The following is a 288358-nucleotide window of genomic DNA, read 5'->3' as shown; positions in this document are numbered from 1 at the left end:
CCTCCCAAGCCCCACTGGGAGTAATCCCCAAGCACTGAACTCTGGGTTGCTCCTAGGCACTGCCAGATGTTATGCAGAAGCCAATATGTTTCTTTCCATTTATTCAAAGTTTAACAATTAAAATTAGTATTCATGAATTGTTTTGATTAGTGGCTAGAAATGATATGCTATTTCATGGCTTTAATTTGTTTGCAATAGAAAGAAATGAAGAAAAATTGCTTTTTGAAAATTGCAAGAAAATTACAGCTAGGTTTTGAATCTGGTTCTGTTTAAAAGTTAGTGAGGTTCCTTCCCAGGTTTAGGCACTGAAAATAAAAATCAACAGAGTTTGAGAAAAATCTCCCTTGACATTCATTGGTATTACCTTCTTAGAACACAGTGAAAATCTAGAGGTGAAAAACTTATAACTTGGGTTTCTAACACATTCCCAGGAATGCTGATACTGTATGTGGATCCCATTTTGGTAACATCTTTATGATTTTACTCATAAAGATTTATGAAGAAGTTTTTCCGTTTTATGACAGTGATGAGTTGGTATTATTGCTAGGTTGGTTTGTTTGCTTGAGACCTTCATAGTTCTAAAAAGAACCTGCAAGAATACTGCTATGTATTATTATATTTAGGTCAAGGATTCAGCTCTACAGACTTTTACTGATTTCAGTTACTCCCATTTGATTTTGTGTGGTGATGAGGTAAGCCTCCTTCTTATCATATAACACCAATAGTTTGGTGACTTTGTCACCAACCTAATGTTAGGTTGATAACTATTCAATATATCATAATATTTAGTCCTGCTAGTCAGCTGTTTTCCATTTTATTTTATCTAATGATGATGGCATGTTTATTTTTCAAAGCATTTCTTAATGTGCAAGCTTAATGGTATTGGTAGTTGGTCTGTAAAACAAACTTTGTCCAAGTAACACAGAAACATTACTTGATTCATCATGAGTAACTAATAAATTAATGTAGGTGAAAGGAGTAGTTAATTAGCTCTAATCTTCACACTAAGGATCATTAGCATTTAATGAGAATTAATAATTTCATAAGACATGGAAATATATTGCCCCAAGCTAGTTTATAGCCATAGTATTGAAAATTGCTATTTAAAATTAATGAGTGAGTGAGTGACATTTTTACATATTCTTAGATGATCTATAATATTTTCTTTTTTATCTATAATATTTTCATGTTGTACCTCTAGGTCCGATAGAATGTATACTAGGTAATGTAATTTCATTGTAAATTATTATAGCTACCCACATTGGAGATTCTATCTTGCTCATATTCTATGCTCCCTTCCTTTGCTGACTTCTATTTCAGTTTAAATCTGTTTTCTCATTTTTCTATCACCATGCAGTCCTTCATTCTCTTTTATTGTACCTGGTTCTTACCCTTTCAGAATAGCACTGCACAGTCCTGTTGTTCATCGATTTGCTCGAGCGAGCATCAGTAACGGTCTCCATTGTGAGACTTGTTGTTACTGCTTTTGGCATATTGAATACGCCACGGGGAGCTTGCCAGGCTCTGCCTTGACCCTTTCAGAATACTTATCTTAAGTTGTAAACATATCATCACACTTGTATTTTGATATACAGTTAACATTAGTTACTATCTCTATTTGATCACACATGCCAGAAGAACAAAAAGCAAAGGTGTATGATTCAATGCAGAGAGCACGAGTGAAGGACACTGGATACCTCCACGGTCTCATTTTACTCTTTTAGCTATGATATCAAGGATTTAGTCAGAGGCACTGGAACTCATGGACATGGACATTTCTGTAGTCAATGTCAGAGTCTTCTTGAAAGGTTTAGGCTGCATTGCCTCATGTTACTTAAGACTTCGGCCACAAAGATATTTATGTAAAACCGAATGCTTACCAGTTAACATCATTTACATTGATTGCAGAATTGAATTGCAACATTAGTTTTGATTGTTTCTTTCTCTTAGTATCATTCCTATGATCTGAATAATAAAACTTTTAAAAAAATCTGAATGTTGCCTTAACTGTGACTTTGGATTAGGGGAGTTGCTAATGGGTGAACATTTATTTATGATTTGTACTCTTTGAAAGCAGTTGACACTCACTCGTATGTGATTTTTCCACGTTGCTCTGTGTTTTAGTACAGCTGTTTCATGAAGATTCATTACAAACTTCTCAAAACACCCTGAGGCTAAAACCCACATTAAGACAGAGAAAATTACCTCTCATCCTAGTTTGAGAACATCATCATTTTAAACAGGGTGTAGTGTCATTACATAATGTGATGCTGATGGTCTATTATGAGATGTCATTCCACACCCTAATTTGACAGAGCCTCATTTCTACTCACCTCTAAGTGTTCCTCCTTTCTCCATCTTCCAGAGGGTTGCCTTTGTCTTCTTGAAATACACCTGCGGTTTTTCTACTATTCCCCAATGTCCTCAGGGGCTTTCAGAATCAAATCCAAATTCCTTGTGGCATGGTCTTTGAAACTGTAACATGACCCAATTTTATTTTATTTTTTTTTTCCCCCTTTATTTTATTTTATTTTTTTTAAAGTTGTAGATTTACAATTTTTTGTGCTTTGGTTTCAATTATACAATGATCAGATACCCATCCCTCCACCAGTGCCCATTTTCCACCACCATGGATAATATCCCTCCCACCCCCATCCCCCCATCCCCCCGTCTCTGTGGCAGGGCAATCCCCTGTGTTCTCTCTCTCCTTTTGGGTGTTGTGGTCTGCAAAAGAGGCATTGAGTGGCAAACATGTTCAGTCCATAGTCTACTTTCGACATGCATCTCCCCTCCTGGGAGGATCCTCCAAACATCCTTTATGACCCAATTTTAAACAGCATTGCCAATCTTAAAAAATTCTTTATGCCCATCTATAAACCGTGCCCTTGGCACAAACCATATCCTTGCTTTTTCTTCTGAAAGCTACATTTCCCAAGCACTGTGCCTCTGATTTTCTATGTTGGTGACAGCAACTTCTTTTCTTTCTGTGTTCCAAATCCCATGTTTCATAGGTCAGTTTAGTTGTCTGCTATTTCCTAGAGTCCTTATAACCCTGAGTCTCACCTTTCCCTGCAACCAGGAACAGTATTTTTTTGTACTTCTCCTATTATAAGACTTTCTAACTTTAATTATGCTTATTTATATTCACTAGTTACATCTAAATCTAATATTGCCCTTAATTTGAAAAATGATAACTGCAAGTTGGGCTTTTATTTCCTTTTCTTATCTCCCAAAGTGCTTAGTATAGTTCTAATTTTGCAGAATGCTAGAATTCTGAATTAACTGTAAAATAAATACTACAATAAAGCAATGAAATGCTTTCAGTTCCTGTATACATCTGTTTGGTTTCTAATTAGGGATGTCTTCATTTAGAATTATAAATATAAGCTAATATCAATCTTTTTATTCATCCATAAAATCCATTTATTACAAACCTAAGATAGTTTATTACTTTGTGATTTATGTTATATGTAAATAAATTATTTTATTAATTAAATGCTAGACTATACATTTTTACTTATAATATGATCAGCAGTGAACAACTTTTTCATCTTGTAATGTATGAAAAGGGTTCAGGTTAGAAATAAAAAGGAATTCATTTTAGAAGAAAAAGCTTATGTTTTTTGGACAAAATACCCTACCAATTGCAGAGAAAATACAGGGATTTTATCTTTCACACATGATAAATGAGGCCAAAATTGTCAGTGATTATAATTAAGAAAAGTCAATATAAAACTAAGGACATTCTAAATTCATCATTTATAATATGCACCTAAATATTGACTAGCCTTATCTTTCCATGATTAAAAATTTTCCTAAGTTTATAACATTCAAATTAATATTTTAAAGTTTTACATCATGGCATGAGTGTTAGATGTACACTAAAATCTTGCTGTTTTTATGTTACATTTCAGAAAAATTTGTTAAGTGAGATTTGCAGATAATGGGGTATTAGAATCTTTTGTCCTATATGCCATTGTTGTTGTATTAATTTTTTGAACTGAAAGCTCTTAAGAATCAGCAGATTAAGGGAAGTCTTTCTGTCCTCCTTTCCTTTATAACCTAAGGCAGGTCATAAAATTTCTGAGAAGAAAGGTTCACTCTCTGGAAAAAGAAAATATTCTTAAGATGATCTTTAGTTTCCACTAGTTTACTCCATTTACTTTCTGGTTATTTTCTTACAATTTTACTGTCTATACCCATATCTCTTTTTCCTTATTTTCAATCATGTTTTCAATTTCTTGGTTTGTTCAGATGGTGGATAAATTCTCATGCCTGTGCACTTTGGGTGAAGTGCACCCTTTGATTTGTCTTATATGACACTTTCTGTTTCTGTAGTGAAATATTTATACTGGGACAATGTTTATATTTTTCACTTGCTAACTTGTTTTTTGGTCTGTTTAATTCTTGGGTCTAGTCAAAGAACCTAAAAGGGCACAGAAAAGTCCTTTATTCTCTTGACAAACATTTAATTATCAAAACATGTCTTTGTTTCCTAAACCTTGAGAACCCTGGGCTGTGTGCATGTGTGTTTGTGTGTACACACATGCATGCCTGCACACACATATTGTGCTTATAAAGGAATCCTGCTGACAAAGCCTCTAGTGTAGAGGGATTTATCTAGTACCTGATCAGCTGTTATCATTTGCTAAGTCATTGAGATCAGGAACTCACCCTTCAGATCTGCCTGGCATTTTTCATAGCCTGAATGGCATTTATTTGGATGATTTGTTAACCTTAGTTAAGTCCTAATGTTACTTTTCAACGTACCAGTTCTGCATTGCCCATATGCTGAAATTGGATGTCCTGAAAATAGCTTATACTTCAAGAACTTAATAGGAAATTCATAACTCCCTGTCTTAATTTTCCCTATCTTAACCTGCCAACTCAACACTATTGCCATTTCTAAAGAATGTGAGAATCACATCAATGGTCATAATCCAGACACTCATTGTCCTTCTCTCTCAAAGAGAGCAAAAAACAACACTGCCATAGTCATGCCCCCGGACCCCGCATCAGGCTGTTTCATTTGGGGCACCCCAGAGGTGGGTGGGTGAGGCCCCTCCCCACCCCAAGAGACCCAACCCTGGCAGTCAAAAACCTCCAGAATTGTGCAGCTGCCAAATGACATCTAATACCTCATACCACTCATACTCCAAGAGTAGTATACCACATTCGATGGGGTTTAAAGTAGAAGGCTTAGAGGGAAATATATTTTTACATATATATGTAAATATATATGCATGTATATTTACATATATATGTATATATATAAGCACACAAAGTTCAACCCTTAACAATATATTAGTAATCTCTTATAGAAGGGCTTAATGGCCCCCAGATGAAATACTCCAATCTTCACACACTCTCCTCTAAGGAAAGTTTTTTTGGAGCATTTTCAGTGGCTTATTCATAGCAAACAATACAAAATAAATTATTTCTACTCTGCTTTAGGGCAGGAGTTGGGGTTTGGGATGGAAACATCCAAATATGGTGGAGGGAAGTTATGATGGTGGTGGGATTGGCGTTCGAATATTAACAAACAAACAACAAGCACTGTCCTCCCGTTGTTCATAGATTTGCTCGAGCAGGCCCAGTAACATCTCCATTTTGAGAGTTGTTACTGTGTTTGGCATATTGAATACCTCATGGACAGCTTGCTAGGCTTTGCCCCGCAAGCGAGATACTCTCTGTAGCTTGCTGGAATCGAACCCGGCTCGCCGAGCTGGCTGTTTGCAAGGCAAACACCCTACCACTGTGCTATCGCAATATTAAATGTGATCAAATATTTTGACCTACCTTTAAAATTTAAAAAACAGTGTGAGAATCACTGCCTCCCTTATGTCTCCTTACTGCCATTTGCTGAAGAACAAAAATGTGCTACTCCAAAATTTTTCTTTGGAAAAGTTTAATTTTATAGAAGAAACCTCTGAAGACAGGCTGGAGGTCACCTTGAAAGAGGTATGTACATGTAAACATCTCCTTTATGGGTATCTCCCAGAAGACCTCATCTCCTTACCAGAACCTGCAGTTCTGGACGTGTCTCAGAGTAGAGCGGTAGAACCCTAGCCTTGGAAGTGTGAAGTCCTGGTATAGGTAGAAGAGAAAGAAGGGAGGGAGGGAAGGAAGGAAAGAAGGAAGGAAGGAAGGAAGGAAGGAAGGAAGGAAGGAAGGAAGGAAGGAAGGAAGGAAGGAAGGAAGGGAAGCAGGGAGGGAGAGAAGGAAGAAGGGAGGGAGGGAGAGAAGGAACTCTGTATGCCTTTGATTTACTGAACCTTCTCTGGTAACCTCACTGATAGTTCCCTTCTTCCCAACGTGCTCAGTTCTTAAAGATAACTTTTGGAGACCCACAATACATTATTTAGTTTGGGGCGTCTTTTCCATGAGTACAAAAGGGAATAAAGGTTTCCTTTCTTTTTCTCCTATTAATCTGTCTGATACTCGTTTGAGTATTTGTCCAGGTTCTAAAGAACACCGGGGCAGGGTGGGGGGTGAGGGCACACAAAGTGATTTCTTGTGTGTCTTGATACATCCATACTACATCCTATTGTCAGATTAGCCACCCTCCAAATTGTGAACCATCTTAGTTTTGGTCAAAATTTCTTTCATGCTGATTTTCTTAATTAATTTTTGTGGAGGGTTGACCAGACCCAGTGGTTCTCAAGGCTTATTCCTGGTTCTGTACTCAGGAATCACTCCTGGCAGGTTTCAGGGAATTGTAATTGGTACCAGGAATCTAAGTGCCTTAACTAAGTGCCTATACTATCTTTCAAGCCACTTTCATGTTGATTTACATTAGAATTCGCAGCCTAGAATTTAGGTTCTTAATAGGAAAGAACTATGATAGCATTAGCAAAACACTACCATATCTGCAGATACAGGAGGTAGATTACAGGATGATAATCTGTAACTATTTAGTAATTTCTAGAACATTCAGAATACGTGACCATATCCAAAAAGAAACATGACTTTGGTCATACTTGATGATCTCATTTACTGGTAAATAAGTTCTACACTGTGTCAGCTCAGCACATTACAAGCATACTCTTTTTTTTTTTTTTTTTTTTTTTGCTTTTTGGGCCACACCCGGCGATAAACAGAGGAACTGGCTCATGCATTCAGGAATTACTTCCGGTGGTGCTTGGGGGACCATATAGGATGCTGGGAATCGAACCCGGGTCGGCCACGTGCAAGGCAAAATGCTCTACTCGCTGAGCTATTGCTCCAGACCCTAGCATACTCATTTTTAAATTTTCTTACGTACAGAGAGAAAATTGTTAAATGGAAGCCTGAGACAAATTTTCTTCAAGAATAAACCTATGGCAGGGGAAGAAAGCAGAGAGTGTCAAACAGCTGTTCTGTGAGTTTTTTTTATCCTTGTGTAACTTAGGGTTTATTTATTGATCAAATATTTGTTAAACACCACTTTATTTTGCTTGAGGAATCATAGCTTCCATCAGTTACTGACATACCAATTGGAGTAAAATTTAAGTAGGGTTGAAATGTTTTTTTATAAGACTTATTTTGTAAGTATGGTTGAAATGTTTTGTATAAGACTTGTTTTGTTTTTTTACCTCTACTCCCATTGACATCACTGTAGAGTAAAGGTGAAAATATTGAAATGCTGTATCTGAGAGATAACTCTTCGGGCTGAGTGTTTGCTTTACATACAGGAGGCCCAGGTTCAAGCCCCCACCCCCTACCCCCTACCCCCGCCCCATTGCAAGGTCCCCCAAGTACCACCTGGAATTACTCCTGAGCACAGAGCTAGGAGTAACTTCTAAGTGTCACTGAGTGTGGTCCAAAACCCCTCGCCTCAAAAATATTGAAATGATTCCATTTTTTGTAGCATGTAAACCTCATATATTATTTTAAGATCCTGTTCATCTGAGATTAATTTACTGAGAGGAGAGCCAGACTTACTTGTAAGTCTTATCGAAATTTGACCTAGATTTAAGTTCTTAATCAGATAGTTGCCCTATAACTAAACTTAGTTAACTATTGATGCCAGAGTTAATTATTCATAATTTGCAGATTTTCAGTTAACAATTAAAGTAGTATCTCACTGATAGCCCTTTTAGTTTTGTTTAATTGCTTTTATTCCCTCTATTATATTTAGGAGTAACTAGTCTTTATATTTGTTCCTTACAAATAAAAGAGAGCAGGTTGTATCTATTTTATCTACTATTTTCCAACTTCCTTCCTTTATTAGCATAAAATGAGACTCTGCCTTTTGTTCAAACCTAGAGGGTTACAAAGCCACTGTGTACCTTCTTTCTGAAATAGTGGAGGCACCCAGCCTCCCCGGTGACAGCAGCTTTTCTGTTTTGCAGTACCAGCCTAGAACTCTGGATTTGGATCAGAAAATTTTTGTTTAATTCTACCTTTGCTTCCAGCTAAGTGTACTTGCTCAAGTGTTTATTATGTTTTCAAATTCACTATGCAAATTGAAAGCTACAGCTCTGACAAATCACCTAAATCTTTGCCACAGGGCATCCTCCCAGCCCAGGCCCAGCCTTTCCTGACCTTTGTTCTGAATCATGCATTCATACTACTTTGGTTTTTTGCTTCCATTTAATATTGCTTTCTATTATGTATATGTTTTCCTCCCAGATTTTTCTGTTGTGGTTGTTTCTAACCTTAAAAGGAAAACAGACTACTTATCAACAGATGGCTATATATGCCAGTGAATTGTCGTGTAAGCCGGTCTGAGGTAACTTTTTCTAACACTTGCAGCCTAGAGTCCCAGAACTGACTCCATGACGAGCCTTAACTAGAAGTGACGAACAGAGTCATCCCACATTTTCTTAAATGAGCTAAGAGTATTACAGATGATGGAAGAACACCATTATGCATTTGTACTTCTTACACAGCAATGATGGGCTCTGAGCATTACAAGGGAATTCCCCTTCCATCTTCAAGATAGAGATTACCTTGGCTATCACATGCTTTAATTTAAAAATGTAAGGATTGGTGTAATGATGTGGGGGGTGGAAGAGAAAAAGTTAAGTTTCTTCCTGCAATGAAGCTCCCCTGCTCCCCTTTTCATTTCTGTGTTGAGGAAGTGGGGAACAGCATGAGATTAATTTATTATGTTTTAATAAATGATACTATTTTATTTAAAGACTTCATTTTGCTATTAATGCAAGGGAAACAGTATTTTAGGATGAATCCACTAGTCAACTTAGCAGGCTTCTTCAGAAAAAGTTTTCATACACTGCTGAGTGAGTTAGTTCATTTATGTATTCAACCACTGCTTATTGAAATCTGTCATGTGATGATATTATAAAAATATAAAACTTTTTGCATGTTTTAATTGGGTATGGTAAGACACATAGAAATGAAAATTATTGCCACAACGGAAAAACTTTCCTTGGAGCCAGAAGGCAGGAAGGGCACTACGTACCATGTAGGGCCCCGTGGAGAAGCACCTGTGTTGGTCTAGAGACAGAGATAGTGAAAGGGAAATGTGGGCAAGAGTCTCTACTGCAATTTCTGTGGGTGGAACTGATGAGGTGAGTAAACAAGTCTAAGATGGACTGGTTGGGGTAAATTAGCAGGTTTGGGGATGTCTATAGCCATTTGTTATCAGGCCTCAGAGTGGTCAGTGCAGGAGAGTAGTGACCTGAAGCATCAGAACCCTTGAAAGCTTAAAAGAAGATGTTGAGGGCACAACTCTCTGACTGGTGGAATTGCACATGAAAGGCAGGCTAGTCCTTTATCACCTCTAGAAATTAAAGTGTCCCAAAAAGATCGGCTCTCCAAGATTAGGTAGGCCCTAAATGTAAAAACTTGAAAATGCGTGCTTAATGTTTGCATTAAGGTATATTCTATATTCATATGTAAAAATGAGTAAAATAAAGAAGCCCTAACTAAAGAAGCTCAGAACAACGGGGAAAGGAAACCAACAGAGACAAATTCTGGTAGAACAAGGTAGGTAGGACAGCAATAAAGATGTATATGATGTCACAATCAGGCAGCTAGGTCAGACTGAGGATGGAAAACTAGAAAAGAATTTTTAGAAGATGCAGTCCTGGAACTGAAGTAGGAATTATCTGCATAAGAAAGCCAGTGAAGAGAAACTCCCATTTAGAGGAGAGCATGGACAAAAGAACAGGAGGCAAGCAACCATGGATTTATGTGAAGAACTCTAAAAATAGTGTTGAAAGTAAAAAATTGAAAGCTGGAAGATTGGGGAGTAGGATGGTGAAATCAAAGAGGGCTTTGTATTTGTGGAGACTTTAGGTTCTTATTCTGTAGACCAGAGTGACAATAATTGGGTTCTGAGAAATGCTTATCCTCTGCAAGATGACGATAATGGGGGTTTTATTTAAAGGAAGACTTTATTCAAGACTATTGCAACAAGGGATAAAGAGGAACTTAAGCTATAAGTAACAGTTATTTTTTTCAGCTTTACCAGATTATAATTGATAAGTAATATATTTAGATGCTCTCACAAATACACACATATACCCTTTCACACTATAAATATATTATATATATGTGTGTGTGTATGTATTTATAAGGGTTGTGTGAAGTTGTTGAACTTTTATGTGAAGTAATAAGCGTTCCCCCATTACTTCACATACAAACTTTTACTTATTTTGGTTTTGTGAGGGCGTTTAAATTCTATTGCTCTAGCAAATTCAGTTATATCATGCAGTGTTATCAACTCTAGCCTCACGTTGCACATTATCCTTAGACTGTATTCATCTTTTAGCTGAGAATTTGGACCCTTTACAAACCTCTCCTTATTTCCCTGAGCTCCACCCACTGGTTTTTGCTTTTTTGCTCTCTGTATCTAATAGTATTTTAATTTACCCTTTCCCCCCACTTAAAAAAAAATAACAACAGCAAAGGTTTAGCTAGTCACCCTAAAAAATTCATCTTCTCATTCATCCATGCTGCATATTTGCACATTAAATAAATATTCTAAAAAGTAAAAGCTAAACAAAAAATTGCTTTCTCTAATGTAGTGACTCCTAGACTTTTTTGACCACAAAGCCTCTTTTTTCCCCTTTTAGAATATAATGAACACCTTGAGAACTACTACCAATGAGGAGAACTCACTGCCCAATTTGGCACCAGGGAAGGACATAGTAGACTGAATTTAACAGATTTCTTTATGAATAACTCAAGCTTTCAGAAATGATGTGAATGATCAGAACATGGAGGCAGAGATGAATTTAAAAATTGCTTAGAAGATAAATTAGTGCCTCATTATTAAATTTATAGTAAAGCTAGATCATGGGAAAATTATATTTCTCACCTTTCTCATGATCGTGGGATCAGACTCACTGGTACTTGCAGGGGGAGGGAGCAAGAATCAAAACTAGTGCCTCTTACATACAAGGCATATACTGTACCATGAATCACAGCCCTAGTTCAAAACCATGACATTTTGTGTTTGAAGACCTCTATTTGATCTTTTTTATTTTTTACTACTTATTTTTTGTGTTTTATTTAAATACAATGAATTACAAAGTTATTCATAGTTGGGTTCCATCACCAGTCCCAGTACCAGTGTCAACTTCTCTCCACCAGTGTTCCTGGATTCCCTCTCCTACCTTCCCACCCAAGCCTCAGCCTGACGTCTTGACAAGCACCTTTTAAATTTGGTTATTAAAGTTTGGGTCTCGCAATTTCAGTGTTTTGTCTCTGTAGTTTGGATATTTAGCTCCATCATTCCTTAATTCTACCAATGTACCTGGGTCTCCTTGACCCCCTACTTCCATTGCTTTTTTTCCTCTCCCCTTCCCCTTCACTCTTTTTTTTCCACCTCCCTACACTCTAAGTCCAATGGTGATCTATTCCTTCTCCCCTTAAACTACTGCATTTCCTGCGCTGGAACCATAGCACAGCACGTAGGGCATTTGCCTCGCATGCGGCCGACCCAAGTTCAATTTCCAGCATCCTATATGGTCCCCCAAGCACCACCAGGAGTGATTCCTGATTGCAAGCCAGGAGTAAGCCCTGAGAATTGCTGGGTATGACCCCAAAAAGCAAAAAACAAACAAATAAACAAGGCTGCATTTCCTCATCCAGTTACTCTAAGTACCACAGTTACACATTTAAGTGATATCATCCTAACCATTTGACCTTTTCATTGAAATATCCATCAGAAAAGGTTGAGCTTCTGTATAAGATATTTATGTAAATATATATTATGTACCTATATGTGTTAAATTTCCTTGTAGAATGGTGAGATCCTGATAGTGAATCCATAATACAGATCATGGAGGATCCTGATGTATTGAGTTTGAATGCCCTGTTTGGCTAGGGCTTTGATGACCGCTTTAGTCTCAACAGAATCAAAGGCCTTTTTTAAATCAATGAACATTAGACAGAGTGGCATCTTGAACTTCCAAGAAACCTCAATGAGTTTGGTTATCATGTGGATATGGTCAATCGTGCTGAATCCTTTTCAGAACCCACATGGTTGTCCTTTATCTAGTGTTCTGCCAATCCTATTTAGGATGACTCGAGTGAACAGCTTGTAGATGATGGACAACAGGCCGATGGGGCAATAGCTGCCAATGTCGTGGATGTCTCCCTTCTTGTACAGTAGAATGGTTCCGCTGGTTTTCCATTGGGATGGAACCTTGCATTCAGACAGGTAGTGTGTGAAGAGCCGAGCCAGTGTATTGATGAGTATTGAAGGCAAATTCTTCAGGTGTTCAGGTCTGACCTTGTCTGGGCCGGGTGCTGTATGCTTTTTTACCAACAAAATGGTGTGTTGGATTTCAGAAGGGAGAACGATGGGAATGACATATCCATCCCACGGAATTTGGTACGTTGGCAGGTAGATGTGGCTATCAAAGAGATCTGAGTAGAAGTCATGGATAACCTTTTCCATTGCCCTTCTGGAAGATGTATAGATCCATCAGGACGTCGGAGGGCAGTCATCTTGGTCTTGTAGTTGGTAAAAGACAGGCAGGCGTTGTGAATGCTTTTCCCGGCTTCTGCCTCATTGGCCAGCACTGATGCTCTTCTCTCTTTAAGGTCTTCTTTTATCGCTTCTCTGCACTGCTTTTTGAGCTCTGATGTTTGCTTGTATTGCCTGAGGCTCGCACCCAGCCACGTTGGTGAATGAGCTCGAGAGTTTCTGAAGTGTCTGAAGACAGGTGTCTTTTTGTGGTTTTTCTCTCCCTAGGCATTTCTCACACAATCAGCAGGATGATGGCATTTCACCAAATCTCTTCAGTGCCACCCTTGAGAATGTCATGCGATGACTGGAATGACAGGGAGTGGGAGTGAAGATAGACGGTCGGCAGCTGCACCACCTCTGCTTTGCTGATGACATCGTTCTAATAACACCAAACATTTTAGTCAAGCAGCACAAATGCTGGCTGACTTCGACTGTGAGTGTGGAAAGGGAGGACTGCAGCTGAATCTCATGAAGACAATGTTCATGAGAAACGGACTCCTTCCTGACGTTCCATTCACTCTCAACGGAACGAACATCTCTGAATGCAGCAGTTATGTGTACCTAGGTCAAGAACTCAACATGACGAATGACCTGGTACTGAGTTGCACAGGAGGAAGAGAGTGGCTTGGAATGCCTTCAAGAGCGTTTAAGAAATAGCTAAGAGGATGAAGAACCTCTGGCTCCGGGCACATCTCTTCGATTCCACCATTCCTGCATTAACATACACCTCAGAGACTTGGACCCTACAAAAACAGGATGAGAACGCTATTTGGGTCTCCCAAAGAGGAATCGAAAGAGCTATGCGTGGAGTATCACGCTTAACTCAAATGAGAGAAAGAATCTGGAGTTCCCACCTCTGTCAATGATCAAGAATCAGGGATGCTGTCTCGTTTGCCAAGGTGTCGAAAATCAGATGGGTTGGACACATAATACGATTTGGAGACGACCGCTGGACTAGAGCCGTTACTGACTGGATTCCACAGGGCGTCAAAAGATCACGTGGCCTCCCACCAACGAGAGGTCAGACTTGTTCGTCAAGACCCTGTATGATAGGTTTGAGGCTGTGTTCCTAGAATGAGCAGACGCCATTGGCCACACTAGCAAGTGACAGGGATGAATGGAGACGTTACTGGCATCTGCTTGAGCAAATCGATGAGTAACGGGATGTCAAGTGATCAAGTGATTAAGTGAAGTGTTAAATTTGAAACTATAAATTGTATTTGATTTTTTATCAGCTAAGTTTGTTGAAAAAGAACAGCACTGACTAACACCTAGGGAACCTTAAGATTTAACCAAGAAAATGAAGAAGAGCCAGAAACATAACAAATAAGAAATTGTTATTTTTTATATAGGAGGACTCTGAAAGATAATGGTCTCATTGAATATATAAGAATAGAAATTGAAGTAAAGGACGAATCTGTATGCAGAGGGTTTCCTAAGATGCTTTTGTTATAGGCTCAATGTTAAGTTTTCAGGAGTTTTCCAAGTTTTGTAAGGAGACGTCAAGTTGGTAGCTGAAGTTAGATCAAGTAAATGCATTTAATCACTGAAAGTTGAATATACTACAAATTCCAGGCGCCTCCATTCTTGGTTATTTAATATTTTACTGGCATATCACTAGTAGAAGAATGCACTTTGGATTAGTCAGATAAGAAGTACTCCCTAGAAGGTTCTTTTGAATGTTGGAGTGGAAGCCAGACATAGTGGGAGAAAAAGTGGGAGGTATAGAAATGGAGAAACTTGAACATGAAAGGAATATACAAATTACATAGTAGCTAGAGAATAATATGAAGTACTAGGAGGTAAACACACGCATATTTATAAGGGTTCTTCCAAGAGAAAGAAATGAATACTGAATATACGAAATGACAGGAAGTGGGGATCTCTGGGACAGAAGATAGTATGGGATTCAGGGCTCAGAGGAAGAGACCCTGGAATATAAGGAGGGCGTCTTATCACCCAAGACTTGAAGAGATGGCATTTCCAAGAAAGAATCAACATTTGCATTTCAGCCTGCATTTTCTCACGTAACCTTGGCTGCTGTTATGTTTGAAGCTAAATAGTTGCTGCTACTACTCTTGTTTTTGGTGGTGGTGACAGCAGATAGTTGGGTGGGATAAAAAGCCTCTATCTTTCCTTCAGTTACTCACATTTAGCAGCACACATTAAAAAATACTTGGAAGGAATTAAAGGGGAAACAGCAAATGCATGAGAAGGAATAAAAATATTAAATTGCTGCAGTCTAAACTCAAACTAATGAATTTCAGCCCTGGATGTTTTAGCTGTTCTAGCTTGTGGATTTGGTTAGATAATGCTCTTTGGATAGTGCATGGGAAATGCATTAGCTTTCCTGTCCAAATTTATCCTGCTTCTCCTGCCATTTTCACTAACCTAGATTCAAGCTGCATGGAATTTTCCTTAGTTGTACACTTCTTACGAGCAAGGTCCTCTCACCAAGGCATAGGAAGTCAAGAACATGGCTGTCATCTTGTGCTTTATTGCCACTTTCAATTCTTATAAAGAAAATAGATCTTTAGGGATTGGAAGGAAAGATTTGTGAGTGTGTTTTCTGAGCCAAGATTGTGTCGTATTCATCTTTATATTCTCGTTCATCCATTTATTTCTTCAATAAATATTTATTGAGAGCACACTATTTTCTGGGCAAAATGCCATAGGTTAGTGGTAATGAGGAAAACATACAGTGCTTTTAGTATAATGGGAGAGACATATACTAAGTAGTCACACAAATAAATATATGTAATTGCAAAAGGTACTAAGTGCTTTGAAAGAAAAATGATGTTATATTAAATACTGACAAAGAAAGAGCTGACTGATTTTCTGCAGTTGTGAGAGGGCTCTCAGAGTCTTGAGTCATGACAGATGAGTAGGAGTTCCTGAGGTGTGAGGCAAAGAACATTCCCAGCAGAAGGAAGAGTCACTGAGAAGGACTTAAGGCAGGAAAAGATTATCATCTTTAGGAAATTAATGGGAGGGGGGAAGATCATGAATAAAACCTAGTGAGAAAAGAAGAGCCCAAGAGGCAAATGGTATGTCTTGATTTTATTTCATCTAATGCTATTGTAAGTCTACATTTGATCTTAGCCAAAGCGGGTAGGGCGTTTGCCTTGCACGCGGCCCATGCAGCCGACCCAAGTTCAATTCCTCTGCCCCTTTCAGAGATACCGGCAAGCCACCGAGAGTATCTCGCCCGCACAGCAAAGCCTGGCAAGGTACCCATGATATATTCAATATGCCAAACACAGTAACAACAAGTCTCACGGTGGAGACGTTACTGGGCCCACTCAAACAAATCGATGAACAACGGGAGGACAGTGCTACAGTGCTATTGTAAGTCAGAGAGTGAAAGACTTAAGGTGAAGCAATGGCATAACCTTATAGTGTTTTGGAAAGATTACTCTGACTGTGAAGTGCAGAAAGATACAAGTACTGAGTTCAGTTGGGGGGTACATTTTGGAAGTTAGATTCTTTGTTGCTGGTTGAGAGAAGAGCAATATTTGGATTTGATTTTCAGAGAAACTCTAATACCTCCTAATATTGATTCATTAGTTTTGCATCCTAGATAAGATAATAAGACATGAAAAATAAACTAAGGGAAGAAATTGGAAAATAAGAACACAATTTTTTATTTAAATTTGAATAGAGAAGTTTAATGAATACAAAAAAGTAGTGATTAGAAAATAGAGGACAATGAATAAAAAATAAAAAGGGAAAAAGAAGATAAAAGGCAGAAAATGATATTTTTTGGGGGGTCACACCCAGAGATGCAGAATAACAGGAGTTACTCCTGGCTCTGCACTCAGGAATTATTCCTGGCGGTGCTCAGGGGACTATATGGGACGCTGGTAATAGAACCCGGGTTGGCTGTATGCAAGGCAAATGCCCTGTACGCTGTGCTATCACTCCAGCCCTGAAAATGATTATTTAAGCAAATGAAAGAGGAAGAAAAAGAAGAGGCAAACCCTGTTGACAGCTTAGTGAAGCTAGTTTATGCTATGGTGACCTTATTTCCCATTTTGTCTGACCAAGTAGCCCGTGGGTGACTAGAGCTATAACACCAGTCTCCTCCTATACTTGGGAGCAACAGGCAGTGATAAACAAATGAAAGTTGGCTGTGATAAAGGTTCTCCTCTGCCTCCAACTGCCTCTTCTTCTTTCCTGGGAAAAGGCCTCTGAGGAACTTACCAAAACCTCACTCCTTTTTTGTTTGAATCAATCAACTCAACTTAACCCAGAATCCTATAATTCTCCATCTTAATAAAGGTGTGTTCCACTCCTGCTTCACACTCTACCTTTGCCTACCTGCCCTCTTATGTTATTTAGGATCTCCTCCCGCACTATTAAACATGCTTCTAATAACGGGCTTCTAATAATATGCTTTTCATAGTGGCTCTTGTGTTTCAGCCACAAGTAAAGTACAAATGTCTTTGCTTAACACAAGATCTTATAACCTCCATACTGATATATTTCTTCCTTTATCTTTCTTCTTCCAACACTCTTGAGTGCTCTTCATAAACACATTTTGATATTGCATCTTATTCTTTAGACTTATTGACTTATTTTCTTTCCTCTCGCATCAAAGTAGATAAGCTTTAAAAAGTTTAGAGATGGGGATGTGACTCAGGAAGTAGAGTATATGTGTTATATGTATGAGGCCCTTGCTTTAGTCTCTGGTCCTCTGATCTTTGTGATCACCTCTGCAACAAAAATGATGACAACATCAACCACATAAACACGTAAAGTCTTCCTTAAGGGCCAGAGAGAATGTACAGGAGGCAGCATACTTGCTTGCATGCTGCAGAATCTGCTCAACCCTGACTGTATTTACAGTCCCCTGATCACAGAGCCAGGAACAGCCCTGGACACTGCCGGTGTCCTTCCCCAGTAGTCCTCTCTAATAGCTATAAATAAATAAATAAATATATATATATATCTGTGCAGCATATTTTCCTAAGGAGAAAAATTATCCTATGAGGTTAATCTTGAATTTACCTGGGGATATGATCTCATCAAATTTATCATTCATTCTGTGAGTAGAATCTATTATTATGCCTTAAACCAATTCTTTAAAATGTTTTTGCTTTTACTAAATACTGTCTCAAAATGTGTATTATTTCCTGGGAGTGGGGAACTACATGGGGACACACCCAGCTGTGCTCAGGACTTATTCCTATCTCTGTGCTTAGGGATCACCCCTGGTGGAGACTGGGGGACTATACGGGATGCTGGGATCAATACTGAGTATTGCAAGGCAGGTATCTAATACTGCCCTGGCCCTACATTATTTCGAATGAAGGTATTTATAATTCATTTCCTTTTATTTATTTATTTAATTTATTTATTTTGGTTTTGGAGCCACACCTATCATGCTCCTAACTCTGTACTCAGGAATCAGTCCTGGCTGGCTCAGGGACCCATATGGGGTTCCAGGGATCTAACCTGGCTCAGCTGTGAGCGTGACAAGTGCTGCCCCTATAGTTTAATAAGTTTCCTGAGCAATTTGTGATGATTGTATAGTTTTTCTTTTTTATCTATAATAATAGGTGGATTGCATTGCTTGGTTTTTAGATTTTAAATCAACTTTTTCATCTAGGAATACATCTTAGTCACGGAGGACTTGCCTTTTATATATTTCCAGTTTGATATGTTAACTTTTTTGAAGTATTTTGTTTCTATGTTTATGAGAAATATTAGCCTACATTTTATCTTCTTATAATAGCTTTATTAAAGCTAATTACAATGGATCTCATTCCCCTGACCCTGAAGGAGTCACCAATATGGCAGTGTTGAGAAGGATGAGGAAGGAGAGGCTGATAACATCTCAAGTCCAAACTACGCTGCGAAAATGAAGAAAGACAAAAATGATAGTCTGTACTTTCAACGCATGTACGCTGGTATCAGATGCATCCATCGAGGACCTGATGGTACAAGCATAAAAGATCAAGTACGACATCATTTGTCTGACCGAGACAAGAAGGCATCAATCACATCATGCCATTTTCAACACTGGAGAAGAACTGTTCCTCAGAACATGCGATAAAAGAGGCGTCAGAGGCGTTGGTGTCCTTGTCAACATGAACTTGGCCATGAGCATTGATTCATTCGAATGCCTAACAACCCGAATTGGATGATTACACTTGAATAGATGTGGCTCACTGCCGGCAGTTTCTACCTTTGTTGTTTATGCACCAACATCCAATTATGATGAAGGAGAAATTGAAAAGTTCTACATGGAGCTGGAGAAGTTCTGTAAAGAAGACCACACTTTCTACAAGATCATTGTTGGTGATTTTAATGCCAACATAGGATTGAGAAGATCAGCCAAAGAACTCCACATCGGGACCCATGGCCTAGAATGGAACAGACAGGGTGAGAGACTGTCTGAGTTCATCATGTCAACCAAGACCATTCATGGTAACTCACCATTCCAGAAGGCCGTATCTAAACGTTGGACATGGGAGTCTCCTGGTGGACGGTTCCACAACAAAATTGACCACATCATATTCAATCGACAGTTTTGCCTGACCTATGTCACCATTGTCCCAAAATTCCAAACAGGATCGGACCACCATCTCCTTCATTCAAAATTCTACTTCACAGAGCTGGGAGAAAGGTCTGCAAAGTTTAAGAAGAGAACTCCCAGAATGACCACCAACTGGGAGCTCTTTGGCACTAGTGCTGCAACATGGGAAGATGTGATCGTTGACAACATTGACGGAATACGATCGACTGGTTCAGCACCTCCAATATTGTGTGAGGAACACCAAGAGCAAGATAGCCACAAAAAAAGCCCCTGTCTTTGAAAACTCTTGAGCTTATTCGCCAACGTGGTTTGGCGCATGCCTCAGGCAACCACAAGTGAATGTCCGAGCTTGCAAAGCAGTGCAGAGATGCGATAAAGGAAGACCTCAAAGAAAGAAGAGCAGAAGTGCTAGAAGTGCTGGTAGATGCGGCAGAAGCTGGGAAAAGCATTCGTAACGCCCGCCTGTCCTTCGCCAACTACAAGACCAAGATGACTGCCCTCCGATGTCATGATTGATCTATGACATCTTCCAGAAGGCCAATGGAGAAGATCATCCATGACTTCTACTCAGATCTCTTTGATAGCCACGTCCACCTGCACACATACCAAATTCCGCAGGATGGATATGTTGTTCCCAACGTTCTGCCTTCCAAAATTTGACACGCCATTTTGCCGGTAAAGAAACAAAGAGCACCTGGTCCAGACAAGGTCAGACCTGAACACCTGAAGAACCTGCCATCAGTACTCATCAATACGCTGGCTCTACTCTTCACACGCTACTTGTCTGAATGCAAGGTTCTGTCCCAATGGAAAACCAGCAGGACTGTACTACTGTACAAGAAGGGTGACATCCACGACATTGGCAACTATCACCCGATCTGCCTACTGTCTGTCATCTACAAGCTGTTCACTCGAGTCATCCTGAATAGGATTGGCAGAACACTAGATGAAGGACAACCATGCGAGCAAGCCGGTTTTCGAAAAGGATTCAGGACGATTGATCATATTCACACGATAACCAAGCTCACTGAGGTTTCTCAGGAGTTCAAGATGCTGCTCTGTTTAGCGTTCATTGATTTAAAGAAGGCCTTTGATTTTGTTGAGACAGAAGCAGTCATTTAAGCCCTAGCTAATCAGGGCATTCAAACTCAATACATCAGGATGCTCCATGAGCTGTATTATAGTTTCACTACCAGGATCTCACCATTCTACAAAGACGTGATCATCGATGTCAAGAGAGGGGTTCAGCAGGGTGATATTATTTCACCTAAACTCTACAGTGCCACCCTTGAGAACGTCATGCGACTACTGGAATGGGAAGGAATGGGAGTGAAGATAGACGGTCAGCAACTACACCACCTCCGCTTTGCTGATGACATTGTTCTAATAACACCAAACATTAGCCAGCAACACAAACGCTGGCCGACTTTGATCGTGAGTGTGGAAAGGTCGGACTACAGCTGAATCTCATGAAGACAATATTTATGAGAAACAGTCTCGTTCCTGACTTTCCTTTCACTCTGGAATGGAATGAACATCTCCTAATGCAACAGTTATGTGTACCTAGGTTGAGAAGTCAACATGACGAATGACCTGGCACCTGAGTTGTGCAGGAGGAAGAGAGTGGCTTGGAACGGTTCAAGAGCATTGAAGAAATAGCTAAGAGGACAAAGAACCTCTGGCTCTGGGCACATCTCTTCAATTCCACTGTTCTTCCTGGATTAACATACACCTCAGAGACCTGGGCCCTACGAAAACAGGAAGAGAAGGCTACTTGGTTCTCTCCAAGGAGGAATTGAAAGAGCTATGCTTGGAGTATCATGCTTCACTCAAACAAGAGAAAGAATCCAGAGTTTCGACCTCCGTCCATGGTCAAGAATCAGGGACGCTGTCTCGTTTGCCAAGGCGTCAAAAATCAGATGGGCTGGACACGTAATGAGATTTGGAGACGACCCCTGGACTAGAGCCATTACCGACTGGATTCCAAGGGACGTCAAAAGACTGCGTGGCCGCCCACCTACCAAATGGTCAGACTTGTTCGTCAAGACCCTGAACGATTGGTTTGAGGCTCTTTGTGTTCCTAGAACAAACAGACGCCATTGGGCTTCACTAGCGTGTGACAGGGACAAATGGAGACATTACTGGCACCGCTCGAGCAAATTGATGATTGATTAACAGTTAGTTAAGTGATCAAGTGGTAATAGCTTTAGAATAATACTGCTTTCATAGAATGAGTTATAAAGTGTTTTTTTCTATTTAAGTTTTGGGAAGGGTTTTTACATAATGATATTCTATATTGTCTTTAACTATTTGATAGAATTTGTCAATGAAATTATGTGGTCCTGTAATTTTACTTGTAGCACTGCACCGAAGCACTGTCCTCCCATTGTTCATTGATTTGCTCGAGCGGATACCAGTAACGTCTCCATTGTGAGACTTGTTGTTACTGTTGTTGGCATATTGAATACACCATGGGGAGCTTGCCAGGCTCTGCCATTTGAGCCAAATATTCTCGGTAGCTTGCCGGGCTCTCTGAGAGGCATGGAGAAATTGAACCCAGGTTGGCCGCATGCAAGGCAAATAAATGCCCTACCCACTGTGCTATTGCTCCAGCCCTTGTAGGAAGGATTATTAATAACAAAGGGACATTGGGTTATTTAATAGATAAAGGAATATTTGTATTAGTACTTCTTAAATGACTTTTGGTTCTTTGTGTCTTCCAATAAATTATGCATTTCTTGAATTTACTGGTATGAAATATTTACAATTTTTCCCACCAATTATTGATTTAGTATCTGTATAACTTGTAGTGATGTCAGTCTCATTTTTGGCTTTGGAAATTTGTCTTTCCTCTAATTTTTCCCATGTTCAGTATGATTAGGGTTTTCATCATTTCATAGAATTTTTTAAAAATCAAAATTGCATCTTTTTTTCAAAAGATAAGGTCTTGGTTTCATGAAATTTTTGCTTGTTTTGTTATTCCCCACACTCTGCTTTATTTCAGCACCATGATTTACAAAGTTATTCATAAGATTTGTTACAGGCATTCATATTTCAATCCATTCATCAATCCCACCACCACTGTCACCTTCTTTCCACCATTGTCTGCATTTTTCCAACCACCTCTCAAGCCTGTACCTGTAGCAAGCCCACAATAATTTTATGTATGTATTTATTTATTTAGTTTTTGGGGTCTCACCTGGTGATGCACAGGGGTTACTCCTGGCTCTGAACTCAGGAATTGGTCTTGGCGGTGCTCAGGGGACCATTTGGGATGCTGGAAATCAAACCTAGGTCATTCACATGCAAAGCAAATGCCCGACCCACTGTGCTATCGCTCCAGCCCAATAATTTATTTTATATTGCTTGTTTCCACTCACTTGTTAATGGAATGTTTAAAAATATTTCTGTAGGAGAAAATTTGTCAAAGTTGTTGTATCTCACCAATGGGACATTAAATCCTTGTCTGAGGGTTCACTAAGTGTTGTTGCAAGTGAAGCCTTCTGTGTTAATGTTTTATTAGTCTAAACTGGTTGACTTCTATGTTACATCCCATCCAATCTGGTGTGCTACTACTGGGATGTCAGTATTGTAGAGCTCGGAGATGTGTGGTGTGAATGTGTTCTAGAAGGATTTTCACTATCTTTTGTTTGTTTTCTAATTCACCCATCTCTGAATTTGATTGTTTCCTTTCTTCTGCTTACTTTGGGTTTTGTTGACTCTTATTTTTTTAGTTTTTTTTTTTTTGCTGTGAAATAGAGATAATTTAGAAAATTTTCTTTTCTAGTCTAGGTGTTGAGTATAGTAAATTTCTCTCTGTATACTACACTATAGGTTGTGCTTTTATTCTATTGTATGATGGGTGGTGGTGTTAGGCCATATCTGATGGTGCTCAGTGCTTACTCCCAACTCGGTACTCAGGGTCACTTTCGATGGTGCTCTGGGAACAATACATGGGCCAGGGATTGGACTTTGCATGCAGGGCAAGGGAATTACTAGTGGTACTAGCTCTCCAGTCCATGTTTCACCCATTAAAAATGCACCTAGCCAAAACCTTCAGTTTTACTAGTCTATTCTTCTGTTATCTCTAATTTGCCATAAACAGTATCTAGTGAATTTTTCATCTCAAGACATTATAGTTTTCATATCTGGAAGTTTGATTGGGTCTTTTAAAATAATTTTTATAACAGTTTTGGTCATCCTCTGTACTTTGAGTTTATAGAATATGGCTACTGCAGTTGTTTCTTATTTACCAATTTTATTTTTGTGCCCCAGATAGGTCTATTTTTCATTGATTGCTTTTTCTCTTAATTATGGATCATCTTTCTTTGCTTCTTTGCACTTTTAGGCATTTTTTGTTGAATGTCAAACGTTGTAGACATTTTGTTGGGTGCTGGATATTTATATCCCCATAAATAGTCTTAAATATGAAATCTTAATCCTGCTTCTGGGATAAGGTTACATTACTTGAAAACTGATCCTTTTGTTGTTGTTTTAATATAGTATATATGCTGTGGGCTGGAGTGATAGCACAGCAGGTAGGGCGTTTGCCTCACAAGCGGCCAACATGGCCAACCCGAGTTCGATTCCTCTACCCCTCTCAGAGAGCCCGGCAAGCTATCGAGAGTATCTCGCCCTCACAGCAAAGCCTGGCAAGCTACCTGTGATGTATTCGATATGAGTAACAGTCTCACAATGTTACTGAGCCCGCTCGAACAAATCGATGAACAATGGGATAACAGTGACAGATATATGCTGTATTTATTAATTTGGGGTGGGCACATCTTCCTGTTTCTGGGGGCTACTCCTGACTGGGTGCCCAGTGGTTGTTCCTGGCAGTGCTTGGAAGACCACGTGGTACCAGGGATTGGATTTGGTCCTTGTGCAAAGCACGTGCTCAATTCATTGAGCTATTTTTGCAGCTGGGCCTTAACTTCTAAAGTTTGTTAGATAGGCCCAGCACACTGGTTAGTCTAGGGCTGATTTAGGCCCAATCATTAGGCAAAAGTTCTTTCAAGTATTTTACACAATCAATTTGCTAGAGCAGGCTCACTAATGTCTCCATTGTGAGACTTGCTGTTACTGTGTTTGACATATTGAATATGTCACAGATAGCTTGCCAGGCATAGCTCATTAATTTTTTTTTACTCTGATTGGGAAAACTGGAACTCTTCTTGGTACTCTGAATTCTGAAATTTTCCCTCCTATTAGTTTTGGGTTGTTATTTCCCTGACCTTTGGTAATTTCCTCCTTGCATCTGTATTGATCTATACTCAATGTAAGATTCAAGGGATCAGCTCTGCAGTGATTGTACAGCCAGCAATTGCTTGTCTTGTACATGGACAGCCGGGGTTCAGTCTCTGGAACCTCATTTTGTACCCCGAGCACCTCCAGGAGTAATTCCTGAGTGCAAAGCTGGAAGCAACCCCTGAGCACTGCTGGGTGTGTGTGGCGGGGGGGGAAGATTCAAGGGCTCTCTACAACTGTCCAGAGTAGTCTCTCTTTGACTATCAGTTTACCCTCAGAATCTAACTGTCGTATGTTCTCTGGGTTCCAGTTTAGTCTTTTCAATGTACAGAGATTTTTGGCTTCTGCTTCCCTGCCCTGGGGACCAGAACCTTGCTCCAGGCTCTAATAGAAAATGTTAACATTCATTTCTTCTCTGTCACTTTTCTGTCAGGAGTATTCATCGTTTTTTGCCTGATATCCAGAGTCTAAACATGATTATTTCATATATTTTGTTGGATTGGAAGGGGAAATTATTTTAGTCAGCTAAAACCAAAATATACTTGGTCTTTGACCCCAGTCCTTCAAAGAGAGCTCCTAAAACCATTGAAATTTCCCAAGACTCTGAAGATTCTTTTGTTACTCATAAAGACATTTCCCTACCCCACTACCACAACAGTTGGTACTGCTGGGGTGGTGTAAAGTGGGTGTCCTCAGGTCACCTGGTCATCTCAGGAGGGGGTTATCACCAGAAAGACCAATTGGCTACAGTGCTGAAAATTCCAGCACTGTAGTAACTTACCGTAGTGAGTGGACTTCCTTGCTCACCTCCAGAGGGGACTGGGGAGCTGGAGATGGCGCTTTCTAAAGACTTGTGCAAGATCTTCAGCATCCAGGTTGAACACATTGACTTGCTGAAAAGGCAGAATGGAGTACTAGGAGGTGCCGTGAAAATTCCATGCCCTCCCGTTCTTTGTCTTGCATATTTTCCATTTGCCTGTCGCTCCTAAGTTCCTCCTCTATGATACACCAGTAAACAACATCTTTTCCTGAGTTCTAGCCATGCAAGCAAACTGTTGGATCTGATGGGAGGATTTGGAGCTGGTTAGCCTGAAGAAGCAGTGCCTGGAGCCTCAGACTGGCTGCGAAGGCATATGCAGCGTTGTGGGACTGAGTGATAATCTAAAAAGAAAACTATATGCCATCATATTAATACATATGGGGGGAGGTAACAGTTCAACACCAAACATGATTCCAAAAATAGATAATTAATTAAGAATAGATGACAGTACTAGAATATATTTTCCTTGGCTCACATGGATCGCTTCTCAGGATAAATCATGAGCTCTGCCTTTGGGACAAAAATATAACACAAGGTTACGGTCACATGCTTTACATGTGTGAGATCCAACACAGTTCAATTCCCTGTACCAGATTGCTCCCTAAGACCCACTGGATCTATCACTGGTAGTCCCAGACCACCACATGGGTGGCCCCTGGCACTGCAGGGCTGAAGCAGCTCTGCATCCTCAGACCCTAGCGTTGAACTCTCCGGAATGATTGGATGGGAATCACCCAGAGTGGTTCTGGGTCCTCCCTGAGCAGTGCTCTCTTTTTTTTCTTAATAAACCAGGGCATTGCTGTTGATATTCTGAAATCATTAACTTCCAGATTCATTGATTTGTGGTGGTTTTCTATGTTCTATTTTATTCATCTTCATCCCAATTTTTATTATTCCTTTTACATACTAGTTTTTGGTTTAGTTTGCTCTTCCTTTTCTGGTTCCTAAAGGAGGGAAGTTGGGTGATTTAAACCTTACATCTTCTTCAATAAATGCTTTTACTTCAGAGCAATAAATTTCCTAACGTTGTCTTGTTGCAGTCCATGAGATTTTGGAATATAGTTTCTTGTTTTCATTTATCTTAAAGAATTTTCTAATTTTTCTTGGGATTTCTTCTTTGACTCATGAGTTGTTTAAAACCGTGTTGTTCAATTTCCAAATATCTGTTAATTTTTCAGTTTACCTTTATCATTGACTTTTTGTTTTATTTTACTGGGATCAGAAAAGATATAATTATGTACTCTTAGTATTATAAAATTTTTAAGACTTATGACTGAAGAATTATGATGCTTCTTTAATGGTATTCCAGACTCACTTGAGAAAAATGTGTGTTCTACTGTGGAGAGTTGTTGAATATATTTTGCAATGTGGAGTGTCTTGTAGAGATGATCTTCCTACCTACTGGGTAGTCACATCTTTTATCGATCTTACTATGGGACTTTTACCTGTGTTAAATCCTGAGTCTGAAAACCTGTACCTGTAGATATTCTTATGACAGTTTCTTCTCATCACTCAACTATTGCTCAACAATACCCTCGGAGTTTTCTCTAACCACACTATTCAGAATTGCGCTCCACCACATCCCTAGCCACTCTCTGCCTTGTTTACTGGTTTGTTTCTTCACATCATTTAATAAATCTGAACATATATGATTAATTTCATTCTTTACTTTTTCCTTCATATCTCCCAGTAGAATATGAGCTCAATGAAAGCAAAGATATAGTCTCTCTTGCTTATAGTAAAAGCTAAGAAAATAATTAATAAATATATATATTTTAAACATTTGTTAAATTCACCTGCATTTCAAAATAGCACTGTGTTTTCACCTACATAAACTTTTGCTTGATTTTCATGTTGGAATATTTGAAAAGCTATTCTTATGTATATATAAAACTTTTTTCTTTACCTTTCCTCCCCTGAAATTACTACTTTTAAATTTCACCGAAACTCTTTCTGTCCTTGATTATGTCAGCAGTAGAAAGCTGGATCATTTAGGTCAGTTTATACTTTGCAATTTTACACATTTAAATCAGATCCTTAGTATCAGTTTACATATTGATATTTCAGATCTTAGAGCAGTTTTTGCAAAACTACTCTAAAAAGTTTCCAGAAAACAAGCAAATTCTTTACTTCAAGCAATGTTGCTAGTGTTTTCTGAATATTTATAATAATATAATAATTACGTTATAGCATGATACTTATTTTTCTAGAATAATTACTCATTGAACTAATAAAATCAATCTCTTAAAACTTCAGAGTAAAAGGAAATCTTAACATATATGCACATTTTGTAATGCGTATTCTACATGCATATTCTATTTTAATAGTTTAGCAGAACAAGATTTATGTAACAAATAAGAAATAATATTACACATATGTGAGATTATTTTTAATAAGATGTTATTTGCTATTTTAAAATATCAAAATTATTTGCTGTTCTAACTTTTTCTTTCTAATATAGAGCATCTTTTTCTCTTTCTCCAGTCCCCAGAGTTACTCTTAGTCTCATTTGCTTTGATTTTCAGGTACAACCAAACATCTCACTTGACCCAATTTCTGACACTTCTTTTCCTCAGTTCCTGTCTCTGACAACTTTACCCCTAGGCAATACTTTTGAATCTATTTTTAAATTAAATTAGTGTTTAAGAAGCAAGAAAGCAAAAGAGATTTTCTAATACAGCATGGGGTCAAATCACCATCTTGTTCTCATTTTTCTCCCTGGGCATATTGCCTTTTTGGGTAATGGAAAAGCAGTGGGTATAAGGGGGCTGATATAGCTCCCATGTCCTGGCAAGAAGAGAAATACAGCTCATTTAAAAATGGAATTCAGGGGCCAGAGAGAAAGTACTGCAGGTAAGAGGCTTGCCTTGCATGCTGCAGAATGCCTTCAATCCCTAGCACCACAAACAACACTGCCAGGAGTAATCCTTCAGCATAGAGCCAGGAGTAAGGGTAGCACAGCCAGGGGTGGTTCCCCCAAAACCAAAAATAAAGCAAAAAATATTTAATTCGACCCAGTTTTCATAAACCTTGTTTTTTTTTTTTTTTGCTTTTTGGGTCACACCCGGCAATGCACAGGGGTTCCTCCTGGCTCTGCACTCAGGAATTACCCCTGGCGGTGCTCAGGGGACCATATGGGATGCTGGGAATCAAACCCGGGTTGGCCGCGTGCAAGGCAAACGCCCTACCTGCTGTGCTATTGCTCCAGCCCCAACCTTGTTCTTTTTGAAGCTCAGCTTCTTCTGTTTCTTCTTAGAAAAAAAATAAAATTATCCCCCCTGCCCGCCTAACCCTTCCCCCAAACACACAATTTTTGTAGCCATGACTGTGGTGTCACATATACTTGGTTACAGTGCTCATGGCGGTGGGGAGGGGGAGTTGTACTCTTGCTTATGGTGCTGGCATCTGTGCCCGTGAAGGGCACTGCACCCTTTAGCTGTAGTGCTCACAAATGTTTTGGTTGCAGCTGGGAGTTGCAACCCTGGTCATGGTGTTCATGCCTTTTGGTTGCATTGTTCACAGGAGGTCACTCTCTCAAACTGTGGTGCTCACACACACACACTTGGCTAAGATGTACTGGTGTACTTACACACTGTTCTGGCTCAGGGATCCCAAACAGTAGTGCTCAGAATGGTCTCAGCACATGTGAGGTGGTGCTAAGGAATGAAGTCACAGTCTCAAGCTTACAAGGCAGGGAATTTTCCTCTGAGCTAGTCGAAGGACTCCTGCAACTTAGTTTTACCTAGGAAACCTTTTCCCTCTAAGGGATAGTTATTCCCATTACTCATTATAGTGCATTGTAGGCGTGTGACTGCACCAGGTCCCCTGGGACTTGTCTTTAAAATAGTCACCTGGCGGGGCTGGAGTGATAGCACAGCGGGTAGGGCGTTTGCCTTGCACGTAGCTGACCCGGATTCGATTCCTAGCATCCCATATGGTCCCCCGAGCACCGCCAGGAGTAATTCCTGAGTGCATGAGCCAGGAATAACCCCTATGCATCGCCGGGGTGTGACCCAAAAAGCAAAAAAAAATGGCTTATGAGAGCAAGTCTAGTCATCTAAATAAAATTTCAATTTTCTGGGCCAGAACAAATTGTGCCTTTACCTTTGTGTGTGTGTGTGTGTGTGTGTGTGTGTGTGTGTGTGTGTGTTTTCTCCTCTGTAATTTTGTATACTTGCATGATAAAACAACCAAGTTTAAATCTATACACCTTCTTTTAGAGACCATCAGACTGCACATGAGACACCATCATTTGAGACCTAAGACAGTTCTTTTCACATTTAACAAGTAAAACCTTTTGGCTGAAATTACCATTTTTCAAACTACCATTTGCAACAAGGTGGTCATTTAGAAAAGAATTCTCTTCCAAACACAAGCAATATAAACAGTGCTACTTGTAATTATATCTTGTTTGTTTGGGCATTAAAGCCTGAGTATGCCCATCCACGACTAGCTAAGCAACAAAGTGAGCAAGAGTGGACTCAGCCAAGAACACACACTAGCCCTTAGAAACAAAACAGAAGAAAATTCAAGGCTGGGGGCTGGAGCGATAGCACAGCGGGGAGGGCATTTGCCCTGCACGCGTCCAACCTGGGTTCGATTTCCAGCATCCCATATGGTCCCCCAAGCATCTCCAAGAATAATTCCTGAGAGCAGAGCCAGGAACAACACCTGAGCATCGCAGAGTCTGACCAAAAAGAAAAAAAAAAAGAAGAAAGAAAACTCAAGGCTGGACATGGCTTACCTCCAGCTCTATAGAATGCATCTCCAACTCTTACAAGGATGGTTTCATAACCAGCACCTTCTAGACACTTCAGAGAGAACTTACATCATTGCTTACACTGGCGGCCTTAGGGTATTAAGAGCTAATTTTCCCTCTGAACATGGCCAATAAAGGTTGATTAACTGGGTTAAGAGATGGGAAGACAAAAATTATCTAAATTTGGACCAATAACATCATTGTGGAAAGAATGTGAGAAACTTTGCCTACAGGTGAACTCTGTGATGATGGAATGCAGCCATTTGCTCAGACAAGCCTTGCTTTTTAAAAATAACAGTTCTCTATATGAGGAAAAACTTTTTAATAGAAAAATTAGAGAACTAAAAAAATTAATGAAAAAACGTATCACCAATAATCCCCTTCAGAGAAAAATAATTCTCCAATAGATTTTCTCCAATACATTTGGTTGTTATAGCAAACCGTCATTTTTCCTAATTATGAGTTTCTCCAGTTTTAAATTTTGAAATTTTGAAATGGCCTTTCCCTTCTACTTTCTCCCAATTATATAAGAAGTATTCAAATCTTTTTGAATATTTTTAATTGTTTTATTTTTCTCTTGATTTTAATTTTTTTTTGCCTTTTGGGTCACAGCCAGTAATGCTCAGGGATTACTACTGGCTCTACTGGCTCTGCACTCAGAATTACTCATGGTAGTGCTTAGGGGACCATATAGAATGCCTGGGATCAAACTCAGGTCAGCCGCATGCAAAGCAAACACCCTACCCACTGTACTATCGCCCCAGCCACTCTTAATTTTTTGAGAATTCCTTTTTCTGTGCAATGAAGGGTCCATTTATCCTCCCTCTATTTATTGATAATTTTTCTCACTAATTTGAAATGACTCCTTTAACTATAATATTTACACGTATGTGCACCTATTTCTAAACACACTTATGCTTTTGTCTTTTTAAAATTTTTAGTGGCAAACCATTTTATTAGTATAGTTTTATATTTTGGGTTGGTTTTTTTTCTGGTAAGTGTTGGGAGGTTTTTTGTTTTTGGACACCCAGCAGTGCTCAGGAGTAACCCTTGACACTATATTTCAGGATCACTCTAGCAGTGCTGGCAGACAATATGGGATTGACCCTGGATTAACCACATGCAAGGCAAGCTGCTGTGCTATCACTCTTACCCTTAGTATATAGTTTTAAACTTTATTACATTTTGGTTTCTGATTATGCTTACTCCTAGCTTCTTACCTTCTCCACTGAACTTCAGAATTAATGAAACAATAAAAAAGTTCCAACAGAATTTTGACTAGAATTGCATTGAAATTAGAATCAATGGGGAAAACACTGGCATTTTTATTTGTTTTTATTTTTAAGTTTTCTGATAAAACAATATGGTTTATTTTGTTAAGCATCTATGTTTTATACAATAATGTTTTATAAGTTTTCTCTTGGGCTGGAACGATAGCACAGTGGTAGGGCATTTGCCTTGCACACAGCCAACATGGCCGACCCGAGTTCGATTCCTCCGCCCCTCTCGGAGAGCCCGGCAAGCTCCCTAGAGTATCTCGCCCGCACAGCAGAGCCTGGCAAGCTCCCCGTGAGGTATTCGATATGCCAAACACATTAACAAGTCTCACAATGGAGACGTTACTGGGCCCGCTTGAGAAAATTGATGAACAATGGGAGGACTGTGACTGTGAAGTTTTCTCTTATAATTCTGGCCACTTTATCATTTATTTCTATTTTTGGAAAAGCATTCATTTGAAAAGGATCAATGTTTCATTACACAGGAGCTCCTGGCCTGTGGAGTGTGGACTCTGTACTCTCTCAGCAGAGATACACTAAGGTTCCAACCTGGAAGCTCTCAGCAATCCCTTTCTTTTGGGGTATTATGGGGACTTCCTGACCTAGGCATGATTGACTGAACTATTTGCACTGATATTCGTGCTCTGACTCCTGCCTTCCCTCCTTGCCAGAGGTCTAGGGGATGAGTTCCAAAGTTTTAGTCTCCTGGTTGGCTTGCTTGACAGCTCCTGTTTTAGTTTTCCCAAATTCCCTTCATCAATACAAACTCAGCAGGTTGAAAGGGATTGCTTGTAAACAGCGGAAGACACCTTAACAGCTCTTAACTCTCAGGCATGTCCATGAGTTGGTTTTTTTTTTTGGCTTTTTTGGGGGGGTCACACCTGTCGATGCACAGGAGTTACTCTTTGCTTTACACTCAGAAATTACTACTGGAGGTGCTCAGGGGACCATATGGGATGCTGGGAATAGAATCTGGGTCTGCTGTGTGCAAGGCCTTACCCACTGTACTATCGCTCCAGCCCCATGTCCATGAGTTTTAGGACTTCTGTGTTGGAAATGAGAATGAGGACCGTATACAAATGTGTATGTGTTTGTTTATATATTTGTATTTAAATTATAAGTGTATATATGTATATCAATGTATGTATAATTATATAAATGTATAAATATAATAGTACAGTTGTAAAAATATAATTACATAAATATCATACAATATAAATGCATATGTAAATGACATATTTTATATATAGGGGTATATAAACATATAATTTATAGATGAAGATATATATATAGACATATAATTTGAAGAATATATGCATATATATTTGTGTATAGGGAGTTTTTATCTAAGCAGTGCTCAGGGAGTCCAAGGGCCCTCCTGGTGATTCTCTGCCAATCAGGCCTGTGAGTCAGTGGGAGGGCTCAAGGATGCAGCTGGAGATTACCTGGGCCACTTCATTGTTTTTCAGGGATGCTGGTGCTGAGGGATCAAACCAGGGTCACTTACTTGAAAAGCATCCAACCCTCACTTACATTGTTCCTATGTTATTTCTTTTTTTTTTTTTAATTGAATCACTGTGAGATAAAGTTATCTCAGGGTACTATTTTATTTCTTTAATGGTTAATATTATTTTGTCATTAGTTCCCTCCACTCTGTGGTTAATATTCAGTTCCTGTATGACAGAACTGAGCTTACTTAGTGGGAAGATGGAAGGGAATCTTGGGACACTGGTTGAGGGAACAAGCTCTCTGGTGATAGGTGTGATGTTGGGACTCTGTGTGCACGAAACTATCATTAGCTGTATTGGAAACCCTGGTATCTCAATAAAAATGGGAGGAAAATTATTTTGTTTCTGAGAACTCCAGTAGCTAAAGTCTAACAGGGTTAAGTATTTTAAGTGTTGCTGCTCAATTTCTGCTTGTTTTTAATTTTGATGCCCTGTTTTGTTTATGAAGATTTAAAAAGCCTAACATTTTCATTTCTTTTATTAAAAACAAATTCACCTTTTTCATTCTCTCCTCAAATTTGTTTTGTATTTACAGACAAAATATTAATAAATTAGTATATGCCAAAAATAATAGCAACAAGTCTCACAATTTGTTGTGAGATATTACTGGTGCCCGCTCGAGAAAATCGATGAGCAACGGGAGGACAGTGCTACAGTGCTACAGTTTTAGCTATAGCTCATAGTTTACATTAGGAGTTATTCTGTGTTGTCTGAGTTTGAGCAAATACATATAGGTGTACATTACCAATATCATATGAACAGCTTCACTGATCCAAAATTCCCTGTACTCTATTAACTTCCACCTTCCTCTTGAAAACCACTTTCATTCACTGATTTTTTTTACTCTTTCCACAGTTTTGCCTTTCTCAGATAAATAGTTGGAGTTATAGTCTATGTGTGTTGTCTTTTTAGATTGGCTTCTTTTACCCAGCAATATGCACTTTTAAGTTTCCGCATGTCTTTTCATTTATTTTTGTCACTGTTGCCAGCATGTACCACAGTTTATTTATCTATTCACCTACTGTAGAACATCTGCTTGCTTCCAAGTTTTGGCAATCATGAATAAAGCTGATATAAGCCTCCATGTGTAGCTTCTTGTATGGACATAATTTTTCAACTTATTTGGGTAAGTGTCTGGAACAACACAATTGCTAGACTGAATGGCTAGAGTGTATCTAGTTTTGTAAGAAATTGCAAGACTTTTCCAAATTGACTATATGTACCTTTTTGCGTTCCTACAGAGTGTATTGGAACTGCTGTTACTACTCAACCTTGCCAATGTTTGAATTTCAGTCATTCTAACATATATGAATTGGCATTTCATTGTTTTAATTGGCAATTCACTTATGTCATATAATTCTCAGGATTTTTTTTAAAACTTTTTTTTTGCCAGGAGTTGAGGATGGGATGGACTTCAAAACAGAAGTCAGGGCTCTGGGAGTACTCCAGGCAAATACAAGACTCCTGCTTAGGCCCTACAGAGTCTGGAACCAGCGGGGTCACACCTGGCTTGCATGGGGGATCATGTGGTACCAGAGATCTACCAGAGTCAGCACATACACGGTGACTTCTCTCTGACCCTTGAACATCCTTTCACTCACTAATTTTCTATATGCACATATTTTTCAGATGGATATCTGCTCAGATCTTTTGCCTGCTTTAAGACTTGGTGTTCTTCCCAGGATGGAAGATGCATGTTGAAAGTAGACTATGGACCGAACATGATCGCCACTCAATGCCTCTTTTGCAGACCACAACACCCAAAAGGAGAGAGAAAACAAAAGGGAATGCCCTGCCACAGAGGGATTGGGGAGATGGGGGTGGGAGGGATATTGGGATCCATGGTGGTGGAAAATGGGCACTGGTGGAGGGATGGGTATTTGATCATTGTATAATCGAAACTCAAGCACAAAAATTTGTAAGTCTACAACTGTACCTCATGGTGTTTCACTAAAAAAAAAAAAGAAGTGGCAATGGGATTTAATACAGAAAAACAAATCAGGAGTGAAAGAAATGTTATTTTTTATATTTCCATATGTTACTTCTTAAAATACTTTTATGATCTTGATTAAATTGCTGTAAAATTATAAAATGGTATCAAATTAAAATTCAGCTTTCTACTAAAAAAAAAAGATTTGGTGTTCTGTTTTCATAATGTGGTTTTTGTTTGTAGTGCTGGGAACAAAACCCAAGACTCACACATGCAAGACTAGTGCTCGATCATTTAGCCACATCTCCAGGCCCTTTTATGTTATAAGAATTACTTGTATATTTTGAATAATAGCTCTTCATTAGAGATGTTTTCCAAATATTTTTTCCTCTCTCATTTTCATAATTATCTTTTGGAGAAGCTGGTTTTTGTTATTGTTGTTTGTTTTTAGATGTTTGGGCCATATCTGGTGGTTCTTGCGGGCTGCTCCTGGCTTGGTGCTCCCAGTAGGCTCCTGGCTTGATGCTTCTATTATTGCTCAGAGCACTGTATAGTACAAAGTATCTAATTGGGTTCGCTGCACACAAAACATATACCTTAACCCCTGTACCATCTCTCTGGTCCTGGCGAAGTTCTAATTTTACTTTAACAGTTCATGTTTATGGTATGGTATCTGAAAGGTTTCATCAAACCCAAGGTTGCACAGATGTTTATTCTATGTGTGTTCCAAGACTTTTGTAGTTTTGCCTTATATACTATGATTTTCTTTTTAATTTATTTTTGTGAAAGATATAAGGCATATGGAGCGATAGCACAGCGGTAGGGCGTTTGCCTTGCATGCAGCCAACTGGCCGACTCGAGTTCGATTCCTCCGCCCTCTCAGAGAGCCTGGCAAGCTACCGAGAGTATCTCGCCCGCACGGCAGAGCCTGGCAAGCTCCCCGTGACGTATTGGATATGCCAAACACAGTAACAACAAAGTCTCCAATGGAGATGTTACTGGGCCTGCTTGAGTAACTCGATGAACAACGGGAGGGCCTTTACCTTTTACCTTTAATTTTTCTTAGAATTTCTCAATGTTCATGAGAAACAGTCTTGTTCCTGACGTTCCATTCATTCTCAACGAGACAAACATCTCCGAATGCAACAGTTATGTGTACCTAGGTCAAGAAGTCAACATGACAAATGACCTGGCACCTGAGTTGCGCAGGGGGAAGAGAGCAGCTTGGAACGCCTTCAAGAGCGTCGAAGAAATAACTAAGAGGATGAAGAAACTCCAGCTCCAAGCACATCTCTTCAATTCCACTGTTCTTCCTGCATTAACATGTGCCTCAGAGACCTGGGCCCTACGAAAACAGGATGAGAATGCTATTTGGGTCTCTCAAAGAGAAATCGCAAGAGCTATGCTTGGAGTATTATGCTTCACTCAAATAAGAGAAAGAATCCAGAGTTCTGACCACTGTCAACGCTCAAGAATCAGGGACGCTGTCTCGTTTGCCAAGGCACCGAAAATCAGATGGGCTGGATATGTAATGAGATTTAGAGATGACTGCTGGACTAGAGGCATTACCGACCAGATTCCACGGGATGTCAAAAGATCGCGTGGCCGCCCACCTACAAGATAGTCAGACTTCTTCATCAAGACCCTGAACAATCAGTTTGAGGCTCTTTGTGTTCCTAGAACAAGCAGATGCCATTGGGCTACGCTAGCATGCAACAGGGATGGATGGAGATGTTACTGGCGCCCACTCGAGCAAATTGATGAGTAACGGGATATCAAGTGATCAAGTGAATTTTTCTTATATAGATTGGTCCTACATCCTTATTGAAAAGTGTTTTTCTGAAAAAGTCTTTCAACTTGCTTCAATTTTTATTTTGACTCTGTGAAGTGCAATCCTGTTATTAGTAATGCTTCATGCCTAAATTTCTAAAACCACACCCACCAGTAGAGTTTCAGCATCTATCTGCCAGTGTCTCCAGGTCCCCTACCCACTCCCTCAGGTTCCCCCTGTACATCCTTAGCAAACTCAGTAGGCTGACTCTTTCTCAAAGTTTGTTACCATTAGTTGGTTTTTGTTCATTTATTCTATTTTTTATTTTCCACATAAAAGCGATTATGTATTTGCCTCTCTTCCTCTGACTCATTTTGCTCAGCATGACAGCAAATTCATCCACATAACTGTGAACTGCAGAATTTCATCTTTCCTTAGAGCTGAGTAGTTATTGACATTGTAGATATGACGTTTTCTTTATCCACTCATCTGTCCTTGGGCACTTGGGTTATTTCCAGAACTTAATTATTTTGAATAGTGCTGTAATGAACATATAAAAAGACTTTTAAAAATTGAATTGTCTTTGCCCTTTTGTCAAAGACGAGCTGACTCCAATTATCTTGTCTATTTATGGATTCTCTGTTCTATTCTGTTGGTCTATTTGTTCATTCACCAAAATCACATTGTCTGTGTTACGATAGCTATGTGGTAAGTAGTATCAGGAATATCAGTTCTCTAACTTGCTCTTTTTTTTTCATGTTGGCTATTCAGTATCTTTGTTTCTCAGTATGAACTTAAGAATTAGTTGATATCTACAAAAAAACTTGCTGGAATTTTTATTAGGATTCCACTGAGACTATGAATCAAATTAGGAAAAACTAAATTTTAGCAATAATGAATCTTCATGTATATCAAATATCTCGCCATTTATTTAGGTTGCGTTTGATTTATTTCATCAGTTTTGTACGTTTCCTCATTTACCTCTTGTACAAATTTTGTTAAGTTATTTTCTAAGTAATTTTTTGTGGTGAATATAAATGATATTATATTTTTAATTAAAAATTCCAATTATTAACAGCTGGTACAAAGAAACCATATAAAGAAACATATAAATTGACATTTATATGTTCACTATGTATCCTGGAATCTCACGGTAAATGCTTGTTAATTCAGTAAATTATTTTGTTAAATATTTGAAATTTTCTACACCATCCTATCATCTGCAATAAAAAAGAGAGTAATGCTGGAGTTGGAGAAATAGTACAGCAGGTAAGGTACTTACCCAGAGCACTGCCAGGGAGAAATCCTGAACACAGCTGGGTGTGGACCAAAACAAAAAGAAAAGAAGAGAGAGAAAGAGAGTAATATCTTCTACCCAATCCATAGATCTTTTATTTCTTTATTTTTTTATTGCATTAGTACAGTTGTTGATATTTAGTTTGTCCTGCCTTTTATTATTGTAAGTTTAAAAGTAATAACTTTTAAACTCCTTAGATGTTGGTCTAGAAGCTGAAAGTCTGTTGCTTTATTTTTTAATTATTATATATTGCCGACCAGGGCTCTGGCAGCCAAAGACCTCCAGAACCAGCCACCGCATGCTGAGACCACTTTCCACACGCATGAAGGTAGCAGCAGAGGAACAAAGGCATGCAGGTCCTGGGGCTGAGATCTCCAAGCCTGTTCGGATCTGGGCTGAGCATCCTCCACCCAGATCCTCCATATTCCAGTAGGCAGGGGTCACACCCACCAACTGGCCCCTGGCGCTGTGTAATCCCATCAATGGCCAAGACCCAGAGACTATAAAACCCAGCTCCCGGAAGCGGAAGCACGCGGCCGCATTCGCAACTGCGCGACATCTTATTATTTCATTCTTACTTTGGACAAATTGGCAGGCTACCGAATGTAACTGCTCACATGGCAGAGTCTGGCAAACTCCCCGTCGTGTGCCCAATATGCCAAATACCAGTAACAATGACGGGTCTCATTCTCCTAACCCTGAAAGAGCCTTGAATATGGCACTTTTTAAAAAATCTCAGGGCTAGGACGAAGGAGACGTTACTGGGGCCTGCTCGAGGCAATCAATGAACAACAGGATGGTCGTTGTGATCATGATATTTCAATATTTTGAAGAATTTTGAGTGGATAACAAAACTGATTTGTTTGTTATTTAAACATAAATTAGAAATGAGGGGACTGGAGCTATAGATAGCAGGTATGATGTTTGCCTTGCACGGGGCCACCCTGGCACCCCATATGGTCCCCAAGCTCACCAGGAGTGATCCCTGAGTGCAGAGCCAGGAGTAAGCCCAAGAAGCCCAAAATACAAGATCACAATAAAAAAAGAAGTTAGAAATGAAAGTTAAAAAAATGGACACAAATATTATTCATATTGGGTATTATATTATACCCGAGTACTATACTGGGTCAGGAGTTTCCTGAATGAAACCAGAAGAGAAATATTATAGTTGCATAGTTATGTTTACCTTGTTGAGTAAACATTTCAATGTTTAAGGAAAAAAATGTTTCTCTACTTCTAAATTTTAAAGTAAATATACCCCACGGAATAAACAAATAAGCCTGAAGATGTCTCAAAAACCATTTGAAAAAAAAAAGAAAGAAACTACCTTTATTAAATGTAACTTTTCTGTTGGGCTTTAGAGATCATTGGTGTTAGCTGGGACATACCATTTTTGACCAACCTCATTGTCAATTGATTAAAGCCTAAAACATATCAGTTAACAGATGAAGGTCTCAAATACCACCTTCATTACATTTTAAGGCTGGCTTTGGGAAATCTTTAGTGGTAAAAAAGTGTTCTACTACAAAACACAGAGATGGACTGAGGAAGCCAAGGTCTCAGGTAGAGCCATGCCATGGAAAGCAACTCACATAGGATTTGGTAGAGCAGAAACTCCCCAGGAAACTAATTTCTCTTAGATCCTACATGCAGAGTGAGGCTACACTGTGATGCTACTGAGATTCTATAACTCAGAAGAAAATGGAGAAAACAAGAAAGAAGTTTTCACAAAAGTCTTCTCTGGGGCTAGGGACATAGCACAGAGATAGAGAACATGCTTTATATGTATGCGGCACTGAGTTCTAAAAAGGGCAATTCAAAGTTTCCAGTAGATAAAGTAATGATAGCTGCTGATCAAGGACATTCGTGATGCAAGTCACATTAGTGACACACTAATGTCTGTATTTCTTTTATGAATGTTAAGAGGCTAAAGTAGTTGATCACTTAAATGGATGCTTGTCACACCTTGGTCTGAGTTGGGACACAGGAGCGCCTGTCAACAAAATCAAATCCCTCCTCAAAAATTACAGACAAGTACCTGATTGAGACATCACTTCCCAAAGTGCATAAACAGAGTTCTTTTGGTTTAGGAAACAATTTACTGATGTACTCAGTACCATAGATCAATAAACCCAAGGACCTGGGGATCTAAGTTCGTTTGGTGTGAAAACTGGACTCAGCTAGCTAGGAAAATACACACACACACACACACACACACACACACACACACACTCACACACACACTTACGTACACATACTCATACACACTCACACACATATACATTCTTTCTCTCACACACACACGCTCACTCACACCATTCTTCAGTAATGAGCATAATGATATCCTGAAAAATAAAACAATTAAGAGTTCTGAAGTAAATTACATTTGAGGGAATAGTTGAAGATTTTGTGCAAAAATACATTTTGTATTCAAGGGAACAATGAGAAATCAAGATATAGGTATATAGAGAGTGTATATTTTTATTTGCTATTAAACTATTAACAAAACTGGGACCAGAGTGATAGTGAATGGGCAGGACTTTTCTCTTGCACATGGCTGATGCAGGTTTGATACCTGGCACCCTATATGGTTGCCAGAGCTCCACCAGGAGTGATCCCTGAGCACAAAGCCAGGAGTAAGCTCTGAGCACAGTTGAGTGTGGCCCCAAAACAAACTAACCAAAAAAAAATGGAAAAAAACTCTGTCTTATCAGACAATTCAGTTATTTAACGGGTTAGGTTAATTAGCCACAATTAACTTTTAGTCATATAGCTATACCATCAGCAAGGATTGAAAACTATGCGTAGGGAATGGTTTGGACAGTTTCAGAGTTGAATTTCATCTGGTTGCTCAGAGACATTTTCCTCTTTTGCAGTTTCCTTCAGAGGGTTCCACTGGGAGTTTGATATGAGCAGCTGAAAAGTGTGAGTAACGGTTAGCTCTTCCATTTCTCTCAGCAAAAGGATTTAATTAAACTGAGTTATACACATAATTCACACATCTTTGATTGTTCTTTCTAAGCCCCTTTCAATATTGCTCTGGCTGTTAATTGCAGTTTGCCTGGAGTGGAGGGGAAAGATTTATGCAGAGTAAACAAATTTAGTATGTTTTTCTTTATTTAATAAAGATGCAGCTGGTAAAGACATCCAGTAATTAGTGGAGACTGTATATGTACTGTGGAAGAACGATATTTGGACAATAATAATTTCATAAAGTTAGCAAGATTCACTATTATTATATACATTCTGGTTTGTGATAAATTGAATTTTGAGTTCTTCATGTTTGGTGGGGTTGCCATAGGTGACATCATTTCAGAATCTACATTCACCTCCATTAAACTGAAAACTCAGTTCTTTGCTAGGTAAATATCTTATAAATGTGAGAACCTATACTTTCAGCTTTTTGTAGGTTCTGATTGTTAGAGCCAGAATTATATACTAAAAGCCATATTTTATACCATTTATCTACTAAAAAATATCCATAGCTCTTTCTAGGAAGCATCATACTAAGTAGAATAATCTAGTAAAGGCAAATTCAGCGAAAGAGTTCAAGTTCTTCTATCATTTGGCCTGATTCTTTAGCTGTAGAATAGAACTCTGAGATTATTACCTAGTTAATTAGTTTTTCTTCAAACTCTATGTTTCTTTCTTCTTATCTGCAGTTCTTTGTTCAGTCATTGTTGCAGTATAGCTAAATGGCTACATGCACAACCTATGCTTCAGACCTTGCTCTGCTGCATAATACTTGAACAGTCTTGGCAAGTTTCTTAATCACTGTCTTCATGCATACATCAATAATATGGAGCTAATAATAATGTTTCCATGGGAATTAAATGAACTGATGTATATAAACTTCCTAGAGCAGTGCTTGTCTCACAGTGAACATGCAATATATATTGGCTCTTATAATGGAGTGGGGGAGAATAGATGCGGTGGTGACTGAAAGCCCTTTGCTAATATCTGCTTATTAAAATTACACTCAGTCTAGGTCAATTCAAAGATCATCTTCTGTAAATTACCATTCCTTCCCTTATCAGATTCCCCAGTGTATATTTTTATTGCTTAAAAAGGGAAACCTCCACTGTTACTTAAGAAATGCAACATAATTTTGCATGTTGATTTTATAATCTGTCATTTTACAATATTTGTTTTTTTAATTTTAGCAACTTTTCAGTGGGATTCTTTGGATATTCTATGTACAATATAATAGCATCTGAAATTAGCCATTGTTTTACTTATTTTCCAATTTGAACTCTTTTTTATTTTGACAAACTGTCACGGCTTGGATTTCCAATACTACATCAAATAACAGTGGTGAAAGCGTGGCCTTAGTGCTCCATTGCCATGAGTTACCCTGGAGCCCCCGAGCACTGCTTGGGACTCCCACTCACAAAACCATTCTATTTTCTATACTCTTAGTAAAATCAGTTTTTTACACCTGTCATAGAAAGTTACTTCTGATGGCTTAACATTTAAACATTATTTAGGGGGTGACTGAGCAGGTAAATTACTTGCCTTGCACACAGCAGACATTGGTTTCATCCCTGTCACTCCATATGGTCAACCGAGCCCCACCAGGAGCGATCCCTGAGCACAGATCCAGGAATAAGCTGTGAGCACTCTGGGTGTGGCAAAATTTTTCTAATTGAGCATCATTGCATTACAAATTATATACATTTCTTATGCATATCATTAAAAATCAATATGTGTACTGTTTGTCCTGATCTACGTTCCCCTGTAAGGGTTTTAAACTTTCTGTTGTGGTTGCTGATTAGTGTGTCTTTCTGCCATTTGCATTGTACATTCAAGATTGATAGATTAACGTTCTAGGGTTTGAACTTCCCCGGTAGTTCAATCAAGATTGAAGAAAGCCCGCATGAGAGCTGACATAGGCAAGGGATGTATGCCCCATTGTGAGTGTAAAATTATGTATAGTGACTTAGTTTAGGGAGTTACTGACTCAAATGTTTGTTAAGGAGAAACTTTCATATCCATTATTCACAAACATTGCCATCACCATTGTCGATCTTTGTCATCATCATGAGCTGACATCTTTAGATATGTTTGCAGTTTCTTGGATAGTTGGTTTTCAAAATACAAGTTCTGTGAATAAAATGCTATAGGATTGGGTGAAATAACCTTGTAGCAGTGAATGGATTTTAATTTTTCATGTGCAACTTGGTTTAGAAGCTAAATGTACCAAGCAAAATGGTAATTCAAAGTAGACTGACTATTCATTGGACAAGAAGGGTCACACCTCTTTTCTGAGAGAGCAGTTGTAAATACTTAAGAAATGGGTATCAGGGCATTCAGTAGTGAAGTATCCTGGCAGGCACCACAACACCGGAGAATTCTCCGTGCCCCAAACTGAGTCGATATCGCTGGGGTGCCCCAGATGGAGCAAGTGCAGTCTCCCTGCCTTCTTCAGATGGAATCCTGGTGACCATGAGCTTCTACAAGCATGGCTCCAGTTGTGGAGACCAGGACTATTCCTCCAAACTGCAGGGCCGCTTAAGAGGCCACTCGACCTTTCCTGATACACAAAGTGAGTAATGAAAAATAGATGATCTAGCACCTGCACCTAAAAGGCAGGCTTGAATGGTGGTGGGAATGTCCAAGCAAAATATAATGCCCAAAACTACAGAGAGAGTATCTGAACAATTGTCTGCCATAGAGGCAGGGTAAGGAGTGAGATGGAAATGGAGGGGATATTGGTGGTGGAAAGTTTGCACTGATGGAGGGATGGGTGATCGATCATTGTATAGCTGAATATCAAACATGAAAGCTTTGTAACTGTATCTCACAGTGGCACATGCTTCTGGACTGTGAATTAAGCTACGGCCCATGCCACCCCTGAGGGGAAAGGACATTGTCCATTCCGCCTTCTTCCCCTCAGTGGCATGGTGACCACCATCTTTCATAGCCTATTGGACTGCGAGGCATGTCCTGCAGTGACAAGACACGAAGGGCCTCAGGGGATGGGAGCTGAAATCAGCCCTTCTCCCACCCCGATGAGACCCTGAGTTGCTGCCCACAAATGGCTCCTCTGGCTCCTGAATGGCCATGATATCAGAGGCACACAAACCAATCTTGGAACCCAGCGGCTTCTGGCACAAATACCTTCGGATTTAATTACTAAAATAGCAGAAATCCAAAATTGCATGACCACTTTTGTGGCCACGTGACATCATATGCTCTTCATTATCAGCACTAGAAAACAAATTATCTAATGATGACTTCTCAGCAGGTCTGAATGTTGGGGGGAAATTCCAAATGGTAGGTCTTTTGTTGAAAAATTGAATGTAATCAAAATAGAGAGAGAGTAAAGTGGAAATCATCTGCCACACTGACAGGGGGAGGGGTGAGATGGGGGGTATACTGGGGTCCTTGGTGGTGGAAAATGTGCACTGGTGAAGGGAGGGTGTTTGATCATTGTATGACCGACAGTGATTCAAAAGAAAGAAAGAAAGAAAGAAAGAAAGAAAGAAAGAAAGAAAGAAAGAAAGAAAGAAAGAAAGAAAGAAAGAGGGGGCGTCTGAAGCAATAGCACAGTGGATAGGGCATTTGCCTTGCACGCGGCCAACATGGGTTTGATTCCCAGCATCCCATATGGTTCCCCGAGCACCACCAGGAGTAATTCCTGAGTGCAAGAGCCAGGAGTAACCCCTGTGCATTGACGGGTGTGACCCAAAAAGATAAAAAAAGAAGAAATGGGTGTCAGGTATGTTGGATATCTAAATGTAATTTAGCTTAATCATACTGAACACATAGCTTCTGTTATTGTTTAAATATATCCCCAGTGGAATGCATTCTATGGGAAGAATAGGGAAAACTGGAAGGCAAGGCAAACCAGTATTGCTAGGACCTAGCAAGCACTGTCTGTAGTGAGCCTGCAAGATGCAGCCCATGCTGGGGACAACGGAAAGAAAAGGAAGAAACGTCAAAAGCCAAGGCTACCCAAGCATAGTTGGGAGCTTTTGAGAAACACTCAAAGAAATTTCCTAAAGTCTGTTTCAGAGATTTCTGCAGGAGGAGGAAGTGGTTTCATTGATAAATTTCTTATTTGAAAAATTATACTTTTGAAAAGTAGAGAAAAATAGCACTAAAAAAACATTTGGACTTGAAAACCAAACAAGAAAAATGCTCATTCACCCCTGCAAACACTGAAGGATGTGCTCCAAGCTGTTAGCATCTGCACCTGCCTATTACACAAGGCGCCTTCACACTTACCTAAGGCAAGAGACATATTGTGTGTAGGATCCATTTGGAGTCTGTGTGCAGGACGAGGGCCAGGATTCAGTCCTTGTCCCCCACTTCCCCACCTACCAGGTGCACAAACACCCATTCAATCTCAAACCTTTTTTTGTCACAAATATTGCTCGAGCGGGCCCAGTAACGTCTCCATTGAAGACTTTGTTGTTACTGTGTCTGGCATATCGAATGCGTCACGGGGAGCTTGCCAGGCTCTGCCGTGCGGGCGAGATACTCTCAGTAGCTTGCCGGGCTCTCCGAGAGGGGCGGAGGAATCGAACTCGGGTCGGCCATGTTGGCTGCATGCAAGGCAGACGCCCTACCTGCTGTGCTATCACTCCAGCCTGGCAAGCTCCCGGTGACGTATTCGATATGCCAGACACAGTAACAATAAAGTCCCCAATGGAGACGTTACTGGGCCCGCTCGAGCACAAATATTGCATTTTACGATAAATATAAAGTGCCTCGAGTACTGCCTCAGAACATTTTGTTATAGTTAAAAGTGGGTATGAATAAAGAGGAGTTGTCCTCAAAACCTATAAGACAAAACTCTATTGGTGAGGAAGTCAAGCGAAATGGAACCATAGTTTGCACATTAAAAACCCATTTCTCACATACTCCTGCAACCCTGCTGTCATTCACGGGAGGCAGAACTCACTATGAACATCTGTGTTTCATTTTGTATTGATTCATTTTCATTTAAATGGTATTTCTGATTTGCTCTGTCATCAGAAGAAGTGAGTTAATAATGAAGCTGCTTTTGTGAAAATGGGAGGGGTGTGTGTGGCATGAATGCAACTCAAATAGTAGAGTACATGGCTAGCATGTGTGAGTCCCTGAGTACCATACCTGGCCCCCATGCCCGCCCCACCCACAGCCCTCTCCCTTCAGTACCGCCAGCTGCAGTTCCCACAACACTAAAAAAGGAGCAGCGTGCTGGTGACAGAGCCCGGCCTGGGTTGACAGTGGGCTGTGCAGTGCACCTCTGGTTTATGCTGAGACACAGTTCCTAGGGTATGGGACCACCGCCAGTAGCACTGCTCTTTTGTCCTCCAACCTCATGGAGAGCAAAAGAAATTGGTTGACCCTGGATGATATGATTGCTCCGTGGGGGAAGAGCAAAAAGCAGAGATGACAGGAAGAAGCTGGGTCATAGCCGCATACTGCCAGAACCAGTCAGGGGCGCTGATGGTGCCCTTCCAGCACCTTCAGTGTCCTCAGCCCTCACTGCCACCACTGCCAGGCCCAGCTACCCAAACCCCCGATATTGAATGGGCTGCCCTGGCTTGATTTTTAAATGGAGCGTTCATTTGGTCAAGTTGAAGCCAGCTTTCTGACCCCTGTTGCTATGGAAGGACTAAGAATACGGAGAAGCTTCCCCGTCAGCTCACACAGGACAGAGAATTCCTCATGGCACACCAAAATATAAGAGACAGAATACAGTTCCTTGTTACCTAACTCAAAGGATGCCAAAAGTTCCCATCAAACTATGTTGAACTTCCATGGTTGCTGGTAAAGAGAAACAGTCTATAGTTGGAAACAATGAACCTAAGCCAACAACTGAAAACTTCAGGACGCCCTGCCCCTCACCCTTCCACACGCTTTTTTAAGGGTGACTTTGTGGATAGATGCCAGGCCAGGAATACACACACACACACACACACACACACACACGCACACATACACACCCCCCCACACACACCCTGTTGGCTCAGATCTGATTGTAAGAACCCTGAAGATGAGGTAACAGGAGAATGATTGTGAGGTCAGAGTCCTCATCCTGGGATAAGGAGAAAGAAATTCAAAAGCCCAACTGAAAGACCAGCAATGTTTCCTTTCACCTTTAAGTTTTATGAAACAGGTAGGTGGATATTTACATTGTTTACCAGAATGAGTTCCTTTAGTAGGCTCTCTGGGAATCACTGGCTATATGTACATCAACCCAGGTACAAGACAGGAAATTCTGTCCAATTCAGGATACTCAAAATCAACTGGAACTGCTCCAGATAGAATGATTCCTATTTTATGAATATTATAACAGGAAAAGAGAAGTAAAATACAGTCAAGAAATGAATATCACTCTGGAGAAGGGCAAATTGTTGAAGCCAGCCAGCACTGAACAGCCTCAGGACTTCAAGCCCACGGTGTCTGCCGCCTGGTTGTTTGGGTTTTGTAACAATTCCTTCCCGAACACTCCCTGTCCAGGAGACTGTTCCCCGTTGCCACTGCTCACAGTCACAGCTGACTCACATCAGAGGCCACACTAAGTCTGCTTTCCTTGTTTACCAAGTGTTCAAGGGTGGCCTTGCAGGTGGCAGTTTGTTTTAATGTTGACTTCACATCAAGCAGCGGTCGGTCTGCCCGTGCTTCAGACATACCAAGGGCCCACTGAGCCACGGAAGGGTTAAGTTAGAATATTTCAGACGGGAATATGACATTGGCCTTACCAAAACCTGTGCTTTCAGAAAGAGGAAGTACATTTTTCAGAACCCAGCGGCAGAGAGAGAAAACTAGAATAACTCATTGTAGCTCCTTAGGCCTGGGGTCCTGCAGCAGATGTGATAACAGAATGTAAATATTGACATCCAACTGTCAGCTTCTTGGCCTTCCACACAGAGGCTTGGAGAACTTGGCTCAGCCCGCTGAGAGCAGACCCAGGGCAAGCAGGAAATTGGGAAAAGGATATAGTCACGACGATCACGACCATCCTGTTGTTCGTCGATTGACCCGAGCAGGCCCCAGTAACGTCTCCTTCATCCTAGCTTCGTCCTGAGATTTTTTAAAAAGTGCCATATTCAAAGCTCTTTCAGGGTTAGGAGAATGAGACCCATCATTATTACTGGTGTTTGGTATATTGGGTACGCCACAGGGAGTTTGTCAGACTCTGCCGTGTGAGCAGGTTACATCCGGTAGCCTGCCAGTTTGTCCAAAGTAAGAATGAGATAATAAGATGTCGCGCTGCCGCAAATGTGGCCTCGTGCTTCCGGGAGCTGGGTTTTACAGTCTCTGGGTCTTGGCCGTTGATGGGATTACACGGCGCCAGGGGGCCAGTTGGTGGGTGTGACCCCTGCTACTGGAATATGGAGGATCTGGGTGGAGGATGCTCAGCCCTGATCTGAGCAGGCTTGGAGATCTCAGCCCCGGGACCCGCATGCCTTTGTTCCTCTGCCGCTACCTTTATGTGTGTGGAGAGTGGTCTCAGCATGGTTGTGCCTGGTTCTGGAGGTCTTAGGCTGCCGGAGCCCTGGTCGGGACAGAGAGGAAAACTCAACCCGCTCCCCTCCAAGGGGCCCTGGCGAGGACAGCCAGGCATGGGGGCAGGATTTTTTTCCTTCTAAATTTGAAACTTTTAAAAAAAAAAAGTCACCACGGAGCAAGTGAAGACCCCTCCCTGTCACTCCTACCTTTCCCATCACCTCCAGTTCCCAAGGACGAAGCACCTGGCTCTTTCTGAGCACATTTCAGATAGGTAAAATGAGACCTGCATGAGTTGCTGAAGAGAATGGGTAACAACTGAGCAATTATAACATCATTACTGTGTTATACAAAACAGCATTCAGCAGGAGAAGGCAGCAGGGATAGAGAAAGGATCACTAAGTCAATAGTGATAACAGAATGTGATAACAGAATGTAAGGAATGTAAGTTCACGATGATTGGCGGGATCGCTCAGGATGGGAGATGTATGCTAAAAGGAGATAAAGAACCAAATGTGATGGTCTCTCAGTATTTGTATTGCAAACCATAATGCCCCCAAATAGAGAAAGAGTAAGAAGGAAATGGTCTGCCATAGAGGCAGGGGGAGGGTTGATATCGCCAGATACTGGGGGCACTAGTGGTGGAAAATGTGCACGAGTGGAGGGATGGGTGTTCAATCATTGTATGACTAAAACTCAAACATGAAAGCTTTGTATCTCACAGTGATTCAATTAAAAAAAAAGTATTCAGCGGAGCCAATTAGGAGGAAGGATGTAGACATATATGCTTCCCAATAGACCAAACTGCGCAGCCTTATATGGTTCAAGGCAAAAAAGCAAGGAAAATGGAGGGGTTACAGGGAGGCAAAATATTGAAGCTTTTATTCTAGTGTCCCCAAATTTGGAAGTAAAAGTATAAGATTTTTACTTTTAAAAAGTTCCACAAATAACAAGAAATTTTTAATGTTTTAGCTTTCTCCTTTATCTTTTTTTTTCTTTTTGAATCACACCCTGATTCACAGGGGTCACTCCTGGCTCTGCATTCAGAAATTACCCTTGGAGGTGCTCAGGGGACCATATGGGATGTTGGGAATCGAACCAGGTCGGCCACATGCAAGGTAAACGCCCTACCTGCTGTGCTATTGCTCTAGCCCCTCTCCTTTACATTAATGATTTTATATGTTGTTTGTATTTTTTAATTTTCAATTTTATTTTATTTGTATAAAGTTGTTCACAATAATTTATTACATTCAATATTATAACACCAATCCCACCACCATCCACCTTCCTACCATCATTATTTCAAATTTTCCCACTACCACCCAAGTCTGCCCCTAAATAATTTATTTTGTATTGCTTATTATGACTAATCCACTAAAAATTATCCCAAAAATTTTCCAAAAATTAACATTCTGCAGCTTGAGACTTTTGTGCAAATCGATACATATATATATAGATATATATAGATATATATATTATCAAGATTGGTTGCATTCTACTTAACACCCCATCTAGTTTGGTGTGCTACTTCTGGTACATCAGTGGCATAGAGGATGAGATGTTGTATGGTTATGTGCTCCAGGAATTCTAAAGTTTTAAATAGTGTGGTATAGCTGGAGTTAAATTTTTAACTGGATGTTGATTTTGGGGTCCGGAGGCATCTCTACAGCTTGTTGTTTCTTCTGAGATTTTATTTATGAGTCTCTGGATCATGGCCATAAATGAGCTTCTATGGTAAAACAGGCAGTTCATGAGCATGACTGCCAGACTCCTGGGAGAACGGGGAGATGGGAGAGGTTGCCCATTCCTGACTCCATGAGAGCCTGGAGATTTGAGTCACAAAACCTGCATACCTAAGTTTTTCAACAAATTCATTCTGATGCGTGAGCTTTGTCCCAAGCCTTTGGAGATTAGCCATGAGTCTGATGAGGTTTGGGTTCTGGAGTTTTTTTTTTTCAGCTGCCGGGGCTCTGTTGGGTCGGGTGGTGGGCTCATCCACCCCCCGCCCCCAGAGTGCTCTGAACAGGACTCAGCCTTGTGTGGAGTTTGGAGGTATCTCTGCAGCTGTTGCTCTCTTCTGAGATTTATCTGTGAGTCCTGTAACTCATATCTAATGTATGGCATTGATTTCTTCTGTAACTTCCGTTTGGGTGTTTGTAAAGAAAATAAAACAAAAGAAGCAAGTTTAAGATCACAAGTTGGAAAAAAGTTCATGTATTTCAAATCTAAATAGATGGGACTCTAAAACATTTATATCTCTATGATGGTAGTTTTAATCTGTGGAGTTATATACAAGTTTTAAAAATCTCCCGGGTTGCTGCCTGAAGAATAAACTATGTGTGCATGAAAAGAGAGAATGGAAAAAATCATCTCAGTGACAAGATGGTTGCATGGGCTGAAGCTCAGGTGGTTATCAGTATAGGGGACAATGGATGGATTTGTGTGATTTGGAGGCAAAGTTGACACACTGATGATAAATAGGATGTTGGAGATGTGGGAATTATAGAACTATGCAATGATCGAGGTGAGCAACTGAAGAAACCTACTAAGACTAAAAAAAGAGCCGATCTGTAGAGAGGAGCTCAGAAATTTCGTATTTGTCTCTGCAAACAGAGAGACCCTGAGAGAAACCAAAGTAGAAGTGTTAAATAGGCCACCAGAGACTATCCAAGAATTGATACCAGGAACTCCAGATCAGGGGCTAAAATGTAAACTTAAAAGTGAAGTGGAAAAGTACTAAGAAGAAACTAAGATGAAGGAGGAAATTCAGTAGCAAAGGAAGAAATTAAGAGCACATGCGCACACACACACACACACACACACACACACAGAACATCACTTCTGAGAATTTCAGTGTGGGGGTAGAACACTAGTGCTTCAGAAGATCATAGAAGTGAATATTTGAAAGAAGCTAAACTGTAACTAAACTGAAGTTAATCGAAAAGGACTTTAAACTATCACTAACTTAATCCCTTATTCAACAGATAAAGTCACTGAGTCACTAGGAAATTCATTATCTTACTCAGGATTACATGATATTGAGGTGTTAGTATTGTCTCTATTTTTTGGTTCAGTCGTCTTTCAGCAGAACTAAACCTGACCATTCATCCTACTATTTTCCTAATTGTGATATATAATGAAATTACTGTTTCACCATCTTAGCTCTGAGAGACAGTCAATACATATATTTTTAAAATCTAAACACGGATGGTCATTGTATCCTCTTGGTGACAGTGTATTGTTTTCAGCATGATGCTGTATTTTGTCAAATAGTATTTATAAAATAAAATGTATTTTATCATTATAAATTAGATATTTACTTTAAAATATAGAAAATCACAAAGAAAATATAGAGTAAGATGTATAAAAGAATAAATTGCTTTTATTCTTCACTGATAAATTATATCACCCAGAAATAATATTAACATTTTGATGGTTTTTTTTCCCTTGTGTGTCTATTGTTTTATAAAGCTGAGGCCATACATAACAAACAGTAGAGGGGGGCTGATTATGAAGGATAGTACATCAGGTAGGGGGCTTGCCTTGCATAGGGTCCACCCAGTTTCAATCCCAACCACCTCATCTGGTCTACTGAGCACCACTGAGAGTGATCCCTGAGCACAGAGCCAGGAATAAGCCATGGCCCTCCCCCACAGAAAAAGAACAATATGTACCCTTTATTATGTTAATTATTTATGTTAATGTATATTGCAAAAATACATCGTGGCCAACACTTTTAAATGCCTACTTAATAATTCTGTCTTATCCACAACACCCAAAAGGAGAGAGAGAACACAGGGGATTGCCCTGCCACAGAGACAGGGGGGATGAGGGGATGGGGGTGGGAGGGATATTATCCATGGTGGTGGAAAATGGGCACTGGTGGAGGGATGGGTATCTGATCATTGTATAATTGAAACCAAAGCACAAAAAATTGTAAATCTACAACTTTAAAAAAAATAAAATAAAATAAAGGGGAAAAAAATAATTCTGTCTTACCTTCTTTCTTATTGTACAACCATGAATTTATTTGGGGAGCAACGCTGCCAACTAAAATATTCACCTTCTTGAAGTTCACTGCAGCTGGCGGGGAGAATGTTAACCCAGTTCTAGAAAGTGATATATAGGGAGAGATTACTGTAGGTGGGGTGGAGGCTTTGAGAAAGTTTGAGAAAGGAACAGACACACAAACACAGCTGGTAATGCTACTTTTGACTTCTTGCCTCTTCTATCTTTTTCCTGTCTGGTCTGCACATTGGGGATGAGGGTACAGGGCTTCCTCTGACCAAGAGGATGAAAGCCACACAAATGAACTACATGGCAGAAGGATGGAAAGACTCTAAATCCTAGATCAGGTCACTTAGCCTTCCTATCAACCCTAGACTGCACTTATTTATGTGTAAGACAAAGGCCAAAAGCCAAAGTCAATCAGGTTCTGTGTGACTTCCAGCCAAAATCACTATGGATGATTGTATGTAGTGAGTAAATCTTAAACCTTCCTATTCTCCTTTGCATCACAAAATGTTACATTTAATTTTTAAGATCATGCTACATCTTCCAACAAACATTGAGATAGCCTATAATATATGGGGTGTGGAGAACTGTTCAAATCATGGTAACAAAAATGGATGTAAGGTAAGAGAAAGACTTGTTATTCTAGAAAAACTTTAAGTTTCTGATACCAAACTCTTGTTATTGAATGCTTGAAAGCATGCCAGTTAGTACAAAGTCTCTTTTTTTTCTTCTTGGGTAACACCCAGCAGTGCTCATGGGTTACTCCTGGCTCTGAACTCAGAAATTACTCCTGGCAGTGCTCAGGGATGGGATGCTGGTGATCAAACCTGGGTCGGCTGATGCAAGGTAAATGTCCTCCCCCCTGTACTATTGCTCCAGCCACATTAGTACAGTCTTAAAAACAATATATCACATGAATCCGATGAACATATTTGGAAAATCATAAACGTTGTAGATAAATTTTGCTGCAATTTATCATATATTATCTTTTGTCAAATCCGAATAAAGGACAAACTCTAAAATATTCAACTACAATTGAGTGTAACTCCTTCCCCAAAATATATAATCTCAAATTGTTTGCTGTTAGCTTTTTTTTCTTTCATTTCCAAAACCATTGAGAGAAGCTGTGTAAAATGGAAGAAATGAATGACTAGGTAGTTCCCTGGCCTTTATAGACTATGTTTCCCCCAAGATTAAGCTAGATCACATAAAAAGGTCTTGGTTGGACAATTGATCTTGAGCTTCTACATTTGCCTAAACCACTGTGGTTATTATTCACTTGAAATACACTGAAGGATATTATAGTAACCTGTCCTGACTCAGAGTCTGGAGCGATAGCACAGTGGGTAGGGTGTTTGCCTTGCACGCAGCCAACATGGCCGACCCGAGTTTGATTCCTCCGCCCCTCTTGGAGAGCCCGGCAAGCTACCGAGAGTATCTCGCCCCCACGGCAGAGCCTGGCAAGCTCCCCGTGACGTATTCGATATGCCAAACACAGTAACAACAAATTCTCCAATGGAGACGTTACTGGGCCCGCTCGAGCAAATCGATGAACAATGGGAGGACCGTGACCGTGACCATCCTGACTCAACAATTTCATTCCCTGTCCAGATTGGTAAGAACATTAGGCCACAGCAGATCTCAGTATTTCTTATAGAAAATGAAGCAAGACATTTTTCTTTTTGTTTTAAAGGTAAGAGATGAGGGCCTGGAGCGATAGCACAACGGGTAGGGCATTTGCCTTGCACACAGCTGACCCGGGTTCGATTCCCAGCATCCCATATGGTCCCCCGAGCACCTCTAGGAGTAATTCCTGGGTGCATGTGCCAGGAGCAACCCCTGTGCATTGCCAGGTGTTACCCAAAAAGGAAAAAAAACAAATAAAACATTGAGATAATATTGGTTACAAGACTGAAGATATTTTAGGAGTACCTTTTGTTCAAAGTGTACGTCATCATGCCGTACCTACCCTCAGACACTGAATCCCGTTGACTTTTTCAGCTTTCTCTCTTCTTGGTAACTTTAGTTTTTCAGCCAAAATCTAAGAGCTCATTTTAGGGGGGCTGGGGTGGGGCAGCAAGGGCATTTTGCTTTTCTCTTTTGTCTTTATATGAGTTCGATGATCTGGTATTTATCTTTCTTCTTATTTACTTTACTTAGCATGATCCCTTCCAAGTCTGTTTATGTTGTTGCAAAAGACAAAGTTTCATTGTTTTCTAATAACCAACTAGTATTCCATAAAAAACACCTTTAGAAGTATTTAAGAAGTATTTAAAGGTCAGAAAAAGCTTTATATGAACTTATATAAAAAGCTTTATATATTTATTTAGGTTCCAAAAGAACTGGTGTGCTTTCTGTTTTAGAAGGCAACGTAGATATGGAATTAATAATTTTTATCTTTTTCCTTTGGTTTTCAGGAAATCTAGAAGTAAATTTGCATCCTAACCTTACTTTTATGTCCATCCTTTTTGTGTACTATTTGTTTCACTCTCGATTTTACTCATAATTTAAACAAATTATAGCATATCATTTATATTTTAAAATATATACTATATATACATATATCACTTTTGGGCTAGAGCAATAGTATAGTGGGTAGGGCATTTGCCCTGAACATAGTCGACCCAGGTTGTATTGCTCCGCCCCTCTCAGAGAGCCCAGCAAGCTACCGAGACTATTTCCCCTTGCACAGCAAAGCCTGGCAAGCTACGATGGTGTATTCAATATGCCAAAAACAGTAACAACAAGTCTCACAATAGAGATGTTACTGGTGCCCGCTCAAGCAAATTGATGAACAACGGGAGGACAGTGACAGTGACAGTGATTCTTATACATACAATTGTTTCAATCCTTGGTAGAGTAAGATGGAGTAGAAATAATTAGATATGGCCAGTCAAAATAATTTGTTCCTATATGTGTGCTTTTGGTTATCAGGTAAAAAAAAAAGGAGAGAAAAACCAAGGTAATATTGGGTATCTCATAACTCTACTGTTGACTACCATGTTTTTGGCAAGGTTTAGGTAGCATACACTTTGAGACTACTGCTTTTTGAAAATCCTAAATAACAGAGAGAAGAATGATACTTATTATAAACCACCTGGTGTGGCACTCAATAGTTTTCATGTGTCATCTTATCTGTTCTTATCCCCACTCCTCCAGGAAGTGAGTATCATTATCCTTATCACTATTCTGTAGGTTAGGAAACCATGTAATGAGAGTCACTGTGGTTACTTGAAACTCTTGCCCTGGGTTATTTTGAGACCAGCTAAATAAATGACAAGGACTATAGCAATAGTTCAGCGAATAGGGCATTTCCCTTGGATGTGTCCACCCAAGTCTTGTCTCCAGTACCCTGTATGGTACCCCAACTCTCTTCAGGAGTGATTCCTGAGCACAGAGCGAAGAGCAAGCCCTGAGCATGGCTGGGTGTGGATGATAATCAAAATAAATAAATGGCCAGATTGAATTATGCTATTTCAGGTTGAACCTGGTGATAGACCCACTAGCACTCATCTTAGGAAACATTTTCTTGTTTATTTTCTTTTTAAATTATGCAGTAGTGTCATCAACTATAATCACCATGCTTTATGTTAGATTCTCAGACCTTATTCATCATATAGCTGAAAGTTCATCCCTTTTGCCAACCTCTCCCATGTAGGTGATTTTCTGTCCCAGAAGCCACTTTACTCTGGTACTATGAGTATGACATTTTAATTTTTTTAGATTCTACTTATAAGTGATATTATGCAATATCTGTCTTTGATTTCACTTAGCATTAGGCCTTCAATCCTGTTGCACATGCCAGGATTTCCTTCTTTAGCCTGGCTGAGTAATGTTCCATTGTGTGTATATGTGTGCTGTATGTATAGATCGATAGGCGGATAGATATACATAGATATCATATCTCTTTTTCCATTCATCCATTGACAGATCCTTTTGTTCTAAATGAGACCATAGAGCAGAGAACTCTTCAAAATACTGTTTTATTTAGCTGTTTAGCTATGTATACACGGATGTGAGATTGCTGGATCACATGATAGGGGTACGTGCATGTGTGTGTGTGTGTGTGTGTGTGTGTGTGTGTGTGTGTGTGTTTAAGGAATCTCTGTGCTGTTTTTCATGATGGGCGCACCAAGATGATTTGGGAATCATCCTAGTCAGAAAGAATTTTGGTAACAATTACTTCCATTATAGCAGCATCTCATCTTAACTCCTGTACAACATATAGCTTTGAGCAGAACTATAACCAGACCAACTCCAATTATGTCATTCCAAAACTTAGCCTAAAAGTCAGTGGAAACCAAAAAGTTTGTGAGACTCACAGGAAATAAATTCATCAGCCTTCAGCTCCCCACTGTGCTAAACCTAAGCCACATTCAGGCAGGAGGTCTCTTCATTCCTCAGGTTAAATTTTAGATCAGGACCTTCAGAAAAATCATCTTGTCTCTAATCTGAAATACTGCCTTTTTGACACAATTTTTCACATAGACCATTGCTTCTTCACTGTCCCACATGCCCGAAGCTCTGGAAAATATTGACCAGAGTCACAAGGTCAAACAGTGTAGAAAACATACAAAGTGATAGCACAGAGTCAAGAAATAAGAGAAGGCCTCTTCCTGTCCTGCCAAAAACTGTAAATTCAAACAGAATTGCCTCAACATAGAAAACAACCAAAACATTTGCCTTGCCACAATCTGTCCCTCCTCAGCCTCAGCCTCAGCCTCAGGCCCTTCCAGGCGGGCCCTGGAAGTTTCTTGTTAGTTCGAATCAGCCCTCAGCCTAGTTTTTCCCTTCCCCTCCTCCTCCTCCCCCCACCCCTCCCCCTGCCCCCGCCCCCCCAGGGTACAATTGCAAGAATCTCTTTTGTTGTTACTTCCGGAACAGGTAAATCCTTTCACCTTTCCAATTAGGAGATAAATGTCCTTGGGCAAATGATCTGGTTTAACAGGAAATAGTGCCATTTTCCCACATCTTCCCTTGGTAAGTTCAATAGTTTAAATAAGAATTTATTTTTGAAGGACTGTCCATATTGTTGTCCAGAAAGGCTGGACTAGTGGGCATTCCCACCAATAGTGAAAGAGTGTCTCTTTTTCCACACATCCAAGCCAGCACTGGTTGCTTTTGTTCTTTTGAATGTGTGTCAATCTCTGTGGTGTGAGATGGTATCTCACTGTTATTTTGATTTGCATCTCCCTGATGACTAGCTATGTGGAGCATTTTTTCATGTGCCTTTTGGCCATTTGTATTTCTTTTTTGAGGAAACTTCTGTTCATTTCTTCTCCCTGTTTTTTGATGGGGGTGGAGGTTTTTTTCTTGTACAATTCTACTAGTGTCTTGTGTATCCTGGATATTAATCGCTTATCAGATGGGTATTGGGTAAATATTCTTTGCCATTCTGTGGGCTCTTTCTGTATTTTGGTCACTATTTCCTTTGAAGTGCAGAAGCTTCTTAGTTTGATGTAGTCCCATCTGTTTATGTTTGCTTCCACTTGCATGGTCAGTGCTGTTTCATCTTTAAAGATATTTTTAGCTTCATTGTAGTGGAGAGTTCTGCCTACATTTTCCTCTGTATACCTTATGGATTCATGTCTGATATTGAGGTCTTTAATCCACTTTGATCTGACTTTTGTGCCTGGCATTAGACAGAGGTCAGAGTTCATTTTTTTGCAGGTACCTATCCAGTTTTCTCAGCACCACTTGTTGAAGAGGCTTTCCTTGTTCCACTTCACATTTCTTGCTCCTTTGTCAAAGATCAAGTGCTCATATATTTGGGGGGTCTGTGACAGAATATTCAACTCTGTTCCATTGGTCTGCAGGTCTGTTTCTAGCCCCATACATACCATGCTGTCTTAATTACTACTGCTTTGTAGTACAGTTTGAAGTTGGGGAGGGTGATGCCACCCATCTTCTTTTCCCCAATGATTGGTTTAGCTATTCGTGGGGGTTTATTGTTCCATATGAATTTCAGGAGTGTTTTGTCTATTTCTTTGAAAAATGTCATGGGTATCCTGATAGGGACAGGATTGAATTTGTATAGTGCTTTGGCAGTATTGCCATTCTGATAATGTTAATCCTCCCTATCCATGAGCAGGGGATGTGTCTCCATTTCCTAGTGTCCTCTTTTTTTTTCTTGAGCTTCCATATGACTCCGCAATACCACTTCTGGGAATATATGCCAAGGATGCAAAAAGAAATGACATCTGTATCTATATGTTCATTGCAGCACTGTTCACAATAGCCAAAATCTGCAAACAACCCAAGTGCCCTAGAACAGATGACTGGTTAAAGAAACTTTAGTATAGCTACACAATGGAATACTAAGCAGCTGTCAGGAGAGATGAAGTCATGAACTTTGCTTATAAATGGATAGACATGGAGAGTATCATGCTAAGTGAAATGAGTCAGAAAGAGAGGGACAGACATAGAAGGACTACGCTCATTTGTGGAGTAGAAAACAACATAGCATGAGGCTGACACCTAAGGATAGTAGATATACGGGACAGATAGATTGCTCCATAGCTGAAAGCCTGCCTCATGAACTAAGGGGAGAAGGCAGTGGGAATAGAGAAGGGATCACTAAGAAAAAGATGGCTGGAGGAATTGGTCAGGAGGGGACATGTGTGCAGAAAGTAGGTAAAGGACCAAATATGATGACCTCTCAGGGTCTGTATTGCAAACCATAATGTCCAAAAGTAGAGAGAGAGATTATGGGGAATCATGTCTGCCATGGAGTCAGGGGGAGGGTGGGAAAGGGGGGTATACCAGGGATATTGGTGGTGGGGAATGTGCACTGGTGGAGGGATGGGTGTTTGATCATTGTGTGATTGTAACCCAAACATGAAAGCTTGTAACTATCTCACAGTGATTCAATAAAATTTAAAAAAAGAAAAAAGAATTTTATTGTTGGCCCTGTGCTCATAAATGGGCAATGGTTTACCAGTGACCAGGAGGATGACTGCTACAGTCAGACAACCTCCCCCTGCCCCAAAAGTGGAAAGGGTAGCAGGCTACACAGTTGTCCAGAAGGCAGACCTCCTCTGTGCCCACTTCAAATCCTTATCCTCACACTGGACTTCAGAATTTCCTTGTCCCTCTCCCAAACTCGTTCAGTAGGCATTCCTGTCCTAAGGACTTGGCAAACAAGTTTAAGTCCAAGGCCAAAGGGGGAAGGGAAGTAGCGCAAGCCCACGCCAAACATGTGGTCGCTCAATCTTATGCCTTTTGCTAAACTAGTCTTCTGAGGTACCAGGCCCTCCAGCTACAAGATCTTGAACTGAGGGCTTGGCTGAAATCTCAGGGGTGGACAGGGAGCTGTCCAGGTAGGGGCTTGGGGTCAAAAATACCAAGTGCTTATTTCTGAACTCCTGGAGCAGGCCTTTGCTCCACCTGAACAAAAACCCAAAGTAATACAGCGAGCATGCCAGTGGGCACATGAAGGCTTCCAGATGGTCTCCGTTTCCCAGGGGCTGGAACCATGTCCTCAGTCCAGAGAGACTGCATCCGGCTCCTCAGATGTATACTGAGAGTCTAGGAGAGAGGACCTAAGACCCTGACAGGCCTGACACATGACCCTCCACCCCCCATGCCCTACCCCAGGCTGCCACACCCTTCCTGCTCCTAACTCCAAGGCAGGAAGGAGAATGGTAGGAGATGAGGTGGTACCACAGGGTGTGAGGTAGAGCAGAGACTGGATATTCCAAGAATGTTCTTTTAGGGGTTAACAGCTGTGAAAGCAGAAAGAGGAATAATTGAACAGAAGGAGAAATTAACCAGATGCAGGCTTAGAGAGCCCCAGTCCAGGGACACAGAGATAAGGAAGGGTTAAATGCTTGCATTCCATGCATCTCACCCAAATTCAATCCTGGGCACCATAAATGATCCCCAAGCACTGCCTGGAGTAACCCCAGAGAGTAGGGCCATATGGAGCTTCTGAGCACCACCCAGGGGGTGGCCCCCTCAAAGAAATAGCAACTAAATAAGTAAATATATTGTGACATGCCTACCACAGTAGGTTTAGCTAACATCCACCTTTCCGTATAGATCAAAAGAAAAGGAACAATTAGAGGGAAAAAAGGAAAGAGAGTTCTGATGTGAGCTGTCAGGAACTTCTTTCTTGTCACACACAGGCTTCATTAGATTTATCATGATGTGCATTGTATCTCTAGTATGAATTTCACTCATATCTAGAAATGTGTGCCATCACCTTCCCTGATTTCCCCTCCCCTCCCTTCTCCTCTGAAGTCTGATGTCTTTTCCTGCATCTTATTTTTATGAATTTTATTGATTTGTCATTGGTTTATTATTCTTGAGTTTGACTTTTTATTATATAAAAAAAAGTAAAATCATACAGTATTTGTTTTCTTCTTATTTCACTTAGAATAATGTACTCCAGGTCTACCCGTGTGGTCATAAAGAGCAAGAATGTTCTGCTTTTCATGGCTGAATCATATTCTACTGAATTTATATACCACAAATTATTTATTCATCTGTCAACAGGCTTAAACAATTTCTTTATCTAAACTAGTGTGAATGATGCTGCCATAAACAGGGGGTCCTGGGATCTTTTTGCTAGTGTGTCTCATTTATCTTTGGATGTATTCTCAGACGTGAAATTTCTGGTTCATATGGTTGTTCTATTTTTAAGATCTTCCATACTCCTTTCCATGGTGACTGCATCGATTTGTAACACCACCAGCAATGCTCAAGAGTTCTGCTTTTTCTACCTCCCTGCCACAGCACTTATTGTCTCTTTTCTTTTTTGTGATGGTCATTTTGACAGGTGTGAGGTGCTGTCTCATTGTGGCTTTAATTTGCATTTCTCTAATGACTAGTGATGTTGAACATCTTTTTGTCTATCACTTGGCTTTGTATAACTTCTTTAGAGAAATGCACTTTGCCCATTTTTAAGTTGGGTGATTTGGGGTCCAGCTTCATCCAAGTTGCAGCAAATAGCACGATTTTATCTTTTATGATAGCCGAGTGACTTTCCATTTCCATGTACTAAAACTTGTTTAGATACTCAACTGTCTTTGACATTTGGATTGTCTCCATATCCTGGTGATTGTATTTACAGGTGCAATGAACACAAGTGTACATGTATCTTTTCAAGTTGATGTTTTTGTGTCCTTGGGATAGATTACAAATGAAGTCACTGGTCATATGAGAGTATGGTTATATGAGAGTATGTTCTTAGTTTCTAAAGAAGTTTCCAGCTGTTTTGCATAGAGACTGAATCAGACAGTCCCATCATTGACAGAGGGTTCCTTTTTTTGCCACAGAAACTTTCTTTTCCAGTGGAGTCAAATCATACACTGGATAGTTCCACCTATGTTTTCTTCAATGTGTATTCTGAATTTTGATCTAATATCAAGGTCTTTAATCCACTCATAGTCACATCTTAAATATATATTTTGTGTTCTAAAATTTTAATATGTGATCAATATAAATTATTACTGAAATATTTTTGCATTCTTCTTTAAAGCCTTTAAGATGTCAATATTTAAATTAGATAAGAGCTAGCTAATCTGAGAATATAAAGTCAATACTGAACACTAATGCATCTAAGAGAAGTAATATTAAACCATCTTTGTAAATGATTGCATTCTTAACAGTGAATATATAATGAAGAGCATGAACTCAATAAACATTAGATAACTAAGTAAAAATAATAAAATGAAAGCTATTATCCTTGAAATCAGCTCAGTAGTCAAATAGGCATTTTTTAGAATATACATTTTTTTTCTCCCATGCTCTTTGAAATCCAGGGCCAGATAGTACACTTGCCTTGCACACAGTTGGTCCAGGTTCAATTCTTAGCTCCCCATATGCTCCCCCTACCCCCCAGCACACCAGAATTAAGCCTTGAGCACCATTCGTGTGGCCCCAACCCCATCCTGCCTAACAAAACATACTCTTTAAAGGCTAGCCTGCAGTTTACATTCAATACAATATCAGTTTGGAAGAGCCTTATCTCAAGTGTTCAATAGTCAGAAATGTGGTAACCGTAGTGGGAAGTTGAGATTTTAGTAGATCCCAGAGGTTGGTCAGGCAAACAATCAAAGCTGAGTCTTCTTTTAATAGTGACTCTTGTGTGTTCTTTGTCTCCATTCCTTGTGGGCACCGCCAATGTGCTTATCTCGTTCTATGCCACTTTTCTGGCAGCCCTATTAATGGGGTCCAGCCCCCTCTGGTGGGACCTACAGCTTGTCCAGGGAGAAACCATCTACCTGCTTGGCTACAGCTATATCTCAGAGTACAGCCCAGTCCAAACTCTGCCTCCCTTTTCTCGCTACACCCTTAGAGCAATTGGCCAACACTCTGGGCTTCGCGTCTACTCCTTAGGCCAGGTTAGGGACAATTCTTGCTTGGTTCTCTTTGTTTACAACTAAGGGGGCAGCATGGTGTTCTTCACAATTCCATTGAAAGCTGGCTACAAAAACAAACACTCTAACCCCCCAGCAGAGACCAGGGCGCAAAACTCTGTAGCCAACTTCTGCAAAGAACATTTGTCACAATCTCCTTGCGAAATTCTCTTCTACACTTCAACCTTTGTTTCTAAGTGAATGAGGATATTGAAGTGGGTCACAAATAATTCCTGCATCCCCACTGCTAATCCTGTACTTAGTGGGGTGGCAGTGACTTATCTCTGACTCACGTTCACATTCTAATTTCTCCTCTGTAGTCACCTCAGTTGACATAAAGGCCAGAGATTCTAACATTGTGTTCCATCTGCCTCATCTTGTTTAATTCTACATTTGTAATTAAGAAGGCACCATTATTCTCCTGTCACATATGAAAACACAGAAGCTAATGGAAGATACCTAGGTTGGAAAGCTAGACGCTGAGGCGGGTCTGATGCTGATCTGAACTCCTCACAGCCGGCCAGACCGGCTCCTTACTTTCTACTTGCCAATTGTTTTGAAGCAGAATAAAATTAGATTGTTTGGGTTTATTTTTTTATTATACTAAATGAAAAGAAATACAGCTTCAAAGGAGAGTCAGACTGTTCTGTTTTTATGTGATTTTGTTTGTTCAAATGCATTGCTATAAATTATATTTGCAAACTGCAAGATTTAGAAACTCAATGGAACAAATGCTGTTACATAAATGAGCTAAAGATTGCCTTGGTGTATCAACTCCTCAATTGTTTATTTCTTTACTGCAGACTGAAACTGCAAGTTCCAAACCCCACTGGTGCCAAATTCAATTTTTCACAGATCCAGTTATTTTTAAAAAGTCGTGCAAATAAGCAGAGTTCTAGCCATTTTAGACCCGCCTGCTTTGCATACCCTGAGAAACCTTTCCCCACCAGCTGCTGTCACTGCTTAAAGCTCTGTGTTTACAAGACCCTAAGTGGCCATCACTGGACCTTCAGAACTCTCAGACCCAGAAACTCTGCCCCTTTCTGGACAACATCACAAAGATCCATCTCTCTCTTTCGCTCTCTCTCTCTCTCTCTCTCTCTCTCTCTCTCTCTCTCTCTCTCTTCTCTCTCTGTCCCTCTCTCTCTCTTTGATGTAATGCGAATTTTATACTCACCTCTTGTCTTTTGTTTGAAAATTGTTTCTTTCTGGTCTTTGAACACCTAAGAACTTAGAGACACAGGTGTATGCATTTCTGGTGCCTGCAGTAATGCCAAACATTCAGGATATACTTGGCAAGTGTTTTTTGAATCAATGAGAGTGAGAGAATGAATATCATGAGAATCACTGCAACTCTACAGTCCTTTTATTTTTAGTAGCATTTGTTTGACCTGCAGTTTACCTGTGGGCTGGGCTGAGCTTTTGGAAGTAGGGACAGAGAAGTGGGAATGATAAGGGGAAGGGAGGAATGGTGAATCCAGGGCATTCATTTTATTGTTGTGTCTTTGAAGAATTAGAGGCCCCTACTTCCTGATATAAATTAGTGTTTCTATTTGCTTATCCTTTTTTCTTTTTTTCTTTTTTTTAAAATCTCTCTCTTAAATGCACATTTCCCCAACCTTTACTTTATTTATTTATTTTGCTTTCTTTTGGGTCACACCCGGCGATGCTCAGGGGTTACTCCTGGCTCATGCACTCAGGAATCACTCCTGGCGGTGCTCGGGGGACCATATGGGATGCTGGGAATCGAACCTGTAATGGCCATGTTGGCTGCGTGCAAGGCAAACACCCTACCCGCTGTGCTATCGCTCCAGCCCCCAACTTATCCTTTTTTCAAGGCCTTACTGAAATAGCAGAATTAATTTTCTTTTTTAAAAAAAAAAAAACTCCATTTGCTCTCAACAGAACGACCATATCACAATGCAACAGTTATGTGTACCTAGGTTGAGAAGTCAACATGACAAATGACCTGGCACCTGAATTGTGCAGGAGGAAGAGAGCGGCTTGGAACGCCTTCAAGAGCGTCAAAGAAATAGCTAAGAGGACGAAGAACCTCCGGCTCCAGGCACATCTCTTCGATTCCACTGTTTTTCCTGCATTAACATATGCCTCAGAGACCTGGGCCCTATGAAAACAGGATGAGAATGCTATTCGGATCTCTCAAAGAGGAATTGAAAGAGCTATGTTTGGAGTATCACGTTTCACTCAAATGAGAGAAAGAATCCGGAGTTCTAACCTCCATCGACGATCAAGAATCAGAGATGCTGTCTCGTTTGCCAAGGCGTCAAAAATCAGATGGGCTGGACACATAATAAGATTTGGAGACAACCGCTGGACTAGAGCTGTTACCGACTGGATTCCACGGGATGTCAAAAGACCGTGTGGCCGCCCACCTACCAAATGGTCAGACTTCTTCATCAAGACCCTGAACAATCAGTTTGAGGCTCTTCATGTTCCTAGAACGAACAGACGCCATTGGGCTACACTAGCACGCGACAGGGACGAATGGAGGCATTATTGGCGCCTGCTCGAGCAAATCGATGATTAACAGAAAGTCAAATGATCAAGCGATCAAAGAAATGAAAACATAGTGGAAAACAAGAAGGGAAGTCATCTTGGAATAAGAAGTTTGAGGAAATCCTGAATGAGGAAGCTGCAGAATACGAACGTTGGTAATTGGGGGAGGAAAGAATATACCAAAGAGCCCACAGCTATAATCCTTTCCAAGACAGCTCCAGTCCCTGACTGCAACAGTGTGAAAACTGACGATCCCAGTCCCGGAAATGCAAAGGAACTAGAATAACCAAGGGACTCTGGAGGAGTAGTGATGGAGACTAATTAGATGTCAGTACTTGTCAGATATCAATACTTATAAATTTACAGTGATTACAACAGTGGGGTAATGATGTACAAATATTCAAGGAGATATGTAGACTGCAACCTAGAGCCAACAGCAGGCAGGGATGTGTGTGTGTGTTGTGTGTGTATGTGTGTGTGTGTGTACATTTGGTTACAAAAAACAATGAGTTGGTGAGATGCATCATCCTCATGTTTCTACTCTGCCAGCTTTCTATAGTCCTATTAGAGTATAGAATTTTTATTTAGTTTTTTTTCAAATACATACACAATTTGGAAAGTCTTTCACTGTGACTCAAAATGACCTCTGCAGAATCCCCTTAATGCTTCTTATGTATGCTGTACTCACAACTCATTGATGCACAATTTTTTTCATTTTTTAAGCGCTTTTAAAAAATGCTACTTTGGGATATTTCTCCACAAAAATTTGGAGGGTAACTTAGTTATAATAAACATGAGATGGAGTTTAGAATGACTTAGGATCAACCAGAAAAATTGCATTCATTTACCTTTATTTTCTTCCGTGTATTTCATGGTTTGGGGACTAACATCCAAGTCTTTAATCATTTTGTGGTGTGGGGTGAGGGCACACCTGGTTATGTTCAGGGCTTACTTCTTCCTCTGTGGTGAAGAGTTATTCTTGGTGGTGCGTGGGGGACCATATGTGGCTCTGGGGATCAAATCCAGGTCAATCATGTACGAGGCAAGCATTGTAACCCCTCCCTTTAATTGGTTCTGAGCTAACTTTTGTGCATGGTGTGAGAAATGGATTCAGTTTCATGGAAAACAACTCATGATATTGGCTTCAGTGGTATGTTCAAGGATTCAGTTCCAATAGTAAAGGGAAAAAATGCATATGAGATTACATGTTTAAAAGTCATACACAGCAAAAGAAATGGTCATTAAAACAAAAGGGATCCTACTAAATGGGACTAAACATTCACATACCATATGCCTATCAAAGGGCTAAAATCTAAGCTATATAAGGAATTCATAAAACTCAGCAAGAAACAAACTATTCCATCAAAAAAATTGGAAGAAGGGCCAGAGCAACAGCACAACTGCTAAGACATTTGCTCTCCAGTCAATTCAGATACCCTTCCTGGCATCCCATATGGTCCCCTGAGCTCTCCAGAAATAGTCAGAAAGTAACCAGTAATGCAGAACCAGGATAACCCCTGAACACCACCAAGTATGGCCCCCAAATCAGGGCAGGGGGATGGGAAGATAACACAGTAGATGTGTACAATGAACTATTACCCAGTCTATTTTTTTCCCTAGTGGCTGAGTAGTAGTCCATTGTATACATATAGCATATACCTTCTGGTTTTAATGATCGTTTCTTTTGAACAACATGGATGAAACAGAAGTGTGTTATAGCAAGTGAAGCCAATCAAAAGGAGAAAGACAAATACTGGGTGATCTCACTCGTATGTGGGATATAGGGAAGCAGAGCAAGGAAACAGGCAAGGCCAAATGAAAACAAACCCATGGACTCTGGCAGCAGATCTGAGGTTTGATTCCCAGCGGAGCAGGGAATCAAAGTGGGGAGTGGATATACTGGACTAGCAGAGGGCTGTCAGTGCTTTGGTTGTGGGTCCAGTGTGGTAATAGACTTTTGAAAGGTGTGAAATTGTACCTCTAAAGTTAGTCTTTATAAATCAATTTACTCAAAGGGGAAAAATGCATTCACCTAATGTCATGTACAAAATAACACTAAGTTGGCAAAACCAAGCACAGCCACCTAATGTCATGTACAAAATAACACTAAATTGGCAAAACCAAGCACAGCCATAGGCAGCTGTCTGCTATTCCAGTAAGAAGCCAAACTTCAGTTATAGAGGGTTCAATAGTGTATTGCCTCGAGTTTTAGATGATGTATCAGTTAATTGATTATTATTTTATTATAATCAATTGGTTATCCAAATCACATACACTACCATTATAAGAGATGGATTTTCCTATTCATAAATGTATTGTTAACTGATATCATTGAAATACTTTAATTATACTTTTAATAAGTCAATGAAAAACTAAAAACACAGCAAGGGAAAGCAAGAGAAATCATGGAAATGGAAAAACCGCATAGATAAAAGACAGTTTAAAAGAGAAGTATCATATCATTTCTGGGAATATACCCCAGGGGCCCAAAACACACTGCAGAAATACCATTATTTGATCATTTGATCACTTGACATCCCGTTACTCATTGATTTGCTTGAGTGGACATCAGTAACTTCTCCATTCATCCCTGTCGCTTGCTAGTGTGGCCCAATGGCGTCTGTTTGTTCTAGGAACACGAAGAGCCTCGAACCGATCATTCAGGATCTTGACGAAGAAGTCTGACCATCTCATAGGTGGGTGACCACGTGGTCTTTTGACATCCCATGAAATCTAGTCAGTAATGGCTCTAGTCCAGCGGTCATCTCCAAATCACATTACGTGTCCAGCCCATCTGATTTTTGACACCTTGGCAAAAGAGACAGCGTCCCTGATTCTTGAGCGTCGAAGGAGGTCGAAACTCTGGATTCTTTCTCTTATTTGAGTGAAGCATAATACTCCAAGCATAGCTCTTTCGATTTCTCTTTGAGAGACCCAAATAGCATTCTCATCCTGTTTTCGTAGGGCCCAGGTCTCTGAGGCACATGTTAATGCAGGAAGAACAGTGGACTCAAAGAGTTGTGCTTGGAGCTGGAGGTTCTTCATCTTATTAGCTATTTCTTCGATGCTCTTGAAGGCATTCCAAGCCACTCTCTTCCTCCTGCACAACTCAGGTGCCAGGTCATTCGTCACGTTGACTTCTCTATCTAGGTATACATAACTGTTACATTAGGAAATGTTTGTTCCGTTGAGAGTGAATGGAATGTCAGGAACGAGACTGTTTCTCATAAACATTGTCTTCATGAGATTCAGCTGTAGTCCGACCTTTCCCCACTCACAGTCGAAGTCGGCCAGCATTTGTGCCGCTTGGCTAATGTTTGGTGTTATTAGAACAATGTCATTAGCAAAAGAGAGGTGTAGTTGCCAACCATCTAATTTCACTCCCATTCCTACCCATTCCAGTTGCTGCATGATATTCTCGAGGGTGGCACTGAAGAGTTTTGGTGAAATGGTATCACCCTGCCTAACCTCTCTCTTGACATGGATGATCAATCCCTTGTAGAATGGTGATGAATCTGTAATACAGCACACAGAGAATCCTAATGTACTGAGTTTTAACACCCTGTTTGATTAGGGCTTTGATAACCTCTTCAGTCTCAACAGAATCAAAGGTCTTCTTTAAATCAATGAACGTTAGACAGAGTGGCATCTTGAACTCCCAAGAAACTTCAGTGAGCTTGGTTATTGTGTGGATATGGTCGATCGTGCTGAATCCTTTTCAGAACCTGGCTTGCTCGCATGGTTGTCTTTCATCTAGTGTTCTGCCAAACCTATTTAGGATGACTTGAGTGAACAGCTTGTAGACAACAGACAAAAGGCAGATCAGGCGATAGTTACCAATGTCATGAATATCTCCCTTCTTGTACAGTAGTACAGTCCTGCTGGTTTTCCACTGGGATGGAACCTTGCATTCAGACAGGTAGTGTGAGAAAAGTCAAGCCAGTGTATTGATGAGTACTGACAGCAGATTCTTCAGCTGTTTGGGTATGACCTTGTCTGGGCTGGGTGCTCTTCGCTTCTTTACCAATGAAGTGGCGTGTCAGATTTTGGAAGGGAGAACGTTGGGAAAGACATATCCACCCTGCAGAATTTGATATGTGGGCAGGTGGACTTGACTATCGAAGAGTTCCAAGTAGAAGTCATGGATAATCTTCTCCATAGCCCTTCTGGAAGATGTGATAGATCCATCAGGACGTCGTAGGGCAGTCATCTTGGTGTTATAGTTGGCGAAGGACAGGTGGGTGTTGAAAATGCTTTGCCCAGCTGCTGCCGCATCTGCCAGCACTGCTGCTCTTCTCTCTTTGAGTTATCACTTCTCTGTACTGCTGCGGGCTCGGATGTTCACTTGCAGTTGCCTGAAGCTTGAGCCAAGCCACGTTGGCAAATGAGCTCAAGAGTTTTCGAATACAGGCATCTTTTTTGTGGCTATCTCTCTCTCTCTCAGCATTCCTCGCACAATCACGGAGGTGTTGAACCAGTCAATGAGGAAGGAGAGGCTGATAAAATCTCAACTAGGCTGCCAAAACAAAGGAGGACAAAATTGACTCTCTGTACTTTCAATGCACATATGCTGACATCGGATGCATCCATCAAGGACCTGATGATACAAGTATGAAAGATCAAATGTGACATCATTGTTCTGACTGAGACGAGAAAGCATCAATCACATCACGCCGTGTTCGACACTGGAAAAGAACTGTTCCTCAGAACATGCGACAAAAAAGGCGTCAGTGGTGTCGGTGTCCTTTTCAACACGAACTTGACCATGAGCATTGATTCATTTGAATGCCTAACAACCTGAATCAGATGACTACACTTGAATAGATGTGGCTCACGGCTGGCAGTTTCTATCTTTGTTGTCTACACACGAACATCCAATTATGATGAAGGAGAAATTGAGAAGTTCTACATGGAGCTGGAGAAGTTCTATAAAGAAGACCACACCTTCTACAAGATCATTGTCAGTGATCTTAATGCCAAGATAGAACCGAGAAGATCAGCTGAAGAACTCTATGTAGAGACCCATGGCCTAGGATGGAACAGACAGGGTGAGAAACTGAGTTCATCATATCGACCAAGACCACGCATGGTAATTCACAGTTCCTGAAGGCCGAATCTAAACATTGGACATGGGAGTCTCCCGGTGAATAGTTCCACAAAGAAATCGACCACATCATATTCAATCGATGGCTTTGCCTGACTGATGTAACTGTTGTCACAAAATTCCAAATGGGATCAAACCACTGTCTCCTTCATGCAAAATTCTACTTCACAGAGCGGAGATAAAGAGCTGCAAAGTTTAAGAAGAGAGTTCCCAGAACGACCATCAACTGGGAACTCTTTGGCACTATTGTGGCAACATGGGAAGATGCTGTCATTGACAACATTGACAAGGAATATGATCAACTGGTTGAGCACCTTCATGATTGTGCAGAAATACCATATGCATTTCTATGTTTATCACAGCACTATTTACAATAGCCAGAATCTGGAAACAATTCATGTGCCCAAGAACAGACACTGGTTAAAGAAACTGGTACATCTACACAATGTAATACTATGCAGCAGTTAGAAAAAAATGAAGTCATGAAATTCACTTATAAATTGATGGACATAGAGATTATAATGCTGAGTGAAATGAGTCAGAAGTAAAAGGACAGAAATAGAATGATTGCACTCATTTATAAAATACATATTAAAAAACATAGTATGAGACTAACATCCAAGGACAGTATAAACTAGGGCAAGGGGGATTAGTTCCTTGTTGGAAGTCTGCCTGAAGTGCTGTGGGAAAGGCAGGTGGGATAGAGAAAGGACCATTATGACAAAGATAGTTGGAAATGATCACTCTGGATAAGAACTTTGTGCTGAAAGTAGGTAAAGGAACAAACATGGTAACCTCTTCAGTATTTGTATTGCAAACCATAATGCCCAAAAGAAGAGAGAGAGAGAGAGAGAGAGAGAGAGAGAGAGAGAGAGAGAAACCTGCCATAGAACCATAGAGGCAGGCTGGGGGAGTGGGGGTGCCAGAGGGAAACTGTGGTCATTGATGGTTGGAAATGGACACTGGTGGAGAGATAGGCATTGAAACCGAATCATGAACAGCTTTGTAACTGTGTATCTCATGGTGACTCAATAAAATATATATAATAATTTTTTAAAAGAGAGAGAGAAGCATCAATAATTGTAGAAACCCAATTGGTTCTAATCAAAGCTTTCCTTGTCTCTTCTAAGGAAGTAGATTACCACAGGGATAAAAAGGTAGTTCCACAGTCTGAGCACATGCATTACATACAGGATGCCAGAGTTAGATCCCCAGTATCACCAGAAGTGAATCCCGAGCACTGAGCTGCGAGTAGCTACTGAGCGCCACAGGATGTGGCTCCCACCCTCAAAAAATGTACATGACATACTTTATTTTTATATCTGAGTACAGAGAATACTGTTATTAAAACTGAAAATAGTAGGCAGTTAAAAGAACCCAGATAAGTTTTTTGCTCCCCATGTCTCCCTGGAGCCCAGCTCATATTTCAGCATGGATTTCAGAGAGCACTAAACGTCCCTGGCTTCTGGCCACTGTTTGCTTCACATGGAGGCAAGCCCAGATCGGGGTCTAGACTGACAAACATTTTGTTAACTTGTAATTTATTTAGAAACATTAATTAAACCAAAGTGATTAAAACTTTGTGAGTGAGCAGACTTTAGGGTGGGTTACTCAGCACCTCTGTCATTTTAGAGACATACTAGAGAAGGTTTAGTATGACCATTGGGGGTTGAGCATCTGATCTGTTGTTGGATTTCATCCAGCCCCCATTTCAGTTTGATGGAATTAGCTAATTTAAATAAAAATTATTTAATAACAAGCATACCACTTCTCTCATGTGATGACTTAATTTTTCTGTTGTTGCTCTAGGACCTTACTCTGTGTACTCAGGGATTACTCCCAGCTCTGTTTAGGGAACTTCCCCCTGGTGGTGTTCAGGGGACCATGAAGTGCTGGAGATTGAACTTGGAACTCCTGTGTGCAAAGCATGTGCTCAGCCTGTTGAGCTATCACTCTGGCCCCTCATGTGGTAACTTTAAACTATACACCCCAATTTGATGTTAAGTCATATTCTTTAATCTCTAATGGATTTTTTAAATGTGGCATTTTATGTAAAGTTCAATTTGAAGTATAATTTGCTCTCATCATGACTCCAACTATTTATACACCTCAATTAATTATGTCTTCCTAGGTAAACGATTATTGTATGACTGAAATACGAAAGTTTGTAAGTTTGTAACTGTACCTCATGGTTATTCACTAATAAATTTTTTTAAAAGCATCAAAAAATTATGTCTTCCTAACAACCATACCAAGAATCACATGTTTCACATAATCTTTATATTTTATCTTCCAGCATTTGGTACTTGTGCTGTGGGACAATAGTTTAAAAGTTGCAAACTTGAAAATCAAATCGAAGGAGATTTTGAGCTCAAATTCTTGAACCACTTTTCTTTCATTCCAAGACTACTCAGAAAACTGTTCATTATTGTTGAAACCTGGAGGAGGGCCCAATTATATCTGATGCTTTGTCTTCTGTGGCATAAATTATAGTTTAGAGCATCAGTGCTTACCAAGCTAGAACTCAAATGTTGCCAAGGATGCTTGGTTTTGTGCTGGGCAAGGATAAAGGCAATAGAACTTCCTGTATCTGGGGTGAAGGATGCCAGCAGTTGAATAGAGCCTCTCTTCTCACATTGGCCTATACATTTCAGTTCTCCACTTATTGAGAATGTTATACCAAACATTGTGATGGAGAATATGAATCAGCCAACAAGGTCATTAACCATTTATCACTTGAAGGAGGCATGCTACCAAATGTTCTAAGCTGTTGGTGACTACAAAAATTGATTTCTTTGATGAGTAAAAGAGCAAGAATGTAACAACGGCTAAAGGACATATTCCTAAAGCACAGAGAAGACCTCCAAAAGAACGTAACTTGATTTTGTGCAGTTGGGTTTAAAATTCAACGATTTGTGGGTCAGGGATGTGGCTCAAGTGGAAAAACACATTCCTTGCATATGCAAGTCTCTGGTTTAGATACCTGGTAATGTGGGATATAACTTTGGTTACCCCCAAGTACTGCTAGCAGTGTTCCCACTAAAAAATTTCAGTAAGTTTTTTTAAAGGGTAAATGCTAAATACTTCATCGGAGTTCAAATAGACTAAACTGAAAACATAATATACCATATATAAGGCAAATTATGAAACTTGGAGTTGGGACGGGGGGAAGAGGAGAATAATGAGTTTTAGAAATTCCACAAGGAAAAAAATGAAGAAAGACCGGTCTTTGGATGGATCAAGATAATCAAGTAAAAAGCCAGAATAATTTTTAAAAGTTATTCCAATGAAAGAACTTGTTTTTCACTTAGTCTGATGAAATTCCTACAGTCCAAGGAATTACAATTTTTCAAAGAAAACCATTTAAGGTCATCAAATAAGTATCACTCGTCTCATTTTCAACCCTAAAATTTAGAAAATATTAAAATCACATTTAGAGAAATTCATGGGATCCAAGAACCACACAGAACCAGATGAGGACGAAAAAAGGGGCATTTTTAACATGCAAAGATCTTTAAAAAATACAGAACTATGAGGAAAGTACCCACAGAAAAAATTAAATCAAAGAACACTTTAAGATAGAAAGAAATCTATAGTACAAGAAATAGGACAGGCTCTGATTCTTGTGGTAGCTCTGGTAAAATTTATTTCTCTAGTTAAACATAAGTAGGCAATGAGAGCGTGACAATTGGACATCAGTTATCTCCTTTCTGAGTCTTCACTCTCTTCCTGCCCATCATGGGAGACCTACAAGCATGCTTAAGAAGGAGGGCAGTACAATACCCAAAAGGAAAGAGAGAGCAAAAGGGAATGCCCTGCAATAGAGGTGGGACAGGTGGGGGGGTTGGGGGTTGGGAGGCCCACTGGGTTCATTGATGGTGGAGAATGGGCACTGGTGGAGGGATGGGTACTTCCCTCATTGTATAACTTTGTATCATTGTATAACTGAAACCCAAGCACAAAAGTTTATAAGTCTACAATTGTACCTCATGGTGTTTCACAAATAAAAACTAAAAAGGGGGGGCAGGCTTCTGCCCTAAACCCACTCACAGCCCCAACAGCTGCTGCTGCTATGCCTTGGGCCAGACTCCATTGACTCAGGACTGAGCTCCACAGAGATGCTAACCTGCTGAAAATTTTATGTAAGCTAGTTAAATATTCTACCCAGCTAACTATTCTAGAATTTCTGGAGTCTTCAGCTGCATTCCCACAACATCTCCAAACTCTACAATACTGACATTCCAGTAGGAGCACACCATATTGGATGGGAATGTAAAATAAAAGCCAACTAAGCTCGACTAACAAAAACAGTGACACAGAGGCTTAATGAGCAGCAGCAGCTTAATAAACCATTGGACAAGGATGTAATGCCCCCGTGGTGAGACATAACAGTTTTACAAATTTTCTTTTCATAAAGTATTTTTGATCATTCCATTAGTCATGCAGTGGTAACAATCAATGTAAAATAAATTACTGCAGGACTACTATGGGGAAAGACTGGAGGGGTGGTTAGGGAAACAGAGATGATGGTAGAGGACAGTGACAGTGGTAGTGGGATCGGGGTAGGAATATTGAATGCCCATAATAAATCATCGTGAACAATTTTGTAAACGATGTTTAAATAAAGTGTAGAAAATGTTTTTTATTTTTTATTTTATAAGTTAGTTCACAATATTTTACTACATTTAATATTCAGATACTCATCCCACCACCATTACACCTTCCCACCACCAAATTCGGAATGTTTCCATCCCAGATCTCAATTCCTGTCTCCAAACACAACCAAAATAATATATTTCATATTGTCTATTATGAAGAACTGCTGAACATGCTTACAAAAAATTGTTCACAAAAGAAACAGTGTGAAGATTGTTCTATTTTGGCAGGAGCCAGTAAGACATTCTATAGGATATCACTAACATGCTAAAGCGTGGGTGATGTGAGTTTTGGTATATCTATCTGAAAAATATATATTTTCGATGGTTCACTGCCTCATCCTGGTGAGGGGGTGTCAACAGTCCCAACCGGCTAAGAAAGAATCAACATGCCACCTGCACGGCAGAGCCTGGCAAGCTACCCATGGTGTATTCGGTATGCCAAAAACAGTAACAAAAATGGCCTCATTCCCCTGACCCTGGAAGAGCATTGAAAAGGACTAGCAAGGAGAGGCTGCTAAAATCTCAGGGCCAAACTAGGCTGCCAAAATAAAGAAGGACTAAAATGACTGTACTTTTAACACATGTACGCTGGCATTGGAAGCATCCATCCAGGACCTGATGGTGCAAATGCAGAAGATCAAGTACAATGTCATTGGATTGACGACAAGGCATGGATCATATCACGCCATTTTCAACACTGGAGAAGAATGTTCCTTGGAACATGCGACAGTAGAGGCATCGGTGGTGTCGGTGTCCTCGTCAACATAAACTTGGCCATAGGATTAATTCGTTTGAAGGCTAACAACCTGAATTGGATGCTTACGTTTGAATAGATGTGGCTCATTGCTGGTAGTTTCTATTTTCATTGTCTATGCACCAACATCCAACTATGATGAAGAAGAAATTGAGAAGTTCTACATGGAGCTGGAGAAGTTCTATAAAGAAGACCACACCTTCTGCAAGGTCATTTTCAGTGACTTTAATGCCATGGTAGGACCAAGAAGATTGCCCGAAGAACTCCACATCGGGACCCATGGCCTAGAATGGAATGAACAGCGTGAGAGACTGTCTGAGTTCATCATGTCGACCAAGACCATTCATGATAACTCACTGTTCCAGAAGACCGAATCTAAACGGTGGACATGGGAGTCTCCGGGTGGATGATTCCACAATGAAATTGACCACATCATATTCAATCAACAGTTTTGCCTGACTGATATTGCTGTTGTCCCAAAATTCCAAATGGGATCGGACCACTGTCTCCTTTGTGCGAAATTCTACTTCACAGAGCTGGGAGAAAGGTCTGCAAAGTTTAAGAAGAGAACTACCAGAACGACTACCAACTGGGAGCTCTTTGGCACTATTGCGGTGATATGTTAAGTTGCCGTTGTTGACATCAACAAAGAATATGACTGACTGGTTCAGCACCTCCATGATTGTGCAAGGAATGCTGAGAGAGAGAAATTCACAAAAAGATACCTGTCTTCAGAAACTCGAGCTCATCCGCCAAGGTGGTTTGGCACAACCCTCGGGCAATCACAAGCTAACATCCGAGCTTGCAAAGCTGGGCAGAGAAGAGATAAAGGAAGACCTCAGAGAGAGAAGAGCAGCAGTGTTGGCTGATGTGGCAGAAGCCAGAAAAGTATTCGCAACGCCAACCTGTCCTTTGCCAACTACAAGACCAAGATGACTGCCCTCTGACATCCTGATGGATCTATCACGTTTTCCAGAAGGGCAATGAAAAAGGGTATCCACAACTTCTATTCGGATCTCTTCGATAGCCACGTCCACCTGCCCACATACCAAATTCTGCAGGATGGATATGTCATTCCCATCCCATCGTTCTCCCTTCCGAAATCCGACACTCCATTTGTCGGTAAAGAACCATACAGCACCCGGTCCAGACAAGATCAGACTGGAACACTTGAAGAATCTGCCTCCAGTAGTCGTCAATACACTGGCTCGGCTCTTCACACACTACCTGTCTGAATGCAAGTTTCTGTCCCAATGGAAAACCTGCAGGACCGTTCTGTTGTTCAAGAAGGGAGACATTCACGACATCAGCAACTATCGCCTGATATGCCTGTTGTCTGTCGTCTACAAGTTATTCACTCAAGAAATCCTGAATAGGATTGACAGAACACTAGATGAAGGACAACCATTCCTAGCAAGCCAAGTTCCAAAAAGGATTCAGCACAATTGATCATATCCACACAATGACCAAGCTCATTGAGGTTTCTTGAGAGTTCAAGATTCCACTCTGTTTAACGTTCATTGATTTAAAGAAGGCCTTCAATTCTTTTGAGACAGAAGTGGTCATCGAAGCCCCAGCCAAACAGGGCATTCAAATTCAGTACATCAGGATCCTCTGTAAGCTGTATTACAGATTCACCACCAGGATCTCACCATTCTACAAAGAAGTAATCATCGACATAAAGAGAGGGGTTCGGCAGGGCGAAACCATTACACCGAAACTCTTCAGTGCCACCCTCAAGAACATCATGTGATGACTGGAATGGGAAGAAATGGGAGTGAAGATAGACTGTTGGCAACTACACCACCTCTGCTTCACTGATGACATCGTTCTAATAACACCAAACATTAGCCAAGTAGCACAAATGCCAACCAACTTCGACCGTGAGTGTAGAAAGGTCAGACTGTAGCTGAATCTCACCAAGACAATGTTCATGAGAAATGGACTAGTCCCTGACATTCCATTTTCTCTCAACAGAATGAACATCTCCAAATGCAGCAGTTATGTGTACCTAGATCGAGAACTCAACATGATGAACCTAGCACTGAACTGCGCAGGAGGAAGAGAGTGGTATGGAACACCTTTAAGAGCATTGAAGAAGTTGTTAAGAGCACAAAGAAACTCCGGCTCCTGGCACATCTTTTCGACTCCACTGTTCTTCCTGCATTAACATACGCCTCAGAGACCTGGGCCCTACAAAAACAGGATGAGAAAGCTATTCAAATCATCCAAAGAGGAATCAAAAGAGCTATGCTTGGAGTATCACGCTTCACTGAAGTGAGAAAAGGAATCTGGAGTTCCGACCTCTGTCGACGATCAAAGATCAGGGACGCTGTCTCGTTTTGCCAAGATGTCACAAATCAGATGGACCGGACACATAATGCGATTTAGAGATGACCCCTGGACCAGAGCTGTTATTGACTGGATTCCACAGAACTTCAAAAGGACATGTGGCCGCCCACCTATGAGATGGCCAGACTTCTTCATCAAGATCCTGAAGTTTGAGGCACTTCATGTTCCTGGAGCGAGCAGATGCCATTGGGCTACACTAGCATGTGACGTGACAGGGAAAAATGGAGTCGTTACTGGTGCCCACTCTAGCAAATTGATGAGCAACGGGATGACAAGTGATACAAGTGATATCTGAAAAAAATATATATATTATATATATATATATAGAGAGAGAGAGAGAGAGAAAGAGAGAGAGACCTCTTATTGTCTAGTTCTCACTCAGGCTACCGAGAGTATCCTGCCCGCATATTTGCCTGACTGGGAACACCTGTAAAGGTGGTTAGAGGCTGCCCCAAAAGCCTCCATCCCTCTCAAAGAGCCTACCAAGCTACGAAGAGTATCCCGACTGCATGGCAGAGCCTGGCAAGCTACCCATGGCGTACCCGATATGCCAAAAACACTAACAATGATGCTCCTCATCCCCCTGGCCCTGAAAGAGCCCCCAGTATGCCATCGGGCTACACTAGCACATGACAGGGATGAATAGAGATGTTACTGGCACCCATTTGAGCAAATCAATGAACAACGGGGTGATAGTGATATATATATATCATAAATATATATATTTCCCTCTATGATTTGTTTCCTACTATCTGAACCCCATCAAATGTGGTGTTGCAATTATGCAGAATGGGTAGGGAGTGTCTTATGATGTATCCAGAAATATGTTCACTCATATGTGAGGCTCAGCCCAAGCGTGTGGGGAATGGCCCTGAGTGTGGCAGTGGTTGGGTTTTGGAGTTTTTTGGCTGCTGGAGCTGGGTCCCATGGGGTGGGGAGGGCTCTCAACCGCCCCCCTCTGGTTTTCCCTGTGTGAAACAGCCTGGCGTGGAGTCCGGTGGAATGGTTATGGGGGCCTCGTGTTATGTTCCCTTCTGGGAGAAGCAGCCATGAGATCTGGCAGTGACCAATGACGAGATTATCTGGTGCGAGCAGGGTGGCTTATGGGTGTGACCCCTGGGTCACTGGAGACTGGGGAAAGTGGACAGAGGATCTCCATTCCTTGTCCCATTGAGCCCAGAGTCCAAGGTCACAAAGTTCTGCTTTACCTGGGTTTCGTGGGACTTCACTCATGCGTGAAGCTCAGCCAGGGTGTGTGGGAAGTGGCCTTGAGCTTGGCAGTGGTTGGGTTGTGGAGTTTTTTGGCTGCTGGAGCTGGGTCCCTTGGGGCAGGGAGGGCTCTCACCTGCCCCCCTCTGCCATGCCCCGTGTAAAACAGCCTAGCTCGGAGTCTGGTGGCATGGTTATGGGGGCCTAATGTTATGCAGAAAATATTTTATAAAAAGAATCTCCCATCAAAGGGCAGCTCAGATAGAGAAGAGAGCACCAAATGAAGGGTGTTTGGAGGATCCTCCCAGGAGGGGAGATACATGTTGAAAGTAGACTATGGACTGAACATGATTGCCACTCAATGCCTCTTTTGCAGACCACAACACCCAAAAGGAGAGAGAGAACAAAAGGGAATGCCCTACCACAGAGGCAGGGTGGGATGGGGGGATGGGTGTGGGAGGGATACTAGGATCCATGGTGGTGGAAAATGGGCACTGGTGGAGAGATGGGTACTTGATTATTGTATAACCGAAACCCAAGCACAAAAATTTGTAAATCTACAACTGTACCTCATGGTGTTTCACTAATAAAAATTAAAAAAAAAAAAGAATCTCCCATCTAAATTGCCTCCTTTATTGCAGCTGGTTGAGTTTTCCTCCCCACCTCAACAAAGCCCTGACAGTCGAAACCTTCAGAATCCAATCACTGTCTTGCTCACAGCTGTTCTCCACAGGTTTGGACAAGCCTTACCCACTAGTCAATATGCAGAAAAACCCAAGTCTGAGGGACCGTGACTGAAATCTCTAAGCTCACTTGGAGCAGGAATGGGTTTCCTGCCCCCATCTCCCATGTTTACTACTATTTTGGCAGTCACACCCACAAACTGCCCTTGGTGCCAATATAATTCCATCAATGGCCATGATTCAGAGACTCAGAAATAAAGCTCCTGAAAGACAGCAACATAGGCCTCATCCATGAGTGAATCTTCTGTATAATCATGTTCTAAATTTTAGAATTCCTGGAGCACATGACTTCTCATACTCCACACCATTGATACACCAAGAGTAGCACACAATATTAGATTTCTTTAACAAACATGTTTGTAATCTCTTATACAAGGGCTTAATGGCTCCAGGATGAAATACAACAATCTCAACACACTTTCCTCTAGAGAAACTTTATTGGACCATTTTTAGTGGATTATTCATAACAAGAAATACAAAATTAATTGTTTCAGTTCTGCTTTCGGGGGCACGGTTTGGGATTTGGGTGGAAACACTCAAAATATGGTAGTGGAAAGGTGCAATGGTGGTGGGATTGATGCTTGAATATTAAAAGTAATGAATTATTTTGAACAACTTTGTAAAAATAAAATAAAATTTAAAAAATAGAAATAAATTTTAAAAAATAGTAAATTGCCTCCTTTGATACCTCTCCTCCCAGTCCTCACCTCCCATAATTTCATTCCTCTACTAAGACTCCTCCTAAGAGTCAAGGGTTACCTCCTGTTTCCTAAAGCTATGCTCATCTCTTCCAGCCAACTCTTTTCTCATTTCTGTAATGTTGACACAGCTCTGAGCAGGAGCAGCTTCCTCCTTCTCAGAAAACTTTCTTCTCTGGGATTTTAGGACACCACACTCTTCCGATTCTCTCCTCTTGCCCAGGACAGCTCTTCAGATCCCCTGGGCTCCTCTGCCTTTGTTAGCATGACCCAGGCTGGCATACTGGTTCTTGGTTCTATTTACACTGTCATAGGATTTGAAAAGTTCATTTTTTTTAATCCTATGCTTTAAAGGTCATCTTTCCAAATGTTTCTTTTGATTCATACCTCTTGTTGAGGTAATTGAGAGTTTTGCTTGGATGTCCTTCAAACAACCTGATTTCCCTCTACACTTCTCCCCAAAATGCAAACAAAGCAACTAAAACCCAGTTCTTTACAATTGTCACCATCCCATTGTTACCATCCAATTTAAGGCCCCTTCTCATCTGGGGGCTGAGAAGGAGCATATTAAATAATACTATCAAAGATTCAGTTAGAAGGATCTATTCTGTAGGCGGTACTATAGAAGAATCGACTTTATTTCTTCAATATAAATAAATTACAAGGAGAAAAAAATGGGTGTGAATAATGATTAAAAGGAGCTTGAAAGACCTGTCAAGCTATTGTGATATATGGACCTCTTTGGAATTCTGATTTGGACAAACTCCAAAAGCAATTATGAGACAATGAAGAAATCCACATCACAGACTGGATATTTATTTACATTAAGGAACTATCAATAGTGCTATGTGTGGTGATAAAATACATAATGAAATATGTGTACAAGAATAACTATAAGATACTGTGAAAAAAAGTATAAATACCCACTAAATATAAGTACATAGTAGATCTTCTAAAATCCAGGGAGAATTTTTTACTGAAACATGATCACAAATAATGAAAGGGGGGAAAAGGAAGAATTTAAATAAACTGACAAGTAGATAGCATTAAATAAAATGAAAATAATTTTTCTAAATAACCACAATAAATATGAAAAGTTTGAACTTCCCTATCAGAATACTCTGGGGTTGAAATTTCTAAAATGTCTGTCATTTATTGTTTATAGATGTGTCTGCATTAAAGTAAAAAATAAAATAAGTGATTAAGTCACAAGATTACTGTGCACATATTTTAGCAATGTGGCCGCTGGAGTGATAGCACAGCGGTAGGGCATTCGCCTTACAAGCGGCCAACATGGCCGACCCGAGTTCGATTCCTCCGCCCCTCTCGGAGAGCCCGGCAAGCTACCGAGAGTATTCGATATGCCAGACACAGTAACAACAAAGTCTCCAATGGAGACGTTACTGGGCCCGCTCGAGCAAATCGATGATCAACGGGAAGGCCTTTACTTTACTTTACTAATATAAAACAAGTGGGAAAATGAAATGATGGCTTTCAGTCTTTTGGAAAAAGATAGCACTTGATTTGGCTGATATGCTCACAACTCCAGGAATGCCCCACAATCTTCTCTCTTAAAGCCTTGGCAGAAGTTGTTTTTGCTTACTTACTAAAAGGTAAAAGGTAAAGGCCCTCCCGTTGTTCATCGATTTGCTCTAGCGGGCCCAGTAACGTCTCCATTGGAGACTTTGTTGTTACTGTGTTTGGCATATCGAATACGTCGCGGGGAGCTTGCCAGGCTCTGCCGTGCGGGCGAGATACTCTCGGTAGCTTGCTGGGCTCTCCGAGAGGGGCGGAGGAATCGAACTCGGGTCGGCCATGTTGGCTGCATGCAAGGCAAACGCCCTACCGCTGTGCTATCGCTGCTTACTTACTAGAACAACAATAAAAATAAAAACAAATCTTCAAAAATATCAAAATAAAACCAAATTCTCAAACCCATATGTAATCTCAAAGCACTCAAATAGCCAAAACAATATATTTTTAATTTTTTTAAAAAATAATTTATTGATTTATTGAATCACTGTGGGAAAAGTTACAAAGCTTTCAGGTTTAGGTCTCAGTCATGCAAATATCAAACACCTTTCCCTTTACCAATACTTATTTTTTACCACGAAGAACCCCAATAAAACCCCACCCCCCACCCCTCCCAATGCCTGCGAGGCAGATGAGTTCTAGTTGACACTTTATCTGCTTTGATTAGATTCATTGTTTCAATAAAAGATGCACCACTATTAGAGTTTACCCCCTCCCCCCACATCAGACATGTTGAGAAAGCATTGTGAAGTGATTCGCTTTCTACAGCTGGGTTCAAGAATTAAATGTTGGTTTTGGATTTCTGCTATTTTGCTAATTAACCCTGGAAGTATTTCTACTGAGAGTCAGATAATTAAGAGATTGGTTTCTGTGCTCTGGAGTCATGGCCGTGTTGGAGAGCCGCTCATGGGGGGCAAATGGCGGCCTCAGTAGGGCGTGAAGGACGGACTGGAACGCCCCCCTTCCCATGAGGTTTTAGTCGCCCCCACACCCCCGGCTCACACCTGCTCTCCACAAGGCACCCATGTGGCTGCCATCTTCTTTCCGGAGAGGAGAGGGCGAATGGGGCAACACCCTTTCCCCTCCAGGCAGACATGATGGCCTGGATTAATGCATAGTCCGTTCACTTTTCTGCTCCAAGCTGCTGGGTTCTGCCTTAAGTCCTTGTGCTTCTGGGGCCATGGCCGTGCTGGAGAGCTGCTCGTGGGGGGCAACTGGTGACCTCGGTAGGGCGTGAAGGATGGACCGGAACGCCCCCCTTCCCATGAGGTTTTTGTCACCCCCGCACCCCCGGTTCATACCTGCTGTCCACAAGGCTCCCATGCGGCCGCCATCTTTCTTTCCAGAGGGAGGAGGGCGGAAGGGAGCAACACCCTTTCCCCTCCGGGCAGACATGATGGCCTGGATTAACGCATAGTCCGTTCACTTTTCTGCTCTAAGCTGCTGGGTTCTGCATTAAGTCCTTGTGCTTCTGGGGCTGTGGCCGTGCTCCAAACTTAACTCTGATTTTCAGGGAGAAATGTTGGGTGATTTACTTCCCATTGATCACTTTGTATATACAGAGATATATACTTTGTATATACTTTGTATATACAGAGATATATACTTTGTATATACTTTGTATATACAGAGATATATACTTTGTATATACGGGATCAGAGGTTATTTGGGGGCCAGGATGGTCCCTGCGGTTTGGAGGAAAAGTCCTAGTTCCCGCATACTCGAGCTATGCTTGTGGAGGTTTCTGGTCACCAGGGTTCCATCTGGGGGAGGCGGGATGCAGCACCTACCCCATCTGGGACTTCCCGGTGATCTCGGCTCTTTTTGGAACTTGGTTTCTTCTCCGGGAGCTGTGGGGCCAGCCCTCCATGTGGTCCTTCTTCTCTCTGTACCCAAAACAATATTACACACACAAAAAGAAAAAAGCTGGAGGTGTCACATTTTTTATGATTAAAAGATGTATTGTAGGGGCCAGAGAGCTAGTACATGTGGTACAGAACTTGCCATCCCAGTTCAATGTGACCATCCCAGTTCAATCCCTGGCATCATATATGGTCCCCCAAATACTTCCAAGAGTAACCCTTAAGGAAAGAGCCATCAATAAGAATAATTCCTAAGTACAGACCATGATCCAAACAGCTCCCCAAAACATTATAAAGCTATAGTGATGAAAACAATATGGCATGGCATAGGAATAGACATATAGATCACTAAAATAGAATACAAAGCCCAGAATTAACATTCATAGATAAGGTCAAATAATCTCCAACAAAAGGGATAAGGGAATACAATGGAGAAAAAGCCATCTCTTCATCAAATGGTGCTAGGAAAATATGTCCACATTCCAAAAAATGAGGGGAGAAGGAGGAGATAAAGGAAGAGGAGTATCTCATATCAATCACAAAAACTTTTAAATATGGATTAAAGACTTAAAAACTACCATAAATACAATAGGGATAAAATCCATTACACTTAATATAGCAGTGATTTCTTTGATAGGACAAATGCATAGGCAACAAAAGTAAAAATAGACAAATGGCACTACCTCAAACTTAAAACTTCTATAACATAAAGGAAATATCATCATGATATTGACTACATAAAAAATTGAACTATAGGACGAGGAAAAAATTGTAAGCCATCCAATAAGGGACTAATATCCACAGCATATAAGAAAAACCCTGTTACATCTAAACAAATAAAAAAAACTAGATTAAAAATTAGGCAAAGGACTTGAATAGACCTCTCCCCAATGGGGATATACAAATAGTGAATAATATTTGAAAAATGCTCAGTATCATTAATAATTAGGGAAATGTATGCCAAAACCACAATGAGATATCACATTATATCCATTAGAGTAACCATTTTTAAAAAGTTTTGGTTAGTATGTGGATAAATTAGAATATTTGTTTATGGAAATATAAAATGGTGCAGCCACTATGGAAAACAGTGTAGAGATTCCTCAAAAAAAAATTAGCATTACAATTTAGTACAGCAGTCTCACTTCTGGGCATGTATCCAAAAGAATTGAAAACAGGTTCATGAAGAGATATTTACACACACATGTTCATTGAAGCATTGTTTACAATACCCAAAAGATGGAAGCGATCTAAAAATATAAATGTCTTATTAACAAAAGATGGAATAAGAAAAATATTGTATGTAAATAGCATAGAACATTGTTCAACCTTAACAAAGGACACCCTGCTGTATGTTACAACATGAATGAACCATCTGAACAGTACACTAAGTGAAATGAGTCGATCATAAAAGAACAAATACAGCAAGCATGGTCCTGCTTATATGAGGACTATAATAGTAAAACTGTTAGTAGCAGGAAGTAGACGTTGGTTTTCAGGACCTTTATGGGATGGGGGAGAAAGGAAGTTTTCAGTAGATAGAGTTTTGGTTTTGCAAGAGGAAAGTTCTAGAATTCCAACAGTACATTCATGGTTAACACTACTGTAGTGTCCACTGAGAAATAATTGAGACAGTAAATTTTAAGGGTGTATTTTTTTACCACAATTTAAAAAACTCCACCTCAAAAAGTAACAAAAATGTTTTAAAATATATTATGCCATTCCTGGTGGAGGCATGGGTACTCAATCATTGTATGACTGAAATGCAAGCATGAAAGTTTGTAAGTCTGTAACTGTACCTCATGGTGATTCACTAATAATTTTTTTAATCTAAAAATATATATGTATATTATACCATTTACATGCTACCTATGCAAACCTTTAAATCACTGTCACTGTCACTGTCCTCCCATTGTTCATCGATTTGCTGGAGCGGGCCCAGTAACGTCTTCATCATGAGACTTTGTTGTTACTGTGCTTGGCATATTGAATATGTCTTGGGGAGCTTGTCAGGCTCTGCCGTGCAGGCGAGATGCTCTCGGTAGCTTATCAGGTTCTCTGTGAGGGGCAGAGGAATCGAATTCGGGTCAGCCAAGTTGGCTTCGTGCAAGGCAAACGCCCTACCCACTGTGCTATCTCTCCAGCCCGAACCTTTAAATAATAGATAAAAACACTGGTTGCCAAAGGTTAGGGGTGCTAGAAGAGCTGCAAAAGGAAGTTTGAAGTTTTGGAGATTTGGGCACTTTTCTGTTAGCTTGTTATCTGACTACGTAATGTGGTGGCACCTGCATAATCAGATCACTGTATCACTGTATCACTGTCATCCCGTTGTTCATCGATTTGCTCGAGCAGGGGCCAGTAACATCTCCATCCGTCCTGTCACTTGCTAGTGCAGCCCGATGGCATACTGGGGGCTCCTTCAGGGTCAGGGGAATGAGGACCATCATTGTTACTGTTTTTGGCATATTGAGTATGCCACGGGTAGCTTGCAAGGCTCTGCCATGTGGGCGGGATACTCTCAGTAACTTGCCAGGCTCTATGAGAGGGATGGAAGCTTTTGGGGCAGCCTCTAATCACCTTTACAGGTGTTCCCAGTCAGGCATATATGCGGGCAGGATACTCTCAGTAGCCTGCCAGGTTCTCTGAGAGTGAGAACTAGACAATAAGAGGTCCGAGAACTTGGTTTTATAGTCTCTGGATCTTGGCCATTGGTGGGATTACACGGCAGCTGGTGGGCGTCTTAGCTACTGGAAGATGGGGGATCTGGGTGGAGGAGGCCCAATCCCTATCCAAGCAGGTTTGGAGATCTCAGCCTCGGGTCCCGCACACCTGGGTTCCTCTGCCAGTTGCTTCTTGTATGAGGCTCGTCTGAGCAGGTGGAGAGTGGTCTTAGCATGACTGTGACTGGGTTCCAGAGGTCTCCAGCTGCTGGGGCTCTGCTCTGCTCTACATAATCAGATATGCATTTAAATTCATGTATTTGTTCACCCTACTTAAATTAACCTTTCATATATGTTAACTTTTGTGGAGGAGGCAGGGAGAGGGGAACCGCACCCAGTGGTGCTCAGAACTTAAGGCTCCACATCCAGGGTATCACTCCTGGCAGGGTTTGGCGAATGATATGTGGTACCAGGATTAAACCAGAGTCAGCAGAGTGCAAAGCAAATGCCCTACTGCTGTACTATCATTCTGCCCCATCCCTCCCCGATATGCTAAATTTTTAAAATAAGATAAACTATGAAAAGTTGACACCCAGAAGCTATTTTAAAAATGGAGCCTGGTAGTCCTAACACTGGCATTGTGTCATCTCTCTCCTGTGAGCTGGGCCAGAGACCTTTGGACTGAATCAAAGCTATTGTTTTAAAAAACCGGTAAGCAAACATTGTTGAAGAAGCCATTAGGATCAAGAGAAATGATGATTAGGGATAACTTGCTGAAACATTGAATGAGTCTTTTTCCTTTCCATTCTTTCTAGAAAATCAGTAACCAATTCTGTAGAGCCTAGCTGATTTACACTGGTTAGTTAGTACTAATCAACCCTTTTACTACTTGTTTCAACTTGCTCTTAACCTTTCTTTTAAAGAAAAAAAAAATCTCAACTTTATCTTTCCTTGGAGTACATTTTGGATTTTCTGCCTGAATTAGTGTACTCTGCATTGTTTTTTGTTTTTAAACGCAAAGTAAACATTGTGTTGCCTTTTTAATTCTCTTCTGACTTTTAAAATTAACAAAACGAACATTAAATACAGAATATATGAACTTGTGCATATGATTTTATGACTAGAATAATAATACAAATTCTGTATCATATTGGCATTATGGCCAATAATGTATGTACTCTTGATAGAAATCAGAGCCATTTTAAGAAAACCCTAAATAATAAACAACCATTTTAACTTCTTTTGCACATTATCTATTGCTTTCTGTGATCGTTATCAACTACCTTCTTCCTTTACTCATTTTTTAATTTTAATAACTTACTTGACATTATGTTTACACTAAGTCATCGTTTTATACTTTTTCTTATTTATAAGGAAAAAGCAATAATCATTCCATCTATCTAAATCTACACTAGTCTTTTCCCTCATATCATGTTTAACACCTCCCAACTTGAAGTCATTTAAACATGTAATTAAAGGTTTTGGGTGTTTTTTTTTTTAAATCGGTCTTCTAGATTATTTACAAAGATGTTAAACAAAGCTGGGTTTGACCTTAAATTCTACCATGTCTGTTAGTACAACCCAGAAAATTCACTCACATGCTGCTTTCTTTTCAGCTACCATTGTTTATAGTCCAATCTAAAATCCATTTTGTAGTATCAATAACCAAAGGAATCCATTTCCATTTCTCTAACTCATATGCTACTAAATGCTTACCCAAAGGTCCAGATGTGTTATATCCTTTTTGTCTATGCATGTTATAATTGTATGAAAAATTTGATCTCAAATCCTCTTAGTGGCCACCCACAAAGAAGCAAAGAGCAGTATGAGTCCATTAGAATTGGTTTGTTCCTAAAATGTAGATAATAAATCAGTAAGTAAACAGAAGGAATGAGCAATAAGGACAGATGCTTTCTACAGATAAGCAGGTTTTCAGCTTGTAGTAAGATCATGTACTTGAAAAGACATACAAGGGAGAAAAGTAAGTCAGAGAAATTTCTTGTTATGAAAGATGATGATAGAAGGGTTTGAAACAAAAAGTTAAACAGAGCCTGTGTTGAAAAGTCCTAAGTTCTGAAACAGAAAACACAATGACATTTTAGGTTGTTTGGTTGTAGAAAGAAAGGAACAACAGATAATAGACTGGATCTTGCATTCTAAAGAGAAGATGGGGTGTTAAGGTTCTAAGTAAGAGTCATGTAATAGTGAAAGAAAGTAATTTTAAAGGAAAAGTATCTGGGCTTCTTCAATTAAGACACAAAATAGAAGACCTCAGTAAAGTAAGGGAAATTTAAAGAATTGCTTTAAAAAGTGATAAGATGCTTAGCAGTGAAATTAAAACATTACTCCAGACTGTAAAGTGCCTAGAAGTCTGAGACATAGATTAATACACATAGCTTCATCAAAAGATATTTCCAAATTGTAAAAAAAGTGAATAAAATAACACTAAACCATATAGATATGACATACTGTTACCTATTTGTGAGAGAATGATTAAATTATCTCTAATGGTGATTAATTTTTTAGAACTGTGTAATGTAAGAAGTGATGCCATTCTCCTATCTGGAGTCTTTACAGAACTGTGATTTCAAGGACCTTTGCAAAATGAGCTCAGCACCGCCCCCCCCCCCCATATCTTCTCATCTATACCTGATAACTTCCTTCTGTGCCCTTCATGTCTGCCTCATAGCATTCTTGTAGAAGAATTAATGACAAAAAGATACCCAATACCTAACATATTTAACACCATGTCCCTAGCATGGGTGCTTCACAAAATGACAAAAAGTACCCAATACCTAACATATTTAACACCATGTCCCTAGCATGGGTGCTTCACAAAGGCAGAGACCCTTCCTTCACAGAACTTACATTCTAGTCCATAGAGACTTGAGCAGAAGACAAATTTTAGATCTCTGTATTATAATACAATATTTTAATGATGCTATAATGGTGAAACTCCCTAGACATCAAAGTAATAATCAGAAGTGATCACAAAGAGGCTGGCCTGCATAAGTTATTATATTCAAGATAAAATATTTTATCTTAAAAGGTTTCTGAAGAAAGATGTCCAGATAATGAAATAAAAATTTTGTGGGTATGAGAGAAAGGAGCTGCCAGTAACTAATACCATTTACTAGTTCACATCTATTTTGTATTAACATCTATTACACATACATTTCTCATGCTTCCATTTTGTTCCTATTTTCTAAAGCAACAGATTTTTTTTTAGATTCACCCGTATAATGATGGAACACCCATCCCTCCACCAGTGCACACTCTCCACCACCCATGTCCCTAGCATTCCCCCCCGCCCCCCCCCCCCACACACACAAATCTCAGTCCTCACCATGCCTCTATGGCAGAAAATCTCCCCAACACTCTCTCTCTAATTTTGGGCATTATGTTTTGCTCGAATTTTCCCAACACTGTTCAAGCCTATCTGCCAGGGGCAGACGCTAGATAATTTATTTTCCATTGTTCATTTTTAATATCATGAGAACTCGCATGGCCGTGATTGTAAATGTAAATTTCTAGATTGTAAATGGTTGGGTTCCAGAGACATCTCTGTATGGCACTAATCCATTTGGGGATTCAATTGGGAGTCTCTGGGCCAGGGCTCTTGGTGCGCTAAGATGGTGCCCAGAGGCAAATTGTAGGCATGACAGCCATTCTGCTGGGTGGGCGGGGACACGGGGAGGGACAGCCCAGGTCCTCTGCTCCATGCAGCTTGGAGATTTAGTCCTGGAACCCGCATAACTGGACCTTGTAAAGCAACAGTTTCAGGATGAGATAGAAGTTCTTGTATAGGTTGCATTTCTTAAAAGTCACGTGAATTCTTTCTTAATAATGAAGAGGATGAATAGAATGTCTCAACTACTGTATTACAAATTCCTATTTAGTTTACTTTAAAGGACAAAATATAACCTCAATATACACACATAAGCAAGTTAAAATTGTGTGCAGTAAAATTCTCTTAATGGATTGCCTGTCTTTTCAATTTAATGAAACTAGTTGCAATCATTAAATAACTTTCTCACATTACACAATTATCCTTTGTGTAACCTCTTACAGCAGTCATTTGCCCTGTGCTGACAGAAGACCAGCTAGTCTTTATCTTACACCACATCAGACAAAGTGTGATTGGGGTGAACCGTTTATTGTTTCTGAAGAAAAATTATTTGGTAGCGCTGTCTGAGATCCCTGACCTTTTGTGGTAGTGGAGCCACGATAATGGGTTCCAGTGAACGTTGTGGGAGGGATTATACAAGTGGGCTCTAGTTCCTGCTACCTGACACTTCCTTGTTGGAGGGATTTGGGCAAGTTCCTTATATTATCGGAGCCAGACTCCTTGTTCGTAAAGCAGCAGGATTGCACTTGAGTTGTCCTTTACAAGATGTTTTCCAGAGTAAACTTAATGTGAGAGAAAGGGAGCATTAATCACCTAGGTTCCCACCTACCCATTCTTTCTTCTCCCACAACAGTTTTACCTTTCTTTACTTTCTATGATGGGTTTCTAATTAATTTTTTTAGGTAGAGTATTTTTGGCAAAAAATATTCAGTTCCTATCCTTTTGAGTTTGATCATTTTGAGATTATGTAAGTTTATTGGTGAAAGACTTATATTTCTCTGAAGAGTTGCTATATTACTAATTAGCCCCTTTTAGCTACTTATTAAGCTCCTAAACGGCCATGATTCAAAGACACACAAATGAATCTCATAACCGAGCAGCTTGCTGCAGAGATACCTCCGGACTTTGCAATAGGTTACTGTCTCCAGGCTACTCGAGACGGAGGCAAGTGCTGCCCCTCTGCCTGCCCCCTAGGAATCCCGGTGCCATCCTCCAGAACCCAACGAGAAGCCCAGGTATGCAGGACCTGTAGCTCAAACACCAGGCCTCACAGGATGGGGAAGGAGCCGGTCCCTCTCCTTCCCTTCACCCCATGGGACTCTGAGATGACACCCATGAACTGCCCCAGGCTACTTATTAAGCTCCTTAACAGCAATGATCCAGAAACACACAAACCAATCTCAGAACCAAGCAACTCACTGCAAAGATCTCTCCAAACCCTAATTATTAAAATTTTAGAATTCCAGGAACGCACAGCCAAAATAGCGACCGCAGGACATTATATGTTACTCATAACAAGAAATACAAAACAAATTGTCTAGCATTGCCTTTTTGGCAGTTTGAGTAATGGCGGGAAAATTCCAAATAATAATGGTGGGACTGCTGTCGAAATATTGAATGTAATCAAAGTAGAGAGAAATTGTGGAAATTGTGGAAATTATGAGCCACACAGACATGGGAGGGGTTGGGATTGTGAGGGGAGAAGGGATACTGATGGTTTTGGGGGTGGAAGATGTGCACTGGTGAAAGGGTGGGTATTTGATCATTGTATGACCAAAACTCAAACATGAAAGCTTTGTTAAGTATCTCACAGTGATTTGATAATAAATAAATAATCACTGTCACTGTCCTCCCGTTGTTCATCGATTTGCTTGAGCGGGCCCAGTAATGTCTCCATTGTGACAATTGTTACTGTGTTTGGCATATCGAATGCATCATGGATAACTTGCCAGGCTATGCTGTGCAAGCAAGATATTCTTGGTAGCTTGCCGGGATCTCCGAGAGGTGTGGAGGAATCGAACTCGGATTGGCCATGTTGGCCACTTGCAAGGCAAACACCCTACCCGCTGTGCTATCGCTCCAGCCCCCAAAAATAATATTAAAAAATAATAATAAGGCCCTTTCAGAGTGAAAGGAAGAGGGGCCAGTAAGGTTCATCTCAGATGAAAAGTCAGAAAGATACAGTTTTTTTCTGTGTGTCAATGCACTTTCTAGTCTCAATGGAAAATTAGAACATTGTTCAATACACAGAGATTTCAGAAACTATAGTAATCAAAACAGTATGACATAACTTGATCACTTGATCACTTGACATCCCATTACTCATCAATTTGCTCGAGTGGGTGCCAGTAACGTCTCCACTTGTCCCTGCCGCATACTTACTAGTGTAGCCCAATGGCGTCTGCTCATTCTAGGAACACGAACTGCCTCAAACCGATCGTTCAGGGTCTTGATGAAGAAGACTGACCATCTCATAGGTAGGCGGCCATGTGATCTTTTGATGTCTCATGGAATCCAGTCGGTAATGGCACCAGTCCAGCAGTCATCTCCAAATCGCATTACGTGTCCATCCCATCTGATTTTCGATACCTTGGCAAATGAGACAGCATCTCTGATTCTTGAGCATTGACAGAGTTCAGAACTCTGGATTCTTTCTCTCATTTGGGTGAAGCGTGATACTCCAAGCACAGCTTTTTCGATTCCTCTTTGGGAGAACTGAATAGTGTTCTCATCCTGTTTTCATAGGGCCCAGGTCTCTGAGGTGTATGTTAATGCAGGAAGAACAGTTGAATCGAAGAGATGTGCCCAGAGCCAGAGGTTCTTTGTCCTGTTAGCTATTTCTTTGATGTTCTTGAAAGCTCTGCAAACCACTCTCTTCCTCCTGTGCAACTCAGGTGCCAGGTCATTCATCATGTTGACTTCTCGACCTAGGTACACATACCTGTTGTATTCAGAGATGTTTGTCCTGTTGAGAGTTAATGGAACGTCAGGAATGAGACTGTTCCTCATAAACATTGTCTTCATGAGATTCTCCTGTAGTCCGACCTTTCCACACTCACAGTCGAAGTCGGCCAGCATTTGTACCACTTTGCTGATGTTTGGTGTTATTAGAACGATGTCATCAGTGAAGCAGAGGTGGTGTAGTTGCTGACAGTCTATCTTCACTCCAGTTCCTTCCCATTCCAGTTGTCGCATGATGTTCTCAAGGGTGGCACTGAAAAGTTTCGGTGAAATGGTATCACCCTGCCGAACCCCTCTCTTGATGTCAATGATCACCTCAAAGTAGAATGGTGAGATCCTGGTAGTGAATCCGCAATACAGCTCACAGAGGATCCTGATGTGTTGAGTTTGAATTCCCTGTTTGGCTAGGGCTTCAATGACCGCTTCAGTCTCAACAGAATCAAATGCCTTCTTTAAATCAATGAATGTTAGACAGAGCGGCATCTTGAACTCCTGAGAAACCTCAATGTGCTTGGTTATCATGTGGATATGGTTGATCATGCTGAATCCTTTTCGGAAACTGGCTTGCTCACATGGTTGTCCTTTATCTAGTGTTCTGCCAATCCTATTCAGGATTTCTTGAGTGAACAGCTTGTAGACGACAGACAACAGGCAGATCGGGTGATAGTTGCCAATGTCTTGGATGTCTACCTTCTTGTACAGTAGTACTGTCCTGCTGGTTTTCCATTGGGACAGAACCTTGCATTCAGACAGGGAGTGTGTGAAGAGCCGAGCCAGTGTATTGATGAGTACTGACGGCAGGTTCTTCAGGTGTTCAGGTCTGACCTTGTCTGGACTGGGTGCTGTTCACTTCTTTACCGATGAAATGGGGTGTCGATTTTGGAAGGAGAACGTTGGGAACGACATATCCATCCTGCAGAATTTGGTATGTGGGCAGGTGGACGTGGCTATCAAAGAGATCTGAGTAGAAGTCACAGATAATCTTCTCCATTGCCCTTCTGGAAGATGTGATATATCCATCAGGATGTCAGAGGGCAGTCATCTTGGTCTTGTAGTTGGTGAAGGACAGGTGGGTGTTGTGAATGCTTTGCCCAGCTTCTGCTTCATCTGCCAGCACTGCTGCTCTTCTCTCTTTGAGGTCTTCCTTTATCGCTTCTCTGCACTGCTTTGTGAGCTCGGATGTTCGCTTGTTTGAGGCTTGTGCTAAGCCACATTGGTGAATGAGCTTGAGAGTTTTCAAAAACAGGCATTTTTATGTGGCTGTCTCTCTCTCTCTGCATTCTTTGCACAATCATGGATGTGCTGAACCAGTCTATGGTATTCCTCGTCAATGTTGTCAATGACGGCATCTTCCCATGTTGCTGCAATAGTGACAAAGAGCTCCCAGTTGGTGGTCGTTCTGGGAGTTCTCTTCATAAACTTTGCAGCCCTTCTCCCCGCTCTATGAAGTAGAATTTTGCATGAAGGAGAAGGTGGTCCAATCCCGTTTGGAATTTTGTGACAACAGTGACATTGGTCAGGCAAAACCATCGATTGAATACGATGTGGTCAATTTTGTTGTTGCACTGTCCACTGGGAGACTCCCACATCCAATGTTTTAAGTTCGGCCTTGTGGAATTGTGAGTTACCATGGATGGTCTTGGTCGACATGATGAACTCAGACAGTCTTTCACCTTGTTTGTTCCATTCTAGGGGAACAGAGATCCTCTTCCTGCTCCCAGAAACCCAGCAGACCTCCACTACTTCCACTACCTCCACTACCCAGCCGCCCTCATGGTCCAGGATGCTTTCCGGACCATGCAAAGCAGCCATGTGTCACATCATAAAACACTTAGTACAAGATTACCGCACCATATTTGAGGGGGTTCAAATATGGTTTGAACCATGGGAACACCTGCAAGGGCGATTAGAGGCAGCCCTAAAAGCCTCTATCCCTCTCGGAGAGCCTGGCAAGCTACTGAGAGTGTCCCGCCCGCACGGCAGAGCCTGGCAAGCTATTCATGGCATATTCTATATGCCAAAACCAGTAAATACAATGAGTCTCATTCCTCCGACCCTGAAGGAGCCACCAATATGGCAGCATTGAGAAGGATGAGGAAGGAGAGGCTGATAAAATCTCAGGGCTGAACTAGGCTGCCAAAACAAAGAAGGATAAAAATGACTGTCTGTACTTTCAATGCACTTATGCTGGCATTGGGTGCATCCATCGAGGACCTGATGGTGCAAGAGCTAAAAATCAAGTATGACATCATTGGTCTGACCGAGATGAGAAGGCATCAATCACATCACGCCATCTTTGACACTGGAGAAGAACTCTTCCTCTGAACATGCGACAAAAGAGGTGTCAATGGTGTCGGTGTCCTTGTCAACATGAACTTGGCCATGAGCATTAATTCATTCGAATGCCTAACAACCCGAATTGGATGATTACACTTGAATAGATGTGGCTCACTGCCAGCAGTTTCTGTCTTCGTTGTCTATGCACCAACATCCAATTATGATGAAGGAGAAATTTAAAAGTTCTACATGGAGCGATAGCACAGCGGGTAGGGCGTTCGCTTTACAAGCGGCCAACATGGCCGACCCGAGTTCGATTCCTCCGCCCCTTTCGTAGAGCCCGGCAAGCTACCGAGAGTATTCGATATGCCAGACACAGTAACAACAAAGTCTCCAATGGAGACGTTACTGGGCCCGCTCGAGCAAATGGACGATCAATGGGAGGGCCTTTACCTTTACCTTTACATGGAGCTGGAGAAGTCTATAAAGAAGACCACACCTTCTACACGATCATTGTCAGTGATTTTAATGCCAACATAGGACTGAGAAGATCAGCTGAAGAACTCCCTATCAGGACCCATGCCCTAGAGTATGATACATAGACCAGTGAAACTAAACTGGAGCCTAGTGATAACTCCATGAATATATGTTCAACTAAGAGTCAAGAATATTCAATAGAGAAGGTATTCTCTTCAATGCAGTGTTGAAAAAACTGGATATTGTATAGAAGGAAATTAAATTTAGCCTCTATCCTGCCCCACTCATAAAAATTAACTTGAAATGGATTAAGTACTTTAGTATTAGACCTGAAAACTTTAAAAATAAAACATAAGGAAAGAGACTGAGATAGGAATTGGTTGTGAATTTTTTGCATATGATAGTGAAACCACAAGCAAAGGAAGCAGATATGGCATTATACCAGTGGTCACTTATCTGACAGTTTGAAAGCTCTGGGGAGAAAATTCCCAGTAGGTTTTATTGTCCCTACTCTATGCTCCACCATAGCTGTGAGCACTTTTCTCCATCGCTTTGTTTCCACTTCTCTCTGAGCATCTTAGACACAAATTCCCAGTAAGGGAAAGTTTGACTGAGCTGGTTAGACTCCATGCAGTGTGAAGGAGCTTTATTGGCTGGAATTTGGGAATATTTCAAAGTATAATCATCTGTGTCCTAGATGACAGGCTCAGAACACATGGAGCTTGGTAGCTTATGCGCAATGAGTAGCTAGGGCTGATTTGTCCTAAGGAGTCTGTAAGTATGGGACTGATTTGTCCTAAAGAGTCTGTAAGTATGTTATGTACTTGAGTTTCACGGTATGTCTTGCTTACTCTACAGTTGGTTTTCATCCAGTGACTGCTGTATTATTTGGTTTTTATAGCAGATTATCCAAGATGTTAGACAGTAAATTACTAAGTGTTTGAATGGAACAAGCAGCATATTTGGCGTCTGGAGCATTAGCACAGTGGGTAGGGTGCTTGCCTTGCATGTAGCTGACCCAGGTTTGATTCCCCAGTATCCCATACGGATCCTCCGAGCACCACCAGAAGGGATTCCTGAGCACAGATCCAGCAGTGAAGCCTAAGTACTGCTGGGTGTGGCCCCAAAAAAATTTTAAAAAGAACAGAAAAAGACAACAAAAAAGTTCTGGAGCTGGAGTGATAATATAGGAGGTAAGGTGTTTGTCTTGCACATCGCTGACCTGGGTTCGATTCCTGGCATATTATATGATTTCCTGAGCACCATCAGTAGTTAATTCCTAAGTAAAGAGCCAGGAGTAATCTCTGAGCATTGCTAAGTGTCGCCCAAAAACGGGGGGGGGGGGGTGAATATTTGATTGAAGAAAACCATGTCTTGCAATATCCCAAGGGTACCAAAATTTGGGATTCCTCTGGAAGTAAAGATAACAAACATAGGCATTATAAAACAAGATATCAAAAATATAAAGGTTGCCTAGCCCCAGTGCCATAAAAGAGAAGGTCTGATTCTGAATGGAATTCTTTGTGGAAATAAAGGCAATTCATAACCCATATGTGTTAACCCTTGTTTAAGTCAATATATTAGAAAATGTGTGAAGATACTGTTTCTTCCCAAACCAAAACAAATAGGCAAACAAACAAAACCAAGGGTCCTCATAGTATTTAGAAGCCACATCTGAATGACTCCCAGCCTCACCTCCATTTGGCTTTTCTCCCAAGTCTCAGCTGGCAGCTTCTGTGCAGAGGAAGGCATGCAGGCCACTTAAAGGAAAGAAAACCTCCACCAGACCAACTGTGTCTTCTCTCACTCATACCGATCACCATTACAAGGCAAGGAGGGTTGTCAAGCTCTCCCTCTTCACCACTTCTAAAAACGTCACCCAGGGTAGAGGATAGGAGAATGCAAAAGGAGATCAGCAAAAATTCCTGCACAGGCTATAAAATCAATACCCAAAAATCCATGGCTTTCCTATATGCAAATAGTGAGAGAGAAGAAAGTGACATGAAAAAAAATCCCATTCACAATTGTGCCCCAGAAAATAAGTACCTAGGAATCAGCTTAACTAAGGAAGTAAAGGACCTGTACAAAGAAAACTACAAAACGTTACTTCAGGAAATAAAAGAGGACACGAGAAAATGGAAAGATATCCCCTGCTCATGGATCAGGAGAATTAACATTGTCAAAATGGCAATACTCCCCAAAGCATTGTACAAATTCAATGCGATCCCTATAACTATACCCATGACATTCTTCAAAGAAATGGAGTAAACACTCCTGAAATTCATATGGAACAATAAGCCCCCACGAATAGCTAAAGCAATTCTTGGGAAAAAGAAAATGGAAAGAATCAACCTTCCCAACCTCAAACTCTACTACAAAGCAGTAACAATTAAAACAGCATGGTACTGGAACAAAGGCAGAACTGCAAACCAATGGAACAGGGTTAAATATACTGACATCTCCTCCCAAACATATGATTGTCTAATCTTAGATAAGGGAGCAAGAAATGTGAAGTGGAGCAAGGAAAGCCTCTTTAATAAATTTTGCTGGAAAAACTGGACAGCTACATGCAAAAAATGGGCTCAGATCTCTGCCTAACACCATGTAAAAAAGAAAGATCCTTTTGGGTGTTGTGATCAGCAAAAGAGGCATTGAGTGGTGAACATGTTCAGTCCAGTCTACTTTCAACCTGCATCTCCCCTCCTGGGAGGATCCTCCAAACACCCTCCACTTGGTGTTGCCCTTTCTATCTGAATTGTCCTTTCCCCTAGAATACCCGGCTGGCCTCTAAGTTATGGAGTAATTCTCCTGGTGCTGATCTCAGCTATTCTTGGGTATTAATCTCATATTTATTGCATTCATCTGGGGGATATAAAGTAACAAAGTATGAGATTAATACCCAAGAATAGCTGAGATCAGCACCAGGAGGATTACTCCATAACTTAGAGGCCAGCCAGGTATCCTAGAGGAAAGGGCAGTTCAGATAGAGAAGGGAGCACCAAATAAAGGATGTTTGGAGGATCCTCCCAGGAGGGGAGATGCATGTCGAAAGTAGACTATGGACTGAACATGTTTGCCACTCAATGCCTCTTTTGCAGACCACAACACCCAAAAGGAGAGAGAGAACACAGGGGATTGCCCTGCCACAGAGACAGGGGGGATGGGGGGATGGGGGTGGGAGGGATATTATCCATGGTGGTGGAAAATGGGCACTGGTGGAGGGATGGGTATCTGATCATTGTATAATTGAAACCAAAGCACAAAAAATTGTAAATCTACAACTTTAAAAAAAATAAAATAAAATAAAGGGGAAAAAAAAGAAAGATCAAAATGGATTAAGGACCTCAACATCAGACCGGAATCCATAAGGTACATTGAAGACAAAGTTGGCAAAACCCTCCATGACATTGAAGCTAATGTTATTTTCAAAGATCACGCCACTGGCCAGCAAGTGAAAACAGAGATAGACAAATGGGACTATCTTAAACTAAGAATCTTCTGCGCCTCAAAAGAAACAGTGATCAAAATACAAAGACAGTCTAAAGAATGAGAAAGGATATTTGCCAATACACATCCGACAGGGGGTTGATATCAAGATATACAAAGTACTGGTTTAACTCCACAAGAAGAAAACATCCAACCCCATCAAAAAATGGGGCAACAAAATGAACAGAAACTTCCTCAAAGAAGAAATCCGAATGGCTAAAAGGCACATGAGAAAATGCTCTACATCATTAATCATCAGGGAGATGCAGATCAAAACAATGAGATATCATCTCACACCACAGAGACTGGCCCACATCCAAAAGTACAAAAGCAACCGGTGTTGGCGCAGATGTGGCGAGAAAGGGACCCTCCTTCACTGCTGGTGGGAAAGCCGACTAGTTCAGCCCTTTTGGAAAATAGTATGGACGATTCTCCAAAAATTAGAAATTGAGCTCCCATTTGACCCAGCAATACCAGTCCTGGAACTATATCCTAGAGAGGCAAAAAAGTATAGTCGAAGTGACATCTGCACTTCTTTGTTATTCCAGCACTGTTTATAATAGCTAGAATCTGGAAAAAACCTGAGTGCCCGAGAACAGATGACTGGTTAAAGAAACTTTGGTACATCTACGCAATGGAGTATTATGTAGCTGTTAGAAAAGATGAAGTCATGAAATTTACATACAAGTGGCACTACATGGAAATGAGTAATGCTAAGCGAAATAAGTCAGAAAGAAAGGGACAGACATAGAAAGATTGCATTCATTTGGGGAACATAAAGTAACAAAATAGGAGACTAACACCCAAGAATAACTGAGATAAGTACCAGGAGATTCACTCCATGGCTTGGAGGCCAGTTGCACATGCTAGGGGTAAAGGCAGTTCAGATAGAGAAGGGAACACCAAAAAAGGGTGTTGGGAAGATCTGCCCAGGATGGGAGATGCATGCAGAGAGTAGACTATAGACCAAACATTATTGCCACTCAATGCCTCTTTTGCAAACCACAGCATCAAAAAGGAGAGAGAGAACAAAAGGGAATGTCCTGCCACCGAGACGAGGGGGGGTGGTGGTGGAGGGATACTGGGATCAGTGGTGGTGGAAAATGAGCACTGGTGAAGGGATGGTTACTAGATCATTTGTGTAACTTAAACCCAAGCACAAAAATTTGTAAGTCGACAACTGTACCTCATGGTGTTTCACTAATAAAAATATTTTTAAAAAATGCCTGCACACAGCCTTACTGAAAATAACAGAAGCTCAACTGTGAAATCCCAGCTTCACTCCTGCTGGTTTCCACATTTAATTAGCTTGCTCTCCCTTAGAACATAGGCAAAGGAGTAGGAAGATGTTATGTTATACAAAAGCTCATATTCACAGTGCAGAGGTTGGTGTGTTTGGGATTTTGGAGGAACGTAAGACCCATCTAGTTGCGGGGGGGGGGGGGGGTGTTGTTGTTCCAAGTATTAAGCAAATACTTATGCCTTCATTATGTGGGAATTGTACTTATTTGAGCTCCCCCCCGCCCCACTGGGTTATGGTAGTTTATAAAGCCAGTTGTTAAGCGCTGGAGAGATAGTACATGTGGTTCAGGTGGTGTTTGGCTTTGCACATGACTGACCTGAGTATGATATAGTCTCTGGAGCACCCCAAGAGTGATCCCTAAGCACAGAGCCAAGAGTAAACCCTGAGCCACCAGGTGTATCTCCCAGACCCCCTGCCCATGTTAAAAAAAAAAGACAAAAGTAAACAAATAAAAAAGCACAACAGTGAAAGAGATGCTTAGATAGTTTCGAATAACTTTTGTTTCTATTTTAATAAATCTCTCTGCTTGTGAATTTTTCCTTGCCAGGACTTTGTGCATATTTATATGTTGTTAAAGATTTAGATAGTTACTTTCGTGGTCAGAAACATTTGATTCTAAATTTATAATTTTGGGTGATTTTAGGGAAATAGATATGTGTGAACAGTCTGGAAGAAAAAATTTCACCACCACATCCAGAAGAAACAGAATTAACTCCTTCACTTCTTGTGTAACCTTTGAGGGGTTTACCAGACTCCAACACCTTACACCCCCCAGCTTGAACCTTCCCTCATACACATGGTACTTGTAAAGCCCTAGTAGCTGGAGAATTAAACAGCAATATTTTGCCCGAGTCAGACATTAGTAATTAGATATTTTGATGATGTCAGAGAAAACTGTTTACATAGATCAGACTAATGGTTTAAGAGCACTTTGTGTTTCTGTCACTATTTACCCTAGTCATAAAAATAATGGCTGACACAAATTAGACATTTTGGGGTTTTTTTATTGATATAATGTATGTGTCTAACTTTATAAGTCTGCTTAGTATATGAAATATAAATCTTTGATTTTTGGAAATTAATTTCCCTAATCATAATGATTTTACAATAAGGAGTCCTGTGGTCTTCATATACTAGAGAAAAATGAAAACATATTTCATTTGTAAAGAGGAAGAATTCTTTTCATTGAATTTTAATGTCTAAAAGAGGCTGTGGGTCAGAATGAAGTACTCAGTTATTTGTGATTTAATTAATATCTAGTTTATTCAATCTTCATCAACTTTTAGATACTGATGTTTTATTTATAAGTCAAGTACTTGTCTGTTATAATACAAATAATGGCTTTATTTTTTTTCTCATTTCCAAGAGGTCATACATCTGACAGTCTAATTTATTGGTCACTTATTTTTTTCATTTCCAAAAGTACAAAGAATAATATACAAACTGATACCCACCTTGGCTTAAGAAGTAGTGTTACTGATACTTTTCAAGTTCCCAGAGTACTTCTCCAGAAATCTATTTTCTATCCCCACCCCACTCCTATTCTGAAGTATATTCTATAAATATTTATCATAGATAATTACATATTAGCTAATATCATAGCTAGTAGCTGGAGTGATAGCACATCAAGTAGGGCATTTGCCTTGCATGTGGCCGACATGGCCAACCAGAGTTTGATTCCTCTGCCCCTCTCGGAGAGCCCAGCAAGCTACCAAAAGTATCTCTCCCACATGGCAAAGCCTGGCAAGCTACCTGTGACGTCTTCCATATGCCAAACACAGTAACAAGTCTCACAATGTTACTGGGCCAGCTCGAGCAAATCAATGAACAACAGGAGGACAGTTTCAGTGACAGTGATTACATATAACATATAGTAGTATATCATTTTGTGTACTTGAAAACTTCAAAAAAACATTGTTAAACGCTCACCTCTCCACAAGCAGATGCTTATACTGAGTTTGAAATTTTTTGTGGCTTTTTTTCACTCTTTTTAAGAATACGGGAATCATTTGCAACAATCAAGTTTTAATTTATTTGTATTTTTATGTAACTTGGAATTTTCCTTTATAAATCGTACTTTTTTGTCCCTTATTTTAAAACTCTCTCATCCCAACATCATAAAAATACTCTCCCATGTGTTAAAGTGCTTGTTGTTCCCATTTATATCTGTAACTACTGTAATAGTTAATTTTGTGTGTGGGCTTGACTGAGCCACTGGGTACCAAAGAATTGCTACAACATTAATCAGGTGTTTCTATGAATGCTTCTTTGATAAGATTAATATTAAATCCATGAATTTGAATAAAGCTGATGGCTCTTTCCAGTGCAGGTGGATTTCATCCACAATGAGTGGAAGGTCAGACCAGCACAAAAAGGTCAACTGTCCTCTGAGAAAGAACTTCCACCCATGGCCTAAAGACTTCAACTGCAACACAGGCTCAGCCGGCCTACAACCTTTGGTCTTAGACGTACATTATCACTGGACTTAAGCCATCCATACCTACTTATCTTTTCCTTTACCACCCTACCTCTGTATAGCTAGCTCCCTATCTGTCTCTCTATTCCTCTGTCTCACACGTTTTCTATCTACCCAATCTCCTCTTTGTTCTGTTTCTCTGGAGAACCCTGGCTAATATAGCCTTCCTAGAAGTCATTTTTTAAATATGTTTAGTTTATTAACTTAGGCTTTTTTCTAAAATGAATGCCTTTGATCATATTTTTTCATTAAGTATTTCTTTAGCTGAATCTTACAAGTTTTGATACATGCTTTACTATTCATCGCTTGGTTCCAACTAGTTTAAATTTATCAATGGCTTCTTTTCTCATTACGGAGGTATTATAAAATTTCTTTTCAACTGTAAAATTTTTCCTGGTTTCTTATTGTTGTTAATGATTTTAACCTATTATACTATATGCTAGGAAAATTATGTGGGCTAGAGCTACAATATAAGATGTAAGGTGCTGACCTTGCATGTGACTGACCCCAGTTAGATCCCTGGTACTGCGTGTGGTCCCATATGTACTGCCAGGGGGTGGCTCCTGAAAACAGAACAAGGAACAGCCTGTGAGCTCTGCCAGGTCTAGCCTTGTTTGTATGCACTGGATAGATACAATCTATATAATCTAATAGATTCACTAGATTGTATCTTTAATCATGATGTTTAAATGATATATTTTGATTATTTTCACTATATTCCTCTACCAATTGCTGCATGATTTTTTTCTTTTTAATTAATTATTTTATATTCTTTAGGTAAATACCCACAGTGGGACAGCTGAATAATATGGAATTTCTATTCTTTTTACTTATTTATTTATTTATTGAATCACTGTGGGAAAAGTTACCAAGTTTTCAGGTTTAAGTCTCGGTCATGCAATGATCAAACACCTTTCCCTTTACCAGTACTTATTTTTCACCATCAAGAACCCCAATATACTCCCCTCCCACCCCTCCCACTGCCTGTGAGACAGACAAATTCTACTTAATTCTCTATATACTTTGATTACACTCATTATTTCGACAAAGATGCACCATTATTGTTTAGAGTTTACACCCAACAATCAGAACTGCTGAAAAGGCATTGTGAAATAAGTTGTTTTCTACAGCTGGTTACGAGAACCATATGATGTTGTGCGGCCACTTGTGGCAGCACGATTTTGGATTTCTGATCTTTTACTTATTAAGCCTGGAGGGATTTCTGCCAAGAGCCAGATAATTACAAGATTGGTTTCTGTGGCTCTGGAGCAATGGCCATGCCGGAGAGCCACTCATGGGGGGCAACTTGTGACCTTGGTAGGGCGTGAAGGATGAGCCGGGAACGCCCCCCCAATTGCTGAATGATTTTTAAATGCCAGTTTATACATGTGTATTTACCTGCTTTTAAGAGTTTTTTAAATAAGTTTTTTAAGACTAAGTTATTGGGCATATGCACAATTGAAATTGGTAATGCTCTCATTTGAAACGAGCCTCTTATTATTATGAATTATTTGTTTATCCTGATAGCTGGTTATTCAATGTGTAGTTGTCACAACATGTTTTTGCAGTCCAAAAATTGGCTTATAGCCTTTCAACACAACTCACCACTTAAAAAGTAACAAAGCAGCAGGATATTCACCAGTCCAGACAGAAGCATATTTGTCTTCAGGAGCACTGTGAGATACTAGCCTAGAGTTCTCAGTGCACGCTTGTTGTCAATACACGTAAACAAATCCCTTAAAGTTTGCTTGCAGTGTTTCTAGCAGTGGATGATGAGTTGTGATGATCAATTCATGTCCACTGGAAATAGAAAGTTCCCATCCTCAGAACTGTTACCCAAGTGGGGAGCTACAAGCTGGCACCTTACGGCTGGAGAGATAGTACAGTGGTTAAGGACTTGCTTTTGGTGTAGTCCAACAGGCCCAATTGCCAGCAACACATATGGAGCACCACCAGGAGTGACCCAGCACTGCTGAGTGTGGCCCAAATCTCCAGCTCCCTCCCCCAAAAATGTATGATCTTATGCAAAATGAAATAGTAGTCATAGCTTCAAAAGGACAGAAATATCGAATGCACTAGGTGGGTCTGAAGATTACACACTGGAGAGCAGTGGAGTAAAGACATGTGCCATGAGCCACAGAAGAGCACAGCAGCCGAACATGGACAATGCGATTAAGTTTTGTAAACTTGAACTTTGCAACACTTGTAAATTTTTTCAAGTGTAATACTCTGATTATAATTCACAAATCAGTAACAACTAATCTATCAACATTTTTTCTTCAGAACAGAAAAAATGTTGATTAAACTGTCACAAAGAAATAGTGTGCATCACTCATTTGTGTAATATACAGTAACAGTAAGGGAGACTAATACCCAAGAATAGTAGAGTTAAGCACCAGGAGGATTGCTCCATGGCTTGGAAGCTGGCCTTCACACGCTGGGGGGAAAGGCAGCTCAGATAGACCAGGGACCACCAAGTAAAGGCTGCTTGGGGGACCCGCTCGGGATGGGAGATGTGTTCTGAAAATAGACTACAGACCAAACACGATGGCCACTCAATACCTCTATTGCAAACCACAACACCCAAAATGAGAGAGAGAGCAAAAGGGTATGCTCTGCCACAGAGGCGGGGGTTGGGTGAGGGGTGGGGGAGAAGTGGGAGGCACACTGGGATCATTGGTGGTGGAGAATGGGCACTGGTGGAGGGATGGGTACTCGAGCATTGTATGACTGAAATGTAACCACGAAAGTTTGTAAGTCTGTAACTGCACTTCACGGGCATCTATTACAAAAAATAAATTAAAAATAAATAAATAAATGAATAAATAAATGAATAGTGTACATCAATTTGGACTATTCATTTTTAACTTATAGAAGTACATATAATGTGCTTCTAATCTTGCACCAAAAAATGTTTACTAATGGTTTATTTTGAATGGTGGCAAAATTTTTAAAAGCTTCATCCCACCTGTTTTGGTAATTAAAAAAATCAGCATAGAATCTGTGACAATTATAGGGGCCAGAGAGATAGTACAGCAGGTAGGGTGCTTGCCTTGTAGGCAGACAACCCAGGTTCTGTTTCCGGCACCCCATATATTCCTTTGGGCACTGCCAGATGTGATCCCTGAATGCAGAGTCAAGAGTAAGCCCTGCCAGTTCAGATAGAGAAGGGAACACCAAATGAAAGGTGTTTGGAGGATCCTCCCAGGAGGGGAAATGCATGTTGAAAGTAGACTATGGACTGAGCATGATTGCCACTCAATGCCTCTTTTGCAGACCACGACACCCAAAAGGAGAGAGAGAACAAGGGGGAATGCCCTGCCACAGAGGCAGGGTGGGAGGGGGGGTGGGGGGAAATGGGCACTGGTGGAGGGATGGGTATTTGATCATTGTATGACCGAAACTCAGGCACAAAGATTTGTAAATCTACAACTGTACCTCATGGTGCTTCACTAATAAAAAAATTTAAAAAAATTAAAAAAAAAGAGTAAGCCCTGAGCACTGCCAGGTGTGGCAAAGAAAATAAAAGTGTCAATTATGCAATGAAATATGGTAATGCAGTTGTCTCAAGGTCCACACACTCTAAAAATAAATTAGCTATTTATCTGGACCTTCTAATTTTCCAGTGATAGTGTTGCAGAAATTCCCACCAAAAGCCAGTGAAAAGCCAAGCAACTCACACACCTCATAACATGAGAAAACATGGTATATTACGCTAGCAGACCCAGTCAAGCTTGTGCTTCAGAAATGGGTTCAGAACAAAGGCAAAAGCTCCATTTTATGATACCTGATGGGGGGTGGAGTAATTGCAGACAGCTGCCAGGAGAGAACAGAAACAGAAACTCAAACACATGTTATTTTGCAAAGCAAGTTCTGAACCACCTCAAGGACAGGAACTCAATTGGCATATGTTCCCGGGTTACCATGGTTACAAGGGGAGGCTCTGACCCTCTCAAGGACATCCCGCAGGCACTCCCTGCCCATGTTATGTCTCCTAGCCACAGCTGTCACTTCTCAGATCCTGCCCTCTGCTGCTGGCCGCTTGAAGTCAGCCAGTTTGAAATATGGGCAAAGAGTTCTTCTCCTCATCAATGGTACAGCTGCATTCTCTTTGATTCCTTTCATCCATCATCAGGCCCAGTTTAGATCTTTCTTTTATTTTTGAATGTATTTTATTGTTATTTGGAGCGATAGCACAGCGGTAGGGCATTTGCCTTGCACGCAGCCAACATGGCCGACCCGAGTTCGATTCCTCCACCCCTCTCGGAGAGCCCGGCAAGCTACCGAGAGTATCTCGCCTGCACGGCAGAGCCTGGCAAGCTCCCCGTGATGTATTTGATATGCCAGACATAGTAACAACAAAGTCTCCAATGGAGACGTTACTGGGCCCGCTCGAGCAAATCGACGAACAACGGGAGGGCCTTTACCTTTTACCTTACCTTGGTAAAATAACACTCATCTTTTTCTCTATTTCCCTAACTAAAATTGAGTTCTTCACGGGCCACAGTGATGGTACAATGGGTAGGGAACTTACCTTGCATAGGGCCGAACCAAGATAGATTCCAACCTGCCCATATGATTCCCCAAGCCTGTCAAGAATGATACCTAAACCAAGAGCCAGGAGTAAACCCTGAGCATTCCCAGGTGTGGTCCAAAAGCAAACAAAACAAAACTAAAATTAAGCTCTTTACATCTAATTTTTGCTCCAAGTAATGATAGAAACTCCAGAGTTGACTCTTGAGAGGAATGCCTCCCAAGCAGTGCTCACAGGACCCAGGAATACTCCCAGTAGTACTCTGGCAAAAGAATCAGGTGAAATGGTTCAGTGCTAAGACCCAGCAATGCCGGGGGGCTCATGACCACAGGGCCACACCCAGCGGTGAACAGGCTTTCTTGCTGTACTGGGACCCAACTGGGTGTTCTTGTATGATCAAGGTGTGCACCACTGATTCCTGATTCTCTCCTCTCCCCCTAGATATCCTAGTTTATTTCTGAAACTATCAGTTTTCATAAATTAACAAAAGGAATTTAAGATGCAGTTGAAGGAGATTGCCTTTATGGCTAAAGAACAGTGACCATTCTGGTATCATTGCTATAGCCATAGAATCTGATTTGAGACTGATTTGGTACTGACATGTGTAATTCTAACTACACTAATGCGTTCTTTTATTTATTACTAGGTAGGTGTGGATAAAAATTATTCTATTACAAATTTAAATCTGAAGGGATGATATAAATAAAGACTCAGAAAATCATTTCAGTTTTCCTAAAGTAATCTCCAAAGTGCTCCGTAATTCTGACAGGGCATCTTATTCAATAATGCGATGCTTTCTTAATGTCATGTTTGACATTTCTATATTCCTGTAGAGTATGAATACTTGTAAGATTGTTCTGTCAAGCTAAAGATTAATGTATTTTTCTTTCACCTGCTTGATAAAAAGAATGAATGCCCACAACTCTGCCAGATTTCCCATCTAACCAAGAGATTGATTTTCTGGCCTCATTTATATTAACTAGCCTAATGACTAAGCCTCACTATTTTCACATTCTGATTCTGCCTCTAGATTTGGTAGAACTCTCATTGGGTCCACTTATATGGCTTTGGTTTAGGAACCACACCAGAGCTTAGCAAATGCTTCTGTAAAACTAGTAAGGGTAGAGGTCCTAGAGGAGGAGAGATCCTCTCTTTGCTAATTATACTTTTTTTTTTTAGGTTTTTTTTTTCTCTTTTTTTTGAATTTTTATTAGTGAGACATCATGAGGTACAGTTGTAGACTTACAAATTTTTGTGCTTGGGTTTCAATTATACAATGATCAAATACCCATCCCTCCACCAGTGCCCATTTCCCACCACCACGGATCCCAGTATCCCTCCCACCACCCATCCCCCCATCCCCCTGCCTCTGTGGCAGAGCATACCCTTTTGTTCTCTCTCTCTCCTTTTGGGTGTTGTGGTTTGCAAAAGAGGCAATGGGTGAAAATCGTGTTTGGTCTATAATCCACTTTCAGCATGGATCTCCCATCCTGGGAGGATCCCGCCAACAGCCTTTATTTGGTGCCCCCTTCTCTATCTGAGCTCCCTTTTCCCCTAGTATGTGGCTGGCCTCCAAGCCATGGAGTAAAATTTGTGGTACTAATCTCAGCCATTCTTGGGTGTTAGTCTTCTATTTTGTTACTTTATGTTCTCCAGATGAATGCAATCTTTCTATGTCTATCACTTTCTGAGTCATTTCCCTTAACATGATACTTTCCATGTAGTAACACTTATATGTAAATTTCATGACTTTGTCTTTTCTAACAGCTACATAGTACTCCATTGTGTAAATGTACCAAAGTTTCTTTAACCAGTCATCTGTTTTCAGGCACTCAGGTTTTTTACAGATTCTGGCTATTGTAAAGAGTGCTGCAATGAACAAACAAGTGCAGATGTCACTTCGACTATACATTTTTGCCTCTCTGGGATAGCTAATTATACTTTTTAATTGTTTGTTTGGGGGCCACACTCAGCAGTGCTCAGGGCTTATTTCATATTCAGGGATCACTCCTAGCAAGACTTGGGGGACCACATGATGTACCAGGGATTGAACCTGGGTAGACCATGTATAAGGCAAACATCCTACCTGCTGTATCATACTCTGGTCCCTAACTGTTCTTTAGGTTGTATCAAGCCTATGATACAGTTCAAAAGTCATGGACTTGTAGGAATGTTCTTCTCCCTGCTCTGTGGGCACCACATTTATCCTCAACGATCCTGAGCAGAGTGTAGATTTCTTCCCTTGCAGGTGATGGCATCATTTGTACTTGGTTTTACGTGGAACTTTCTATACACTGTTTGTGATGTACTGTTTATGTCTTCCATAGTTTTTTAATTTCCATTTTATAAAAAAAACAAATTCCAATTTGTCAAAAAATGTTTTTTAATTGAGGGAGAGTTTTCCCTTATTGTGTCTCCCAAGTTCTTTACCATCTTCCCAGCAAGAGAAAAAGAAGCCAACGTGAAAAGAAGCCCATTGTGTCTGACTTTCACATTGGTTTCTGCTAAGTTCCAAGTGGGTGGATGTATTAGAGGCACGTAAGAATTCAATCTCGCAGCACTATTCACCATAGCTAAAACCTGGAAACAACCTGAGTCCCCAAGAAAAGACGAATGGATAAAGAAACTAAGGCACATCTACACAATGGAATACTATGCAGCTGGCAGGAAAAATGAAGTCATGAAATTTGCCTATAAATGGATGGACATGAAGAGTATCATGCTGCATGAAATGAGTAAGAAGGAAAGGGACAGATATAGAAGACTGCGTTCATTTGTGGCATCTAAATATATATATATATATGAAGAAGAATATCCATGGCCAGGGAAAACAGGGGTTAGGAGAACTGGTTAAAGGTTGGATCTAACCACAAGTGTGTGTGGGGCTGAGGGTAGGTAAGATAGAAAAGAGACCAGTAGGACAATAATAGGTGGGAAAGATCACACTGGACAAGATCTGAGGAATAAAAGTAGGTAAGGGATATTCTCAATAACCTTACAGTATCAATATTGCAAACCACAATGCCCAAAAGAAGAGAGAGCAAGAGAGAGAGAGAGAGAGAGAGAGAGAGAGAGGAAAAGTGCCTGCCATAGAGGCAGGCAGGGGGTAGAGAGTGGGAGATGCTGGGAGGGAACCTGGGGACACTGGTGCTGCAAAACATACACTGAGGGAGGGGTGGGTGTTGGAACACTGTATGGCTGAAATCCAATCATGAACAGCTTTGAAAATATCTATCTCACAGTGTTTCAATAGAAAAGTTAAAAAAAAAAAGAATTGAATCTCACCTTCCTCTTGTTCTCCCCAACCCCGCCCAGTTCCTCACTCTCGTCACAAGATCAATCACAAGTTTGGACTTCAGCACAGACCAGGACTCAGTCCGTTTTGGTTTGAGTGCGTGAATGGAGGAATGATGAGCTACTATTCGTAAGCAGCTGATACTCTGCTTAAGGACTCTCACACCCTTATGTCATTGAACAGTGCTTTTCAAAGAACAGAGAAACATATATCCCGAGGAGTAGAAATTACATCTGTACCTATATGTTCATTGCAGCACTGTTCACAATAGCCAAAATCTGGAAACAACCCAAGTGTCCTACAACAGATGAATTGTTAAAGAAACTTTGGCACAGCTACACAATGAAATACTATGCAGCTGTTAAGAGAGAGAAAGTCATGAACTTTGCTTATAAATGGATAGACATGGAGAGTATCATGCTAAGTGAAATGAGTCAGAAAGAGAGGGACAAACATGGAAGGACTGCACTCATTTGTGGAGTATAGAATAAAATAACATGAGGCTAACACCCAAGGACAGTAAATACAAGGGCCAGGAGGATTGCCCCATATCTTGAAGCCTGCCTCATGAGCAGAGGGGAGAAGGCAGATGGAAGAGAGAAGGGATCACTAAGAAAATGATGGCTGGAGGAATCAGTCAGGATGGGAGATGTGTGCCTAACATGATGTCCTCTCAGTGTCTGTATTACAAACCATAATGCCCAAAAGTGGGAAACATTGTCTGCCATGGAGGTAGGGGAAGTGTGGAGAAGGGGGATGTACTGAGGGGGGGTATACTGGGAAGATTTGTGGTGGGGAATGTGCACTGCTGAAGTGATGGGTGTTTGATCATTGTGTGATTGTAACCCAAGTTTGAAAACTTTTTCACAGTGATTCAATAAAATTAAAAAAAAAACACAGAAAAACTTCATCGCTTTCTAGTTTGATGACAGTTTGCATACTTCTGTTGTCTTAGTAAGATTCTGAGATCTTGCCATTTATCTACATATCAATAGAAAAGGACGTATTAGTCTTCAGAGAAAGAGAAGCAAGTGGATATAAAAAGAGATTTATTAAGAGCAGCCAGCTCACCCTGACAAGGCCCCTCATCTGCTGTGTGTGAGCAGGAGATCCAGGAAACTTAATCCAGGACAGAAGGGCTGAGGAAGGTAAATCCCCTCCCAGGCAGGAGATGAGATGAGGTGCCCTGGCTCAAGCAAGGAGTCAGAAAAAAATCAGGAGAGGGGGAGATAAATTCCTCTTTCTTCCACGTTTTTGTTCTCTTGGGGGCCCTTAGTGGACTGGCATACCCAACCCAGGGAAAGGAATCTTCTGAGTTCACCAGTTCAAACGCTAACCTCTCCCCCAGACACACCCAGGAACTTGGAATCAGAGATCCAGAACCCTGCTCCAGCCAAGTCAGCACACACGGCTCACCATGAAAACCTCTGAAAGAAAGTGTCCTACCCCAGAAATGTTCAAATCTTTCCTGGAGGGGAATTTGTCAACATCTATTTAAATCCGGGGGGACTAATAATAGGAATTTACCCAAAATATACACTCACAAAGCATTAATAGGGTAATTTGCTCTAATACTATTTCGTGAAAATAATAATTCAGAAAAAGAAACTTTTCATACAAGTGATAGTGTGGCAAATTCAAATAGAGAAGCATCCTGCAGGAGGCTTAAAGCCTGGCCCAGAGCCCCGCAAGGAGAAGCCACCAGCAGAGCTCGCAGCGCCTGAGCACCGCTAGTTATGCCACAAAAACTAACAAACAAAAACAACGGCCTATAGGCAGTAGTGAACAAAGAAAATAAGAAGCTCTCTGTTGGTGCTGGAGCTACAGCACAGCAGGTAGGGCGATTGCCTTGCACGCAGCCGACCCGGGGTTCGATTCCTAGCATCCCATATGGTCCCCTGAGCACTGCCAGAGGTAATTCCTGAGGGCAGAGCCAGGAGTAATCTCTGGGTATGCCGGTGTGACACAAAAAGGAAAGAGAGAGAGGAGAGAGAGAGAGAGAGAGAGAGAGAGAGAGAGAGAGAGAGAGAAAGCTCTCTATAAACAGATCTGAATGATCTCCAAGGTCTGTTATTAACTTGGAAAAAAAAAGTTGTATAACCATGAGTATACAATGCTATCATTTCTGGAAAAAAATAAAAGGGGGAGCACATGCATTTGCTTTCATTGGCACAAACTATCTCTGGAAAGGTTTGGAAAAATACATGAGAAATGTACGTGGATTGCCTTGATAGTAAATGCCTTGCCAGGAGATGTGGTGTGCTCTTTTTATGTGTGTGTGAACCTTCTCAGAACTGGAAAGAGCGTAGGGGAGAAATTGCTTTGTATTGCACCAAAATAATAAACTACTTTATTCTCATTTGATGCACTTCAATAGTTTTCTAACTTTCTACATGGTATGTTACTTTTATGATGAGAAAAATTATTTTTAGAATTAAAACCCTGCTTGTCATTTTATTTGCTGTATGAGTTCCTCTAGCTATGACATAAGCCAACTTTGATACATATGGTGATTTGTATTTTACCAAATTTTTAGCCTTTAGAATTATGTGACTTTATAACCTAAGTACTGAGCTGTAGTGATTAATTAATGTATTTTAATTTTTTACAGGTATTTTTTTTCTTTCGGTTTGGTCATAAGAATGTACTATTCATGTAATCTAAAACAGTCACATAAATAACATATGTAGTAGACTAATTTTTGTAAATTTTGGTCATTAAGGTGACAGGTTATGACTTGAGGCTCTTCCTTCTTAGGGGAAGCTTTGAATAGGTTATCCCAAATAGACACATGTGGAAACTTTTATACCCTGTGTGAAAGTACAGAAGAATGCCCGGTATTGGCAGAGATCTTCAAGGCTCAGAACCACAATCTAGTTTCTTCATCGTCAGAAGTACTGGCAGATGCTGAAAAGATAGAATAGGAGTTAGGACTCTTGCGTGTATATAGTTAATCCTTGTTCAATCTCCTGAGCACTGCAAGAAATGAACCCTGAGCACAGAACTGGGAGTAATCCCTGAGCCCAGTTGGGTATGACTCCCAAACAAACAAACAGCAACAGCAAAATAAATACTGGCATAAATAGTTGTGCCAATGATTTGACTAACTGAAAATATTATGGGACCAGAGTGACAGAACAGTGGGTAGGGCACTTGCTTTGCATGCGACCAACCCAGATTCTATCCCTGGCATCCTGAGCCCCACCAGGAGTGATCCCTGAGCATAGATCTAGGAGTAAGTCTTGAGCATCACTGGGTGTGGTCCCAAAACAATCAAAACATATTATTTTCAAATGTACATGGTCCTCTTACTAAACTTGTTAGTCTTATTCATCTGTCTCCTAAATATTTCATGTAAGAGTGAGGGTGATGCTATGCTCCATCCTCTAATGTCCTAGAAGATAAGCACAGACCTGATATATGTAGTTACAAGTCTTGAGTCTAGCTATACAGAATCTCAAAAGGCATGAGACAATGAGCGATTTCAGATCCAAGAGAGATTAATCTGAGCTAAACATAGAAGAAATAATATAATCAGAAAAAAACACAGTTTTGCTACCATTGTAGCAATAATTTAGTTTTAAAAAAATAAGAGACTAGAGAGATAGTACAGTGGGTACGTTGCCTTCCTTGGACTTGGCTGACTTGGATTCAATGTCTGGTACCCCATATAGTTCCTCAAGCCCCTCCATAAGTGATCCCTGAGCACAGAGCTAAGAGTAAGCCCTGGTTACAGCAGGGTGTAGTCTCTCCCTCAGAGGATCAGTGGGTCAGAGATGTAGATCAGTGGAAGAGTACATGCTTCCATGTATGAGACCTTAGGTTTGATGCCCACCCAAACAAAGCAAAACAAAAACCACCAGTGGTTGCTAAAATGAATAGTTGGAAGTTTGATAACTAAGATTTTTATACAGTCTAAAACTCCCTACACAGAGGTTATTAATTATGAAAAGGAAAATGGCTACTCACAAAGATGATATTTTTAGTTCACTGGTGAATAATGTTATTACCTTAAATGAACTTGGTTCAACACAGCATCACAAGTAATGGGAAACTGATGTAAAACACTAAAAGATCATATTATCATTAATGGAAAGGTCTCACCAACAGTGCATAATATTGAGTTGAATCATTAGAAAATAGACAAACCTGAATTGAGAAATATCCTGCAGAATAACTGACTTGCACAAGCACAAGCACAAGCATCCTGTTGTTCGTCGATTCCCTCGAGCAGGCACCAGTAACGTCTCCTTCATCCTAGCCCTGAGATTTTAAAAGAGCAATTTCAATGCTCTTTCAGGATTAGAAGAATGAGACCCATCATTGTTACTGGTATTTGGCACATTGAATACGACACGGAAGTTTGCCAGACTCTACCGTGCGGGCAGGATGCTTTTGGTAGCCTGCCAGGTTCTCCAAAGGGAAAAAAAAAAGATAAGATATCGCGCGGCCGCGAATGTTGCAGCGCGCTTCTGGGAGCTGGATTTTATAGTCTCTGTGTCTTGGCCGTTGATGGGATCAACCTGGCGCTGGCAGCAGCTGGTGGGTATGACGCCTACCTACTGGAAGATGGGGGTCTGGTTGGAGAAGGCCCAGTCCCAATCCGAGTAGGCTTGCAGTCTTCAGAAATTTCAATGGTAAGAAAACAAAGATTCAGGAATGTTTCCAAACCATGAGAGACCAAAATACAGAAATATTCAATACAATGCATGACCCTGATAGGACAGGACTCTTGAGGAAGAAAAAATAATTGCTCTGAAGGATACTAATTAGTTAAATGATGAAAATTTTTAAACATGGGTTTTATATTAAATAAAAGAATCAGTGTCATATTTTCTGAATTTCATAATTCATAATTGTGGTGATGATCCTACATTCTCACACTAGCCTGGATTGGTCTTAAACAACTCATGAAAAGTTTAGGCCATTTTCTTTTTACAGGGCCACGCCCAGAAGTGTTTGTGGTGGCACAACCACTCCAGTCATACACAGGAGTCAAGGCCACTTTGGGTGGTATAGAGCATCAGTGCTGGGATGAAACTCAGGGCCTGGGATAAATAAGGCATGTAACTACCATTTGAACTAGCTTCCTGGCCTTTAGTTCACTTACTTTTGTTCTGGGTAGGAGTGGAGTTAGCTAAACCCCGTAGCTACTGCCTGCTAGGTGCTTTATTCTTAGCATTGCCCAGTGGACCATGCCACACCAGGATTAAAGCCCTAATTAATGCTGAATGTGGCCCCAATACAAAAGCAAACACGTAAACAGACAAACAAAAACCCCTGTCTCTGCCTAACTCCAGCATTCTAGACCATTTTTATTCTTCCATGGACTTGGACTCTATTGAACAGACCAAAGAAGGACAGATATTGGTCCCACAGACTATCTCTATCCTTTGCCTGTTTTTGTACAATTGGTGAACTTTTCGAAAGACAAAGAAAGAAAGACAGAAAAATATTTGAATATTTAAATTTAAATATTAATGAAATTTAAATGTAAATTTCCCTAAACAAAGGTATTTTTGAACTAGAGGCACTTTGGTTTGCTTATGCTGATGAAGAGAAGAGACCCCTGCCCACCTTACCAACAGGCTGAATCCAGAGAGCAGGAGCTTTCAAGGGGCAGCTGAGTCCGGGCAACACGACAGAACCCTGGAATGCATTCAGGATGTCCTTGAGAGGGTCAGTCTTCCTTTGAAACCATGTAACCTGGGAATGTCCTCCAAATGTGCTCATGTCCTAGAGGTGGTCCAGACCCTGCTCTGAAAAATAACATGCTTGGGGATTTCTGCTTCTGTGTTCTCCAGTTAGCTGTCTGCAACCCCCTTCAGATATTCTAGAAAATGAAGCTCTCAAATTTGTTTGAGGCCCAGTTCTGGAGCTCAAGATCTACTGGTCCACTAGGATAATATAATAATGTTTAACATGTTAGTGATATTTTAAAGAAGGTCTTAATGGCCCCTGCTAAAATAGAACAATCTTCACACTGTTTCCTCTATGGATACCTTTTTGGGTAACATTTTCAATGGTTTTTTTCATAACTAACAATACAAAATATATTATTTCAGGTCTGCTTTGAGACAGGTATTGGGGCTTGGGATGGAAATATCCCAAATACGATGGTGGGAAGATATAATGGTGGTGGGATTGGTGTTTGAATATTAAATGTAATCAAATATTGTAAACTATCTCATAAAATTAAAAAAATTTAAAAACAAACAAACAGTGTTTTCCCAGTTCTGAAGGCATGCTTCTTGGTTTTTTCACTGGCTTTTGGTGGGAATTTCAACAACAAGATAATGACTATTTTCATGTTAAGAAGGCAAGTTGACTAGTTGCAGCAGAAACCATTTGGCTCACACCTAAATTAAAGGTTTCCCGGCCATTTCCAGAAGACATTTGCCAACCTCTAGTTTAGAGAGTGAATTCTGTCACCATGTTTATGAAATGCTCTACTTGTGAAACATTTCAACTGTAGTTAATTTTTCTGGTGTCAGAAAAGTTTCTTCTCAGTGCAAGCATTTGTTCAGCAGGTTAAAGAATAATTGCACTTCTCCATGAATGTGCGATACAGAATGAAAGAGAACACTGAGACAGAAAAAGAACTGTCAAGAAAACTTCCACAGTTCTTTCTCTTTCTATCTCTCAATTGTGGGCGTAATACTACTCAAATATGCTTTTATTTCAAGGAACTAGAAGTCCTTATTATTTTGAAAGTATTAATAAATTAGTTATTTGAACATTTTCAGCTCCTAAATTGCTAGCTTCAAAGCTACTCCACACATAAATCTATTGACTCTAATGGCAATCAACTTTATTGCTCTCAGTGCCAATGGTGCGTAAAGATAATACTATTGATCAACAGACAGTTTTTTATAGATGAACAAGTGACTCTAGTTTCACCAGAGAAGAATTATATAAGGTCTACAAACATGGTTCTTCCAGTAGAAAACAAACAAGCAAACAAACAGACAAAATTTTGCAGTGATTTGGTGTGGAGGAACTCAAAACACAGAGAACAAAACCAGAACTACATATGGGAGGAGAATATTCAGTCTCTGTGCCAACAGGAAGGACTTATTTTCATACATTCCATTTTAGGCTTAGGGAGAGTTGAGAGATCTCTTTCTTGGGCAGAGGATAAATACAGAGACATCCTTCCCAGCTCCCTCTGGCATTTATATCCCAGTCAGAGTGGGTGTGGATGTAAGGAAAAAAGTTCTGCAATGGAACGGGGTCTTACCTAGGATGAGGTCTATCTTGTAACTCAAACTTCTAGGATAGGTCCCAACCACCAAGGTCTGAAAGATAGTACAACATGTAAGGCATTTCCCTTGCACACAGCCGACCTAAATTCAATTCCTGGCATCACAAACAGTCCCCTGAACACTGCCAGGAGTGATCCCTAGCACAAAGCAGGAATAAGCCCTGAGCACTGCTAGGTATGGCCCAAAAAATGGGAGGAAAAGTGATCAGACTCTCAATTTCTTTCTCAGGTACAGAGATATGAAAGAAAAGGAAAAAGGGAGGGAGATAATTTCCTACCAAACACCCAAAATGACACTAAATGAAAAGATATCTGGTTGATGAAACTTGTAAAATTTTATCTCCTGTAAACACTGTTCTTCCTTCAATTTAAAGGTTTGTATAGAATCTCCTTAATTTATAACTATTGAAATTCCATCAGAAACACACATGTAATTCTTTTAGAATGTTCAAAATGAACTTCCTGTAAAAAACGTTCTTTGCCCCCTGGTGGTGAAATTTTTGTTACTTGTGTTTTATAGAGGTTTTTTGTTTTTGTTCTTAAAGTTAAAAATGCTAATTATGGAGCCTTGGCACTAAAAACCTTTCCCAGTTGAGCAAAATTAATTATATATTGGAAGTGTAAAAGTGAAAATGGGCCATGGGAATGGTGGAAGAATTGAAAATTCCCATATCTTGCTATCTGAAATGAAGATTTTTTAAATTTCTGTTTCCATCTTGATTACATTGCAAATTTAGTATTGTTTTTTAAATTATCCTCTTTTTGGTACATTTAATGATAGGTATTTATAAAGCATGGAATTTCTCTGCATAAATTACTGATAGAGTGGTTGGCTGTTGACTGAGGTGAACAGCAACTTTGTACTATTTTCCTTTGTGTTTCAATTTGGCATTACAAACAATATTAGGGCTCAAAGGCAGAATGCCAAACCCAGGCTGTTCAGCCTGGAAGAATAGATGATGAAGAGGTCTGTTAAAATTTTCTCTTGCAGACTAATTGAAGCTTTTGTATACGAGGAAAATACAACCATTGCTGTGTCCAAGCTGAATTGAGGCATCTGTAGAAGGAAATATCATCCTTGGTTGGTTAAAGAAAGCAGGAGGAAAACTTACTTTTCAACTTAAAAAAAAGTGATTCAAGGAGTTTCTAGAAAGCATTGAAAAATGAATGATAATCATGGAATTGTGCAAGACACTAGAGAAAATAATTTGGGTCTTGTTTGTGTGACATTAAAGTTTGTGTAAAGTAGAAAACATCTTATTTTAAAATAGAGAGCTTCAGGATAGAATGGTGACCAATGAAGGAATCTTTAGTGATTAAATTGGTGAGTGTAAAAATTTCTCCTTTCTTTTGTTCAGCTGGGCACTGCTCTTCATTAGATTTCAGCTGTTTATCCTGAATTGATTTTCTAGGAACCTCAAAAAAAGATGATATGTTTTTTATGAAGTTTGAACAATATTACACTAGTAAGATGTGGTAATAGAATAGCTAATGGAATCTTTGTCTTGCATTAGGCTGACCTGAGTTTGCTGCCTGGTCAAACTAATTTTTTTAATTGAATCACCATGAGACACAGTTACAAACTTTCATGATTAAGTTTCAGTCATACAAATATCGAATGTAACTAAAGTAGAGATAGGGTTTTGTGCAAATTGTCTGCCACAAAGGCAGGGGAAGGGGTGGAACTGGGGGGGATACTGGGGATTTTGGTGGTAAAAAATGTGCACTGGTAAAGGGATGGGTGTTTGGTGATTGCATGATTGAAGCTCAAACATGAAAGCTTTGTAACTGTCTCTCACGGCGAATCAATAAAAGGGGGAGGGGGGAGAAAACAAGTTTCCGTCATACAGTGATCATGCACCCATCCCACCACCAGTGCCCATTTTCTACCACCAATACTCCAGTATCCCTCCCACCACTCCCATCAAACTGAAGTTTTTAACAAAATATTTAACTTCTTCCTAGCAGCTTGAGAGCTTTTCTACATATTTGAGTATGATTTTATTTTGCATTTTGTATTTCATCTCTCTTCTTTGGGATTTGCTTAACATATTGCATCACTGGAATTCTTTATCTTTCTTTACTTTTTTGCTTTTATACAGATTTATTAAGCTATAATTACTAAGTCACAAAATACACCCATAAAGAAATCAATGTCTTTTGTATATCTGCAGGGTAATGCAAACATGACCACAAACTAATTTTAGAACATTTATAACCCCCCAAAATAACTCCTTGCCCATTTATATCCAGTCCCAAATTTTCCTCCAGTTCAAACTCATCCCTAATTGATATTTTGTCTTGATAAGTTTGCGTCTTCTGGATATTTCATGTAAAAGGAATCAAATACTATGCAGTCTTTTGTGACTGTTTTCTTTCAGTTGACATGCCTTTTCTTAAGATCCATCTATATTATAGAATGTAAGTACATAATTCTATTTTATTATGAATAATAATATTTCATTGAAGAATGTACCACATCTAGTTCATTCACTTGTTGGTTTATGTTCATGTGTGTTGTTATTACTGGTTATTAAAAATAACCAGTTTTTTACTGGTTATTAAAAATAGAGATTCTGTGAGCATTTCTTTGACCAATATTTTTCATTTTCTAGGTGTGGTATTATGGCTATATAACTCTAGCTATAACTGTAATTTTTTGAGGCACTTTCAAATTGTTTTTTCAAAAGCTGTATTACTTTGCATTTTCCTCAGCAATATAAGGGCTCCTATTTCTCCATACCTTCACTAACACTACTTTCTGTCTTCTTGACTATAGCCATCCTAAGAGTGCGAGGTGATATCATTTTTTGCTAGATGCTTGATTTACATTTTCTTTTTGTTTTTCTTTTTCATTGTTTGTTTTGTGTTTTGGGTCCACAACTGCTGATGCTCAGGGTTTATTCCTGGCCCTGGACTCAGGGATCAATCCTGGTGGGACTTGGAATACCTTATTGGGTACTGGAACTTGAACCTGGCTCAGCTATGTGCAGGCAAGCACCTTGCCTGCTATACTATTTGTCCATCGCTTTGATTTGCATTTCTTTTTTTCCTTCTTTTTTTTTTAGATTTTGGGTCACACCTGGCAGTGCTCAGAGCTTACTCCTGGCTCTGTGCTCAGGAATTATTTCTGGTGGTGCTCAGGGACTGACCATTTGAGATGCCGGGAATCTAATCAAGGTTGGCTGCATGCAAGGCAAGAATCCTACCCACTGTGTCTCTTTACCTCTTTATCTCTTTGACCTCAATCTGCATTTTCTTAAACACTAATGATATTGATGAGCATATTTTCATGAATGACATGACTCTTTTTATATGTTCTTTAGTTAAATGTTTATTCAAATTTAATAGCGCAGCGGTTGGGCGTTTGCCTTGCACGCACTAGCCATGCTGACCCGGTTCAATTCATCCGCCCCTCTTGGAGAACCCAGAAAGCTACTGATAGTATCTCGCCCGCACTGACATATTCAATATGCCAAACACAGTAACAATAAGTCTCACAATGGAGACATTACTGGGCCGGCACAAGCAAATCGACAAACAACGGGAGTACAGTGTTATACAGTATAGTACTATACAGTGGTATTGCCCATTATTGAGAAATGTTAAGCTGTAAGAATTCTTCACAGGGCTAGAGAGATACTACAACAAATAGAGCATTTGCTTTACATAAAGACAACTCTGATTCAGTCCCAAACATCTCTTATAGGTCCCCCAAGCAGTGCCAGGAGTACTTCCTGAATGCAGAGTCAGAAGAAACCCTGAGTATCACTGGGTGTATGGTCCCAAAACAAACAAAAAAAACCCAATAAATCAAATTCTTTACATATTCTGTATATAAGTCCCTTATTGAGTGCATAATTCACAAATCTTTTCTTCCACTCTATTGTTGCTTCATTTTTGTTTGGTTTGTTTGTTTTTGGGTCACAGTTCATGATGCTTGGGGCTATTAGGGGGTTAATTTCAAAGAATTCAGCGTATGTAATTTTTTCTCATATGACTTTGAAGTAATTTTGTTTGTTTTGGGGCCATACCCAGCCATGCCCAGGGGTTTCTCCTTTTTCAGGGATCACTCCTGGTGGTGCTCAGGGGACCACATGGGATGCCAGGGATAGAACCCAGGTCAGCTGATTTCAAGGCAAAACACTCTACCCCTCTGGTGTCATATTTAAGGAACCACTGGTTAATTCAAGGTCATTATGACTTACTCCTAATTCTTACTCATCGGTCAGTCAGGGTCCTCCCGTTGTTCATCGATTTGCTCGAGCGGGCCCAGTAACGTCTCCATCTTGAGACTTGTTACCGTGTTTGGCATATCCAATACATCACGGGGAGCTTGCCAGGCTCTGCCGTGCGGGCGAGATACTCTCGGTAGCTTGCCGGGCTCTCAGAGAGGGGCGGAGGAATCGAACTCGGGTCAGCCATGTTGGCTGTATGCAAGGCAAACGCCCTACCCACTGTGCTATCATGGTTTTATTTTTGTGCAACACCTGGCAGTGATCTGGGGTTACTCCCAGAGTACTTGAGGGACCATGTATTACAGGGATTAAACTCTGACCCTTTGAGCTATCTTTGACCCAACCTTTCCCGTAAGTTTTAGCTCTTACACTTAGTTCTATGACCTATTTTGAGTTGGCTTTTTAATTTTTAGTTTTATTTCTTCCACTAGTTTTGCAAAATTCCAAGCCATTTATCCACAAATACTGTTTATGCCTTTTTTTCTCTTTTATTCTAGGACTCGGACTGGAGCGATAGCACAGTGGGTAGGGCGTTTGCCTCGCACGCAGCCAACATGGCCGACCCGAGTTCGATTCCTCCACCCCTCTTGGAGAGCCTGGCAAGCTACCGAGAGTATTCGATATGCCAGACACAGTAACAACAAAGTCTCCAATGGAGACGTTACTGGGCCCGCTCCAGCAAATCGATGATCAACGGGAGGGCCTTTACTTTACTTTACTTACTTACTTATTCTAGGACTCCAGTGACACATATGCTGATTTATTCCTTGGGTCCCATATATATTTTAAATTATTTTAGCTCTCCATATTTTTTCCATGAGCTTCAGTTTATGTATTTTTCTTGACCTGCTCTCAAATTCATGAACCCTCTGTTCTACTGTATCTAATCTGTAGTTAGACCAGCCCATTTTCTGAACTTTTGACTATAGATGCTCTATTTTTCACTTTGAGATGCTCCATCAGATTTGAGATTCCATCCTGTAAAAATTCTGCAACTTTTAAACAATTTTGTCCACTTTTACTTCTACTTTCTAATCTATCAGTATATTTTATAAGTTATTTTATAGCCTATCTAATCTCCAATTTTTGTCCCACATGTATCTTGTAATCTTGATTATTTGTCAAATTTTTTTGCTCTTCTCACATCTTCTATATGTTTTAAATTATAAGCCAAATTTATATATAAAAAGACTGTAAGAGCCAGAGAGCTAATTCAATGAGCTTTTTTGTATGTAGGAGGACTGAGTTAGACCTCTGGCACCACATGGTTCCCTGAGAAGTGAGGCAGGAATGACTCATCAACAGCAAGCCAGGAGTAAGCCTTGAGCACCAATGGACATGCCCCCCCCCCACACCACCAAAGACTGCTGTGTGTTGAAGGTAGACTCCTCCTATGAGAAAGAATTCATTTTCTATAATTGGGAATAATGCTGGGAGGTTTTGGTTTATCAGGCCAGACCCTTCAGCCTTTTGCACTACTCCTGAGTTCAGCAAGTATTGTGTGGAAAAATGATGATATTTGGGCTCCTTTACATTTCCAATCCATTACACAACTTAAATGCCTGTTCTGTATTTCATTGACTTCTCTTTTAACATGTAAAATCCCTCTGCCAGGGCCAAGCTTGATCAGTTCATGCCCAGATTTAGTAAATGTCACCAGAAAAGAAAACAGCTGGTGATTGTCAGCTTACTTAAGTCCATGCCTTGAGTAAAAGACAGTTGATTCAATTGCACTGTCCTTTGGGCAACAGTAATTAAACATGTGAAGATGCCAAACTGGAAGTCTAGATGTGAGTATCAATGAGGCCTTTGCAGAAACCGGGACCCAAAAAAGCAATAACATGATTTCATAGTAGACAAGTGTCACTGCAATTGAGGAGAAAGATCCAAAGCAATGCCTTCTGACTGTGAGAAGCAATTCCAATATTGTATGACTAGACTCCTGTTCAGCTAGGCCTTGGAAAGAAAATGGAATCTCTTCAGAAGGAGAATGCTCAGAGAAAAGTAATACACTGTCTACTAAAAGATTCAGAAAAGAATGCTAAATCTATGGGATATGGCACCAGTTTCACATGCCATGTTCAATAAATTCAACCGTCAACTTAATGTTGAATATTATGTGAGATACATAAGATTATTATGTTCATCTTATTTTGACATTTTACTTACTGAATAGACTGTAAACTAGCAATTTGGTAGATAATGCTTTCATTTCAAGAAAGCATGTATCAGAAAGCAAATTAAAACTTCATCATTGGGGAAACGGTGGTGATGGGATATCATAGGGTTCCACCCAACTACACTATCATGGGCTATGCACCTATGCACTGTGCTAGGCCCAAAGGATACACAGGAAAGAGGAAAAGTCTTGCTATGAACTAAATGTTGGAGTCTCCCCTTCAACTCAAATGTTCAATCTCTAATCCTAAATTGAATAGTATTAGGAGGTTGGTAAAAGACCCCAAAGTGGGTTCAGCCCTTTTAAGAGAAAACATGATCTCTCTTTCTCTGTGTCTTTCTCTACCCCTTTGTCCCCCCTTCCCTCCCTACCACCATTTCCCTACCCCTATCTGGTGAGAGAAAATATATCAGTCTTCCATAACCTGGAAGAAAGCTCTCTTCAGAATTTGTCCATGCTGGCTACTAAATCTTAGAATTTCTGTCCCCAGAACTGGGAGAAATAACTATCTGTTGTTCAATTCACCCAGACTGAAGTATTTCATTAGAGGGTCCCTAGCAGACAAAGAGACCCCTATTTCCTGTAAATGGAAACCTTATGATGAATTAAAATGTGGTCACATATTATTTCAAACCCATGATAGACTTGCATTTATCATGATTAGTTAAAGAGATGGTTATAACCATATGGTTATAATGACAGGTCATCAGTAAGGTTTACATCTCAGACACTGTTTTCTCTAACCTTTATCAAATATCATATACTCCTACCCTGAGAATGAAAGTAGCTTTATCATAATCCTCTTGAGCTTAACTAAGCTGGTTGAATTCAAGATGGGAAAGTATAACATCAAAATTTCAAAACTAGATGGGGCTGGAGTAATATGGTGGAAAAGGCATTTTTGGCTTTTTTTTTTGTGGCCTACCTGGATTCAATCCCTGTCGTCTCATATGGTCCCTCAAGCATGAATGCAGAGGCAGGAGTAACCCCTGAGCATTGCCAGGTTTGGCACAAAACCAAAACAAAGACGGGGGAAAAATTCAAAACTAGACAGGCATCCTGACTTATATAAGCACATTTTAGAGATGTGAAAAGTGAAAAGACTAATAGGAAAATAAGGAGCACACGAGAGAAAGCAACTGTGCTGATGGAAGAAATTAAAGAGACTAAAAAAGGACTGGGGATGAGGACTGTTGGTAGAGCACATGCTGGGCATTCGTGAGGCCCTGCTCTGGCCTATACCAACCCCTGCCATTGCCACCCCAAGAGACATTGAGCTGAAGTAATGGAAGGGCTAGGGGGAGAGATTTTGGTGGGCAAGAGGAAGGGTTTTGTTTTTGTTTTTGGTTTTGGTTTTTAGCCTAGAAGAGAACCTAAGTGAAGAGCTAGATTCAAACTAAAACCAGCCATTGGCTCATGGGTTATGGAGATTGCAAAGAATGCTGCTTTTCTGCCTTCTCCAGATGGAATCCCAGTGACCATGGGCTTCTACAAGCATGATTCCAGTATGCGGGTACCAGGACTATTCTTTCTTTTGTGGCTTATGCGGCCACGTGGCATTTCCTGATATGCAAATTGATCAATGAAAAGTAAATGATCTAGCATTTGTCCCTGAAAGACAGGCTTGAATGGTGGTGGGAAAATCTGAGCAAAATATAATGCCCAACCAAAACGCATCTGGACTGTGCATTTAACTATGGTGCTATGCTGCCTTGGGAGGGAAAAGGTGTTTGTCCCTCCTCCTGCCTTGGGAGGGAAAAGGTGTTTGTCCCTCCTCCTGTTCCCCCTTGCGGCGGCAGCATGGTTGCCTCCATCTTTTAGAGCCTAATGAAAAGTCAGGTATGAGATTGCATTGACGAGGCACATGGGGCCTCGTGGGATGGGGGGTGGAATCAGCCCTGATCCCTGCCATGACAATGCCCCGGGTTGCCACCCACAAACGCCTCCTCTGGCTCCTGAATGACCATGATCCCAGAGGCACACAAACCAATCTCAGAACCCAGGGGCTTTTGGCAGTAATACCTCTAGGCTTATTACTAAAATATAAGAAATCCAAATTCGCGTGGCCGCTATTGCGGCCACACGACATCATATGCTCTTAATAATCAGCAATAGAAAACAAATTATCAGCGCATATGCTGCCTGAGCCCATGTGCTGCTTGCACCCACATGGAGGAGCACATGTGGTGCCCGAGCGCATGTTTCACCTGCATCTTTCCTCTTGAGATGTGTATCTTCATGCTTTCGAGTCTAATGCTAGAATGTGTGTAGGGGCTCTCTCCACCCTTGGAGAAGCCTGTGTTCTCTCTTGAGTACATTACTCTCTCCCTCTCTCCCTCTCCACAACTTAAAAATCCTTCAAATAAAATCTCTTTATTTCAAAAAATAGAAAACAAATTATCTAATGATGTCTTTTTGGCAGGTCTGAATATTGGGGAAAATTCCAAATAAATAATGTTGGGTCTTTTGTTGTAATATTGAATGTGATCAACGTAGAGAGAGAGAGAGAGTAAAGTGGAAATCTGCCACACAGGCGGGGGGGGGGGAGGGGGAGGGCATACTGGGATTCTTGGTAGTGGAAAATGTGCACTGGTGAAGAGATGGGTGTTTGATCATTGTATGACTGACCGAGACTTAAACTGAAAGTCTCTGTGACTGTTCTCACAGTGATTCAATAAATAAAACTTAAAAAAAAATATTGTGATACAACACCCATCCTATTGGATATTAACCCTAAGTGTTTTAGGCTTCATCAGTGAATTGCCCCTCTTTCTCCCCCCAGAGAAGTTGACCGTGCTCTTGCTAGCATCCCTAATTTAGTTAAAATTTATCTTTAACCTTTCCTTTGTGTTTTCGCTCTCATTGTCACAGCTCCCCAAGTCAGCTTTGATTACTTATAAGCCAAACATTCTGGTAATTCTGGACTTTGTATTTGTAGTGCTTTGTATTTGAAGTGCTGTGTATTTGTACTTGCTTTTCTATTTCCCCAATACCCTTTTTATATTTTACTATAGAGCAATGTTCTTTGGTTAAATGCAGAAAGGCCATTAATGCTATGCTCCTAATATTTAGGAGTTGATTGACTGAAATATAGCTACTCCTGGGTAATGGTCATAATTACTTGACTCAGCAGTCACTGTAGTTCCTAACACCCCAAAAGGGAGGTCCTGCCGAGGAACTAGGATGAACCCGGGGCAAGTGGTGAAGTTACCCAGCATCGAAATGGGACAGTCTAGAAAACATAAATGCATGGTCTTGATGCAAGTTATTATGACTTAAGAGACAGGACTCCCATTGAGAAGGATAAGCTAAGCTGGCCCGAGGACTTAGTCTGCAATTTACAGTTAAAGCCTTGCCTGCTCTCAGAACCCAGAGAACTAAGTTTGGGATCCTTATCTCTTACTCTGTTTATCCAAACAACTGCAAGTATTGGTCACTGTCACTGTCATCCCATTAATCATCGAATACTGAGTGCGCTCCAGTAGCATCTCCATTTGTCCCAGCCTTGAGATTTTAGCATCATAAACTTTATGCTCTCTCTTCACTGATGCGGCACACCAGCTGGATGTCCTTGGGCATAATGATGACGCGCTTGGCAGAGAATGTGCAGAGGTTGGTGTCCTCAAAGAGCCCCACCAGGTAGGCCTCACATGCCTCCTGCAGCGCTATCACTGCCAAGCTCTGGGAGCTCAGGTCAGTCTTAAAGTCCTATGCAACCCTGAGCGGCAGCTGGCGGATCTCGGATCTTGCATAGCGACACGGTCTCCAGCCAGTAGTGGTGCAGCTTCTTCATGCCACCTGTGACTGGAGTGCTCTTGCAAGCCGCCTTGGTGGCCAGCTGCTTGCAGGGTGCCTTCCCGCCCGTTGACTTGCATGCCATCTGCTTAGTACTTTTGCCAATTATTGGGAAAAAGGTGAATTGTTTGATTGTTTGATGAATTGTTTGACTTAATTGATATATACGACTAGAAGGAGAGAGAAAAGCAATATAGATATCCCTGGAGGACAGAGCGGCTCATTGAGTTTATCTCCCCCAGAGAATTGCCTCTGCTGGAATGTTTTGCCTCTGTAAATCACACGGACATGTCGTTCTATAACTCTGACCCCTTCAGATACTCTATAAGTATGCCAGCAGCTCTGCACTAAATGGTCCATTTTCAACATCAGTCTGTGATCCCCGTCTCTGTCTCTCTCCTGGGGAGGCCTGGGGAGGATGGGAGGAGGATCTCGGCCACCAAAAGCATGCGTGGCGCAGCACCTACACATCTTGTGAACTCACAAGTCCCTTCACGAGTATAATTTTAAATTTTATTGATTGAAATTCTGTGTCTTACAATACTGGTAATATTGTTTCACATAAAAAAAAAAGAATGTTGCTTTTCGATACCATTCCTGGGAATATATCCCAGAAAGGCAAAAAAGTACAGTCGAAATGACATTTGCACTTCTATATTCATTGCTGCACTGTTCACAATAGCCAAAATTTGGGAAAAAACCGAGTGTCCGAGAACAGGTGACTGGTTAAAAAAACTTTGGTACATCTACACAATGGAATACTATGCAGCTGTAAGAAAAGATGAAGTCATGAAATTTATATACAAGTGGTCTACATGGAAAGTATCATGCTAAGTGAAATAAGCCAGAAACAGAGGGACAGACATAGTAAGACTGCACTCATCTAGGGAATAATATAGTAACAGAGTGGGAGTCAAACACCCAAGAATAGTTGAGATAAGTACCAGGAGGTCTGCTTCACAGCTTGGAAGTTGGCAGCACATGCTGGGAGGGGAAAGACAGCTCAGATAGAGAAGAGAACACCAAGTAAAGGATGTTTGGAGGACTCACTCGGGATGAGAGATGTGTGCTGAAAGTAAACTATAGACCAAACATGATGGCCACTAAATACCTCTATTGCAAACTACAACACCCTAAAGGAAAGAGTTAGCAAAAGGGAATGCCCTGCCACAGAGGCGGGGTGGGGTATAGGGGATGGGGAGTGGGGGGGTGGGAGGGCTACTGGGATCACTGGTGGTGGAGAACGGGCACTGGTGGAGGGATGGGTACTTGATCATTGTATAACTGAAACCCAAGCATGAAAGTTTGTAAGTCTACAACTGCACCTCATGGTGTTTCACTAATTAAAATAATAATAATAATAATAATAATAATAATAAAAGTAGGGCCTGAGAAATAACTCAACAAGCCCAGTGCACATTCTGCATGTAGGAGGCCCAGGTTCTACCCCTGGCACCATATTTGGAGCACTGCCACAAGAAGCCAGAGCATCAAGCTGAGAGTACCCATGAGCACTGCCAGAGTAGCCATGAGCACTGCCAGATGTGGCCCCCAAACCAAATCAATAATAATAAAATACCAAAAGTCTTAGATTAAGCATCTCCAATAAAATCTATGAAAAATAAAAAAAATGCTGCTTTTCCTTTTCTATCCTTCCCCAGACATTTAGGTAAAAAGCTTAACTAGAAGTCCTTCCTTCCTTCCTTCCTTCCTTCCTTCCTTCCTTCCTTCCTTCCTTCCTTCCTTCCTTCCTTCCTCCCTCCCTCCCTTCCCTCCTTTTCTTCTTTCTCTCTTTTTTAAATTTACAAAACAAATACATCAGAGCACACGGCACAAGACAAGGGAGATGAAATTTATCCGCTACCTAGGTGCCAACCAGTCTGGATCAGGCCCAGTCTAAGATACACTTGGTGGTTCTGATACGACCAAGCAGCTTCATCTGTTCGCTAGGATTAGACAGTCATCTTCCTACCTGCAAGCCTGTTCGCTAACCATTGTCCACCTCTTGGCTGAACAGTGCAGCGACCTTTGCAATTACAAAGCGTATTTAGAAACAGACCTCATTTGGTAAAGAAAACCCAACTGGAAGTGAGCTGAAGTGATTACATTCCGTCTCTCCGAAGACCATCACTTATTCTGTCAGACTGCCTGCTTTATGGTGTGCCCGTGAGGCTCCATTCATCATTTGAAATGTACGCCCTGTCTTTGTTCCAGTTCCCTTTCTGCCCCCCCCCCCTCGAGTCTGGACCACTCCATTTGCCCTTTTCAGAAAGGCCCTGGCCTTGCTCTCTCCCAGGTCTTGGCTGGTGCGATAATGAAGTGCATGTAAGAGAGACCATCATAAATCAGCCTTCAAATATGCCTTTCATTTTCAGTATCTGGAGGGGACTGTTTGGAGGGGGGGTGGGGGGGGAATATGTTCGTGGGAGGGGCCGGGTAGATGCGCCACGTCCTCGACGTCGCGGTCCCCATGAGGTGAATCGTCACCCAGGAGCTCCGTGCATGCCCCCCGCCCGCAGAGTGCTTTTCTCCTCCACCTCCCAGGCCCTGCTCCTGGGCCCGCCCAGCTTCCCTACTTCCGGCCCCGGCCCCGCCCCGCGGTTGCTAGGCGACGTGACGTCACCGGAAGCGAGGCCCGGGATAGGCTGAGGCCAGGGGCGGCCGCTCCCCTTTGCAACCTCAGCGCGGGGCGCTGCCTCTCCAGCTGTTTGTAGGCCCGGGGGCTGAGGGCCCGCCCGCCCGGCCGCCCCTCGCCGCCATCCCCCTCTGCCGCCCCCCGCCACCGCCTTCCGGGGCTGCCCGCCGGGGCCCGACGCTCCGGCTCGTGCTTCTGCCCGACTGGCAGCGTCCGCTCAGCGCGCGCTGCCCGCCACGTCCCAGCTGCCGGCCGCCGGCTCCGCGCGCCGGGTCACCTCCCCGAGCCCGGCGCGATGACGGCTCCCGGCTCGCGACCCGTCGGGCCGCCCCGGCGCCGCCTGCCGCGGCTCGTGCGGCTCGGGACGCCGCTGTCCCCGCCGTCCCCGCTGCTGGCGCTGCTGCTACTGCTGCTGGCGGCCGCCGTGGGGCCGGCGCGTGGCTGGGAGAGCGGAGACCTGGAGTTGTTCGACTTGGTGGAGGAGGTGCAGCTCAACTTCTATCAGTTCCTCGGGGTGCAGCAGGTAAGCGCCGCGCGGGGACGGGCTGCACGGTGCCAGCCGCCGCTCTGAGCGCCGCCCTTCTCGGGGCGTGAGGTAGGGGTGCATCTTGGACACCCCCGCTCCTTGCTCGCCTCTCCCCGAGGGGACAAACCCCCGTCTCGCGCCCCCCTCCCCCCTCCCTCCCAGATGCCACCTTCGCCTTGCACTGTCCCCCCGCAACTCTTGTTTCCGCCGCCTCCTGACCCCGGGCCGCAGGCCGGGCAAGGTGGGAACGCACTGGGGTCGGCGGTTCTGGTGCTCAAGGTTTTCCTTGGTCGCGGCTCTTGGGAATCTCTTCGGCCTTTTGGTTCTGGGTTCGCGGAACCTCAGAGAAAGCTGTTGAGTCGCCCAACTCCTCCAGGGGTCCCGCTCCGGGGGTCGTGACACTCCCAGCAGGAGCCAGGAAACTTCCCTGGCAGCGGAGGCGCTCCGGATGCTGCAGGAAGCGATGCCCAGCCGGAGGCACGGGGTCTTGGGCAGCTTCTTTTCCTTTCGTTTTCTTGGCTTTCGTAGCCGGTTCTTTGACTTGTGTTTCTTCTGCCTTTGGGAGAGGTGAGCGAGGATCAGTGGCCAGTCGGTTTCAGACTTCCTGCCCGCGGAGGAGATGATAGTTCGCAGGTTTCGAAATTCTGGGCTGCAAGACTAAGAATTTCACACGACTGGTGGTGTAGTCTTTCATAAAGGGCTCTGGATCCTTGGGGGGGGGGGGGGGGTAAAAATTAAAGAACACCCAGATTTTTGTGCACTAAGGACACATTTCACGTGTCTAAATACGAAATGGACCTTTCTAAGGCAGCACCAAGTTGAGACTAACACTAAATGATATTTAATTTTTGACCAAGGATGTTCTTTGCCATGACACTATAAATTTAATGAATTGCATTTCCATAAGGGTTATCAAGTATTAAATACTTAGAAAGCAATTATGTAGTAACTATCTATATTCACCATCTTCACCAATTCCTACCATGAAGTCAGAATATGTTTTTCAAGTTAATGATTGTGGGCGTAAAAGTAATACCTGTACAACTGTGAAGATTAACTTTTAAAAATGCCTTTAGTTTAGAGAGTGGTAGAATTTGTCATGGTTGATTAAATTATGTAGCTGAAGAGTCTGCTCTATAACCTACGGAAAGATCTTGAAGATGCTCTCTGGTTATTCCTGCAAAATTAAGTTCCTATCAGACAATACAGAAATTTAGGATAAGTGTAAAATGTAATCTAGTTTTGCATGTGACCACTCATAGAATTTTCTTTCATAATTTAATGAAATTTAATTTTTAGAATTATTCCATATGAACAACCAGAACATTTAAGAGGATGTTCAAAGACAGCAAGATTTTATGTGGATATAGAATTTAAAAACTAGCCAATTATGTTAAAATTGGAAGGACTTCCCAAAGAGATTTTGTTTAAACAGAGAAACTAATTGGGATTTTTTTTTCTTTTTTCCTTAAAAACTTTTTTTTAAATATAACTTTGACTCTTTGGAATCAAGCTTTGGAATATTTTCAGGGACCAAACATTTGATAGAGACAAATATAGCCTGTTTTTGTGGCATGGGGTTTGGACTATACCAGTGGTCCTCAGAGGCTACTCCTGACTCTGTCCTCAGAGATTATTCCTGGCCATTCTCAGAGACCACGTGTAGTTCCTGGATTGGTACCAGTGTCAGCTGTGTGGTAGGTAAAAATGCCTTCAATACAGCTTATGTGTGTGTGTGTGTGTGTGTGTGTGTGTGTGTGTGTGTCTTTTTTCAGTTCACAACCATGTTCAGGGCTCACTCTTAACTCTGCTTACTATTGCTCAGGGATCACTCATGGCCATGTTGGAGGACCAGGTGCAGTGCCTGGGATCCAACCTAAATCAGCAATGCACCTGATAAGCACTTTATCCACTGTACCTATCTCTCCAACACCAATACCACCTGTTTCAAAGTCTTTCATGCCAGAGCCAATCAGTTTTTTGGACGACTAGACAGGGTGTGAGAAGTCAGATGAAGTAGGTAACCTATTTCTAGACATTCATCAGTTTTGTTATTATTCACTCAGCAGAAATATGTTTGTGTCTACTAAATTTTAAATGCTAGGTGTTCACTATTGTATAAAACAAGTTTTGACACCAAGGAACTTATATTTAGGTAATGGTAAACACTAAATCATCAAACAAATACAAAGGTCTGATGGTTAGCAAAAACCTCTAAAGGAGGTAGGGGAGTGATCAGTTGCATTCAGGGAGAAGGCGTTTAATGAAGGTCTGAGGCAGAATTGTGTAGAGCTGGAAGAATAATGATGCAGGCTGTGTGACTCGAGCCCATCAAATGAACAAGAGAAGATGAAATCAGAGTCCTGGAAGTCAAGGCAAGCTCATCTATAGATATGTAAGCTGCTGTAAGGACTTTGGTTCTTATCAGGATGTTGGGGATCCAGTTGGATATACTGGGTGGTGAATATAAGAAGTACTGATTTGATTTAAGTTTCAGAATGATCATTTGGTTGTTGTTTTGTTTTGTTTTGTTTTTTGGGGGGGATCACACCTGCTAGTGCCAAGGGCTTAATCTTATCTCTGCACTCAGAGATCATTCTTGACGGTGCTATGGGGATTGAACCAGGGCTGGCTGCTTGTAAGACAAGCTAGCACCTTAGCTGCTGTACTGTTTGAATGATCACGTCCTTTATGTTGAGGATCATATATATGTAAGCCATTAGTTTCTTAGAGGGATGATTGTGTAGAATGTGGAATGGAACTAGGTAGGACAAGGTGGTAAAATTCGGGATTAAATTGGACATAGAACTGATAAAGTTTTACTAATAATTTAAGTAGGATAATTCTAAAACTTTTGGTTTTAGTAACTGAAGAAATAATTTGTCTCATTCTAGTTGCCACATAATGAACTAAAGCAGCCTGAGATCAGCAGGGTTGTTTGGGGGAAATTAGCATGACCATAATCAAATTGTGATTTTGATTATTTGATTATGGTCATGCTAATTTTGAGGCTGTTACACTTTCAGGTGGAGCTGGCATAAAGGGAATTAGTTATACAAATCTGAAGTTGCAAGGAAAAAGCTTTGTGTTACAAATATGAATTTCCCCAGATACTTCAAAGATATTTTGAAGCCACAAAACTAAGTATGTTCAGGAAAATGAAAATAAGAAGAGAAAAGAGGGGTTTATCCAAACTTTAAGACAGGTACCAGCAAAGAGAAGGAACCAGCAAAAGAGATGAAGAAGGAATAACTAGTGAAGTAGGAGGTAGATCAAAAGGATTGTCTCTTTCAAATCAAATAAGGAAAGTATTTTATTTATTTATCACAGTGAGATACGGTTACAAAGTTGTTCATGGTTGGGTTTCAGTCATACAGTGTTTGAACATCCATCTACCGACCAGTGTACATTTCCGAACTATTGTCCTGTTTCCCTGCTGCCTCAGTCCCTCCCCAGTCTCCCTCTCTCTTTGAGGCATTGTAGTTTGCAACACAGGTACTGAAAGGGTATCATGTATATCAGTCTACGTCCTTTCAGCACTCAGTTCTTGTCTAGAGTGATAATTTCCAACTATCATTGTCTTAGTAGTCCCTTCTCTATCCTAACTGCCCACCTCACCAACACACCCTGTTCCCCGCTACCTCCCCACCCCCTGTCCCCCTCCCATACACACACACACACACACACACACACACACACACACAATTTGTGACAAGCTTCCAGCCATGGACCAGCGCTCCTGGCCCATATTAAGGAAAGTAAGAGTGAAACACTCAGCTGGGTTAAAAGTTGATAATTCAAATGATTTATGAGAATTGACTTAACTCTAACAGAATGGAAATCCCATTGGAGTAGAGTGGAGAGATCAAACTTAGTCTGGTTAGAAAACTGAATTTAATTAAAGGGTGTTGGGAAGGTCTGCCCTGGATGGGAGATGCATGCTGAAAGTAGACTATAGACTGAACATGATTGCCACTCAATTCCTCTTTTGCAAACCGCAGCAGCCAAAAGGAGAGAGAGAGCAGAAGGGAATGCCCTGCCACAGAGGCAGGGTGGGATGTGGGGATGGGGGTGGGAGGGATACTGAGATCAGTGGTGGTGGAGATAGGCACTGGTGGAGGGATGGGTACTCAATCATTGTATAACTGAAACCCAAGCACAAAAATTTGTAAGTCTACAACTGTACCTCATGGTGTTTCACTAATAAAACTTTAAAAAAAAAAAACCCTGAATTTAAGCAAGAACAAAGGAAAGGAATTAGAAACAGTTTAATTTGGAAAACTATTTTGAGATTTTTATACTTCAAACTAGAAAAATGATAATGACCGAAAGAGACATTATCTTTTGTCCACCAGACCTAAGATAATTCAGTCACTCTCTATATTTTATCATTGGAATAGGAATGAATGACTTGTAGGACTTGAAAGGGCCAAACTCCTATCTTACGAACCTTCTGTGTTCCTTTATTCATTTTTTAGTGGCAAGGATCAGATCCAGGGCCTCACACCTGGGTGACATGGGCTCTGCCTCTCAGTCACATCCCCAATCCTCATTTTGTTTTTGTTTTGGGGCCACATTCAGTGGCGTTCAAGGGATGTTTCAGTCTCAGTGTTTGCTCCTGTTCCAAACATGTGGTACTGGGAATTGAGTCTGAAGTTGTTGACTCATTTTTAGTACAGATAGTATCTTTATTTACTTTATAATTAGGCACAAAATTAACACTTAAATATTCACTGAATGAAAATATATAAATATGGTAACCAAAACTCAACAGTAATTCCCCAAATGAGTGAGTAGTTCCTTAAACATTGCTATTCAAATGTTATATATATATATATATATATATATATATATATATATCATAGGTAATATATATTTGGGGTCATACCCTGTGGAGTTCAGAGCTTACCCCTGCCTCTATGCTTTACGGATCATTCCTGGCAGTGTTCAAAGACTATATATCACTTCAGGGATCGAACCCAGGTTGGCTGTGAGCTAGGCAAGTGTTTTAGTGCCTTGTGCTATCCCTCTTGTCCCTTAAGAATTATATTCTGGGGCTGGAGTGATAGCCTTGCACACTAGAGCGTTTGCCTTGCACAGAGCTGACCCTGGTTCAATTCCCAGCATCCCATATGGTCCCCCAAGCACTGCCAGAAGTAATTACTGAGTGAAGAGCCAGGAGTAACCCCTGTGCATCGCTGGGTGTGACCCCAAAAAGCAAAAAAAAAAGTTATATTCATAATTCACCTTTCAGAATGATACAGTGAAGAAATTCCTTCTGGTGTAGTGTTAAGGTTTCTGGTTGGTTTAATTCTTGGAAAGGATTCTGTAAGTCTTTAGGGGTGGCATTTACAGAGATGCTATATCAGACCTTCAGCCTGTTTTAGAATGACTCTAATTGCTTACATGATATTCTAATTTGTTTGCGGCATCTTTTCAGAGATGATAGGGTAGAAGATAAGATTGGGGGATTGGGACTATTCTGAAATACCTTTCATTAGTAACTTAAATTCTAGCTCTCCGTGCCATATTTACAGTTCCTCTAACAGCTCCCATTCCTTGGATATCTGTCTGTATTCATGGAGTGGCAATTCATTATTTTTAAAAAAAATTATCTTTGCAGCCATGACATTCCTTATACTTCGCATATGTGTCTTAGCCAACAATATTGCATTCTATTCATTAAGACATTTATCCACAGAAATTGTGACAAGCTAAGTTTTCATAAATTGGAGAGTATTAATAACTTCATCCTTTTGTTCAAATAAGTGTTGAATCTTGGTAAACAGAAGAAAAGCTATTAGTAAATGCTTATAAGATACTTGGATTTTAGATATCACATTGGAATTACTCTTTTAAGCTGTGCTGGAGCGATAGCACAGCGGGTAGGGCGTTCGCCTTACAAGCGGCCAACATGGCCGACCCGAGTTCGATTCCTCCGCCCCTCTCGGAGAGCCCGGCAAGCTACCGAGAGTATTCGATATGCCAGACACAGTAACAACAAAGTCTCCAACGGAGACGTTACTGGGCCCGCTCGAGCAAATCGACGATCAACGGGAGGGCCTTTACCTTTATTTCAAATATAAAGAGTTTATAAAATATACAGAATATCAGCCTGTGTAAAGGAAGGACAGTTATTGCTCACTCATCTACGTCTGTTGTTAGTCAGAGATTTCCCTAAAGAAACAGAGCTGATCTCTTGATGCATTGCTTATGTTTTTCCATTGAGCAGTGAATTACCTTGTTGGTGAAAGATTGCCGTTGGCCTGTTTTGCTTGATTGAGAAGAACTGATCAATCAAAACAGTTCTAAACTGGGAAATCATGCTTCGCTTGAGGTAAATATCCTAACTTAACTTTCTCTTGAGCTTGCTGTCTTTTCTCTTGAGGCTGCTTGAAATCTAGACCAGAACACAGAGGGTAAAACTTGCTAATAAACTCAGTGGTCCCTACATCTAATGTAACTTATTCGACCACTTCACAAGCAATAAAGGTGTGGTATGATTTCTACCTGTCTGACTTCAGTGCCCTCTCAGGATTTTTAGATGGAAAAAAAAATGTCAAGTACAATGGGTAGCCTTGGGTTCGATCCCTGGCATCCCATATGGTCCTCCAAGAACCGCCTGGAGTAATTCCTGAGGGCAGAGCCAGAAGTAACTCCTGAGCATTGCCAGGTGTGACCCAGAAAGAAAAAGAAAATGAGGTTCTTTTTTATAGTCGATGACTGGGGAACCAGTAGTCAGTGATCTCAGCAAACCTGGGGGATTCCACCGAGCTTGTAGGTAGTAGTTGTCTTATAATAGTAGTCTCCCCATTTCATTGTAAAATCTAAAATGCTTTGTTCATTTAGAGGGATCCGAAACCTGAGATTGGGCTGGGAAGAAGTACAAGTGCTGGGGGCAGCACTTGCCTTGCACCTAACCAACCCATGTTTGATTCCCAGCACAGATAATCCAATCCCCACAGACTACCATGAGTGGTCCCTGAGCACAGAGCTAAGAGTAAGCCCTGAGCACAGCCAGGTGTGGCCCCAAAACAAGAACAAAAAGCAAATAATATACTCCCCGAATTGCAGATAAACTTCTAGTCATTTATATTTCTGATGTAGACATATCATTATTAAAAATAGAACTAAACAGATATATCATTTTTTACTACTTTTTGTCATTATTGAGTGGTTTATTTCATATTTATAGGAAAATCAAATTTATTGTGAAAATTTGCCACATAATCTGTAGTTGGTGGAACAGGAATCCATCTAGTGTTGTTTTGTTTTTCGTTTTAGGTAGTTCTGAATTTTTTTCTTACAATGATTATGAAAATATTCCTAGAATATTTTGACTTTTATAGTTCACAAATACTAAGATTTAAATATATCATTGAAGTGGAAAATTGGAGTTGGCCTCTGTTATAAAAGTTATTCTTACAAAGAAACAAAATATGAGATTAATACCCAAGAATAGCTGAGATCAACACCAGGAGGATTACTCCATAGCTTAGAGGCCAGCCAGGCATTCTAGGGGAAAGGGCAGCTCAGATAGAGAAGGGAGCACCAAATAAAGGGTGTTTGGAGGATCCTCCCAGGAGGGGAGATGCATGTTGAAAGTAGACTATGGACTGAACATGTTTGCCACTCAAAGCCTCTTTTGCAGACCACAACACTCAAAAGGAGAGAGAGAACACAAGGGATTGCCCTGCCACAAAGGCAGGGTGAGATGGGAGGGATGGGGGTGGGAGGGATATTATCCATGGTGGTGGAAAATGGGCACTGGTGGAGGGATGGGTATTTGATCATTGTATAATCGAAACCCAAGCACAAAAAAATTGTAAATCTACAACTGTACCTCATGGTGTTTCACTAAAAATAAAAAATAAAAAATAAAAGTTATTCTTAAATATATAGTCTATAAACTCTCATAGGTCATCATGTTGTACAGTGATTGGGTGTTAAATGATGGATTTCAAAATTTTTTTATTCAGTGTTGAAAAGGCAGTAGAGGTTAGGAGGGAGAGGTTAGATGTTTGCCTTGAATGTTGAGAGGGGAACTTATGTAACAAGTTGTTAGTAACACTGATGCGAGTTTGATAAAATGTTGTGTCTGTGATAAGCCTCTTCTCAACTTTGTTATTTATGTATCTAATTTTTATCAATGAATCACTTATTCCATAGACCTATAAGGTTTTAGGGGTCTTTTTCTAGGCCAGGCCTTTACAGGCCGTGCTTGGATAGTAGTGATACTAATTTCACTTAGAGTAGCAAATTCCAAAGTCTTTCTTGTCAAGTGGTGTGCAGAGATGGAAGGAGTTATAGTGAAAACACACTTTCTCATTAAGAGAAACAGTCCCTAGACCAAAGGCTTACCCCTCCCTATTCAGAAAGAAAAATTGCTTCATGCTCCCCTGGAAATCTCTTTAAGCAGAAACTGCATCTGAGACTTCTGCCAGCCCCATTATCCAGGGTCAGTATCAGCCACTTTGGGAAACACTGCCATCAGCCATTTTATAATGAAAATCATATCTTTTATTTTACTTTATTGGTGAAAGTTGAGTCTTACCCTAATGAATAAAAAATGATTATCTTATTGTAATTAGCATCCAAGTTTTCTGAGAACTAAATGCTAAGTTTTTTGAGATAAATTTCTGAAATTTGGGGTCTAACGTCATTGAGACTTCAAATTTTAATACATAATTTTAAGTTTATTTCTATCTTCCACTATGTTAAATTAATATCATTGGTGTTTTGAATACTATCATTAAGCATCTGGAATCTCCTGTATTATCCGTCATGTTGCAAAAACAAGACCTTGACACAATTCTGCATACCTGGTTAAATTTTATGTGACTGTAAAATTATACTTAATTATTAGATGCCCATTTTAGTACCATTGAGGAAGGCATAAAGCTTAGTGTATCTGCTCAATTTGGTGATAGAATTTGAATGTGATATTCAAGGTAAAGGTCTAAGATTTAAAATTAAAGTCTTTATCATAGTATAACTACTATTAAAATGACAGTACAGCAATTAATAGAATTCTGAAAGGGAGTTAAACACATCCTGAAATACATTTAACTAAGGCATAAGAATTTTGAAAGATGACATGAGATCTACGGAAATATGTATGAGCAGTAGTCAGAAGAGTTAAGACTGGAAAGTTCGTTATTGTCATTTACTAGGAGATCAGAATGTTTATACTATAGGGAAATCCTAGGGCCATATACATGTCTGCTAAGGGAGGGAGATTTTTAAGTAAGTTTATAATGACTTTCTGCCATTAAAATGAATCGGGTCAGGTCCAGAGGGATATAGTACGGTAGATAAGGCTTTTGCCTTGCATGCGCCAACCTAGTTTCGACCTCTGATGCCCCATGTGGTCCCTTAAGCCCACCCAGAGTGATGCCTAAGCGCAGAGCAGATGTGTAAGTGAGGAGCACAGCTGGGTATGACCCAAAAAGTATACCTACCTGCTGTACTATAGCTCCGTCCTCAGTTGGAACTTATTTTGCATTGCCTTCCAAGCCCACCCACATTTTCGGCAGATTATCCTCAATAATAAAAATGTTGAGATGCCTAGATTTATTTATTTATTTGTGGTGGAGGTATGTACACCAGGTGATTCCTAGGGCTTACTCCTAGCTCTGTTCTCTCAGGGCTTACTCCTGGTGAGGCGATCATATGGGGTGTTTGGGAACAAACCTGGGTCAGCTGCATGCAAGGCAAACACCTTACCCACTGTACTATTGCTCCAGCCCCTCACTTGATTTCTTGTATCTATAATCATTTGGAGCTGATATCTATAATCATTTGATTTCTTACAATCTTTTGGTAGCAAAATTAAGTTAGCAAGCCTTGCTAAGTATAGTTTGGATTAATAAAGAGATGAAAATATGAATTTCAGGAAAAGCTCATACAGTGATTTGAGGATCTGGAGGAGTTTTAAACAATGTGAAAATGAAGTAAATCCATAGTTTTATAAAGCAACAGAATGTATTTCAGTGGGCCATACTCTGTTAGTAGTTAGTGCAGGGCCAGGGAGGTGGGGGGAGGGGGGTTAGAACAGGGGACACTCCTAAAGGTGATAGGGCTGGAACTCAGTGCCTCACACATGTCAGTATGTGCTCTACTACCTCAGTTAGCCTGTACCCAGGTAGAAAAGAAATTTCAATATTTTTTTGCCTGTCAGAAAAATAAAAACAGATATAAAATAATACAAGTTCCAAAGAAGTTATAGAATATTGAGCTAGGAGATTCCATTTTCCATTTTCTTCCTGCTTTTAGTGCATCATAAAAGTATTTATTTCATAATATTTCTATTTAAGAAATATAGTTAAAGTACACTGACAGAGGAACCAGAGTAAATGTTAGAGATACTAGTAGTAGCTGAGCATGCCCTGAAGAAGAAAGTAGAGAATAGAGAAGTAAATGTACACAAAGAAATGCATCCATCTAAATGTAAATTATATGGAGTAATATCTCCATCTTGTGGCCTTCTTTGGACATTGCCATTAAAGATGTTGAGTTGTATTTTCACAACTGTAGTCATAAGTAAGATCAAAATGAGTCACATGAAAATAAAATATGGAACAGAGACTTCGTGCAGTGTTTTGCACGTCCTTTAAAAGCATGCTACCCAGAGATATGCTACAAGTATGCTGAGCTAGTGATTCCCTGCTCTTCCTGCAGCAACCTGAACAGTTTCCGTCACCATCGTTCAGATAGAATTTTCTGTGAAATGCCATAGTATGACAGAGGTTGGAAAGCACTGTGAAAGCATGCAGCTGTGATGTTTTCCTCCCAAGGGAAATCTCATAACCCTCCATAGAAAGATGTAAAAACTCACAGATGCTCTGTTTGATAAAATTAGCCTATCACACAAATCTTATACTAAAGATCTTTAGTTAACATTTATAGAAACAAAGGTAGTTAATATATTGATGAGGACATTTACATCCAGATCTAAAAGGTATCAAGAAGACTTCGATGGATTGGCATCCTTAAATTACTTGATCACTTACTCTGGGTGACAGAATGACCATTTTAACACTAGCAGAGTTTGCAGTAACTCAGCGGGCTCCTTTTAATGATCTGTAGCAATCCTCTCTCTGCGTAAAGAGAATATAAGCGATTTTGTAATATAGAGCTTTATACAAATTCTGAGTTATCTAAACTAGCTATCTAAACCAGCACTCTGAGACGAGACCCTGTTTGGCTTGCAAATTCTGACAGTTCTTGGTTTTTCACTGATGATAGGTTTTTTGAATCATTGAATCCTTAAAGCAGGACAGAGCAGTATACATATCATAATGTATACACATATAATCTAAATAATTTAAGTTCATAGATACTTAAATATTTTCTAGAAACCACATTAAAACAGGTTGAAAACTGGAGAAATAATACAGTGCCTAAGGAACTTACCATGCATGTGGGTGACAGGGTTCAGTCCCTGCTACCACATACCCTAAGCTCAGGAATTAGAACCTGAGCACTGCTGGGTATAGCCCCAAACCAAAACCAAAAGAGCTAAACTAATTTTTTATTTTTAATATACCCAGCTGTGCTCAGGGCTTTCTCCTGACTCTGCACTCAGAGCCTACAGAATTAAAATCAACATTTCTGTGTTGCAAGATGTATCAGCATTTTCAAAGAAAATGATTGAGTATACTTTCTATTTTTTCATGAACACATTTTGTAGTTCAGTTTTTTTAAATGTATTGTAGTTTTTATTTTTCATTTTGTAGTTCTGTTTGCTAAGGGTGTTTTCAAGTACTCAGTTTAAATTGGTCATTACTTTTGCTTATTTGCCTGACATATATACTTAAATATATACATATTTAAATTTTATTTGAGGCATTGTGATTTTCAATACTGTTTATTATAAGATTTCACCCTTACAGTGTTCCAGCAACAGTCTCCATCAGAGTATCTACTTCCCTCTATTATTGTCCCAAGGTCCCTCCCATCTGTTGCTCTTCCCCTCCAGAGCTTTCCTCACCCCCTCACCCCTCCCAACACACACACACACACACACACACACTCTCGGTAATCTCAGTTGGATTAGCTGATAGACCAGTTCAAAGGTTCTGTTGCCTTTGGCCATTTGTTATTCCCTTATTTTGCTATGTTTCTTATATTCCATGTATGAATGAACGAGATCATTCTGTATCTGTCCCTCTCCTTGTAATTGATTTTATTCAGCATGAGTAAACTGTTTCCATCCATGCAGCAGCAAATGCCTTTTATATTTTATAATTCTTTTAGGTATTATAAATAATATAATAGGTTTTTAGTGATATCTTGATCAAGAAATCACTAGTGTTGTTACTTTGTAATTTTAACTTTGAGGTAGCCTGTTCTCTGTATTTATTCTGAAACTCATCCATCAATATGTTAGTAGCTATGAAATATTTACTATTCTCTACTGTCATTTGTTTGATTTTTATATTTCCTTTTATGTGGGGGAGGGTTGATCACACCGACTGTGCTTAGGGCTTATTTCTGCGTCTCTACTTAGGGATCACTCTTTGTGGGACGCAGGGGACGATATATGGGGCGCCGGGGATCTAATCCTGACCAACTGTGCAAGTCAAGCACTTTACCTGTCATACTATCTCTCCAGCTCGATAACTTTTTTTTAGTAAATGATTTTTAAAAGAGATTTCAAGTGCAATTCTATTTGTATAGCAATCTTTTGACCCTTTGTTACTTATACCAGATATTTCACAGCCATTTTTATTTTGTTAGTCTTCTCTGCCACCTCCCCATAGCTCCTAATAAGTCTAACTTCCCTTTAGACTAATACCAATCTTTTTTGCTTTCGCCTTTTGGGATTTCACAAGCAAATGAGGAAAAAAAGTAGATCTTAATATCTATGATTTTTTTTAACCTTAGCCAGTGGTTCTCAGAGACTTCTCCTGGCTGTCTGCTAGGGTGTTGTTCCTGTCAGTCGTTAGGGTGCTGAGAGTTTAACCAGGCCATCCAGCATGCAAAGTATGCCTTAGTTCTTTGAGCTATCTCTCTGACTCCTTGATTCTTATATCTGGCGGATAGGGAGTTTGCCTTGTATGCGGCCAACCCGGGTACAATCCCCGGGATACCATATGGTCTCCCCAGCACTGCCAGGAGTAATTCCTGAGTGCAGAGCCAGGAGTAACCCTTGAGCATCACTGGGTGTGACCCAAAAAGGAAAAAAAAGTACTATATCTGTAGTAAACAAATGGAGAATATCAATTTTATAACCTGTCTCTGATTGTTATTCTGATATGGGAAGCAGTTTTTCAGCAGAGTAGTCAGAAAATTAACAGGAAACTCCACTGGTACGACAGTCATGCACATCTTGGTAAGGTCCCACATATCCATGATGAACAGGAAGGCTTTTTATAAGACTGCATGTACCCTAAGATGGCTAATCTCACAGTTATCCCCACACTCCTAGCTGAACAACTCACACATTCTTAGGCCTTGTGCACATGCAGAGGAGACACAAGAAGCTCCCCGAGAAAATAAGAGTCTCAAAAGGACATGTAAAGTGCTTGAACTTTGAATGTATTCCATTCCCCAACTGACACAAAGATTCAGAATTAGAAATGTGGGATCCTGAGCTGGGGGTGTGGTTTAAAGTAGTAGAGCACACGCTCTGTGTGTGTGAGGCCCTAAGTTCAGTCCTCAAAACTGCTTGGCCTCAATACTGCTGGATGTGCTTCCTGGTTGCATTGACCAGGAACACATCTGGAAATACTTCCCAGTACTGCTGGGAGTACTTCCCACCCTGCCTCCACAAAGTGGAAGCCTTACTGGCCAGTATGTTTGTGCACAACCTCTGACCAGTGGTTGACAGTCACTAAGTTATTCTGACACAGGGGCAATATATAAAGATTTAAAATGAGAGGGGAAAATGATCACAGATTTCAGCAGCCTAAAATCACTTAGAAGACAAATTCCATGGAGTAATTTGAGGCCAAGTCACAAAAGAAAAAGAAAACATTGAAGACAAGTCCTAATTCAAGGCGGAAATCAGAATCTAAGACTCCAGCTTATTGTTGGATATACCCAGTTTTCAACAAAAAAATTATACCGCATATAAGGAACGAGAAAGTGTGATTCATACTTGGGAAAAATGTCAATAGAAACTCATTAAATATGTCCACATGTTATACTTGGCACAAAAAAACATCTAATTTGTTATGAGTATGTCCAGAGAAATAAAGGAAATCATGTTTATATTAAAGTATAATGACAAAGAGAGAACATCAGTAAAAACCGTAGACATTTTAAAAACAAGTAGTGGCTGGAGAGATAGTGTAGCTTGCCCTGTGTGTTATAGGGCGCTTGCCCTGTGTGTTGCCAACCTAGTTTGATCCCTGTCACCCCATATGGTTTCCTTGGGCCCGCCAGGAGAAAGCCCTGAGCACCCAAAATAAAAAACAAAACAAAAAAAAAAAATAAAACTAAGTAAAACTTCTGTAGTTGAAATTTTACTAAAGGAGATGACAAGTGTCAGTGAAATTGATGCATTAGTAGAAGTCATTCAGTTTGTTAAACCCAGAGGGGAAGAAATGGAACATTTAAAAAAAATGACTTAAAGACCTCTAGGACATCACCAGTCATGAAAACATGGGTAATAAAATTCCCTGAAAAAGATTTGGAGGGGAAAAAAAAACTACAAAACCCAAACTCATCAAATTTTATTTTTAAAATCACACATTCAGGGGGCTGGAGCAATAGCACAGCGGGTAGGGCGTTTGCCTTGTACGCGGCCAACCCAGGTTCGATTCCCAGCATCCCATATGATCCCCTGAGCACCGACAGGGGTAATTCCTGAGTGCAGAGCCAGGAGGAACCCCTGTGCATTGCCGGGTGTGACCCAAAAAGCAAAAAAAAAAAAAATCATACATTCAGAAAGCTGAATAAACACAGAGATATTCTTACTTAAGCAAATAACAAACTTATAGAAAGTAAAATATTAATTTAAAAATCTTGAAAAATTTTAAATTATGTTCAGGATGACCATGCTTTGCCGTGCGGACGAGATACTCTTGGTAGCTTGCCGGATTCTCCAAGAGGGGCGGAGAAATCAAACCCGGCTCAGCCGGGCTGGCTGCGTGCAAGGCAAACGCCCTTCCACTGTGCTATCGCTCCAGCCAGGTTTGATTCCTCCTACCCTCTTGGAGAGTCCGGCAAGCTACCGAGAGTATCTCGCCCGCATGGCAAAGCATCGCAAGCTACCTGTGACGTATTCAATATGCCAAACATAGTAACAACAAGTCTCAAAATGGAGATGTTACTGGGCCTGCTCAAGCAAATCGATGAACAATGGGAGGACAGTGGATAGTGTTTTGTTCAGGATGACAACAATATGATTAGCAGCAGACTCCTCATTAGAAATAATGGAGGCCATAAAAAAATGGGATGGCATATTTAAAGGACTGAAAGAAAAATATGAATATGAAAATATAACCAAAACTTCTTATCCTAGGAAATTATCTTTCAGAAGGAAAAAAAAGGCAAAAGAATGACATTTCCAGGAAAACAGATCAAAGGAATTCATTGCTTGTAGATATGACTTACAAGAAATGCTAGAGGATGTTCTTTATGATAAAAGGAAATGAAAGAAAATGAGTCTGTATGAAGGAAAAGCTAACGAGAAAAAATGATATGAAACATTATGGCATATTGTTTTCTCAGTTCATTAAAAATCAGTTACAGGAACTAGAGTATGTATAGTATAGTTTGTAGGGCATTTACCTTGCACACAGCCCACCTGGGTTCGATTCCCAGCATTCCATATGGTCCCCCGAGCATCACCAGGAGTAATTCCTGAGTGCAGAGCCAGGAGAAACCCCACTACATTGCTGGGTATAACCCAAAAAAGCATAAATAAATAAATAAAACAATCAATTACTGTGGCTAAAAAGAGTACAGTGGGTAAGGCGCTTGCCTGGCATGCAACTGACCCAGCTTTGATCCCCAGTATCACAAATGGCCCCTTTAGCCCCACCAGCAGTGAGCACAAAGCCAGGAGTAAGCCCTGAAACTGCCAGATGTGACTCCCTAAAACAGTTATATAAATAAGCTAATTAAAAAATAAAGAACAATTATATGAAACAGTAGTACTTGTTGAACCAAGATTACTATGTCTTATAAGGATAGCACAAAAGAAAATTGAAGAAATATTTCTGTATGGTGCAAATGTATTTGCATCTCTCCAGAATTAGTTTAGTATTAGTCTGAAATAGATTTTGACAAATTAAGATAAATAATCTTTAGAGCAACCACTAAGAAAATTAAAAGGTTGTATAGTAAAAATTCTCATAAAGTAAAATGGAATGCTAGGAAATAACTATATAACTCTAAAAAGTCTGTGAAGACAGACCTGATATAGCCTGAAGGCTAGAACACATGCTTTGCACATGGAGGACCCCAAGATCCAGACTGTCACTGCATGGTCTGCTGATTATTGCTAAGTATAGTCCTGGTGGCCCTGAACATTACTAGGATGGCTTGATAGTGCTCCCCGCCCCAGCACACAGAACCTCCACATTGAATCATTTGACTGTACAGCCTGCTCGAGTATTGCCCTGAATGGCCTTTTAAGCACTGCTTAGGAACCCCTCTCATAAACAAAAAAAACAAAACAGACCCCTGAGATTTATAGAAAAATATCGGCAGGTATAAATTTTATCATACCAATAACAGTAATATTCAGTTGAAAGACAAAGAATGTTAAAGCTGAATTAAAACACACACACACACACACACACACACACACAGTATGTTTTTTACAAACGACATCCTTTAGATTCAAAGACTGAACTTGAATGGAAAAGGATATACTACGCAAGTAGTAATTCCTAAAGAACTGGAGTACCCATACTAATATTAAGTAAAATAATCTTGAAGACAGAAATATTATGAACAAATGACATTTTACTGTCATTTTCTGACATTACTGACATTTTCTCCTGCCCCCGCGCCTGACTGTCCTCGCCGCCAGGGCCCCTTGGAGGGGAGCAGGTTGAGCTTTCCTCCCCGCCCCGACCAGGGCTCTGGCAGCCGAAGACCTCCAGGACCAGCCACCACCATGCTGAGACCACTCTCCGCACACATGAAGGTACTGGCAGAGGGACAAAGTCACGCGAGTTCCGGGGCCGAGATCTCCAAGCCTACTCGGATTTGGGCCAAGCATCCTCCACCCAGATCCTCCAAATTCCAGTAGGCGGGGGTCACACCCACCAACTGGCCCCCTGGCGCCATGTAATCCCATCAGCGGCCAAGACTCAGAGACTATAAAAACCAGCTCCCGGAACCGACATCTTATTATGACATATTATTATCTCATTCCTACTTTGGACAAACTGGCAGGCTACCGAATGTAGCCTGCCCACACGGCAGAGTCTGGCAAACTCCCCGTGGCGTACCCAACATGCCAAATACCAGTAACAATGATGGGTCTCATTCTCCTAAAGAGCCTTGAATATAATCTCAGGGCTAGGGTGAAGGAGACGTTACTGGGGCCTGCTCGAGGCAATCAACGATTAACAGTATGATTTGTGATTTTTTTGTGATTTGTGACATTTTACAGTAGAAAAAGAAGACTGTTCATCAGGCTCATTGCATATGCATCTAACAAGAAAACTCTTAAGATGCATGAAGTAATAACTTATAGAATTGAAGTGGAAAGATCTATCATTTTTTGGAATTTCTGGTTTCTGTTACAAGTAACTCATTGTAATATACTATCCTTACATGCATTATGTTTGCTTGATTTTGTTATTATTAAAAGTTTTTATAAAATAAGACAAACAGAAATTTGAAACACCCATGGAAAACTACTTTTGACATTTTTACATCACTTCAAAGATTTTCCATATATAAATGTTTTTATCTCTCAGTAACTGCTCATACCAAGATAGCACTGTAGCACTTTCCTCCTGTTGTTCATCGATTTGCTCCAGCGGGCCCAGTAATGTCTCCGTTTTGAGACTTGTTGTTACTGTGTTTGGCATATTGAATACGTCACGGGTAGCTTGCCAGGCTCTGCGTGCAGGCGAGATACTCTCGGTAGCTTGCCAGGCTCTCCGAGAGGGGCGAGGAATCGAACTCGGGTCGGCCATGTTGGCTGCGTGCAAGGCAAGTGCCCTACCACTGTGCTATCGCTCCAGCCCATACCATAACTGCTTAAAATTTTTTTCTGCTTCCCAAAGACACAGTGAGAAATTTTGTGTCAGTTTGATATGCTAACTACTTTTGGTTTATTTTTAATTGAAGTAAAATACAAACAACATAAAAGTTAACATTTGAACTCTTTTTTTCAGGGGACCATATGGGATGTTAGGGATTGAACCCAGGTTGGCTGTGTGGAAGGCAAACACCCTGTCTGTTGTAGTATCACTCTGGCTCCTTGAATCGTTTTTTAAATGTACAATTCTGTGTCATTAGGAACAGTCATAGCATTGTACAATCATCACCACTGTCCATTTCTGGAACTTGTTCATCATCATTATCCTAAACAGAATTCTGTCTGTGCCCATTTAACTAGAACTCACAGTTTCCTTCCCTCAGTCTCTGAAAATCACTAATGTATTTTCTATGTCTATGAACCTGCTTATTCCAGGCACCTCTATTATATTGACAGATCCTTCCTCTATTATTTTCCAGCTTTGTGCTGTTTTATGGAATTTTTGAAAGAAGAGTGTGGTAGGATTCCTTTTCTTTATAGGCAGGAAATAACATTGTAAGACAAAATATAATCAGTTGATGGACTGTGTATATTGTCCGTAAACATGAAGCCTGTCAGCTAGCCAGGGTTACTTCCACTGAAAGCTCTTCAAGCATAGAGGTTGATGACCCCTGTCTCACCAGATTCTGAGCTCATCTTTTCATCTGCTAATTCACTTTCCCATTTTACTAAAAGGAGAGGCTTTCAGAATTCTATAAATTACTTTATCAATATATGACTTCTACAAAATTTTCCTTCAAAAAATGGAAATTTGGGGGGACATTGGGTGGTAGTGTTGGAACATTATATGCTTGAAGCAACTCTTTTGAACAACTTGGTGAATCACGATGTTTAAATTTTAAAAAAGAGAAAAAAAGGAAATTCTTGTAGAATTTACAGGTGGTATGTTGTCTCCTTGGCTCCCTCTCTAAAATTCTCTTTCGGTGAAGGGAAATATGGTTCTAGGTCACTAGTGGCCTTTTATATTCTTTTATAGTTGTTGATTATTGTATTACTTATTAAAAAGGATCAAAGAAAACTATCCATGTATATTAGGTTGATAAGGAAGAGAATGAAGAAGGACCTTCGGTGTATAGAAGAGCTTTAGGAAGGAAATTATTGATGTTTTCCTAGATTACCAAGTAACCAGGGCTGGAGTGATAGCATAGTGGGTAGGGCATTTGCCTTGCACACAGCCGGCCCGGGTTTGACTCCTCTGACCCTCTCGAAGAGCCCGGCAATTTCCAAGAGTATTCCGCCCACACAGCAAAGCCTGGCAAGCTACCCATGATGTATTCAATATGCCAAAAACATTAACAATAAATCTCACAATGGAGACATTACTGGGACCGCTCAAGCAAATCAATGAACGGGATGACAGTGACAGTGACCAAGTAACCAAAATTTCCAATATTGAAAGAATAAGAACATCCTATTTAAAAAATTTTCCTTAAGCTTCTGTAGTTAAATGCCATCTAAATGTTGATTTGATGGTCATAATATAGAAAAGTAACTTGTCTGTGAATGTTTCCCTCTTGACACTTAGAAATTTTAAAAATTTATGTATATTTTTCAAATAATTTTTATGTTAGATGATTTGACAGCTTTCCAAAAGAGATAAAAGGATTAGTTATCAGTCTTTATTATCAGGTGGAGACCAGATTATAATTATATGCAGGACCAGCCCTAAAATCTGTATCTCCTGTTTTTTATATGGGATATATTAAAATGCTTTAGTTAATATGAAAAAAAATCATGGTAATTGACCACTAGCTCCTGAGTGTGATACTGAGCCCCTTATCAGTTCTAAACTCAAGTGCAAAATTGGTTGCAGATATTAGAGTATTCAGAAGAGAAATCGGGAGAGAGGTCTATACTTTGTAAAAACCATATAAATCCTTACGTGGGCTAAATTAATAACTATTACTTCTATAAAGCATTTCTCTTTCGGAATTTTAATCCTGATTCACAATGTAGTATATCTAATAAGGACATGAATTCCTGAAGGAAATCTGGTAATAGTTGCTTTAGAGAAATAACTTTAATTATTTATTATTACAACTTCTAGGCAATAATACATTTTCTTGGTATATCTATCATTTTGATTTTTCTTTTCATTTAGAAAAATTTTGTAGTTTTTCACAGAAGTCTCAGCTAGCAACATCAGTTTAGCAAATCCTCAGACCAGGACTGATTGTCCCCGTGATGAGATATAACAATTTTCGCAAATTTTCTTTTACTGAATAATTTTTTTGATAATTCCATTACCCAGTTAATGGTAGTAAGCGTATAAAATAAATTACTGTGGGCTGCTACGGGGGCATGCTTCAGGGTTGATTTGGAAAATGGAGGCAATGATGGAGGGAAGGTCACAGTGTTGGTGGGATTGGGGTTGGAATTTTGAATGCCTGTAACATATGCACCATGAAACAAAGTAGTGGGGAAATTTTTCTAGTTTCATTTAAAAAAAAAGATCACTACATCAAAGCTTGGATTTTGACTTGTATTTACTTAGTACTAGGATTTGTTTGTGCTTTGAGAATGTGCCAGAGTAGAATTGAAGATCTATCATATTCTCTGGAAGTATCAGTATGCACACGTTCTCTTTAAGAAGAGATTTCCCTTTCTTCTGTTACTCATCTTTAGTCCTGATGCTGCCTGTTTTGATTGGGTACTTTTGCTGCTCTGTGAGAAGAGAAAATTCAGGGAAATGTATTGGGTGGCCTGCATTGAAGAAAGACAAAACTGCTCTCTTTCTTTCTCCACTGATTTTAACATAACCTTAGAAGTCAGTAGGCTGTGTAGCAAGATGAAGATAGAATTCATTTGTTTCTCCTTTGGGTAGCACCAGGAAAAGTCGAGCTGAGAAATGTTTCTAGCTCATAAACAGCAGCTGTAACCTTTTTGAACTGGTATTGATCTTTGTTGGCTTAGAAACTAGACTGTATATTATTAAACCCCATCTCAAAATTTTTATGGGTGTGGGGTGGGATCAATAGTACAACGGGTAAACTGATTACCTTGCACGTATTCGACCTGGGTTCAAATCCCGGTGCCACATATGGTCCCAAATGCAGAACCAGAAGTAAACTCTGAGCAGAGCCTAGTGTGGCCCCAAAACAAGAAAATTCTATGGGTATTTCTCTCCATGGTATTTAACTGGTATTTTTAAAAAATAAAATATAACCATTGGTCTCAAGATTCCATGATAATATGACAGAAGACTGACATAAAATTTTAGCTTAGAGTGGGATGATATTGGTAATATTGGGAGCAAAGGATAATGGAAAAAGAAGGGGTTTGATTGTGGGGAAGGTACACCTGGCTGTGCTCAGGGCTTAATCCTAGTGTGGTGCTCAAGGGACCAGATACGGTGCCAGGGTCCAACCCCAGTGACCTGTGTACAAGTCAGGTGTCCAAGCTGCTGTACTATTTCTCCAGCTCCCCAAAGAGTTTTAAGGTTAATAAACATGTGTATGAATTGCCTTAACTTTACTATTGCGTAAATTACAAACTTTTATTGTTGGCCCTATTGAAGCTTGGCCTTTCACACATATTAATGTTTCACAGCTTGAATCCCTAGTTATTAGTGTAGAATGTTTTTCTAGGTTTTATGGAATATATAGAAGATATGTCTTTGCTCTCAAATACAAAGCTTAAAGAAGATTCATAACTGTAATGGAATCAGAAAAATATATTGCTAACAATAAGCCTATTGTTAGGATTTTTAAAAATTATATAACCATTCAAGATGCAAAGTTTCTAAAAAAATTAGAAATATAACCACGTGTGCAGAAGCTGGTTACTTTTTTTAAGCTCTTTAATGTTAATTAGGGTTTTCAAATTATATTTTTATCCATTTAAATATATTGCTCCCCCCTAATTTTCCCCTAATTTATGTAGAAGAAACAAGATATCCCCAACTCTAAAAGTATCCATTAGAGGAAAAAACTTGAATAGTAATCAATTTAAAGTTTAATAAAGGACATATGTCATTTGGGTTTCTGGATAACCTCTCCTCCTTTTAAAGTGTTTCTTAATTAAAACCAGATGACAGTAGCAAAGGAAGTATTCAGAACATTAAATAAAATGGATGTGCTTCATGAAATTTGTAGAATTCATCAATACACGTAACAATGATTTATAATTGCATTTGGTCTTCGCACATATCAGTGTAAATCTAACAGAAGCACAGTAAGTAAGATAGCTAGTATAAAACACCAAGGTGAAAGGGTTAATTGGCCTTGCACAGTTCAATTTGCCACTCTAGTGGCACTTTCTGTTGTCTGTGTAAACAGTTGCTAAGTACTTTCCCACTAAGCTGCCACCCTTTTATTTATACAGTTGAACCACCAATGAGAAATGGATCAGTTTGCCCGTTGTCAGGCCTCTTCCTGCCTTTTCAACCCACTACATGCTCTGTCCAGTCCCCTCACCCACCTTCCGCCAGCTGTTGCTACATACCTCCCTAATCTTTCTGTAGCTTTTATGATTTTAACTTTTTTTGCAGCTTTTTTCCCTCCTCATTCCTTAATTTAAATGTATGGATGTCTGTGTGGTTCTTACTCATCGATGTATCTCATTCTTTGTCAGCTCTACTCCCACTCATTCTTTCTACTCCTTGCTCTTCCAAGTATTTTCTCAAGTAACATTTAAATCTTTAAAAATCAAAACATTACATATAGATCTAAAGACTTCATTAACCAGTCTTTCCCATGTCAGTATCCCTCCCCGCTCTGAGATTATACACACACACTTCAGTCCATTTCTGTAATTTATATATGTATTCATATTACATAATGTATTGCTAGAAATCTACAAGAGTGATGTCATTCTAAAACTATTGTTTCACGTCTTTGCAGTCATACTTTTAAAATATATACATATTATTTAAAGATACCTAATTTAATCCTGTAGCTGCTTCATAATACATTTTTAATTGTCTGCCTATTGATGGACATATGCATTGTTAGTTTTTTCTTTATTTAAAACTATACCACAGTGAACAGCCATATTAATGTTGTTTTTTATTGCCACAGGTTTTGGGGCGGGGGGGGGGTGAGCCGTGTTTTCCAAAGAGTAAGTAGATAATGAAATCAATCTAGTAGGTTGAAATCTGCATCTTCAAAAAGAATGGAATGTAAAAATAAATTAGAGTAAAGGGAACTTCATTTTTTATGAAACATATAAGAAGACACAAACAGTATCATAAAGGAGGTCTCAATTAAAATTTTATTGTGATACAAAATATATTTTGTACTGTGTATCTCAGTCATCTGGATTCTATATCAGTCTCTGACTCAACTGGATTATAGGCTATATTTTGAATTTTTTTGACACGGCCAAATTACTTTCCATCCTAGTAACACTGAAATTTACAATCCCTTTACTTTCTAATAAGATTTTTGCCTTTTTAATTTTCTTTCACTCTTTTCTCTTTTAATTTATTTTCTCCCATTCCCTGTGCTTTTGGTGTTTCCACAGTGGCTAGGGTCAGGCATAAATAGTGGTAGCATTCATACTCTTGGTTGCAGTGCTCACTTGTGGTTGGTTACACACTTGGCTGTCTTATACACCAGGGATTTGCACGCCATAGTAGTGGTTGGTACTTGCACACACTTAATTGTGTTGCCCAGAAATTGCATTATTTTATTGGCGCATTGGGAAACTGCCAACAGTACTACCACCAGAATTGCACTTGGCACTTGGGTGGCACCTGGATTGAATTGCAGCCTCATGACTGCAAGTCAGATGCTATAACCCTGAGCCATCCTCAATTTTAAAAATATACTTGTTGGGGCTGGAACGATAGCACAGCAGGTAGGGTGTTTGCCTTGCACGCAGCCAACATGGCCGACACAGGTTCGATTCCCAGCACCCCATATGGTCCCCTGAGCACCGCCAGGAGCAATTCCTGAGTGCATGAGCCAGGAGTAACCCCTGAGCATCGCCGGATGTGACCCCAAAACAAAAAATTAAGAAAAAAATATACTTGTATGCTTTATAAATTGAGATAGTGTTGTTGTTATAACACTATGTTTTAGAGCTATAGCTTTGCATCTCTTCTAGTGTGTGTATGTGTGTGTGTATCATACCACATATATTTTATATATCCTTATGTGTGTATGTATGTAGAATATGTTCTGTATTATTTTTGTTGTTGTATAGGGGGATCACCCATGGCTCAGTGGTCAGGGCCTACCTTGGCTCTGCTGGGGAGCCATTTGCAGTCCTGGGATTCAAACCATCGTCACTGCTGCTGTCACATGCAAGACCAATTCCTTAAGTTCTCTATTATCTTCAAGGCCCTATTCTATATTGATAAGGGTAAAAAAATCTATCTTACTTTAATTTTCATTTTAACTAGTGAGGTTAAGCTTCACTTCCTTTTACTGAAAAAGTGTAAAGACCCATCTGGTTGCTGATTGCTATTCTTCCAAATTATGTTTCAGACTAGAGAAATCTTCTTCTCCTCAATCTTTGTCAATACTTTCCTTTTTATAAAGTAGTAAAAACTATGCGTCCTGGATGTTATTACTAAAGATAATTTTGCCAGTTTTGTCATGTTGCTAGATTCAGGTTTGTCTCTAATTTTTGTTTTGAAATATGAATATTCTTTTTAGTAACACTGTAATAGAATCTTAGTATTGAGTGGAGCTTTAAAAGATCATTTCAGTCGCTTGTTATATACCTTTTTTTTTAATTTCTCTCTGGTAATAGAGATAGTTACTTCCTTCTTAGTCTGTTTTCATTGTTAGTGGTTAGTGTTAAAATGTAAACTGATTGATACCTCTTGGTTTCATTCACTGGTGCTGTATTTGTTTTTAAGAATCACATAGAAATGCTTGTGCTTTACGCGGGGCCTCACGGGATGGGGGTGGAGCCGGCCCTTTTCTCCCCATCCCAACAAGACCCCAGTTCGTTGCCCACGAACAGCCTCTCTGGCTCCTGATCAAGCTGCTTAACGGCTATGATCCCAGAGACTCAGACACAAATCTCAAAACCCAGTGGCTTTTGGCAGAAATGCGCCCAGACTGTGCAGTAGGTTACTGTCACCGGGCCTCCGCAGGGGGGAAAGGGTGCTATCCCTCCATCTGCTCCCCCTTGGCAGCTCAGTGGCCGCCATCCGCCAGAGGCAATTGCACAGTCAGGTTTGGACCCTCAGTGACGAGATTCACGGGGCCTCATGGGATGGGGGTGGACCCAGTCCTTTCCTCCCTGTCCCAACAAGACCCCGAGTTGCCGCCCACAAACAGCCTCTCTGGCTCCTGATCAAGCTGCTTAATGGCCATAATCCCAGAGACTCAGAAATAAATCTTGGAACCCAACGGCTTTTGGCAGAAATGCGTCCGAACCCTGCAGTAGGTTACTGTCACCGGGCCACCCCACGGAGGAAAGGGTGCTGTCCCTCTACCTACTCCCTTTAGGCGGCTCTGTGGCCGCCATCCTCCAGAGGCCATTGGACAGTCAGGTTTGGGCTCTCAGTGATGAGACACGCGGGGCCTCATGGGATGGGGGTGGAGCCGGCCTTTTCCTCCCCGTCCCAACGAGGCCCCGAGTCACTGCCCATGAACGGCCTTTCTGGCTCCTGAACAAGCTGCTTAACGGCCATGGTCCAAGAGACTCAGGAACAATATCGGAACCCAGCAGGTTTTGGCAGAAATCCCTCCAGATTTAATTGTTAAGGTTTCTGAATTTCAAAATTGCACAGCCACTACTGCAGCCACGCAACATCATATGTTATTCATAACCAGCAATGGAAAACAAATTGTCTACTGTTGCCTTTTTGGTAGATCTGAGTATTGGGGTAAAATTCCAAATAATAATGGTGGGTCTGGTGTCAAAATATTGAGTGTAATCAAAGTAGAGAGAGAGTAATGTGGAAATCATCTGCCCTGCAAGTAGAGGGAGGGTGTAGGAAGGGGGTTTACTGAGGTTTTGGGGGGTGAAGAATGGGCACTGGTGAAGGTACGGATGTTTCATTGTATGACCAAGACTTAAACCTGAAAGCTTTGTGACTGCTCTCACGGTGATTCAGTAAGTAAAATTATAAAAAATGGGGAAAAAACGTAAGGTGGAGAAAAAAAAGAAAGAAAGAAATGCTTGTGCTTTAATTACTGGAAGCCACAAGGCCTTCTTCTTTGTTAGAGGAATTTTGTTCTGTCCAGAATTGAGAAACCAGGACACACACCAGTAACTGTTCCCTCATGTGACCAGCAATTAGTAGCTTTTCTTGTTTTGGCATTGTGTGTGTAATAAACATTTATTTCTGGATTTTCACTTCCTGAAGCTTTATTCCATAAATTCCAAGTTTTTAATACTATTTTATTTCAGTTAACTATGCAGTATATAGAGCTCTAAACAAAGTTGGAAGCTGGTTTGGAAAGTGGTGACTTCTTTTTTAAGCCTTTCGAAAAGTTTTTCTATTAGAGACCAAAAAAAAAAATTTGTTTTTGTATTTGCATTTTGAGTTATACCCAGTGGGTGCTTAGGGCATACTGCTGGCTCTGTGCTCAGAAATCACTCCTTTCCAAGAGCCATTGGTTTTTCTAAATATTTTTGTTTATAAAATTAAAAGGTATGTCATGTCATGTCATGTTTGTTAAGAATTGGTAACATACTTGTGGCAAGAATCATGCTTATCCTAATTTATATGGATTTATGTTTATTTGCTTTTTGTTTCTTTTGTTTTCTTGCTTTTCCTCATACCTGGCTGTGCTCAGATATCACTTCTAGCTGGACTTGGGGGATCCTATTGGTGCCGGGGATAGAATCCAGGTCTGCCACATGCAAGATCACTCAGCCCTGGGTTAAGGTTTAGAAATTTTATTTCAAAACTTTGTTGTGATATAATGAGAATAGTGAAGATTAGGCTTCCTGACAGTGTCCAGGCACTTCCAAGATAGGCCCTTAGCACATAGACTATTTTAAACTAGGGAACTAAGGTCATTTGATGCACACAAATGAAATACACACACACACACACAGACACACACACACACACACAAACAGAGCAAACAGCTAGTTTCAAACCATCTGATTTTCACAAGTTGCTTTAGGAACTCTCTCCTTAGTACCTGGATTAGAATAGAAACCTTCCTTTTGTCCCATTTGCTCCAGAATTATAGCCAGGTACAGGGAGAGAGAGAGAGAGCATCTACCTGAAGGTAAATTCTAGAGCAAATGGGAAAATACAAAGGTTTCTATTCTAATATTTCTATATTATATATGTATATATCACTGTATCACTGTATCATTATCATCCTCTTGTTCATCAATTTCCTCGAGCAGGCACCAGTAACGTTTCCTTTGTCCTAGCCCTGAGATTTTAGAAAGTGCTACATTCGAGGCTATTTCATGGTCACGAGAATGAGACCCATCATTGTTACTGGTTTTTGGCATATTGAATATGCCGTGGGGGGTTCGCTCTGCCGTGCAGGCAGGATACTTTCGGTAGCCTTCTAGGTTCTCCAGAGTAAGAGCTAGATAATAAGATGTCACGCGGCCGCTTGCTTCCGGGAGCTGGGTTTTAGAGTCTCTGAGTCTTGGCCGTTGATTGGATTATACAGCACCGGGGGCAGTTGGTGGGTATAATGCCTACATACTGGAAGGTGGGGGATCTGGGTGGAGGAGGCCCCAGTCCCAATCCTAGCAGGCTTGGAGATCTACGTTCCAGGTCCCGCACACCTGGGTTCCTCTGCTGGTTCCTTCATGCGCCAGGCTTGTCCAAACGTGTGGTAAGCATGGCTATGGCTGGAACCGGAGGTCTTCAGCTGCTGGGGCTCTACTGGGAGGGGTGAGGGAAACTCAACCCGCCCTCCTCCAAGGGGCCCCGGTGAGGACAGCCAGGTGCAGAGGCAGGAGACTGCACTGTTCTCTTCCGGGAGCTGGGTTTTATAGTCTATATATATATATATATATATATATATATATATATATATACACACATACGCATACATACATATATTTATATATCTATCTAGATATATACATACATATATAGACATATACATATATATCTAGATATATACACACGCCCCTACATTGACAATATAGAAAAGTTAGAGTATGATTTTTTTTTAAATCAAAGATATTTAGGAGTATATATTCTGAATCTTAGACCGATCATGTTTTTTTTCCTCTTTGCAAAACCAGTAGCTATACTAACTGTACCTGAAAAGATTGGTTAAGAAATATTTTTGTTAAATAACACAGCACAATCAAATCAAATCTGTATTTATTTGTGGTCCATGTTTGAAATATATCCTTGGTCTATTAACTTTAGATAGATGCTGAAAGAGGAGGAGTCTGCCAAGATCTACAAGGGAAATTTTCATTATGGAAGGAGGAAGATGTATTTGAATAGGATTGCAAGTACTTTCTTCTGATAAACTTAAAATTCCTTATTTAAAAATATTTATTTACCCATCTTGTACTTAACAATTTCCTGTTTATATTTGCATTCTTATTCCAGTGCTATTTCTACAATTTTCCTTTTCATTTATTTTTTAATTAATTGTTTTTTTAATTAAGACACTGATTTACAAAGCTGTTCATAAATAGATTTGTTTCAGGCAAACAAGGGCTGGAGCGATAGCACAGCGGTAGGACATTTGCCTTGCATGCAGCCAACATGGCCGACCCGAGTTCGATTCCTCCACCCTTCTCAGAGAGCCCGGCAAGCTACTGAGAGTATCTCGCCCACACAGCAGAGCCTGGCAAGCTACCCGTGATGTATTCGATATGCCAGACACAGTAACAACAAAGTCTCCAATGGAGACGTTACTGGGCCCGCTCGAGCAAATCATTGAACAACGGGAGGACCATGACTGACTGACCGTGACAAGGTTGCAACACCAGGGTTTCTGCCATCCCCTTGCCTGCCCCCTTGGCAGGCATATAACAAATTTATTTCATATTGTTTGCTACAATATGTAAATGAGGTTAGGCATTATACTATATTTTATTAAAAGGTAAAGCTTGCCGGGCTCTCCGAGAGGGGCGGAGGAATCGAACTCGGGTCAGCCATGTTGGCCGCTTGTAAGGCGAATGCCCTACCCGCTGTGCTATCGCTCCAGCCCATATTTTATTAAGTGATTTGAATTTCCTTTCTTACATAGATTAGAATCATACAGCAATTAATCATTACAAATTTTCCTTTTTAAAAGCAACTTATGGGGGCTGGAGAGATAGCACATCGGGTAGGGCATTTGCCTTGCACGCGGCTGACCCGGGTTCGATTCTCAGCATCCCATATGGTCCCCTGAGCACCGCCAGGAGTAACTCCTGAGTACAGAGCCAGGAGTAACCCCTGTGCATCACTGGGTGTGACCCAAAAAGCAAAAAACAAAACAAAACAATAAAAGCAACTTATATTTTAATGCCTGTTGAGAAAATGTCACCTTTTTTTTGAAGTTTTTTTCTATTGTCCTTCTTTGAACAACTTAGCATAAGAGGAAAGGAGACTTTTTTTTTTTTTAAGAATATTTGACTTTCACCTGAATGCCCAAGAACAGATGACTGGTTAAAGAAACTTTGGTACATCTACACAATGGAGTACTATGTAGCTGTTAGAAAAGATGAAGTCATGAAATTTATGTACAAGTGGTACAACATGGAAAATATCATGCTAAGCAAAATGAGTCAGAAAGAGAGGGATAGACATAGAAAGATTGCATTCATCTGGAGAATATAAAGTAACAAAATATGAGATTAATACCCAAGAATGGGCTGGAGCAATAGCACAGCGGGTAGGGCGTTCGCCTTACAAGCGGCTAACATGGCCGACCCGAGTTCGATTCCTCCGCCCCTCTCGGAGAGCCCGGCAAGCTACCGAGAGTATTTGATATGCCAGACACAGTAACAACAAAGTCTCCAATGGAGACGTTACTGGGCCCGCTCGAGCAAATCGACGATCAACGGGAGGGCCTTTACCTTTACCTTTACCCAAGAATAGCTGAGATTAGCACCAGGAGGATTACTCCATAGTTTAGAGGCCAGCCGGGCATTCTAGGGGAAAGGGCAGCTCAGATAGAGAAGGGAGCACCAAATAAAGGATGTTTGGAGGATCCTCCCAGGAGGGAAGACGCATGTTGAAAGTAGACTATGGACTGAACATGTTTGCCACTCAAGGCCTCTTTTGCAGACCACAACACCCAAAAGGAGAGAGAGAACACAAGGGATCGCCCTGCCATAGAGGCAGGCTGGGTTGGGAGGGATAGGGGTGGGAGGGATATTATCCATGGTGGTGGAAAATGGGCACTGGTGGAGGGATGGGTATTTGATCATTGTATAATCGAAACCCAAGCACAAAAAATTGTAAATCTACAACTGTACCTCATGGTGTTTAAAAAAAAAAAGAATATTTGACTTTCAGATTAACAAAATATGGAGGGCCAGAAAAAAAATTGCCTAATTTGTAGTTTTTTAATAATTCCACATTTATTTAACAATTAAAAAGTTAATAATTTATTAGTACAGTTATATCTGTAAATTTTAATTATTTTTTCTTTGCCTCTGTAGTATCTTCCCAAAAAAGAAAGTATAGCAGAACTGAAGTGTTAGTGAGAAATGCTAATATAGAATCAGTGAAATTTTAAACTTTTCATGGTAGCAATGATAATTTAAAGAGAAACAAATGCCTATAATATTTTTAGCTCTTACCCTAGCCTTGCAAATTCATATGGGTTGACAGAAAAAGCCAGGAACTGAACAAATAGAAACTCAGCAGAAAAACACTATGTCAACTAGAAAAAAATGGGAAAATACCAATGTTATGTCTCGGTCATCACATTTTCATCCTACATAAGCTCTTGGTCAGAAGATGGGTCTGGAGGAAGTAATATCATTCACATTATGCCCAAAGCTCAATTTTAAGGTTTACTATTGTGAATTATATAGTAAATACTGCTTCTGCTGTTAGCGCATGCTACACCATTATTTTGTTTACTGCTTTATAGAAAAATGTAATGTCAAACTTTCTTTGCCACTTTAGAGTTTTCATATTTATCAAAATAACTATATAGGGCTGGAGCGATAGCACAGCTGGTAGGCCCTTTGTCTTGCACGAGGCTGACCCAGTTTCGATTCCCAACATCCTATATGGTCCCCGGAGTACCGCCAGGGGTAATTCCTGAGTGCATGAGCCAGGAATAACCCCTGTGCATCACCGGGTGTGACCCAAAAAGAAAAAAAAAAAGAACTGTATAGATAGTAAGAGATTGACTACTATTTATAACTCTTGCACATACCTAAGAATGAAGTATGTATACGAAAAAAATAGTTTGGGGATTGCTAAAGTTCTGTACATCCAGAATCTAACTTTTTGGGGTTGTTTTTGTCTTAGTCATCAATGCTTAGTTTCCCTGTGGAATTTTTCTCTGTGCAATGTTTCTAAAAAGAAGCAAAATTCGTTCTGAAATCTTAAGCCAGCTTTGCAATTATGTGGGGCTAACTTAGTTTTTATTGCACAGGTTAGAAATGTTTCTAAATACATCAGATTTCCTCTTAATATTTTAATACTTAATACTTAATTCTTAGGAGAGTCCCAGTGTCTGGACCAGGGAGGTAATGCTAGTGGTGAAGTGTGTGCCTTGCATGTGAGATGTGTGTAAGACCTGGAGTTTAATCCCTGGCACCTCACCCCCTCCCCACCTCCTCCCAGCACCAAACTGCCTCATGTTGCTGAGAGTATCTGTGAGGGGCCCCAGACCCCTTGAGCACTGTTACATATGCCAATAGTGGGAAAAAATTATTTCTAGGATTTCTTCCAACCTCAGTTATTTAGGCGTAGGTACTAGTGCTTTAGAGGCTTGAGCCCTCAAATGACAGCTGCTTTATTAATGTCACTTATTATTACTAAAACAGCAATTGTAATATGTCAACAACTCTAAGATGTGCCCTGAGGTTTGGGGAATGTTCATTTGAAAGCAGAGTGGTTAAGAGCTCAGAGTAGGTTGCTTTAATACGTACTAATTGTATGATCTTGTGTAAAAGCATAAATTCTTTCTTCCGTGAGATAATCTTTACCATATTGGGTCATTGTGATGTTTCAGTATAATGATGTATGTAAATAGGCTGCTTTAAAAGTATTAGCTATTGCTTTATCTTAGTTTTTATGAAAATGTACTTTTATTGGGACCAGAGTGATAGTGCAGCCCACCACAAGTGATCCCTGAGTACAGAGCTAGGAGTAAGTAAGCCCTGAGTACAAGAAAGGAAAGAAAGAAAAGAAGAAAGGAAGAAAGAGAGAAAGAGAGAGAAGGAAAGAAGAAAAAGGGAGGGAGGGAGGGAGGGAGGGAGGGAGGGAGGGAAGAAAGAAGGAAAGAAGGAAGGAAGGAAGGAAGGAAGGAAGGAAGGAAGGAAGGAAGGGAAAGAAGGGAAAGAAACTGTACTTTGGAGGCTTGATAGGTCACACAGTGGGTAGGACATTTCCCTTGCACGCAGCCAACCCTGGGTTCCACCCCCAGCAATCCCCTATGGTCCCCCAGCACTGCCAAGAGTAATTCCTTCCTGAGTGCAGATCCAGGAGTAAGCTCTGAGTGGCACTGCTGGGTGTCGACCAAAAATTAGAGAGGAGGGATGGGCGTGGGTGGAAGGGCCACTGGGAACATTGGTAGTGGAGAATGGACACTAGTGGAGGGATGGTACTCCATCATTGTATGACTGAAATGTGAGCATGAAAGTTTGTAAGTCTGTAACTGTAGCTCACGGTGATTCATTAAAATTTTTTAAAATTTTTTAATTATAAATAAAAATAAAGGTAGGCAATGGTGATGGGACTTGTGTTCAAAAATTAAATGTAACCGAATATTGTGAACAACTTTATAAAAAAAAATAAAATTTGAAAAATAAAAAAAAAATTAGAGAGAGAGCACTGCTGGGTGTGGACAAAATATGAGAGAGAGAAAGATTTTCATTGAGCTTCTGGTGTATTTTATGTATTTTTATGTTGAAAATACGTACCTGAAGAAAGGGAGATAACAGACAAATTTAGGAGCAGATGGCTTTGTGAAAATTCTAGAAAAAATTCAAATTAAATTTCATTGAAATTCAGCATAGAATTAGTCAAATATACATTTATAATTAAAATGTTGTATGGTATATAATGGATAACCTTAGATGCTTGATGTTAAATGATTTCTGTTGTTCTTGAAGGTCACTAATTATTTTACGTGGAAGATAATTGGCTTGTACACATGCAGAATTCCTGAGGTTCTGAGTTTTTAGTCCCTGCACCTTGTGGTTCCCTAAGGCACTGCCCACTGTGACTGTGGTGACCCAGTGTGACCTTAGCCCCAAGTCCTGCTGGGAGCTAGAGCACTGCATCCTCATCCCTTCCTTAGCATCCCTCCCAAGTAAGCACCTAACCACCTGGCCAGCTAGGAGTGTCCCCAGTCTCTCCCATACCTCTAGGTATACCCCAAGGCTGGAGATTTTGAAATGACAGATTTGTATCTGTTAGAATAGAATCTTGGAACTGTCGACTTTGTGTGTTTGTTTTTGTTACTGTTGTTTTGTTTTGGGGAGCGGCATCCAATGGTACTCCATGGCTCTGCTCTCAAGAATCGCTCCTGGTGGGGCTTGGGGGAACATATAGTGTACCAAGGGCTCAGTCCCATTCTGCTACATGTGACTCAAGTGCCCTGCCCACTGTACTATTGCTTCTGGCCCTGTTGACTTATTTTTTAACCTGAGTTTTGTTTTTTGATCTGCAGTAATTCAAAGAATCTTGAGTAGTTTGAAAGAGTGGGCAGTATATAGGACTGTAGTGGAATTGGAGGATTCTAAATGACTCCCTCATTTGGAACAATTAAAAAACGGAATGAAATATTGGGGGAGGGATTAATTACATCACTCAGATGACATAAAAATAAACATTCTTCAGGTGCTCTGTGGAGGGACAGAAACTTCTCTTCTGAGATTTTGTAGCCATAAGTCTGCCTATACAAGTTTGAGGTCCTAAGTTGTTTATATAGAATAAAACCTCAAGTGAGGAATTAAATGAAAATGTTTTCTGATTGACACAAAAGTCTGTCATGCTAGTTGTCCATAAAGATTTCCTTGGATATGAGTGAGTATTTGGCTGATGGCTGCCACTCTTGATACCACAAGTATTATCTTCCTTTGGAAACTGGTGTGACCAGGGCTAAGGTTTAGACACTGAGTTATCAATGGCAGTCATGTTTGATGCTTCTGTGTCTTAAGAAGAGATGCTTATGTTCTCATTGCCTCGCTCCCCTTTTTGTTCAATAGTAGTTGGTGAAAATGTGAATTAGAATTTGGACACAAAGATTGAAGTATGTGTTGAGCTGACCCTCAAGCTATGTACTTCTTATTTCTAGACTATTACATGAGAAGCAATTTTCTTCTTTAAACCATTGTAGTTTTAGACTTTTGTTATAGGGCCTTAGCCTATATCCTAATTAATATCCTTTAAAAAGTAATCAAATAGAATTTTTGAAGGATCAGTTAAGATTCTATATATGAAAAAATTAAGTTGAAATAAAAATTTAGTAAATACAATGAGTCTCATTCCCCTGACCCTGAAAGCAACCAATACGGCAGCATTAAGAAGGATGAAGGAGAGGCTGATAAAATCTCAAGGCCGAACTAGGCTGCCAAAATGAAGAAAGACAAAAATGACTGTACTTTCAAAGCACATACGCTGGCATTGAATGCATCCATCGAGGACCTGATGGTACAAGCGCAAAAGATCAAGTACGACATCATTGGTCTGACTGAGACAAGAAGGCATCAATCACGTCATACCATTTCTGACACTGGAGAAGAACTGCTCCTTGGAACATGCAACAAAAGACTGTCAGTGGTGTTGGTGTCCTAGTCAACACGAACTTGGCCATGAGCATTGATTCATTCAATGCCTAACGACCTGAATCAGTTCTAAATGAGCTGGAGAAGTTCTGTAAAGAAGACCACACCTTCTACAAGATTATTGTCGGTGATTTTAATGCCAAGATAGGACCGAGAAGATCAGCCACATCGGGACCCATGGCCTAGAATGGAACGAACAGGGTGAGAGACTATGAGTTCATGTCGACCAAGACGATCCATGGTAACTCACAGTTCCAGAAGGCTGAATCTAAACGTTGGACATGGGAGTCTCCTGGTGGACTGTTCCACAACGAAATTGACCATATCATATTCAATCGACGGTTTTGCCTGACCAATGTTGCTGTTGTCCCAAAATTCCAAATGGGATTGGACCACTGTCTCCTTCGTGCAGAATTCTGCTTCACGGCGCAGGGAGAAAGGGCTGCAAAGTTTAAGAAGAGAACTCCCAGAATGACCACCAACGGGGAGCTCTTTGGCACCATTGCGGCAATATGGGAAGATGCTGTTGTTGACAACATTGATGAGGAATATGATCGATTGGTTTAGCACATCCATGATTGTGCAAGAAATGCCAAGAGAGAGATGGCCACAAAAAAAATGCCTGTCTTCAAAAACTCTTGAGCTTATTCGCCAACATGGCTTGGTGCAAGTCTCAGGCAACCGCAAGCGAACGTCCGACCTCGCAAAGCAGTGCAGAGAAGCGATAAAGGAAGACATCAAAGAGAGAAGAGCAGCAGTGCTGGCAGATGCGGCAGAAGCATTTGCAACGCCCACCTGTCCTTCGCCAACTAGAAGACTAAGATGACTGCCCTCCGACGTCCTGATCTATCACATCTTCCAGAAGACCAATGGAGAAGATTATCCATGACTTCTACTCAGATCTCTTTGATAGGCACGTCCGCCTGCCCACATAGCAAATTCCGCAGGATAGATATATCGTTCCCAATGTACTCCCTTCCAAAATCTGACACGCCATTTAAGTAAAGAAATGGTTCTTTTTTTTTTTAATTATTTATTGAATCACTGTGGGAAAGGTTACAAAGCTTTCAGGTTTAGGTCTCAGTCATGCAAATATCAAACACATTTCCCTTTACCAATACTTATTTTTTACCATGAAGAACCCCAATAAAACCCCACCCCCCACCCCTCCCCGTCCCTGTGAGGCAGATGAATTCTAGTTTTAACACTCTATCTGCTTTGATTAGATTCATTGTTTCAATAAAAGATTCACCACTATTATTTAGAGTTTACCCCCCCCCAAATCAGACATGCTGAAAAAGCATTGTGAAGTGATTTGCTTTCTACAGCTGGGTTCAAGAATTAAATGTTGGTTTTGGATTTCTGCTATTTTACCTATTGACCCTGGAAGTATTTCTACTGAAAGTCAGATAGTTAAGAAATTGGTTTCTGTGTTCTGGAGTCGTGGCCGTGCTGGAGAGCCGCTCGTGGGGGCAACTGGTGGCCTCAGTAGGGCGTGAAGGGCGGACCGAAACGCCCCCCTTCCCATGAGGTTTTAGTCGCCCGGCTCATACCTGCTGTCCACAAGGCTCCCATGTGGCCGCCATCTTTCTTTCCAGAGAGGAGAGGGCGAATGGGGCAACACCCTTTCCCCTCCGGCAGACTTGATGGCCTGGATCAACGCATAGTCCGTTCACTTTTCTGCTCCAAGCTGCTGGGTTCTGCATTAAGTCCTTGTGCTTCTGGGGCCGTGGCTGTGCTGGAGAGCCGCTCACAGGGGGCGACTGGTGACCTCGGTAGGGCGTGAAGGACGGACCGGAACGCCCCCCGACCCATGAGGTTTTAGTCGCCCCCACACCCCCGGCTCATACCTGCTGTCCACAAGGCTCCCATGTGGCCGTCATCTTTCTTTCCAGAGGGAGGAGGGCGGAAGGGAGCAACATCCTTTCCCCTCTGGGCAGAAATGATTGCCTGGATTAACGCATAGTCCTTTCACTTTTCTGCTCCAAGCTGCTGGGTTCTGCATTAAGTCCTTGTGCTTCTGGGGCTGTGGCCGTGCTGGAGAGCCGCTCGTGGGGGGCAACCGGTGACCTCGGTAGGGTGTGAAGGACGGACCGGAACGCCCCCCTTCCCATGAGGTTCTAGTCACCTCCACACCCCCAGCCCATACCTGCTGTCCACAAGGCTCCCATGTGGCCGCCATCTTTCTTTCCAGAGAGGAGAGGGCAAATGGGGCAACACCCTTTCCCCTCCGGCAGACTTCATGGCCTGGATTAACGCATAGTCCTTTCACTTTTCTGCTCCAAGCTGCTGGGTTCTGCATTAAGTCCTTGTGCTTCTGGGGCTGTGGCCATGCTGGAGAGCCGCTCGTGGGGGGCAACTGGTGACCTCGGTAGGGCGTGAAGGACAGACCGGAACGCCCCCCTTCCCATGAGGTTTTAGTCGCCCCCACACCCCCGGCTCATACCTGCTGTGCACAAGGCTCCCATGCGGCCGCCATCCTTCTTTCCAGAGAAGAGAGGGCGAAATGGTTCATTTTGGTAAAGAAATGAACAGCACCTGGCCCAGAAAGTCAGAACTGAACACCTGAAGAACCTGCCATCAATCTCTTCAATACACTGGCTCGGCTCTTCACACACTACCTGTCTGAATGCAAGGTTCCATCCCAATGGAAAACCAGCAGGACTGCACTACTGTACAAGAAGAGAGACATCCACAACATTGGCAGCTATCGCCCGATCTGCCTGTTGTCTGTCGTCTACAAGCTGTTCACTCGAGTCATCCTGAATAGGATTGGCAGTACACTAGATGAAGGACAACCATGCAAGCAAGCCAGGTTCCGCAAAGGATTCAGTACAATCAACCATATCCACACAATAACCAAGCTCATTTAGGTTTCTCGGGAGTTCAAGATGTCGCTCTGCTTAACGTTCATTGATTTAAAGAAGGCCTTTGATTCTGTTGAGACGGAAGCAGTCATTGAAGTCATCGAAACCCTGGCCAATCAGGGCGTTCAAACTCAATACATCAGGATCCTCCATAGCTGTATTATGGATTCACTACCAGGATCTCACCATTCTACAAATAAGTGCTCATCCATGTCAAGAGAGGGGTTCGGCAGGGTGATACCATTTCACCGAAACTCTTCAGTGCCACCCTTGAGAATGTCATGCAACGACTGGAATGGGAAGGAATGGGAGTGAAGATAGATGGTCGGCAACTACACCACCTCCGCTTTGCTGATGACATTGTTCTAATAACACCAAACATTAGCCAAGTGGCACAAATGCTGGCCGAGTTTGACCATGAGTATGGAAAGGTCGGACTGCAGCTGAATCTTACGAAGACAATGTTTATGAGAAACAGCCTTGTTCCTGACTCTCCATTCGCTCTCAATGAAATGACCATCTTCGAATGCAACAGTTATGTGTACCTAGGTCGAGAAGTCAACATGATGAATGACCTGGCACCTGAGTTGCGTAGGAGGAAGAGGGCAGCTTGGAACGCTTTCAAGAGTGTTGAAGAAATAGCTAAGAGGGCGAAGAACCTCCGGCTCCAGGCACATCTGTTCGGTTCCACTGTTCTTCCTGCATTAACATACACCTTAGAGACCTGGGTCCTACGAAAACAGGATGAGAACATTATTTGGGTCTCTCAAAGAGGAATTGAAAGAGCTATGCTTGGAGTATCACACTTCACTCAAATGAGAGAAAGAATCTGGACTTCCGACCTTCGTCAATGCTCAAGAATCAGGGACGCTGTCTCTTTTGCCAAGGCATCGAAAATCAGATGGGCTGGACATGTAATGAGATTTGGAGATGACCACTGGACTAGAGCTGTTACTGACTGGTTCCACGGGACATCAAAAGTATAGTATGGCTGCCTACCTAGAAGATGGTCAGCTTCTTCGTCAAGACCCTGAACGATCAGTTTGAGGTTCTTTGTGTTCCTAGAATAAGCAGGCGCGATTGGGCTACACTAGCATGCGACAGGGATGAATGGAGACGTTACTAGCGCCCACTCATGCAAATCAATGAGTAACAGGATGTCAAGTGATCAAGTGATCAAAAATTAAGTGAGTAAATTAAAGAACTGATTCCAGAACTGGGGCAGAAGAGATTGAAGATAAACCAGGATCATAGTGGGACAACACAACAAAGTCCTCAGTTTTTCAGAAAAAGAAATAACAATAATAACGGATACATGCTATAGGGATGAATCTCAAAACATTATGCTAAGTGAATGAAGTCATATAATGTAAGTCTGCACATGGGATGAGTCCGTGTATGTGAATCTTCTGGTAAAGTAAGTCAGCGCTTGCTTTCAGTAGGAAATGAGAGTGGAGATTCATTGCAAATGGGCATGAAGAAAATTTTGAGGCTGTAAAAGTATTTTAAAATTGATTTTGATAAAGATTTCAGAACTGGATAAATTTATTGGAAGTTAATTGAGTCATATGCTATCAGTGTTTGGAAGTTATACCTTCAATGAGGCTGTTTTTGAGACAGGCTGTAAAAATTGGGTGTGGGTATACAAAAGCTGAAGTAAACATAGTTCTGCCAAAAACAAAAAAAGTTGGGGAGCTCAGATAGAATAGATTTTAGTGTAAAATTTGTACTCTACACATTCCTGGGAAAGGGTTAATTAAGTATGAAGTAAGAGCTGGAGCGATAGCACAGCTGGTAGGGCGTTAGCCTCACACACGGCTGATCCTGGTTCTATTCCCAGCATCCCATATAATCCCCTGAGCACCGCCAGGAATAATTCCTGAGTGTGTGAGCCAGGAGTAACCCCTGTGCAAAACCAGGTGTGACCCAAAAAGCACATATACACACACACATACACACAAAAGTGTCAAGTAAGGAGAGATTTTCTGCTTTATACTAGTTAACTCGGGCTGGAGCAATAGCACAGCGTGTAGGATTTTTGCCTTGCACATGGCCGACTCGGGTAGGATTCCTGCATCCTTCTTGGAGAGCTCAGCAAGCTACCGAGAGTATCCTGCCTGCACAGCAGACCCTAGCAAGCTCCCCATGGCGAATGCCCAAAACAGTAACAACCAGTCTCACAATGGAGACATTACTGGTGCCCACTAGAGTAAATCGAACAACTGGAGGACAGTGCTACATTGCTATACTAGTTAACTTAATTAAATTGCTGAGGAGTTACAAGAAAAAGCATTGAAGTGGGGATGGGGAGGAATGGCAAATCTTCATTGATCTTATATTAGTCTATATAAAATATTATATATAAATATATAGTCTTATATTTTGATTAGAATAATTGACTGCTAAGTACTGGCACTTATTTATTAAATTTCTGGGTTAGCGTAAGCTTCACATAAGAAAAGCCTGTCTCTACCACTACACACCAGAGCTATATCCTGGCCTTGCACTATTTTAGAAATATAGCATTAGGCAACTTTTGGTTTTTTAATGTTTTTTTATTTTTGTGGAAGAGAAAGACAATAAATATGTGAACTATAGAACTACATATTCTAGCAGCTGGTTATGATGTTATGGAAAGAAGCAAAGCAGAGAAGTGTTTGGAGGGATTTGCAGTCTTGGGTAGGGTAGTCAGAGAGCCTTCCCTGTAGGGGGATCATACTGTACCAGAGAATGAGGGTGTGATCCATGAAGATAAATGGGGAAACTGTTTCAGGCCAAAGGTTTAGCAAATGCCAAGGTTTTGAGCAGGACTGTGGTGTGTGTGTGTGTGTGTGTGTGTGTGTGTGTGTGTGTGTGTGTGTGTGTGTGTGTATAAAACACCAAAGGAGCAGAGTGTGGAAAAATCAGAGGAAAAATGGTTTAGAGATGAGATAAGAGAGAGAATAATGAGTTATCAAATCTTGGTGACATGCTAGGCCATTTTTAGAACTTCAGAGACTTTCAGTTTGATTGTAGGCTTTTAAAAGTAGGGTAAAATAGGTATAAAAAATTAACATTTTTGTGGCGGGTGGGGTTTGGGAGTATATCATGATGTTGCATGACTCAGCTGCCAGCCATTTCCAAAAGTTCCAAATCAACCCAAACTGAAATTCTGTACCCATTTAGTAGTGATTTCCTATTCTCCCTCTCTCCAGTCTCTGGTAACTTCTAACCAGTTTCTTTCTCTATGACTTTGCCTATTCTGGGTACCTCTTACAAATGGAATCAGACAAAGTGTCCTTTGACTGACTGACTGACTGACTTACTTACTTACTTAGAATGTTTCAGAACTTCTTCCATGATACAGCATTGCTATTTATGAGTTAATAGTAGTCCATTGCATGAATACACTGTATTTTATGGTATATACAGGAATTTGGATTATTTCTGTCTTTTAGCTTTTGACTATGGACATTGATATACAAATGCTGTAGACCATGCTTTCAATTATTTTTGTGTATATTCTGAATAGAATTGCATGATATAATTTGGTGATTAACTTTTTTTTTTCCTTCTTGGTGGTTGTGTTTTGGACCACACCTCGTGAGGCTTAGGGGCTATTCCTGACTCTGGGCTCAGGAGTAACCCCATGACATTGTTGCTTGGAGACCATATGCAGTACACGGATAGGAGGCTAGAAATCAAACCATGCATGAGGTCTGCCGCGTACAAGGCAAGCCCTGATCTTCTGTACTGCTTCTCACTCCAATGATCAACTTTTTTTGATGAACTGTTATACTGAATGGCTGTATTATTTAACATTCCACCAGAAATATGCAAAGTTTCAATTTCTCTACAAACTCTTCAACTAGTATTTTCTATTTTTAAAAAATCGCAATTCTATGGGCTGGAGAGATAGTGCCATGTGTAAGACACTTACTTGTCTTGTGTGTTTCTGACCCAGGTTTGATCTCTGGAACTCCATATGGTCACACAAGCCTACCAGAATGATCCCAGAGTGCAAAACCAGGAGGAAGCTCTTAGCACAATTGGGTGTGACCCCAATATAAAACAAAACAAAATCATATTTATTCTAGTAGTAGTAAAATGGAATCGATTGTGTGATTTTTTGACTTGCATTTTCTTGATAACTGGCGGCATTGAGCATCTTTTCACATATTTAAAGGCCATTTATATATCTTGTTTGAGAATTGTTTGAGTTCTGTACCATAAAAAATAGAATTTTTTTTGTTTATAGGATATAGAGATCTTAGTATGTTCTAGGTCTTTATCCCTTATCAAATATAACTTAAAATATATTCCCTCTTCTGTGTGTGTATTCTTCCCCGCCCCCCCCCCCCCCCCACTGTCTCTCAGCCCCGCTGCATCAGTTTTTAAAATGTTTTCCAAACAGTATGGAGGCTTCTCAAAAAATTGAAAATAGGTTTGGGGAGATAGCTCAAAGGGCTGACTGAAGCATATGTCTGGCTGACACAGGGCCCTTGGTTCAATCCCTGCTGCCACACTGCCTCCCACGCACCACCGAGGAGCCCCCTGCCAACGCTGAAAATTGAGCTACCATATGATCCAATAATTGGACTCTTTGGCATCTGTCCCAAGAATATCAACTCAAAAAGATATATGTACACCCATAGTTGCTTAACTCTAATGACCAAGATCTGGAAACAACCCAAGAGCCCAACAACAGATGGGTGAATAAAGAAGTTGTAGTATATACACACAATGAAATACTATTCCACTATAATAAAAGATGAAATTTTTATATTAGGCTTTGGTAGAACTGGAGGATGTTATTCATGTTAAGTAAAGTGAATCAGAGGGAGAACAAGCACCAGGTGATTTCATCAAATGTTGAGTAATAAATAAAGCAAGGGAACAGACAGTGTCCAGTGAAAACAAATACTGAGATTCCTTCAAGAGAACCTAGTTTGCCTCCCAAGGAGGGAGTGAGGGGCTAAGGAGGGACGTAGGGATAGTGTTAGAGGGACATTGGTATACTGCTGGTATGTATGCTGTAGTAGCATTGTACAGCTAAAACTAAATGTTAATGCTGTAGAAAAAAATAGAGCCTAAAATTTTTTTTACATAAAATGTGTTCCACATTTAAGAGAAACTCAGACATCTAAAGGATATGACTATTGGGTCTTTCTTTTTTTTTTTTCTTTTCCTTTCTTCCTTTCTTTTTTTCTTTCTTTTTTTTTTCATTAAACTAAGAATATGTGATGGAGTCAGTGTAAGAAGAAAGGACCATTTTGTGGAGAATGATATTTACTTAACAGTGTAAGAGTGAAAATTGTCAGAAAGTAAAGAAGAAAAGGAGGGCAGAAGAGAAAGAAGTAAAGGGTTAGTTAAGTTTGTTGTCATTACCAGGTGAGCAAACCATGTTCAAAACTTTTAGAAAAAACATCAGCAGCAGGAATCTTTATATAATTTTTATTTTCTGATAGCTTTTTCACTTGAATATGTAAAAAAAAATACTATCCCTTCCATTTATATGAAATATCCAGAAAGGGAAATCTGTCGAGGTAGGCAGTAGAAATCTATTTGGACTACTGGAACTGTTCTAAAACTAGATTGTATTGACATTTCAGAAATCTACAAATTTACAAAAACATCATTGCACACTAAAAATAATGTCCATGAAAGTATTAAAACTGTAGAGTGATCGAAGAAACAGAAAGAATTTAATTTCTTTCTGGTCTGTTTACATTATTATTTAAGTATAATTTGCAAAATACAGATGTCACCTATTAAAGTATATCACAGGTATTTAGTAGTGCCTTCTTATAGGATTGTTCAGACTACTTACTATGCAAGAACATTTAGAACATGTGTGGAACATGGTTGAAATGTTGTAAATCTTGACTGCTGCTCTTTTGTTATTGTTAATTTGAGTTTTTATTCTTGAAACCAAAGCTAAAAAAACTCCACTTCTTCAATTTATTAACAAATTTATGAGGTTAAAAAAATATCTAATCAAAGAATTAAACCAGAATGTTCCAAAATTCTTAACATACACATACATATATACACATATATGGTACATATACCAAAGTTTATTCCTGGCTGTGAGCTCAGGAATAATTGCTGGAGAGTCTCAGGGGACCATATGGAGCACCTTACCTATTGTACTAACTCAACTCCAGGAATGACTTATTAATGTGTATTTTAGCAATTGGTGGGGAGGTGCTTCTAAACATGATTATAAGATCTCATTATTTTTCTACATATTATTTTATAATCAAATTATTTTTGAAATTCATGTTTGAAAATTATGTCATGAGGTACAACCTCATTCACCTATGGAGCAGCATCCTTTGAATTGAGATATAAGTTCATTTGCCATTTCCTCAGAGTTCAGTTTCTTCTGTAACGTAATTCAGAAAGTATGTTCCTTAAAAAGAAAAAAAAGGAGATTAAATAATTTTGATTTGAAACATTGACTTGTTTCCTCATTGGAATTTTTCCTTCTTTTTTTCTTAATGCTTATCATCATTAAAAAATTGGCTTCTTAAGACATTTTTGTGGGATGTTATGATATAGAATTTTGAGCATACAATGACAGGGTTCAGTTCATTGAAATCTAGATTATTTTTATAGGTAATTAAAAATAATTATTCACATCTTGGTTTTATTTCTTTTAAATATACGATAAATTTATTAGTATACTATATAATTATAATATATGCTATGTATCCTAATATGCTATAGAATTCATTAATCTTAAGTAATTTTTGTTCTTCTATCCCTAACTGCTATTCCTATCATGATTTGATTTTGAGCTCTTGAATCATTAAGTAATCATTAATTCAAAGTATCATATAGCTTGCAAATATAAGAACACCCAGAAAAACTTTGAGATTTCCAACAATGTATTGTGCCATTTTCTAGATACTAAATGACAGATTTATTTTCTTCATTCTTAGACTAAAATGAATGGCACAGGAAGGAAAGAACACAACTCACTTCTTGAACCTTAAGAAGATGATTTTTAAGTGTACAGAATACGCACATTTCTTTTCGTCTGTGCTTTCTTAAATCCTTCCCCCACCCCCACCCCACCACACCCACTTTTTTTTTTTTTGTAAATTCAGTTTTCGTCTTTTACCACTTGATGGCAGTGATGAAGCTAGAGCTGCCCTAAGGTTAGGACATGAGCTCATTATGAATTAACAGAAGGGTAGATACAAAAGAAATCTCTGACATTTTAATATTACATTTCTAGGTGATATTACTGATATTGCAAGTGACAGTAATAGGGGGAAAGCCTCTAGATGGAGCTTCAGTACTTTCCAAGGCAAAACACTATGCCATTTCTATCAGTAACAATACTTTATATTGTTTTACATAATATATTGGAAACAGGAGAATTTTTTTAATAATATTAAAGATGAGTATCAAAATGTGAAAATCAGTTCATTATGCCTACCAATAATTTGGGGCAAAAAATGGTTTAAGTATCTTAAACCCTATTACATTGTGATATGTGTTGAAAAAGTGTGTTGAAGTTGTTAGTGAAATATTCCTAACTAGTGTTAGAATGAGCTTGCTATTTAACAAGTTATTAAAAGACAATAGGGAAATAGTTCAAGTGCTTAAAATATTGACCACAGTTAAATATGATCTTCTGTATAGTTAGTAATCACACCTATTTTGTCATTCAGCATTTCAGTTCTTGAGATAACACACATATGTATGTTTTTCCAATTTAGTTCCCCACTTAAAACTGAGTTTTTTATGTTAAGTATTCTTTGAAAAAACATACATATTCTTTTGTGATAAGTGTTATCCTCATCAGAAGTGCTTTCCTTCCATATTCAAATAAGGAACTCATAATAATATATGGAGATTACATCATTTTTAGGTTAAAAAAACATATTTATCTCAATATTCTATGTAGAACTCAAAAGTAGGTTTCAATATTTCTGTATTCGAAAATAATAAAACATGAAGAGTAAGTTTCTTTCATTTCTACCTAGAATGTTGTTACCAATCTTAATTTTTATCTTATTAAACATTTTAATAAGTTCGTTATTAGTTTACAGTAGGCATTTTTAGCACCCAAAGTATTAGAGAGAAACAGGTAATATTTAGTTTGATACAGATAAGAAATAATTTTGTATTGAAAGAGAATACATATAAGAAGCAAGAGAAATGGTTTGTAGTAATTTCACTTAATTTTCTTCAAAAAAAATTCTTAATAAATTGAAACAAAAGTTAGGTTTGATAGTTACATTCAAATGATAGCGTGATTGGTTTTATTTTTCAACAAACAACCGTGGTACACATTTATTGCTGGTCATATACAAAGTCGCTAAATTTGCTGTGTCATTTGCTTGCTCTTCACTTCTGTCGTGACAGTTTCCCAAAAAGGCTTGTGCTGCTTTTTCTCTATCTGATTACATTTTAGAGTTCTATTAGAAGAGAACACATTTTAAAAATGACTAATAATTTTTCAAGCATCTCCTTTATTATTAATATGTTTTAAACCAAGTGTAATTGCATTGAATTAGCTCAGTTGTGTGATGAAATAAACTTGAAAGATAGTCTTTTTCTCAAGGATAGAAAATTTTCAAGCAAAAGAATCGTTATATTGTCATAAATACCTATAAATAGTAGCTCACTAATAGTAGTTACGAATAAAATTAATTCAGTTGAAATAGTTTTGATTAAGTATCAGCTTAAATTGCAACTTGGAATATCTTGACAAAGGGAATCTGAAGCAGTTGCTGTTTCTCGGAAGCCCTTGCCCTGTTAATAAACTAGTATATGTAATCAGTTAATTTTACATATCAAACTTTATTCAAGGAAAAAAAGAATAAAGCATGCACTGCTATTTGCTAAAGGCAAGTTAAAAGCGGTCTTGAATTTGGTGGAGGAAAAATTCTTCTATTTTAAACTGAGGTTACTTAGTTGTATTTTTTCCTTTTTTACCAGCATATCGTTATATAATATTGTCTCAATATTTAAAGCTTATTTAGCTGGGGCCAGACTAATAGTACAGCAGGTAGGGCATTTGCCTTGCACGTGGCTGACCAGCTTTCGATCCCTCATACCCCATATAGTCCTGAAAGCACACCAGGAGTGATCCCTGAGTGATTCCCAGCAGGAAGCCCTGAGCACTGCTGGGTGTGACCAAAAATGGGTGTTGGAACATTGTACGACTGAAACCTATCATGAACACCTTTGTAATTGTGTATCGCATGGTGATTCAATACAAATAAATACATAAAAGTTTAGTTAGCTTTTTTTTAAAATCTTTCTGGTAGTACCAATACCACAATGTAGTATTTCTGTTGACTAATACTGAATATTGGGGTTTTATAATCATTCTCACTCTTATACTGTAAACATCATTGCAATTTTATCAGTTTTCATACAACAAAAACTAATGCTATCAAATAGAAAGGGCTGACACATTTTCTCTTTTAACAAAAATTTTCATTTGGGTAGAAGGTCTGCTTTTGAGCCACATCCAGTAGTACTTGGAGGTCACTACTGGTTTTAGTTTGCTCGGGGCTCCTGTGCTGGAAGCATACCTTCTGGCCCTTTGAGACATGTCCTGGCCCCTGTAAACTGCTTTTTAAGTCAAATTTACTGAAATGTGCATGCTGAAGAGACAATACAGCGAGTAAGGTGCTTACCTTGCATGCAGACAACTTGGGTTTGATCCCCAGCACCAAATTATGTCCCCAAGCCCACCAGGTGTGGCCCAAAAACTAAAAAGCAAAACAAAACAGTATAGTCTACTTGACATGCTTTTTATTAAACTGTGTATTTAAAGTAGAATAGGCAATAAAATCTGTAGCAGTTGCTATAGGGCTTAATAAAAATACCTTTTTACAGGCTACAGAGATAGATCAGTGGGTTGCAGTGCATGCTTTGCATGCAGGAGGCCCAGTTTTCATTCCCAAGATAGGGTCCTCTGAGTCCCACCAGGAATAACCCCTAAAGCATTATTACCACTATGGCTCAAAAACCAAAACCAATTTTTTTTGTTAAAAACATTCTATTAATAAAAATAAAAGACTTTGACTTAGCTCTTATTATCAATATCGACTGAATACTACAGATTGACAGTTTTTAATATATCTGGACAGCTCAGCATTCTATTTATTATGTACAAGTTTGAATTATGTACAAGTTTGATTCCTTTGTCCCTCTCGGAGAGCCCAGCAAGATACGGAGAGTATCCCGCTGCACACCAAAGCCTGGCAAGCTACCGTGACGTATTCGATATGCCAAAGAACAGTAACAAGTCTCACAATGGAGACGTTACTGGTGCCCGCTCAAGCAAATTGATGAACAGCGGGAGGGCAGTGCTACAGTGCTACAAGTTTGAATATGGTATATCTTTCTAGTCTGTTCAAGTTTTGATTTTGAACCATTATTGGATTGCTTAAAGCAATTTGGTTTTCATGTTATTTTGTTTCAGTGAAAATATTTATATCTTTCATTCTAACATTTAAAAATTCTTTATTTTAAAAATATTTAACTTCTTAAAATTCACTATCACTGTCATCCTGTTGTTCACCCATTGCCTCGAGCAGGCCCTAGTAATATCTCCTTCGTCCTAGCCCGGAGATTTTAAGAAGTGCCACATTCGAGGCTCTTTCAGGGTCAGGAGAATGAGACCCATCATTGTTACTGGTTTTTGGCATATTGAATACACCACGGGGAGTTTTCCAGACTCTGCCATGTGGGCAGGATACTTTTGGTAGCCTGCCAGGTTCTCCAGAGTAAGAACTAGATAATAAAAGGTCACGCTATAGACTCTGGGTCTTGGCCATTAATAGGATTACATGGCGCCGGGGCAGTTGGTGGGTGTAACGCCTACATACTGGAAGATGGAGGATTGGAGGAGGCCCTAGTCCCAATCTGAGCAGGTTTGGAGATCTAAGCCCTGGGTCCCGCACACCTGGGTTCCTCTTAAAATTATATATAGTAAAATAATTTATGCTTTAATTTATTTTATATCATCAAGCAGAATAAAAAACAAAACTGCTTCTAAAATCTTGATTTGTTTGAAAGAGGTCTTTGTATGAAGTTGTACTACATAAATGCTTTCTTTTAAGTGTTCCCCACCAATGCATGAATCCCCTTTCTCTGAAAAGTACATTTTTAGGAAAAAAAAGCGTGGCCACTTCTTTAGTTACACCATAACTCTTTTTTCATTCATTCATTTAAATAAAAGTCTTCTCTTGGTACTTTGAACCTATAGGACTATACTCAGGATTGAGAGGGTGGGAGACATGTGGTTCTGGGGGTTGAACTTAGGGCCTTGAGTGTGCAAAGCACACACTCCTGCACTTTTGAGCTATCTCCTCAGCACCCAGGACTTTTAAAACTAAAGGACAAAGTATATTGATGAAGAAACTCTCAGAAATTAGTCCGTAGCCTTTCATTTTTATGAAGGTAAATACCACTAAGTGAAAGGTCATATTAATTTAATTACTGTAGTGTATGTTTTATAATAAAGGTTATTTTAATTCACTTTTACATATAAATTTTATATCAATGCTCTTTTAAGTGAAGTAGTCTTGATTTATTTTAAAAAATGTATTTGCATCCAGATACCAGTGTAGTAGTCTGCAAAAATAACAGTATTACAGAATCTCCAAATTCATTGATACTTGAAAATAATTTGTTATCAAAAATAGAATCTTTTCATATGAATTCAAGGCTTATAGTAAAGACTAGTTGAATAATAAAGCCCTAGCATGTGAGACAAAGTATATATAAAACATAGAATGAATTACGTTTTTTAAGAGCATAATAGTAATATGTGTATGTTATTTTTATCATACCTTATGCAGACAAAGATAGTATAGCTGGTGAGTTGCTTCCCTTGCAAGCAGCTGACCCAGGTTTGACCCCTTGTGCTGCATTTGGTACCCTAAGCCTAGGCAAGGAAGTGCTCCACCCTCTTTGTATTATCTCTCCAGACCTTGTATTTCTTAGAAACCTTATTTGTTTTCTCTTTGTATTTTTTTTCATTTGTGGTGAATTTTAATTGCTTTTGGTCTTCAAAAAGGAAAACAAACGGAAAAACATATGGAACGCTTCACAAATTTGCATGTCATCCTTGCGCAGGGGCCATGCTAATCTTCTCTGTATTGCTCCAATTTTAGTATATGTGCTGCTGAAGCAAGCACTTCTCTTTGTATTTTAAGTAGTCACGATTATTTTTGTTTTGTTTTATTTTGGAGCCATACCTGGCTATTCTTAGGGCTTACTCCTTGTGATGCTAATGAGGTAATAAGCCATATCAGGGATCAAAACTGGGTTGGCCACGCTCATTGGTGTGATTGTTGCAAAGACTTCTGAGGGCCAGAGAGGGAATACAATGGGCAGAGTGCACAAGATACTCAGCATCATTGCAACAAAGGTCCATAGGCAGGACAGGAAAACTGGTCCACTACTGAGTTGGGCGTGGGAGGCTGTTGTGGGGGGTGGGGCTCCTTCAGGGAGGGATGTGGGCTCAATGGTAATGGGTGTGTGTTGGAGTTATGTGCATGATAAACTATTTTTAATAGTATTGTAAGGCACAGAATCTCAAAAAAATTTAAATAAAATGCCCATATTTCACTGATTGCTTTCTAATATAAAATAGGCTAGCATCTTTTTTCTTTTCTTCTTCTCTTGGTTTTTTTTTTTTTTTTTGGCATGTGCGTAGCAAGATATTTTGCTGGGGTTGAGTGTGTGGGGTGGCTTTGCAGCAAGTAATGTTTACTTCAGAACACTGAATTTTGATTGAATGATATTTACTTGGAAGGACATGTGCAGAGAGAAAGAGAGGAATCTGTGTTTAAGAGAGAACCAAGAGTTTCTCTGAGTGGAAAAAGCAGAAGGAGATACATCTTCCAGGAATACTGTGGGCTTGAAGAACTGGCCAGGTTTGGACCCTTAAGCCTCTGGGCTTCTCTATTGAGAGAAGGAATGAAAAATGCTTTGTATTAAGTTACATATTTATGTAATGTTATTTATGTTACATATTTTTATGTGATAACATACTTTGTATGATGATCAATTTCAGAAATAGGTTGGCTGAATATATATTTATATATATATATATATATATATATCAAGTCAAGTGTGACAAACTGGCAGTTTGTTATATATATATAACAAACTGGCAGGCTACCGAATGTAACCTGCCCACATGGCAGAGTCTGGCAAACTCCCTGTGGTGTACCCAATATACCAAATACCAGTAACAATGATGGGTCTCATTCTCCTAACTCTGAAAGAGCCTTGAATATGGCACTTTTTTAAAAATCTCAGGACTAGGACGAAGGAGACATTACTGGGGCCTGCTCGAGGCAATCAATGAATAACAGGATGGTCGTGTTTGTGCTGTGCTACAGTTGTTCTTGGCCTAACTCTCCATGTCATGTAGTCTTACCTCATGATAATCTAGTGATATGCCCCAGTTCTTTGGGCCGTTTCCCCAACCCACAAAAATACTGTTCAAACTAAACTTCTGATTGGGTCGTTTCTACTGTGTGGTCCTTATTCTGCTATTTTTACTTCAGATCATTGAATTTAGATGATTGGATGCTTTTTAAGTAAGCTATAAATAAAATTAAACTAATTTTGCTTTGGGGGGGCTATTGTATGTTCATTTATGTTAACTAGGTAGGCCATAACCATACTATTTAACAATTTCATAATCTCTTTAGGATATCTCCCAGAACCAACTATATTGAAGATTGTATTAAAGTACTATATAAGCACTATTCATTATATGAGTATAAATAAATATGCACATATTGATAATACATGCTCGGTATTCTTTGGTGGCCATTTCATTCATCACCTTTGTAAGATCTTATAATTGAGCTCTTATGCTGTTCATTGTAGTGCTTTTTTCCCCTTATCTTATTCTCCCCTTTCAGGAAGCCTGGCATCACTAACTGCTCCCATCTCAGACAGCTTTCGCATCTGCTAGTCTTTACCTGTCTTCCCAGATCACATCAAATGCTTAGTGAAATTCTATTCTCTTATAAAAGGCACTTTCCTCCATCTTTCCTGCCTATTTTCTATTTCACTACTGCCATAACCTTCCCACCCCATTCAGGCCATGTACCAATTCTCTGAACCATAGATGAAATGGAATTTAGAATTTATTAGCGTTCATCTCCCTTTTTCCACCCTCTTGTGATCTTTGCAAAGATGGACTTAAAATCATTACAGATAAATTGATGGAAATTTTGGTCAACAAGTCAAGTGTGACAAATATACTAAAGGAAAATACTTATTTTTTTAGAGATAAATATTAGATACTTCTAATTTGTAAGCAGCATCTATTGCAATATAAAATCCCCTTGAAGAAACAAGTCTTCTGAAATTTGTGGCTTCAAAAGCTGCAGAAATGCATAGAAAAGACATTCAGTATGAAAATATATACTCTGATATCAATTTGCTTTTATTGATTGCCTATTTGCTTCCTGAATCATAGAAATTAGACTATCTTGCAACAGGGAAGAGAAATTATAGCATATCTTCTCTCTGGTTACAGTCCTAAATTAACCACAGAGCAAAGAAGAAGAATAAATCATTCTGTTATCATGCCATATAGTTTTATCTTTTAGAATTCTACAAATGAGGTTTCTTTCCTGTTTTGTTTTATGCAGAATAGAAAAGGGAGAAAAAACACATAATCCTGTGAAATAAAGCTGGTTGGAGGAAAGTTTTGTTTAATTTGCACTCAATATTTTTTGTTTGCTTTTCTTTGAAAAAGAGGTTGCTAAAATGTCAAGACTTTATTTATTTTTGTTGCATTAATTCCATTTCTGTAAGGGACTCATTTGAGTGTCAAAACTACCAAAGTAATGTATAAGATACAGTTTTCTCAATGGCCAGGATGATTGGTCCACAGTTGGAAGCCTGCCCCAAGTGCTGTAGGAGAAGGCAGTTGGGATAGAGAAGGAACCACTATGAAAATGGTAGTTGGAAATGACCACTCCTGATAAGGACTGCAAGCTTGAAAGTACGCAACGGAACAAACATGATGATGTCTCAGTATCTGTATTGCAAACCATAATGCCCAAAAGAGGTGGGCTGGTGGGAGAACGGGAGAGAGAGGAAACTGGGAACATTGGTGGTGGGAAATGCACACTGTGTACTGGTGGAGGGATGGGTATTGGAACATTGTATGACTGAAACCCAACCATGAACAGCTTTGAAACTATGTATCTTATGATTCAATTTTTTTAAAGGATATAGTTTTGTAAAGCATACTTAATGTAGTGTTTGGAAAATACAATAATCTTAAGTATACAGTTGGGTAAAAATTTGCAAGTATCCAGCTAATCACCAAGATCATGACTGATGTTGTACCTGTCTTTTGTTTATTTTTGGGTCACGCCTCACAATGCTCAGACCTTACTCCTGGCTGTGCTCTTAGGGCTCAATTTTAGTGGGGCTTAGGGGACTATATAGGGTGCTGGGGATGGAATGCCCTTGGCTGTGCAAGGCAAGCACCCTACCAGCTGTGTGATCGCTCCAGCCCCAAGAAAAAAAAGTTGCAAACTTCAAGGTGGAACTTTTGGTAGAGTGTGTTAAATCTATAGATCAGTGTGGAGGTCATAGTTGTTGAGGTTTGCTAAAGGTTACACACACTTGGTGGCAGTGAGCTGGGGCTCATGTACTTGAGGCACTTGTGGTCACTGAGCAGTGCTGGGGTTTCATAACGGTCCAGTACCACAGACGAGACTCACAGCCTGGCACATGAGAGGTGGGAACCCCAACACTGGGCCACATCCCAGGCCTAAGTCTTGTGTTTCTTTTGTTAAATGTATTCTGTAGTATTTTATCTTATTTCTGCTACTTTAAAGGATTTGTTTACTTAATTTCCTTTTGGGATTGTATGTTGATCTTCACATTCTTTTTTTATGTTGTGTATAGAAATACAGCAAGTTTTTGTTTATAAATCTTATATCTTAGAACTCGTATTTATTTTAGCTCTTATACTTGTTTGTCCATTTCCTTAAATGCGATTATGTCATCTGCAAATACAGTCTTAATTCTTCCATTCCAATTCAAATGTCTCTTTTAACCCTTGACTAATTGCTCTGGTAGACATTATACAAAAGTGGAAAGAACTGATTTTATTATGGTGAGGGATCTTCTCTCATTATGAGGTATGAGATTGGCTACAGGTTTTTCACAGATGCCCTTTATTAAGTTAAGAAAGTCACTTCTGTTTCTAGCTTGTTTAGTATTATAAGATGGCATCAAATTTTGTTTTCTGTACGAGTTGAAATCATTATTTCAACTGGGTTTTGTTCTTCATTTTATTGTTATGGTGTTTTATTGTGATTGATTTTCATGCAGTGACTATCTTTACACTTCTGGCATTAATAGTTGGTCATTGTATATAACCTGGTTTTCAATCACTGGTCCTTGAACTAGTCCTGATCCACAGGTTAAAAACTATTGACTATATACTTCCTGCCTCGCTAGATTTTCTTTACTAAAAGTTCTTGAGAAATCTGGCATACAAGGATGTTAATGTATAGTTTTCTTCTGTTGTCTATGTTGTGTGTCTTGTTTTGGTAGCAGGGCCTCATAAGCATGGAGGACCTCTTGAGCTGAGCTCAGGAAGTTTGGGGACCAGTCCCAAAATACTTGGTCTGGCCTTGTGGGCCTGATGTGGGACATCCAGGTGCTCTAGAGACCTTACAACCCAGAGGATCCAGTTTTGAACCTAGCACATGTAAGGCACAAGCTCTTCGAGCTCTCTCCCCAGCCCATCACTTTCATTCTTTTACTACAGATCTCTATTTTCTTAGTGTTATTTTGGGAATCACAATTAATCTCTTAATTTACTGCAGTCTGGTTGTAATTAATACCAATTTAGTTTGTTATATAAAAAGTTTTACTTCTCAAAGCTCTCTTTTCTTCTGTAGTTATTGTCACAAATTCCTAATTATTGCTTTATGTAGTTTTCTTTTAAATTGTATAGAAAAGGGGCTGAGGATGTGGCTCAGTGGTAAGGAGCATGCAGAAGGTCAAAGTTCTTTATCTACAAAAATGTAAAGATAAATTACATATAAAAACTAGCACTGCTAGCCAAAAACAAATTACTACTGCTGTATACTAGCTATTGTTATTGTTTCCGGTGTTTTTATTTACCCTGAAGAATTCCTACTTGGATTTTGTGTGGGGGCCATATCTGGTGGTGTCAACGGCTTCAGTTCTATGTCACATTTTTTTTCTAGAGCTTGCTAGCAGAACTCCCAAGGTTTTTTGAACCCAGTCCCACACATGCAAAGTCTTAGTTCTTTTCTGATTAGATTATCTCATTTTCTTTCACTGGGATGGGGGGGTTCTTTTTTATTTTGAGGTCATACTTGGCAGTGCTATTCTTAGGAACCACCATGTTGTGCCAGTATGCTTTGCATGGCTTGTCCCTTTTAGCTAGATCATGTTGCCCTCTCTTTTTTGTTTGTTTTGAGCATAGTTTTGCTGAATATGAATTTTATTATTATTTGGGGACCACATCCAGCAGTGCTTGGGCTTACTCCTGGCTCCATGCTTAGGGATCACTAGGGGACCCTATGGCAAGTGCCCTGCCCTCTAGACTATGTCTGGGTAAGACCTCTCTGTCTGGAAGCATTGTGAGTTAGATAAAATAAAGATAAGCTCTTCATGCAATCCATCTAGGATGGTAGGCCAAAACAAACTATCACAGTAGGATTAAGTCTGGTTCGCTTTTTCCAGCACCAAGAAACCACACCCTGAACTCACACTGGCATCTCTTTAAGAGCCCTACTGAGAATCTGTTGCTTCCTAAGACAGTGCGTGTTTGACTGCTGTGTATCTTCAGCTAGTTTGCAGAGAACAGGTATCATTGTTTCTTTCAGATTGTGCCAGATTATGTAATGCAGGGACAGACCCTTGGAGTTCCTTACTCTTGTCATTTATTCACATCATCTTCCATTTTGACATATTACTTTCATGGTTATTTTGGGGGGGGGTCACTCCCAGTGATGCACAGGGATTACGTCTGGCTCATGCACTCAGGAATTACTCCCAGCGGTGCTCAGGGGACCATATAGGATGCTGGGGATCGAACCCGGGTCTGACGCATGCAAGGTAAACGCCCTACCCATTGTGCTATGGCTCCAGCCCCCTCGTGGTTCTTTTTCAAGTATAAAAATACAGGAGGGAGACTAAGAGATAGTATAGCAAACAGGATGCTTCCCTTGAAGGTACTCTACCTGGGTTTGATCCCCAGCACCACATATAGTCTCCCAAGCACTGCCAGGAGCGACTCTGAAGCACAGTCAGTCTTAAGACCCTGAGCACTGCTGTGTATTGCCCAACATGCCCCACACATACAAATTATTTTTGATGGGGAGGGCTTTCCCAGAGGCATTCTCAACAATTCTAATCAGTTGTTTAAGCCTAATTGTTTGGTACTCAGGTCAATGATTACTTGGGTCCTAGGGTCCCCAGCTGTGCTGGGGAGCATGCATTGCCAGATACCAAACTCAGGATCTCAGCCCTTTGAGCCATCTTTGCTGGCCATTTGGGGGCCACAGTGGCAGTTCTTAGGGACTACGTCCTGTGCAGTGCTCAGGAATCCATGCAGTGCTGGGGATCAAACTTAAGCTCCCACTCTTAAAGTAGATACTCCAGCCCTTAGAGCTATCTTCCATTATTTTTTAAAAGGAGTTCATATATCACTTCTTTACAGAGTTCACCTACACACTACTATAAGTCATGTCCAGCTTCCCCAAGACCATATCATATTTAGGAGGAAAAATGTATCTTGGTAAATGAACCTCATGATGACAGTGTTAATAATGGCCACTTTGTCTGTAGCTGTTGTGAGATAAAAGGTCTACCGTACTCCCACTGAGTCTGTGAAATGAATGTTCTAACATTCAGTTCTGCAGTACAAATGTGATATAAAATGCATTTGAAAAATAATGGGAACACAGCCCTGGCCTCTGAGTACTGCCAGCAATAACTGTCCCCTCCCTTCCCTCACACTTCTGAAGGCCATGTCTTGCATGCAACTGGCCCTGAGTTCATGCTCATAGATTTGACACATACATAAACTCTCTGCAGTGTGACTTGTTTATAGAATGTCTTTGTTCATAGGAAAGTCCTCACATATTTTTTTCACTTTTATCCACAGAAGGTGTAATAATAATCTTACTGGGACAAACATCCAGAGAAAACTAGGCAGTATTTGTGTGTAGCCTGAGAACCCAGTCAGAAGAGAATTGTCTTTGTCTATAGCTTAATGCAAAACAAAATGATGAGCTTGGGGAACTGCTTCCTGATAGGGGACCAGGAGGATGGAACAACCTGGTGGGAGATAGAGCTAAAAAGATTGGGAAAGAGACAGATGATGAAGACGCTTGGGAGCTACGAAGGATTGGAAATAGGAGAGCCATCTGGTCATATTTACATGTAAGATACCTACTCTGGCAGAAATTTGGGGGGTTGGGTTATCACGGTAAGACTCCTAACGGGAACCATGCCTTGGGTGACTTTTAGTCATTTTTAAATAAGTCACAGATATTCCATGATCATGTATTACTTTATAACACAATGAAATCAGCTCTTTGGAATAAATTTTTTTCTATGATAGAAACCAAAATTAAAGTCCCATTTAGAGAACATTTATTAATTTGATTCTTGACCTCTTTGCTTAACATAATCTCCAACAAGGATTTTTCAATAAACTTCATCACCATTTTCTACCACATTTCTAGAGAACATGTCTATTCCATTAAACAAATTAGAATGAAAATTACAGCCATACTACCTGCAAAACTTACTCTGCTATTTTTACAGCTCCTTGGCCTTCCACAAATCACAAAAATATTTACACCTTAGTTGAAACTTTTAAGAATAATTAGAGTCTGGAACAGTAAGCTCCTAGAAAATTGGTAATGAAAATAATGGTTTGTAAAGGAAGACTTGACAGACTAATTATAGTCTCACTTTGCCTCTCTACAACTCTATTTCTTAAACAGCTATTTAGTCCGAGGTACACAGATTTTTGTTTTCATTTTTAGTTATTTGAGTTTTTTTGAAAAGCAATTTTTGAAATTTGATAAATATTTAACTATAAAACTAAATAAAATTTATTAAGCAAATTTACTATCATTTAATTCTACTCTGAATATTATTGGGATGACTTCATAATGGAGGTAGATTTTTTAGTCCTACATGACATTAATTTTCTTTTTTATATGTATATTTTTATTTTTAACATTTTATTTCATTTTCATAAAGTTGTTCACAGTAATTGATTACATTTAATATTCAAACATCACATCAATCCCACCACCATTACACCTTCCCACCACCATATTTTGAATATTTCCATCCCAAACCCCAAATCCTGCCCCCAAAGCAGAACCGAAGTAATTTATTTTGTATTGTTTTTATGAATAATCCTCTGAAAATGATGCAGAAAAGTTTTCTTAGAGGAAAGTGTGTCAAGATTGTTGTTATGTATTTTATACTAGCCATTTAAATGATGCTGAGTTTACCTATGCACACAGGGTTACATAAAATGTAATTTTAACATCCGTATAATCTAAAGTACTGTTACTGAACTCGTGGCTTTTAAAATATACTTAAACTACATTATCAATATATAAATAGTAGACAACCTTATTTTTGCAAAACATTGATAACACTCTTTTAGAACCAAAAGTAAGATAATGTATGTAACTATTTCTCACTGTTACTTTGGATGAATGCAAATGTAACTGCCTTCAAGTCGGCATACTTTTTGACATGTGAAATTGAGATTCCATAGGTTGTTGCAGGCTAGTAATTCAATATAAATAACAATGAAGAAACCACATATGGTAAGCCTGGGATTCAGAAATTGGCTTTTAAGATTCTCAAATAAAGACCTTCTTTGAAGGAACACAGATGTATTAATTTTTAATTTGTTTCTTTTTGATCTCTTAATTACTAAAAAAGATTTATTGGTTAATTTTAGGAAGACAAGTGTTTGAAAAGTTTTGCCAAATACTGTCTTCTTTAAATGACTATATGGTAATGAAAAGTTAAGAGGAGAGCCAAATTAGATTGAATAATTGTTCAGTCATGTGGGTCAGGCTAGTTGCACTGCCTGGTTGTTAGGCTGATTGCTCAAATTACATTGCCTGGGGTCCTGCACTTGGTTGGCTGTCTTCTCAGATCTTAACAAGGTTCTGGGAATTTCTTTTTCTGACAAAGTTTGCTTTGTGTTTTGCCCCCTCCCCCCACCACCTCCAGGATGCTTCATCTGCAGACATTAGAAAAGCATATCGTAAGCTTTCACTAACTTTGCATCCAGACAAGAATAAGGATGAAAATGCAGAAACTCAGTTTAGACAAGTAAGTGAAATGTGTTGTTAGTACATATATTTCATGAGAATTCTACAAAAATAGTTTATCACAAACATAAAAATGTATATGTAGAATATTTCATTTGAAATTAAGGTAGCATATCTTTGCTTTTTTTAACAAAATAATCATTTTTCCAATTTTTTTGATAATTACAATCTAAATTCTTGAAGGATCTCAGTTGTCATAATTTTCTTTTCTGAATTGTAGCTTTTGCTTTAAAAAAGCTTTTTTAAGATAATTTTTTATTTTATAACTTTTGTTTCTTTCACAAAGAAAGATCACATTTTTATACGAATCATTTTTTAACTCTTAAGTTACTACTAAACAAATTATGATTTTTTTAATCTCTTCATTTTCTACATGAATACATATATTATTTTCTGTGTGTGCAGTAATTATAGTGTATTCACCTTTTCTAAGCAATTTTTTGTAGTTGAGATGATTTTTATTTTAAAGTAATGCTTCTGTTTTAGTTGGTGGCCATTTATGAAGTTTTAAAGGATGATGAACGAAGGCAGAGGTGAGTGTTTCTGCTTTTGAATTAAGACTTTAGAGTTTGATGTCTCTCCATTTATAAAGAATTGTCTCATTAAAATAATATTTATTGTAAATTAGTATTTTCCTTTTGTTCCTTCTAAGAAAAATGTTCTAAAATGTATGTTAATAGCAGAGTTCATTTCTGTTACATACTCACTAGGTTGATTCAGTACTTACAGACTTTAAGATCACAAGTCATAAATTAGCAGTCATAGCTTCATTAGATATGATTTTTATATCTTTATTTCCCTGGGAAATTTGAATACTACTTGGCTTAAAATGCCCATTCATTTCTTTGAGGCATCAGTAATAGCCCCTCTTTGCTTGGTGGTGGTCTTTTCATTGTTTCTATCCATTAAATCTTTTATAAGTGGGTTGTTAGTAACTTTCCAGATACTACTGTTTCTTAATATTTTTCACTCTCAAAATAAGAAGTCCTATTTGTGAATGAAGATATAGACTTGTGTAAAGCTATAGAAAATAGGAGTAGAAGCAATTTGTTTCTTCTTCCTATCTTTCTTGTCTCTTCTTTCCCTTGTCCTCCTTCAGTGATTCAATGTTGAGGGTTGAACTTCCAAAACAGAGGCAGTCTCCCTCCCCCACTCTCCACCCCCTTGCCCCATTCTGGGACTTACCTATTTCAGAAGAGTAGTGTTGTATCTATACTAGTGCCAGAAACCTTAGAGATTCGTTGAGGGCCCCCTTCCAATATACACTTAGAAAATGGAATGTAGACATTTATTTGGCTTCAGAGTTTTAAAATCAGACCCACAATAGGAATTGCATTTTGCATCCGGTCTTGGGACAGACAGAAAAACAGTAAAAAACCAAAATTTCTCCAGATACTTCCTTTGCATGTAAAGCAGACTGGTATTTTCTTTTCTAGTTGTTTAGTTCAGCAATTTCTAGTTGTGGCCCTCTAAACTGATTCCATGAGACACCAGTAAGCTGTGTTCTACACTTCGAAAATGGTTGTGCTACAGTAAAAGAAGGGGAAATTAGAAGAGGAGGAAACCCCAACTTTTAATCTGTGATTTTAGGCTTACAGTCTGCCTAAATACCCGTAGTTGTGGGGTATAAATAAATAAAGAAAGCCCCCCCCAAAAAAATTGTACTGACATTTGTAATCATTTTCCTATGTATTGTCTGAATTATTATGTATCTTAAAGTGTTAGTTGCCCTCCTGGTTCTCATCTTAACTCTTTCCTTTGAATACTTCAGTTTGTCACATCCCGAAGCAGGATTCAGGATACACTCTCTTGACTGAGTTCTTTGCTTTATAACAAGGATTGGCATTGGTCCAGATACCATAGCCGACATTCCTCTAGTTTGAGATAATCCGTAATGTTGAAAGAGTCCTAGAAGTGTGTTGAAAGAAGTGTTGGTCATTCTACACATATTTTCTAGTTGGTTTCTCCCTGTGAGCCCCTAGTTTGTTTCACACATCAAAAAATAGGTGTCTGATGAGATGGATTGATTTAGTCTGTGTCTTTGGCATCAGATGGTGTCCTTTTGTTACCATTATAAAAGTTAGTAAACTTTGTAACAATTTCTTTCAGTACTGAAATTACATCTTCATAGAATAAATCAGTAGGTAAAATTGTGTCTTTATTAACAAAAACTGTTCTAACGTTTTCTTTTTTTGGATTAATTCCCTCTGCATTTTTTTCAGTGTTAGTGGAGAAAGTGGCTCTGACAGTTACACAAACAGCTATAGTATTTATACCCCTTGAGGCACAAGTAACTCTTTGGTAACTGGTTTTCCTTGAGGCAAAAGTCTTAACTAATCAAGCTGAGAACCATTCCTCTAAAGCTTATGCCTGAGGCCAGGTGACCTATGAGTATTTAAACATAGGAGAAATGCACCTCAACAGACAATTACCTAATGTTTATAATTCCTTTAGGGGAAAAAGAGCACACAGTTATATCTATTTTTTTTAAAAAGATTGTCTTACACTGATTTTAAGAATTGGTTTTTGTATTCCATTTGTATATTATAAATATTCACCAAACAAGATCTTTTAAATGTATAATCGTCAAGGAGTTAGTGATAAGGGAAAGGTATAACTGTCTAGGAATTAGCAAGATGGGAAATTGCCATAGTCACGTTTCCCATATCTGATCATTTCCCATATAAATAATTTTGTTTTTACCAAAATCAGGTACATTCTTTAGAAAGAGAATAGCAATAAAATAGATCAAATAAATCAGATAACCTTTTGATTTTTTTTTTCCTTTGGTTTGGTGGCCTCACTGGGTGGTGTTCAGGTCTCACTCCGGGCTCTTCACTTAGGGATCACTCCTAGCAGGAGCAAGATAAGTTTCTTACCCAGTGTATCTCTGGCCCTCAAATAACCCTTTTCTAAGGGCAAGGCAAATTTAATTTTTTTAAATACTTTTATTTAGGTATAGTTAGCCTCCCATTTAAAACAAAAAAAATAGAAACTCAGACATTTTAGGCATCAGATCTAGCTCAAAGGACTGAGTACGGGCTTTGCATGCTGTAGACCAGGATTCAATCCCCAGCACCATATGATCCCCTGAAACATCAAGAAGCAGCTCCTAAGCACAGAGTCAGAAATGTGACCCCACAACAAACAAGAAAGTTGGCTGTTTTAAATGTTCAATTCAATGACTTTTAGTTAAGTAATAATAGCACTTTCCATCACAATTCAGTTTTAGAACATTTCCATCATGTCCAACTATTTCCTGAAACCCAGTTGCAAGAATTCTCACTCTCGCAGCCTCAATTACTGATCTCCTCTCTGTGACTCTAAGTTTATTTTTTCTGTACACTTACTACAAAGTAATGCTATAAGTCATCTTTTATATCTGACATCTTTTTTTTTACATTTTTTTTTATTATTTTTAGTGAAACACCATGAGGTACAGTTGTAGATTTACAATTTTTTGTGTTTGGGTTTTGATTATACAATGATCAAATACCCATCCCTCCACCAGTGCCCATTTTCCACCACCATGGATAATATCCCCCCGACCCCCATCCCTCCCATCTCACCCTGCCTCTGTGGCAGGGCAATCCCCTGTGTTCTCTCTCTCCTTTTGGGTGTTGTGGATCTGACATCTTTTTATCACAGCACATTTTACATTTATCTATATTATGGCATATACCAGCTGTTTTGGTGGCTGAATTGTATTCCATAAGCCACTTCATTATTCACCAAGTATTATACATTTAGGTTGTTTCCTCTTGTTGTCTATGATGAACAATGCTGCTATCAACTTTCATTTATCATAAAAAATCATATATATACTTTCATTTTTCTTGAGTAATTCCCAAGAGTACAGTAGTAAATAAATATTTCAACTTTTTTTTCCTTCCTATACTCATAAACTGCAACTTGAAAATGACTCATTTTACCTATTAGTGTAAAGAAATTTAGCATAAGGGCCAGAGAGATAGTACAGTGGGTGGGGCGCTTGTCTTGCATGCAACCAACCTGGGTTCAATTCCTGGCATCCTGTATGGTAAATGAAAAACTTCTATTTGCAAAACCAATTAAAATAACAATTATCTGAGCCTAAACCACTACACTCTTATGAATCGATTACCTAGTTATTAAAACTTTGATTATATTTGTGCTTGAATGAAAGCATACATAATCTAAAAATAAGGAATGTCTTGGTACCTTCTTTAACTACTAGATAGAAAATAAAAAATACCTATTAATGTATAAAGTGCTATATACTACAACTTTTGTTGTATGTCTATATCAAGATAGACACAGATATATAATTTATAAATTAAGCAGTTAAGTTAGACTTCCTGTTTATATTTATATAACTTTTTACTATAAAGCTCAAAATGTAACCAAGAAAGATGTTGCTCTTATTGTTTCAATCTAAAAATGGAACTTTAGTTTTACAGTTACTGTATTCTATCTCATCTCCAAATATGCTAATTTTTAATTTTACATAATTTTTCTGCTGGTTATTAAAATTTTTCTAGATTTATGCCCAGTGTTTATATTAACTAAATATATTTGATAAATTGTAAATTATAGAATGGAACTTGGTAAGATGTTATTTTATATTCATTGTATACATTTAAAAAATAAAGTAAGCTCTTACTAGCTTATGTTTTAGATGTTTGAAATTTATTAATGTTTTAATTTCTAAGATGATTCAGTTTTATGTGACTTTTTGCATAAGTAATATTTTCATAGAGATTAATTTTGTATATTCTTAATACATGTACATTCTTAAATCTCATTTTAATAAATTATTAAGAACAGTTTGAGGTCAGTTATAGAAACACTTAAAGTATGTATTTAAATATAGAAAAATATGATGTATTGATTCAAATTTTTTGTTTTTAACCTATTTTTTAATGACATGAATAAGTATTTTAAGAAGTAACTTCATTTTTTCAGTATTTCAGGAAGGAGTGATTTATCTTTATATATGTATTCTAAACAATGAATGATAATATGATAATAAAAGCTATCTTCCCTTAAATGGCCAGTCCTGTGAGCCATAATGTTCATTGATAGTAAAATCAATAGAGCATTGATTCTAAGCTTAATCCTTAAAGAATGTTATTTAGAGTGGCATATATAACCTAGTAAATATCTACTTCTGCTTAATGTGTTCAGTGCATAACATTTTGCTGTCTTGAATTTGGCTGTGCACTAAATAAAATTTGCATTGAGATAGAAAATTGTAGCTATTAACAGATACCTAGCATTTCAAGATATAAAGGAAAAATTCACGTGAGATTCATAGATATGAGTTCAGCCATGCTTTCTTTCAATACATTTTAGATCGGATACTAATTGAATCCTCATATATTCTTAAGGAATTGTTTCCATTTCTTAGATATTTTTAATATTTATTACTTATAAACATACTTTTTATGTGAAGCTATTTTATTAAAAAGATTAGCTGAAAATTATTACTATGTTCTGATTTTTTTTTCCTGATTGCTATGTTTGTTTATTTTCTTCTCAATAAATCTGAAGAAAAACAGATTTAGAACAAATTCAGGACTTTACGAATGTTATACTCTTTCATGAAAACACTTCAAATCTTTAACAATACATTTCTAATTTCAAATGAATTATCTTTTACCAAAGGTAGATTTAAACATGAATTTTTGAGGACAGGAACTATAGTTGTTGATGATATCATATTATGTCTTGAGTATTAAAGGACTGCTATAAATATTATAAGAGGCCATATTAACCTCAAATTTTATCTGGTTCAGCTACTACACTATCATATTTTAATTTGTAGCTTCTTGTATACCACACAATTTACCCTTTAATAATTTAGTACTAATTAATGTCTTATTTTGAACATTGGTTATTCTGATCTGCTGTTATTAATAGCCTGAAAGCCATGTTTTCTAGATTTGCTAATAAAGTTTGAATTTATAACTGATATTTTACAACTGAAGAAGTTGCCTGTAATAAATCGTTTGCTTTATTTATTTATTTTTTTGCATATCTCTAAGGTATCAGTTTAATAACTATCAAAGTAGCTAGTGCAGTTGTTGCATTTAAATTGATTTACATGTCAAGACTGGCAGTTTAGCAGCTGCGCTATTATTCCTAGATCGGTCAATTTACTTGAGAAAAACCTACTACTGAGTTCTACTGACCTGCCTGACAATATAGGCCCTATTTCTATTCCTGTAATTAGGCCTGCAACTAACTCAGAATATTTTTAATTAAAATATTTTGGTCAATGTGTTGCACCAAATTAGGCCTTTCAGTGAAGATTTAATTCGGGAAATAGTGTGATTAGAATATTTAATGAGTTGAGTTCAATTAAGATTAACAGGTTGTGTGTTTAGAATATACAGTGTTCATGACCATTTTGTGTTTTATAATCATAAATGTTACTCCTGATTTTTAACCTTCAACTAATATTTTTAAACATTTTAACCTAAACAGCCTCAGTAACTTTTTATAGGTAAATTAAACATATTGAAATTCATTTGTAAAGAAAACTGATTTAAAAGAAATTCCAGGAAGGCTTTTTATTTGTTGAGTTCTTCCCTTCCAACAAAGCCAAAAAAGAGAAAATTACCGGTTAAATGTTTACAGATAAACAGTTTTATTGAGAAATCTGACATAAACATTGGTTGCCTCCCTCTCTAATTTGGAAATTTTTAATTCACTTAAGTGTGAGCGAAACAAGATAAAGAGGTGCTCATTTTGTAGGCATTTACACCATTAAAAGGCTTTGATAATATATGTAAATATTTCTATCTGAACTGTGTAAATTAAAACACTTATGAGAAAATCTATCCTGAATTTGATTCTGCTAGTAATTACTTCATGGTAACATATGGAACTTCTGTCTTGATTTTTTTTTTCTCCCATCGAGATTCTTCCTTTTGTTGCTGATTTCCGTGTTCAGGCCAAGAAAGATATGTAGACTATATGGCTCCTTTAGCTGTCATTTGAAGAGTCACATCATTGGGTGCTGTACAAATACAGATTCCTGTATCCGTAGCATACTACCAAGTACATTTTTGAAAGTTATTACTAGACCTACGTCTACGTATCATATTTCTAATTTACAGGCAATTGTAATGCAGATAATTTCATGTATAAAATGTTGCTGATTTTAGAGAAATTCCTTTTTCTTTCATCTTTATAAATTAGTAGTATTAATAACATTTTTTACAAAATTTAAACTTCAGTGAGAAACTGTTATATTTGCTACTATAGGTATGATGAAATTCTGATCAATGGACTTCCCGATTGGAGACAGCCTGTATTCTACTACAGGCGAGTGAGAAAAATGAGCAATGCTGAGCTGGCATTACTTTTGTTCATTATTCTCACAGTGGGTCATTATGCTGTGGTTTGGTCAATCTACCTGGAGAAACAACTGGTAAGTATTGGTAATAAATCGGACAATTTTATGTGAATTTTCAGACATTTTACTTTTCAGCTGATAAAAATGAAGATTTTTTCATATATTTCCTGCTAATAGCTTTGTACTTTGTTTTCATATTTATCTAAGTTCAGACAGTAGAAACAATTATCTGTCTTTTTCTTTAATGTGGCATATGAGTTTGCTATGAAAGTTTGTGAAGGTTCAATTATCTAGCTGAAAATTAGCAGACATGCTAATTATCACCTATCAAGTAAAAAAACTTATGTAAAATAATTTTAGAAAATTTTATCAAAGTTTATATAAATTTTGATGTTAGTATAAATGATTTATGTTAACATTTTTATTTTAAAGTGTTATACAAGTAAAATGAGAATATCAGATAATTTGATTAAAAAGTTTTATTTTCCTAGTCTGTTACTGCATTATTTTGCTTTAATTTTTATTTGTATGCTAAGGACAGTAAAACATTTATCAGTGCTCATGAATTAGCATCTGTTGACTCATTCTTTTTGAAGCGACATTATTAAAGTTGGGTGAATGAGAAAAAAGTAAGTGAATGCTTTCTCTTAGAAAACTTTGATTGCTATGGAGATACACATGACTGACAGTGCTGAACTTCATGTGTGTTTAACGACTGGATACCATGGCAACAGTTATTGTTAAAGATTGATGATTTTACTTAATCACTTTGGACCTTACATGCATTTGCATAACTGTTTCTCTATAATGTTTAGCCTTCGTAGAAGACTCTTGATAACATTTGAAGAGTACATGTTAATGATAACCTGTAATCATAATTCTTTCCACATTAAGGATGAACTGCTTAGTAGAAAAAAGAGAGAAAAGAAAAAAAAGGCAAGTGGCAAGAATGTGGATGTATCCAAACTAGGTGTTTCAGAAAAAAAAGAAAGGTAAAAGCATAAAAAGTATTTTATCATTTGAAACTTTTAAAGTATTTTATATAGAATTCCATGTTATATGTATATTCTTTTCAGATATGGTGACATCATTTACAACTGTAGTAGGTTTCATAAAACTAACTGTGCCATAGTTTATGAGACTAATTCTAATCTTAAGCAAAAGTGCTACCATTTTTTCTCCTTATAAAGTTTTAATGTACAATTAAGAAATTAAATCTCAAAATTCTTAGTTTGAAATTTTTAAACTGGACTTTTAAAAAAAAAGAAAGAAAGAAAAGTATTACTCACAGAATCCATATCACTTTAGTAGCTGGCTGAAGAGTGACAACATATAGTATGTAGTATACTCAGAAAGATGCCACTATTTCGATTGATTCATAGAAAGAAATAAAGGGTTTGAATAGTTCACACAGCAGGGCGGAAACTGGATCAATGTGAGAAGACCAGAGACTGTCCTTCCTGTCTTCTGTACTGGTGGCATCAGTGAGTAATGTTTCACTGAACTGCAAATGACATTAATTTTTGTGTATGGGTTTGTTTATGCTACAGTTTTCATATCTCCTTGTCAGCACTTGAGAGTAGTTTGACGCTGCTCAGTCTTTTTTAGCTGAAGTAATCATAAAGCTTAGGAATTAAATTTGTAGGACAGAGGCAAAGTCCAGGTTGGGAAAGAACTTTTGTTTCTCTATCCTTACGACTTGATTAGAAGCCTTCTTCTCCCAAATCTTGTCTTCCGTTCCCTTACTTCATCTATAGATTGCATTTGTCATACCTGTACTATTTAATGATAGAATCAGATTCAGTTCTAGTATTCATAAATATTTCATTGAAAAATGTATTCATATTTTGTATTCATATTTTGTTGAAAATAGCAAAAAATAATTCATGGCCTTTATAAGAAATTTTTTGTCTCTCAACTTTCTATATTTTGTCCCTCCCCTCCCCCTTTCAGATTGTTGATGAAACCACAGTGGCATGATTTGCTTCCATGCAAACTGGGAATTTGGTTTTGCCTTACACTAAAAGCTTTGCCTCATCTAATCCAGGTAAAATGTACCTCTTTCATATAATATTAGATGCATTCATTTTATTTATTCATGAGGTAGTTTATGCCATGTGTGCTATCTGAATGCTGATATACTGTGGATGCTTCATCATGCCAGTTGAGTTGAAAACTGTTTTTACACATGAAAACCTAATTTAGAATAGTTCTAAAATATTTAGGTATCAGCTCCTATAATTAGTACTTCACAAACACCTTCAAATTCAAGCCACTGGGAAAATGAAAGTCTTTTTTTTTTTTTGCTTTTTCATTTTTGGGCCACATCTAACAATGCACAGGGGTTACTCCTGGCTCATGAACTCAGAAATTACTCCTGGCGGTGCTCAGAGGACCATATGGGATGCTGGGAATCGAACCTGGGTCGGCCATGTGCAAGGCAAATGCTCTACTTGCTGTGCTGTCGCTCCAGCCCCAGAAAAAATAGTCTTTCGGACAAAAATGAAAGCAATAAAAAAAAGTAATCCATATCTAGTTATAAAGAACAGGGCTTAGCTCTATCACCCTATTTAAATAGCATTTAAGTACACAGTATAAAAGTCTTTATATTAGAAGCTGTGTAATTATATAAAAATGTATGTTGTTTTTTATCTTTTTTGCATAGGAGTTGAGGATATTTTGTCTTATATTAGTAATCAAAGTTTTTGTTACTAGTTTTGATGCCTTGATCAAACAAAATGTAGGTACATATCATGCTACATGGCACTTTCTCTTATAGTTAAATTTAGTAAACCAAAGTATATTTTATTATATTGCTTTGCTAATTGTTTTGCACCGTACCCAGCAGTGCTCAGAGCTTACTCCCATCTGTCCTCAGGGATCCCTCCTGGTAGTGCTTAGGGACCATATGCAGTGTCAGGGATCAAACCTGGGTCATCTGTGTATAAGCAAGTGCTTTACATCCTTACTATTTCTGCATACGTGCTTTGCTAATTTTAATTATTGTGTCATGTTAGAAAAATCTTTGCATCTAAAATGAAATCTTTTGAAGTTTGTGTTACAGTTTTTGTGTGCAAATTTTGAGATTCTTTGATGTTGTAACTTTATGGAACAACTATTTTATCTTTGAAAATAAATATTAGAAAATAGGAATTTATGTCATTACTACCCACTTCTTTCTGCTTTTGTGTGCGTCAGAGCTATTTTTCCTAATCATTGTGAGAAATATTCCAAGTATTTTGTTTTTTCTTTTTCTTCATAGTAAAAATTTCATAATTGATGAGAAAATAAAAAGGTCATTAGTACTCTCTAGTTTTTGAAAAGTTATCTATCAGTTCTTTCATCACAGTGGTTCGTCTTGGCATTAGAAAGATAGCTCAGGTGGTAGAGTACATGCTTAGTATTTGGGAGACTCTTAATTTCCAGCCCAAGCATCACAGGCTTATCTTCAGCAATGCTGAGAAACATCCCAGAGTCCCAGAATTTGCTAGAGGTCGCCCCTTACTGTTTGAAAAAAAAGTTCATCTTAATAGTTGATGCTTACATAATCACATAATCATATCCATTTATATTTAGTAGAGGTATTTATTGATTAAAATTTTGCTTTCAAGTTGTCATGTTGCTTATTTGAAAGAAACCCACAACTTTCTTTCTTTTTTCTTTTTTTTTTTTCTTTTTAGTGAAACACCATGAGGTACAGTTGTAGATTTACAATATTTTTGTGCTTGGGTTTCGATTATACAATGATCAAATACCCATCCCTCCACCAGTGCCCATTTTCCACCACCATGGATAATATCCCTCCCACCCTCATCCCTCCCATCTCACCGTGCCTCTGTGGCAGGGCAATCCCCTGTGTTCTCTCCTTTTGGGTGTTGTGGTCTGCAAAAGAGGCTTTGAGTGGCAAACATGTTCAGTCCATAGTCTACTTTCAACATGCATCTCCCCTCCTGGGAGGATCCTCCAAACACCTTTTATTTGGTGCTCCCTTCTCTATCTGAGCTGCCCTTTCCCCTAGAATGCCCGGCTGGCCTCTAAGCTATGGAGTAATCCTCCTGGTGTTGATCTCAGCTATTCTTGGGTATTAATCTCATCTTTTGTTTCTTTATATTCCCCAGATGAATGCAATCTTTCTATGTCTATCCCTCACTTTCTGACTCATTTCGCTTAGCATGATACTTTCCATGTTTTACCACTTGTATATAAACTTCATGACTTCATCTTTTCTAACAGCTACATAGTACTCCATTGTGTAGATGTACCAAAAAAAACCACAACTTTCATAACTGTGTTACTACATATGTAAAACTTAAAGAGGAAAAGTTTATCAGCAGTCTGTTATAAGATCTGACAGAAAAATAGTTCAGGACATAGTTTCTAATGCAGTCACACCCAGCTGGGTTCAGGGCTTATTCCTGAATAAGCGACTGCTCCTGGGTTTGGAGAACCATATTGAGTGACAGGGATAGACCTGGATCAGATAGATGCAAGTCAAGTGCCTTGCTCACTATATTGTCCCTCCACCCTGAAGTCCTTTTTCTTGCATAAGCCTTATCTATACTCAGATTTGGGGCGGGGGGAGGGGCACATCTCATCTTCTCATCTAGTAGTGCTCAGTTCTTCTGACTCTGGCTCAAGGATCACTCCTGACAGGTTTGCGGAACCATATATGTGCCAGGGATTGAACCCAGGTCAGCTGCATGCAAGGAAAGCGTCCTACCCACTGCATTATTTTTTCTGTACCTACTCTTGGGGTCTTTAAGGAAACATTCTGATGATTTTGTTGTTGTTGTTGTTGTTGTTGTTGTTGTTGTTTTGGCTTTCGGGCCATTCCCTGCGGTGTTCAGGGCTTACTCCTGGCTCATGCTCAGGGATCAGTCCTGACAGTGCTTGAGGGACCATCTGTGTTGCCAGGGACCAAAGTGGTATCGACTGCACTTCAAGTACCTTATTAACCCCGTACTGTCTGTCTAGTCTCCCTAGGTGATTTGGATAAAGAAGGATCCAGCTAGATTCTCACGTATCATTGTAATTACATAATCCTTAGAAATTTTTGTTATTTCCCTCGTCTTTCATAAATTACTTATTTATTTCAGTTAATAGCAATTTTTACAGAGTATCCTCTGCTTTTCAAAGACACGGCTCTCATTTTCTACTCCCTTTTATATTTTTTAATAAAAGATTTAGGGGCTGGAGCAATAGCACAGCGGGTTTTTGCTTTGCACGTGACCAACCTGGGTTTGATTCCCAGCATGCCATATGGTCCCCTGAGCATCGTCAGGAGTAATTCCTGAGCACATGAGACTGTGCATCACTGGGTGTGATGCAAAAGATAAATAAATAAAGATAAAAGATTTAATTGACTCAAGTAACTACAAAGCAAGTATCAGCTGACAGAAACAGGTCACAACCGTAGGTGTAAGCATGCTGTATCCTAGCAAGTTGGTATCAGTTAAGAGAGTTTCATTTTGTTGTGTGATCATCTTGAATTTCACAAAGTTAATGAAAATGAGCTGCAAATGTCTTTGTGTAGCTGTCTTTGATTGAGAATGGGGTTCTCCTCAGAGAGGGAGAGAGAACTCAGTGGGTTGGAGCACATGCTTTTCATGTGGGAGGCCCAGGTTCAGGCCCTGGCACCACATGGTCCCCTGAGTATTGCTGTGAGTAGACCCCAAGGCACTGCCAGGTCTGGCCTCCAAAAGAAACCCCCCGCCCAAAAAAAACAACAAACAAAGGTGCCGGCAAAAAAGTGGGAGATTCGGAGACTTGAAGTAAATGGCCTTCACCCAGATCTTGGCCTTATCATATTATTACCTCTTCTGCATTTTCCCCCTTCTGTTCTTCCTTTAAATACTCATGTCTTTATTATGCTTCATGCACATATATAGTTGTCCAGTGGGAATTGAAAAAGTAGCTGCTCTGAATCAACTTATGCCCCAAGTTTACCGTTTAAAACTTAAAATTTCTAAACAAACTCCTTAATGCCTATTAGTTTACATAAATTATTCTCTATCCTCACCCAGAAAATACAAATGAGAATAGTTATATCATTATTTGATGTATAAAATTTCATCAGCTTTTTTTTAGAAAAATTTTAATAAAATTATATTAAACACTTATCAGAACAAGGCACCATAAGGAACAATAGAGATGAGTATGTTATTTAAGACCTTTCAGTTGGACAGTGAGAGACCAGAGCAATAGAACAGCAGGTAGGGCTCACGCAGCCAACCTGGCTATGATCTCCAGACCCCAAATGGTCCCCTGAACACCCCTAGGTATGGTCCCTGAGCACAGAGCCAGGAGTAAGCCCTGCACATCTCTGAGTGTTGCCCAGAAACAAAGACCTTTCAGTTATGCAATGAAAATAATTGAATTGGGTATAATATGGTGTGCAACATATTATAACCAGCTCTTTAAATGTTCGGAGACATATAGATTATACGTGTGTGTGTGTGTGTGTGTGTGTGTGTGTGTGTGTGTAGGTAAAGGTAAAGGCCCTCCCATTGTTCGTCGATTTGCTCGAGCGGGCCCAGTAACATCTCCATTGGAGACTTTGTTGTTACTATGTCTGGCATATCGAATACTTCACGGGGAGCTTGCCAGGCCCTGCCGTGCGGGCGAAATACTCTCGGTAGCTTGCCGGGCTCTCCGAGAGGGGCGGAGGAATCGAACTCGGGTCGGCCATGTTGGCTGCGTGCAAGGCAAACGCCCTACCGCTGTGCTATCGCTCCATATATAATGTATCTACATAAATATTGTCTTTATTTGGGATGGTCAAGGAAAAATGTAAAGAGGAATCCTCTTATAAAGAGGAGTCTTTAAAAAATGTAAAGAGGAGTCTTAAAAAATGAGCAGTGAAGTGAAATGAGTACTTCGTATTCCTGGTAGTATACAGAATTTTACTCATGGACAGGAGTTTTTGTATAATAAAATCCAAAAGAGAACTGAGAAAAATATGTCCCAATCACTTCAAAAGTGTTATATGTATCTTGCCAAGTCTAGGTTCCAGATCCCTAGTCTCTGAGTATAACCATTTTGGAGTTTATGCTGTAATAAATAAACCTAATGAAAAAATCTATAAAGCACATTTAGACAAAATAAAGTTCATTGACCATACAGTCAAGTATTTCTATCACACACATCTGTCAAAGATATGTATACACTGTTAGGAAAGTTAAAGCACATAATGAGTAGAAAATGCAGTGGCCATGTGATCAAATAAGTAGAGGTAAAAGTAATCTTTTATATCTAGTATTGTTTTTTTAGAAGGTCCTTATTATCATCAATCCTGAATTATATTTCTTTCTTCTGAAAAGGTTATTTAGGAAAATTATGAAAATTTGGTAGATTAAAAGTATGAGGTCAGAGAATGAAAAACTTATATAGTTGATAAATATAAAATATGCGATAAATTACTAGCAGTTGTTTTCTATATTGGAAAAGACCCACAAAAAAAGATGTATGGATATCTATATGGGGCATAGTAATATGTCTATTATCATCCATCCATGTGTAGTATGTTCTTTATCATCCATCACGGTCACGGTCCTCCCGTTGTTCATCGATTTGCTTGAGCGGGCCCAGTAACATCTCCATGAGAGACTTTCTTGTTACTGTGTTTGGCTTATCGAATACGTCACGGGTAGCTTGCCAGGCTCTGCCATGCAGGCGAGATACTCTCGGTAGCTTGCCGGGCTCTCCGAGAGGGGCGGAGGAATCGAACTCGGGTCGGCCATGTTGGCCGCTTGTAAGGCAAACGCCCTAATGCTGTGCTATTGCTCCAGCAAAGAAAACGGCGCTACCCAGATAGAAAAGTAAAAAGTCAAATTATAAATCAAATAGAATTAGATATTTGTAAACTGATAATTGGATGGATAGTTAAGGGGTGTGAAGAGATGTAAGAAAGCATCAGGGAAGAGTGTTTGTGTGCAGAGAAGCTGGGGAAACCTTAGGGAATGTGTCTGTATGCCTAAGAAAGCAAGTGGAATGATCAGCAGAGGATATAGAATATTAATTAAAATTTAATTAGGAATGTGGATGGTATCAAAAAAGGGATTGTATGCTTTTTTGTTTGCTTTTGGACCACACCTGGAAGAGCTCAGGGATCACTTGTGGAACAGTATGAAGTGCTAGGGATCAAACCCGGGTCGACCTGCAAGGCAAGTGCTTTACCTGTTGCTCTGTCTCTCTGGTCTCGAGATCATATGCTTTGCGGTTAGAATTACTTTCCAAATGAAGGAAGTTAGACTTACTTTTCAAGCCCTAATGATTTCATTATCTTTGTTTCTGTTCTGATGGTAGTTTTGAAGGGAGTATACTTTATCTTGGATTTGATTAAACTGATCTTTCTTGGCCATAATTAAAATGTTACCCCAAGGAATTATGCTCACCTCCAAAATACTTTTCTTGGATTTTTGTATATTTTTGGCTTGGGGGCCACACAGGCAATGCTCAGGGCTTACTCCTGGCTCTTCACTGAGGAACTACTCCTGACAGTGCTTGGGGTACCATATGGGATGTTAGGAATCAAATCGGGTAGGCCGCGTGCAAGGCAAGTGTCCCTACCCGCTCTCCAGCCCCTCTTGGATGTTTTGAGGTTAATCAGATAGTTACATAGTCAACGATGAAAACAACAACAACAAAAATTAAAAGATGAAATATAGACAACGCTTTGTACATTTTTTTTGTTGTGGTGGTTGTGTTTTTTGTGAGGGTTTGTTTTGTTTTGGGGTGACACCTGGTGATGTTCAGAGGGTTATACCTGGTTCTGCATGTGGGAATCACTCCTGGTAGTGCGGGGGTGACACTGGAGATTAAACATGGGTCAGCTGCAGGGAAGGTTAACATTTACCCACTGTACTATCTATCTAGCCCACAATGGCCATGTTTTAGTTGAACTCTTAGATTTGTATTGCTTGTCTGTATTGGAACCTTATATCTTTTCACCCAAAATAATTTGTTACTGATAGACTCATACAAAGTCAGTAAGTACCAAATATCCCAAATGATCTTTTTAAATTATATTTTAAATTTTAAAATATACTTTTCAATTATATTTTTAAACTTAAAAAATTTAAAAACCTTTTAAAATTATATTTTATAGTTATCTGTAACGGGGCCAGAGTGATAGCATAGTGGGTAGGGCGTTTGCCTTGCATGTGGCGACCCGGGTTTGATTCCTCCGCACCTCTTGGAGAGCCCGGCAAGCTACCAAGAGTATTCCACCCTCACGGCAAAGCCTGGCAAACTACCCATGACGTATTCGGTATGCCAAAAACAGTAACAACAAGTCTCACAGTGGAGACATTACTAGTGCTCGCTCAAGCACATCAATGAGCAATGGGAGGACAGTGCTACGGTGCTACAGTTGTCTGTAATGTAACTGTTAAAATATAAGATTCCTTTAGGTGTCCACTGCCTTAAGCTGTTAAATTTGTATATTGTTAAGTCCCAATCTCATGTTATCTTACTCCCAAGCTGATCTTATGTGAACACATTCAACTATAATTTATTCTAAGAAATTTCCAACATATGTTTCTCTTCCTCTATCAGGATTTATAGGTTGTCTAGGAGTAGTGGCGAGAAAATAGAGGAATTTTCTTTTAAGTGCCATGGCTTTTATCTTAAAAGGTAAAGTAAAAGTTGCATCAGAGAGTAAAGGTTTATTGAACCTTTTACAAACAGAGACATCTTCTTGCCCAAGAACCTCTGTGGAAACAGTCGTGGACAGCTGAGAGTGTTCCCTCCATCACTGGCAGTACCCTTCCTATCTAGTCCTTTTGCTTCTTTTTGCTGAGACTTTTTTAGAATTCAAATAAACAAAATATTCTTCACTGCTAATTAGTAAGAGGGGAAAACTTAAAAACAAAAACAAACACAAATAACTTAGAGGCATTTATGGTAAGCCAGGGTGCCTGTCCTGGAGTTAGACACAGATATCCCACAGTACTTTTAGTACTCCAGCAACAACAAAACTTCATGGACAAACTTTACTTAGGGAATTTGTAAGTGAATGAAAACAAAAGGTGGGCAAAAAATTATGGGACTGATCCTCTATGCCTAGTTCAAAAGAACTAAAAACAGGGCCCAGAGAGAGAGCTCCAAGGCTGTATTATATACCTTTGACAGAAGAGGTTCTGGGTTCATTCCCCCTTCAGTGTTCATCCCCGAATCCCTCCTGGTTGTGACCTTGCTGGCCCATGTACCCTGGCCCAAGGATTGAGTCTTCTGGTCTAGTTGGCTGAGTTATCACTGGAGTGGCCCTTTAGACCTCTGAGTATTGCTTGGGAAGCCCAAAAAACAAAAGGAGAAAAGGGTATAGGAAAACCAAGAAGACCTCCTAAGACTAAAATTCTTTTATTTCAGAGAGCATAAGATGTTGTTATTTGGAAGTCCAAAGATAAAATATAATTTATATAACAAACAGTAGAATTTTATAGGTTATTGCTTGATGTAGAAAAGATTTGAAAAACAGGTAGGATGTTAGAGATGTTAGATGTCATCGGTTCCACATTTTATAGATGAAAAATAATGGTGAGGCTGCTTGCTCAAGTGACACAACTCTGTAATTGTACATAATACTTAAGAGCAGATAAAAAGAAATACTAAAATACAAAAGTTAAGGCAATGGGCTGGAGCAATAGCACAACAGGTAGGGCGTTTGCCTTGCACGCGGCCGACCCGGGTTCGATTCCCAGCATCCCATATGGTCCTCTGAGCACCGCCAGGGGTAATTCCTGAGCGCAGAGCCAGGAGTAATCCCTGTGCATTGCCGGGTGTGACCCAAAAAGCAAAAAAAAAAAAAAAAGGTTAAGGCAAAAGTTAAGAAAGAAAAAAAGAATTTTTTAAACAACTGGATAATTATCTTTATAATGAGTAAATAAGCTATCTGATCTTAAATCCCCTAACAGAGTTTTCAGGCTGATGGTAATAATCATAAAAGTTGCAGAAGGATTCTTATTTGAGTTGAGTTGAATAGATGATTTTTAGCTCAAATGGAAAAAAGAAATCATGCTTTCAGTGAGCTACCTGATCACTACTGACTGATAAAGAAAGCATAGGTTTTGGTTTTCTGTCTGTGTTTATCAATTTCTTGTGAATTTAGAATTATTGTCTCCAAAATTTTTGAGTCGCTCAAAATATGCAATTCTTCTTAAATTTTTTTTAACTTAGGGGCAGAAGAGATAACACAGCAGGTAGGACATTTCCTTGTATATGGTCAACCCAGGTTCAATCCTTAGCACCCCATGTCATACCCTGAGCACCACTAGGAGTAACCCCTGAGCATCACTGGGTATGGGCCAAAAACCAAAAAAAGGCCTTTTTTTAAGTTTTGGTGAATTCTTTATTGTAAGTACTTGTAATTCTGAGATTATAATATTGTCACTAGCATAGCAAAATTTGAGGACCTATTCGTGGTCAGATCTCAGAAATGTATTTATGGTATTTTCTTGTGTTGAAGGTAAGCTCCAAACTTAAGAGGAAATTTGTGCTGTCAGACAATTCTAAGTAATAGAACCTCCTTTTTTTTTTTATTACAGCTCTCTCTGTAGAGCTCCTTTATAATTCTGGTTCCCACTAGCACAGATGATACAGCAGCCCTGATCAGGCGCTCTAGGTCAGCTCTTTTCTTTTCAAGGTTTTCTTTGTTTAATATTTTGAAGCTTATATGGAGAAGTAAAAGTAAACCGAACTTGACAAACAATGCCAGTTCAGCAAGTTGTTTTAATCACTTAAGTGATCTATATAATAGTGTTAGACAAAAGGTTTATGACATGAACATTCTTTCTTCTCATAACTCAGTTCAAGGCTTAGTGAAATTGTCATCATTATGTAACCTTTTCTAATCAGACTGGCTAAGGACTTTCCATTGAATATTTCTGTACTAATTTAATAGCACTTGCTATTTATTTGAGAATTAATATAATACAAGGTAGAGATCAAACTGACATTTTAGTGGTTTCACTTCCTTTTCGAGTTGATGCCACTTGTCTTTCCGTAGTCGATAAGAAAGGCGGCATTCTGCTCTAACTAGCCCTTGAAGGGCTCAGCATGACTATGTCTTCATCTAACTGGAACGTGTGGCTTCCTTGCTCACTATGACAAGGGTAAAGAGCTGGAGGATAACATGAGTTTCATGCTTTGGTTTGGAATGACACATGATATTTCCATCCACAGCCCATCCAGAACTAGTCCCATGACCCCACCTAATCTCAAGAGGACAAGGAAATGTGGGGAAACAGATAGAATGTTGGTGAGCACCACTCTCTCTTCCAATAATTTAGTCAATATATATTGAGTGCTTACTGTGTGCCAGAAACTCTTCTACGCTCTGGAATTTTTTTTTAAAAAAGGAAAAAGAAAAATTCCTGCATTCATGTAGTTTTAATGTTCTGTGTTCTAGGTAATATTCAATATTATTTTAACAGCATAGTTTATCTTATAATCTCCTTATATCCTTACAAAGTAAAATGCATTAATATAACTGCTTGATATTCTTGTATAGGAGTCCATGCTCTACCATTACATACAAAGAACACTCACAGCATATAAATTCTTTAAGTGAGTCAGAATTGTGCATTGTAAACTCAATCTCCCTTTTGATGTCTGTTCAGACAGTTTTGAGCCTTCTGGGGGATTTTGTTAAGTTTTAAAAGCGTTATGTATAAAGTAAAAACTTTTGCTTATGTTCTATCCACGAGGATTATTTGTTCCTCAAATAAAAGAATTCTTTCTATTTGGAAGTATGTAAACTTTATGGTTTTATTACAATATTAAAGAGTTAAATGTACGCCATCCAGAGTTCTAATCGATTAAAGTAAGCATTTATTCACTCACTAAATATTTATTAAGCAGCTATTGTGTGCCAGGTAGTATTTTCAAAAATGGTTAAGAGGTTTCTATCCATAAGACTATAATTTCTTATGTAGGAAAAAATGGGCTTATTTTGGATTCAAAATGAGACTATATTTCTTTACTACTTAACAGTTTTATGCATTCACATGCGTTATGGCTTCATAAAGTATGTGAATACATGACACTGTATAGAGGTTAAGTCCCTCATCTTGCTTGTGAACCAAGAACAACCAACTAGGTGTGGCACAATGATCCCAAAGGGAAGGGAAAGGATCAAAAACAAATGATCTTATTGAATCCATTTGAATGTATGAATTCCACTCATAAAGGTTTACCTTCTGTATATTACTTCAGTGTCAATTTCCCTTTTTCACATAAATTATTAGAAAGCTCTTCTTTATATTCATGCAAAATAAGAACTCATATCTAGAATAGTAATTTATGGTACTATTACTGGTACTGTGATTCCTTCCTTCTTTCTTTCCCTTTTTTTGGATGGAGTGTGGTTTGGATGGGGTATGGTTTTGACCCAGCTGATCATGTGCCAGAGATCAAACCAAGGTCAAGTGCATGCAAGGCAAGCACCTTAACTCTTGTGCTAATTTTCTGTCCCCTATAATGATTCTTAAAATAGTTTATGGTAGTTTCAGGTTATCCCTAATCTTCTCATCTCCAGTTCCTTTTAAGATAGAATTTCAAGCTGCCTCACCATTTGATTGCTTTCCTTTTTTAAAGTTTTCTAGTTTGGCAGTAAACTACATTTTAAAGGGTAGAACAGTGTAGTTTGTTGATTACAGTAGAATTATTTACTATTATTAATAGGCTTATTAAAGCAAAAATACTTCCTAGAATAGCATATTATAGTTACAATTGGAGAAATTACAGTAGGCTCTAAAAAACAGAAAATGTAAGAGGAACATATGAAGAACATATACTGGAGAAGTAAGAGCAAAAAGACAGGTTATTTGCCTTGAACAAGACTTTTTAGACATTTTCCTGACAACCCCTTTTCTGTGGAGACCTCCAAGTATAGGTATATACAGTATGTGTGCCCATCAAACATTTGCTGATAACAGATGGCAAATTTATTATAAGGCAAATTGTTAAAGGTTCTGCACACTTATATAGGATTACAACCCACCATTAAGAAGGGTCTAGAAAAGTTAGTAAGGTTAGGAAATGTATTAAAAGTTTTGGGATTGGTTGAAATAGATTAAGATCATTGGATGCATTGCAGTCCTCTGATAAATGTGGTTTTGCTTCTAGTGAACACTTCAAAGATGAAGTTTTAGTGAAATTCTGTGGTACAGCAGAAAAAGGAGCATTAGTAGACAAGCATTCATATTTGGCAGGACCACTTGACAGTAAAAGGTTGCAGTTACCTAGCAAAAGTTTTTTTCAATGAGATGATGCAGATAAAGACAAATCATGTAAGCAAGATTCTGTAAAAGGAATTTTGGTGAAGTGTGGATTAGAAAAACTCACCCTTAGTATGTAGTAGGTAATAAGGTGCTTGGCAAATAAAGCCATGATAAAAAATTTAAAGATAACATAAAGACCTAAGAGTTCAAATATTATTCTCTTTAATAAATATATTTGTGGAGAGAGGACACACCTATGGTACTCAGGGGCTACTCCCAGCTCCGTGCTCAGAAACTGTTCCTGGCATTGGTTCTGGTGCCAGGGACTGAACTGGGATCACCCACATACAAGGCAAGTGCCTTAACTGCTACACTATCTCTCTAGTCCTTTTTTCCCTTCAATTAGCATTTAACTTTCACATTAGCTTCTTGAATTTACTACTTTTTATTATCTCATTTTAGGGTTGGGAAAATTTATAGAGAAGTTAGTTGCTTAATACATAGCTGCTAAGATGGTAGAGCTGAGATTTAATCCTCCAGAATTTGCTCTCTTAATTATTTTATTATGCCTCACTATACTGTACTGTCATGATGTTTGGTTTCTGCCTAAATTCTTTTACCCCTCAGAAGTAATTTATCTGTTTTCTGTGTTTTATTCGGGGGTTGTACTCAGCAGGGGCTACTCCTCGTAGAGTTCTTCAAGGTTGCTCCTTGTAGTGCTCATAGAAAGATGTGGTGCCAGGCATCAAACCAGGGGCTTTCCACATACAAAGCATGTGTTCCAGCCCTTTGTGCCATCTCCCTCAGCTCATTATCTGCATGGGATTGCCTTTTCTACTCCGCTCAGTAAACCAGTGATTCATGGCCTGTTTTCTCTCTACTGTTAAAAACTGCTCTGGAAAGAAATGAGTAGATTCATTCATTCATTTTATACCAGGAGGGTTAAATAAATGATACCATTTGTTAGTATATTACAGAATTGAGTTTTTCTTAAAGACTTAGGAATACTACAGGCCCTCAAATCTTCATCTTTAACCCTGGTGAAATTTAAAGAACATGTTGGCATGGGAAGAGGAGTAAGCATTCTACACATATTCTTTTGTATATGCCAAATGATTTCTCTGGCCCAGGGATTATGGTAATCCTAGTAGAAGTGAAGAGCCATGGAGGGTGATGATGCAGAGGGTTGGGTGCTTGCCTTGCATGCACTGAATCCAGGATAAATCCTCAACTTCACAGCATAGTGCCATGAACCCTGGCAGAAGTGATCCTTGAGTACAGAGCCAGGTGTGGCCCAAAATGAGGAGGAGAAAGAGGAATAAAAGGGAGTATAGATAATATGAGACAGTTTTATTATTCATTCAGTGGTTTTAAAAGTACTTGTTATTTCTGTAATTATCTCGTAGAAAAGTTTTATATAAACCCAAGCCATAGATCCCAGGAGAATGCTTTAACTTGGACCATCATTGATGGGAAGAGATAATTCCGTTGTACAGTTTTATGTGTTCCTGGGTCAGGACCAGAGATATAGTACAGTAGGTTAGGCGCTTGCCTTTGTAGGCAACCAACCCAGGTTCAATCCCCAGCACCTCATATGGTCCTTGATCCCTGAGCATAGAGCCAGAAGTAAACTCTGAGCACAGCCAAGTGAGGCCCAAAAACAAAACTAACAAAGAGCTCTGAATCCAGGTAGAACCAAGGATTGATTTTGTTCCTTTATTTCCTGTAGAAATAAAATCCCTTCAAATGGGTCTGTGATTTTTGTTTAGAATTCTAAAATTCTGTGAGTCTAGAGTTTACTGTTATAGTGCTCTCTTATTTCACATCATTCATCATTTCTTTCTCATGCTTCAATCTAGTTCAGTTCAGTGAACATGTTTCATAAGCCATAAGGAATTAAGAAATACCTTAATATACAAGTAACCATCAAGGTATATTTAAATACTGAAGCAGTAACATAGGGTAAAATTACTCTTCCAGGTTCAAAGGGACTTGCAAAAGAGGTAATGCTTGAATAGGAGAGGGGGTTTAGGGGAGGGGGAGGGAGAGAGAGAGAGAGAGAGAGAGAGAGAGAGAGAAAGGGAAAGAGAGAGGGAAAGAGAGGGAGAGTGTTATCAGGAATGTAACCCAGGGCCTCACATATACAGGACAGTTGTTCTCCAACTGAGCCACACACTCAACCCTTGAAAAAGTTTTTCAAAGTAATAGGATTTAATCAAAATAATGTCAAGGGAGCAGAATACTCTAGAGAAAACATGCGGATACATAGCAGCTCAGCACAGTAAAGCCTGGTGACTCTACATGGTATATACACTATATATATATATATATATATATTCTATACATTAATATATGCCCCTTTATTTCTGGGGTGATGAATGATCTTTCATTTTTTTTCCTTTTTTGTCATCTTTATATGCTTAAAGCAGAAGTCCCAAGCTTATTTTCCCCATTCCCTCCGTTTTAGGGGGGGAAAAACATCACTCTGTGTTCCTAGAAATCTACTTTCTTTAAGCTTGCAAATAGAAAGTGCCCCGCAGTTGCACTAAAGGTTACTACCAGCCCCTGGGTAGTACTTTTCATGGGGACCGTATTGCCCACTTGGGAAACACAGGCCCTAGAGGGTCAGCTTGGCTGTTCTCATTTCTGTGATGCTCAAAGGTCTCATCTTTTTCCAGACTCTGTTTGTGTGGACTATGTGCCACCACCCCCGGAGACATTAGCCATTGCATCTTAATAGTGAAGTGTTTGTGCCCTTGATTTTCAGCCCTTGGTGGTGGGAACTATGTTCGAGATGAAGGAGGGACACCCTTCACCTGTATCTATCTGATCATATAGATTTCAAAATCAGATTTGCACATAATCGTGAAAGTGTTTTGGAGTTCAGGGAACTAATACAAAAACAGTGTTAGTAATTTTCAGTCACAGTAATTTAACATATCATGCAAGGTAACTCAGTGTGGTGTATTTCTGCTTTTTATTCAAGCGGTAGTACAATAGGGGGGGAGAAAATATGCAGTGGAAGTAGACAGAAAGGGATACACCTGTTAAATTGCTGAAAAACTATGATTTTCGTCTCAGTCTCTAAGAGAAAATTTAGAGGAATGTTTATTCAAATTTCTGTCTAAATTTGAAGACAAATAGAAAGGCTACATATTAAATGAATATTCTGGTTTAAAGTAAAGCTGTGGAAATCAAAACTGATTTTATGCTAATTTATTTGTAACTTCTTTTTAAGGATGCTGGGCAATTTTATGCTAAATATAAAGAAACAAAATTGAAGGAGAAGGAAGATGAACTGATAAGAACTGAACTTGAAACACTTCACAGTAAGTTTTTAAAGATGCCTTACCTGGTGTAGCAATCTCTCAAAAAAACAGATTATTGTCATTTGAAGTTTTAAATTCAGCAATCATTTAAAATTCTGTGCATTCTTAGAAGCTCTATGGTTATTTGTACTTAATTATTCTATGCATCAAATACTGCATTAGCAGTTACCCACCAGTCATTCCCTATTAGAAGAAAGGAAATCTAAAGTTACACGTCCTCAGTGCTTGGGGCATCCAAAATCTAAAAAGTCCTAAGATACATCATCTAACTAACTTGTGTTACCATAGTAAATGAAACCTAAAAATACCAATGGTTTTGTTTAAAGGGGCTTTGTGGTTTTTTTTCTATTACATATTATGAAAAAACCTACTAAATTATCAATGTATTTAATGAAATCTACCATTGAACACTAAACACAGTTCTTACCAACTTTAGGGAAAGTTGAACATTGTCCTATTGAAGAAGGCAGTTTCCGAGCCCTGATCTTTTTGTCCAGTTTTTCATGTCTGCATCTTCCCCATATATGCACAAACTATCCCTTTTTCTTCCTTTTTTTTTTATTCAGAATATTTAACACTGCTAAACATGAATTTATTTCTTCATTTTGTCTGCTGCCTTTTTCCCCAATAGAATGTAATTACCAAGAGGCTGTTGGGAAGTTGTTTTTCCCACTGCTATGTCTATCCAAGTACCCTAAAGACTTTTTGGCATAAGTAAGACTGAGCATATATTTGCATGCAGGAGGTCCCAGATTCAGTCCACCACATGGTTGCCCAAGTGATTCTGGAGTGATCCCTGAGCTCAGAACCTGAGACCCTGAACACTGCTGAAACCCCCCAACCAAAAAAAAAAAATCAAATTCAATTATGTAATTGTTTAAAGCAGAATTGCTATCAATAGGGTGAGTTTAGGTTTTTAAGGATTAAATACTAAAGATGGTTGATGTGTATGTTAAATTTAGAGTGAGCAAAGAATTATTATCATAAAAGCCTAAGATCAAAATAGAAAGTGATGCTATAGAGATTGATGAAATTTTTTCCCTTCCCGTTTGTTGCAAGAATCACAGTTCACACACTTTAGAGCACACTGTTCACAGGATTTGTATTCCTGGTGGCAGTGCTCCAGAAGTGTCACACACTTGATTTATAATACTCATACACACCTAGTCACAGTGTGCTAGAGGGAACAGTAATTGAATTGAAAGAACACTAAATACTCGTGTGTGTGTGTGTGTGTGTGTGTGTGTGTGTATGTGTGTGTGTGTTGTTAGCGGTCAAAATCAGAGCCTCACACAGAGTCACATTCCATGGCACACCTATAATTTTTATCTAATTATTACTTGTTTAAAGTATTTACAACAATTCAGAAGCCCTTTGAGAAGTGTGACCATTTTCCAAAAATTGTTCAATAATTTTTGTTCTCCCTAAAAATTTGGTAGCAATTCTCAGGCCAGTTTGACAATTATTTTATTATTATTGTCATATAAAAAGAATGTGTAATGAAATGCAAATTTTAAATATGTAAATGCCTAAACACCCTGCCAATATGAATGTGTTAGTCTCCTAAAAAGTTTGAAATTCATCACTAGAACTCAAAATGGAAAAAATAACCACAGGGAACATACGAAAACCAATACTCATTCTGAGTATTGAGTGAGTAATAAGACACATGTTTTTTAAAAACATTGGTGGTATATTTAGAAAAGGTGATGGCATTAGCATTAAGAATATTAAAGAACTTTCACATTGCTATTAATAATGTCAGAAACTGTCATGTATTTTTTAATGTAGTCTCTAATGGTTACATGCAAAGAATCTTTTAATTAATTTTGTTAACTTCATTACAGTGTTCTGCATTGTATACTTTAGAATTAATACATAAAGGCCCCAAATCCCCCAGTGTGCGTTTCATTTGCCCCTATCCTTCTTAATTTTAAAGACCATCATTGGAATACTGAGTTCATAATAACATTTCCATCTGCTTAATTGAGTAAATGCATCTCATGCAGATTAGCAGTAGCTATTTTATGCTGCCTGTTTTTCATGACCTAATTGCTAATCTGCCCTCAAGTCTATCTGCTTTACTGCTGAGATTGTGCAGTATCCTCAGAGGGCTACACTAGAACTACTTTGAGTAGTGGTGCACTAAGAAAATGGGATTTCAGAGGAGAAATATGAAGTCTGATTTCTTAAAAATGAATATCTACCTTAGAAGTCTTTATGTCAAAAAAACTGTTGTTCATATTTTGAAAAGTTTTGGCACATATTTTTATTATAAATCGATTTTGTGGTTTAAATGGAATGTTTTCAAATCAAAGAAATTTTCAGTACAAATGATACATATTCTTTATATTTTAATAGATGTGAGTTCTAAGTACTTACAATGAAATAAAACACATGAAGAAAAAATGACATATAAAGAAATTGGCTGCAAAGAGCTACTTCCCTGACCTTCGATATTTTTATTGTGGTATAAAATACATAACAAATTTTACCATTTTGACAAACGTACAGTTCAGTGGCTCTGTGTGTATACATAGATATTTTAATATAGACAAAAGAAGGATGGTTGAAGCATAGAGATAAATCTTAATATTTTCTTGTCTTTTTTCTCTGCATATGATTTAAAAGCAAAAATTGAGGTGGAGAAATAGAACAGCAGGTTGGCATTTGCCTTGCATGCCACTGACCCAGGGTTACCTTGCATGCCACTGACCCAGGGTTACCTTGCATGCCACTGACCCAGGGTTAAAGCTCTTGACTTTCACACAGCCCTTTTAGATTCAATCCCTAACACCACATATGGTCCCCTAAGCTTTGCCAGGCTTGATCACTGAGCACAGAGGCTGTCCCAGAAACATTCTTAGGCCCTTGGAGTAGATGCAAGAAGTTGAATCACTGGGACAGAGAAACCACTCTTTTTTGAAATGTTTCTATACTGTTTTCCACAGAGACAACAAAACAGCAGCCCCACAAATAGAGAATTAGAGTTCCTTTTTCCCTACATCCCCACCAGCACTAGTAGTTTCTACTCTTTTTGATTTGTGCCAGTTGCCTTGGTGTGAAGTGATGCGATTTGCATTTCCCTTATGATATGCATTTCCCTTATGATATACATTTCCCTTATGATATGCGTATGCGCTATCGCACAGCAGTAGGGCGTTTGCCTTGCACGCAGCCAACATGGCCGACCCGAGTTCGATTCCTCAGCCCCTCTCGGAGAGCCCGGCAAGCTACCGAGAGTATTCGATATGCCAGACACAGTAACAACAAAGTCTCCAATGGAGACGTTACTGGGCCCGCTCGAGCAAATCGACGATCAACAGGAGGGCCTTTACCTTTACCTTTACCTTTACCTTTACCTTTATGATATGAAGAGCATTTTTTCATACACCTACTGGCCATCTGTTTGTCCACTACTGATGTTGACAAACATACAGGTGCTTATTTTCCATCTGCATATCCTCGTCAGTAAAATTTTTCTTTGATGCCTTTGACCATTGTTTTGTTTTATTTAATTACTGCTGCATTTTAAGAATTCTTCATATATTCCAGATTATAATTCCTTTTCAGACATGAAGTTTATAGGTATTTTCGTCTAATCTATAGCTTGATTTTTCATACCTAATTAGTTTTTTATTTGGGGGCGGAGGGTGAAGTGATAGTGGTTTTTTAGTTTTTGGATCACACCCAGCAATGCTCAGGGGTACTTCTGTCTCTGCACTCAGGGATTACTCTGCACTCAGGCAAGTCAAGTGCCTTACCTGCTGTGCTACCTCTCCAGCTCCCATCATTCTTTTTTGGAGTGGAGGGTGAGGCAGTTGAGGGGAAGGGTGACCACACTATTAGTGCTCAAGGGCTACTCCCTGCTCTGTACTTAAAGGTAAGGTAAAGGCCCTCCCGTTGTTCATCGATTTGCTCGAGCGGGCCCAGTAACGTCTCAATTGGAGATTTTGTTGTTACTGTGTTTGGCATATCCTTAGGGGACCAGAAATAAGAGTTGAAGGGATGGGAGGGAAACTGGGCCTCATTGGTGCTGGGAAATTACAATGGTGAAGGGATGGGTGTTGGGACATTGTATGACTGAAACGCAATCATGTACAATTCTGTAATGCTCTATCTCAAGGTGATTCAATTAAAAGAAAAGGTAAAGTGTGTGACAGTAATTGTAAATTTGACTTATTTTAGTTCTGTCGTTTATGCAGCATGTATTCTCCAACTGTTTTCTGCTACATATAAAGCGTTTTAGAATTGCTGTGTCTTCTTGGTGACTGACTTTTGTTTTTATTTCTTTAATTTTCCCCCTTTCCTTTCATCCTTATTATTGCAGTGACATAGATCCGAATTCTTGGTTGCAGTTCTTGCTAAGGAACACACATTTTGGTGTAGTGCTTGCCATAGAGTGTACACAATTGGTTGTCAGATAGCAGGGATCACACACTAGTTTGTGTTACCACAGATCCCAAACAGCAGAGCTGCTAGGATCATGGGGCTCTGCTGGGGTTCAGACTTATCCTCACCTCATGCTTACAAGGCAGATAACTCCCCATGAGCCATTTCCAGGCCCGGTTTTTATGGTTTGGGGAGAAGGTGGTGCTCAGGGGACCATATGTGGTGCTGGGGATTTGAATGAGGTTCACTGGGGATTTGATGAAGGCAAAGTAAGTGCCTTGATCTCTGTGCTAAGATTTTTCTTTTAAGATTTCCTTTATATTTAGTCTTCAGTCACAAATTTGGTAACAATTGTCCAAATTTTTCTTCATGGACTCCACATGATTTCTGAATATTTTTTTACTGACCATTGAATTTTTTCATTGATGTTTCGGTCAGTATTTGAAAAATCTTATACCACTTTTTTTCTAATCTACATGTTTTCTGATCCAGTGGCTAATGACATTTAAAGTGTTTTCCCTACTGGTCGGATCTCATTTCTGTCTTACTACTTTTAAGATCAGAGTTGCTTGTCATTTTGGGTTTGTTGTTGGTTTTTTTTCCCCCCCCTCCTTATTTTTTCAAGTGTAACTCTGATGATCTTGGTAATCAAATATGTAGGGCATGGGAGACTGGAGGGATAGTAAAGAGACTATCATTTGCCCTGCATGCAGCAAAGCCCAGTTTGTTCCTTGACAACACATGTAGTACCATAAGCACTGCCAGGAGTGACACCTGAGCACCATTGAATCTGTCCCGAAACCAAAAATTAAAATACTGCAGGTAGGGCATTTGTCTTGCATACGGTCGACCTGGGTTCAATTCCTCCGCCCCTCTTAGAGAGCCCAGCAAGCTACCAAGAGCATCACGCCCACACAGCAAAGCCTGGCAAGCTACCCATGACATTTTTGATATGCCAAAAACAGTAACAAATCTCACAATTTGTTGTGAGACGTTACTGGTGCCTGCTCAAGCAAATCAATGAACAGCAGGAGAACAGTGCTACAGTGCTGAGGTCAGGAGACAACTCAAATGGTAGAGCACATGTAGAATGCATGCCTAGGATGTGTGAGTGAGGTTCTGAGTTTGCTCCCTACTAACACACACACACACACACACACACACACACACACACACACAGAAATCTCCAGCTGCCCCTGGTGACCCCTGAGAACCATCCAGCTAAGCATAATTGAGAGTAGCCACTGCCCCCTGAAACCATCCCTCTCCTCCCCAGCATCAGGTATGCCTCTCTATACAGAAGAGAAATAAACAAAGAATTCAGTGGCTTTTGTAATAACATAGAATGGTAGAATGTAATAGTTTTATGTGTGCCTTTAAGACATCATTGAATAAAATATTAGACTTCATATTCTTACAAATTTTAATAACTGGTTCTCTTAAAAACATTTTTTAGAACAGAAGAAAGTTAAAGTTAAAAAACCAAAGCCTGAATTTCCTGTATACACACCTGTAGAAAGTACATATATTCAGTCTTATGATCATGGAACTTCTATAGAAGAAATTGAGGAGCAAATGGATGATTGGCTGGAAAACAGGAACAGATCACAGAAAAAACAGGTAATTAACCTTTTTTTAAAAAAATCTGGTGGGTTTTGTTTTTTTGTTTGTTTGTTTTTGTTTTTGAGCCACACCCAGTGGTGCTCGGGTCTTACTCCTTGCATGCAGGGATCGTTTCTGGCAGTGCTCAGGGGACCATATGTGGTGCCAGGGATCAAAACTGGGTCAGCTGCATACAAGACAAGTGCCCTACCCATTGTACTACCTCTCTGGCCATTGAAAATGTGTTTTGAGTAGAATACATAAAGAAAAATAACAAAAACAGAGATAAATAGCTCAAATAGAATACATTAACTGCTATACATAATTTGATCTCAGCAAATTACTGTTGCCAAGAGCAAAATTTTAAATTGGGACAGCCACTTTATCAATTTTTTTTCTTTAATATAAATTTCTTTGTTGTTGTTTTGTTTTGGGGCCACACCTGGTGATGCTCAGGCCCTATTCTGGCCCCCAAAATAGAATGAAGTAAAACCATCTCTGTTTAAAAACAATATAATCATTCATGTAAAAGTTGCCTAAAAGTTAACTTTTTTAAATACTGTGGAGGGGGTGCTGGTGCTGAACTGATAGTACAGCTGTTGGGGTACATGCTTTACGTGCAGCTGACCCAGGTTCGATCCCTGGCATTCCATATGGTCCCCCATGCAATACCAGGAGTAATTCCTGAGTGCAGAACCAGGAGTCACCCCTGAGCATCACCAGTTGTGACCCAACACTACCCACCTCACCCCAACTCCACCACAAAAATAAATAAAAGAAAAAGCTGCAGAAACTATTGAGTTTAGAAATGTACAGGGTAATAGGTCAATTTACAGAAATCAGTTGTGTCTCTGTATATTCATAAGAAACCATCAAAAACTGAACTTTACTATATAACTTAGACAGTAAAATATATTTAGGTTTAAATTTTACAGTATTCCTGAGTCAGCTTTAACTAAGGATGTAAAAGACCTGTACAAAGAAAACTACAAAACGCTACTTTGGGAAATAAAAGAGGACATGAGAAAAGGGAAGGATATCCCCTGCTCATGGTTCGGGAGAATTAACATTGTCAAAATGGCAATACTCCCCAAAGCATTGTACAAATTCAATGTGATCCCTAAAACTATACCCATGACATTCTTCAAAGAAATGGAGCAACCACTCCTGAAATTTATATGGAACAATAAGCCCCTACGAATAGCTAAAGCAATTCTTGGGAAAAAAGAAAATGGGAAGAATCAACCTCCCCAACCTCAAATTCTACTACAAAGCACTAATAATTAAAACAGCATGGTACTGGAACAAAGGCAGAACTGCAGACCAATGGAACAGGGTTGAATATACTGACATCTCCTCCCAAACATACGATTGTCTAATCTTAGATAAGGGAGCAAGAAATATGAAATGGAGCAAGGAAAGCCTCTTTAACAAATTTTTCTGGCAAAACTGGACAGCTACATGCAAAAAAATGGGCTCAGATCTCTGCCTAACACCATGTACAAAAGTAAGATCAAAATGGATTAAAGACCTCAATATCAGACCAGGATCCATAAGGTACATTGAAGACAAAGTTGGCAAATCCCTCCATGACATTGAAGCTAATGGTATCTTCAAAGATGTCACACCACTGTCCACGCAAGTGAAAACAGAGATAGACAAATGGGACTATCTTAAACTAAGAAGCTTCTGCATCTCAAAAGAAACAGTGACCAAAATACAAAGACAGTCTACAGAATGGGAAAGGACATTCACCAATACACATCCAACAAGGGGTTGATATCAAGGATATACAAAGTACTGGTTGAACTCCACAAGAAGAAAACATCCAACCCCATCAAAAAATGGGGCAACGAAATGAATAGAAACTTCCTCAAAGAAGAAATCCAAATGACTAAAAGGCACATGAGAAAATGCTCTACATCACTAATCATCAGGGAGATGCAGATCAAAACCACAATGAGATATCATCTCACACCACAGAGACTAGCCCATATCCAAAAGAACAAAAGCAACTGGTGTTGGCACAGATGTAGAGAGAAAGGGACTCTCCTTCACTGCTCATGGGAATGCCAACTGGTTCAGTCCTTTTGGAAAACAGTATGGACAATTCTCAAAAAATTAGAAATTGAGCTCCCATTTGACCCACCAATACCACTCCTGGGAATATATCCCAGAGAGGCAAAAAAGTATAGTCGAAGTGACATCTGCACTTGTTTGTTCATTGCAGCACTGTTTACAATAACTAGAATTTGGAAAAAACCTGAGTGCCCAGTCACTCTGGTTTTTTCATCTGAGAACAGATGACTGGTTAAAGAAACTTGGTTCATCTATACAATAGAATACTGTGCAACTGTTAGAAAAGATGAAGTCATGAAATTTACATACAAGTGGTTCTACATGGAAAGTATTATGCTAAGCGAAATGAGTCAGAAAGAGAGGGATAGACATAGAAAGATTGCATTCATCTGGGGGATATAAAGTAACAAAATATGAGATTAATACCCAAGAATAGCTGAGATTAGCACCAGGAGATCTGATCCACGGCTTGGAAGCCAGCAACACATGCTGGGGGGAAAGGCAGCTCAGATAGAAAAGGGAACACCAAGTAAAAAATGTTTGGAGAACTCGCTTGGAATGCGAGATGCGTGCTGGAAGTAGACTATAGACTGAACATGATAGCCATTCAATACCTCTATTGCAACCTACAACACCGTAAAGTAAAGAGTGAGCAAAAGGGAATGCCCTGCCACAGAGGCGGGGTGGGGGATGGGAGTGCTACTGGGATCATTGGTGGTGGAAAATGGGCACTGGTGGAGGGATGGGTACTCAATCATTGTATAACTGAAACCCAAGCATGAAAGTTTGTAAGTCTACAACTGTACCTCATGGTGCTTCACTGATTAAAAAAACAAATTACAATATTCCTATGAAAATAAAAGGACATAAGATGAGAGATTTATAACATGTCCATCATCTAAAAATCAATGTTAAAATTTCAGTGCTTAAATTGATCAGTAGATTCAGTTCAAACTATGTTTTTTGACAAACACTGACAACTTGATTATACCTCAAGAAACTAAAATAGCCTTTGTTATTTTGAAGAGAACAGAAAGAACATTGCACTATCTTATTTTGAGGCATATAAATAAGTGAGGCACTTTGTCCACTTTACTGTATCTCCAGCCCCTACCTAAAGTCCTTTTAATGTCATGATTTTTTGGGGGGTCGCCCCTGCAATGCTCAGGGATGCAGGTGACACGCAGCCCAGCTGCAGGCCCTTCCGCTTGATGCTTGAGCCATGAGGTGGTTGATTCCCCTGGCACTGGCTCAATGTTCTGTCCTGTCCCTTAGCATCCTAATGAAGAAACTTGGCTAAACTCAAAGTCACTTACAATTTCTCCTGCACTGTTATCTAGAAATGTTGGAGTTTTCGCCCTTATCTCTGACTACTCTCCATTTCAAGTCATTCTTCGCATATAATGCTAGGTGGAAGTCACGGTTCATACTTTGTTTTACTTTTTGTTTAATTAGTCCAATATTCTAGTACCACTTGTTTAAAAGGTTACCTTTTTTCACATCTAGTTGCCTTTGTTGAAAATCAGGAGCGATAGCACAGCGGGTAGGGCGTTCGCCTTACACGCGGCCAACATGGCCGACCCGAGTTTGATTCCTCCGCCCCTCTCGGAGAGCCCGGCAAGCTACCGAGAGTATTCGATATGCCAGACACAGTAACAACAAAGTCTCCAATGGAGACGTTACTGGGCCCGCTCGAGCAAATCGACTATATATGTGCTGGTTTATTATTGGATTTTGGTTAACTCGTTCTGTTCTATAAACCTGCATGGCTGTATTTAGAACAGCCTGGGAGGCTTTTTATACCTGTTGCCTATTTGACTGCATATAACTTCCAGTCCAGAATTTGGATGTCGAGAGGAGATATCTTTATTTCTCTCTGGAACTTGAGAAGTATTCATGAGTCAAATATTGGGAAGTATCCCCTTCTCCTTCCTGAAAACATTAGAGTTTCATCTAGATTTTTTTAAAACTAGCTTGATAGTTTGTATCTGTGAAAAGATTTTACTCTTTCATCTACATTGTTGCGTGTACTTGCATATGCTGTTTACAGTATTTCCTTATTTAATATCTGTAGTGGTCTCTTCTCATTTCATGTATTGGTCATTTATGTATTGTTTTCTTTCTGGTCAAGAGCTTTAGAAGTACATCTACTTTGCTGTTTGGGGCAGTGAGGGAATAGAAGGGGTGGTGCTCAGGGTTTATTTCTGGCTCTGCACGCAGAAATCACTGCTGGCAGAGCTGGAGTAACATATAGTGCTGGGCACAAAACCTTGCCAAGTGCAAGGCAGGCACCATATACACTGTACCATACCCATTGTACTAACTCTCTAGTCCCCAGTTTTCAGTTTTGTATTTCATTAAGTCTTGCAGTTAATTTTTCTGTCTACTTATTTTGCATTTAGTTTGCTGCTTTCAGTTTTGGAGGTTCTTGATTTAAGAAAATCCTCTTTTCTGTTAATTCTGTAAATCTCCTTTGATCAGTGGCCATAGGTGTAGTGTCCTTTAGTTGTGTCCTCCAAAATTTTAATACCTTGTTTTTATTTTCACTCATTCTAAAGCATTTTGATTTCTCTGTGATTTCTTTTTAATCCTATTTGGTTTTTAATTTAATAGATTGCCTTCTGTTTGTGTGTAATTCTATAATAATTACTTAAATGTAGCTTTTTTTTAAATCATGGATGAGTATTAATCCATTTACATTTAGTATTGTTACTAAATTTCTGTTGTCATGTCTTAATGAACTGATCTTTGACCTGTTACTTCATTTGCATTCTTCCTGAATTTGGTGTTAGAAGTTGAATTATGTCCCCTTATATTTTGTAGCCCTAACTCCTACTACTTCAGAATGTGATATTTCAAAATTAATATAGTTTTTATTCAAAATGCATCATGTATGTAGTGAGTTAAAATGAGGTCACGCAAACACAAGATGGTATATTGAATAACCAGGGAAGATAATGCAGTGTACAAAAGGGGGGATGCCTAGATCACCCTTGACCATATAAGGGAGGAGAACGGCTGAGAGGCAGACTAATCCAGAGGGAAAGTAATAAAAGAGGTGGATGGGAAGCAACCGAGGGCAGTGTTCAAGGGCTTCAGGTCCATTTGGAGTACAGAGGAGTGGTCTAGCTGCAGATCCGACCCAGAGTCAACAGTACGCAAAACATGAGGGCAGTTGGCACTGGTGGTGGGAATGGTGACAGATTGTTGTATATCTGTAACTCAACTATCAATAACTTTGAAAGTTGTGATTCTGTAATAAATTGTTTTTTAAAAGAAAACTATTATAAACAACTTTATAAATTACAATGCCTTAATAATGTAGTTAAAATTAAAAAGAAAATTTGAAGCCAAAATAATAAGTAAAATGAGGTCACATTAGAGGTTTTATATGCAGAGCTATGTGAATATGCAGCATATCCTTTTCTGGTTTGCTTCACTTAAAGTCCTTAGACTATAAAAGTTTCAGTGTTTGAACTACCATCAAAATATATACACGTTATACTCTCAATAAATACTTGTTAAATTATTCAAGCTGTCAGAGCAATTTATCATGGCGATTTCTTGTACAAGAGCATGTTAATATGAAAAGGGGAAATCAAAGCATTGGAGTTTGCTTTTTAAAATTTTTAGCCAGGATGCGGGGGGGAGGCGGCGGTCCCAGGTGGTATTCTGGGGACCCTGGGGCCACTCATGGTGATTCTTAGTCAACCAGGATAGTTAAATGCTGCTGTTCCCAAAAGTGCCGCTCCTGGTCATCCCCCTGGTATAGCTGGCATACAGCGCGTGATGCTGGGAGGGCTGTATGCAGGGTCGAGTGTGCAAGTGCTAGAACCCTGTTACTTCATCCCCCGCCCAAACCGCTGGGGTCTCAAGTTTAGGAAACCTGAGTTCCAATTTTACTTTCACTGTGTATTACTTGCATAATCTGGATTTTAATCTTATTTGTAGAGGTCTCACACACCATTGCTACAAATATTCACAACCAAAACCATGCAGCTGCAGAGAGTAGTTTGTAGGAAAGGTGCCTGGGTCGATACAGGTAGTGAGAGACTGTGGAAAGTGCCTGTGTGCGCAGAGAGAGAAATGGCACCGGAAAATACCCTGCTGGGGTTTGTTGCTGATTTGGCTGTCAATTTATGCTAACAAGGGAAAGTAGCAAGATTTTATAAGTATCAGTTCTAACACCATTTGAGTATCAAATATTGGGTAGCTCATTTACCCACTTAATCACTTAATCTCTTAACTTCCCGTTAGTCGTCGATTTGCTCGAGCGGGCGCCAGTAACGTCTCCATTTGTCCCTGTCGCGTGCTAGTGTAGCCCAATGGCATCTGTTTGCTCTGGGAACATGAAGAACCTCAAACCGATCATTCATGATCTTGACAAAGAAGTCTGACCATCTGGTAGGTGGGTGGCCACGTGGTCTTTTGACATTCCGTGGAATCCAGTCAGTAACAGCTCTAGTCCAGCGGTCGTCTTTAAATCTCATTACGTGACCAGCCCATCTGATTTTTGACACCTTGGCAAAAATCAGTGTCCCTGATTCTTGACCGTCGATGGATGTCGGAACTCCGGATTTTTTCTCTCATTTGAGTGAAACGTGATATTCCAAGCACAGCTCTTTCTATTCTTCTTTGGGAGACCTGAATAGCGTTCTCATCCTGTTTGCGTAGGGCCCAGGTCTCTGAGGCATATGTTAATGCAGGAAGAACAGTGGAATCAAAGAATTGTGCCCGGAGCCGGAGGTTCTTCGTCCTCTTAGCTATTTCTTCGAAGTTCTTGAAGGCGTTCCAAGCCGCTCTCTTCCTCCTGCGCAGCTCGGGTGCCAGGTCATTTGTCATGTTGACTTCTCGACCTAGGTACACATAGCTGTTGCATTCGGAGATGGTCGTTCTGTTGAAAGCGAACGGGGCGTCAGGAACGAGGCTGTTTCTCATAAACATTGTCTTCGTAAGATTCAGCTGTAGTCCTACCTTTCCACACTCACAGTCAAAGTCGACCAGCATTTGTGCCGCTTGGCTGATGTATGGTGTTATTAAAATAATGTCATCAGCAAAGCGGAGGTGGTGTAATTGCCGACCATCTATCTTCACTCCCATTCCTTCCCATTCCAGTCGTCGCATGATGTTCTCGAGGGTGGCACTGAAGAGTTTCGGTGAAATGGTATCACCCTGCCGTACCCCTCTCTTGACATCAACGGTCACTTCTTCTTAGAATGGTGAGATCCTGGTAGTGAATCCGCAATACAGCTCATGGAGGATCTTGACGTATTGGGCTTGAATGCCCTGATTGGCTAGGGCTTCAATGATCTCTTCCATCTCAACAGAATCAAAGGCCTTCTTTAAATCAATGAACATTAAACAGAGCGGCATCTTGAACTCCCAAGAAACCTCAATGAGTTTGGTTATTGTGTGGATATGGTCGATGGTGCTGAATCCTTTGTGGAACCCTGCTTGCTCGCATGGTTGTCCTTCATCTAGTGTTCTGCCAATCCTATTTAGGATGACTCGAGTGAACAGCTTGTAGATGACAGACAATAGGCAGATAGGGCAATAGTTGCCAATGTCATGGATGTCTCCCTTCTTGAACAGTAGTACGGTCCTGCTGGTTTTCCATTGGGACGGAACCTTGCATTCAGACAGGTAGCGTGTGAAGAGCCGAGCCAGTGTATTGATGAGTACTGATGGCAGGTTCTTCAGGTGTTCAGGTCTGACCTTGTCTGGGCCGGGTGCTGTTTGTTTCTTTACCGACAAAATGGCGTGTCGGATTTCGGAAGGGGGAACGTTGGGAACGACATATCCATCCTGTGGAATTTGGTATGTCGGCAAGTGGACATGGCTATCGAAGAGATTTGAGTAGAAGTCATGGATAATCTTCTCCATTGCCGTTCTGGAGGATGTGATGGATCCATCAGGACGTCGGAGGGCAGTCATCTTGGTCTTGTAGTTGGTGAAGGACAGGCGGGCGTAACGAATACTTTTCCCAGCTTCTGCCGCATCTACCAGTACTTCTGCTCTTCTCTCTTTGAGGTCTTCCTTGATCGCATCTCTGCACTGCTTTGCGAGCTCGGACGTTAGCTTGTGGTTGCCTGAGGCATGCGCCAAACCACGCTGGCGAATTAGCTCAAGAGTTTTCGAAGACAGGCGTTTTTTTATGGCTATCTCTCTCTTGGCATTCCTCGCACATTCATGGAGGTGCTGAACCAATCGATCGTATTCCTCATCAATGTTGTCAACAATGGCATCTTCCCATGTTGCCGCAATAGTGCCAAGGAGTTCCCAGTTGGTGGTCGTTCTGGGAGTTCTCTTTTTGAACTTTTTTTTTCTTTTTTTTTCAATTTTTTTTCTTTTTTCATTTACCCATCTTACAAAAATTTTCACGAATTTCTGTCATTCTATAAAAACTGCTTGAGGAGGCTGACCCGGGTTTCATTTGCCAGCATCCCATATGGTCCCCCAAGCACCACGAGGAATAATTCTTGAGTGCATGAGCCAGGAGTAACCCCTGAGCATCATTGGGTATGACCAAAAAAGAAAAAAAAAACTGCTTGATCAGGGCCACTGTGAAGTATTTTGTTGATCATATAAAATTGCCATCTTTTAAAGGGAAAAATACCCAAAGATTAGGAATTTTACATGACTTAAGTAGTGTAGCATTGTCCTCCCATTGTTTGTTGATTTGCTCAAGCTGGCCCAGTAATGTGTCTATTGTAAGACTTCTTGTTACTGTGTTTGGCATATCAAATACATCATGGGTAGCTTGCCAGGCTTTGCCATGCGGGCGAAATTCTCCCAGTAGCTTGCCCGGCTCTCTGAGAGGGGCAGAGGAATCGAACCCAGTTTGGCCAGGTCAGCGGCCTGCAAGGCAAACGCCCTACCGCTGTGCTATCACTTCAGCCCAAAAGTAAACAGTCTGTCCATGGGGGTTCTTGCCCTTCTTTCTGACATTTGGGAAGGGTCAAACTCAAATCATTGATCCCAGAATGTACCGGTACTTTCATTAGTGAAGAGGCTAACATAAAATAACAGATATACACATAGTAAGAAATTAGGTGAAAGGGAAATTAATAGGTTTTTTTTATAATTGGTAACTTGATTTATAGGTTATTTTGGCTTTTTTTTCTAAGTTCTGAAATAATGTAGTTCTGTATTTTAAATCAGATAAACATGTCAGTGATTACGATGTATGTGTGAAAACAATCAAATATGTAACTAGTAAAAGTGGAATTTTGGTAAACCAAACCACATCTACTGCAAAAAAAATTAATAATAATCTCTTTTAGAATAAAATTTTTCATTCTTTCTTCCCCTGGTGCCTACTACTAATCTTTCACATGTTTTATGTAGGAGACCTGTATTTCATTCTTGTTATCTCTTTCCCCGGACTGCAATGAATAAAATAAGAAATAAAATCAGTATCCCACATCCTTCCCACGTGGGGCTGTACGGGGTTTCCTGAAGGAAGGTCACGGGCCTGGCGAGGTCAGGGTAGGGGGCCCTCACGAGTGCCAGGTCGGGGGCTGGACATTGGGGCAACCAGCAGCTCCTCTCCTTGAACCGCACTCCACTCATTGTTGCTCCACTCTTTACCACTTTCATTGATTTGATTGCTCTGGAAAAAAACAAATCTTTAGTAAAAATTCAATACCTTTCTAGAAATTTAAGGCAGTGTATTTTTTTTTAATTTCGAAGACTGCTTTATTCAAAAGATACTCCTCTGTCTATCGTTTTGAAGAGACAGGATTCTTCCATGTGCTATGCTTTCTCTTGTCTAAAAAAGTACTTTCTTAGATACTTCCTCTGTATCTATCTCTGTCAGGTATTCTGTTTTTGAAAGCTAGTGTTGCCCTTGTTTTGTAAATCATGTAGTGCTGTTCATGAAATTGTTTTTAAAATAAAATAATTTTACTCTTTGAATAATGAAAACTTTAAATTTTTATTTCCTCTGAAATCTAGATTACATAATCTATGACTTTTAATCTGATTTTAGAACTTCAAATACCAATTTAATTGCATCCTAATGTTATTTAAAACACAAATAGTCGCATGCCTCTGTTCTTTAATATACTCGCTCCCTGCATGCCTATTTCTTTTTCTTCCTTCTCTCCTTCCTCATGTCCCACCTGCTGGCCCTCCTCCCCTTTATCCTTCAGAGCTCAGTTAATGTCAAAAGAAGGAAAGCTAGAGTGTTGTCCATTTGGCCTTTTCTCACCTCATTAGGCAAGACACCTTGCAACATCCTAAAACTCTTGTGTGCTCCCTCCGCAGCTTCACATGTTCCACTGAATGTTCATATTATGAAAGAGTTCACAGTGACAAAAAAAAAAAGTGAGCAAAATTGTTAAGAAGAACAGACAAAATTTAAGAAGAGAAACAGACAAAATCAGGTCATTGTGAGAAAATCACTACTTGAGATGAATAACAGAGAAAATTAATTTCTTTTTGTTGTTGTTGTTGTTGTTGTTTTGACTTTTTGGGTCACACCCAATGATGCCAGGGGTTATTTCTGGCTCTGCTCTCAGGAAATACTCCTGAGGGTGCTAGGGGGACCATATGGGATGCCGGGGATGGAACTCAGGTCGGCCGTGTCAAGACAAATACCCTCCCCGCTGTACTGTCACTCTGGAGAAAATCATTTTAGTGGAGAAAAGGGCTTTGTCTTTATCAGGAAGCTACTTCCAGAATGCCCTTTTTAGATTTTTCTGGTAACACTTAGGAATGTGACCATGGTCCTGAAAAATATTTAAGAATGACCTCTTAGACCAGAGACATAGTACAGTGGGTAAGCCACTTGCTTCTGCTTCCCACCAGAAGTGAGCCCTGGGCAGAATCTGGGCAACCCCTACAACCCCTTGTCCCCCCAGATCTCAGATTTTCTAAACAAATTTATGGCTTTAAGCTCTTCACCATCAGTGTGTGAGAAATCCACGTAGCCATTCTTTGGGATCAAGTCACCTTTTTATATGGCCTCTCCAAAATACCTATCACCCTGGGACCGCCAGTTTGCTAGTTGTATGAGATGCCCTCTGAGTCATTCTGTAATGAGTCTAATCGTGCTGGTCTTCCTACCATGTCATCTGTAGTTTCCGACATAGCAAGAGAACCACTGAGAACTGCCCTCCCACCTGCTCGGCTAAGTGGAGACCGCACCCAGCCCATCTTGCCTAAGTGAACAATGCAGTCACCCTTCTAAATCATCTTCTCGGGGCTGGAGCGATAGCACAGCAGATAAGGCGTTTGGCTTGCATGCGGCTAACCAGGTTTCGATTCCCAGCATCCCATATCGTCCCCTGAGTACTGCCAGGAGTGATTCCTGAGTGCAAAGCCAGGAGTAACCCCTGTGCATCGCCAGGTGTGGCCCGAAAAAAAAAATCATCTTCCCTCAGAATGTTGTACCAGCAGATCCACAAACCTATCTCCCTCTCCTAATTTTGAGAACTCTTTGACTATCCTCAAAGTATCTTTCCTCCCCTTCAAATCTATACCACTTATACTCAGATTTTCTGTGGACAACAGTGAAATCCAGTGGCTGCATTAGATGGTCACAAACTAGAAAAGCAAACAGTGTAGCAGGTGTTGATTGCCGGCTGTGTTACATTCTTTTTGTGTGTTTATTTCTGGTTTTGCTTTTGGGGTAGGGAGGAGGGGCACACCTTGCCATGCTCAGAACTTACTCCCGAAGGACTGGAGGAACCATGTAGGATGCCCAGGATCAAACCCTGGGCCACCTGGACAGCCTCTTCAGCCCCCAGCTGTGTTACATTCTTAGTAGTTCCTCTTGTTACAGAAGTTTTCACTAAGTGAGGTAAAAGAAGAAAACAATCAGTCTTGGTGTCAGAGTTTTACTGATTGAAATAAAGTGAAAGTAAAAGCACTAAGTTAGAAAGTACCTTTGTGAGGACTGAAGTACATACCTGAAATATATCTATAGTATTTCTTTTGTGATATTTGATTTTGTTATGAATTTGTTTAAAAATTTCTACAAGAAGAACAGTTAATAGTCAATTTGAAAAATACCAAGATGCTATTGATAATTAAGTCTTTAAAGAGGGCCTTCTGTTGGGGCTGAAGCGATAGCACAGCTGGTAAGGGGCTTGCCTTGCATGTGGCCAACCAGGGTTCGACCCCCAGCATCACACAAGGTACCCCATGCTTATCAGGAGTGATTCCTGCATGCAGAGCCAGAAGTAACCCCTGAGCACCGCCGGGTGTGACCCAGAAACAAAAAATAATTTTGTTAAGCCTGGGCATGTTTTAGTTAATGAAGGCTTCCATGCCACCTGCTCGATTCGGCCTTGACTCTTATCACAGTGACCTTGCTTTGAAATCTGAGAATACTTTGCTCTTCCAGTAACTAATATGAGACTTGCTTTCATCAGACAACATGTTACTGATTGGCTGACTATTACTTCCTGTTATTTCCATATCCCTCTACATGAACCATTTCTCTCTTAGTTAGGATTATGATGTTATATAAAAGAAGCATTAAATAAATTAGGGGTTTTTTTTGTAGGACGAAGGAGATAATAGAAGTGGCAAACATAGTAGATGACTTTCCAAGAGTAGATTTTTCATAACATCTAAAGTATAGCCAAGCGCCAAAGCGATAGTACAATGGGTAGAGCATTTGCCTTGCGTGCAGCTTACCCGGGTTTGATCCCTGCATCCCAATATGGTTCTCTGCGCACCGCCAGTGATTCCTGAATGCAGAGCCAGGAGTAACCCTTGAGCATTGCCGGGTGTAACCCCTTCCCCAAAAATAAATAAAGTATGACCAAATATTTCTATGCAGAAAGAGGTTTTTGTTGTGTTTCTAATCTTACTATTAGAATATAAGGAAATTTTTCTGTGTTCTGTATCATAAGATTTAGTTTTTGTGCTTTGTATTGTTTTTCCTGCATCCAATCTCATTAATATAGATAATTAATATTTAAGAAGCTAAAGTACAGTTTCAGAATATACTCCTGAATGCTAGTTTATTCACTTGTCATCTGTATGATTGCCTCAGCAATACTGTCAGTTTATTCTTTCCAATGTTTAATCTCTGTGTTAAGCTAAATTGCATGTGCAGACTCTGTCAAATGCTCTGAAAAATCACTTTCTCCACGTCTAGTACTCAAAGTATACAGTGAATTCTTTTTTTTTTCTTTTTTTTTTTCTTTTTTTTTTTCCCCTTTATTTTATTTTATTTATTTTAAAGTTGTAGATTTACAATTTTTTGTGCTTTGGTTTCAATTATACAATGATCAGATACCCATCCCTCCACCAGTGCCCATTTTCCACCACCATGGATAATATCCCTCCCACCCCCATCCCCCCATCCCCCCTGTCTCTGTGGCAGGGCAATCCCCTGTGTTCTCTCTCTCCTTTTGGGTGTTGTGGTCTGCAAAATAGGCATTGAGTGGCAAACATGTTCAGTCCATAGTCTACTTTCCACATGCATCTCCCCTCCTGGGAGGATCCTCCAAACATCCTTTATTTGGTGCTCCCTTCTCTATCTGAACAGCCCTTTCCTCTAGGATACCCGGCTGGCCTCTAAGTTATGGAGTAATCCTCCTGGTGCTGATCTCAGCTATTCTTGGGTATTAATCTCATACTTTGTTACTTTATATCCCCCAGATGAATGCAATCTTTCTATGTCTATCCCTCTCTTTCTGACTCATTTCGCTTAGCATGATACTTTCCATATTGTACCACTTGTATGTAAATTTCATGACTTCATCTTTTCTAAGAGCTACATAGTACTCCATTGTGTAGATGTACCAAAGTTTCTTTAACCAGTCATCTGTTCTTGGGCATTCAGGTTTCTTCCAGTTTCTGGCTATTGTAAAGAGTGCTGCAATGAACAAACAAGTGCAGATGTCACTTCGACTATACCTTTTTGCCTCTCTGGGATATATTCCCAGGAGTGGTATTGCTGGGTCAAATGGGAGCTCAATTTCTAATTTTTTGAGAATCGTCCATACTGTTTTCCAGAAGGGCTGAACCAGTGGACATTCCCACCAACAGTGAAGGAGTGTCCCTTTCTCGCCACATCCACGCCAGCATCGGTTGCTTTTGTTCTTTTGAATGTGGGCCAGTCTCTGAGGTGTGAGATGGTATCTCATTGTGGTTTTGATCTGCATCTCCCTGATGATTAATGATGTAGAGCATTTTCTCATGTGCTTTTTTGCCATTCGGATTTCTTCTTTGAGAAAGTTTCTGTTCATTTCATTGCCCCATTTTTGGATGGGGTTGGATGTTTTCTTCTTGTGGAGTTTAACTAGTATTTTGTATATCCTGGATATCAACCCCTTGTCAGATGTGTATTCGGTGAATATCCTTTCCCATTCTGTAGACTGTCTTTGTATTTTGGTCACTGTTTCTTTGGAGGTGCAGAAGCTTCTTAGTTTAAGATAGTCCCATTTATCTATCTCTGTTTTCACTTGCTCGGCCAGTGGCGTGGCATCTTTGAAGATACCATTAGCTTCAATGTCATGGAGGGTTTTGCCAACTTTATCTTCAATGTACCTTATGGTTTCTGGTCTGATGTTGAGGTCTTTAATCCATTTTGATCTTACTTTGTATACAGTGAATTCTTGGATAAAGATATATTGAGCAAAGACACCAAGGTAAGATATATTTTAGCATATAAAAGATTAAATGATGGACCACATTGTCTAGTTCCTCGAACATGAGGGAATGTACCATTAGTAAGGCAGAAACACAAGTGCATCTGAAAAATAAAAATATTTTAATTATAAGCCAAGAAGTTTAGGTTTTAATACCTATAAAGGTGTAGAGAACCTTTTTATTTTAAGCTAGAAGGAGCAGGGTGCTCCCTCTTATAATGATGACTATAAGCAACAATACTCCAAACCTGTAGAAAAGAACAGGAAAGGAATTTTAGAAATGATACATAAATAAATTCAGGCTCGCCTTTAATCATAATTAACAGTAGAACTAGTTATGAGTATTTATCTGTCGAATTACTGGGAGAGAGGAAGGCTGTGTCTTTTCATCTTATATCCTGGTTTAAAGGGTTGAGCCAGAGTGAGAGCTCAAGTAAGTGTTAACTTCATAAGCTCAATCTTTAAACTTCTTTGAACACCTACTAGGCAGTATGCCAGGATATACATATGGTTCAACTTTAGTAAATATTCCGGGTTTTCCTAAGTAATTTTAATCAGTTTACACATCTACCACCAGTTTAAAAGAGTTCTTGTGGTTCCGTAAACCAGCCAATAGTGGGTATTGAATGTCTTTTTTTCATTTCAGCTCTCATAGTAGATATGTCCCGATGTGGTTTTTTTAGACAAAAATTTTTAATTGTGGGGAAATTCCCATAATATGAAATTCGACTTTTTAACTAGGGGGCATCACTACACTCCTGGCTCAGCTGAAGGACTGAACCCAAAGTCTCCCACAAGCAAACATTTGCTCTTGTCCTTTGAATCTTCTCCCAAGGCCCCCCAAATTAACTTTTTACAGGACAGAAGCCATCTTTCTTTGACGTTTCATAGCCCCATGGGAACTTTGCTGATTAACAAACTATCCCATTCTCTGCCCTGTCCCCACTTAGTGCATTCTGTTTCTATTAGTTTGCCTCTTTTAAATATTTCTTACAAATGAAATCTCAGTAGGCGAAACTTTTTGTTTCTACCCTCTTGCACTTAGCATATTTTGGTGTTGATCTATATTATGGCGTTAATAGTTTTGATGGATGAATAATATTCAGGTACGTATAACACACACACACACACACATATATATATATATATGTATCAACGTATATCTGTACAAGATATCCTATAATTCCTTTTTCATTCTTCAGTGATAGACATTTGGGTTGATCCTGCCTTTGGTTACTGGGGAAAGTGCTGCAGTGAACATGAATTGGTGTATTATTTGCTTGAGTTCCTGTTTTCTGTTCCTTTTAGTCTATACCCGAGTGGAATTTCTGGGCAGATTCTATTGGGTCTTGGGTTTTTTCTTTCTCTTTTTTTTGGGGGGGGGACACTCCCAAACTGTTTTTCCAAGCAGCCAACTCCTTTAATATTTCACCTGCAGGAGTTGGAGCAATAGTACAGCCGGTAAGGTGTTTGCCTTGCACACAGCCAACCCAAGTTCGATTCCCAGCATCCCATACATGGTCCCCCGAGCACCACCTGAGTGCATGAGCCAGGAGTAACCCTTCTGCATCGCTGGGTGTGATCCAAAAAGGAAAAAAAAATATTTTCACCTGCAGTTTACAAGTATTTTATTTTCTGTAATGTTATTTTCTGTTGTGGTACAACCATACTGTGGATGCAGGCCATCTCATTTTGTTTTTTATTTGCTCACTGGTTTTGAGTCTCTTTTCATGTATACTGGTCGATCAGGTGGTTTTGTTTTGTTGACTTAAGAGACTGTACTTAAGAGACTATTCCTGGCTCTGTACCGAGGAGGACCCCTGGAGTGGATTGACCCAGGCAGCATGCAAGGCCCCTGGAGGGGGTACCCGGCAGCATGCAAGGCCCGTGCCTGACCCACTGCACGTACTGCTTCTCTCTGCCCCCTTCCCAGTGGTGTCTTCAGGACCTTTTTTTCCCTTAGTTAAATTTATTCCTAAGTATTTCATTCTTTTGTTTTATTTGGTGGCCACACCTGGCAATGCCCGGGATTGCACGCAAAGCTCATCCACTCAACCCACTGAGCTCTCTTTTGTGTCATTGTAAGTGAGATTTTTTTCTCAGTTTCTCTTTCTGGTATCACTATTATAAGCAACAGATCTTTTTATCCTTCAGCTTTACCATTTTCTAACCATTTTCAGTTTACTATTTTCAGTTTATTGCTGAAATTTTAAAGTTTTCTATATTCAATACCATGCCATCTGTAAATAGTGATAGCTTTACTGCCTTTTTTTTTCCAATTTGAATACTTTTATTTCTTTTTCTTGCAATTTTCTCTCTCTGTGACTTCTGATACTTACTACGTTAAGTAAAAGCAAAGTGGGCATTCTTGTGAAACTCAGTCCTAGAGGAAACACTTGGAGCTCATCATCATTGAGTATGATGATAATAATGAGCTTTATTTGAGCTGCATTGCCAATATTATTTAATGTACATTCCTGTATACATTTTTATCATAAAGTGGTACTGAATTCTTCAAATGTTTTTTCCACATCTATTAAAATGATTATATAATTGTTACTCTTAATTTTACTAATATCATGTATCACATCACTTGATTTTTTTTTTTTTTTGCTTTTTGGGTCCCACCCGGCAATGCACAGGGGTTACTCCTGGCTCTGCGCTCAGGAATTACCCCTGGCAGTACTCAGGGGACTATATGGGATGCTGGGAATCGAACCCGGGTCGGCCACGTGCAAGGCAACCGTCCTACCCGCTGTGCTATTGCTCCAGCCCCCCCCCCCCCACATCACTTGATTTTTGACTGTTGATCAGTCTGAGCGTCCCTAAATTCCCATTTGATCTTGCCGTGTGATCCTAATAATGTATAGTTGCAATCATTATGCTTAGACTGAGGATTTTGAATTTTGTAATTTCTTTGTATCAGAGATATTATCTCATAATTTTCATTTTGCGTGGCATTCTGACTGGTTTTTAGATCATGATCACCCAGCCTTGTAAATGAGTTGGGAGTCACTTCCTCTTTCATTTTTAGGAGGCATTTGTGATAGATTGGTATTAATTTTTATTTTACTCTTGGTGGAATTTCCTGTTGAAGCAATTGGTGTATGGGTACCTCTGCTATGCACTGGCAACCAGTATCTCCCAGAGGGGATAGTATTTGGTACTGTTTCTCCTGCTTCTAGGACACCACCAGAGATCCTCAGGGTGGAGAGAACAGGAAAGAATAGCATAGGGCAGACACTTGAGCCCCCATAGGACTCATTCTGTTTGCATCCTTTACAAGCTATAAGGTGGAAGGGAAAGAAATAAAATAGCTTGGACAATTATAAAGGTTTAAGAGCCAAACCAAGAGCCAGGTCAGGGCTGAAGGACTTTCATGGCGATTACACTGAATCTGTAGGTCTCTTTGGTTAGTGTTCAAAACTAACATACTAAGCTTTTAATGACTAAACATGAGATGTCTTTTATTCTCTCATTTTTTTCAACAATGTTTGTAGTTTTCATTATATAACTCACAACTTCTGTTTATTCTTAACTGTCGCTGTCCTCCCATTGTTCATCGATTTGCTCGAGCGGGCCCAGTAGCATCTCCATTGTGATGTTACTATATTTGGCATATCGAATACGTCATGGGTAGCTTACCAGGCTTTGCCATGCGGGCGAAGTACTCTTGGTAGCTTGCCAAGCTCTCTGAGAGGGGCAGAGAAATCAAACCCGAGTCGCCAAGGTCTGCTGCGTGCAAGGCAAACTCCCTACCCACTGTGCTATCACTCCAGCCAATTATTCTTAACAATTTTATTATTTTTATCCTATTCTAAACTGTCTTCATAATTTTTTTCAGGTTATTCACATCAATATATAGAAATGTAACTCGATTTGTATTTTTATACTTTAGTGTTCACGTATTATATTACAATTATGTTATAATTATAATTGCTTGGTTCACCTATTTTTATAATTATTTTGTAGAGTCTTAATTGTTTTCTATATGTGAGATGACATCATCTGTGTACAGATGCAATTTAGCCTCTTCTATACTTTGGAAGTTTGTTTGTTCTTATCTAATTCTCGGGCTGGATCTCTCAGCACTGTGTTAAGTGGTGATAGTCATCCTTGTTTTGCTCCTGGTTCCTGAGGGGAAGCTTTTAGACTTCTACGAAAGTGTCATATTAGCCAGCTTTCCCAAATATGGCCTTTATTTATTTTTTTGTTTGGGGATCATGGAGGATCATGTGGTATCAAGAATTGATCCCAGGGTTCCAGCATGCAAAGCATGTGCTATAGCACTGCAAGCTATCTTGCTGACTTCAAATGTGACTTTATTAAGTTGAAGTCATTTTTTTCTATTTATATTGAATTTGTCAAATGCTTTTTTCTGCATCAGTTGAAATGATTGTGTGGTCTTTTTCCCTGCATTGTAATAATACATGGCATACTACATTGACTGATTTTTCTTGCCTGAACTGTCCTTGCATTCCTGCAAGAAACCCAGCTTTACCATGTTTATTCTGTTATTGTATTAAAGATTTTGCATAAAAGTTCAAAAGGTAGAGTAGCCTGTAGTTTTCCTTTGTTGTGTTTTTAACTGCTTTGGAATCGGGGTAATGTTGACCTCAGAATCAGTGAAGAGGTGTTACCTCTATGTAATTTTTGGGAAAGAATTAAAGGATTGGTGGCAAATTCTGCAAGTGTTTAGTAAAATCCTGCAGTCATCTAGTTCTGAACAAATCTATTGCTTAAAATTGGGAACTTTTTTTCCCGGTTGAATTTTAGGGAAGAAGGAAGGGGCCACCTCTGGTGGTGCTAAGGGCAGCACCCTGTGGGTGCTGGGGATCAAACTGGAGTTAGCTGTATGTAAGGCAAGGGCATAACTGCCTGTACTCCCTCTGGCCCCTGTTTAAATATTTTGAGACAATCAATAAGGATAGTCTGGGAAGTATTTGTAGAACTATTAATTATCCTTCTGTTACAGTTTAGAAATATCATAGAAAATGCATATGCTTAAATACTGGCTGATGATTTTTAACATTCTTTAAATCTGTAAAGTTTATTGTGTCAGAATTTGTCCATTTCATCATTCTTGGAAAAAACGAAAGAACAGTCACGACTAATTATCAAGCTAGTTTTTGTTATTTTTAAATTTTCCTTAATGTCTCCTTTATATTCATTCCTTTTTCTCATCCTCTTTAGACTTTTTCCCATTTAATTTTTATGTCATTCTAGTAAGTATATTGACACTAAAAATTTTCCTCTGAATACTATATTATCACCAGAGATTGTTGTATGAAATATTCTCTTAGATTTCTAGTCTGATTCACAATTTCATTTCCTGAATTATTTTGAAGAGATTTATTACATTTCAGAAATGGTTATTGTATTGTTATTGGCTGCCCTTTTGTTCTGAAGACCTTTTTTTCTATACTTTCTATTGTATAATCAGATTGTGACATAGGCGGTTTCTGTGTCTTAAAACTATCACGATTTTATCTTTGTGGCTAATATTTGATCTGGTTTTGGTATTTTTGTTGTTATAGCTGTTGAGATAGCTCCTTTGTGTCTTTTTAAATCAAAGTTGTGTCCTTCATCTCCTCACTTCTAAATGCCAGAGTACCCAAAGCTTTTTCTTTTTTTAAGATTTCTATTTTCTCACTCTTCTTATTTCCAGAATGATCTTCTGGTTTTAAATTCCATTTCTATGCTGATGACTCCCAAGTGTATATATTTACATAGGACTTCTTCCCTGAACTTCAGATTTATTTGACTCTCACTTATTGACACTAATTGCAGTTCCAATTAAACATGCTGTTTTTTCTGTGCTTTCTTCCCTTCTATTTGACTGATTGTTTTCTTCTGTTTTCTTCCTTCTAATAGTCTTCAAGTTATACGGTTTCTTTTTTTATTTTTTTATTGAATCCCCATGAGATAGCCCATTACAAAGCTGTTCATGGTTGGGTTTCAGTCATACAGTGTTCCAGCACCCATCCCTCCACCAGTGCACATTTCCCAGCACCAGTGTCCCCAGTTTTCCTCCCCCTACCCCCTAGTACTTTTTAAGATATAAATTGCAAACTTTCTGTTACCATAAAAATTGTAAAATTTCCCTGAATGACATTAAGATGTTGAAATACTATAACTCTATTCTACCTTAATTGTTATAGTAATGTATTTTAGTTGACTTATTTTTAATCACTACATGTAGGTTTTTGTTTTTGGTGGGGTGTTTTTTTGGGGGGGGGGTGTTGTTTACTTTTTTTTAAATTTCTCAGATTTTTCTATTGGGAATTACTTTACTTTTCCTGAGGTACATCCTTCAGACTTTATTCTAGTTGGGAATTATTCATGATAAAAATTTTCTATGTGAATATTTTCACTTTCTTTGTTCTGTTGCTTGCTTTTTGGCCCACATCTAGTATATGGGATCACTCCTGGTGGGGTTCAGGGGACCTTATGTGGTCCATGGGCCACAATCCCAGTTAAGCTGCTTACAAGGCAAGTGTCTATCCACTATATTCTGTCTCTGGCCCCTTTACTTTCATTCGTTTTGGTTTTGTTTGTTTGTTTCGGGCTATGTACAGCAGTGCTCAGGTGTTACAACTGGCTCTACAGTCAGAAATTCTATTGGTTAAGAAGACATACAGGGTGCCAGGGATTGAATCCAGGTTGGCTGTTTGCAAGGCAACTGCCCTACCCACTACAGCCCTTTTCCTTTCTTTTTTTAATTTTATTTTTGCTTTTTGGGTCACCTTTGGTGATGCTCAGGGGTTCCTCCTTGCTCGGGAATTACTCCTGGCAGTGCTTGGGAAACCATATGGGATGTCAGAGATCAAACCTGGGTTGGCTGTGTGCAGGTCAAATGCCCTCCTTGCTGTACTATTGCTCCAGCCCCTACCCCTTTACTTTCATTCTTAAAAAATACCTTCACTGTGAAATTTTAGGCTGATAGTTATCTTCTTTGAGCATATTGATGCTATCAATTCATTATCTTCTAACTTCCATTTTTACTAAGTCAGCTCTAACAGATTGCTCCTTTTAAGATATTCTGCATTTTGATACTGCATTTGGAATTTTAAAAAAAACTTGTCTCTGGTAATCTTCATCTCACAGTATATGTCTAGGTATTGATGTATTTTTATGGTTATCCTTGGAATTTGTTCAACTAATTGAATAATGGATTGATTTTTCAATTGTAGAAAAACGTCACGCCCTAAGATGATTCCTCCTGGCTCTGCACTCAGGAATTACTCCTGGCGGTGCTCGGGGGACCATGTAGGATGCCAGGAATCAAGCCCGAGTTGACTGCATGCAAGGCAAACACCCCTCCCGCTGTACTATCGCTTCGGCCCCTATATAATAATTTTGGCTCCATTTTCTACCTCTTTCTGAGGCTCTGAATAGATATTTGTTAATTGTTTGTCTTTTGGGACCATCATTCCGCACAACGTCTGCAATTGGACCTATTTACTAAGTTGTTGTTTTTTTAAATTTATTTTATTGAATCACCGTGAGATATAGTGACAAGCTTTCATGTTTGAGTTACAATCACACAGTGATCAAACAACTATCCTTCCACCAGTGAACATTCCCAACCACCAATCTAAGTTTTTTTCAGTGTAAATTCTAGAGACTCTCCATGGGACTTTGTCAAATCTTTTTGGTAAATATATTGAGATTTCTAGGTCTTGTATATATCTTATATTGTTCATTTCTTTAAACAGATAATAAGTATTTCCTAACTTTGCATGCAGCCAACCCCAGTTTGATCCCTGGCACCATGTGGTCCCCAAAGCACCCAAAATATAAAAAGAAATAATAAAGTCTCTTTCCTGCATGTCACTATCTAAAACTTCTGCTGTTATCTCTATGTCTCCTCACACAACAAACCTGCACTAGGTGACTGTAGTGTTTGGTGACTGTAGTTTCTGAACTTTGATATCTCTCGCAAAGCTCAGTCATAAACTACTGACAAAACTGAAAGTGGTGGCAGGAGCAATGGTACACTTGGGAGGGCATTTGCCTTGCATGCAGCCTACCAGGTTCAATTCCCTGCATCCTATATGGTCCACTGAGCACCGCCAGGAGTAATTCCTGAGTATAGAGCCAGGAGTAGCCCCTGTGCATCACCAGGTGTGACCCCCCCCCAAAAAAAAATAATAAAAAGGCAAAAAAAAAACTTAAAAGTGTGAGAGATGGTAAAGGGGGGGGGGAAGATGTGTGCTTTACATACCTACATGTCGTCGACCCAGTTGGAATCTCCAGCACCACATACCATCCCTGAGCATTGCCAGGTATTGCCTCCACTGCCCCCACAAAAACACCAAGAAACTGAAAGTTTGGTTAGAAGATCATTTTTAATCTTATTTGATTTATTGGAATTAAAAATGAGGCTCTTTATCTTAGCTTTTAGAACTAACAGAATTAAAATATTTGCATCATATTACTGACACATGTTTGTGACAGAAAAAAGTTTCTTTCAGTGACAATTTTTTAAAAAGCAACTTTATTTCTTTTCACTTATAAAATATCTCTTCGCAGTCCAAATAGTATACCCTTCTAAGAACTTTGTACCTCTCATTTCGACTTAATGTTACTTAATGTTTGTGTGCCATCCTGTGACAGCAAATACTGAACAGTGTTCACTGTGTTTTACTCATTCTTTCAGCTAATACTTAATCTACTGATCGCCATGTGCGAGGTGCTGAACTAAGCCCTGGGGATACATTTGAGAACATAACGACCTTTTCTCATAGAATTTACATTCCAACGAGAGCGATAGATTTTACTGGGTATTCCCAATTACTGAGTTTATATATGACCCTCATCAAAACATTCTTTGACAGTTTCAGTAACTGAACTAAAAGCCTTATGAGGGACCATGCTATACTCCATTCTAAAACCTCTCATCTGTCCTTTGTCACACCTGAAGGAACTTGCCATATCATTGAAAAATGTATCTTTGGGCTAGAGCAATAGTACAGCATGTAGGGCTTTTTGCTTTGCACACTGCTGACCTGGGTTCAATTCTCTGGTACCCCAGATGGTCCCCAAGCATTACCAGGAGTGATCCCTGAGCAGGGCCAGGAGTACATTGAGTGCAGGGCCAGGAGTAAGCCCTGAGCACCCCCAAGTATGACCCAGAAGCAAAAAAGAAAGCTGTATCTTCAGTCCAACATTCTCTCAGATTAATCATCTTCCACTTTCTCAAATCTGTACTTGAACCCTGATTTGTCACAAGGGAATTTATGGTTGTTCTTTAACTTCTTTTGTTTTATTTTAAAATTTGTTTGTTGTTTTGGGGACCATTTCCAGCAGTGCTCACGACTTACTCCTGGCTCTGCTCTCAGGAATCACTCCTGACAGTGATCAGGGAACCCTACAGGGTGCTGGGGATTAATCCCAAGTTGGCCACGTGCAAGGCAAGCTCTTTCCCCACCGTAATATTGCATTAGCCCCTTAACTTCTTTTTTATAAATCAAATTTTCCTAAGCTTTTGTTCTTCTGCTTTCGTTCCTTTAGTGACATGCTTCATAACTAACCTTGCTAATCTTGTATTTTGTCTCATGCAGAATAGTTTCTTCACTTTTATCATATCAGTTTTTCCAGTTTGCCTATCATAGATTAAACCTTTAAAATTACCATTTCAGAAGTAGGAGAGATAATCTGCTGGATAGAACCTTTGCCTTTCATACCACTAACCCGGGTTCTCTCCCTGGCACCCTACATTGTCCCCTTAGCGCCACCAGGTGTGGCCCTAAAGCCAGAAATAAATAATAAAATGCCACTTCATTGGTCTAAACTGCCAAGTGGGTTGATAATCATGTATCTAGTTGATACAATGAGACATATTTTTATTTAACATCTGCTAAGTGTTTGGTACTATTCCATGCACTTTGTATAGAGCTCATGTAATCCTTACAGCAACCCCATGTGTTATACAATGTTATTTTTCTCACGACATAGAACAAAAATAAAGTATGAAGAAGTAAAATAACTTTTCCAAATTATGTGATAAATTGTCGAGGCATGATCTAACCCATTTTATTAGCTTTCATAATTCATGTGCTTAACTGCTCTGTCATTTAGTTTGAAAGGTTTAACAGAGACCAGATAACTATATTTTGAGTTATACTGTAAGTGCTTTGTGTATTTCAAAGTACTTTTGCAATTCAGAAAGCAGAAGATTATTTCTACCCATGGGGGGCAGGGAGGGAATACTTTATGAAGAGTTTGGAAGTGAGGTGGGAGAAACAATCCAGAGAGAGGAACTTGACTGATTTAAAGCACTCTGAGACAGGGGGCTGGAGCAATAGCTGGTAGGGCATTTGCCTTGCAAGCGGCCGACCCGGGTTCGATTCCCAGCATCCCATGGTCCCCTGAGCACCACCAGGGGTGATTCCTGGGTGCACAGCTAGGAGTAACCCCTGTGCATCACCGGGTTTGACCCAAAAAGCAAAAAAATAATAAAAGTTTAAAGCACTCTGAGACAGAACTATTCAGAACATATTACTGGAAATAGAGTAATGTAGTTTAGTTAAGGAAAATAAGTTTGTAAAAGTAGATTCAGCCAAGTCTTAGATTTTGAGTAGGAAAGTGTTTTAATCCAATTTTGTAGGTAGTAAGGTCATATTATTAAATCTATATTTTAGAAATATTTAGTTGCAATGATTTATAAGACCAAGGAAGGAGAAACACCAATGAGAAATTGATTGTACTAGTGCGAGGAACCATAGCACAGCAGGTAGGGCATTTGCCTTGCACATGGCTGACCTGGGTTTGATACCTCCATCCCTCTTGGAGAGCCCAGCAAGCTACCAAGAGTATCCCGCCCTCACGGCAGAGCCGGCAAGCTACCGTGGTGTATTCGATATGCCAAAAACAGTAACAACAAGTCTCACAATGGAAACGATACTGGTGCCCACTCAAGCAAATCGATGAACAATGGGAGAACAGTGCTACAGTGCTACAGTGTGGGGAGCAGATAATTAACTACTGAATTGGGTAACTATCAGGGAAAGCCAAGACCAGAAGAGAGACTGTGAATCTTCACTCATTCAGGACTCAAAGTGGCTATCAGAAGAGGAACCAAGTATGAACATAGTTGGAAAAAAGGAAGAGAGGCATAAATGAGAACTACCAAAGGGATAGTCCCAGTATAAGGAAGTAAAGTAAAGGCCCTCCCGTTGTTCATCTATTTGCTCGAGCGGGCCCAGTAACGTCTCCATTGGAGACTTTGTTGTTACTGTGTTTGGCATATCGAATACATCACAGGTAGCTTGCCAGGCTCTGCTGTGTGGGCGAGATACTCTCGGTAGCTGGCCGGGCTCTCCGAGAGGGGCGGAGGAATCGAACTCGGGTCGGCCATGTTGGCTGCGTGCAAGGCAAACGCCCTACCGCTGGAAAATGAGGGAGCGGGATAAATGAGTCTGACAAAAATGTTAGTGACTAGGAAATCTAGATTGCAAGCATGAGTATTTACACTAACATATATGTTCTTTGTGTTCTATATTTGTCTATTTCGAGTCATTTTCTAGCTCTTATATTATCTAAGACTATTCTAGATTCTTCTCATAGCACCAGAAATGATAGGTTAAGGAACTAGAGAGATAGTATAGGGGCTTAGGAGCTTATTTTGCATATAGCCAACCCCATTTTGAATCCTAGCTCTTCATATGGCACCCTGAGCACAGAGCCAGGAGTGCCTCAACTACAACAACCAAAAAAAAAAAACAAAACAAAACATAGATTCAGGGTCTAAGCAATAGTACAATAGGTAGGGCACTTGCCTTGCCTGCAGCCGACCCGAATTTGATCCCTGGCATCTCTGTCTAGTCCTCTGAGCTCACCAGGAATGATCCCTCAGCATCCATAAGTTGACTGTAATATTTATGCAGGTCATATTGGTATGGACAAAGTGAATGTTTGGACATGAAGTTAAATGTAGACTGATCCTTGAGAAGTCTCTCTTGGGAACCTTCTAGCAACATGAAAGACTGAATAGAACCGTGCCCTTCCTGTAAAAGATTAGTAAGAACAAAAGAATATATTCATAGCCTTGATTAAAAGAATAAAAGGATAATCCAGTGTTAGTGCCAGTGACAATAGTTCAAAACCACAGAAATCAGCAGAAACTGATACCACAGAATATAAGCCTCAGTACCTGGAGTTTTGGTAACCTGAGGCCAAAAAAAAAAAGTGTCTTTGGGTCTGTAGATAGCTGAAATTGAACCTCCTGTATGAAAAAACTACTCTGAAAGGACTACCCTTTTTTGAAAGGAGAATGAGAAAAATTCAGTGGTGCTGAACCAGTAAAACCCAAAGGCCCAGACATAAGGCAAATGCAAATACTGTTCCTTATATTGCCACAAAATCTAGGACTTTTTTTGAAATCCTATTAAAAGGGCCAGGTGGGGAGGGGAGGTGCAAGCAAGCACTGTCCTCCCGTTGTTCATCGATTTGCTCGAGCGGGCCCAGTAACATCTCCATTGTGAGACTTATTGTTACTGTGTTTGGCATATCGAATACATCACGGGGAGCTTGCCAGGCTCTGCCGTGAGGGCGAGATACTCTCGGTAGCTTGCCCGGCTCTCCGAGAGGGGAGAGGGAGGGAAAACACCTCAATGAAATGTTGCTCAAGTAGGATATCAGAAACTTTGACATTGCCAGCAGATACAACAAAAAGAATGTTGAGTGCTGAGAAATAGTTCAGTGGGTAAGGCACTTGCCTCACATGTAGCTGACCCAAGCTCAGTATCCAGCACCACATATAGTCCCCCTGAGCACCACCAGAATTAAGCCCTAAACACCACTGGGTATGGCCCAAAAGACAAGCAATGGAAAAAGAAAAGAAAACTGACATACTAAGATCAGGAGACAAGACAGCCAATCTGAAAGAGACCATACAACTAATTATTTTTAAAATATGTGACTACTGGGAGCAAGAGAGATATTACAGCTGCTAGGTACTTGTCGTGAAAGTGATACCCAGGTTTGATCCTCAGCACAGCATACCATATGGCACCCTACCCCGCCGGGAGTGATCCTTGAGCAGAGCCAGGAATAAGCCCTGAGCACAACCAGATGTGACCCAAAAACAAAGAAAAAAAGATTACTGAGATAGAAAGATGAAACGGTAATGAAAGATTAGTGGTTGGATTAAGCCATAAAATAATCAGTAATTTAGAAGCTGACCTAGTCAAATAAATCTCCCAGAATGCAGAAGCAGGAGATAGGATGGAAAACATAAGAATGGTAAAGGTACAAACGTGACTCAAGCTCAAGCGGTAGAGTCACCTTCCTCAACCCCCGTGGGAGTTTGTTTAAATTCGCAGAGATCAGTGAGGACTCAACCACAGTGTAGAAAATATTATGATCTTAGAGGCTGGGAGATAGCTCTGCAAGCCAGGCACACATGTTTTGTAAGCAGGAGTCCCAGGTTCTGCCCCAACCACTGCTGGTTGTGACCCCAATAAAGTATCATTTTGAAAAATTATTCCTCTTTGTTATTTTTCTAACTGTGCTCTTGATCTTCTTTTTTTCCATAAGTTACAGAAGCCCTCTCTTTCTAAGGGTGATAACTTGAATTTACCGTGTATTATTATTCTTGAAGACAATTCAACAGATATTTTTTGAGTACTTAGGATTTTTTTTCTAAGAATCTAGAATTTTGTTCTCAGATGATAAACTTGAAGGAAATTATGAAATGTATCTTGATCAATCAAAATCACATACTATTTGGGGGCCACGCTCAGTGGTGCTTGGGAACTACCTGTGCCACCCCTGCCTGGTAGTACGGGGGGGCGGGGGCAGCAGGAGAGGCATGAACCCAGGGTTTGCACATGCAAGGCTGCCACTTGACCCATGTTTCTAAATTGCATATGTTTTGGGAAGAGGTTGCTTGTGTTTAGGTTTGGGGACCGCACCCAATGTTACTAAGGAGCTGATGACCATGCGGTGCTGGAGATCAAACACGGGCCTCCTGCGTTCAAAAATTCACTCCAGCACTCCCTGGCCTCCTAAGAAATGTTTAATATGGGGAGTAATGATAATATAGCAGGTAGGGCATTAGCTTTGCACATGGCCGACCCGGGTTTGATCCTCAGCATCCCATATGGTCCCCCTGAGCACTGCCAGAAGTAATTCCTGAGTGCGGAGCCAGGAGTAACTCCTGAGCATCACTGGGTGTGACCCAAAAAGTAAAAAAAGAAAAATGTTTAATATACACACACCACACACACACACACACACACATACATATATATTGCTTTTTGGGTCACACCCAGCGATGCACGGGGGTTACTCCTGGCTCTGCGTTCAGGAATTACCCCTGGTGGTGCTCAGGGGACCATATGGGATGCTGGGAATCGAACCCGGGTTGACCGCTTGCAAGGCAAACGCCCTATCCTCTGTGCTATTGCTCCAGCCCCGAAATGTTTAATATATTCCATGATATATGTGCCTATCATCAGTAACTACTTGACACATATTTGTAACCTAAACAACTGATAACGAATGAATTGTTCAGCTAAAATTGTAAAATGTGATGTCTTACAGGATTGTTAGGTCACATGGTTTCCAATCCCTTGTAATGCTATAAAATCCTATTAAGTACTATGACATATAGAAAAGCTATTGAGATTAGACTGTTCTAAGAGACTATAACTGGTAAAAATATTACCCATCATCGTTTAAGACAGCAAATTACACTTCAGTGTACAAAGAGGATAACAGTTAACAAAATAAGACTCAAGTATATTCTGGTGAATAAGACCATTGACCAATATTTATGACCATAATTGAATAAAATGGAAAGAATACTGCAGAATTCTAATTTCCCTATAACGTTTTCCAATCATGTATATTGGGTTTTATAAATTCCTTCAGTTTCTTTTGGTTTCAGTTATTTTTCCCAGATAAGACAATATAGCAAATTTTTGCCTGAAGATAGAATAGTTGTTCCCTTGAGACCACATTTAACTTTAAGAGCTATAAATACATAAATAAAAATTTCCCTTGAGATTTGAAATGTATCTTTGGTAGACATCTAACTTTTTTGAGCAAGAGATATACATCTCTTAATCCTAGGAGAAATGGGTAATTATTATCATTTCTCATTTGTATGTGTTATCATTTTTTTATAATACATTTAGAATTTATTTTCCTACCTTCAAAGAAGGGCCTAGTAGTCTTCCTATATATTTTTCTATGAGCACTTCTACGTTTTCCCAAAATCCTAATTCTGTAGTTATTCATTGACTTTATAATGTGCTAAAGATATGTGAATAAAAAACACAGTCACAAAACTTGAGGAGATCACACTCTATACAGAGAACAGTTACATAAAGAGAACATTATAATATAATACAGTAACTTTTACAAAACTCCATAAAAGTATGAAGCAAGCATAAGAGAAGCAGAACGTCAGTATCCTGGGAGTTAGAAAAGCTTCACTGTGGAAAACTTCCTAATGAAGAAAGATGATTAGGTAGTCGATGCAAATGAGAACATTCTTGAACAGGGAGGAAGTGACAAAAAAATCAGAGAACTGAAACAGACTGAGTGCTCCGCCAGTGGTTCTGAATATCTGAAGGATATGGTGTGGGATAGAAATTGATAAGAAATAAACTGGAGTGGAAGACAAGCACCAAATCCCAAGTCTTTAGATCCATGCATGAGTAGGAATTTGAATTCCCCCCCCCCCCCAGGAAATGGGGAGCGCTGGTGGGCTTTTAATAGTGCTGCAGATTTATGAGATCTTGAACAAGTTACATAGCTTGTCAATGTTATATAACATGGATAGTACTATCTCAAGTCGCTGTGGTTTAAATTGTTTAAAACACATGACGCTCTTACACAGGGCCACGTGCATGGTGAAGTGCGTATAGGAAAGCTTGTGGAATCCTCGTGAACTCTTGGCCTTGTGTCTCAGAATCTTCCGTAGCCCGGTTCAGATCCCAAGCTTCAAGTTCACTGTGATTTTGGTTTACATTTCCTTTGAACACGTTTGAATGTTTTACCCACTTCATTGTCTTTTATTGTTGAATAGTGAGTTTCCCTGTTTTTTTGGTAGCGGTGTTGGGGCCAGCTCAGTGACACCTCTGCCTGCATCACCACACAGCAGTGCTAAGAGGGTGCACGCGCGACCGGCTATCAAACTAGGGCCCTGGCACATGCTCGCCAGCCCTTTAAGGTACCTCCCCAACCCCTCAGGTTATGTTGTTGTTGTTTTATTTTAATGTAGACCAGACCTTTTTCAGCTATATGTCTCGTATCTATGTTTTATATCAGAGAAGTGGAATCAAAACCGTAATAACATGTCATTCACATCTGCTGGAGTCATAATTTAAGACACAATTTTACAGATTGGCAGTTACCAAGATAACAAGGTCCAGAGGAGGTTTTTTTTTTGTTTTTTTTTTTTTGCTTTTTGGGTCACACACAGGGATTACTCCTGGCTCTGCACTCAGGAATTACTCCTGGTGGTGCTCAAGGGACCATATGGGAGGCTGGGAATTGAACCCAGGTCGGCCGTGTACAAGGCAAACGCCCTACCCACTGTGCTATTGCTCCAGCCCCAGAAGAGTTTTATAAGGTGGAAAGTTGACCACAAAAATTTACCTAGGTTTCTTTGAATTGGTTTCTCAGTTCCCCAGTGGTCTTAAGCCAACCTCAGGAATAAGAGCCAAAATCCTAAACCAGACCTCACCCTTGATTTCAATCAAGTATTTTCTGTCTCTGAAAGAATGAAAACCACGAGGACCCACTTCTTAAACATCTGGTACCTTTTGTCCAATAGACTTGAGATTAGGAAACGAGACTGCAGTTGAGTCGGAAGTGTCCAGCTTATTCTCTTCCTCCTTGACAAGTTTTCCACACTCCGCCCCTCATCTCCCAAATAAAACAACCATTGTCACTGCGTGACCATGTTAATCCCCATGAATTCCTCCCCTTTGCTATTTGTTATAAGGACCTGTCTCCATGATAGTTTCTGAGAGAAAGATGAATCTCAGTAGTGCAGACCTGAGACTGATCAGGAGAGTGGCACACAATCCCCCTTTGGGCCAGAGAGGAAGGCCTAGGCAGTGCATTTGCCATGCATGCATCCAAGATTCATCACAGCCAGGGGTGGCCCAAAAAGCAAAAGACAATTTAAAAAGTTCACGGATGGCAGCCGTGTCCATAATACACAATAACCAAGACCTAGCACCTACCCAATAGAAGTGGATAAGTCACTATAATACAAATCCTTTTTTCCTGATAGATACTATTATTCATTTGCCCTCAGTTTTCCTTTTTTTTTGTTTTTGTTTTTGTTTTTTGGTTTTTTGGGGGGTTTTTTGTTTGTTTTGGTGTGTTTAGTGACTTACTCCTGGCTTTGTGCTCAAGGATCACTCCTGGAGGGGCTCAGGGGACCATAAGAGGTGTCAGGGATCATACAATCAGCATGCAATTCCTACTCATTGTACTACACTTTGCACACACACACACCCACCACCACCACTACCACCTTTTTGTTTTTCTCGTTGGGTCACAACTGGCGATGCTCAGGAGTAACTCCTGGCTCTGCACTCAGGAATTATTCCTGACTCTGCCTAGGAGACCATATAGGATGCTGGGGATCCAAACCCCAGTTGGCAACACGCAAGGCAAGTGTCCTAGCTGCTGTATTGCTCTGGCCCCTCTTCTCGTTTTTTGAGCAGCTTTTCTCTAGTGTGGTACCAGAGATTGAATCCAGGGCCTCACACATGGAAGCCAAGGGCTCTATAAACACTTTAAGAGACCAGAAGTCTTAATTTAGGAAAGTCCAAATATTTGTGGTTTGACCATTTTAAAACCATTACTCGTACACAACTGGTATTCTAACACAGAGGAGCTTGCCAAAACCTCCCCTGGAAGGAGTCCTAGGGAGAAGGGGGGCAGCACAGACAAGAATGTCTGTTGTTCTACAATTTGGATGGAATTCTAGAGCTTTCTGTGAGAGAGAGGGCCCATTCAAGGTGAGGCATCTTGCAAACAGCAGCATAAATAGGCTTATGTATATTTTGTAGATGAGGAAAGGGTTTCTTCTAGAACTCATAAAACCTAAAATAAGTGTGAGAGGTGAGAAAGTCGGGGCGGCCGCAAGACAGTGTCATGGGTGGGGAGCAGCATTCGGGTCACCAAATACCTCTTGGGATGTCAGCCATGGTGGCAGATGTTGACACCACGTGTGAGGGAGGCAATGGCCCGTCCCCTTGTGAGCTCCTTGAAAATCCTAAATGGTTTGATTCTCCGAGGAAGAAACCAGCATAGTGTCACACTCCTGACCATGGACAGCCCAGAACCCACTTAAGATCATGCCTCCGCACGTTGTTTGCCAGGACCAGGCTTCTGTGGCCCTAGTGATGGCAAAGTCAAAGTGTCTGTATCTTGTCTCTGTGCTGGTGAAGGCAAACTGCAGTCAGAGGCTATTGGCAGATGTGAAACAAAATCTCTTCACAGAATTGGTAACAGCAAAATACCACTGGCTGGTTGGAGGGAGGCAGGAACTTAAGTAATATCGGCTGTTGGGGTGTTCATGAGGTCCACAGCATGAAGGTTGAGGTAATCCACCTGGAGATACCATTCATTCTTCCCGCATTTAAGATCAGGCTAAATTGGGCTGCTAAATGGCGAAAGCAGTGGGTATAATGACCCCTTTTCTAAATATGTAATATAATGGATTTCATTCCTTAAAGGCCCTATTTTAATTTATTGGCTCAGATTAACTAATAAGGGAGGAACTAGACTATGGGGTCCCGTTTCATCGATATAATTTTTAAGTGCCAAATATTTAGTGTATTACTCATTGAGTCATATGTCTGAGACCATGTGGAATATTTTAGAACAGTGGGTGCCATGATGGTGAAGGATTTAGTAGTTCCTGTGGCACCGGCAAAGCATGCACGTTTGTCCTGTGTCCCATCACACTCAGTCACTCTTCTAAGATACTCGTTTTGGCTGGAACTCCCTGTTGCTCAACTGTCAGGCCATGGTGGTAAATGATTAGACCAGTGTGGTAAATTGCCACCGCTTCTTTGGCATGGTGCTAGATGTGGCCATCCAGGCCAGCGGTGTCCCTCCACCTGCTTTCACTCTCACCCTGTGGAAGGCCAGCACTTTGGGAATTTTCTCTCGCAGCTTCTAGCGTTCCTCAGTGACCGCACTAGCCCACCACCCCGTAGTAAATAAGCCCTCCTCAACAAACAGAACCAGCACCCAGCCAGCTGAAAGGAGGGAAGGCCCTCCCAGCGCAGAGTAAGGATGACGGAGCCTGTCTTTATAGTGACCTCTAAACTCTGCTGTGATTTTGCTCCTTATCTCTCTGGCCTCATCTTCTCCCTCTGCCCCTTCTGCTTGCTTTGTCAGTCATTCCCGTCCTCCGCTGTTTCTCAGACATCTTAGATGTGCTTTCACCGCAAGCTCTTTGCAATAGTCTTCCTGTATTAATTAACTTTTAACTGGGTGCCAGATAACCTAAACCATAATGACATTTTTAAATTTTTTTTTAAAAAAACATGGATCTTTGTGTGCATTTCAGAGGGGATTTATTGTTTCTTCCCCGAAGAGAGGTAACAGGGCAGTTGAACTATTTGTCTTGAGCAGAATTTCTCAAAGTACCTGTCGGTTAAAGAATTGTTTCCATCTGTTGCTGACCAATTTGTATTAGGCCACTGTTCTAAGTAAGAACTGATGCCTGTGCTTGGTCATCACAGTGCTGGTCATCACAGTGCTATTAAATTGCTGTGAGTTTCTAACACTATAAATTCCTAAATCTACATTTCTCTTTTTTTTTTTTTTTCGTTTTTGGGCCACACCTGGCAGTGCTCACTTACTCAGGAGTCTGGGTAAGTGAGCACTGGTAAGTACTCACCTGGCTCTGCTCTCAGGGATCACTTTTGATTGGCTTGGGGAACCCTGTAGGGTGTTGGGATAGAACTCAGGTCAGCCGTATGCAGGGCAAGTGCTTACCTGCTGTACTATCTCTCTGACCCTAGGTGGCAAACATTTTGCAGGTTTTTGCCACCTGTGGGCCACACTTTAATTTTTTATTTATTTATTTTTTGCTTTTCGGGTCACATCCAGCGATGCTCGGGGTTATTTCTGGCTCTGCACTCAGGAATTACTCCTGGCGGTGCTTTGGGGACCATATGGGATGCCGGGGATCGAACCCAGGTTGGCCACGTGCAAGGCAAATGCCCTACCAGCTGTGCTATCTCTCCGGCCCCTGTAGGGCACACTTTAAATATGATAGCCAAGCTGTAGAGGAGGAAACCTTTCTGGACGCTGTAGGAGAGAAGGGATTGTCGCTGCTAAAGGAAGACAAGATTTTTCTCCAAAATGAGTTTCTAGTCTTAAGAGATCTTTGAGATGCTTTAGCTTTTGTTTTTGTCTTTAACATACCACTTACCCCGTATATAGTCAAGGGCACGTATCACCTCCATTTTTAAATTTTAGGCAAAGAAAATTGTATAGCTAAATGCCAAGTGCATATCCTAAACTACAGAGTCAGCACAGAATATTTGTTTGTTTGGGGGCCCACACCTGGCGGTCCTTGTCCCACGCAGTGCAGAATCAAACCCAGGTGTCCTGCAGCAGAGAAGCACTCCAGCCCATGAGCTCTCTCTCTTGCCCGGATGATATTTTCTTAGTTAAATTTCTTATTAAATATTTTTAATAGATTCGGCTCAATTTACAAGTCCAAAATCGCAACACCTGAATATATATTAATCTATAATGACCAATTAATAATCTCAATGGAAATGTTGTTCATTGATTTCAATTTTTATTAAATATAGACCTCTTGTAATTGACATAAGAAAATGCTATTATTGTGTGCTTTGTGATTAACATCTTTATGGTCTAACTTTTGTGAGGGGAAAAGCACTTATAGGTTACTTAAATATATACTGTGTGTTGCCCATGGCCTCCAACTCCTGTCTCCCAACAATACTAAGGTATTTCAGGGAAACCAAATCTTTAAACCTAACTGCTTCACAACAACAACAGAAAAACTATCCCAAAGGGACATGATTTGGGAAAACAATTTAAATTTTTCTATCAGCTCTTACTTCCATATATCTGTTTGGTCGTCGTTATGTTTTTGAAATATTGAATAATTTGAAAAGTGACTTTTTATTTTGTATTCAGTATGGAGATTTATTCCCAGAGTGGGGCTTTTCTGATGCAAAATTGGAATGCTTGTGGAGTCACAACAGCTGTCCCCGCACCATGTGGCAGCTCCCATTACTTTACTGGAGAGATGAATTTTTGGCCCAGCGTCTGAGTAATATTGGACACACATGGTTTTAAGTGGCAAAGCAGTATGCTTATGCACTCATTTGACTTTCACAGCTACAGTCGGCTCCAGATTAGAACAAGGAGAAATACGTTCACACCAGGGCCCCCCTCGCGTCTGCGCTAGTCGCCGGATCACAGTGGCCCTGTTACTTCCAAAGACACAACTCACCCTTGCTGAGGAATTACACATTCACCCAGGCGCCTCACAGCTGTAGGAGAGAATCGTGAATCGCTAAAAGAATGCTCTCAATGGTGTCAGATTCAGGCACGACTTAATAGCGGTCTTTTTTTAAACATTAATAATAAAAATGATGACCATTTTTATAATTAATAATAAATAACTGAAACTGAAAGGAAAGATTGTCTTAGTGGTAAGCTAATTTGGGGATTCTCAGTACCAAGTATTTAACATTTTTTTTGTTCCAGAATAAAGAGAAAAAAGCAGGCTGTATTTTTAGACTCATTAACAGGAAATTAAAATCAGATTGATTTTTAATATTCATTGTTCAGACAGGAAGCATACTTGGAAAGGCAGTCTATTAAAAAATAGAAATGATTTCAAAGAATTATGTTGTTATGAAACAATGGCTTGTATTTTACTGACATTTTAGACAATTTTGCTTTCTCAAATTTTGCATTTTGTTATAATGCAAAAATAAGATGAGTTTACGTAGCGCTAAATTATGTTGATATATTATATGGCTTGAATACTTTGTGTTGTGGTAATTTGAGCTTTTCATGGTATGAAATAAACTCAAAGCAAAGAAGCTTTAAAAAGTATAAATTTTTCAATTATCTGACAGGGAGAATTTCTGATAATTCATTAAATATCAGAAGAATTCCAAGCATAGTCAATGTGGCCCACCTTTTTATCTCAGTGAATTTATGCATGTATCGTAAGGGTTGTACTGATGAATATGTTTAAGGCTTTCAGCTTTTAGTGGATACAATATAGAATGATTGATAAAATCCTCCCTACTATTGGCTATTATTTACTGACTCTTAAGTGGCAGGTTGTATTTATGCCAATTTATCTGCTTCAGGGAACATTCTTGATAGCAGAACAAAGTGAATAAAAGTAGTTTGCTTTGCAAATGAATGCAAATGGGAGAGCCTTTCGGAAAGCCCTTTAACAGGGGCAGTGCACTTTGATTATGAGTGAAGCTGCCATTTGGACATGGTGAAAAGAGCACGCTTGAACCATTGATTGGGGGAGACAGTAAAAAGTCAGGAAGGGCCCCGTTAAGCTTGCAGTGAGGCAGGCGGATGTCAGTGTGGTTAGAGCACAGTGGGAGAATGACAGGGAGGATTAGTGTCTGGGAGAAGCTTTGCTGGAGCTGTGGAGATAGTCCCTGGGGTCACTCACCTCTGACTGTTGTTCTGTGCTGATGCTTCTGTAATGCAAACGGTCTGATGTATGCCTGTTCATTATCGGAAATGGTGATTAGAAAAGGTATTTGTCTCAAAGATTTCCTCCTTTTTTCCCCTTCTTTTTAATTAAAGGAAAATAAGGTGAGCTTCCTCCTATCTCTCTGCTCATTGTTTAATATCAGGGTGGTTCCTGCCTATTCTGTCAGGAAGAGTCCTAAATTGTAAATGTAAAATCATTTTAACTTGGTAATGTGTTCGTTGATAGTAGTTTCTTTTGCTTTGCTCAGCTGTGGGTTTAACCAGCTGACGTTGTTGGATAAAATGCAGAAACCTTTTGCTTTTGAAACAAAGATTTTGTAGCCTTTAAGGTATTTTATATACAGCTTAAATTTTTGAGCAACTCTTCGAAACTCAAAATGAAATGTTACTTTGCCTGACATATGTGATGGTTCAAGTCTTAGTCTAGAAGTTGAGTTTTTTGTTTGTTTGTTTGCTGTTTTTTTATAAAATGCTACCATTTCTTCAGACTTCTTGAAAATGTTTTTATGATTGTTATGTAGAATGGATAAAATAAGTTGTCCGAATTCTAATGAGTACACTTTTCTGTTTAGGTTTTTGTTTATGCTTATAAAGTTTTTTGCTTACTTAAAAGTAAGTTTTAAAACTTTGAGACCTTTCATAGTTACATTTTCAGAGCAATAGTAACAGAGTGCATTTCATAGACTGAGAACATGCCTTTACTTCAATGTAAAACTGAATTCTCCTCTTTAATGCCATCTAAAGCCCGGCTGTACAGTATTTCTGCTTTCTTAGTTGGCAGACATGGACAAAGGTAAAAACTGCTGCACTCTGCTTTATATTATGGTAACTACGCAACTCAAACCCTGGCCTACAGGAATACATTTTTTTTTCCCATAAAGTCTATTGACAATAATTTGTTTTAAGGCTTATGAAATATTTTAGCAAATATTGTCCTGATTATCTTTTTTTTATGTTGTATAGGCACCTGAATGGACAGAGGAGGACCTCAGCCAGCTGACTAGAAGTATGGTTAAGTTCCCAGGAGGGACCCCAGGTCGATGGGAAAAGATTGCCCACGAATTGGGTCGATCGGTGACAGATGTGAGTTCACTCAGATTTGCATTGTACAGAGAGTGACAAACCAGAACAAGCCAACTCTGTAAAAGGCAGTCATAGATGGGCCCAACGTTATCTTTGGAGAAAGGCTATGATTCTTCTAGGACCTGGAAGTGAACCATTAATGAAATAAGCGAGAAGCAGATGTCAGCCAGTCCCCTGATCCACAATTAACAGCTGTGTGAGGAATTCCAGTGTTTGGAGACTTAAGCTACTGTAACCTAATCACAGAAAAACAATGCTAGTTTTTGTGTTTATAGTGACCCTTACACTGTGGAGTAAACAATTCTTAGACTGATCAGAATTAGAAAAGTTGTATTTCAGCTGGATCTTTTTAACGTTGAAGTACAGATTGTTGTAGATATTTAGACAGGTGGTTTGCATTAATTAAATGAGTGATCTTCCTATACTTGTATTTCTGCTTCAAGGATAGTCTACCATCCACTTTGACAAGTTGTATAGCAAAACTATAAGTATATACAGCATATACCTATAGTTATAGATATTGAATTATATATAGATATTATATGTGGGTAATAAACTGTAGATAGACTATCATTCAAACACAGAGATTAGCTTTATAAGCTAGCATTGTCTTTCTGTGATTAGGTCATAGTTACTTACTAAAGATTCTAACATTCAAAAGGCAAAGTACCTGGAAAATATTCTGCTTAACATTTTGTGTGCTTAATTGAGGAACTTTAGTGCAGAGAATCTTATAAAAACCACCTATCATAGTGCCTGATGTGTACTATATTATATTCAGTAAATGCCTTCTTAAAATGGGAAGGAATTTTTATTTTCATAATATTAAGTATTCTTTACTACCTTTTAAAAATACAATGAATTTTAAAATATTCAAGGGGTTAAAGAAACAAAGTGTATGTCATCTTTGATTTTTAGCTTGTTTGGAGTATATTTTAATAATGAACACTTTTAAAAGTCTGCATAATGAGTATTGGAAGTTATTTTTCTTATTATCATGGCTGCTTTTTAACTTAGAAACAAACTCACAAAACTTTTGAATTAATTTTTTTTCTGGAGAGGAGCTGCTTTTGAAAATTCTAAGTAATACAATAGTCTTTAGTTATTATAGCCTTTCTTAAATCACATTTAAAAGATTACTTCTTGAATTTTTTTAGAAATTTGTTTCATTATTCTGGCTTCAGATTTAAAGTTCAATCAAATGGAAGAACAGCTCTTGTACCATAGATTTATTTATTTATTGCTGTTCTTTATGAAGAGTTCAACCATCTTTGGTGACTATAGAACAACTACAAGAATACTTTTTTTTCCTGCTAGAATGCTACTGTGATATGTTTTTATCATTTTTATAAGCAGTCTTAAGATAAATTAATGATATCAACAAGTATCTAACCAAATTAAGGACGTTCTGTAATTACTGATGTTTTAAGTAACTACTACAACTCTGATTATACTGTTGATATAATTATAAACAAAAACAATTTTTAGAAAATTACAAAATACTGTTTTTAAAAGGCCCCCCAATTTTTACTTTCATCACTTAAGGAAAAATAGTTTAATGTCTTCTTTGAAAATAATGGTACCTTTAACTTTTAAAATATTTCCTGATACCTATAGCTGATTATACCAAAGAGTAGAGTAATAAGGTAACTGAATAGAGTAATATTTTAAATTAATTTTTATCATTACATTTTAAGAGGTGATAGTTGGAATGCTAAGAATATATGATGTAACTGACAGAACCTTGAAATGACTGGTTACTATCATAGACCTAGAAAAATCTATTCATAGTTTATAAGCATAGTCTTGATATAAGGAAAAACATCTTTTAAAGTGTTTGCAAATTTATCCCATGTGTTTTAATTACTTTTTCTTCTATATTTACCCAAGGGGGACTGATTCTGTATTAGTGATAGTTATTTTCACTTCCAAGTATTAGTTCTATTTTTGTAGTACCAGAAATACCTTGAAAATAGGTTTTTTGCAAATTTAAACTTTAAGCCACTACATGCCTTTGCAGTATTTCTTCCATGTCAGTGTATCTGTAGTTAGACGATTGACACTGTTTTCATTCTGTGTGCGTCATCGCCATGAGTGGACATTTTCAGTAACTGTTTATACACAAAATGCAGCTAGACTATAAATCACTCTAAAAGAGAACAGGTAGATGAGGGAGAACATCTCCCTTGTTTTAGTAAACACGATCTTTTTAAAGCCACTGAAATGGGACCGGATAAAGCAGTTCCTTTAACAGAATGTTAAGTGAAAGTTAACTGCACTTTTAAACTTGCTTACACTTATTTTGGTTTTTGGTACTAATTAGATTTGTTTTCATTAAGTGATTATGAAACAGAAACCAAGTTCAGCTTGTTGTCATCAGAAATCTCTTTATATTATCCTGATCACCTGTACCAATTCTCCATATTTGTTCTTTGACCCATTTTTCTTGCAAAATGTGTAAACTCCAGCTTAATTCTCTTTCCTTCAAGAAAGAATTGACCTTTTTGGACGCAGGGTGAAAGTGTGACCTTATAAGATCTGCACATTCTCTGTTTGGGTGAACAGATGACACTGAAAAGTCCATTTTATTCCTCAATTAAGAAAGGATTTTTGTGTGTTAATTTTGCAGTTAACGAATTTATATTGCTGAGTTCCACTTTGGATAAATACTAATAATGTTTTTAAAAATGCAAAGCATCGGGGCTGAAGTGATAGCACAGCGGGTAGGCATTTGCCCTGCATGTGGCTGACCCAGGTTCAATCTCCAGCATCCCATATGGTCCCCTGAGCACTGCCAGGAGTAATTCCTGAGTGCAGAGCCAGGAGTAACCCCTGTGCATCGCCGGGTGTGACCCAAAAAGAAAAAAAAATGCAAAGCATCTTTTAATTCAGATATACCTAACATGTAAGACCTACTTTATTATTAAGATTTTTAAAACTTTAAATGTTAATATATGCCTTTCAGCAAATAATTTTGGTAAGCACAAAGGACATTGAAATCATAAAAACAACAAGGAAACAAAAACTGTCTGGCATGTAAAACCAACTTTAATGTGATTATTAACTGCAGATTTTCTAAATTAAGGTCAGGGAGCCTCAGATTTCTTGCTTGTGAAATAATATCATTCTCTTGCCTGAAAGGATGTAAACTGACTCTGCTTCTCTGGTTGTCACTAATCTCTTGCATTCTGTTTGTGATAACAGACTGATTGGAGATTTTATCCCTTCTTGGGAAAGGCCCAGGTAGGCAGCAAAACAAAGAACAGGGGAATGGATTTAAACATTTAATTAGCTTAGTGCCACAGTGAGAGGTAAGAAGTCTGTGGTTAGATAGGTGTCCCCTCCTGTAATTGAAAGGGGGGAGGGGAAATAACATTCTCGGTTTTATTTTATGTCTCTCCACCTAGAGATGCCTATTGGGAGAATCTGTTGTTTAAGTACAGAAGCAGATTATTCAGTAGAAAAATACCAGTGACCTATACAGTAACTGATAGATTCAGATTACACAGATCGAGAAGGTGAAGAGTGTCCTCCTAACCAGGAATCCTGCTGTAGCACTTCAGTTGCTCTGGGCTTGCTCTGGGCTTGATCTCAGACTCTTTCATTGTCCTCTGTCCTTACTCTCTCAAACTCCCAACCTGAAAGAATATTTAAATTATAGAAAGGAATATTGCTTTATTGCATTCTCCTCATTAGATGATTGATTGATTTTCAATCATATTAATAGATAATGAGTTCAAATTGTTCTCACTAGAATCAAGAATAGCCCAAAACCAAACAAATAAAAAGACTTCTGTAAACATTACATGGAGTATTGTAGACTTTAGTCTCTCTAGGCATGTGACTACATGTAATGTTTCTTCTGAGTCGAACTATTGACTGTTCCAGGTACCAGGTGCCAGGGATCAGGTACATGCAAGGCTAGTGCCTTACTCCCTGTACTACCCCATTTTTCTAAACTTAAAAAAAAAGTGACAACCACATGCAAAAAAAATGTTCTTAGAACTCGACCTAACACCATGCACAAAAGTCAGATCAAAATGGATTAAAAATCTCAACATCAGATCAAAATCCATAAGGTTCATTGAAGACAAGGTCAGCAAAACCCTCCACGATGTTGAGGCTAACAATATCTTCGAAGACGACACTCCACTGACCAACCAAGTGGAAACAGAGATAAACAAATGGGACTATCTTAAATTAAGAAGCTTCTGCACCTCAAAAAAAACAGTGGTCAGAATACCCATCTGATAAGGGGTTGATATCAAGGATATACAAAGCACTGGTTGAACTCCACAAGAATTAAACATCCAACCCCATCAAAAAATGGGGCGATGAAATGACAGAAACTTTCTCAAAGAAGAAATTCGAATGGCTAAAAGGCACATGAGAAAATGCTCTACATCACTAATCATCAGGGAGATGCAGATCAAAACAACAATGAGATATCTCACACCACAGAGACTGGTCCACATCCAGAAGAACAAAAGCAACCGGTGCTGGCACAGATGTGGCGAGAAAGGGACCCTCCTTCACTGCTGGTAGGAATGCCAACTGGTTCAGCCCTTTTGGAAAACAGTATGGACGATTCTCAAAAAATTAGAAATTGAGCTCCCATTTGACCCAGCAATACCACTCCTGAGAATATATCCCAGAGAAGCAAAAAAGTATAGTCGAAATGACATCTGCACTTCTATGTTCATTGCTGCACTGTTCACAATAGCCAAAATCTGGAAAATACCTGAGTGTCCAAGAACAGATGACTGATTAAAGAAGCTGGTACATCTACATAATGGAGTACTATGCAGCTGTTAGAAAAGATGCAGTCATGAAATTTACATACAAGTGGTACTACATGGAAAGTATCATGCTAAGTGAAATGAGTCAGAAAGAGAGGAGCAGTCAGAAAGATTGCATTCATCTGGAGAATATAAAGTAACAAAATAGGAGACTAACATCCAAGAATAGTCGAGACAAGTACCAGGAGGTTCACTCCATGGCTTGGAGGCCAGCCACACATGCTAGGGGAAAAGGCAGCTCAGATAGAGAAGGGAAACACCAAGTAAAGGGAGTTGGGAGGATCCTCCCCAGTTGGGAGATGCATGCTGAAAGTAGACTATAGACTGAACATGAGAGCCATTCAGTGCCTCTTTTGCAAACCTCAGCACCCAAAAGGAGATAGAGACCAAAAGGGAATGCTCTGCCACAGAGGCAGGATGGGATAGGAGGGGGACGGGGCAGGGGAGGGGTGAGAGGGATACTGGGAATATTGGTAGTGGAGAATGGGCACTGGTGGAGGGATGGGTACTTGATCCCAAGCAAAAAAATTTCTAAGTCTACAACTGTACCTCATGGTGTTTCACTAATAAAAATTTTTAAAAAGTGAATTGGAAAGATAGCTGGTAGGACACTGGCCTAGTGCGCAGCCAATCTTGCTTCAAGCCCCACCAGGAGTGATCTCTGGGAGCCACTAAAAAAAATTGGGGTACTTTGGGACCATAGTCTGCCTCTGCTCAGAATCACCCCTCCCGCACTCACTCAGCACTTTGAGCTCTCTCCGCTTCATTTTTCTAAACACAGATTACACCCTCTATCTTGAACTAATCAGGAGCGTCCTGTGATCAATATTGTTTCTGTATTTGCTGTTTGGGGGGAATGTCCACACTCCTTTTTTTTTCCATTCACCTTTATATTCATACTTGCTTCTCCAAAAGAGCTGCTAATTCAAAAATATGGATTTTTTAAAAGACCTTTGATAACTCTAAAATTATCTTCCCAAGAGGTTATGATAAAATACAGTGCTCCTGGCAGCATATGAATGGCCACTTAGTCTCTTCCACACAGAACATATTTTTTGCTATTCATCATTGCTCATCAAGTGGAAAGTGTTATAGCATTCATTATATTTTTTGAACCTTTCTCTATTGATTAGGGTTTGATTTACGGTACTGTTGATCTGCTAATGATAGTTTCCCATACGCAAAATTCCAACACTCCACCTTCACCAGCATATTTGCCTGCCCACGGAGACCCTTGTACTCCTCCCTTTAAGCTCCCACCCACCCCCAAACTCCATTGTGTGGATCAGTTCTCCCATTGTGTTGCATTTGGACCTTTGTTTCTACTTTGCTGTGTGTCTTTAAGTCCCAAATAGGAGAGAGATCATTCTGTGTCGATCCCTTTCCTTCTGACAAACCCACTCTGCATGCTCTGGTGCCATCCATATTGCTGCAAATTACATGGTTTGGCTTTTCCTTAGAGCCACATAATATTCCATTGAGTAGAAATACTGTGCTACTTAATCCATTCATTCAGAGTTGGGCATTTGGGTTGTTTCCATATCTATTTTATTATACTAAGTGCAGTAGTGAAAGTAAGTTACATAAATCCTTTCAAATCAATGCTTTTGTGTTTGGAAAATAGATGCCAAGATTTGGTATCACTGGGTCATATGAGAATTTTGTTTCTGTTTTTTGGAGAGATCTCCATATTGCTTTCCACAGAGGCTTCCACAGATGGCATTCCCACCAAGGGGGAGAAGGGGTCTCTTCTCACAGCAACCCCACCAACACTGGATATTTTCAACTTTTTGCCATTCCCTGGCTGGAGCGATAGCACAGCGGGTAGGGCGTTTGCCTTGCATGCGGCTGACCCAGGTTCGATTCTTCCGTCCCTCTCGGAGAGCCTGGCAAGCTACCGAGAGTATCCTACCCACACGGCAGAGCCTGCAAGCTCCCTGTGGCATATTCGATATGCCAAACACAGTAACAAGTCTCACAATGGAGATATTACTGGTGCCTGCTTAAAGAAATCGATGAACAATGGGAGGACAGTGTGCCATTCCCACTGGTGTGAGATTAGATCTCAGTCTTGTTTTGGTCTGCATTTCCTGATCATGAGTAGCACTCATTTTTATAATTTGCTTCCTAATTTCCACAAATAGAGTTTGTGTCCATTAAAATTTCCAGAATGATGGTATTTTCTATAATTTTTTTATTTCATAATATGTATTGTTACCTTATTTGATTGTATAACAGTAATTAGTACATACTTTTCAGCTTTACAAACATTCTAATAAGAAAACCTAATGTTTGGGTCAGAACAATAGTAGAGCAGGTAGGCATTTGCCTTTCACACAGATGACCCAGGTTCAATCCGCAGCATCTCAGATGGTCCCTCCAGGAATAATTTCTGAGTTCAGAGCCAGGAGTAACCCCTGAGTACCACCGGGTGTGACCCAAAAAGAAAACCTAATGTTTGACTTTTAATTTTATTATTGATATAGGAGATATTCTTGGGAACTTTTCCTCAGTTTATTATTGGAATGGTGAGCTTTTTAACATCTCTTAAAATGATCACGTGTATTTTTGAGATCCCTTTATATTTCTAAGATAAATTTTACTTTGTCACATAAACAGCTGGATTTTACTTGTTAACACATTATGTTTTAAAACTGTTTTAGTATTCCCAATGCAAAATATAACCTATCAAATTGAAACATTCAACTTTTGGATAGCAGAGGAAAACTGCACCAATTTTGGTATCTAGAGTACCAAAAGATGTCGAATTTACAGAACACAGGAAAAAGGAAAGAAACAGAGTTGGGTGGTTGAAAGTTATCAGGAAAATCTCCTAAAGAATAGATCATTTAAAAATTATAGGAAAGATAAGAAATACCTTAATCCAAGAGGTTCAGTTTAAGTAAAAGGACTTGCAGTGAAGTTTTTCAGGGTGTAGGAATACCTGAGATAGATGTGTAAGAGTCTTCCAGAGCCATACAGTGCATATAAAAATGTATATACTCTGAGGTCACAGAGATCTTCAAAGCTTCCAGGGTGGGGAACTCTATAGAAACTCAGAATGTCATCAAATTGTTGAGGACACAGGACTGAGGAACAAGCTATCAGTCACACTTCTGAGGGGAATCAGTTCTGCACCCAGAGCAGAGTACAGTGAACACATGAGGATTTGTGCTCTTTCTTCTGGAGTTTTCGAGATTATAGCCCAGAAAAAGGAGAGATGGGTAGACATGGAACCCAAGAGTGGACCTAGCCCTGGGTTTTCCCAAATGGGTGATACTACTGGGTGCAACCTCGGGTGCAATTGGTGGGTGCTTTGCTCCCGTAAAGAAGGTCGATTTCCTGGGGGCATTGAGCAGTTTTTTTCCTCTGAAAAGGGTGCAAGCAGACCGAGTAGGTGTGAGAACCTCTGGTCCAGCCCAGTGAGTAGCAGTCCCTAGATCCCTGGCGGTCTAGACGTCTACACTGGAGAAAGGGCAGGCTAGAGATACGATAGACCGTTTGGCTGAGAACCTGGACGTTTTTATATGTATGAATTTTTTTTTTTAGAGACACAGTAGAAATTTAAGTAAACTAAAGATGGAGTGATGGAGCCAAAGAATTTGATACAGGAATACTTTTCCTTGAGTGGCACCAAAAATGTGGGCACAGCATTGTACTAGTCTCTGGTGAACAGTATCTGCCCCATCATAATTGCATAAGCCATTATCATAATGGAGTTTTATATTTCATACATTTTACTGATTGTTTTTTGATATAGGGGTGCTGTGGAAACCCCAGTTCCACACACCAAGCCTTGTGTGTTGAGTCTGAGCGGCCCCTCCCTGGGCCAGCATTTTAGTCTGCAGCTGTGGAAGGCGGGAGCAGATTGTTCACCAGACATGTTTTCCCCTTCTCCTCTGAGTTTTCCCGTCAGGCACATTAGGTCACTAATTTCTCTTCAGAGGAACATAATTGAAGCGATGTGTGCTCATGGGCGCTCTTGCTCACTTTTCCCTTTCACCGAGCTAGAATAACCAATTTGACTGCAGCGAAGCTTTAGCCACGCAGACAATTAAAATTGCCCCAATGAACAGATCCAGACTCCACGGAAGAAAAGAAAAATTCCAACAGTCAGGGGCCAGAGACTAAAACAAGTTGCAGTTTAGAGTTCCGAGGGAAGGCTGACAGGTAACATTCGAGCAGGGCATGGAGCGAGCTTCTCTGAAAAAGGTATTCCAGGGAGTAAGGCTCGGCCCTTCAACGGTGCCTGAGGTGGAAGCACATGGCGGGTTTGCAGAGTCCTGCAAAGAGATGGGCAGGGGGCCGCGAACAGTGAGGCCAAGGGGTCCAGAGGGAAGCCACACCACACCCAGGACTTCAGCCAGGAATGTGAGCACTGTCCTGGCCTGTGCATTTCCTGCCTGCTGTGGCGCTCAGTCAGCAGAGTGAGGCGGACGAGACACACAGCAATCACCCTCTCTGTTTAGGATGGATGGCCAGCCTGAGCATAGGACTGCCTGTGAAAGGCAGGAGAGGAGTTTTGTTTTTCTTCATTTGGGGGGCCACACCCAGCGGTGCTCAGGTTCCTCCTGGCTCTGCTCTCAGGAATCACTCCTGGCAGGCTCTGGGGACCTTATGGGGTGCTGGGATAGAACCCGGGTTGGCTACCTACAAGGCAAGCACCTTACCCACTGTACTATTACTCCAACCCCAAGAGAGAATAATATTTTTTAAAATTGATTTTGAGCAAAGGACTGAAAGATCTGAATGGATCAGTCTGACTTTTTTTGTTCATTTGTGGGTTTTTTGGTTTTCAGGTTGTACCCAGCAATGCTCTCCGGGGACCACTGGGGATCAAACCCAGATAAGCTGCATGCAAGGCAAACCCCCTACCCTCTATACTGTCGCTCCGGCCCCTCCTCTCTTTTCATAGCAAAGACACTATAGTGGAGAACCAGGATAAAAAGGGACTATTTCAAATCTCCATGCGAAAGGTGATGGTAATTTATACCAAGGGTTATTGTAAAGGTTGCATTCCAGATAATATGCCAAAAGCAAGTTCATTTAGTAGATTCTATCAGAATAACTGAAGTGAGGCATACTATTTTCACCTTGGTGTATATTGCTCGCCCCCGCCCCCAGCTATTTCTGCATATTACCTTGATTTTTAAAAACAAACTTAGAGGCTAGAGAGATAGTACTAGAGTTAAGACTTGCTATGCATGCAGCCAGGTACATTACCTTAGCACAGCTGGGTGAGGCCCAAAACAAACAAAAATTTATAACAGATTTTTTTTACTGTAAACATGTTACCTTTAATATCTTTTCTATCAGTATGTGTGTCATATATGTATATATATATATATTTGATGTGGGGGTTGGGGAGATGCTGGGCAGCTCTTGTTCAGGGACATGGGGTCATGGAGCTGGGGATGGAACCTAGGTCAGTCACATGTAAGACAGGCCTTTCCTACTGTTCTCTCTCTCTCTCTCTCTCTCTCTCTCTCTCTCTCTCTCTCTCTCTCTCTCTCTCCCCTAATTTTTTCATTTTTTTAAACCTTACAGATTTTCATGGGGCTGGAGCGATAGCACAGCGGTAGGTCGTTTGCCTTGCACGCAGCCAACATGGCCAACCCGAGTTTGATTCCTCCACCCCTCTCGGATAGCCCGGCAAGCTACCAAGAGTATCTCGCCCACACGGCAGAGCCTGGCAAGCTCCCCGTGACGTATTCGATATGCCAAACACAGTAACAACAAAGTCTCCAATGGAGACATTACTGGGCCTGCTCGAGCAAATCGATGATCAACGGGAGGGCCTTTACTTTACTTTACAGATTTTCAGAAATAGAAAATATAGCCATATTTTATTGGAAAGAGAATAAAGAGCAACCAGTACCACATTTTCTGTTTTTTTAAATGTATTATAAAACAAAGCTACAGAAATCAAAACAGTGTAACAGTGTGGTGGTATAGACATGAAGACTAGATCAGAATAGAGAACCCAGAGATAAACTCATACATACATTAAATCAATATATAACCTTTGGCAATTGGAAGAAATTTCATTGGTGTCACATCCAGTGAAACACAGAATATTTGAATTAAAAGGAAATGATTGAAATCTGTTGTTTTGTGGACCAAAAAGAAGTATAAAGAATAGAACTGAAAAGAATTTAATTTTAAACTCATCCATTTGTGAGCTATTATAACTTTGCAACTCCCGGAATTACCCAAAGCTCCCATTTCTTCATCTGTATTTTTGTTTGTTTTTGTTTTCTGGGGACCATATCCTGTGGTGTTCAGGGCTTCCTCCTGCTTCTGTATTACAGATTAGTCCTGACAGACTCAGGGATCATGTGGCATGTCAGGGATCAAACCCAGGTCTGCCACATGCAAGGCAAAGTTCCTGCCCTCTGGACTATCTCTCATCCCCCAGTTTCTTATCTATAATGTGAAATTCACAAGAAAGTTGGGAAATATTAATAGCATTATGAGAATGCTTTGTTAATATAGTATACCATTTTAAATCACTAGCACTTCTATTGCACATGAGTTCTAGAAAGGGGTGAATGTTTGTAAAATGCTGTAAAAAGTTTATAAAAAAATAATCTGAGACTAGAACACAGATTAGCTGATTCTTCTATAAATACATTGTTCTCGTAGTTTTAAAATATTTAGGCCTCAAGGCTAGTATACTGGGGAGGGTGTTCACCTTGCATGTGGCTGACCCAGGCTAGATCCCTGACATTTCATCTAGTACACTGCTAGGAGTAATTTCTGAGTGCAGAGTCAGGGGTAACCCCTGACTGAGCAACACCAGGTGTGGCCCAAAAGCAAAAACAAGTAAACAAATGAAACAAAACAACAGTTGTGTGTGTGTGTGTGTGTGTGTGTGTGTGTGTAACACTCGATTTTGAACACAAAAGGCAGTGCCATTCTCTGACATACCTAGCCAGTATCTTCAGGATGAAATGTGCTGGATTTTGAAGTGCTGAGTTAAAATGGGATGAAATTAGAGCAAACTAGTTCAGTGTTCAGTGCTGGACTTGTGATTTGTATACTCCATCATCGGGAATCCTGTGTCTTACTTACCATGAGGATAGATCTACTTTACAAACTAGATCTAATTTATTAGTTATAATCAGGTGCACTTTGAATAATAGAGATGATTTTATTCATGAGGGAATTGGTTTTACAGTATAATCTATGATCTGGTCTTAGTACCATACTTTATAGTAGAGATTTATTTTTGCCCTGAATTATTCATGTTTAACTCCTCATCTTTGAGCTTAGAGATACAGCCAGTCAATAGACTACTGGCCCTTCAGGAGATATTAAAAAGTATTAATGCAATTTTAAAATGTGTTCTTGTGCTAAAAAATTTGAGTGACTCATTTAAAAAGAGAAAAATGGGTGGACAGGGGGGCGGGTTGCTCCAGCTTCTTACTGATGGACTAACAGTAACTGCAGAGCGCGCTACTGACTGTGCGCAGAATCCTTTCCCGAGTGAAAGGTCATCTCCATGACTTACAGGCAACCATGAAGTGAATGGAAGGTCCTTTTTTTTTATAATGTTTAAGAACATTACTGGTTACAAGCAAAATAAAATAAATAAGTGTGGGCTCGCCACGGGGGCAGGCTTGAGGGGTGGTTGGAAAAACGGAGCAGTGATGGAGGGAAGGTGACACCGGTGGGCTAGGGGTGGAATATTGAATGCCTGGAACAAATCATCATGAGCAACTTTGTGAACTTTGTTCTTTGTAAACAAAACTATTTATTTTGTTTAAATAAAGTGCGGCAGGTGGAGGGAACACACTATTTCTTGAATTCTATTCAAAAAGAGAATCCTGAGGGGGGGAAATTTAAGGACAGTGGAAGACAGAAAATAAGAGTGAACCGCACTGCTTCCTACCAGTGGGATACATTTTCATGTGATTTATTTACTGTTTGGCATACCGAATACTCTCGGTAGCTTGCCAGGCTCTCTACAGTAACAAGGAGTCTCACAATGGAGACGTTACTGGGCCCCCTCGAGCAAATCGATGAACAATGGGAGGACAGTGTTTGACAGTGTATTTACTGTTCAGGTAACAGCGTGCCCTTATTTTTGAATGTTAAATAGTCTTTAGTTAAAATGTGTGAAAAATTGAAACCAAACTGGCCAGAATTAAAGACAAAACAGTAAACCTCTTGGTCAGGTTTTATCTGGAGTTATGTTTAAAACGCTGAGCTGTGGGCTGGGAGAAGGCAGCAGCTAGAGCATGGATGGGCCTCAGACCCCGGTACCGCCCAACCTCTTGAATAGCTCGGGAGGGCCCCAAACATGTCAGGCCAGTCTGAGATTCTTGTATATGTTGAATTATGAATATGCTTCACATAACCTTCCTTTTTAGTCTGCTCATTGAATTATTTCTTGTTTTCATCAGTGTTTTCACTGTCAAGAATGAGACCTAATTTAGATTTTGTTCTTTCACTCCACACTAATCCATATTGTCCATAATAAATCATAGAAACCTTCCTTATGAAAATTTTCAAGATAATTATAATCCATCCTAGTACAGTTATGGATTAAAAATGTCTTGTCTTATTTCACATCTGAATAGGCAGGGGCAGATCTTCACGCAGTCCTGTAATCTTTGTTATCACGCATCTGGATACAGTGTTGTTTATCAGAATCTCCCTGCAGTTGGGAGCCCATGTTCTGTGGTCAGTCTCTGACGAGAGCAGCCTCATTTTCGGGGCCCTCTGCAGAGCTGTGATATATGTCTTCTTCCAAGAGGAAGCTAGAAATTTTTCCTGAATATAAACCTGTCAGTAACCTTCTATAATTGCTTATAATTCAGTAGCTGAAAAATTTATTATGGGACATGTGAGAACACTAAACATTTCAAGGCTAAATTGGCTTTCGTTTCATTGAAGACAACAGATATATATGGGAGAAATAGATTTGTGGAAGACCGTATTATCTGTTTGCAGTTGACTTAGTACATTATGTAGAAACCTACAGATTCCTCAGAAAATCACTAGAACTAATAAAATATTTCAAGTTTTGAAATACGAAATGAAACAAAATTAGTTTGAGGTGCTAGCATAGTAGTGCAGAGGGGAGGGCGTTTGCATTGCACAGAGCTGACCTGGACTTGATCCCCCAAATCCTGCTAGGAGTGACCCCTGAGCACAGAGCCAAGAGTAAGCCCTGAGCACAGCCAGGCATGCCCCCCACCAAGAAAACAAAATAAATTAGTTTGTTAGTAGGGAGTATGATACGAGCATCCCAGGAGTTATCCATGTGCATAGCTGGTGTGGCCCAAAAACCAAATGATGCTGTTTTGGATGACATTTTTTGTTTCATTTTTAAGTGTTCCTTGTAAATATATAAAAATAAAATTTTTTGTTTTGCTATGAATCCTTATAGCTCTATTGAATTCATTTATTGGAGCAATAGTTTGGTGTTTTGTTTTGCTTTTTTTAAGCAAAATAGTTTTTATTAAAAGAAATTTAAAGAAGGGGCCAGAGCAATAGTAAGCCAGTAAGGCATTTGCCTTGTACACAGCCAGCCCAGCTTCAATCCCCAACACCACATATGGTCCCAAGAGCACCTCCAGGAATAAGCTCTGAGCAGTGCGGGGTGTGACCCAAAAAGTTGGGGAAGAGAGTGTATGGCGGGGGGTTGGGGGGGGAGCAGCGAAAGACAGAAACAATGACTTCTCCAGAATGGAAAAGTCTTTTGTTTGTTAATTCTGCTTTTCGTGTGAAAATGAGTGATCCATGTCATTTATTCATAAGTGGTGTTACCCATGAATATTCCAAATTGGTCAAATTTATCAAGCCCTTAATATCTGCCAGCTAGCATGTGCGAAAGGGTTATCTCAAAAGTGCAACATCCCTAAGAGGCAAATGGTTTTACATCCACCTGTTGGAGAGGTAGCCAAGAGACCGGGTCGAGAGCGTTAGGGGTAGCACTCGGCTTTCGCCCAGCCCTGCCCCATCCAGGCCTGTGACCTGCATTCCTAGGCCTCACTTACAAGCCTGAACACAGGGAAGTGTTGGGTACAGAGTATATGTAGAACAGTGGACCAAGTACCAAGTATAGAAAGACAGTTTATGTAGACAACAATATAATTTTGATAAAGTTCATTGATTTACTTTGTTTTGGAAACAGGTGACAGCTAAAGCCAAGCAGCTGAAGGACTCAGTTACCTGCTCCCCAGGTGAGTTGGTGCCCACGTCTAACAGTTTCTTCGAAAATAAACCAGTTTTGAATAGCTTGGTTTGCTTTGGGGACCCCAGCAAACGGTGCTCAGAAGCCACGCTCGGAAATTCAACCCGGGGTCCCTGCACCCAAGTCCGTTGCATCATCTCACCACCTTTAACACTTTCTCTGAACACGATTATTAGTCCAAATTTTACAGACATCTCTCTAACAAGGTTTGCACTACAGGCAGTAGAAAGCCGGTCCAGCCCTCAGTGGAGGCTGAGATTTCATGTTTTAGTGATTAGGGGACAGAGCTAGTCCAGCAGGCGGGGCGCTTGCCTTACATATAGCCAACCCCGCCTCACCCCTCGCCATCCCATAAGGTCCCCCAAAGGCCACCAGGCGTAATCCCTGTGGGCCAAAAACTATAAACACATGTTGCCCATGTGGAACTGGGGGGCGCATGGAGAAGGGCAGTCTGCGTGCCAGGCAGACACTGGGTATGGCTTCCACCCGTCCCTGGCGGGTCATTTCAGGGCACCTAAGAGGATGCCGTGTCTGAGGGAGGGAGTTTGTTCCTCACCATCCAACAGAGCTTCACAGGAACAGAGCAGAAGCAGACCCCCGCCCCACCACATGCCCCCTCTGACGCGCTTCCCTCACAGGCACAGTCCGACTCTCAGAGCTCAGGTCAGCGCCCCCGAAGGCCATGCTGCCCGACGATGACATCATCACCCAGCGGGAAGAGGGGGAGCCGGTGCAGGGTGAGGGGGAGCCCGAGGCCCCCGAGGGCCGGCCCCGCAGGAGGAAGACAGCACTGGCCAGGCCGGAGCCCGAGGACAAGCCCCGCGGGAGGCGGCAGAGGGATTTTGACCCATCGCAACAGAATGAGTCCAGCGACGAGGATAGCCACAGGAAAGAGCCAGCACCAGCAACCACCGAGGAGCCATGGACTCAGAGTCAACAGAAGCTTCTGGAATTAGCCCTGCAACAGTACCCGAAGGGGTCTTCAGACCGCTGGGACAAAATAGCCAAGTGCGTCCCATCCAAGAGTAAGGTGGGTGCCCGGGAAGGCCGCCTGGCCTGTAGTGCACCCGGCCTGTGGGTGCACCATGCATGGCTCCTGGCAGTGGAGTGACTCTTGGTCATGGGACCTTCCCCGGCCAGCGCGACCGGGGGTCTCACCACCAGCCCCCCAGCTCCAGCAGTGTGCAGTGGTCGTTGTTATACCAACTGCAGCTTCAGCTGCAACAGTCAACCTGCAGGGGTGCCCCAACGGCCATGTTGGTAAGCAGGGTGGTGGGTGTGAGGTGGGATTCCAGCCTCTACTTTCCCCAGGAGTCCACACATACACACACACACACACACACACACACACACACACACACACACACAAAACACCAGCCCCACCCCTGGAAGTTTTGGGGCCTTTCCCTCCCTGGCCGCTCTGTCCAGCCCAGTGGCTGCTGTCACCTCCCAGCACATGCATGGGTACTCCCCATAATTGGATTTCTACACTGGAAAACCTAGCTCCAGGCCATGGCCACCCGTACCTCCTGCCCACTTTCCTGGAGGGGCTGCAGAGTTCCTGGGCCAAGAGAGAACTCACAGTTGATCCGTGTAGGAAACATAGATTCTCCCAGCCTCTCCGCCGTCTTTCCCCTGCCCCGGTGCATCTGTCTGGGCAACACAGGCATCTGTGTGTGAGGGGCGGGGTTGGGGGGACACATAACCCTCATCCCGTTGCCCAGGCCTTTGGAGGCTGTCCCTTCCCATTTCTACAAGAACAGGCCGTGCCTCCACACCCAGCACTATCCCCACGTGAAGTCACAGCCATCAGAAGACACCCCAGGACCCCAGACTGAGCCACAGACCAGGGTACAGGCCTCCACGGCCGAACAGGCAGAGTGGGGCCAGGAGGCTTTGTGAGGCGGAAGTAGCCCCCAGTAGTGCCTGTGAGGGACAGGAAAGCCCTGGGGGGGACCCAGAATCACCCCCCCAATCACACCCCCCCCCCCTCAGTGTCCCAACACCTCCGGAAAGAACTGGTCTCTAAACCAAGTGGTTCCAGGGCTGACTGGCAGCAAGATTGAGGAGGGGCTGGAGGTGCAGATTCCAGTCTTTTCCCTGAAGCCCCTGGGGGAGAGGCTTGCCCCCAGAGAACTCCCTGGGTGGCTGGGGATGCTCTGTGTGCTGCAGTAACTCACACACTGCCCCCCAGGAACCCGAGGGCTGCCAGCCTGCTGTGACTGACAGCCAAGCAGGGAGGCTAACCTTCTCTCTCTCTTCACTGCAGGAAGACTGTATCGCCCGCTACAAGCTGCTGGTTGAACTGGTCCAAAAGAAAAAACAAGCTAAAAGCTGAATGTTCTGGAAAATGCTCACTTTCATTTTCCAGAAGGATTTTTAAAATCTTATGCAGACACCTGCATTTTGTACCTCAGTATTTCTCTACATCATGTGCCTTAGTAAAAGAATAATTAAAACATTTTTAAAGCAAATATTGTGCTGCAGTGTTTAAATTAATGCCGTGTTAAAGAGGGGGCCAGAGCCATAGCACAGCGGAGAGGGCGTTTGCCTTGCCCCTTAACCATGGCCAACCTGGGTTCGATCCCCCGCATCCCATATCATCTCCCAAGCACCACTAACTAGGAATAATTCCTGACCAGGAGGAACCCCTGAGCTGGTTGTGACCCAAAAAGCCAAAAGAAAAGAGAAAGAGGGAGCCCGGGACTTGCTGGACTATTTTCTCTCTCATCAGGTAAATATGTAGTTTTTGAACTAACACAGAAGTGTGATTGGAATCAATACCTAACATTTTCTTTGGCCAGAGATGGCTCAAGTACAGTGAGTTTGTGGGGAGCCGGATCAGGTGCTTGGGGGTGTCGTCGTGGTATCACACCAGCAGCTCTGAACAGTGTGAGAACAGTTTTTATTTAAAAAAACCCCCCAAATTTAGGGCACCTTACTTACAAGATAAGTACTCTCTCGACCACTGAGCCACACCCCACACCTTTTGTGGAGAGGTTTGGGGTGTGACATACCTGGTGGTTTTCAGGGCCTTTCGGCTCGATACTCAGGGAATGATGACACTTGGGGAACTTGTTGTGCCAGGTATCAAACCCGGGGCCTCCACATGCCAGAGCCTTCTCCCTAGCTTAACTCTCTTACCGAAGTGTAACGTGTAACGTAAAGGCAGGAACCTCCAGGTGGAGCTTAACCAATGGCAGGGTGAGCACAAGGAGGATTTTTTTTTCTCTCATCCGGGAACCAAACATCAGCATACCAGAAATTCTTGCACCGCCTCACAGACATTAATCTCCCGACTTCTAACAGGTAACCACTACCCTGATTGCTAAGCTCATAATCACCCTTGTTTCTTTATGGGGGTGGGGGGAAGGCTTGGTACAGTAATTATTCCTCAGTGTTCACTGTTTCGCCCAGCATCCTGCATGTCAGGTTGGTTCAGCGTGTTCCTGACAGAGGATCGCCCATTGCCCTGTCACCTGGGGGTGTGTGCACGCATGATTCCACGGGGACACCTGGTGCTTCCTGAAGCTCCTGCCGCTGTGGCCGCTCCCACATCCACGCCCGTCTGCCGTAGGAGCTGCAGTGGCCGAGAGCACAGGTTGCTGCCGTGTCTGAAGGCACCCTCTGACCCTGGCGCCTGTACATGCCAAAGGGTGAAGAGCAACATCTGGTTTTGCCTGGGGCTTGCCCTGCTGCCTGGATGATTGTGTGCATGTTCGTCAGGATTATTTTCATCTTCGCTGCCTTCTCGCTCACCCCCTGGGTTCTGGTGGTGGCTCTGAGGTGGTGGCTTGGCGGCCCTCTGCACTGTGGCCCACTGCGATTTGATGTCTGTCTGGAAGGGGGTGTGGCACCAGGGCCAACCGCCCAGAGAGGGACCCCCCCAACCCCCAGGACTGCGGACATGACCCCCCAGAAGTGCCTCCCAAGTCCTCACTTTGAAGCCCCACGTCATGTAGCCTCTTTTGCCCGAGCTGAGAACACAGCCCTGGGAGCCCCAACTTTGCCACGGTGAAGCCTGTACCCCTTCTCCCCACTGCCACCTCCCTCCTGTCGTCCTCCAGCTCAGCCCTCTCAGGCCCAGTTTTGTGGCTGATGGGGCCGCGTTCTCCCCGTCTGTCCCTTGGGCCGGGCTAACAGGGGTGCCCCCAGGAGCTTTCACATCCCCTCACACCTCCTAAAACTGCTATTTTTTTTTCCGGTTTTTGGCCACACCTGTTGATGCACAGGGGTTCCTCCTGGCTCTGCACTCAGGACTTACTCCTGGCCTGGCGGTGCTTTGGGGACCATATGGAATACTGGGAATCAAATCCGGGTTGGCCATATGCAAGGCAAACACCCAACCCTCTGTGCTATCACTCCAGCCCCCTTAAAATGCCTCTTGCCAGCTGCCCCCGACCTGAACCGCCCTGCGATTTGATGTCTGTCTGGAAGGAGGTGCCACCATGGTAAAGTGGGGTGCTCCTCTCCCCAACACCCACCCTGTGCCCCACCATGCTTGGGGGGCAGCACCCACCAGGACACCGGCCAAGGTTACGGGCCCCAAGGTCTCATGGCCATCTCCATGACAGCCACAGAGACCCCAGTGTTCGTGGTTTCCTTTTGCCTTAAGAAGCCCCCCGGGATGGAGCCATTCTCAGTGCTGAGCCCAACCCTCCTCCGGCCCTCACCCAGGGGAAATTGAAGCACCAAATTGCCTACCCTGGCCCTCACCCGCCCTCCCCACCTGACAGGCTGCAGTGCCTGGTGAGGGCACATTTGAGTGACAGGGAAGCCCTAGGAACCCCGCCTCACATTCCACCCCAGATGGCCCTCATCAAGGCCGGCTTCCGACATAACAGGAGTGGGCACCCCCTGCGTCCCATAGATATGCCCGGGAATGGGGTGCCGCAGACGGCAGAGTGGAGACTCCCAGATCCTGGCAGGAAGCACCCCCTCTCCCTCATCCCCACCCCCACCCTGCTCCTGCCTGAGTTCCTCGCGCTGTATGCCTGGCAGGACAGTCACAGTGGCCAGACCCCCACCTTTGACCTGGAGCAAAAGGACAACACAGGACAGCAAAGCAGCCACAGCATGACCTGGAGAAGCAGCGGAACCGAGCTAGGTCTCCAGTGGCCTTACAGGGGACCACGGCCCCCCTACTGGAGTGAGGCCCTGCGCAGGCCTCCCTGAGTCTGACGCGTGCACTTCCCCCAGCCCCTCCGTGTCCGTGAGAAGAGATTTTGTGGCTATGTCAAAAGGAAATGACACAGGAGGAGGCTCTTCGAGGGTCTCTTCCACCTGTGTGTTTTGTTACCTAGGAAAATGTTTTCACATTATTGCTCAGGAATCTGGCCGACTTTCTGCTCAGAAATGTGACCAACCAAGATATCAGATTTTTGTTTTTGGTTTTGAGTCACATCCAGCAGAGCTTACGGCTTACTCCTGGCTCTGTGCGGAGGGATCGGTCCTGGCAGTGCTCAGGGACCAAATGGGGTGCCGGGGATCGAACCCAGGTCAGCCATGGGCAAGGCAAGCACCCTACCCTACCCTACTATGGCTTTGGGCCTAAGAGCTGGTTTTTCATCCTCTGTCCTCCTTCTCGCCATCCACCCTGTTCTGTGAGGAGTGAATATCAGCTGGGACGGTGACTCGGGGGGAGCATGTGCACGTGGCGCCCTGGTGACCTGCCACCACCCCTTCCAAAAGTGGCATCATGGTGAAGCCAGGGCCATGCAGCCACCCTGCCCGGGGGTACATCGGGGGTCTGTGGGGACTCAGCAAATCAGACATGCTGCAGAAGGGGGTCAGTGCAGGTCACAAGTGACTGGGCCTCAGTGAGATGGGAGCAGCCGCCAGGGAAGTGAGCCCTACACGAGGCAACAGTCTTATTCGCTCCCCTCCTGGCTGCAGTGGGCTGCAGGCCTGGGTGGCCCCCAGAAAGGGGCTCCCGAGAGGCCGAGGGGCTGATCAGCTGAGTGCTGCAAAGTGGGTCACATGGACAGTGGCCCTTCCTGACCGTGTAGACGCACCCATGCCCAGCCCCCGCACCCAACGTCCCCTTGCGCTGGCGGAGGTGGGCGCCGGCACTGGCTCCCATCGCTGGTGCTGGAAAGAGAAGCCTGCATTCGCTCAGCCTGGCCAACTTGCCCAGGAAACGTGCCCCTTGGCTTCATGTCTGCACTCCGCTGGGGCTGAGGCACCTGCCCAGACCTGTGAGGCCACAGAACCAGAAAGACCAGAAGCGCCCAGCTCAGGCTGCGGCCCGTCCTCAGGAGCCCGTCTGCTGGCACCAGACGCATCAATCAGAAGCGTAGGGAAACCGAACTGAGTGCGCAGAAGGGGATTTTTGCCTTCCTCTAGACAGCTGAAGGCCCCGGTCATGGCAGCAAACTCCAGCTCCATGCACAACTCAGGCCTCCTGGGCCTGCCCTTGGGCCGCTGCAGACCCCAGGCCTTTCCTGCCCCAACAGGCCCCTGGGGTTCAATTCCCACAGGCCCCTGGGGTTCAACTCCCACTGTCACATCACCATTGGCCACTCATCGCTTCCCATCACCTGGTCTCTTCCTGACTGGTGGAGACCGTCTACCCTCAAGGGATACCGAGTGACATTCTGGCAGCCCTGCCGCTAACCAGCCTGGTGACAGGGCAGGTCCAGCGAAACAGGGCGGGCCTTTGAAAGCACAAGGCTTCTCCGCCAGGCTCCCAGGAGGGTCTTGCGGCTCTCGGCACAAGACATGGGACTTCCCCCAAGACCCTTTCTGGGTGAAGAGAACATTCTCGTTTTTTGGGGGGAGGAGGTTCTTTTGGAGGGCACACCTGGGCAATACTTGAGTTACTCCTGGCTCTGCACTCAGGAATTAGCCCTGGCAGTGCTCAGGGGACTATATATTGCCAGGAATTGAACCCATGTTCACCATATACAAGGCCCCCACTATACTATGGCTGACCCACAGAGAACATTCACATATAAGCTGTGGGTTAGGAGTGTATCATGATTCAACTATGCAGGAAAAGAAAACCAGAAAACTCTTATTTATGAGCCCAATTTTGGGGGTTAAAAATATAAATTTGGGGGATTAAAAAAATAAAATAGGAATGGGGGCTGGAGTGATAGCACAGCAGGTAGGCATTTGTCTTGCATGTGGCCGACCCAGGTTCAATTCCCAGCATCCCATATGGTCCCCTGAGCACTGCCAGGAGTAATTCCTGAGTGCAGAGCCAGGAGTAACCCCTGCTCATCGCCAGGTGTGATCCAAAAAGCAAATAAATAACTAAAATAGGAATACAATGATAGACCTGGTTTGCTCTTGTTCAAACTCTCACATGGAAGAACATGGCAGGGCTGGGCTCACGGTTGCGTTGGGGCAGTATAGAGGGGAGCAACCAGGAAAGGCAGAGGGAACACGCCCGAGAGTCCCAGGAAAGACCCACCATGTGGAGCCGGTGCACGAGCCACCCGTTCAAAGCAGAATAACAGGCTTTATCCGGGCAATAAATTATGCATGCTTCTAAGTATCTGTCAAAGTTCACAACTTTCATTTCTAATCTAGTTTAGATTATAAATAGTCTGGAGAGATAGCACAGCAGGTACGGCATTTGCCTTGCACGCAGCCGACCTGGGTTCGATTCCCAGCATCCCATATGGTCCCCTGAGCACCGCCAGGAGTAATTCCTGAGTGCAGAGCCAAGAGTAACCCCTGTGCATCGCCGGGTGTGACCCAAAAAGCAAATAAATAAATAGATTATAAGCAAAGCTGTGAGTCCTTTGTTCAATAACTAAAACTCAGACTAATCATTGGTCTCATTCAGTTCTGAAATTCCCAATGCCAGTACCGACTCCGGCCATGTATGTGCCTGATCTCCAGCCAGCCCCTGGCACCAGGTGCACCTCCCGAATCCCCAGCAGGCTGGGGTGGGCGGGGCCTGACAACCACCAATAGTTGACCCCAAGGGTCCCCTGGGCACTCGTGGGACCTCAGGACTGGGAAGATGGCACAGAACCGCAGTGCACGGCACCAACAGGAGCGACCCCCAAGCACCGCCTGTGCAGCCCCCGAAACAAGAATCCAGCCAGTTGCTGAGCGGAGGGAAGTCAGCTGAGCTCGCAGTGCTCAGCACTCGGCCTGCGCTGTCCCACCTGCTCCACAGCACTCGGCCTTGGCGGTCCCTCCCACAGGTGCCCCATGACAGGCCACAAAGCAAAGCAGGGGCAGATGAAATAGAGCCTCTGACAAGGGCCGAGCTGAGGGAGGCGTTTGTGAGAAACACTGAGCTGCCCAGTGAGGGGCCTTCTGCCGGGTAGACGCCCGGGTGTAACCCTGAGAACGGGGGTCCCAGGCCCTGTGCCACCAGACACCCTGAGATCCAGCACGTTGCCTTTGTATCGACCAGAGGCCCCTGTTCAGGAGCCCAAGGCCGAGCACACGTCTTCTCTGTTGGGATTCCATGCTCCGGGACTCACCCAAGGCCACAGCAGGGTCTGGTTGGTGCCAAACACGGCCCACCGCACCCAGCCGGATCTCGCACCCAACCGATTCCGGTTGCCACTGGCCAGGAACGGCGGGTGACAGCGCCACGTTTGGGGTTACGGTTGACCCCTACTCCGGTCCCCTCACAAGAACAACTGCTGCTGAGAAATCTCCCGAATATGGGGTGCGGCTAAAGCAGCCCCTGCATGCGGGCAGCGACGTCCCTGGCCCCCCTTGAAACCAGATGCTAAGGGGTGCCCCAAGGAGCCCCTGACTGTGCGCGGGGCCAGAGGCGCCCACCGAGCCCCAATTCCTACCGTCCAGGCAGCAGTGGGGAGCGGGCGTGGTCCCCTGAGGTCCAGCTGAGAAAGCGCTGGCAGAGCTGAGCACCGCTGGCCACCACCAAGCCCCTAATGCACAGAGCTGGGTCTACGCCCTGATGGCCCAGCTCGCTGCTGCGCGGAGCCCTGGCACACCCAGAACGACTCAGAACTCGGGAAGGTCCCTACAGGGCCCCTCCATGCCCCCTCCAGGTTAACCTTCCAATCTCCCCCAACACCCCGACCACGAAGCCAGGCTAGGCTTGTGGCAGGGAAGCCAACCCGCTGCCCTCTCCTAATGCCCCAGCAAGCAGGCCCCAGGCCCTGCACCCAAACGCCCGCAGACGCAACGACCCGCACCCAAACACCTGCAGACACCGCTGGCCCACGCTCTTTCCTGGGCTGCCTGCTTGGAAGCACAAACGCCAAACATACTGATGCACAAACTAGTACAGTCCCACATCTGACCTGAGAGAGACTGGGTTCCCTTCCCCAACTTTTTCAGAATTATAAAGGCCCAAAAGACATTAAGGAAGCCTTAGGGCCTCGATAGAGACGGATCCCCGCCCCCGTTCGGTCTCACATCCCTCCACTAGTGATCCCTGAGCACAGAGGAAGCCGTAAGACTGCAGGTGCGGGCGGGAGAAGCCACCAGACAACGCAGCAGGGAGGCCACTTGCCTCACGTGCGGCTGACCGGGGTTCGACCCGGCACCTATACAGCCTCCTCCCAAGCCAACCAGGAATGACCCCTGAGCACAGAGGTAGAAGTAAGCCCTGAGCACTGCTGTGTATGCACCATAACCCCCTCCACCCCCAAAAAAAGGGTGGGGGGTAGCTCAGTGGCAAAACATTTGCAGGGCCATGATCCCTGGCTCCTAAAAGCTTAAAAAAAAAAAAAGCGGGGTGTGAAGTGGATAATACACTTTATGTATCTACGCACAGTAGATAGGGCGTTTGCCTGGCCTGTGGCCGTCCCGGTTCCGATTCCTCCATCCCTCGTGGAGCCCAGCAAGCTACTGAGAGTATCCCGCCCGCCCGGCAGAGCCTGGGAAGCTCCCCGTGGCATATTGGATATGCCAAAAATAGTAACTACAAGTGTCGCAATGGAGACGTTACTGGTGCCCGATCGAGCAAATCGATGAACAACAGGAGGAAGTGCTACAGTGCTACTCCATGTTTAAGAAACTAAAGGGAAAATCACCAAAGTTACAAAGATAACAGGACAGGAAAACAGTAGAAAAGATAACTAAATCTACAATCTGTTTCTTTGAAAAAAGAACTCGACCCTCTCAACCAAGGGAAAAAGGTCCAAATCAATAAAATTACAAGAAAAATTTACAAACTGACCCGCCAACTGACCCACACTCTTCCTGCTTAGATTAAGACAAGGACGCCCATTCCCACCACACAGAGGTGGGAATAATGGGGGGCCTTTTTATCCCTTTTTTTTTGGCTTTTTGGGTCACACTCGGCTATGTTCAGGGGTCACTCTTGGCTCTGCATTCAGGGATTACTCTTGGCAGTGCTCGGAGGGCCATATGGAATGCTGGGAATCGAACCTGGGTAGGCCGCGTGCAAGGCAAATGCGCTATCCGTTGTTGCTATCACTCCAACCCTGGCATTTTTATTCTTGAGAATAAAAAGTTTAAAAATTCTAAGAAACATTAAACCCAACCAGAAATAGAAACACTTTTAATTTTAATATGGAAATCAATTTTAATAATATCAGATGACCAATCAGCAATCAATGGGAAAAAATGAGAAACAGATGGTGTAAAAGATCAATTTTACCAAACATTTAACGAATTAAAGCCAATCTTTCTCAAACTCTTGCCAAAAAGCCATACAGTAGGGAACACTCCCAGACCCATTTTATAAGGCCAGATACCAGTCAGAGAGACACTCCAAAAAATCGTGCCATTATTCTGATGAACATCTATGCAAGAATTCTCAGTGAAATAGCAAATCAAATTTAACAAATGAAAATGTTCATTCACCACGGACGGATTTAACTCAGGGATGGCTCATCATACTCAGTGTAATACATCACATTCACAGCATAAAAACTTTCTAGCCATATGATTATTTCGGAAGACACATTTGATGAAATTCATTAGACCTAACACACACTTAGGACAAAAACTCTGACAAATAATTGACAGGAGAGCAGTTAGGGTGTTTGCCTCACATGCATCAGATGGGGTTGTTCAATCCCCAGCATCCCATCATAGGGTCCACCGAGCCTGTCAAAAATAATTCTAAGTGCAGAGCCAGGAGTAACCCGAGCACAGCTGGGTGTGGCCCCAAACAAACAAACAAAAGAGAACATATCTGACTGCAAAGAAAGGACATATATGATAAGCCTAACCGTAAATGCCTGAAAGTTGGTTTTCCCCCAACTTTGTGCTACCCCAACCCTCAGATACTCAGCCAAGCAGATATGTTTAACCGCTTAAATAAGACAAGGGAGCCCATTCCCTCCACTCTAAATAAGACAAGGGAGCCCATTCCCTCCACTCCTCTCCAACACGGAACCCGGCAAGCAGAGGAAAGTGTTCACAAGGAACGATAAAAGGGGCTGGGGAGAGAGCGCAGTGGAGAGGGAGCTCACCTTGTACACATTACATCTGCCAGGTTTGGCACGCGTGTATACACACACACGCTCCCAGACACACACAGACACAGTAAAATTGCCTCAATTTGCAGCTGACCAGCTGACATTATTTTATAGAAAATGCTAAAGATAGACTGGACAGACATTACAGGGCAGGGCTCCCCTGCACCATAAATGGCTCTCTAAGCACTGAGGAATGAGCCCACGCACAAACAGGAGTAGTCCCTAAGCACTGCCAGACGTGACTAAACCACCACCCACCAATGCTAAAGATGCCATAAAAACACCTGATAGTTAATGAATTCAGTAAAACACGATACGAACTTAATATTAATGTCTTTAAATACACTTACAAATATTTATCTGAAAATGAAAAACCATCCCATTGACCACAGCATCACAAAAAAGGTAAAAGATGTTAAAAGAAATTGAAGAAGAAAATAAAGAGAAATCAAAGAAAAAAGTCAAGTACCCTGTGTTCTTCCAGGAAATACTGCTGAAATGTAGAGACTGATCCATCACAGCCATTTGACTGGTATCGAGTCAAAGCAATCCGTTATGATTCCAATGACAAAGTAAGAAAAAAACTTAAAAATTTATTTGGAACCAGAAAAGATTTGATAAAGCATTTCCAAGAAAGAAGATCAAAGCAGGAACCCTAACACTCCCTGCATTAAGGCTGTATTACAGGACAATACAATACTGGTCCAAGACTAGTGAACAAAATGAAGAGTGCAAAAATAAGCCCACCCATACCTGCACAAGGGAGGGGCTAGAGTGACAGTACCACAGGCAGGGAACTTAGCATGCACAGAGCAGCCTGCTTCGACCCCAGCACCTTGTCGGGGCCTGAGTGTGAGTGCCTCCAGGGGTGGTAAACAAATAAAACAACCTATATTGGGGTTAGAGCAACAGTCCAATGGGTAAGGTGGTTGCCTTGCAGGCGGCTGGCCCAGGTTTGATCCCCAGGGTCCCCAAGCACCGCCAGGAGTAATTCCTGAGAGCAGAGCCAGGAGTCATCCCTGGGAAATCTTGTCCTGTATGATCACAGAGACCTTGATCTTATTAGCAGCATTCTGCTGATAATGCATGATTTCACTATTTGTGGAATCTAGAAAATCAAACTCAGATCAAATTTGTGGTTATAGAGCTGGCATGTGGGGTGTGTGAAAGGAGTGATGGAGGGCTGCAGGTACGAACTCCCACTTGTAAGAAAAAGAGCTCGGGGTGTGACTGCAGCTAAC

The 288358-nt window shown here is 40.4% G+C and overlaps 1 protein-coding gene and 2 non-coding genes across 3 annotated transcripts; 2 read left to right on the top strand and 1 right to left on the bottom strand.

The window, feature by feature from the left end:
- Window positions 1-131592: 131592 nt before the first annotated feature.
- On the top strand, window positions 131593-278192 carry DNAJC1 (DnaJ heat shock protein family (Hsp40) member C1). The gene is made up of 12 exons (XM_056114536.1): window positions 131593-132060; window positions 191239-191340; window positions 191826-191872; window positions 198591-198756; window positions 199576-199673; window positions 200635-200728; window positions 216139-216229; window positions 222078-222241; window positions 260602-260721; window positions 275665-275713; window positions 276363-276754; window positions 277994-278192. Exons 1-12 carry the CDS (start codon window positions 131833-131835, stop codon window positions 278060-278062), a joined length of 1620 nt encoding a protein of 539 aa, XP_055970511.1. The 5' UTR covers window positions 131593-131832; the 3' UTR covers window positions 278063-278192.
- Window positions 182026-182132, bottom strand: LOC130024102 (U6 spliceosomal RNA). The gene has a single exon (XR_008792549.1). It is a non-coding gene; the product is annotated as a U6 spliceosomal RNA (small nuclear RNA).
- On the top strand, window positions 269899-270043 carry LOC130024123 (small Cajal body-specific RNA 11). Its single transcript, XR_008792564.1, has one exon. It is a non-coding gene; the product is annotated as a small Cajal body-specific RNA 11 (non-coding RNA).
- Window positions 278193-288358: the final 10166 nt, after the last annotated feature.

Source organism: Sorex fumeus, unplaced genomic scaffold (genome assembly GCF_029834395.1).
Source record: "Sorex fumeus unplaced genomic scaffold, SorFum_2.1 ptg000026l, whole genome shotgun sequence".
Lineage (NCBI taxonomy): Eukaryota > Metazoa > Chordata > Mammalia > Eulipotyphla > Soricidae > Sorex > Sorex fumeus.
Note: the sequence above shows the minus strand (reverse complement) of the source record. Positions and strands in the feature narration are given on the sequence as shown.

Excerpts from the sequence above, each read along its gene's own strand:
- DNAJC1 (XM_056114536.1), top strand. The coding sequence starts at position 131,833 with ATGACGGCTCCCGGCTCGCGACCCGTCGGGCCGCCCCGGCGCCGCCTG. Across the intron at positions 198,757-199,575 it reads TCTACCTGGAGAAACAACTG|GATGAACTGCTTAGTAGAAA; the intron begins GTAAGTATTGGT and ends TTCCACATTAAG. Across the intron at positions 199,674-200,634 it reads GTTTCAGAAAAAAAAGAAAG|ATTGTTGATGAAACCACAGT; the intron begins GTAAAAGCATAA and ends TCCCCCTTTCAG.